The 271,478-nt window shown below is 42.4% G+C and overlaps 1 protein-coding gene and 1 long non-coding RNA gene across 15 annotated transcripts; both read right to left on the reverse strand.

Annotated features, from left to right (window-relative positions):
- Window positions 1-10,228: 10,228 nt before the first annotated feature.
- On the reverse strand, window positions 10,229-198,888 carry LOC102935534 (semaphorin-3D). 14 transcript variants are annotated; one of them, XM_037889258.2, is made up of 21 exons: window positions 198,526-198,888; window positions 195,827-195,863; window positions 193,885-194,029; window positions 137,278-137,467; window positions 112,279-112,439; window positions 97,897-97,959; window positions 95,984-96,073; window positions 94,959-95,078; window positions 85,790-85,883; window positions 81,675-81,803; window positions 74,127-74,269; window positions 60,076-60,190; window positions 59,609-59,678; window positions 57,111-57,255; window positions 42,854-43,076; window positions 39,834-39,922; window positions 37,943-37,984; window positions 36,255-36,412; window positions 31,850-31,914; window positions 29,583-29,722; window positions 10,229-18,577 (listed from the first exon to the last, which is right to left on the reverse strand). In XM_037889258.2, exons 4-21 carry the CDS (start codon window positions 137,426-137,428, stop codon window positions 18,149-18,151), a joined length of 2,427 nt encoding a protein of 808 aa, XP_037745186.1. In that variant the 5' UTR covers window positions 137,429-137,467; window positions 193,885-194,029; window positions 195,827-195,863; window positions 198,526-198,888; the 3' UTR covers window positions 10,229-18,148. The 14 variants fall into 14 exon arrangements, with proteins under 14 accessions (XP_037745186.1, XP_043408443.1, XP_037745191.1 ...); XM_043552508.1 differs by lacking the exons at window positions 193,885-194,029; window positions 195,827-195,863; window positions 198,526-198,888 and adding exons at window positions 153,481-153,656; window positions 154,095-154,260; window positions 157,617-157,737; XM_037889263.2 differs by lacking the exons at window positions 193,885-194,029; window positions 195,827-195,863 and adding an exon at window positions 153,481-153,656.
- Window positions 198,889-251,769: 52,881 nt separating this feature from the next.
- On the reverse strand, window positions 251,770-255,168 carry LOC122462366. The gene is made up of 3 exons (XR_006284869.1): window positions 255,004-255,168; window positions 252,103-252,306; window positions 251,770-251,927 (listed from the first exon to the last, which is right to left on the reverse strand). It is a non-coding gene; the product is annotated as an uncharacterized LOC122462366 (long non-coding RNA).
- Between the last annotated feature and the right edge of the window lie 16,310 nt (window positions 255,169-271,478).

A 271,478-nucleotide genomic window follows, 5' to 3' on the forward strand; every position in this document is an offset into this window, starting at 1 on the left:
TCAGCACAGAAGCACACAAGACCTTAAAGGTCTAGGATGTGTTTTTGCAAGAAGGCTCTGTTGAAGACATGCACACAAATTACTGTAATACAGGACAGTTGTCAAAAAAGAACCAACAGTGATATAGAACAACGAGTCCATGATATAGAATTTTCAGTTCAAAATCGTCTTATGCTAACAAAAACCACCTGTATCTACAAAACATCTGAACTATAGCTACCAATGTTTTCCTAGTTGGAAAACAGAAAGCAACAACAAATCTTTCAGTCAATTCCTCCTGATTGAACAAGTAATCTATTATCAATGATCAGAAAACTCTCTCTGTAGTGTTTGGAATCCTTAGAAACACGGATGAAGTCTATAGCAATAACTCAGGGTAAATCAAAGAAATAACTTCCATCAGTTTCTAATTGCTAGACCACAATGTTTAAACAGATGAAAATCAAAATAAAAATGTACCTTGATCATTGTAAACCACTGCCTTCAAATATTTCAGAGTAAAATTTGCTTTTCATCGGTTAATTGTACAAAGCCCAATAGCCACTCAATATTTTGACCAGTGATATTATGGAAGCTGAAATAATGGGGATGCCCCATAATTGCACTGTCTGCTTCAGAAGAGCTTGCAAAGTTAGACGTGACTAATCAGAGCTCACACTATTTAGCAATAAAATCTATGAGAGCTCATGAGAACTATGCAGCTCATAATATTTTTATGTAATATCTCTTTAATCAGGACTGGTGCCCCATTCTGGTAGGTATTGTACAAATACAGAAGATGATGATCTTTACAATTATATAGTTCCTGCTCAGACTTTCAACCCAAACTTAAATTATCCTAATATGGTGCCTGAATATGGAATCAACCAACCAGAGAGTCAAGCTGATAACATATGGCCTGTTTCATCATCCCTTGTGGCTGGATTCTTAGTTACACTGCATAGTTCTTTATTGCCTTTAGTCCCATTGAGTTCAACAGTACTACTGGGGCAGCAAAGTCCTACTCAGCACAGGCAAGGGAGGGGAAACTAGGTGTCAAGCTAACATAGTAAGAGGATTCATCCTGAGGTTCAGTCTCCAGCCAACTCCTGCTGTGGTTGACGAGTGGTTTGAATTCAACACCCAACGTGCTCCAGACTTTAAAAGGATAGTCACCACAACTCTTCAAACTCCACACCACGCAACTGAAAACTTCACGAAATGCCGAATGGCCATTTAGGAAGGTAAATAAAGAAGAACACTACAACTGCATCCATCTGAAGCTGCAAGAATATTTAGGTAGTCAGAATGTAATTGCAAGTGTTGGAATTTCATCATGGAATTAAAGTGCCATCGAATCTTTAATTACTATCAGTTAAATTCAGTCCGTGCTAAACTTGATTAACTGCCATTGAGTTAAGGGTGGGTGAAGTAGTATCTTTTATTGGACCAACTTCTGTTGGTGAGAGAGACAAGCTTTCAAGCTTACCCATACCTCTTCTTCAGGACCTGTGGCCTACCCACAGGCAGATCTTTCCCAAAATAACACAAACTGGAAAAAAAATATGAACACTTCCATACAGCTCTTGATCTCAGATTGGGGCAGCCCTCATATTGTTTTCTGTCCACCATGATATCCATTCTACCAGGTCTGAAACAGGAATGGGAAGCCCCAGTGGTGTACTGGGAAAGCTTTGTAACATAAGCAGGATGGGCTAGTGGCTAGGGCTTCAGCCTGGGACTTAGGAAGCTTGTGGCAGAGCAGATCTCCTGTGTAACTGTGGTCAAGTCACCCAACCTCTCTGTTCCTCATCTGTAAAATGGAGATACTAGCTCTTCCCCACCTCACAGGGATGTTGTAAGAATAAATATGTTAAAGACTAAGATCTACAGAAGAAAATGCTATAGAAAGAGTAATATTATTAGCCCTGATCTCTCAGCTCATTCCAGACTGGTGCTCATTGACTTCTGTGCTGAGCCCTGTTAAGAGTTAATATAAAGAGGTGCAAATGGCTTCCCTTTATGCAGAACAGTTTTTATAGGTCCTAGAAAACCTTGGAGCAATGCTACATATTCCCCTATATATGGTACATTATCTGTTAACGATCTGTCTACATAGATACCCACATCCCATTTGTAGAGCACCATCATAACAAGCCCCAGAGATCGTATGGAATGAGCTGAAGGACTGGAGTCTTATTTTTAAGTTTCAAGTTTCCTGAAATCTTTTCAGGTTTCTTAAAGCATTTCCCTCCCTTAATTAAATTATAATATAATCCTCACTTTTACGGTAATACACATTATGACCTGTATGCCCCAATCAGGATCATTGTGCTATGCACTGTAGAAACACAGATTAGAAAGACAATCCCTGCTTTAATCTAATTTAAACAATCCCCTTACAGGAGAAGCTCAATTAAAATCATAATATGTATTTCTAATTAAACAGAAGCCTATAGTATGACAACAACAAAGATTTTTCTTTGAAAACAGTTATTTCCTTGAACCTAGGACTGCCAGAAAGTGAAATATAAACCACACAATGATCCTGAATGCACAGTTTCCTAGAGACAAACAGAATTCAAACTTCCCCTGTTTTGAGGGTTTTTTTCTAAACCCACAAGCCAAGTGGGTTCTACATTTTGAAAAAAACAAGTTTTCCATCCCTTGTCTGAAACTCTGACAGTTCTTACTAGTATTTTCCTCCAATAACTATTATCTATTATACTTAATCCTAAATCCTGAGTTGAACAAAAAACATTTGGTGCAGTTTAAACTTACACAATAACAGCATAAAAGGTGCATATAGTCTGTAAAATAAGACCCAGACGATCTGGTGTCTCTTTAAATGTCTCTTTAATTTAAATTTAATTAGTTCATTTTATTTTATTTAAATTCATGCGTGGAGACAGAGGCATTTAAGAAGAACAAAAGGTATCTTAACAGGAACAGAATGGTAGTTGCATCAATGCGGATAATGATGTGGCTTTTCTATTTCTCATTTATTGCAGAGGACTAAGATACACTGCCACAATTAGTGGCCCACAAAATGTCAATGAGGAGGGGAGTACATTTAAATTATATTGGGGAATTTAGGTCTACCATTAAACTTTACCCTAACAAAGGTATCTTAAAAAGGGAGACCTCTGTTGTAGTAAGTGAAAAAATATGGTTTATATTTCGATAGCCAAGGAATATAAGCTGCAACATGCTACCTGTGAGAACGTGCCATCCCCCACAGAAATAAGAAAGGGACAATCTAACAGGAAATAAAAGTACTTACTGCTGGAAGGATGGCTACTTTAGCCTGCAGCTGTTTGTTTCTGCCATATTTAAAAGGCCAGTTTCCAGATAGGTATGCTGGGAAAAAGTTCCTAGAGGGTAGCGACTCTACAGTAGAGACGGTGCAGTCACAAAGGAAGGTGTTTTGGAGGGAAGGGTGTGTTGGTTTTGGATTTTGTGTACTGTCCTTAAATCGCACTACATTAGAGTACAAAGCAGGAATAACATTTTGACCTGATAGTGTTTTACACCCACTTTCTCCACCATCTTGCATCTTGTCTAGTCATTTACAGTTCTGCAAAGTGAGTGAAAATTACTAGCCAAGATGCCTAGCAGTGGCAATTCAGGTCCTATGGTTCTCAAGAAACTGCCTTTACGCAGAATGAACACATACTCATATTATTGCAATAAACCTATGGCATTATATTGTGGCCCTGCTCCATGAGTTCCCTGAGACATAAAATTTGAATATTGTGAAACCTGACAACAAGCCTAACATCTTCCATGTTTGATATCTATGGGCCTGATTCTCCATTACCCTGAAGCTTGTGGAGTCATTTAATCCCATGCAAAGTGGATATAAACTACTACTATCCTGAGCTGAGTGAGAGTCAGGTCCCTTTTATTTAACTAGATGTCCACATGGAATTGAAGGCATCAGACAGTTATTGATGAATTTGTCCTCATAAAGGAGTAAAGTTGAAGGCAGAGAAAGGATGGTCTTGTGACTGGGATGTTAGCCTTAGACACAGAGACCTGGCTTCATTTCCTTCCTCTGCTACAAACTTCCTCTGTGAACAAGGGGAAGTTGCTAAAGCCTCATCTACATGGCAGAGTTTTGTCAGTAAAAGGCAGCTTTTGGCAGCAAAACAGTGGAAGTGTACACACTACAATGCCACTTTTGGCAACCAAACTTTTCAGTTTTGGCAACAAAATAAAACCACGTCGACGAGGGACATAGAGCTTTTTTGCAGCAAAGATAAACTGACAAAGCATCAGTGTAGATGCTGCCGTTCATTATATCGCCAGAACTGGCCTCCTCCAGTATCCCACAATGCCCGCCATGACCGCTCTGCTCACCATTTTGAACTTGGCTGCCCTCCTCTTTCAAAGCTTCCTGAAGTTCTCACCGCTGAGCCTGCTGCTCTGCTCTGGGAACAAAGAACAAATCATTAAGGTGGGATGCTGCTGTCTCCTCCACTGTGAACACAGAGGCAGACAGGCAAGCAGGGACATTTGTGTGTGTGTGTGAGAGAGAGAGAGAGAGAGAGAGACTGCTGTGCTGTGCAGAACCAGGGAGGGAGGCTGGGCTGATATCGGAGGTGTCCCCCCTTCCCCTGCCTCAGGACTGGTTGCTGCCAGCGGCTGTCTGAATGTAGAGACAACATGCCGACACACTCACTCTCCCCCAACCCACACTGTGTCTCTTACATACACCCCCTGCTCTCTCACACACTCCCCCAACACACTCTGTTTCTCCCCTCCTTCCACACACACATGCTCCCCCTCACACAGTCTGCCCCCTCCCTCCCACTTCCGTTGAAAAGCGACTGATAATCTAGTGGGCTGCCCATGGAACGATGGGATTGAGAAACCTGCATTGTGTGAGGCTGTATCTGCCCCATGAGGCAATGCAAACCCTTCCCAAAGCACCCTGCGGCCAGTTGCACAGTGGGATAGCTACCCACAGTGCACTGCTCTCTGTGTTGATGCAAGAGCAGTAGTGTGGATGTGCTCTGACAACGCAAGGAGCATAGTGTGGGCATGCAACAGCGGGTTAATTAAAATGCTTTAATTTAAGTGGCAGAACTTTTGGCAACAAAACTCTGCAGTGTAGACATAGCCTTAGTCTCTCTTTGTACCATCAGTAAAATGGGACTAATGTGGTTTATTCCCTCACAGGCATGTTGTGAGGATAAACATATTACATATTCTGACTTCCTCCAATACTTTGATAATGGGAGCTATTTAAGTACTTTAAAGAAATAAGCCTTGAACACGTGGCCATTTTTCCTCCCTTAAAATTAGTGTGTTCCCTAAGTGTCCCCCTCAGCTCCGATCACCCACCTTCAAACCCCAACCACCCAAAGCTCTGTCCTTGTGTTGTGCTTTGAGTAGGGTGACCAGATCACCACACTAAAATATTGGGACACATTGGGGTGTCATCAGCCCTGCCCACAGTCCACCCCTGCAACTCCCAGGCTCCGCCCCCACTCTGCCCCAGGTCCCGCCCCCTCCCCGCTCAGCCCCCCCCCCCCACCACACCCTTCCTCATCCCTCTACCAGCCGTTGGCTTGCTGCATCCCTCCTCAGTCCTCCACCCACCGCTCGCCCGCCACTCACACCTACGGCGCCGACTTCCCCTCTGCCGGGTGGCTGCTCGCCCACCCCCCACCTCTGCACCGCCCCCATTCCACCCCGTTCCCCCAAGTCCCCGCCCCTGCCCTGCCTCTGCTCCTCCTCCTTCCCTGAGTGCGCCGCATACCCGCTTCTCCCCCCTCCCTCCTGGAAAGCACTAAGCGCCGCCAAACAGCTGTTAGGTGGCAGGAAGCGCTGGGGGGAGAAGGAGGCGAGGAGGGGGAGCTTGACTGCAATTTTTCCCCATGGGTGCTCCAGCCCCGGAGCACCCACAGGGTCAGCACCTCCCTCCTGCTCGCCTCCTTACCTGAATATCAGGACAAAGGGCGTCCAGATCATACATTGATCGGGATGTGGGACAAAGGGTAAAATATCGGGACAGTCCTGATTTTATGGGGACATCTGGTCACCCTAGCTTTGAGGCATACAGCAAGGCTTTCACGCTGATGCTGAGTTCATGGGGTTTACATGGAGTTACACGGGGTTAAAGGTAAGTTTTTGTGGTTGATGATGTGCCTCAACGCTAATCAAGGTGGTGCTTATTTGGTTCCAGATCATAGTCCTGTCTATCCTCTTGTACTAAATGTTATTCATGATGATTCCCATGAGACTGATTCTTCAAGCTCCTTCTCCATTCTCCAGTTGTTGATGTCCCATGCAAAAACAATGTTCCAGATTGCATTCTAAAAACCCTCTGAGTTTTAGATTGTCAAGGCCTAGAACGCCTCTGCTCATTCGAAAACTTCTGTGAAGCTGCTCTATTAGTATTAAACATCGGTGTGTTGCCGGCACCCCGTGCCAGAGGCGAGCAACAGCAAGGGGTTCGCTGCCCGGTGTGCATCACCCAATAATCACAACCGGGTGGAGAAGCAGAAAAGTTTATTTGAAGCTTCAAAGAAAGTACAGGGAGAACAGAATCTCAAATCCTGCACCCAGAGAAGGAAGTTACACAGGCTTTTATACATCCTTTCTTCAGCATACTTATCCAAAGGCAAGCTGCCCTAAGTATCCATGTAGCCAGCCAATCCAGTTACCAGCTAGTTCCCTTGTTCTCTGTACCATCTGTTAAACCATACATAAAGCTGCTTTATTCAGCATTGTTCTTCCATATCTGCCCTGTTTGGCCTTGTTTAGTTTCAGGCAGTCTGACTCTGCAACATATTGTTGCAGATCCTCAGCATAACTGCTGCGAGTGCCTCCAGGCGGGGGGGCCAAGGACACTTGGGCCTAGTGCGCATAACTGCTGCGAGTGCCTCCAGGTGGGGGGGAGGGGGGCAAGGACACTTGGGCCTAGTGCGAGGGGGCCTCATCGACACTCGTGGTCTTCCATCCCCTCGAGTTACCTAGTGGCCATGCCCCAGTGTCTCCAACAGGTGTAACCATTTTTTGAAGTTTCACATTTCTGTTTTTCTCCATTTGTACTGCCTCTCATTTGAGCGTATGTGTTGCACTTTCCAGATGCTTGTCACAGCTAGCCTGTCCGGTAAAATCAGCATGCATGTTCCACCTAGTAAACAAGGACTTTCCTCCACTTTCATGAAATGTTTGTAGGGTATTGCTGTGCTCATTGCTTTGCACTTATTTTAGCCACTTTACTTATTTTTTTGTTGTTGCCTCTTTAGCATTTTACTGCTGCTGACACTGCCAAAAAGTTGAGTTTACTTCCTGCTTCCACAAGACAGGTCACTGGTTTCATGGTTGAGTGGCAAGAAATGCCAAAATTCACAGGTTCCATGACAATGGTGGCCACTGTGACAAAATCTTATCCCTACTCACGCTTAACTGAAGTAAATGGCTTATTCATGGCAGTAAAGTTGAATACATAGGTGTTTGCAAGATTGGGGCCAACAATTGTTACCTTTAGTAAAATCTCAGCACACAATTAATCTGGGAATGCATGAGCGAGGAAGAAAGGGGTTACAGGAAGGGGTGGGGAAGGAAAACCTTTGAAGCTGCACTGGCAACTATATTCCCTGACAGATGAGGTGTTTGTGGTTGTTTTTCTCACAAAACCCAGGTAGATGGTGGTAAAATTGGCCCCCACAATGCAGAGGCTGCCTGGTGTGCAGAGAATAATGGAGGAGACCACAGATTGAATAGTAAGGGGGAAAAACAAATAGGGAACAACTGACTCATTGACTATGCACTGTCCCTCCTGCACGCTGAATTAGGCATGGCTCTGCAGATATAACAGTATGTAACCATGTAATTAAAGCTTTTATTGAAAGGAGCATTAAGGTTGTAGAGGGAATCTTAATGTTGGCCCTGCCTGACTTTAAAGTGTTTAACTCCATTCGACTGTAACACTCTTTTAAAGATGCATGACAACCTGTTCCAAAACATGCTTAGTTGTAATTATTTTTCCCCCCACAATTTTAAGAATGAACTCGGAGTCAGAAATGTGGATTTGATATATCAGTGTAGGAGAGCAAAGGAGGGAGCTTAAACTAGAATAATGCTAAATATAATTGAACTTGTTGAACACCCTCAGCCGGTTTTGAAAGGCATTGCTACGGTGTCACTGTATCACTCTCTGGTGAACGTGTTTACGGGTCTCCCTTCTGTGCCCATCCACAGAGGATAGGAATAGTTACAGCTTGTAGTTGTAGACACTTGGTGTTTTAGCTCAAGCTGTAGCAGCCCATACTTTTAGCTCTGATGGTCCCCCATTCAATCCTTTATGTGGTAACCAAGGTGATGTAACATCTTACCCTCTGTGGATCAGCACAGAGAAGGTCCTGAAACGCATACACTCACCAGTGGGCAACAACTGTACTGGGTTACAGGTTTCAGACTCCTTGTTGTTTGTACTGAGTTAGGAACTCCACTTTCTGCCGCCATTTCCAGACAGTGCATTAACTGCAAGCAATAACAATACGGAGAAAATGTGCCGACGGGGAGCCCCTGTGGGCAACTGTTAGGATACTGATATTCAGGCCTGTCTGTAAAGGCCTGTACTCTAAGAATTTAGGTGTATTCTTATCACTTGGCTAGTTATAGAGGTACAAAAGAAAGAATCAAAATCACTGTCTGCTGGCGTAAGGGCCTTCTCTTACTGTGACAGTCTGAGGCCCTGTTCTTAGGCTAAGGCCTTTGGCTAAGCAGCAGAGCCAGCCATAAGCTGGGAAGCGACTGGTCACATCCTCACATTCCAAACTAGTCACATTGAAAGAAGGTGCTATTGGGCTGTTAGGAATACACTCCCGTCCTGATAATGCCTATCGCCTCCAGAGAAAGGAAAGTGCCTAGAAGATGTAAAAGGAAACTTAGTTTGAGTTTCTTCCTGTCTGGCAAGGACTCACTTATCAATAGCTGGGATGTGAAATCCTCACTTCTGTATTGTTTTGTCATTATAGTTCCCACTTTGCTATTATTTGCATGGTTTCTCTCTGGTTCTGTGATTGTTTCTGTTTGCTGTATAATTAATTTTGCTGGATGTAAACTAATTAAGGTCGTGGGATATAATTGGTAACATAATCATGTTACAATATGTTAGGATTGGTTCGTTAAAATTTCAGTAAAATGATTGGTTAAGGTATAGCTAAGCAGAACTCAAGTTTTACTATATAGTCTACAGTCAATCAGGAAGTGAGTGGGTGGGAGGGGGGAAAGGGGGTGGGGAATTGGAATCATGTTTTGCTGAGGGAGGGGGAATGGGAACAGGGACACAGGTAAGGCTCTGTGGTGTCAGAGCTGGGAAGGGGGACACTAAGGAAGGAAACTGGAATCATGCTTACTGGAAGTTCACCCCAATAAATATTGAATTGTTTGCACCTTTGGACTTCGGGTATTGTTGCTCTCTGTTCATGCGAGAAGGACGAGGGAAGTAAGTGGGAGAAGGAATAAGCCCCCTAACAGCAACTAGCTGTTCTTTCGCTCACTCTAAAATTGGATCAAATATATTACTTCATAGAAACCTAAATTACTACCAGTGTCAAGTAAACTTTGAATCTCTTGTCATTAACATTATAAATCTCATTGTGTGTGAATAGGCCCCCAAGTTCTTCCAAACGGCCAGATTTCACCCCCTCTCTCCTTTTCTCTCTTTGAGTAGTGACGTATTTAGTCAGCAGCCCCACTGATTTCACAGAGACTAGACGTGGAGTAACGTACTACTCGCTGTGAGCAACAGCATGCAGAAAGTTTAGAAAGCTAATCAATTTCACAAATGCTGTTGTGTGAGCTTCAAAGAGCTCCTTGCTTGTATTATTAGTTCCTTAGGCCAGGTCCACACTACAGATGTCTGCCAGCATAACTACATTGGTCAGCGGTGAAAAGAGATGTGATCCCTGATCGACATAGCTGTGCTGGCAGAAGACCCTAGTGTAGATGCAGCTGGCAAAGCTGTCCTTTTACTGCTATACCTTGTTTTGTTGAATAGGCATTTTCACTACACCAATACAAAAATACAGACTTGTTGGAGTAGCTGCTGTTACACTAGGATTGCTTTGCTGGTATAGTATAAATGTATTCCTACACCAGTAAAGCACTCCTACAGCAAACATGGCCTATGTCTTCCCACTTCCATCTCACTTTGCAATCTTTTTTTCTTTGGAAGCCCATATTGTACTATTTGGTATGATTAGGGGGAAAAAATAGACAGCAAAAGTTCTGTCAGAATTTGCTATTTATTATAATAAAACCAAAATATACATTTAACAGTTTCAGATACCTTTGGATTACAAGATTGGAATTCCTGTTAAAACAACAGGATTGCCAAGCTCAAAGCTAGTTAGTGACCATGTATAAAGCTTTAGTTATGATGTTACATAATTAACTATATTGGTTGTAGTATTCTTGTAGCAATGTCAGTCCCAGGATATTAAAGAGAGAAGGTGAGTGAGGTAGTATCTTTTACAGAACCAACTTTTGTGGGGGAAAGAGAAAAGCTTTCAGGTTTACCCGAATGAAGAGCTCTGTATAAGCTCGAAAGCTTGTCTCTTTCACCAACAGAAGTAGGTCCAGTAAAAGATATTGCATCACCCACTGTGTCTCTATATTTAGCTATGGTAATTTACAAATGGGCCCTTTCCACCAAAATTTTTTTTTCCATATTACTCTATAAATAATGATACTATAAATGTGAAATGGACTCCTGCACAGAGTCAGTCTAAGAACCACTTAAGCCCTATAACATGGTTTTAAATGGTGCATAGTTCTTGTGCTGGACTTCTGAAATAGTGTGAGTTTTGTCCTATGTGAAAATATTAGCCTTACTGACAGAATGTGAGGCATTAACCAAATTCCTTTTGGTCAGTCTGCTTGGCCATGACTTTTCTCTTGAGAGCACTTGGAGAGGTTTTGAGCAGTTTCCTTTTTTCCCAGCCAGACTTATGCTGAGATATTTGAAATTTTCTGTCATTAATTGGGGGGGGGGGGGGGGGAATGCACTTCATACAAGTGATGGAAAAGATTATAGATCAGTCTCTCTTGATTTGTATGTTTCATAGTTTTCTGTACTTCTTATCCAGTAGTAATGTATTGTAGTTTTTACAATGTCAACATGTTGACTAGCAAACTTAAAATGACATTTTTACATTTACTTTACATAGAAATCTCTTCAATTTAAGTCATGAAGAAATCATAAGTAACAGAACTTAAGGAATCCTTTAGAGCAGGTTGATTTTTTTTTTAAAGTTGGGTGAGTTTTGGAAAATTTGAAAGCAATTTTCATGCTGCTATTGTTCCCGGTATTTTCATTTTTCCTGAATTTTCTTGTATAAAAATAATTCATTTTCAAACTAAAATTTTCAAAAAATGTTTTTTAAAAAATCCCTTGTGACTAAGGGCTTGTCTGCGTGGGGAAGTTTGTGTGGAGTAATAAGCTAGGGTGTGAATTTGAAATGCACTAGCTACCCGTGTGGATACTGTTACGCTTTAAAGCACACAAAGGTGCTCTTAGTGCAGAGTAAGCATGTACACAGAGAGTTAATGTGAAGTATCTAGTGTGTACGAGTTGCTCCACACCAGCTACTCTGGGCTTTTTTCCTCATGTAAATAAGCCCGAAAATGACCATGCAATCTTCCCTCCCTGCACAAATATACATTTTGAAAAGCAACAAGCAGGCAATTTTTTTCTTTACAAATTTCTGTTGATTTTTTTTTGACAAAATGGAAAACTTCAAAAATATGAAAACTTTTCCCAAAAATATTTCATTTTTGGAAAATGGCCACATTTTGATAAAGTATTTTTTTCCTTTTAAAATTTGACCATTTCTAGCTATCAGAGTTTTGGAACTTTCGATAACAAATTATATAACTTTAGGTGGTGCTTTGATGTATAGTAAATGCAAGTTTTGTAAACTGATCCTGGCTTTCAGCCTATAGGCAGATATATGGTACTGTCCTATGAAATGCTAAGTGCTTTCAAAACTCATTAAAGATGTGAAGCCCACAAGGCTCTGCCCGGGGCAGCCATGACACACCTTAGCAGACAAGTTATCTGCCTAAGCCTTCTGTTCCAGTCACTATTACACGTATGTTGAATCTTCAGAAAATGGCTGGTCTTGGACATGGTTCCATTTAGCAGCAGGAATAGCAAGAACAAAATGAAAGAACACAAAAAGCAGCCAAAGGCACTTATATATAACAAGAGTAATGGAGCAGAATATAAAACACCACCAAAATCGAGACATGTCTGCGTCCATTAAAAATATCATGACTGCCTATGAGTGGACAGATGACTTTCTTGGCACAGACTATATGAAACCAATAACTAGCAGTCCATAGCAGTAATAAAAGTCACCTGGAAACATTTTTCTGGTTCTTACATCACCCAGAAAGGTTTTTGTTTTAAAGAACAATAGACATTGATTTTAAACTGGGGAATTGTACACAATAACAATACAATAAAGAGGGAAAAGACCAACTTTAAACAAGAGTTTCAAAATCTCATTATTGAGGCAAATTTCACCTTCCGATCTGTGATTTGTCTTTCCAGATCTGGTTTACATCTGTCAGCCACTGAATAGTTTTGGGTCAAAACATTAGGAAAGTTTGTGGTAGACACTAATCTATACAAACACAAGTGCTTAAGAGAAAACATTGTCTGAGATGAGAATATGTTAAGGGGCCTTCCAGTATGTTTAACTTTATACACCAAGCAATGAGCCAAATCCTGAAATCTTCACTGATTTTCCTAGTTTTTTCTTAATGTCAGCAAGAGTTTGCCTGAGTGAGGACTGAGTGAAAACCAAGGAAGGATTTGGCCCGATACCTTGAGACAACAGACTTGGATAGTGGGTTATAGAAACAAACCTGATCAATTAAGAGCCCAATCCTGCGTCTGTTGAAGTTTGTAGCAATACTGTTGTCCCAGTATTATAATTTATTTAAATATTCAGCACTGTGAAAATGTGTGCCTGGCTTGGACACTTTTAGGTTTATCATCATTAAAATACTATATGGAAGTAAAAAAACCAACATTTTTCACAGCCTTAAAATTCTTTCATGAGCTGTTCTTTTATCCTTCCTTTTCCTGTCTATAATGAATTTATTTTATAAACCTGAAAAGATAGATTACAATTACAAAGGATTTCACATATCAGCTAATCACAGAATCCTAATTCTGAGTAATATTTGTGACACTAAGGTAAAATATAATAAGGGACCACTTAAATTTTCATAAATTGTAACAGAATATATTGGATAGACATGTGGACTTGATTTTCCTGTCATGCAGGTGTAATTCCACTGCCTTCCATGCAGTTAACTCCTGATTCTCCTCTGTATAATGAATCTCTACATAGTTATCTACACTCTAGGCTGCGTCTTGGAATAACTTGCTATAATTACTTTGGTTAGGTTCAGATCTATATTCTACTGAAGCCAATGGGACTTTGGTCACTGACATCAATGGCTGAGCTGGCTCTGTAAGTATTTTTAACTCATACTAATCAGTTGCAATAACCTTGTGTTACACATAAAATAAAATGCATCCAATTACTTATGTAGGTCCCTACAAAACAGTCATACACATGACAGCAGTTTAGTAGGAAAATCATGTTCCAATAATCATGTATTAATTTTTGATAAGGGATTTGTAAATGGTAGGTGCATATCAAGACTTACATAGATTTGATTAAAATTTCAGAGCATTTTAGACTACGGCCCAATTCTGATCTCATATGAATGTAAACCAAGAGTAATTCCATTAAGTTTAATTGTGTACATCAGTATGATTGAGATAGGAATCAGGGTCCAATGTCTAGTTGAGGACTGGCAAAATCAAGGATCTTGGCTCCTCAGTATATGTGTAAATGTAACTACTTGCACAGAAAACTGTGTCTGTGATATGAATACATTTTCACACATGTCCCTAGAATGTTTTCCAGCAAAGGAAACAATTTATCAGAAGAAGAGTTAAACGCTTTATTCCTTTGTCCGCTAATCCCACTGCCAGATTTGTTTTAACTGACTTCTGGACTACTACTGTATTTAGGGACCTGTTGGATCTTAAAGCTGGCATCAGTTTTTAGAATTCTAACAACTACAATACAAGCTGCACTGGATGTTCTGACAGCCTGTTTGAAATGGATGTAACTCAGGGAAACACCAGTTATCTTCTGAAGTGGGGGGAGAAGGAATTTTTTTTTTTTGAGGTAGGGGAAGAGCATTTATTACTGATTGAACCAAAGTAATTTTTTTTAAAGTCTGCACTGGGGGGATCTGTTTAGAATCTTCAGTTATTAATGTGGAGGTAACTTTTTCCATGCTTAACCTAAACTTTGGGTAGCATTACAGACGCTCCCTGGGTTACACAAGACCCGATTTACACAAATTCATACTTATGGAAGAAGTTCCGTGAGCTAGAAATAGGAGGGGTTTTTTTTTGCATAACATTTGGATAAACGTTTCCGACTTACGCAAAAGTCAATTATGCAGCTTTCCGGAACGGAATGATTGTGTAAGTCGGGGAATGTCTGTACTTTTATTGAGCACTTTAAGGAGGGTGGGTTCAGTTTCATTTTAACTACAAGCCTGTTGTGGCTCATTGTACAGCTCAGCAGCACAATGGACCCTCAAGTCCTCATTTTGAAATTTAAGTAGACCCAGGTTTGTGCCTTTAAATTATATATTTAGGAAGGGAATCCTTTCTTGTCTGGCTCTTGTTGCTACAATTCCCTGCGTTAGCTCATTCTGTTCTCCTTGAGACTGTTTTGGGGATTGTACATTACAGAAGGATCCAATACTCTTACTCCTGACCTTGGTTATTGACTGAATAACAAACAACTGTCTAAAGAAATCCCTTCTTATCCTTCCTCAGTGTTCCCTGGACTATCTAGCTAATTTACTGGTCTCCAGGGCCCCTTGGAATCATGACCAGTGTAGCATCTACTATGAGAAGCTGTGTGCTAGCTCAGAGTACATCACTTATAAAATGTATTGAACCACAGATTTTTATCTGCACCATATTATTAAATATCCCTCCCCGGGGTGGTATGAATCCAATATGGCACAACGACTTGGAGGATACTGAATTTATTTCCCCAGGATAGAAATGGCCTCATTCCTCGCTTGGGGCTTCACTCTGCTACTTCACACAGGAGAGTTGAGGTCAATCCTCTGAGAGGAATCCTCTTGCAAGAATACTTAAAATAAAACAAAACCCCTTGAATTTAAGAGTAGTAACATTTGAATTCAATCTTTTATGCTCGCAGTCCCAGTGGTGCAGCCCTTAGGCCCTCAAGACTCCTGTTGAAGTTGATGGGGAGTTTTATGCGAGGATTGTAGCGCTAGGCTCTGCAGAGCTATTTAAACCTAAAGGAAACCAATTGTGTTCAGCTCTTAAGGAAGATGGAAAAAGTACCAAACAACAAATAGCTTATTTAAGGCCAAATCCTGCTCACCTTATCTCATTGAGTAGGGCCACTGAAGTGAGTCCAATGGTTCTACTTTTATGAATAAGGTAAGTAGGGTTTGTGCTGTAATTAATAATTACACTACTCAGTCCAGTCCTGCTCCCATTGACTTCAGTGGGAGCAGGAGCAGGCCCCTTGTCAGTACATGTAAGCACAGGCCCAAGGTGGATTATTTGATGGTAACACCTTAGCTTAATCATGGCGTGGCACCACTCATTCCCAGAAGGACCAACTCTGAGAGATGGTACTCTCTGGACTGATAAAATACAACACGGAATACATCGGTGGGTTCTGTATGGTGACTGCAGTCATTCTTAGGCAAAATTTTTTTAAAGTGATTCAAGATTTTGAGTGTCTCATTTCTGGGTTTCCAACTTAAGATTCCTTAAAGGGGCCTCATATTTACAGGATAACACCCCTTATAGAGTCTCAAATTGGGCAAGAAACATCAGGGCAGTCAAAATCACTAGTCACTTTTGAAAATCTTGACCTAAGGTCCTATTGCTGTACAAGCTGATTTCTGAGCATAATGCTTACTATTGTGAAAAGTTCTACAGACATTAATAGGCTACTCAGAGTAATAAGGATTAACATTACTAATAAGAGCCCAGGACATCAGTCTCTTTGATTAAAGGTCCTGTACAATGAAACTCCCCTCTCATCTTTTATAATATTTAACACTTGCAGAGTACACTATCAAAGTACTGAGCACAAACTACCTAATAACTTCTAATTAACTAATGTATCTCTTAATGAAAAAACAAGGAATATAAACCCCGTCTTTATACAATACATGCACATTCAGTTTTAGTTTTTTTTTACAATAAACTTGAGTCAGCTGAGGTTCCTTTCTCCGATCTGAAAAACACACCACCATATTTGTATCATTTATCAGAAAGAAAATGTACAATGACACAGATTGTATGGACACAATTATTGATCGGGGACTGAAAGCACACACACACTGGGTAGCAGATAGGGATAATCTCCAGCATTCAGAGCCAAAGTTCTTGGTTCCTTAATGAATTGCACATCAATTACATGGGTTTTCCACAGACTTTGCTCTCCAGACATGTAGAATGCATGAGAAACAAGTAAAGTCTGTCGGTTTAGTATCCATCAAAGCTTCCTTCCATGTGAGGACGTCGCTAATTTGTCATTTTACACTCAAAGAGGCGTGAAAGGCAAAAAGGGGGAGGTTTGGTAGAGTGGGGGAAAGGGGCTGCGAAGCATGAGAAGAGGCAATAGGCCTGATTTTGATCTTGCTTACACTAGCGTAAATTGGAAGAAAGTCCAATGAAGCCAATGGAGTTACACTGGTGTAAATCAGATCTGAAGGTCTGAAGTCAGATCTGAAGTGTCTCTTGCTCATACAAGAAGATTTATCTTATTAAAGAGCAGAAAGTAAAACTAGGAACAATTTACAAATGATGCTATTGTAAATCACAAAGCTGCTCCTCTCTAACTTGTACTTCAGTTAATTTACACATGGGCTTTTTTTGTTTTTATTTAATTATAATAAAAAAGTATTAATTCCAACAACACAATACCTTGTTTGAAATACACAAGACCTTTTATAAAACAAATACACAAGTCTCAGGAATGTCTGCTCTTTCCCCATTGTTATACCTGGTGTAAGAGCACTGTCAGTTTCCATCTGTCACCAAATATGTTTCCCTCATTGTCTTTTGTCATCAAGTTCGGGAGGGTTTTTGTGCGTGTGTTCACCTCTCCTCTTTTTTCCACAACAAACTAACCATACTCCAGAAAATGAAGCCAGTCGGGGGTTAGAGTTGTAGAGGTGAGTGGAGACATTCAGGGTAAAATCTTCAGCAAGACAATAGAGGTGAAGGCAGAAATCCCATTATTTGTTAATAGGGTTTGTGCATGTACCTCCCACATGCTTCTTATGAAATTTACTCTCCAGTATCTTGCTGGCAGTTTCAATTTGAGTCAACAGTTCATTTCAGCAGATGGACTGCAAACTAGAGGCTGCTTATGCCCTAATGAATAAAGTTCTACATTTCCTCCTCTTAAAACGTGATTACATTTTTAAAGGGGAAAACGAGTGTTACTTCTAAGCTGATATTTAATTTGATTTTTTGCTTTGCTTCTCTGCATTAGCAAATGCCACCCATGTACCTAAATATATGCCCAATGGGTAATTTAGTATAGTTTTGCAGATCTGTCATGAAATGGCCTGTATCTATATGGCACCTCCCATCCTTACAAGACCCCCAAGCACTTTTACAAATACATCCACCTACCCCTGAACTGCAGCCAACTCTCGGGTGGAATGTAGCAGTCCATTAATAATATACTGTAACATAGACTTTAAATCTCATATAAAAATTATGCCAGGGAAGCCATGGAACACCCCCATGACATATGTCACGAATCAGCTTCTCACTAACTGTTAGCTACAAAATCTGAATTTCTGGGGAAAAAATCCCAGATTTGGAATTATTGCCTTGGGCGCGGTGCTCAAATAAGGAATTTGTCATTTGCTATCATATTCCAGTATTACAGTGCAGTCCTGTACAGACCAATAATGACTGTGCATTATCTAATCTCAGTGAGAAGCAACATTAATTAATAGGAAGGATGCACAAAACAGAACACAGTATTTTTGCATGTTAAATGTCCTTTCTTTAAATAGAATATAAAAGCTATGTAGATGTTGGCCTGGCATCTGGGCTGCTGACAGGTTCATGGTGCCTTCGATTTCGCTTTTTCTTCATCTCCTGCATGTGCTTCCATTTTGCCCCACCTTTGTTCCGCTGCCGTCGCTTCTCCCGGTGCCACATCTGTTCACACCACTCCTCCAGGCTGAAGCTGGGGCTGCTGACAAGTTGGATGTAATCCTTGTACCTCAGCCGCGACTCAGTAAGCAAATCTCTCCCTCGTCCCTCTTCCTCCTCCGTTTTCTGAGTGCTTTCCATGTGCCCATTCTCTATGACGTTCAAATTTAACTTCACGATGGTGTGAACGAACGTGTGCTCCTGTGCTTTGCAGTAATACGCCCCTGTGTCCTTTCTCTGCAGGCTGCGGATCAGCAGTCCGTATTCCGTTTTGATGATCCTCTCATCAGCCTTCAGCTGTGAGGTTGGACAAAGCAGAAAACAATGCATTAAAAGCACAGGAAAAATAAAATTTGAGTACGTGTTAGGTGGGGAGTAGAGGAGACAGAGGGGATGATTGGCTCAGGGACTGACAATGAGAAATGCAGCCTTTTACCTCTAGGTCACTGGCACATAAGTACCTTAGATAAACAGATACGTATGGAACCATTTGAATTTCAGAGTTCTGCTCTTCAATTGATAACTGTAATCTCATCAGCATGCATTGGTTAACGATACATACAGTCTGAGAGGATAGAGTCACCAGGAAATAATACAATTAAACAGACCAAAACAACAGCAAGGTAGCTGACTTTCTTGAAGCAAAAATTGGATAGTTAGCTGGACAAATCCCATTAGATTGCAAGCTGTTTGGGGCAGGGGCTATCATTTTATTCTGTTTGTATAACACATAGCACAACGGGGTCCTGGTCCACGACTGGGGTGCCTAGACACGACCGCAATACACATAATAAATCAACAGTAATAACGATTAAGTCAATAAGTAACATTTTGATCTGATACTGGGTTTACAACAGTGTAAACTCTCGTAACTTCTTTGTAGTTACTCTTCATTTACACCACTGTGAGAACAGAAAAATGGCAATAAGATTCAGGGAGCTAAAACCCAGTGCAATTCTTTTATCATGTAGGGTTCAGGATCTGTGAATGACAAAACCTAAAAACCCCCCAGAGATTTAAAGCTAAGGCTGAATTTCTGTGCATTAGGTACCCTATTCACTGCAACATTTGTGGAATTGTACTTGAGATTGTGAAGGCTGTGGAAATACTTGCTATATCTAGCACAATATGACATGTTAGCCACTGGGGTGCTGGCTCAATGCAATTGGTACCTGAGGCAAACATAGCCATCCATGCTGCCAGCTACTTTGCAAATCTGGTAACCTACAAGTGATTTACAAAATTAATTAAGCCTCACAACCCCTCTCTGAGGCACTGATATGTTAGGACCCTTGCAGATGGAGAAACATGGATGCTAAGTGATTTGCCCAAGGCCACACAAAGACTCAGTGGCAGAATTGTGAGTAGAGCCTGACTCCCAGTCCCTCGTTCTAATTCCATACCCCAAGGTACATTCCCTCTGAAGCCCGGATGTTGGGAAAGGCAGCTGGTACTTCACAGAGTGTGCAGTGTTCTGCTGCCGCACAGAGGCTGCAGGGGAGCACAACAGCGAAGGGATTGTAGTTCAGCTTGATTAGCCCACAATGCAGCGTGCACATTGAACGCATCTTCAGCACCACTAGTGGTATTGTTATAATACACAAGGACCCTGTTTAATTCACTATTGTGTTGAGTGCCTCACTGGAAAAAAAGAAAAAGAAGAAAGAAATCTGGAAAATGTCCCAGACTATACATCTGCCCTTCCAGCATATTTCAGAGGAAGAAGATCAGGGAAGCATAAAGATGAGTAAATTAACTGTATTCACAGTGGGTAGACTACACACTGTTTTTATGTGAACAATCTGTATGCAATTCTTCATCCCTAAATAATATATAAGTCCTGCTTCTGCTAGCCTGGCTTGCTACCACACTAGCTGAGCCACTCTTCAGCCAGAGATGTGCAGCTGCCTGTGTGCCACCTGATGACCCGCTCAGAGAGCACACGTCAGCTACTAGAAAGGCGGGGTGGTCTACTGAACAGAGCTCGGCTCAGCTCGGGCTTACTGGTGGGTTCTGTTTGGTTCTGTCATGGCCACACAATATGGCCTGAGGCAAGGCAGCTCTGGGCTTCAGTTTCCTCATTCAGAAATTGGCGACAATAATACTTACTGCGTCACAAGGGGGAAGCTGGGCTTATTTAATAAGTGTCTGGCAAGTGCCTTGTGATCTTTTGATACCAGGCACGATACAACCCCAAAGTTTGTCTGAATTAAACTAAATTGGTCATGGTCAAAATACAAGCACATTTACAGCAGTTAACAGTCCTGCAATAGCGGGGAGATGGACTAGGTAATATAATAAGTCTTTTCCTTCGCCAGATTCTATCACATAGGGCAGTGTTTCCCAAACTTTTCAGGATGGCATCCCCTTATTTGAAGTAAAAAATTTTTGCAACCCCCTTGCATTTATTGTAAAGTAAAAATAACAATGTATCAATGATAACAACAACACGCCTATATAATTTATTTGTGTGTATGTGTTGCGCTGTTGAGAGACAAATACTTGACCCTGAAGAGTAAGGCTGGGTAGGCAGTGGTGGAGAGAGATTTTCTTTGATTTAGATTATAATAACATTTTTAATGCCTCGCAAACATCCCCCATCTCCCCAATTGCCTTTCATGATCCACCCTTTCTTCCCCCATAAGGATTGAGACCCACCAATTAAGAAACATTGACATGGACAACTTCTGGATGTCTGAGGAAGACAGAGAAATATAGGGTGGGATTTTCAAAACTGCTCAGCATTGGCCTTTACTCTGTTGCCATTAGAACCCGTATGGATTTCAACAGGAGCAGAGTTAGACTGAGTGAGCTTTCTTAAAAATTTCACCTAGACATGGCATTGTATTGTGTCAAGTGATACCATAACATTTGATATTCTGCAAAAGTAGAATACAAAAGAGATATTTTAAGTTTTTGAAAAGGCCTATTTTGAAGATAAGGGTTCCCTCACTTTTGCTATTATTATTTCTAAGGCCACCTAAAGATATATTATTAGGTGTCTTCCAAAACTGAAAGCCTTCTCCAAGATGCTTAGAAGCCAAGATTTATGCATTTAATCAGCATGGGCATGGCAGTACGAGGAAAGGTTTTTATAAATTATTCTGGGAAAACATGTCCTAATCTGGTTAATTTTGTGTAGGCATAATGAAAAAGATGGATCTTAAAAAGGGGCTTGAATGAGTTGAGGGTGGTGACTTTTCATAGCAGCTCAAGCAGGTCATGCCAGGAGTACAGACTGGTGTGCAAGAATGTGCAAAGAGGGCTGTGGGTAAAGTTGATGAGCAGGGCGAAAAGGCTGGTGTTGCTGGTGGAGCAGAAATGACGCAATAAGAGACAAGAGGCTCAAACCACTGCTGAGTCCAAGTAAGGGAGTTTCAAAGAGGCATCCTGTGGCTCCCTGACACCATAGTTTAGAGCAGATTAAGGGCTATTCTACACTATGTCCCAGCTGCAATGTCCTCCAAAGAGCTGTTTGCAGCTGGGAACTGCCAGAGCACAGCTTGCTCTGGCCACATCTCTGATTCTGGAGGCAGAGGGCTGGCTACATTGGTTTAGGGTGATCAGACATCCTGATATTATCGGGACCATCCCGATATTAGGGGCTTTGTCTTATATATGCACCTATACCTCCCTGCAAAAAAGTGTCTTGATTTTTCACACTTGCTATATGGTCACTCTGTATCGGCTACACGTCAGACCCCCTACAGTAAGGGAATCTGCAGCTGGCTGTTTAAGCTGGCTGTACACTGGTTCAAAGACACCACAGTGGGGCTCAGCCTATTGTCAGGTAAAACGAAGGACAGAGCTATGGAGGATCTTGAAGAATCTAGAATTAGAAAAGAGCTGTTGGGTCACTTAGTCCATCTCCGTACGAATTATTACCATGCATAATTTGTAATACAGTAGCCTTCATGTGCAGTTTGACACTAGGATGGAGCTTCTCAGATGGAGCTAGGCTGTTCTCGTTGGTGGCAGATGACAGAACAAGGAGCAGTGGTCTCAAGTTGCAGTGGGGGAGGTCTACGCTGGATACCAGGAAACACTATTTCACTAGGAGGGTGGTGAAGCACTGACATGCGTTACCTAGGGAGGTGGTGGAATCTTCATCCTTAGAGGTTTTTAAGGCCTGGCTTGACAAAGCCCTGGCTGGGATGATTTAGTTGGTGTTGGTCCTGCTTTGAGCACGGGATTGGAATAGATGACCTCCTGAGGTCTCTTCCAACCCTAATATTCTATGATACAGTTGTGTTCACAGTACAGTATAGTTATAAATGTGCTAAATGTTGAGGTTCCCATCACTCTCCTTGGGAGCCCACAACACGGGCTAACCAATGCTAAGGTGGTTGTGTCTCTTAATCCTAATCCATCTCTACTTTCATTTTTAATGAATAAGATTCTTATTCAAGATCCCATTTACATCTTGGTTATTGATTTATGGAAATTGTCACCCCCTCCTTTTCTGTGGCTTTATTGTTAATTCCTTTCTTATTCTCTGACAGGATGAAATTATGGCTCTGATTTCACACATATTGAGCCACATTTCATAATTGCTTTCCCTTCCACTTCTTTTTTTTTTGTATCCTGTTTATGTTGTTTTACCCATAGCTTCAGAACTCTTCCTGTCTTTCCTCTCTACTTTTTCCCCCACAGGACTCTGGAGTTTCATAAACACCTGGCATTTCATTACTTGGTAGTAGATCTTTAACCTTTCACTTGAATACTTAATTTGTTCTTTAGTTTCTGACCTGCAGATGTAAAACATGTTTTATTAAATTTTGAGTATAGTGACAAGCCTGGTTACGTAGGAGATATCATTTTATTTCTGTCATATGTGGTTTCATTATTTTAAAGCGTATCATAAACAATAATTCTGCTGGAGCTATAACGAGTTTTTTAGCAATTCAGAAGACCAAGGATCCCAGTTCAATAATGTGATTAACTTTAAGCAGGTATTTTAAGATGAACATATGATTAAGTGTTTTGTTGAATCAGGGCCAAAATTGTGAGCCACAGAAATTAAGCAGTTGATTATCAACATTCGTCCACTTAGGTCTTCTGGTGTCATGCTTTGATTCAGCTTGCAAATAGGTTGCAGTGTGCATGCTATATCTTCTCAAATGACAAGGAAGCAGAGTTTAACAGCATTCTGTATATTCTTTCAGCAACTTTTAAATAGTTTTTTTATCATTGATATAAAATATTAAATAAAATGTGCAGAGCACAGATACAGAAAATGCCCGGCAAAGGAATAAGAGGCTCATTTACATTATTTGCTTGATTTTTACAGCATGAATTTGGCAATGGGGGGAAACACAGATTGCCATAAGGATGGCAAATCTTGAAACGGTAAGATAGTAAAGAGCTAAGGATTCAAAAGTGGCATGGCATCAGGTTAGGTCAACGTTTTTTGTCCTTTGTTAATGGTGTGTTTAGATGGCTCCCTCATTACAACTAAATCCATGTCAACTTTTTCACAGATGAAACATTGCACCTGTCTATGAGAAGACAGTGGCTTCAAAGCCTGCCTTCCCTCATTAATCAACATGTGAAAAAGCACTAGCGGTAAAGCTGAGCTAACCATGGGTTAGATTACTCCTGGGGGAATTCTGCACCACTGCACAATGTAGAATTTTGCAGAAATTAATGTTTTGCATGCAGAATTTCCTTTCCTCCCCAACAGAAATGGGCTGCAGAACTGCTGGCCACCACTAGGGGCCGTTGGATGTGGCAGAGCCCAGCTCACAACTAGAAGATACTGCAGGGGGGAAGAGGAACTGGTACAGTTCCCAGCGTGCCCTGAAGGAAGGAGATAGTGTGCAGGAAATTCCATGACAAGGGGGTGTGAGTGTCTAGGCTGGGGGTGGCCATGGCTGGGCTCTGTGGCAGAGGGGGTGTGAGTGTCTGGCCCATGAAAGGCCCCACGGCTGGGCTCTGGGGAAGGAGGGGGTGTGAGTGTCTGACCCCCTGGCTGGGCTCTGCGGGGGGGGGGGGGGGGGGGGCAGAGAAGCAGGAACTCATCTGTAGTAGGGGTTTCTTTAACTTTCTATTCCTGGGGGAATTTTTGTGTGTGTCTGTATTGTCACAGACATACTTGCTGCCGGGTATTTTGAAATAAATGATTAAATAATTGAAAGTGGCATGATTATATAGTGTTATTTTGACAAACAGAATTTGCAGAATTTTAAAATATTGTGCACAGCGTTTTTAATTGTTTGGCGTAGAATTGCCCCAGTAGTATTAGATGCAACCGCTGAACAAAGAAAGGGTGGAAGAAACAAAAATAAGGAGCGTTTACTGAGAATTCTCCTTGATCTTCATTATCAGTGGCCTGTATCATCATTCCACTGAGAAAGTGGATCTTTTTTATTATGCGCCATGATGTTACTGTTACACTGGGGAAAATAATAATTGAATTCAAACACCGCTGTAGAGAGAATTATTTTTTTACAACTTTTTTTTTTAAATTTGTACTTAATAAAAAATCTAATGGAAAAATCACAAATGTGTTGGGGACATAACAGAGACACAAGGTGGGTGAAATTTTATCTTTTATTGGAACAACTTCTGATAGTGAGAGAGACAAGATTTTGAGCTTACACAGAGCTCTTCTTCAGGTTTTGGGGTCATAATGTCGTTATGTATGGAGAGACATCAGTCACACCATGGTTAAGGTTGAAGCTAACTTCCCATTAGAAGGATAATTTTTAAACTCTCACCCTACATTTACCCAAAGCAAATCAATCTCCCTGAAAATCCACAGGGATATATCTCAGCTCAGGATAGAATTTATTTTTTTTGTAATTGTGGAAAAAAAATAATGGTCTGATTTAAGGACCTCACAGAATTAAAAAACAAACAAACAACCCACCATCACCACCCAGTTGGTTAAAGTAAAGTAAAAGAGTGAAAGAATCATTGATCAACAAACTGAAACAGTTAAAACCTTTAAAGAGTAAGTTGACACTGCTGTCGACACCAGGGGATTTCCCTAAGAAAGCACATCACACCACCAACTTATGATAAAAAGCAGATCAGCTGCATCTTCAATAAAATTCCACAACAAATTAATCAATAACTACCTAACATTAGGTTTCAGAGTAGCAGCCGTGTTAGTCTGTATTCGTAAAAAGAAAAGGAGTACTTGTGGCACCTTAGAGACTAACCAGTTTATTTGAGCATGAGCTTTCGGATGCATCCGATGAAGTGAGCTGTAGCTCACGAAAGCTCATGCTCAAATAAACTGGTTAGTCTCTAAGGTGCCACAAGTACTCCTTTTCTTTTTACCTAACATTACATTCCATCCCTGCTGGGCAATGTGTATTTCAGTCCAGGGTTCCCACTAGTCACCATTCAATGGGCGTCCCAGACAAAATTCCCTTCTCAAAGAACCAGGCCTGATACATGACAGTGTATTCTTACATCTTTACTTGATAATCAAGTCTATGCCCATAACTGCTATTCTCCGCCAAACTTAGCCCTCTTCTACATACTGCTTTCATCTGACTCTTGGGTTTTGGGTTGAATAGTCACAGAATCTATCTACAATCACCACCAGAAACTCATGCCCATGGAGCTGTGGCCAAAGAAAATAGGATGTAATCACACAAAAATCATCAGCCACTAACTACCAATGCCTCACACACCAATTCACCACCAAAAATATCAATACCACAAAACAGAGATGACTGCCAGATGCGACTAAAGCCTAATCCCTTAATCCAGGGTAAAATGCACCATGGGAAAAAATGCCTTCCTGTCCCCAATGTGGTGACCACAGCAATAGAGTTAAATTCTCTACCAAACACATAGCTTTCAAAGAGAATTACCAACCAGGCTGGATAGCCTAATCCATGGCCAACATCAGCCAGCGAACATGGGGTGGGACAGTGCGAAAGAGTGAGCTGCTGGTGAAGAAGCTGAAATATGCTGAGGCTCCCCAGTGGTTTATCTTCCATCCCCCACATCATGCAAGGAGTTAAACCATATCAGTGCATAGACCGTTGTTTCAAACCATATGGCTTGCTCTGTCCCATGGAAGGGTACATGACAACCTGGCAAACCTGTGGCCACAGGAGACTGGGTTGGGGCTAGCCGAATATTGTCTAAAACTATAGGCGGCCAGCGTTAGTAGCTTTGCAGGGAACCCTGGGTTTGCTTTTTCTGGCCCTGACACCTATTATGCACATAACACAACACACAGGAATTTAAAAAGGAATAAACAAACAGCCAAGCTTAAGCTACAGGAAATTCAGCACGCTACAGCTTTACGAACAAATGATATACAGGATTTTTTATTAATCCAAGTCACAAAACTGTTCTCCCACAAGTCAGTGACTAACCTTCCAAATATGGGAATAAACATGATCAATTGCGTGAGCAACACTAAATACAAAAGCACCAGATAATTGACTCATGACCCACCAAACCGCAGGGAAACGCAGTCCCCCTGGCAGCAGAATGACCTGGTGACAGCTCCTGTACCACAGGAGATCCTGTCCCCTCCCATAGGCCATTCTGACTGAAAGTAGGATTGTGAACCATGACCTCAAAGGTGAAATGCAGGAGACATCCTGCTGGGCCAAAGGCTCCCAATCTAGTCTGGATTTTGCCCTTTCTCTCCCCTCAGGAAGCTGTATTGCATGTCATGGACAAAGCGTAACCATCTATTTGTAAAGTGAGGTTTAAAGATCTGCTGAAACATTCCAGCTACACCACTCTAACTAAAAGTCTGTAACTTAAGTTCCAGGTGCACTGAGTCATTCGCAAAGCATGGTATCGTCATCACAATAAGTTATACCTTTAAGACATGCACTAAAATAACATACAGTGTTATTCGAGAAATATAATGCAGGAAGAGAGAGCAGAATATAGAACTGTAATAGAAAAAGTTATGGTAAGGTATTGACTGAGCAAAGATCAGGCTACATGTTAACCTATTTCTGTTATACAGCTATACAGCTACCCTATTTCTGTTACATATGGTATTTTGGTCAAACTAAAGTGCATTAAAAAAAACTTCAACTTTATATCTCTTTATCTTTGGATTTTCTATAGGAATCCACCAACCCTGTTGTATCTCAATGTCCCAACATGAAAAATGAAGATGAAAATGCTCAACCAACTTTGCAAAGCACTTTCAGATCTAAGAGGCGTTAAACATGATCATTATTAAATATACCATCTTCAGATGTAATATTTGGTTTATTAACATTTGTAAATCCTTTTGAGAAACTTGGTTAGGTATTACAGAGGTGAAAGGTTGTTTTTATAATGACTGTGGCTCATCGAAGCACCAATCAAAGTTTCCTGTTCTGGAACACTCTAGAGCATGTGCCTAAGTTTAAGCATGTGCTTAAATCCCTTTTAAAACAATAGGACTTAAATAACTGCTCAATTGTTTTCATAAATTGGATTGGATGTAATCATATATGTAAGTGCTTTTCTGAAGTGGACCACTAGTGAGGTAAGGAATACAGCTTCTTGCACAAGAGAGTCAAAAATAAAACAATTAGGGCAAGAATTACAATATTTCTGGAGAGATTAATATAGGTCTTCCAAGCCATGCGTAGTACAGTTTTCAGTTTAGCCACCTGTGTTTATTAGTGTTCTTTGGCCATTCTCCAGACATACCAGCAGTCCTGCTGATAAGAATACAATATAATTTTTCAAGTATGTGGTATTGATGGAAGTCAAAGATACTGTTTTAAACCACTATAACTTTACCTAAGGCATTAAGCCTGGGGCATGAGATGTGCTACATATATAAATACATTTGTTATGCGCTCATGCTCAGTGGTGAAGTTCACTTTGCCAAACTTGAGTATGTAGGGATTGGTACAACAAAAGTACCCCAAAGCCAGGGCCTGCAGACAGTCCTGTTCCTCCAGTTCATGTGATGGAAAAGCAGCTGCAGCCTGAGCTACTGGCACATAAAGTAGATTATCTGACTCCCAAGGTTAGCACCCATCGCTACTCTCCACGGCCCACTGCTGGTGTCATAGCCCTCATGTGGTCTCCAACATGGTGACTTTCCCCAAAGACCCCAGATGATGCTCAAGGTCCTCTGCAATAGACACCGTAGCCCCATACAAGGCTATCATCTCACAAGAATCAGCCATTGCTAGACTTTCTTGGCCCTTAGGAAGAAAGAGAGAAATCTTGCCATCACAGTCAATGGGGAGAGTTGCTAGCGCCCACAATCAATGGAAGGCTGAGCCATAAACGATGGTGCATATTTAATAGTTCCTATAGGACTCTGATATTTAAACTCTGCTTGAGATTGAAAGAAAAAACAATTCAATCTGGTTCAGATCCAAAGGCATAACTAACTAAAGACTGGGATGGACATTGAACAATAAAGCACATCTAAAACCTTCAACCAACTTACCTCCCCCTTTTCTCTACCACTACAGTTATGATGACTACACAGGTGGTAGGGAGTGGCCTGAGATGGAAAATGGCTTGTCTGAGGACAAAAGGCATTCTCTGTGAGGGGTCCTTAGGTTTGAAGTCAGTCCAAACCAGTTCCAATCTGTTGACCTTCATGACATGCTCTAATGCCCATTGGTTTTTCACTAGCTGTGAGAGGACTCCGTGGGAAATTATAAAGATTGTAAGGCAGGAGATATCTCGGGTGCTGGTCCCAGACGATGGAATTAACTCCCCCAGGAATTAAGGACCATTGGAAACCACCCCACTTTCAATTTGAAGTGCAAGGGACACTTCTTCCACCTGCCTTCTCCAATTTAAACACAGAGGAGCATAAATATTTTTAAAAAATCCAAAACCCAACACAATCATAATAAAAAACACTCCACTGTACATACAATTCTCCTCCTAGGGACAGGAGGAGAGAAAGAATCAACTTCACATGAGAGATGTTCATCACCACACTTAATTGAAAGGTTCTCAGATACTAGGGTGATATGAAAACTTATAGAGAGCAGAAGATTCTGAATGTGGTTTCGGCTGCTGAGTTATTCCATGTGTTAATTATTGGGGGAAAGGGTGTCACTGGAGTGGTCTGTCTTTTTAAAATGCACCCAAGAGTGCTTAGAGCAAAGGTTAGGGTTTGGATTTTTTTAATGAGTAGAATAAATAAAATAAATCTGCCTGTAGTACAGTGCAAATGGCCTCTCTCCCACCCTCTCTATGCCCCAAATGGAGATACCAGAACACTGTGTGATCCCTAAAGTGAAGCAAGGAAAAAGAAAACATCTACTAATCCCAGTAACTCCTGCCTTTGAATACTCGGCTGAATTCTCCACTGAAGAAGCTTGCCTTGTTGCCTATAACTTACCTCTTCTCGATGTTCTTCTCCAGAGCGTTGAATATACCACCTAATCGAGGCTTGCTGGGACTTAGGAATGCATTCCAAAAAAGTTGAATTAAATTCAATGCCAAAAATCACCTTTTCATCAGCAGTTTCATGACTAATGCCTGGAAAGCAAACATGGTACAGAAGATTAACCCTGACCTGATTTTTAAAGCAATGGGAAAATAGACTGATTCAGAACAGATGCTATAGGAGCAAGTGAATTATAAAATAAGCAAAAGGAAACTTAACTTTTAGCTTAAAATGTAACTGCTAGGATTTAGAGGCAGCTGCTAACTTTCCTCCAGTGCAACTGTTCTTTAGAGAGGTTAATAAAATCTGTACCACTGACTTACTTGAATTTAAAGAGAGACAGTCACTGCTAGTGAATTACATATTTTACCTATATTTTTCCTCTGCTCCATCCTCTGTGCACCCAGTGAAGACTGAGCAGAGTAGAGATGGGGTAGCCATAAGTGCTGGTTGTAGTTTCACCAATTCTGAGAGCCACTAGGGACTGCTTTACCAACGTGCATACTTTAGAGCAGCCTCAAGGCTACTTTAAATCACTCCCTTTTAGTGGCCATCTACTAGGCAGTTACTGCTGAGCTCAGTGTGTTTCAGATAGGGCACTGAACTAGAAGTAAGGAGATTTGGCTTCTTGTCTTGACTCTGCCAATGACCTTGGAAAAGTCACTCCATCTCTCTGTGCCTTTGTTTCCCCTCCCAGCCTTTGTCTGTCTTGTGTATTTAGATTGCAAGATCTTCAGAGCAGGGATTGCCTTTTGTACTCTGTTGGTGCAGTGTCTAGCACAACAGGGCCCCAGACTTAGTTGGAGCTGGGAGGCGCTATCATTATATAATTATTATCTATTATTAATAGTCATTAGTATTGATCTGCCAGGGGCTGGAAGTGGGGTGGCACAAGGCCATCTGAACCTGTTTTACAGCACCAGGGGAAATACCCAACTAGCTGCTAAAGCTAGCCATACATTCCATTTTTGCCACCATATTGGGGCTCAGTATTGAGTTCATATTAGTGCTACATTTTAGTAATTTTGTATTTGTTCATCAAAGACAATAACTTCAATAACCATTTCTCTACAAAGAGATACCTGACAGCAGCAGTCGGGCTGGCAACCCTACAGTAACCCTAAGCTCTGTGGCGTATCTCAGATACCACTATGTAGTCATTGTGGGTGAATCGTGAGAGTGCAATCCCAGCCCCATTGAAATCAATGGGAGTCTGGCCATTAACTTCAATGGAACCAGGATTTCACCCTGACTTTTTAATGATCCCTGTGGAATATATGCACAGTGAGAGCCCAGTATACCATGCACCAGACTGGTCTTTGATTACATGGCAGACAGCCCTAATTTTTTCCATGACATTCGCTGAGTTCTGCAGCAGGCTTCCAGCACCACAGTGACGTGAAAATAATCGGAGATTGATCAAAGGGAATGGCTTCTACTAGCTCAAAAATTAAACTCAGCAATACTATCAATAGTGTTGTGACTGGGCTGTTCATTTTAATAATTCAATGTAAAAACCCCAGACTAACTCAAACTTTGGTTTTGAAAGTTTTTCATTTATTTTACGCTGCCACAGAAATTGTAGCATAACCGCAGGATTTAGCATTGACAGTACACGCTGTAAGTGAACTGCAGCAGTTGTCAAGGGAGTGAGCCAGACTTTTGGCAGCTGGGAGAGGGGGATTTCTTGTTGAGGGAAGGGGAAGGCTCTTGTAATAAGGGGGGTGTTTAAGTAGCTGCAGGGAGGGGGAACTGGAGGGTTTGGCAGCTGGAACAGGGGTTGGGACTTTTGTCAAGTGTGTGTATGTATTAGGGGAGGAAGAAGGAGCATTTCCTGCTTCCTCAGAGGTTTTCTTACTTGGATCTCTCTCCAGATACTCTGCAAGGGAGTGGAGGTCCTGGCATCTCACTCATGGTCGGGTATGGGGTATTCACGTCAATTGCCTTATTTCTCCCTTCATGCAGGTTTCTGCTGGTGTCTCTCCCCCATGGAGTGGGGGGCGGGGGAGAGTTGTTTTCGCCACTTACTTCTTTTAAGTTCCCATCACGCAGTGAGTCTAACTGCTGACTGAGGGCTGAATGGAGAGTATTTGGGGATTCTAGCTGCCTGGGCATTAGCTGCCCGGATATCTCCACAGGCCTAGTTCCAAAGAGCGTAGTAAACAGACAGACACACTGACCGTACACTTCTTGTTAGAGGAAGAGGCGCAAATACTTACTTTCTTCCACATCCCAGCACTGAGCGACTGGGTCTCCGTATTTGACATCTTGTCTCCTGGCTCGCCTATAACAAGAGCATTAAAATTTGTAACACTTGAGGCATAATTGCCGGAATTCAGTAACAAAATGCAGAGGAGCTTGGCCGATATGGGTCTGCAGCACTCCTGCCCTATTGTTGGCAATTACAGCCCTAAGTAAATCCAGCCTCGCTCTCAAGTGGCTTGTGGCACAGAGAGATTTGTACAAATGGCACAAAGAGACAGGCCAATGATTTAAGAAAATCACTGTGGGGAGAGAAATCTGCCTAGAAGAGGGTGAGTGCAACCTAGTGGCAGAGATGGCTTCCAAATCATAGAATCACAGAATATCAGAGTTGGAAGGGACCTCTGGAGGTCATCTAGTCTAACCCCCTGCAGCTACCGGAGCTCTGCCAGATCCAAAGGCAGAACAGATGCTGTGATCTGGTGGGCCAGATCATCTTGGAGACCATCAGAACCCTCAACACCCTATGTCATGTAAACCTACGAGGTTCAACAGACCACATTCCTGACCCAATTCAAGGCCAACACAGTGTAATGTCAATGACTGAATTTTCTAAAACAAGCAATGCTGGAAAAGTGTAGGTGCCGCTTCAGATGGAACAGTTTTGAGAACAGCAGCTACAGAGTACGGTTTGGGGAACTTTATGTAGAGATGAACAGAGCGGGGGCCTGGGAGTCAAGATTCCTGGATTCTTTTCCCAGTTCTGCTATTTAACTCGTTTAGTGATCTTTGGGTGAATTACTTAGAATCATAGAATATCAGGGTTGGAAGGAACCTCAGGAGGTCATCTAGTCCAACCCCCTGCTCAAAGCAGGACTGATCCCCGACTAAATCATCCCAGACAGGGCTTTGTCAAGCCTGACCTTAAAAACTTCTAGGGAAGGAGATTCCACCACCTCCCTAGGTAACCCATTCCAGTGCTTCACCACCCTCCTAGTGAAAAAGTTTTTCCTAATATCCAACCTAAACCTCCCCCACTGCAACTTGAGACCCTTATTTCTTGTTCTGCATCTGCTATCACTGAGAACAGTCTAGGTCCATCCCCTTTGGAACCCCCTTTCAGGTAGCTGAAAGCAGCTATCAAATCCCCCCTCATTCTTCTCTTCTGCAGCCTAAACAATCCCAGTTCCCTCAGCCTCTCCTCGTAAGTCATGTGTTCCAGTCCCCTAATCATTTTTGTTGCCCTCCGCTGCAAGCTTTCCAATTTTTTCACATCCTTCTTATAGTGCGGGGCCCAAAACTGGACACAGTACTCCAGATGAGGCTTCCCCAATGTCGAATAGAGGGGAACGATCACGTCCCATGATCTGCTGGCAGGCCCCTACTTATACATCCCAAAATGCCATTGGCCTTCTTGGCAACAAGAACACACTGTTGACTCATATCCAGCTTCTTGTCCACTGTAACCCCTAGGTCCTTTTCTGCAGAACTGCTGCCTAGCCATTCGGTCCCTAGTCTGTAGTGGTGCATGGGATTCTTCTGTCCTAAGTGCAGGACTCTGCACTTGTCCTTGTTGAACCTCATCACATGTCTTTTGGCCCAATCCTGTAATTTGTCTAGGTCCCTCTGTATCCTATCCCTACCCTCCAGCATATCTACCTCTCCTCCCAGTTTAGTGTCATCTGCAAACTTGCTGAGGGTACAATCCATGCCATCCTCCAGAACATTAATGAAGATATTGAACAAAACCGGCCCCAGGACCGACCCTTGGGGCACTCTGCTTGATACTGGCTGCCAACTAGACATGGAGCCATTGATCACTACCCATTGAGCCTGACAATCTAGCCAGCTTTCTATCCACCTTATAGTCCATTCATCCAGCCCATACTTCTTTAACTTGCTGGCAGGAATACTGTGGGAGACCATGTCAAAAGCTTTGCTAAAGTCAAGGAATAACACGTCCACTGCTTTCCCCTCATCCACAGAGCCAGTTGTCTCGTCATAGAAGGCATTTAGATTAGTCAGGCATGACTTGCCCTTGGTGAATCCATGCTGACTGTTCCTGATCACTTTCCTCTCCTCTAAGTGCTTCAGAATTGATTCCTTGAGGACCTGCTCCATGATTTTTCCAGGGACTGAGGTGAGGCTGACAGGTCTGTAGTTCCCAGGATCCTCCTCCTTCCCTTTTTTAAAGATGGGCACTACATTAGCCTTTTTCCAGCCATCCGGGACCTTCCCCGATCGCCATGAGTTTTCAAAGATAATGGCCAATGGCTCTGCAATCACATCCGCCAACTCCTTTAGCACTCTTGGATGCAGCGCATCCGGCCCCATGGACTTGTGCTTGTCTCGCTTTTCTAAATAGTCCTGAACCACTTCTTTCTCCACAGAGGGCTGGTCACCTCCTCCCCATGCTGTGCTGCCCAGTGCAGTAGTCTGGGAGCTGACCTTGTTCGTGAAGACAGAGGCAAAAAAAGCATTGAGTACATTAGCTTTTTCCACATCCTCTGTTATTAGGTTGCCGCCCTCATTCAGTAAGGGGCCCACACTTTCCATGACTTTCTTCTTGTTGCTAACATACCTGAAGAAACCCTTCTTGTTACTCTTAACATCTCTTGCTAGCTGCAACTCCAAGTGTTATTTGGATTTCCTGATTTCACTCCTGCATGCTTGAGCAATATTTTTATACTCCTCCTTGGTCATTTGTCCAATCTTCCACTTCTTGTAAGCTTTTTTTGTGTTTAAGATCAGCAAGGATTTCACTGTTAAGCCACACCGGTCGCCTGCCATATTTACTATTCTTTCTACACGTTGGGATGGTTTGTCCCTGTAACCTCAATAAGGATTCTTTAAAATACAGCCAGCTCTCCTGGATTCCTTCCCCCCTCATGTTATTCTCCTCTTAACCTCTCTGTGACTGTTTTTAGGTTTCATTAAAATAATATTGATAATACTTCGCTCTTAAGAACTTTCATCTGTAGATCTCAAGAGGATAAATCTAATTATTTTCATTCTTCAGATGGGGAAACTGAGGCTAGGAGAGGCAAAGTGACTTCCTCAAGGACACACTGCAAGCCAGTATCAGAGATGGCAATAGGACTTTACAAGTGCAAAGCACTGCACTGTCTAAGTGAAAGAGCTGGCTCCTGGTGCTGATATGTCCATTTGGGGAAGAGACTTAAATATGCTGGGAGCACAGTGTGCTAGGTAGCTAGACTGAGCTAAAGGAAAATACCCAAGTAACTGACCTACGGAAGATGCACAAAGCAAAACATCAACCCCTTCTTCTGGAGCCTCACACCCACAAAGCTTTGACCTATCCACCAAGCGAGGGAGCTCTATAAATAAATGAACCCTCGTTCTCTGTCTCCGCATGCAGTGGAAAGAAAGCACTGCAGCCTTCAGCAACCCCCATGGGTGCATAACTTGTTCATTGAATCTTAGCTTTTATATTTCTCTTCTCATTTACATTTCTCTGAATTTATTCTAGTTTGCTTTGGCTTAGAGGAAAATGTACATGGTTGCACAATGAATAACACAATAACCCACAACTCATTAACTACAATAGTTCATTTCATCGTTTAGGCCCAGTACTGCAGTCCTTAAGGAAGCAAAACTCTCATCACAGATCAGCAACCATGGGCCCTTATTGTAAGCTGGGCAACATTTTTCAGATGATTAGTTTATATGCCAAAAAACTCAGTTTCAGCCAAAAAAATCTTTGTGTGTGTGTGTGTGTGTACGCGCGCGCATGTGTGTGTGTTCAGGGAGAGTTCAGATATGGCTCCCATGGTCCTTTCTCTTTTGGGAGGCTGGTACTGCAGCTGGTATTAGCCCAGCAAAGCACTTGTGTAACCTATACCAGTACACTATGGCTCTTTGTTCTTCGCTAGTCCATGGATAGAGGTTTGTAAACTCTAAAACACTTGAGCCATGAGACCTGTGTCTTTTAGCTTAGACAGCAGCAGCTCATCCTTTCAGTTCCTGCTGCCGATGACCCACCCAAGGATATCATGTGAGAGTCACACTCCCCATTGTGATTGTGCCTGGCAGAGGCACAAGTACGGGAGGCTCCATGAATCACTTCCCTCCTTTGTACACTCATGCAGAGGTGGCCACAATCTAGTCCTTAGCCTCATAACTTGGTATCTTAAAGGACGTAGCATAACAATAAGTACGGTGATCTTGTTATGTTAGATGCCCTAGCGCAGTTATCACTATTCATATTAAAGTGCTGCACTGTTTTCTTAGCACTCCCAACAAAACATGGACAAAGTTATGTCTACAATTTAGCTAAACAACATGGTGAAAAAGTGCAACTTGTTTTCGCAGGCCTAGAAACAAAATGGGAACCTCTGAAGCCCTTAATGTAGAGAACATGAGTGGATGGATTTTCCATAGGAACTCTATATGTATTCTTACCTTTTAGAAGTTGGTGCATATCTGGAACATGAGTTTCCATCCCAAGCGCAGTATGGGTCTCTGGCAAGGCAGCAGTCTGCACAAGCCTTCCCATACGTGTGACATCTGTGCAGAGAGAGCTGAACCAATCCATCTCTGGAACCAATGTACAATTGTTGCTGCAAATCAGGGAAAGTGAATGAATTGGAAGCATTCTTCAAGCAATTATTTTAAATGTTCTCTTTCTCAATACCACCCTTGCAATCGTTCAACCTTAGCCCAGATTGTATTGAACGGGAGAGAATTTCACATTCATTGTAAAATGTTTCTCAGGGCACTGTGTGCGCTGGCCAGTCTCCATCCATTGCAGATGATATGATGGTGGAAAGGGGCTATGGAACTGGAAGGACAAGGATCTAGCATGTCGGCATAAATTTACAGTATCAATAATCTGCAGCAATCCACAACAAAAGTAACTTTACTAATAATTTGATAGAGGAAGACAGTCATGGGGCTCAGTTCTGGTTTATGTCTTATGTTCCTAAAAGCTCATGCTTCAGGGTTTCAGATGGTCACTGGCACAGGTCAGGAAGCGATTTTTTCCCCTCCAATGTATTTTGTATCTCCTTCCTCTGAAGCATCAGGGATGGCCCTTGCTGGAGATGGGATAAGGTGAGCCAGGGCTATGAGGTGACATTGAGCATTCTCTCTCTCAGGTGCTTGGCTGGCTGATTCTTGCTCAAAGGGTCTAACTGTCACTCACAAGGTTGCAAAGGCATTTTTCCCCAGGTCAGATTGGCAGTAACCTTGGCATTTTTTGTCTTTCTCTGCAGCATGTGGGTGAAGGTCACTTGCTAGGATTACCTGGGTATATCTCATCTAATCGTTTCCCTGCCATTGCAGGGACCTCAGGTACTGTGCACCTCAGTCTCTCACCTGTTCTCTGCCTGTAGCACATAACAGTTCAGTTTCCTGTGGGCCGTAATACTTTGTTCTAATTTCAGTTGTTGGGTTTAGTGTGCGGGTACTGGGTGGTGTTGGTGGCCTGTAACATACAGGAGGTCAGACTAGATGGTTTGATGGTCCCTTCTGGCTTTAAGCTATGGCACTGACTTGGAATTCAGGATATCTGGATGACCTGGGCAAATAACTTTACCACTCTGTGCCTCAGTTCCTTACTTAAAAAGGGGAATAATAATACTTCCTTTCTCCCACCTTTTGTGACTTGTGTGGTTAGACTGTAAGCTGATAGATTGGGGACTGCCTCGTACTACGTGTACATACAATGCCTGGCACCGTGGGGCCCTGATCCCTATTTGGGATCCCTAACGGTGCTGCTTGTAATACCGCTACTATACCCAATAATAAAATAATAATAATAATGTCTTGTTGAATTGATAGATTACACAGAGTCCAATTTTTTTTGTATCTGGAAAATATGTGTGAACTAACTTCATTCATAAATCCCACATCCACATGACTAAGGATTTGTATCTATGAGTAATTACCAGTTTGTGCATTCAAACTACTATTTGTGAGCAAATGTCAATTTTCCAGGCAAACTAGTTCACACTATGCTTTCCAGATACAGCTTAAGTGGCAGTTTTTGAAAGTTTGGCTAATAAGCAACAGATGTCACCAGCAAAGCAACAAGCTAAATGATCAAAATACCAAGCTATTCATGTGAATTAAACAAGTGTGTGAATTACCTGCTTCAGGGACATCTCCATAGTTGAGATAAATGATGGATGCTGAAAAATTAATGAGTGAATGTCAGTGTAACTATTCATTGACATTTGCTTCTGACTTTAATAGAAAAGACGACATATCTTATCACCTGCCTAACAACAAAAATAAAGAAAACTACAGAGCAACTGAATTGGTTTATGCAGATGTGAAAAAAAAAATCAGAAATAACAAAATACCTGCTTCCAGAAACACATACCAGCAAATATTCTCTGCTACTTGCCAGTAGATGACTTTTATCCAGGAAGATTGTAATTCACTGTGCACAGAGGGCCACCACCAAGTCTAAAAACTCCATTTAAGCACCATTCTGAAAGCTTAAATGGGACTTAAGGTATGCATAGGTTGCTTCTCTGCACCAAGGGTGCATTTTACCTCCAGTGAAGTCAATGGATGACTGTAGTATTAACAGGATGGTCCTGGTATATTATTTATGCTCTATCGCATACTCCAACATCTAAGCCTATTGTTTAATTTTGATTTGATTTTAGGAATAAGGAATGGTTTGCAGCTGCTCTCTCCTCTTCAATTTTCCACATTAAAAAAAATGTAGAGGTAACATTTATAAAGTGGAGGAATGTCTATTGAGCAAACCCCAACCCTTTTTACTGTTAAATATGATATGGCATGTTTGCCCTTGACATTATGTTATAAGAATGCAGCAAATTGGTGTACGTATTGAAACTCCTGATTATTTGGCAGACTGTCAAGCAATCTTGGTATTTTCAAAGTAATATTTATAATTGGTGTTCATGGCAGTGAAAAGAGGACATTGAGAGCCTTTAAATCAAGAGGATTCTCCTCCTATAGATGATGTATCAAAAGGCACATAAAGAGATTAACTGAGTAATATCAGTTTTACAGAGTCCGTAATAGTGCTGGGTGAACTCATTGTGTCTGATTTCAAACCCACTTGATCAGTGTGAGTTAGAAAGATCGACTACGACCCCACTGTTCTTGGGCTTGCACTGCACTTAGGGGAGAGTCTATGAAAAAAAGGGCAGATGGTAGGGAGAAAGGAAAACACTAATGAAACAGTAAGGTGAAAAATGAAGTAGAGCTGGATACAATGAAAAGGGAACAGCGAGAGACTGCCAAAAAGGAGGAGAGAGAAACACTGGAATGAAAAAATAAATCAGCAGGCACATTCTATTTTCCATTACTCTGGTGTAAATCCAAATCAACTCCACTGCCATCAACAGAGTTAATCAAGATTTATGTCAGTGTAATAGAGAGCAGAATTTGGCCCAGGGTATATACCATTTACAGGCAACTCACTGGAGCTGGCTTGACTCTCTCTGACGTTCTACAGTCATTGCGAACCCCAAGCACACAAAAACCTTGAATCAGGCTCCAGAATAAACCCACCCCAAAACAAAACAAATCAAGAGATTGATTTAAAAATCATTAGACTTTAAAAAACAGCAGATATTTTGTTCATTTTATTTGCCTTATGTTTTTTGTTTGTTTTGTTTTTCACCTTCATCATTTGTGTTTCAAGGTTTTCTGCGTGCCCATGAGGGTTGAAAACATTTTTAAGTGATAATGGGGATTGCAGGACGTCAGAAGCTGAGGCTTTAGGAAAAACACTAAAAATCAAGCAGTGTTGGTGAGATGGGTGATAAAACTGCAAGAGTTAGCAGGGGTTTCCTAGGAGCTTGAAAATTCATGTTCTTTTTGATTCAATCACCTTTGGAAAAGCAAAGAATCTCAATGCTAAAAATAAAATAAGTCTGGGAACTTGCACTAGTTCCGAGAAATGAATTGCTTCAGAGGTTAAACTCCTCAAGGCTTAAAACTCCCCTAAACTATTCTCTGATGCTGTTTAAACACTCAGTGGCTGGTAAAGCTTACCTTGAAAATCTGCAGCTCTTCCAGTACTACCTCCTCCATAGTCCACTTCTCCTTTGTAATACTCACAACTTTCAGTACCGTTCCTGTGTCTGAAACAAAGGGATGTAGTATACAAAGCAGTAGTTGTGTTTCAGCGTTGACATACAGTTCTGTTGCTAACTGACTTCATATTGACTCCCCTTCCCATTCTTTTTCTAAGTGATGCTCTAAACTGCAGTTATAAAGAAGATAATAAAGGAAACTAGACATCAGAGATCCTGTTTAATGTAGTCAAGAATTTGCTTTTTAGATACGTCTGTCCATCCCAGGTACTTGTATGGCCCCCAGCACTATAGTGTCTGCGCAACTCACAATTTTTAATGTATTTAACCTTAGAATGCTCTGTGAGACAGAGCTATTATCCCCATTTTACAGATGGGGGACTGAAGCACAGCAAGACTTGCCCAATCTCACATGAGAAACATGTGGGGGAAGCAAGGAATTGAACCAGGGTCTATTGAGCCCCACTCTAGTGCCTTAGCTACTGTACCATCTTTCTTTTTCAGTAAGAATTTATTTATTTAAACGGTTTTAAGGACGATAAAGGGCCTAAAGTCCTTTGCTGAATAGGGAGCCTTAGTGACTACCTAGGCAGCATGGTGTGATCATACTTAAAACTGAATTGAAGTGCTTTTAAAATCAAACTAAACAGTTGTTTAAGATCCCACAGCGTTAAGGGTGGAACCTCACACCTGCTGAGGCCCAAATGTGGGATGTGTTATGTGCCAGTGACCCAAAGTCAGGGATACAGAAATGTTACTAATGCAGCAATTTAAATTGCAATGGGATCCCTTATTTTAATGTAAACAACTCTTTGGATCACCTCAGCTCCAAGAGTCCGCATTTCTTCTTTAAATAAATCCAACCATAATAGTGAAGGGACACCAAAGCTGTGTGGCATTTACGTATTTGGGCTTGCAATGAGTGATGCCCTTGAAAATGAAGCCCAGTTGAGAGTTGTGCCTGAACAAGGCCCTTTGCAACAGTCACATCCCACTTGGCCCTAACAGGGGACTCGTGCTGCATAAAGCCTTGTGCGTGGGTTGCACGTTTTCCTGACAGAATACATGATAGCACACAGGGAGGCAGGTTGGAAGTCTAGGGAACTGAGTATTGGACTGAGTGCATGCTGGAGTTCTAACCCCACCTCTGTCATTGACTCACTGGGTGGGTTTCAGAAACTCTGGGCCTCAGTTTCCCAAACTCAGCATGAATTAAAACACCTCCCTATCTCAAAGGGGAGATGAAATTCATTGACATTTGCAAATCCCTTTAAAAATACCAGGTTTGGTCATCTCCTGGGACTCCCCAGTGGTGTGAATTCCAGTTGATGTAGTCCCAGCATTGCAAGGGGGCTAGCCAATCCTGCCCCCAAAACTCACAGGCTGGTGAAGGGGCATGGCCTGGATGTCTGGAAGATGCAAGGCAGGATTGAATCAAGCCCATTCAGTACTAAATATTATGTGTAGTATTAAAACAACAAATAAAACAAGTAGTATTAAAACAACAAAAATACATTTTAAAGCAAAGTATGAGACTACAGCTGATGACATCCCTAGCACTTCAAGTGGAAGCTAGAAAATGTCACTACCTGCCTTCTGTGTCAGAAATGTCCACATTCTTATCTAGGCTTACATAGATAAAAAGGGCTGCAGCTGAAATATCTATACATAACAGGCAACCTCTCTAAATTCTCCAGCAGTGTTGGTTAAACATATTCAAACATATTTGAAGCTCCTGATCTTCTGGTGGCCAAAACTTCCCGAGTTATTTGGTGTATTTTTATGGACTCATTGTATAATCTTTGAAATATTATCTTTCAGCCTGATTTTCCACAGGATAGATTTAAAATATAACATGAAATAAAACCATGTACTTCTGGAGAAAAAAAATAGCTCACTTTTTAACTAAAAGGTGCTGGAGCTGATAATTTTCTCTCTATTCAAATTACTAGTGACTACATGGTACCTAGCCACCTCCAAATCTCTACCCTAAAGAAGAATTACATTGAAGAATTAGATGTCAGTGCTATCTATGAATAGCTAACCCGACAGGAGGTTATTGATCTAATTTAAGTTCATTTTGTATGAAAACCTACGGCAGTAGAGGATAGCACAAAACAATGCAAATTCTAGAACAAGCCAAAACAATATTCCATGTGTTAGGCAGCAAATCTACCTTTTTCAAATGGATGTATAATTTTTTCATAACTGTTCAGCATGTGTAACATGTGAACAATCGTGTGTGTGCATGTTGTGTGTACGCTTCAGATGTAACTTTTATATTTGAATTGTAGGGGTTTCATGGTATTTGAAAGTGCATGATTACTTTCCTCCTTTGATTGCTGTCAGAAAGACTTCATTCAGAGAGGCAAAGCAATGAAGGTTCTCCATGATCAGGGCAGTGCTTGTTCCTGGACAGCCAACTGTGCTGTGAGAGCAAGCCACCCTGAAGTTCTTCCTCATGCTAAAATCCCAGTCCATCTCACTCTTCACTTGTTGGCCTGAAGTGTATGGATGCTGGAAGACACCTCATGACACCTTGTTTGCTAGTAAAATTAGTACTTGCGAGAAAGGCTGAGTCGAAAGCCCTGGAGACTTAAGTCCTGCACCTGAGGGGTCGTTGGCTTTGAAATTCACTCCCGTCCCCAGTTTTGTCCCAAATAGTCCAAATTTGTTGAACTGCAGGGCATGCTGCAAAATTCATCTATGTGGTAAAGGGGAGGCAGTATGGCCTACTGGAGTGTGACTCAGGAGACCTGGGTTCTATTCTTGGATCTGCCATTGGCCTGTTGGGTGATTTTGGGCAAGTCACTTCACCACTCTGTGCCTCAGTTTCCCCATCTGTAAAATGGGAATCATGTTACCTCTTTGGTAAATGGAAAGATTCTTGATAGATGAGGACCCCAAATGATCTTCTTTAACCTATTTAGCTTTCCTATGATATTGCCCTTGAAGAACCATGAGAACTCTTTAATTTACCTGTGCCTAGGAATATAACATCATACTGCCCATCTTCTGCCATGACATGATCCACCACAATCTGTGTCAGCCTGTAGTCCACATTGATTCTAGTAAATACAGGTCCTCCAGTCACTGGGTAAACCGACTTGTACATCAATGGATGGCGTTTTATAAAGCTAACAACATCATCTGGAAAATCTCTGGTAGATTTAATCAACGGGTCGTAAGTTTTGCTTGGGCACTGAACACAAGAAAGGGGAAAAGAAGATAAAAAAGAGAACATTAAGAAAAAATATGGATTACTTTGAAGCGTTCATTTCTGTGTTAGGAAAACTTATTCACAAACAGTGCAGGGAGATAAATGAAAGTTTAGTATAACTGAAAAAAACGTCTCACTCACTTGGAAACAGAGTTTAACGTATTGGGTGCTACACAGAGCCCACTGAAGTCAGTGGGAGTTGCTGGGTGCTAAGCCCTATTGAAAAATGAACCACTTGTTTAGATGCCTAAATACGGAATTAGGAGTGTAACTTTAGACAACCATTGTTTTTAAACCTTGGCTTTTGTGTGTATATTGTAACTGTCTATAAAGCATGAATGACAGCGATAAACCCAAGATTTCATCCAGAGGGAACGTAATTTGGCCTAGAATTGGAATAGCTCAATGGTGTTTCAAGTTTTCTAGTCACCAGTGCTTGGAAGCACACTGGGCTGTTCAAAAAGGCCATCCAAGAACTCTCTGCATTGGGGTCTTCAGCTTGCCACTTTCCCCCTTGTTTTTCTACTTCCCTCTCCTCGTCTTTTCATTTTTCGTGTCTTTAAAAGCCTGTCCCTTTTATCCTCATTTCTGTTTTTCTCCGCTCCCACTGATTTTCCTTTAGCTTCTAAAACTCTCTGAAACTTTATCATTTGTTTCCACTATTCCATTGCCACTTCTCAGTAATATAAATTTCAGACCCTTGCACTAACATGCTCTTTCACAAACGCAATGCAGTTTCTGGTGTCACTTATTCACCTGGACAATCCAGCAATCCTTTCTCAGGCAGAACTTCCATTGAAGTCAGTGGGAGTGCAGGTCAGTTGCCAGTTTGAGATAGTAAGGATTGGCAGGCCGTGTTAGTAGGAAGTCTTTGTCTAGGAGGCACTATATGAAGCTCTAATAGGGGCTATAGGAATTCAAGCACTCAGACTCTATTTTCCTCCATTCAAGTAAAAGGTCTTTTTAAAGGTATTAAACTTATTAAAAAAAGTTACCTTTGGGACTTAAGATATATCAGTAAATAGGTGTGAAGACCACAATCGAAGAGCCTGTCTGTGCCCTCTTCTAACAGACTGTGTGACAATTACAGCTATCATTACGTTTATACTACTATCACCAATCATGGTGTCAAGGGTTACTGAATTTATTAATTATTACTATTATTGATCTGGTCCATGCCAGCAGTGTGCTCAGAGTTGTATGTGGCACATTTTAAAGGGCTTTTCAACAGACATTTGGATAATGAAGAGTGAACAGTTTTCAGCCAAAACGATAAAGCAACATAAGAAAAAACACCCAGAAATTTCTGGTGTTCAAGATTTTTGTAACTATTTTCAATGTTAAAAGTGTTGAAAGGGAGATACGCTCAATTCTGGAAGAGCTAGAGGCCCATTGTTTAACAAGGAGTCAGACAAGTGAGTCAGATTGTTTAACAAGGAGTCAGACAAGTGAACTGTGTATGGAATAGAGGGAGAAAGGAAAGACCTGTTACGTTGTCTACCCATTTTATTTCGATTGGTGTGTGTTTTTCAACAGTTAGCCTACTGTGCCCTCTGGTGGTTTTCAATGGAAAATCCCCAGCTTCTTAAATCTGAATTGCCTGGATACAAATACAAGACATGCTTCTTTTCATCACTGTCTGTGCTGTTGCTTAATTGTTTAGGGCCATAGGATACCCTGATCTACACATCACAGAGCAGGGTAAAATGATGCAGAAAAGATCCCAAACTTAAGGGGAGAAGTGTAAACAGAAGTATTCCAGAAGATTGTCTCAAGAGACCACAGAGACCAAACAGCAGATCTCTCTCGCCAAGGCTGGGGTTCTGTAGCGCTGGTGCAGTGGGGCTGAACAGGGGAGCAGTCACTCTTTAGTGGCCTGTACCCTGGCACATTTCCTAATGGGAATCTACTCAAAAGTTACAGCTGCTAAAACACCACCGTCTGCATTACTGAAGAAGAACTGTTTTATCATTCTCCCCTTGTTATGCCTTTGTCTTTTATACAGCTCTCTTCGACTATTTTTCTCTTGCGTAGGGAGTTGCAGACGATGATCAAGCCACCTTTTATCTTTCTCTTGTATAACATAATCAGGTTGAGATCCTTGTGTCTCTCGTCGTAAATCAGGTTTTCCAGATCCCAAATCATTCCTGTAGCTTTTCTCTGAACCTTCTCCAGTTTTTCAGCACCCTTTTTTATAGCCTGGACACCAGAACTGGGCACAGCATTCTGACTGATGAAGGCCTTTAAAGTGAATATTGCTGCTTACTATATTACATTTAAAACAGTCATACTATGTACGATAAATACTATGCCAAGGATTGAGCCTTCTCCTCCCTTCATGGTTTGTGTGCATTACTAGCATTCAGGTAACAATCAGACTTATTTTGCAGATAAAGTAGAGACTTTCTGGCAAATGATTACTGAGGTCCCTCTTTTGATAACTAGACAGCTACACGGAACAAAGTTATTCTGCCAGATCAATACCAGATCTGCACTCTGACAGTGCTCTGTATACATGCATTGAACTTCCATTGATATCAGGGATAGTTCTATATATGCACAGCAGGGAAACCACAAGATCAGAGCCAGGCCTGCCGACGCGGGAGAGGAGGGGGAAAGGGGCAATTGCTATGGAGCACAGGCAATTTAAAAGGACCTGGGGGCCCCCGGCCACTGCTGCCGGCAGCAAAGTGGAGCTAAGGCAGGCTTCCTGCCCTCCCTCACTCTGTGTCACTCCCTGAAGTGGCTGGAATGGCCCTCTGGTGGGTGCGGGGTGGGGCAGGGGTTCTCTGCGTGCTACCCCCACACAACGTTGACTCCGCAGCTCCCATTGGCTGGGAACTGCGGCCAATGGGAGCTGCAGAGGTGGTGCCTGCGGGCAGCAGCACACGAAGACTCCCTGAGCTCCCCGCCTAGGAGCCGCTGCCAGAGGGGTGTGCCAGTCGCTTTCGGGAGCCACCCGGGGTAAGTGCTGACCTCCTGCCTCCCTCCTACACCCCAACCCCCTGCCTCAGCCTAGAACCCGCACCCAAACTCCCTCCCAGAGCCCGTACTCCACACCCCCTCCCGCAACCAAACTCCCCGCCCCAGCCTAGTGAAAGTGAGTGAGCGTGGGGGAGAGCGAGCGACAGAGGGAGGAGGGAATGGAGTGAGCAGGGGGTGGGGCCTTGGAGAAGTGGCGGGATAGGGGCATGGCCTCAAGGAAGGGACGGGGCAGGGGCAGAGCAAGGGTCTTTGGGTTTGCACAATTAGGTAATTGGCAACCCAACTGGGAGAGCATATGGAAACCCTGGCTGTGCCAGAAGAGCGAGCCCACCAGCACAGCTGCAGTTCACTGGGCACCAGCCAGAGCAGGCCCAGTACCGCCCAAATGTCAGGCGGACTGTGTCCGCACGGGCGCAGCTTGTGCATGCGTGGGGACCACTGACCATTCTGCCCTGGGGCCTGGAATTGCTGTTGGCGGGTCTGATCGGAGCAGAGACCAGCTGTGTAAACCAGGTCGGAGACATTTGTCCTTTAAGTGGATCCTATATTCATATCTAAATTCAATCTGTACAGTCTAGTCCAGCCAAAAAGACAAATTAGCTTGAAGTTTGGCTTGTGGTAAACACAGCTAGTAACTATTCTCTGCAAATAAAGGGAGTTTTATCTGCATATAAAACTGCACAAGTCTCCTAAGAGAGAAACTAGTTAGGAAAAAAGTAACTTTTGACTAAGGGTAATATTTTCAAAAGCACCTAAATGACCTAGTAGCCTAAATCCCATTTTTCCAAAGTGATTTAGGGCCAGACTTTTAAATGTATTTAGATGCCTAAAGAAACAAATATTAGGAACTCAATAGGAATTAGGCATAGCTGCAATTTTTGGTGTCTAAATACTTTTAAAATCTGGCTTTTAGGCAGTTAGGAGCCTAAGTCTTATTGAAAGTCATTGCAGTTTAGTGCCTACTATGGCCCAGATTTTAAGATATTTAGTCACCTAACTCGCACTGTGCTTGTGTCACTTTTGACTACGCCTAAATTACATAGGAGGTTTTGAAAGTTTTACACTAGATTCTTGAGGTGTTACATCAGTGAAAGGCAGAACTGCACTCTACATCATCATGTACCCAGTGTCCCATCATTTAGCGTCAACCTACAATTTGATGTGCCACTGTGGCTAAAAATTAAAGACTCAACTGGAAAATACAGTGGCTCTTGCATTACTACCGTGTGATAGTTATTCACTGGGCATCTCTGGAGAGTTTGGCACAAGCAAAGAAAGACAAGGACATATGTCAATTGGATACTGTAAAAGTCTCCTTTGGAAATATATTTTCATTTGCTGTGAGTTATTCTTAGTGGCATTTTGCCAGCATTTGCATATGGTCTTTATCCTCTGGTTTTCTGAGCAGGATCTCCCATGTTCCATTGTCTGATGTGCTTTCACAAACAAAAGCCATTACAAGGTTATTCCCTGAAGGTTGGCTATAGTGAGATTCATTTGTGAAGAAAATGATGTAATTTTAATTCAGGGAATTTCTGACGGAATAATTTGTTTTGATATTATGTAGCAAAGAGAAATACAGAGTGTGTGTGATGAACCTAAAAATCCATTCACAGGCTAGTCAAAACCCTTTTGATTTCCAGAGAAATTCAAAAGGCTCTAGAGTGTCAGCAGAAAAAATTCAGATAGAACAATAGCTGTAAACAAACCAAGCCACAGCTAAACAGTACATTTTCAGGGCAGCCGTCAGGGAAATTTCTCTTTATCCCCATCCTTCTGAACAATCCAAATTTAATCCTCCTCCAATTTACACTGTTTTGGGTACTCAGTAACTGATTACAATGGTGTAGTTATACATTTAGGGGTTGAGGCAAAGCCCATGGAACCGAATGAAAAGATTTTCATTTTCTTCACTGGTACCAACTATCAGAGGGATAGCCGTGTCAGTCTGTATCCACAGAAACAACGAGGAGTCCGGTGGCATCTTAAAGACTAACAGATTTATTTGGGCATAAGATTTCATGGTTAAAAAACCCACTTCTTCAGGTCCACGCCTCTGAAGAAGCGGGTTTTTTACCCACAAAAGCTTATGCCCAAATGAATCTGTTAGTCTTTAAGGTGCCACCGGACTCCTTGTTATTTTCTTCTCTGGAGTTTGGATCAGCATAAGTGAGAGTAGAATCAGGCCAGATTCCCGGGTTCCAGATATTCAATAGCTCCCCATTGATGGAATTTATTTTTCCCTCCTTTGTATATTTTTCTGTCATCTGCATTATCACTAGCTAAATATGTTATACTTTATATGGCACAGTCCACATCTTCTAGAGCTTTTTGCGTGGCTCCTCTATTCACAAATGAATCCCAGCCACTCTGTTTTTTTCTGAATACCATGTTGAAAATCTAAGTTAGCAGGAAAGACTGGAAGATGTGATAGATGTTCTGAGAGCTAGAATGTGAGACATTTAAACATCTTGCTAGAAATGTCTATGTGGAAGAACACAAGACGTAGGAGAGGTGACATCACCTGCTATCATCTGTGGGATTGAGAGCAAAATGTCTACCAATCTGGAATTGAAATAATTATATTACTCCCAAAGGCCTGGATCCTGCAGTGTGTAGTGTCAGCAGATCCCCGCCCATTTATTTCAATGGGCCACCATGGATGCTTGCACACAGTAGTTGGCTGGAGTGGGGTCTATTGTGACTTCAGTGGGCTTTGGATCATGTCCTAAAACAGCCTGACCATTAAGAACAGCTGACCAGGTGCAACCCTGTTGTGCTTGGCAAAGCTAGCTGTGCCCAGAGACATCTCTGTCAGTGGCACGGGGTACTGCAGAAGGGAATGAAAAATGATTCTCAACCACCAACAGGAATTTGGCAAGTCACCAAACAGCTCCACCCATCATTACAGAACAATCTATGTAGGCTTGGGCTTCCTTTCATACTAATCAGCATGACACATGATGTTACGGGCTAGGCAGCACAGTGGGTGAGTGTAGTAGCTTTTCACCTCTTGAAAGCTGAGGTCACATCCTGACATATGTCACAAGTGAAAATGAGAGGGGTGATCTCCACCCATTCCATAGAGGACATTAGTGTACATACAGAAGGACCAGAGGGTGTGTCAGATATGGACACGCATCTTCCACTGAAGTCAGTGACAGTTCTAAATTCACATCAGAGGGCACAGGACTGGAACATCAGGGATGTTGCACGTGAAGACTGGAATTCTGCTTTATATAGGTTCTTATAATAGTCTCATCACTTTAGTATCTGAGAGCCTTCCAGTAGTGTATTAAGTGATGTGACTAGCATCTGTCAGGGGAGGATTAGTTTAGCAGTGGGTGGAAGCCTACAAAGAACATATCCAGAGTGTAAGTCACTCTTGCAAGATTTGTTAGTTCTTTGCTTTTATGAAAGATAACTTCACAAACACACAAGTTAAATGTTTTACAAAAAAACACACATACTGTGCACACATATTCAGCTACTGTGTAAAATTTGATTCACAAAACATTAAGGGATTGATTCAACACCCATTAAAGTCAATGGGAGTCTTTTGATGGACTTCAATGGGAGTTTGATTAGACCCTATTTGCTTTGGGTCCAATTATTATCCTGGTTACACTAACATAAATGCTGTAGCAGCTTCACCAAAATTGCTGGGAGTTACTCCGAATTTACACAGGTACAGCTGAGAGTTAGGAGTTGCCCATTGGTTAGGGAGATAGTGTAGCGCACTGTACTTGGACTCAGGATCTCAGGGTTTTACTCCCAGCTCTACCACTGGCCTGCTGGGTGACTTCAGGCAAGTCTCTTTGCATCTCAGTTTCTGCATCTGTAAAATGGGGACAATGATATTTACCTTGTTTATAGATCACTTAGATGTATTATTATTTTGCGCAATTCTAGATTAAATTGTCCACTCTAGTATGGGAGGAGATGAAACTTCAGAAGCTCCACAAATATGATGGGGAAAAGACACCACAACAGATGATCTACAAAGATGTTTTTTAAAATTTTCTCATATAGACTATGCTACAGACTAGGGACCGAATGGCTAGGCAGCAGTTCTGCAGAAAAGGACCTAGGGGTTACAGTGGACGAGAAGCTGGATATGAGTCAACAGTGTGCCCTTGTTGCCAAGAAGGCCAATGGCATTTTGGGCTGTATAAGTAGGGGCATTGCCAGCAGATCAAGGGATGTGATCGTTCCCCTCTATTCGACGCTGGGGAGGCCTCATCTGGAGTACTGTGTCCAGTTTTGGGCCCCACACTACAAGAGGGATGTGGAAAAATTGGAAAACGTCCAGCGGAGGGCAACAAAAATGATTAGGGGACTGGAACACATGACTTATGAGGAGAGGCTGAGGGAACTGGGATTGTTTAGTCTGCAGAAGAGAAGAATGAGGGGGGAATTGATAGCTGCTTTCAACTACCTGAAAGGGGGTTCCAAAGAGGATGGATCTAGACTGTTCTCAGTGGTAGCAGATGACAGAACAAGGAGTAATGGTCTCAAGTTGCAGTGGGGGAGGTTTAGGTTGAATTAGGAAAAACCTTTTCACTGGGAGGGTGGTGAAGCACTGGAATGGGTTACCTAGGGAGGTGGTGGAATCTCCTTCCTTATAAGTTTTTAAAGTCAGGCTTGACAAAGCCCTGGCTGGGATGATTTAGTTGGGGATTGGTCCTGCTTTGAGCAGGTGGTTGGACTAGATGACCTCCTGAGGTCCCTTCCAACCTTGATATTCTGTGATTCTATGGCGTCAGACAGATGGATGCCAATGTATCGCTTTGATCAATTAAAGAAAACAAAAAACAGAATAACAAAACAAAACACCATCAGTGTATCTCTGCGTAGAGAGACAGCACAAAATATGCAGGCGGGATCCACAGGGAGGTTTAGAAAGCAGCATTTTGCACTAATATTGCTGACATGTCATGCAAGCCCACTGGCTAGGCACACACAGGAAGCAGCAAAACAGCAAGATGGTCAAGGACCAACCTCTTTTTTTTTTTTTTTTAAAGAAAGGGAAATATTTTTTAAAAGGCTCAGATTCAAATGCCTGGCTGATGCCTGATCCTAGAGTGACCCACAAGAGGAAAAATGTTAGTTCAGGTGGTGTTTGGAATCAGCCGCTCCTCTGTTCAAGGTTCCACTTCTTGCCCCAAACATGCTGCATCACGTTTCCTGTTAACGCGCTGGCATTGTCGATATTAAGGAATAAATTGAGAGAATTGCTTTTAGGTGGACGGGAATAAGAAGGATCCGCTAAGTGCCCTTGACTTTGCAGGTGGCACCGTAGAGCTCTCTGTAAAGCTTTGCAAGTGCAAAAGGCAACTAAGATTCGCTGAGTTCAGAAAATCTGCTGTTAACTCAAAGGTGATTCATATCAGGGAAAGCGTATTAGTAAGGAGGTGGAGGAGGTTTCTTCAGGAAAACAACATAAAGTAAAATGTTTCACTTGATTAGGCAGCCCAATTACAGTGTGGAGATCAAAGGAGAGCTGAATTGGAGAAGTGAGGAATGCATTCCAACCTATAAAGATCAGGAGCAAGAGGGAGATTAGTCTACAAATAATAAATGACACCTGTGTAACCTCAATGTTTTATACACATGCTTATTACAGCAGGAAAGCCAACCAGAGAGCGGGCTAGTGGGAGTTTTTGGCGGAGAGTGTTGGCTTTGAAGGATGCTTCCCTTGGGGTTCAGTCTTGTTAGAATGAGATGTACAGCACCCCCACTATCTGCATCAAAACTGCAGAGGGGACAAGAGATGTGAAATATGATCAGTGTTAGATGTTATGGTGAGGAGCTCTACAGAAAAGTGAGAGACCCAGAGTAAGGAAGAGATCACATCTGAAAATCTCATTTTAGTTTTAATCATTTTACAGTTTTAAAAAAAATGTAACGCTCTGAAAAACAAAGAACCCAGAAACCCAGGATTTTGTGAGGTGCTTAGATACCAGTGATTATAGCCATAATAGTAGACAGATTAAAAGACTTTTCCCCTAATTTAATAAAAATCCTGCTCTTCTGTCTTCTACCTGACATCAGAACTTTATCAAGGCCTGATTATAAATGTGAAAATCTTCAGAATACATTTTAAACAGAGTTTTTGGAGATTTAGTCCTGGTCTTCTTCTAATGTTAATGGTAGCTTCCTAGCTGAATCCTTAGGTAGTGTTTTCTAGTGACAACAGCAGTTATGCAATCTCAATTTCCAAGAGGTGAAAGAAAATCAGAATGAAGTAGGCTTGCTTTTCAAATGGACCTTCATTTCAGATCTGCCTAATGTTATTTTTGATTTGTCCCTTTCTTCAGCTCCCAAATTCCAGCATACTGTATTTCAGTTATTTCACCCTTGTTTAATTTCCATTATTTCCTGGAGCTTCCAATTAACACCAGTGGGACAGGCCCGGCCAAAAGAGGCATACATCACACACTGACCAAGCCTAGGAGAGTGGTGTATCAATGGTCCCTGAATTAACACCAGAGGGCAGGCAAACAATGCAAGAAAGAAACTGAAGCAAACAAGGGATCCTGCTGCTTCTATACAGTTTAGCATTGTGGAGTCATGATGTCATGGTCATGCTGGGAGTTTATCGCTAACACAAATTGCCACAGGAAGCATTTTGTCAAAATTTCAATATCAGCGTGGTCACAGCATATATAGTGAGCAGCTTTATTTACTTAGGAGATAACGTTAGTTGAGTAGAATGTTAAATTAGGATAACAGTCTCCAGCTTCTGTATAAATGCTTAAAGGAAGCCAACACATCTCTGGAAGCCCAACATCAAAGGGAATACATTTCACAGTGTATTCATTTTTTAAGCAACCCATAGCATATAACATAAGAAATATAATGAATCCAGGAAGAGCTCTGTACACCCTAATTGTGTCTTAGCCCTTATACAGATCTTTTTATTTTCCAAATACCAATTTATTAAGGGCTAAATTGTACCTATTTTGCATAGCCCTGAGCAGTACTAAGCTACCCCATGCTAGAGGGACCACAGGTAACATTTGACCTTGAGCGGTAGTGACTCCAGCATCCAGAGAACACTCAAAATGCAACACACTTAAGACATGCAGCATACCTCACCTCCTATCCCCCGATGTGCATAGCAAAGTTTACTGACTGGCATATAGGCAGGGAGGAATCATATTTCCAACTACATCTCGTCCCCTCTTTTGGGTTCTGTACTACATGGTGGAGGGTCTTGGTATTAACTCTGTGCTCCCTTGATCAGAGGGGCTGCAAATCTGCCCAGAACCTTATGTGGGAGTATAACACAAAGGGAGTTTCCTCTCCCTCAAAGTTTAAGACTATTCATATCCAGGGTTTTGGTTTAGCCTATTACAAGATGCGGGCCCTGCCACTTAATTTGAATTTGGATCCTGATTCAGGTCATCATTATCATCAAGGCACCTCTCAAAGGGATGTAGTCTCCTTGCAGATCAAGCACCACTGGGATCAGTCTCTAGCTAGGTCCTTAGAATAATCTGGCTGGATGTTCAGTCTATGTCCATCATTGGCCATCTCACTGCATCACCAAATCTTTTGGTGACCATGTGATCTTGATCTGAGCAGCTGCATTCCTTGGTAAACAGGTTTTGTAATTTGTTGGTCTTCCTCCTATTATATCCATACCAGGAAAGCTGGCGAAATTGAACTAGTGCTGATGGACATCCATTGCTGGGTTTGGCTACAAATATCCTCATTGCTGACTGTGTCCTACCACTTAATATGGAGCTGAAATGGCCAAGACTTTCTCTGCCACTGAGGAAAAAATGCCCAATGAAAACTTGTGAAAGGGCCATTCCTGTATCCTGAGTGTTGGCAGCATATGTAAAATTGGGCCTGGAATGTTCAAACTTTGTCCGAAACAGCTAAGCCACTCTCCTCGTCAAGCTGTTGAAAAGTCTGAAGGTTGATATCTGTGCCTTATCTGAAGCACGCTGCCCAGAACCACCGAAAAGAAGAGTTGAGAACTGTACGTTTTTGTTCTCATGCTGCCCTCAGGGGTTGCTTGAGCAGACTGGCTATTGTACTTTCACCCAGTGCCCAAACAGAACTGCAGCTGTGATGGATAATTAATGAGCAATTTATCCTAACTGGGGTACTAAATACTAAATCCCCAAATTTCAGAGATGTTCAGATCTGGGATAATTCCATCTCAGTAAAGACAAAAGATTCCAGTATTAAAAATACTAAATATAAATAGATATAATGTAAACATGTACTACTGTATTATTAAAGTAAATTATTGTAACCACTTTGAGAGCACTTTCTTCTCTAACAGCCATATCCCCTACTCAACCCTTGTTCAGGAAAACTCTTACTGACGTCTACTGACAAAAGATTGAGTCAGGAGGCCCTTAGTATTTGACCCTAACTTTTTATGGAACCATTCTCTCATAGCTGTTATCAGGTGCTTAAAGGAAGTAGCTGCAGACTTACGGGAAGGGTTATGGAAAGTATCAGTTTATCTTTAAATCTTGCAACCTTTAAAATTCTTTCAGATGTGGACATCCAAACCAGTGAAACAGATCAGTGCTGACAGGATCACTGACACACACACTTCCTTCCTTGTGAATCTCAGTTCATGCATGTGATGGCTAATACACAAAAAAAAGATCCCTCTAGGCAGGGCAGAAGTTTTAGTATATTCATCTTTCTTGGGCATGGCAGGAGTTTCAGACGAGTAATTCCAATGATATAGACAGCATGGGCCTGTGACAGTTTCTGGTTTTGTGGGCACTGTTTTATGCCTATGAGTAACTGCACCTGCATTTTTTAGTAATGAGCTGTGAGTGCAAGCGTTGGTTCGTTCTCTGGTCCAAATTGTCAAATGTGGCTTCTACTTTTGGGTACCTCAAATTCTGGATGGCAGTTAGAGACACTTAGTGCCTGATTTCTGAATCTCACCTCCCATGTATTCTGCTCAGGCCCTGGGTATTTCTGGTTGGGCAACCATAAACTGCGGCGTCATTCCAAATTAAAGGACTCGATTGAAAATCTGGATCAAAATGCCTACCTGTTTGCATGTACATAAAAGGGTGGGCTGCCCCCTTATGAGCCAGGGGCTGGGTGTTCCCTACAAAGGGCTGAGAGAGCTCCACTGGAAGGGGAGCTATTGAAAGGAAGTAGGTTTCTGTGGCTGGGCCAGGAATAGGAGATAGAAGAGCAAAGGAAAAGGCCTCAGGGGTAATGCAGCCTGTGTTGGTCAGAGGAATAGCGTTTTGTGTTTCTGTGAGTTTTGTGTTCGAACTGATAAACTGTGCCCTGCGGCATGGGCCTGAAAGAGACTTTGGGCATGACATTAGTCCTTCCTGGGTTGGGCAGACAAGCAGCTTATACTGTGCTCGTATTTATCACAGATGTCTAATAACTATTGGTTCCTGCAGACAGCTGAGAAAAGAAGGGGGTGGGGTGGGAATAAAGGAGAAATGGGGGATGACCAGAATACATAGGAGTGAGAGATGGACTGAAAGGAAGAGCAAAAATTAGATAGTGAATTATTGCCTGAGACAGAGGCAACATCAGGCCATAAAATATGTACTTGCTTTACTCTGTCACGTAATCAGTTTCTCACAGCAATGTGTGATTGTGTAGGATCATGGATAGGAAGAGAAAAGGCCCATAAGACAATCTCTATTAAGATGTGGATTACTCCACAAAGAAGTTTGAGAACTTTTGTTCTCGTGCTCCGTCCAGTCTATCTTTATATGTCTCGAGCTACACAGGGCTTCCGCTTCTCTCCTCTCCTCCCCAACGTGGAGCTGGCACTCTTCTCTACACATGGTTAGGCTGGTCCAAATTTTTCCAATTCAATATTTAATTTTATTTTTAAATGTGGGAGATTTGTCATTAAAAATTATCCTTTTTTTTTGACCAACGACAGAGTAGGTCAACCATTTTGTCAGTATTTGAAATATTAATTAAATTATAAATTTTGAAATAAAGAAGTGTTTGGTTTTTTTCAATTTTCCAACCTTTTTTCCCTCAGGGCCTAGGGCAGGGGTGGCCAACCTGTGGCTCCGGAGCCACATGCGGCTCTTCGGAAGTTAGTATGCGGCTCCTTGTATAGGCACCGACTCCGGGGCTGGAGCTACAGGTGCCCATTTTCCAGTGTGCCGGGGGATGCTCACTGCTCAACCCCGGCTCTGCCACAGGCCCTGCCCCTTCCCACCCCCTTCCCTGAGCCACTGTGCCCTCGCTCCTCCCCCCCACCCAGAGCCTTCTGCATGCCACAAAACAGCTGATCGGGAGTTGCGAGGAGGGAGAGGGAGGTGCTGATCGGTGAGGCTGCTGGTGGGTGGGAGGCACTGGGAGTGGGCTTGGGGACAGACTGATGGGGGCTGCTGACATATTATTGTGGCTCTTTGGCAATGTACATTGGTAAATTCTGGCTCTTTCTCAGCCTCAGGTTGGCCACCCCTGGCCTAGCGGGTTACTACTGAGAAGTATTTCCTGATTTAAGCTTTACTTTTTCCTCCCATCAATTAGTTTTTCACCAGAATAGCTTAAAATTTATGACAACTAATTACTTATGTTACTTTAAAACAACTTATATTAATGACAGAGTCAAAATCAATGGTCACATCTAAGGGAACAGAATTTTATCAAAACCAAAGTCTGTAAGATATAGCAAAACAGAGAAACACAAGATTTAAACAACATGTATCATCATCATTTAATAGTCATCAGAGAAAAGTACTCTGCTATTTATGAAGTGTTGGTGTCTCAGAGAGGATCTCCACCTATACATGGAAATATAGCCAGGAGGAGCCCAGAGTGGGAGAGACAATCAGGAAATAGACAGTCTGGGCACAATGTTATCTCAGAGAAACGGAAGAGTTATATATAAAAAGGGGTAGGTAGAAGTCTGAGCTGTCAACATGAGGGAGGGTTAAGAGGATAATTTAAAACATCCTGAAAGGAAAATACAAGTTACCCATTCAGAAACATAATATATGGGATAATGGTCATTGAGTAAAAATAGAAGTATATAATTAAAGAGACACTTACTGTACCAGGCCGGGGGTATGGGATACGTCCTTCGTATTGTACCCATCGATGATCTACACTTTCTTTGTGAGCGTAAGGGCCATTGAAAACAGCTCGGATATCAGCCATGCTGTACACACAAACCGCAGAGCCCTTGAATACAGAGCTGAAAGAAATGAAGCATGTTTATAATCACATTTTAAAATCTTCAGTATAGGCTTGATCCAAAGCTCACTGAAGACAGTTAAAAGTCCTCTGATTTTGATGAACTTTGGATCAAGTCCCATACCTGAGAATTATTATAACTGAGGGTGGTGCTAATTATGTACAGTATAGATTATATCTTTGGCTTGAAAACTCTCATACATAATATAACTGTGAATTACAGTTTAAAACTTTGGTTCGCTGGAGACTAGGTTTGTTAACCTTTTGGCCATACTGAAAAAAGCATCTTTTATCTTGGTGGGTGAAGGGATCCAGAGACCTCTTATTCCTTATTATGATTAGGACTTTGGGGTGTGTATTTTAGAGATTGAAGGACAGCCCATAACATTCAGTTTGTATTTGACATTCTGTGTTTTAATTCTTGTTCAGGCAACCAGAGTATTAGAGAGGCACGTGTAGGAGCATTGTAAACCAAAAATAAATAAATAAAATGTTATGTGTCTTTTCTAACAAAGACAGTTGAATTATCTAACCAAAACCAAGCCATAGGCAAACGTGTTAATCTTACACCTTGTGTGACGAAATGGACATTCATTCACTTCTGTATAGCTTCAGTGGCTATGTAATCTTTTAGGGGAAGATCCTATAATTGGGTTCAATTTTTGTCAGTTTATTGGCTGAATTGTATGAAGGTTCCAAGAGGCTTTGTTGCATACGGCACACATCCTATTGATATTATATTCATACTGTTCTTATAGTTGACATTTATAGTGTCTTTCATCCTTTGCACACTGGACTGAGACCCAGGGACCTAAGCTCTACTCCTGGCTCTGCCACTAATCAACTGTGTGACCTGGACAAGTCAAGTTATTTCTCTATGTCACTCTCCTGCTTTGACACCTCCCCCTTTGGTTGGTCTATTTAGATTATAAACTCTTCAGGATGAGGACTCGTTTACTATGTGAATGCTCTGCGTCTAGCCCAAAGGCACCCTAATGTTGGTTAGGGCCTTTATGTGCTACTGTAATGCAAATCAATAATCAAGACTACTACAAACTGATATAGAAATTATATCTAGAATGACTGAATTCCATTCCATCTGCAACAGGTAGATTACATGACACACAAAACCTACATTAAACATTATTAAGATGTGGAGTCAAATACTCAAAAGTTAGGATGCCAGAGGTAAGATTGCCAGTGCAAACTTAACTCACCACCTTGTGTGTACACATTATGATACTGTCTCTAATTACAGGATCACACACTATTTTACCCACAGGACTTCTGCCTCATTCAGTTCACAGGATGGAGGGTGCTCACTGAATCAGCAGTTATTCAATATCTTGTTGTAACCTTATTGTTCAGTGTGTGGCCCCATTTACTGCACACTATTCAAACCATGCTCTGAAAATAGAATTATTAATTTCCTCATTGGATTTTCTATGACGTTCTTCGCTATAATATCTGAGTACTACACAAACATTAATTAATCTTCCAACCCCACTCCCCTCCTGTGAGGTGAGAAGGTATTATCTTATTACCATCCCCACCTATTATTCTGATGTGTCACTCTAAAGTATTGGTTCTCAAAGCCGGTCCACCGCTTGTTCAGGGAAAGCCCCTGGCGCGCCGGACCGGTTTGTTTACCTGCCGCGTCCGCAGGTTCGGCCGATCGCAGCTCCCACTGGCCGCTGTTCGCCGCTCCAGGCCAATGGGGGCTGCGGGAAGGGCAGCCAGCATGTCCCTTGGCCCGCGCCGCTTCCCGCAGCCCCCGTTGGCCTGGAGCGGTGAACCGCGGCCAGTGGGAGCCGCGATCGGCCGAATCTGCGGACGCGGCAGGTAAACAAACCGGTCCGGCCTGCCAGAGACTTTCCCTGAACAAGCAGCGGACCAGCTTTGAGAACCACTGCTCTAAAGTGCTTTATTGTGAAAAGTGACCAACAGCTGTATCACCTTGACATGTGATATTGTTTGATCTCACAAGATAATCAGGGTCTGGCAGCAGAGGAGAATGAATTTATTTCAAAAGGAGCGCAGTTGGGTACTCTGTAAAGCTAATCAACTTTTTTTTTTAATTTTGAAATTCAACATCTTGAAGATTTTTGTGAAAAATTCATCTGTTTCTCAACTGACTCTTTTTTTAAAATCAGGGCACTTATTTAGATGCCTACATAAGGACTATGAAGGATAACTTAAGGCACACATTTTGGAAAATATTGGCCTAGGGGAATAGAGGTCAGTCCTGCAGGTCTTATTCTCGCAAACTCCCTTTGCCTTTAAGAGGTTTTTGCCTTTTTGAAGGTGAGGCCTTCAGGATTGGATTCCAGGGGCAAATGTGACCCTACACATACCTTGTAGTAGTGAAGACTCCATACACTAGAGGGTTTCTCTCATCTCTTGTGGAAAGTAAGAAAATATCTTCTGTAATGGGAAAAGTTTCTTTTTATTAAACAGCCTATAAACATTTTCATATTTACCACCCTATCATTTGGAGCTTTGTAAACATACAATTAATTCTTATGTTTGTTTGATTTTGAATGTTTTGTCCTGTGAATTTTGCTGAAGTTTTGAGTTCTGCCATCTGCTGTATTCCACCTGGAATCAGCTGAACTTCTCCCTAAATGGGAAAAGCCAAGTAAAAGTAACAGGGCATAATTCTGATCACACCTACACCAGCTGTATACCAGGAGTAAAGTCAGTGGAGTTGCCCACAGTATAAAACTGGTGTGAGTGAGATCAGAACACTGCCCTGAGTTTCTGTAAATCCGAAACACAGAGCAAATTACAGAACAAAATAGTAAAGATCAGTTCAACTTACGTAGCTCATCAAAGTATGTGTCTGCTCCCTCAGGGCCAGGTATCGAGCACACCAGTCTTGCTTTCAGGAAAGTTGTCCACTTGTTTATTAGACTCCGTTGACCTCCCATATCATTCTAATTTTTTTAAAAAAAGTTTTGCTTAATGACTAAATAAGGCAATTTTACATAAGTATCTAAAATATCTGCTGATCCCATTCTGAGCAGTGTTTTACAGGGTGTATTTCTAGTCTGCCCTTTCTATATTTAAAGTAGAAGATGAATTAATGGGAAATGTTTAACACAAACAGATATCTCACAAGAAATGCTTAAGATCGCAGGTGCAGGAAGACTTGCCGTATTTAAGGCTGAAGAGTGGTTTTCTTTGTAACCTCATTTTTAGTTGCTCATAGCCTTGGGACTTTGAACTTTGGCGCTGAAACTTGAATGGTTTATTATTATCCCAATTGTGATTGTATTCTTTTACTCCTTGTGCAGAAAAAAGCCTAGTTTGAACAAATAAGCTAAAAAAAAAAAACCCATTCAGAATCCCCCCCCCCTTTTTTTTTTTTTACAGTTTATTTGGTCAAACTAGTCATTTTTCAAAAAAATACATTTTTCCCCATTATACAAAAATCTGTTTGCAAAGTTTCTTTGAAAAACTCCACAGCTGAAATGCCCAAAGCCACACCTCTCCCAGCCATGTGGTCTCTTCTTGTCAAGAGAGAGTCATTCTGGAATTAATGGTTCTCTAGGAATTTTTTTACATACAGAATAATGGTGCAGATCATCTGGGGTGGAGGTCCCAAAGACAAATTACTGTACCTACCAATTGTTCTACAAATATACATATGCTATTAGTTATGTGTACACAGTTCACAGGGAGGTTTGTGGGAGGGCAAAATTTGGTCAAATTACTATAACCTACGTTCTTGGTGAAGTATTCCGCTAAATTCCATTCTAGACCATTTCCTCTGAGCTACCCTTATAGCCCTAACAATCACTGCTCAAAGGTTTGGGGATTTTCTAAAGTAGCAAGTATAAAACAAATGGGATACCATGGAAAAAAAACCTGTTTCTCAAATATTAATATGCTTAACAAAATATACTCATCAGCTGTCAAAAAATGAAAAAAAGGAGTTGAGTCTGGAATGAAGTTTTAAATTTTTAAAGGAGTCGAATGTAAGCACTTAGTGACTGAATGATAACTATTACAGACATCCAGGAGCGTGGTCTTAAATGTCAAAGTTCACTGGTAATGCACTCTCAGCTGACTAACTGTTGACTTCTCTTTTTTCCCCAGTATTTGTTCCTTTTAAATATTTTTAGCTCAGTTTCTATTTTTTTTTTTTTGTAATTATTGCCTTTTGAATCAAAGTTCTTACAAGAACTGTCACATCTCTGCTTATTTTTCTAAAATCCTTCACAGCCTGCAGGTTTGCATCTAGCCAACAGATTTATTATACAGGTGTCAAAATTAGCAGCCTTATGTGACTAGTAAAGTATGCTCTGTACATGTGTGTTGTGTTTGGAGGTGCAACAGCTGAGCATTCTGGCACAAGCAACGAAACATACATAAACAGTAAATAGCTCTGAGCTTTTCATGCATCTGGCAATTCTGTTCAGCTAAATTACATCTATCTTTTCCACCAGAGTCCCCTTATTAGCTCACTAGTTGATGCTGCACATTTTCAAAAGACTACAAGGAGTTTCTAAATGTCTGTCTGGTATTTGGAGTGATGTTGGGGAAACAGGGGAATGCCTGAGAGAAGAATCTAGAGACATTCCGTTGCAACTACAGACCGGAAATTCTACCAACGTGGCTCCCAATCCTTAAGTCCGATCAAGCAAAGCTCTGAAACACCAACTTAATGTTAAACACATTAGTAGTCCAATTCATTTCCTAAGGTTAAGCATATGCTTAAGTACTTTGATCAGTGATTCAGCAAGCAGCTGAACCTGTGCTACTCATTGCCAATAATATTTTATTTCACCTATTGAGACAAGGAGGAAAGTCAGCATCTTGTGACCTACCAGCTCTACCCGGACTATCATCAAGTGCTCTATAAAGTAACCACAGGGTGAACATTTCTGGTACAGAAATTACATTTGGAAAAGCCGTTCCACCCATAACATCCTCTGTCCTCCAGCAGCAGCTCCTATCCTTCCAGGCACGCCTGGGTGAAAGAGGCAGTGAGACACAAGAAGGGCAAGGCACAGGAGAGACACAGGGAAATGGTTGTTTTTGAAAACATCGGTACCTAGCGAACACTCAGCTCTATATCTCTTTTCTCTCATATCTGAATGATGCAGTTTCTTTGCTTTTCTAATTTTGGACACCTCCCAGCTCTTGGATTCTCAGGTAACACAGTAGCTACTACTGCTTTCGATATCTGCGCTTAGCTGTGTAAGCACGACCTTTCCTCCTGGATGCAGACTTCGCCACACTACTTCTAACTACCTCAGCCCTTGCAATTTGCTTAGAAATTTCAGCTACAACAGAACATGCTTATCTATCTGCTGATGGGAGTGCACTGACATCAGCACAATAGTGCCCTGTGAACCACATAAACGTCCCATTTCAATTCACTGTATTGGTTCTGACCTGGGCCTAATCTAGGAATGTGTTACCTTAGAACATACCTCTCTTCCTATTCAATCACTACAACATCTGAGGCACGTTTGCTGACAGTCCCTAGATCCTCCTGAGTGAGGGCCGAAGCTTTTGGTATATGATCCCCAGTCCATTATAGCATCTTTACAGGCCTATAGAGTCCTGTCTATAGCACATCTTGGCCAAACATCTGCTTGACGCTTCAGTGACACATGGAAGGGGGGCTATTTTATTTTGTTTGTCTTTCGTGAATGGTTTGATTTAATATCTCACTGCACTTAATCACTGTCAGGTGCTCAGATGCAACCTCAATGGGTAGCAGATCCCTAAATTAATATAATGAAACCTTCAGAGGCGAGGTGAGCAGTAGATTGGAAAGAGGGTGAAAGAGAAGGGACAGGAAAAGAGAGAGAAAATTAAGAAAGGGAAATTCAAAGTACAGGGGTGGAGGTGGGGTGGAGGAGCCTAGGAGAGGAGGAGACTATGCAGGTAGGAGAATAACAAAAAATAACTTGAAATGGAGAGATCCTCAGCCAGATCCTCAGCTGGCGTAAACCAGCACAGTTCCACCATAGGTGTAGTTTGACTGCTATTTTTGGGGGTGGGGGGACAAAGCGTGTGAATGCGCACATGTACGCACACACACATGCACAGTGAAGCCGGTTCCCCGTCTCACTGGCTCTCTTCCCCTGCCTGGAGTGGTACCGGGGCGGCCGGTACTTGGGGGTTGGGCTGGCTTAATGGGGAAGTCCCAGCTGCTGCTGGCGGCCACTCTGGCACTGGCAGCTTTTGTGATGTCGCTGCTTTGGTGCTGCTGAAACCGCCTCCCAGCTGTGGCTACTGCTGCTGCTGAGGGGATGCCATATGCTGGGTTCCTGCTTCCCCCCTGCCCATTCCTTTATCCCCTTCTCTTCCCCCTCCCCTTCACCTTCCCTTCCCCACTGTCTCCACCCCCTCCCCTTCACCTTCCCTTCCCCACTGTCCCCACCCCATCCCATCCCCCTTCCTCTCCCCACTGTCCCCTGCCCATCCCATCCCCTTTCTCTCCCCACTGTCCCCGCCCCATCCTCCAACCCCTTCTCTTCCCCTTGCCCAATGCCACTGTCTCTTCCCAGCCCCCACGCCGTACCCCTCTCCCCCAGCCCCACCCCACCCCCTTGCCATGCCCTCCATGGGCACTCACTGCTGTAGAGGGTACAGGTGGGCACTAGAATCCAGGAGGTGACATCCAGCTGCTGAGGCAGCAACCCAGAGTGCAGGGGAAAGGCTGCTCCGTCCCACTCCCCGCGAGCTGAAATGTGTGTGGGGGGAGGCGCAGTGTGGGAAGGACAGAGCCCCCCTCCTGAGAAGGCTGAGCAAACCCTGCTCTGTGTTCGCACAAATGGGAGGTGGCACGTGAGCCTGCGTGACAACCTCCCCATACCTCACCTCTGTTTGGGGGGGCGAAATAAAGGGGCTTTCACCAAGAGAAATCAGTAGAGGGGGGTGCAGAAGAACAGATACTGCAACGAGATGAGACAATGGCAGGAGAGGATGGCGCAGGATGAATTTAAGTGTATGTGTTGAGAGGAGGACAGGCAGGAAGAATACTCTAGTTTTTCAATATAAAATTATGGCCAGACTAGTCACGCCACATGAGCAGCCCAAAGGTATCTGAAATCTTATCTCTAAGTATCGCTGTCTATAGCTCCTGAGCACTCTGGCTTAGTAGTGTTTACAATAAACTTTGTTTCATTACAGAAGAAGGCACTTAAAACCGCATATTTTTCTCTATATAAATAAAGATTTAATTAGCACTTACTGTTTTGTAATCTCACAAGTTGTAACAGATACCAATGCTTCCGCCTCAAATGCCTTCTTCTATAATATAAAGAAGTGCCTGTAAACTCTGCTACTCATGTGTATTTGGGAGTGAGAGGCAGCTGTAGATACACTGCCAGCTGGAAAGCAGATAATTTACCTGGAGTTGTCATTCTGTTATAGTAAGACTTAAAAAAAGACAGCACACACAAATTAACTAGTGACCAGGGAAGCTTATTCATTAAGAATATAAAAAGTTAAATTAATATATTCTAAGGCCAGAAAGGACCAGTGTGATCATCCAGGCTGACTTCCTGCATTCCACACTAGGCCAGAGAACTTCCCCCAAATAGAGCATATCCTTTAGAAAAAAACCATCCAATCTGAATTTAAAAATTGCCAGTGATGGAGAATCCTCCACAACCTTTGGTAAGTTGCTCGAATGGTTAATTACCTTCAGTATTAAAAATATATGCCTTATTTCCAGTCTCAATTTGACTTGCTTTGACTTGGTACAGTACATTAAAGAGATACTGTAAATATTAGAGATGGTAAAAAAAAAACGATGGAATGATTTTCTGCCATTAAAATGTAGTCATATTGAAATCAAGAAGTTTTGCTGGAATGTGTGAATTTCAACAAAATTTTCAACAAAACAAAGTCAAAGCTAACTCTTTCAACCTTCACTTTTTGTTTGGATAATGTTAAAATGCTTCATTTTGACTCTTGTTTCGATTAATTTCATTTTGACTTTTAAAATATAAATTTTAATATGCATTATAATTATACAGTTTTGATATTATCAAAGTGATGCTTTTACCCTATCTATAATAAATGTTTCAACATTATCTAAATTAAATGTTTCAATGGTAAATTGATTTTTTTTAAATGTTTCTTCCATGGGAAATTTCAAATTTTTGTTATGATTTAGAACAAAACCAAATTTTGAAACATTAGAATTTTCTGTGGAATGGAAATTCCAATTTCTACCCATCTCTAGTGACTATTCAAATATTTGAGGCAACACTGAAATTAATACAGTTGTACTAGGAAATATAATGCCCTTGTCAAATCAAGAAGGCATTCTCTTCAAAAGCCAGAATATAAAATCTGTATGAGAGATTAAGGCTGAATCCTGCAGATTTTATGTGAATAGCTCTACTGCTGTGCAAATTATCTCTCAACAAACTGAAGGTCTCATTCAGCTCTAATTAAAGTGAATAGAAAGACTCTCACTGACTTTAAAAGGGAGATGGCTCAGGCTCAAAAATTTTAATAATAATTTACACAATTAAGAACTTTTGGCACCTGGTTCACATTAGAAACTGCAACTAATCTTCCTCATTCATGTCAACATGAAAATGTAAATGTAGATGCATTTCAAGCCCTTGCTTTCTATCTACAAAATTAATATGTCTTTTTCTCATTAAAAAGAAAGAGGAGTCTTTCTGATCTGCAATTTTACCAGAACAAAATATATGTTTCCTAAACCATGTGGTTATAGGTAAAAGTTATTTGAGCATTAACCTTTTTTGCAAGTAAAATCTATCACACCACTATTGATCTCGGAGTGTATGGATTGAAAATAAAATTAAATGATACATTTTCTTCAGTCACTTTAGGAAATATGTAGATGACATTATTGTAGCTGAATCAAAATTCACAACTGTGTGCCTTGGAATGCACTAGACAGGAAAACAGATGCCAGTACAGCAAAAGAACACCTGAACCTAACTGATTCTTAATCTCTCATTTGGGTTGTAAGTAACACTGAATGTAAGAACAGAAAAAGCAATTTTTTTAAAACCAGTAAACACTGAAGACATCAGAAAATGTAATACATAAAACTTTAAAGACAGTAATTATCTTGAACAACTGCATAAATCAAATCAGACAATGAGTGGAATTCAAAGGAGGCAGCTATTAATTAGTGCCTGCAGCAAGATGCAAAAGGACCATCCAAAGTGAATTCCTAGCAGGAACAAAAGGAAATACCAGCAAACAAAATGAAAAGAGCTGGAACCGCGAAAGACCCTGAAGCTCTAGCTATGTGATAGATCCACCAAAAACAAATAAAATCCTAAGCAACAGAGAGCAGCACTATGGAAAAGTTTCCAGCAGACCAATGAAATTCTATTGAGAAACTGCCAACATTCTAATGTCAATGAATTTACGCCTCCAAATACACAATTCCTTTGTGACTTTCTTTAAGTATTACTGTCTAATATTTTTATTCCGGCAGCGTCCAGCTATGTTAGCTACTGGCCACACACAGGAAGACACAGTCCCTTCCTCCAAGAGCTTTTTATCTTTAGGGTCTGTGTCAAAGCACATTGAAGTCCATGGGAAGACTCCCATGATTTCAGTTGGCTCTACATCCATCAGGCCCTAAGAAGATAAGCAACACAGGAAGGGTGGGAGAGGGGGAGAGAGAGAGAGAGAGAAAGAGAGAGAGAGAATAAAAATATACACAAGTATAAATAACAGGAAGGATGGTCATGTGGTTTAGACACTGGGTTAGGCCTCGCGAGTCCTGGGCCAGTTCATGGCTTCCTGTGTGACTCTGGGCAAATCACTCTCTCTCTCTGCCTCAGTCTCCCCTGGGGATAATTCTGTCTTGGAGCAGTGTTTGTTTCTCATTATGTATTTTTACAGGGGTTAGCACAATGGGCCTCAATGTTGGCTGGGACTGCAAAACATTATCATACTACTACTATTAAAGAGCACTTGTATTCAATATTATGGGGCAAAGAATTCACTATACTCCCTGCCATCGACCCACAGGATTGGTGCTACTCTCCCAGCTTCGGAACAGTCTCTTGGAGGAACCCCCTCGATATGTCAGACCCTAAGAGGTCTCACTCTTTCTTCAAGTTAGGCCACGGCCTCCTGGGACTGCACCTGTGGGGCTTCAGCACTTCCTGCTTCACACCATGAGCTCTGTTCAGGGAGTCCAGCAGAGACAGACCCCTGGCAGGGACTTGTCCATTCTTCAGGGATTAATGCACCTCACCAAGCATTTACAGTGACACTTCAGCAATGTTTTCAAAACAGTTGGGTTTATTAGTCAACTGGAACACAACATAGGAAGCCCTTAGGTTAGCACAGAGAAATGAAGGCTAACACATAGAACATTCTGGTCAGCCCAGAGCCCCAGCCAAGCCGTAGTGAACTCCACTTTCAGGCTCTATGTTTCTCTCTCTCTGAGTCTCACCTCCTTAGTCAGTTCCCAGGTGAGAGAACTTCCAGCTTCCTCCAGAAGCCAACACTTATCCCCCACCTCAAACATTCCAGCCCTTTGTTCTCCTGCTGCTCTGCTTCCCAGCTGAGAGTGCTGATCCATGAGTCATTGTAGCTTGCATGGTCTCTCTGGACCCCTTGTTGATCTGGGTCAGTTTCAGCCAGTCCTGTAATGACTCTATTAATTCTACCTGGACAGGAAGGTGACACACACCCATGTCTCTTAGCCTGCCCTGAGAGCAAACTTAATTCCTCCCCCGCCCCAACCACCACCACTAGGTAGCCATGCAAAGTATAAGGGAAGCTGAGGATCCATTAAAAATATTACAAAAAATTCTACTTTGTCACACTCCTTCCAGTACACCCTACCCTCCCCCACCGGGGTGTGTGATCACTGACCCAGGGGTGCAAGGAAGGCTTTCCAGGCAGCTGTGCCAATGTCTAAAGTGGAGAGGAGGGACTCCTTGAACTCTCCTCCCCCTCTGCTAATTATTGTTTGAGTGGCCCCATTGTACTAGGTGTTGTACAAACACACAGGGAGACAGAGGCTCTGCTCTGAAGAATTTACAAGGTAACCAGACAACACAGACAACAGCGGGAAGGGAAATGCAAGCACAGAGGTGAAGTGATCTGTCCAAAGTCACACAGAAGGTTAACAACAGAGCCAGAAATGAATGTAGGCCTCCTACCTGCCAGTCCAAAGCCCCATCCAAGGAACCACGCTGGCTCCACTATCTAGCCCTGAGCGATGCTGTTTCTTATAAAAGGCACAGGGAGGTTAAGTAGTAGGTTTTACTGTCTAAAATTATATAGTACAGCCTCAATCACTCAATGAGCACAAAAACGGGGGTCCACCCTTGTAGAATCATTGCATGATTGGGCGAATTTTAGGAACTTGTTGTTTAAGGGTTATTGTTAAATTAGACTTGATGGATAAAGATGGAATTCTGCATACCAATTCATTTCTAGGTGTTAAGACAACAGGTAAGGATGTTTTTATCCAGAGAGAAAACTACAGGAGCAGGGAAAGTGAAAGGAACTCAGTTTGAGCAGGCCACATCACCTATGGAAATGGCCTCTGACTGAACTATGTGTGGGAGACAACACTATTTTAGCTTTGAGTGCCTGTACCTCTCACAGATTGGCTATTACTTCTTTTAGAGGTGTAATTTACTCACAACAAATATGCAGAACTATTAGGTTCGCCATGGAAAACTCGACTCTCATTTTAGAAAATATTTTCACATCACACCCAGAGTTTCTACTGAAATATTTTTGGATGTGTCCCAAACTGGAAAATCTAACTGTACAGTAAGGAATCCGCTGGATGGTTACCATTCATACCAGAAAAGAAAGAGCAATAGGCTCAGGTGAAATGACAGAGATTACAACAGGTGTATAGGCTTTGGGAGGAAAGTAATCATGAATCAACTGGAATTACTAAACCGTTCAGCACTGGATTGGTTTAGATTAAAAATAAAGCAAGTTTATTAACAAAAGAAGATCGGATGTTAAGTGAATTCAAAGATAAGACATAACAATTAGAAATGGTTACTTAGCAAATAAAAGTGAAAACACACATCTAGAAGTCTAAAACTTAATCGAGCACATTTTGGTACAAGGCTTTGTTTAAAATGGAGACTGACCCTTTTCTTGGTCAGAAGCTCTCCCTGAGGTGCTGGTGCCATCGTCTTCTTAGGTGAAAAGAGATAAATTAGAGGTTTCTTTTGCAGTCCAGTGAAACTTTGAAGTGGATTCTTCTGAAGATTGCCCTTCAAAGCAAAGTCTATCCAAACAGTGAAGAAGGCAACATGGTGCCGGTGGTGAAGGAGGCTCCATGCTCTTTCTTCCCACACCTGTGTTTGTTAACATGCAAATGGTTCTGTTTCCTATCATCTCCTCCCACTGCTGTTTTGAGGACCCTGTTTATTATGTATATGTAAATTGACGTAAACACACATTCCTTTGTTTAGGATAGACCTGTTTAACAACTTTTGCTGAGGCAGGACTGTATGGTTTTGAACCTGTGCTAATAAAATCTTACGGGGGAATTCACATATTTACATATAATGCTGCTACATACATTTCACCACGATACAATTGACCAGCAAGTTATTCATGTTCTAATGATACCTTACAAGACATATTTTGTACAAAGATTACTACAACGCTGTGTATGGTATGAATACAGGGGTGCTTTTAGTCACATTCATCTTATAATAATTTAATTTATACCACATTTCCCTAGTTTACTTATGAGAATGTCATGTGGGACAGTGACAGAAGTCTTACTAAAATCAAGATATATCACATCTACTGCTTTCCCCCCTATCCACTAGGCCAGTGACTCTATCAAAGAAGGAAATTAGATTGGTTTGGCATGATTTTTTTCTTGACAAATCCATGCTGGCTATTCCTTATGATCCTATTATCCTTCGGTGCTTAAAAATTGCTTATGTAATAATTTGTTCCAGTATCTTTCCAGGTACTGAAGTTAGGCTGACCAGTCTCTAATTCCCTGGGTCCTCTTTGTTCCCCTTTTTAAAGATAGGTACTATGCTTGTCCTTCTCCAGTCTTCTGGGACCTCACCCATCCTCCAGGAGTTCTCAAAGATAATTGCTAACCATTTCTGAGATTGCTTCAGCTAGTTCCTTATGTACCATATGATAGATTTCAAGGAATGACATCATGACTTTTTTACTTTAACACTGAGCCTTAATGATCTTGGACAACGTCCAGTACATTACAGTATACTGAAGCTGGCATGTAACTTTGTGAAAATGTACTGAAACTAATAAAAAAAACTATCTCAAAAGAAATTGTTACCTTCCTAGTGGACTGTTGTAAGTTTGGACTTATTTTCCTAAGGTGATTTTGGCAAATTTCTATATGGTTCAATGTGTTTCTATATGTGCAGCTTTGCATACAAATGATGAAATTTCCATGAACAAAATCTGTTTGCTGTCAATTTGCAATGGATATACATGCAAAGGCTTTGTGTGCTTGTGTAACTAAGGTTTATCATTTGGGTGCAAAGGTGACAGTTTTCAGAAACAGCACTAGTTTTCAAAATCTGACCCTGAATGTCTAATATATGGGCCATACCGTCAGCTGGTGTAAATGGTGCAAATTGATTTGAGGTCAATGAAACTATAATAATTTACACTGGCTGAGGATATGATCTTGTGACATCAATGGGAAAAAGTTCCTACAAAGTGTAATACATTTTCTATATTTTTATGTATTTTTTTAAAATCCAGATAGGATTAATCTTTAAGTCTGATTTTTGCTTTTCACAAATAATCCTACCTTGAACGAAAGCAAACAACTAACCACGTTACACTTGATATTAGTGGGAACATTCTGTTTTCCCTAAGCAGAACAAGAAATTCCAGGTACTGCAGATAAGCTGACGATACCTTTTCTTTTCTTAATACCAAAAATAGGAAATGCCATTTGCCGTGATAAATTATACATTTTAGTTTGTAAGTGACTGTTGAAAGCACTTCCTCCCAGTTTATAATTATATCCCCTGGTGATATACAGAAGGCAAGTGACGTAAACCTAAATGAGCTCTTTTTAATGCTTTGGTGGCTGTGTTATTGCAAAGCATGCTTTAAGATAGTAAATATAAGAACAGTCTTCTGAACAGGGCAAGCGACAACTGTTTGACTCTGGGCAAAGAACTTTAAGTGAGATATTGTAATCTTTTAGGTCTAGAAATAGCTGGGAAAGGGGAATGCTCTCCAGAGAAGACTTCCCTAAGGGAGAGGATCAGTGTGAGACTATATCGTTCAACCAATGCATACTAGTTAAAGAGTAGGCTCTACTGACTAACCTGTTATATTAAACACACAAGTCTTTTTGTGTTTTTACTGCCTATTCTAATTTCAGCATGTACCTCTAACACCAAAGTGTAGGAAGAGCCTTAGAGAACAGTGAGGCAGAGTGGTGAAGCTCGAGTCAAAGGAATTGGAATTACACGCACCAAGCAGATCACTTAAATAGTTCCTGGTCTCCTGACATATAGCAGTATGTTGTGTTGCTGTGGACATGGTGGAAGGAAGACACAAGCTCGAATTTAAGGAAAATTGTCTAGATTAGTTGAAGCTTATTATCAAGTAATGCTGTAGGGCAAGTAGAACTTTCAACCACACTAAATTACTCATGGTTGGTTTTAACTATAGATATGGACACCTATGCCTGCAGGCATAGAGAATTAAGCTGACCAGATTTGGCACTGCAGGTCAGAGAAAACACAATTGAACCAGATGTCGGGAATTTATGCTTTACCCATTTGTACTACATTTATACTACAATAAGCATAATCAAGACACATGCACAAACAGTGCAAATCAGATTTTTCAAGAGAGTTCTGCACCCAGCACTTCCTATTTAGGTCCTTAAATGAAGCAGCCAGATTTTTCAAAATGCTCCTCACCTGTTAGCTCCCACTCAGTGTGTTTAACAGGAGCTGCTGGAGGCTGAGCTGTTTTGAGAACTGGATACCAACTGAGGCTGCTGAGCATTTTGGAATATCTGGTCCCGTAAGTCTAGCAACCATCTGTACTTTGGTGTATGTACACATTACTACACGTGTTCATAGCTCCCAGTGTTGGGAGTTACATATGTATATAATAAAATGGAACTAGCTATTTCGAAGTTCTCCTATAATGTTCATTTGATTGGCAAAATGAAAACAAAGCTCAAGACATTTCCTACAACACCACTACCCTAGAAACTTGGTCTCATTTGAGACTCAATTAAGACTGGTCATTAGGGTCTCTTTACAATACATTTGCTTTTATTAAGATATCTTATCTGTCCTTTTTCTCAGTAGAAGCTGGAGGTCTACTATTAATGCATCTTAGTTTAATATAATCTCTCTGTGCCTTGGCTTTGCAGATTCCACCTAACCATTTTCCCCCTAATGCATTAAGTACTTTCATAATCAGCAAAAGCCACATCTAGTAGTAAATTATATTTGTTTGCCTTGTCAGTGTTTCATTAATCATACTGCTGTGAAAAACCCAACCGAAGCTTGCCCGTTCTCTTGTTTGGCTAAACACAAACTGCTACAGTGAACTGGTTGCTCAGTTTGTTGCAAACATTTGTCGACCCAGGACTGAAAATTTGTAGACCCAGTGGTCACTGAAGTCTCAGTTGTGACTCTTCGTGGATAAAAGAACAATTCTGGGTAGGCATCCGCACACGTGTCCAGTTCTTTGTTCTCCTGTGCGTGCATGTCTTTCTAGTTCATTTTTTCCTATTCATTTCTCTTTCTGAATCAAGAAGTCTTGCAGTTAATTGTTTTTTTCCTCAAGGGTCCTTCTTAGGAACCTAATGCCCACTGTCAGAAGTGCTAACTAATGCATCAGGCAACACGCTACAGAATACCAGCAAATGAAGAAAGCTGTACAATTGTACCATAGAAATGCAGTACATTTACCTCTGAGATTACTACATACAGGGTTTTTGCTGAGACTTGGGCCATTTCATAATCAAACCATAATGTTTTTAAAGTGTAATAACATACAGACATCGAGACTATTCTAAAACATGATAAAGAAACTAAACCGTTCCGATGTGACATTGGAGTTCCTCATGTTTCCAACATGACTTTGGCCACTGCATGGAAACGTAATCAAAACCACAATTTCTAATGACCTGGTCCATACTTTTTTCAAAAAGCCCAGCTTTTCTAATCATTACCAAAGTTTCATAAATCCATGGAACTGATCACAAAAATACTGCATTTGGAACACAGAGCATCGGCAGTAACAACATCTATCGCTACAGGGTTATGGATTACAGTAACGGCTGGGGAAAGGAAAGGGTACAGAGAACACATCAGCTAAAGTAGCGTACGGGTCATTATTACTATTATTTATTATTTCTATTATTGTAGCATCTAGGGGCCCTAATCATAGGCCAGGCATGGTGCAAACACAGAACAAAAAAGACACTGTTAGTAATACTTGTGGGGCGATACACTGATGCTCCCCACCTCAGGGGAGATTCTATTTTCCCCTTAAGCCAGTGCACACCCCATACAAAAGGCCCATGTACTCTGACTTTGCACAGATGCTTAGGATTTAGCCTTAACCGAGACAGCAAAACAAAGGTTCTCACCACAGAGTAGCTTAAGATTAATCAATTGCTATTTAGATGCATCATTATCAATTATGAAAATATTATGTTTCCAAAAATATGATGACTTACTAAGTATCAAGCCTATTTTGCAGTTAAGGCAAGTGAATTTTAGACATCATTAGCAATCCATGTTATTGCACATTACTCAGACGGTTATATGCGTGAGGTTATTTCCTTCCTGGACAAAATTGAGATTTCTTAAAGAAACAAATTAAAGTTTGCTTTTTAAAAAAAAAGAGAGAAAAAAAAGAATGTACATTTCTCACCTTACAAATTCTTCCAACTCGGGAAAGGATCGCTTTGTCAGACGTGCTGCTATCTTGCGATATTTCTCGGAAAAAGAAATAGATTTTGTCGTCATCTGGATTGTATGTGTCCGGGATGGGGTAGGTTCCAATAAATTTTGCTCCTAAAAGAAACCCCCAAAACAAAAACAAATTATTAAAGTATTTTAAAAAATCCGTACTACTTGAGACCAAGATTCTGAGTTTGTGTCCATGAAGCAGATCACGGTGAAATCAACGAGTCATCATAAGCACATCTGAGGGAAGTCTGGCCATAAGACTGTATTGACCCCAAAAGTATTTATATCTAATAGGGTAGCTTTTATTCTTCAGGATGTATTCTGCTGCAGAACACTGCATTGGCATAATTGGCTGCCATTGTGAGTTTACAGGGTTAATGCCAAGGTTTTTAGATCCAAAACCCATACCTATGATACAGCCGATTTGCTGCTGTGTTACCCTGTTTCCTGCTAAGCAGGTTTTCCAAAATCACACACTATGTTACACAGTTATTTAATTTAAAAATGGCAGCACTTAGTAGTAGTCCAGGGATATAGGAAACCACAAATGTTTACAAGAGGCAGTATGCAAGGGAGCAATATAACCTCAATTTGTTTGCATGACTCAAGCTCAGATATTAATAACAGCTGTACTAAGACAATAGTTTCCTACGCACATGTGCTAGGATGGCCTTACTAAGTCAACAGTGTTGAGACTGTCTTGCCAAGACAATTGGTTCATATGTCCCTGTTCTGCTCTACAGTCTCATTTTCAAAGGTTTAATAACTTGGCATTTTCACTTTGCTTGTGCACTCAAATCAGAAAGTAACGAAATGCCAGACACCTTAGCTAGTGTAGCAACAACAAGCAACAAAATTCAAATACACAAATAGAGGGGGAAATATTTAGGGAAATTTCTTTAAGATGTTCTTGTGATCCTCTGGGAGCACTCAAAATAACTTTCCTTTGCACTGAACAAGAAGTGGGCCAGTGACCAGACTAAGTCAGTGGGAGTAGGCCCTTGACTCTGGAATTCATTTCCCAGGCTGGTCAGACAGAGCATAGTATCTCTGGCCCTCACAGGATGTCGTCAAGGAACCTCATAAAGAGGGGCAAAACGAGGACTAGAAGATGTTGGGTGAGTGAGGAGTGAACTGGTGGTTTGTAGAGAATGATGTTTTCTTCTGCCTCCATAAGAAGTTAATTGATCTGTATTTAAATGTGTTTGTTTAAATTCTTAGTATGCAAATTGATGCCAGAGAGCAAAATGTATGGGCCAGAATAACCATCGTATTACTCCAGATTCACACTGGTGTGACTCCATGGAGTTACATGTCAGTGTAAAATTGGAATGCTGCTGTAGATCATTTAGACTAGGATTTTCAAATCAGCCTAAGGAAGTTAGGCACCCAACTCCCACTCAGCCCCTTTCAGGCTCTTTTGAAAATCCCAGCCCTAGCCATTAATAAATGCATTAATAAGCTCCAAAGTGGCTTTCAGCATATAAAGCTAGTTAAAAATAAACAAATAGCAAATTCTGAAAAATACCTTGACAACATCCTTATTACCTTCAGATTTTTTTTTAAAAAATCCACATCTGCAGAGCTAAACTCTGAATTCTAATTTTTTTTTATTACAATTTTACTGGTTTACTTGCCAAATGGAACCCCAAAACAAATGCACACATATCAGTTTTTGGGACAGATTTAAAACAATCTCAAACAAAGTAAATAAAGGAACAGGAGTACTTAAGTAATACAATACTTAAGGACTTAAATTCACAATTGAAAGCATTAAAATTGAAAGTTACATCCAAACAAATAAACTGGAAAAGGTAATCATACACAGACAAAGACACAGAAATCAACGGAATAAACAGACCATGACTGTCAGAGTTCCCTCCTCACTCTGAACTGTAGGGCACAGATGTGGGGACCCACATGAAAGACAACCTAAGCTTATTTTTACCAGCTTAGGTTAAAAACTTTCCCAAGGCACAAACTTTGCCTTGTCCTTGAAAGTATGCTGCCACCACCAAGTAATTTAGACAAAGAACAGGGAAAGGACCACTTGGAGTTCCTTTTTCCCCAAAATGTCCCCCCAAGCCCTTACACTCCCTTTCCTGGGGAGGCTTGAGAATAAACAAGATGAGCGCAAACCAGCCTTGGATTTTTAAGACCCAAAAAACCCAATCAGATTCTTAAAAATCAGAGCTTTATTAGAAGAACAACAAAAAAAAAAACATAAGAGAACAACTCTAAGATCAGAATGGAAGATAATCTTACAGGCAGTCAGATTCAAAACATAGAGAATCCCTCTGAGCAAAACCTTAAATTACAAAAAGACACAAAAACAGGAATACACATTCCTACAGCACAGTGAATTTCACAAGTCAAAACAAAGAAAACCGAACGCATTTTCTAGCTAGATTACTTACTAACTTTACAGGAGTTGGAGGGCTTGCATCCTTGATCTGTTCCCAGAAAAGGTAGCACACAGACAGACAAAAGCCTTTCCCCCCCCTCCAGATTTGAAAGTATCTTGTCCCCTCATTGGTCATTTTGGGTTAGGTGCTAGCCAGGTTATCTGAGCTTCTTAACCCTTTAAAGGTAAAAAGACTTTGCCTCTGGCCAGGAGGGATTTTATAGCACTGTATACAGAAAGGTGGTTACCCTTCCCTTTATATTTATGACAATGACACACACAAAAAAACAGTTATTTTTTCCACAAGTGAGATCTTCCTCTCATCTTTAGTATCCTGTTCACACTATATAGAAAAACTAATTATAATCAGCTGTGACATGGGTTTTTGTATGTTTTGTAAAGAAAACAAATGGCATAATTGTGCAATTTAAATCATTGTTTATATTATCAATCATGTTGTCTATCTTCATTCAAAAATCTGACTAATTTCAATAGAAAGATTGTAAAGATTTCATTTGTTGGGGTGTGTATAAGCAAATAATAAGGCACTGAGATGATAAATGGAGAGCAAGGCCTGGTAGAAGATGATACAGTATATCCTGGTATTGCATAAACTTTTTGTAATTTGCTCCAATGGCCTTCTGGGAACAGCAATAAAATTATAGAAAGTTCACTAATGCAGTCTATATCCCTGGTGTTGTATCTGATTACCTACTTTAAACAATGCTCCAATCCAGTATTATACGATTGCTTGGTCAAGAGGCTCAATAAAGTTTATTCAACTGAATAAGTCATATTAAGACTCATGAAGCCCGGATGCAGAGGGAATCAAAGGAGTGGGAAAGGCCCAGCAAGCAGGGAAGTGAAGGGAACAGATCCAAACCAGCATGAGCTAGTGGAAGACATGCTGTACCATCACTATGACTTTGGGCCTCTAGAGGGCATGGGTATAGAATAGAGGCAGCCACTCTCTGATGCATGCTTCCCATGCGTCCTACATTGTGGAACAAACCCCCAGAGGTTAATGATATCCAGGGAGACATTAACTCTTATAATGGCATTAACTTCCTGGACAAGTGGGAGGAATGTGCCGTTGCTTGGTGTATATGTGTGTGTCGACAGATCAAAGACAGCACGGCTCAGGCACACTGCCATAGGACCCTTCAATTCTCATACAATCCTTTTCACTGCCAATCTAGTCAAGAATCTGCTTGGGTCGGGCAGGACAGATCCACAGAGCTTCAATCTAAGGCCCAATCCTGAGAATAGACCTACATGCTCATTGACGTTAGTGAGTGGCAGATTTAGAGTTAGTGGGGCCCTGTGCGCAGCTTCATTTTCAGCCCCTGCCCCCCGCGGGACCCAGCCAAGAAAAAGAACATTTTCTCTTATCCCCCCCCCCCCCCCCCCCCCCCCCCCCCCCCCCCCCCGGTTTTTCATTCTTTTTTTTTCTTCATCCTCTTCCTATATTATAAGTAATGAGAAGTAAATGAAAATAAAATGAGATACCTTGATTGGGGCAGGAGGTTGAGTGCAGGAGGGAGTGAGGGGGTCACGCTCTGGGAGGGAATGTGGGTGCTGGGTGCGGTCTCTGGGCTGGGGGTTGGCGTGGGAGGGGTGAGGGTTCAGGCTCTGGGAGGAAGTTTGGGTGCAGAGTGCGGGCTCTGGGCTGGGGCAGGGGGTTGGGGTATGGGAGGCGGGCAAGGGGGGCGGCGCTTACCTCAGGTGGCGCAGCTCCCAAAGCGACCAGCACTCAAACCCCTGTGGCAGCGGCCCCTAGGTGGGGGGGCAGGGGGGCAGAGGGTCTCACAAACTGCTGCCTCAGGCGCTGCCCCCACAGGCTCCACCCCTGCAGCTCCCATTGGCTGCAGTTCCCGGCCAACAGGAGCTGTGGAGTCGGCTCTCATGGTGGGGACAGCACGTGGAGATACTCCCCCCCCCCAGGGGCCACAGGGACATGCTGGCTGCTTCTGGGAGCAACGTGGCACAGAGGGAGGGAGGCAGAGAGGGCAGGAAGCTGCCTTAGCCCTGGGGCTGACACATCTCTGCGCACCCCTTGGGGGTAAGGGGACAGCGGGTCTCTGTGTGCAGCCCGGGGCAGGAGCAGTGTGCGGAGCCACCTCCCCCCGCCAGGGGCACGCAGAGACGTGCCAGCAGCCGGCCGCTTCCAGGAGCGACGAGGGGCCACCATGCCTGCCTAAGCCCTGCTGTGCCGCCGGCTGGGACTCAGGGGCAGTTGTCAGATTAGATTTGTCCTGCATTTTGGGGGCCCCCGTGTCGTTGGGGGCCCAGTGTCACTGCACGGTTTGTTTCATGGTAAATCTGTTCCTGACTTCAGTGGGACTCTGTGCAGGAGTAAGAGTCCCAGTGGGTGTGAATCTGTTTGAAGGTTTATTCATCTCACCTCTTCTGAAAGGCTGCTATTAATGCAGTCAAGAGTAGGATGTGAAGGCAGTGAACTGCATAGGACCTAACAGTGTCCCACAAATCTTTGCCTTCTGCATTGTTTTTTTCCCTCCACAGGAAGGAAAAATACTGCTTCCAGAAACCTTTTACTAAAAAATTAAAACTTAAAATACCAACATGCATTATAGCACAACCCCCTCTGCACTCAAAAAACCCCCCAAGCCATACATTTTTCACTTATCCTAAGTAAAATATGAGTCACCACTGCAAGTAATTTATTGCTAATTATACAATTACTTAAATATGTACAACCATTCCTGGAGGTCTAGCATATGCCTAGTAAATGGATAGTGAATTTAGGTTCTGGAGTGATTTTAAACCTAGAATCAAGTAAATATTTTCTTAGCACCGAAATCTGCTGAAAGCACAAAAGGTATGTGATTGTTAATATTACTTAATATACTAGTGATGCACTGAGTATTACGTTACAGTACTTAGTGCAAAAAATGATCACAATATTTAGAATTTCCTCAGCCTTAAAAGAATCTTTTTAAAACATTAAAAACTGCTAGTTTCTATTTATTTCAATGTAGAACAATGCATGGATTGTCTGTGTCAAGTTTCAGACATACTGTAATCGTAGTCCTTAAATACGGCTGGAAAGAGAGCAAAAACCTGACAAAGATGGCTGGGGCTTCATTATTTACATGGTATGAGATAGTTTCCTCGCCACAGCCTAACATACTAAGTTGTTTTTAAAACTCAGCCATATTCATATAATGCACACTGTCCTTACAACGTTCTCACAAATACATTACCTCTTAGGGAAAACAAAATAAATTAATAATAAAAAAAAATTGGTCTAAAAAGCCAAACCAAAAACCTCAGAACTAAAACACATACAAAACTCGCAATTTCTTCACTTTGTGTTGCACCCAGTTACTGTTCCCTTGCCTGTTTAGGGCCCAATCCTAACCACACACGCAGAGGTAACTTATCGATGCCATTGAACAGCCCAAGTCAAAATTAATAGTGTGGGTAAGTGTTTGCAGGATTGGACTGTTAGGTTGTAAGGCACAGAACACCAAAGGTATTGAGGCGTCTAGTTCCCATTAATTGGTGCTTAAACACCTTTAGGCATCTGGGTCTCAGTTCTTTTGGGCAAGAAATGGAACGTTCTAATATGCCTGTGCCATGCATACCAACAGTTGTGCTAGAACTGTTAACAACTAAATTCATCAGCCCACAACAACATTAAATCTTTTCTATGATAATACTTTACCTCTTAGGAAACTGGCTAATCCTAAGGATTTTTATGCCATAAGTACTGGTCAATGTCCAGGGTTCTAAGCTGGCTGGTGAGGGAGCAGACTGCATCAAAACTCCTGAAAGGAGCCAGTCCTGGCCTGAGCTGGCCTGCCTCACTTTCTAGGAACCCTCTCCTGCTCTGGACTGCAAACTGAATATGCCCTGCCTGCCTTCACTGCCAGGCCTGCCTTCTCCCTCAGGAAGTGTAGTAGCTGGCGGAGTGGCATGCAGCAAGAGAGGTGGGACAGAACTGGTAGAGAGGCAGCCAAGGGAGAAAAGCAGGAGACAGCAGAGAGGGAGCTCAGCAAGGCCTAAGGGAGATGAGATTCTCCACCTGTTTGGAAGGATCCCACTTTTACAGCCTGGGGAGGGCTAAGGATATTTTAGTGGTTATATATATGGCTTTTTTACACAGGAAAGACACTGGGACAAGGGAATGGGCAGAAGTGGACAGAAAGGTGAGGCATCCGCATGGGAGGAGAGAGAGGAGTGAAAGAAAATAGAGTATACTCTTGTCAAAGGGTTAACAGGCACAATGATCCCTTTCAGAGGATAACTGTGGAAAAGTCAATTTACCCCTGCGGTCAGGAGGCTCTGGCTTTACAATTCACCCATAATAGCCACATAGTCATGCTGCATCAGGGGCCAGTGTTGCCACATTTTTAAAGATAATTGATGGCCGAAAGGGGACACTTTCACATCTCCTAATTGAAAGGCATTAGGATTGTGGGTGAAGTTTTCTGTGCCACTCGGTGTGTGGTTTGAGGATGGCTGGGTATAAATATGGCCATTTTTTTTACAGGGTTTCTTACTTTAAAAATGTTTTTAAATGGGCAAGAAAAAGCAGTCTGTTACTTAAGAAGCAGTTTTAAAGCATTCATAGTGAGTTTAAACTGCTCCTTGAAGTAGCACAGGGGTATTTTTCCCCGGGGGGGGGGGGGGGGGGGGGGGAAGAGGGAAAACCTCCTACCTAATAGATGGAATTTCTAGTCTGACATTTCAGAGCGCTGTAGGAAGCAGCTTTTAATAAATGATTGCAACTGTTTGGTGAAAAAAAATATTATTCCAACAACACTGAAAAACTAGAAGCACTTATGCCATGAAATTATTTCCAACTACTGTGCTATATATAGACTCATAGATTAGAGATGGAAAGAACTCTTAGGTCTTGTACTTCAAATCCCTTCCATTACAGTATTTTCCCCTCTGGTACATTTCTCCAGCACTTTCTCTGTTCTACTTTTAAAAGACTGTAGATGGAAATAACCAACTATGCAACTTTATTTATGCTGGTTATATATATACACACATGTGTTTAAATAAAATGGGCCTCTGAACTTTCAAAAAAGCAGAGACAATGCAGTCAACAGCAACGTATGTTAAGTGTCCTACCGTTAAGCCAGTAATGTTCGGAAATGTCAGTTCTGATGTAATGGTGGTCATCAGAAGGGCCTAGAGAACGTGTTAAAGCTGTATCTTTGCCAAGGAAATCAGAAGCTGTTCCAGCATAGAGGTACGCATCTGTAAATGAGAAAGAAATAGTGAGGCTTTCTTCAAGACCATGGTGTATATATGGTTTATTTTATTCCTGTGTTGTTACATGAATAAAGTATACATATGTTACACCATTCTTTTCTTTTAAATCCCAAGTCTTTGACTCTGTAATGTAACACAAAGGATAACATTTTCAAATATGCCTCAGCAACTTTGGAGCCCAGGTCCCATTATCAAAAGTGACTTAGGCACTGAGGAGCCTGAATCCCACTGACTTTCAATGAAACTTAAGAAGAATGTTCAAAGGCTCCTAAATGCTAACTAAATAATTTAATACAGATTAGTGTTTCATACGCTGCAAACTGGTAATGATGAATTCTGATACAGGACCCAATCCTGATCATGTTAAAGTAAATGAGCATCTTTGCCTGGGTTAGGTGATGATGATTTGCCTCACAGCAAAACTGGAGTTAAGCATAATGGAAGTCCCAGATCATTTCCATGTATTGCACTGTGCCAGTTGCAATTGCAGTTACAGCTTATTCCTCTGCTTAGGTTTCTGTATGGTTCTTAGAATCCAAGCCCCGAAGGGACCATTGTGATCATATAGTCCAGGGGTCGGCAAGCTTTCAGAAGTGGTGTGCCGAGTCTTCATTTATTCACTCTAATTTAAGGTTTCGCGTGCCAGTAATACATTTTAACGTTTTTAGATGGTCTCTTTCTATAAGTCTTTAATATATAACTAAACTATTGTTGTATGTAAAGTAAATAAGGTTTTTAAAATGTTTAAGAAGCTTCATTTACAATTAAATTAAAATGCAGAGCCCTCTGGACCAGTGGCTAGGACCCAGGCACTGTGAGTGACACTGAAAATCAGCTTGCATGCCGCGTTCGGCACGCGTGCCATCAGTTGCCTACCCCTGAATAGTCCAACCTCCTGTATTACACAGGCCATAGAATTTCCCCAAAATAATTCCTAGAGCATATGTGGCTACTTTCATGGCATCTCAGCACTGCACAAAATTAAAGGAGCACAGAAGACCAGAACAATGTTTGCTCTTTGTGTTCAGACCATAGCTCTTTTGTGAAAAGAAGCCAAAAAAGACCTTGCTGTAGAAGTTTTGCAGTGCACAGTGCGTTCCACAATAGCTCTTTAATTCTTGCAAAATAAGGAGCTAGATTTAACAACAATGATTTTTATAACAAATTTGCATATGACGACATATTTCTGCTGTCCGTAAGAAGAAACAACAGAACTATGATGATGCATGTAATCCATACATGAATGGCAGAACTTCAAATTGAACAGCAATCATAAACCACATATAAAAGGCCCCTTTACTCATATTCTGACATGGGTGAAAACATTTTATGTGATCTCTGTGCAGATAAATCCGAAGCTGAAAGTAACTGCATTTTTAATATTATACAATACTGATGTGAATTTTCTTCTGTAAAGAGAAAAACACATATTAAAAAATAAGACCTAACCCCCCTACCAATAAATATGAACCAAACAAACCTATTTTATCAGTATTACTATTATCTAAGTAATCCTCCCTAACAATATTTTAAAATACATCTTTCAGACAGCATGTCTCCTTTGTGCAGTGACAAAGGATTCTGAAAGGTAAATGTCAAAATGAGGAATGGATGATATAATTAGTGTTTGCTAGCTGACAGGCATTCAATGATTGATACATTTGAAAGACTCCAACAAAATGCCCATCCTCACTTAACCTCTGTTGACAAGGAGCTTTCAGCACTTAACTTATTCTTTGGTATCCTGCATTCCAAGTTCCTGTTGTTTCCTATAAAGGCTTTGGTAGACAAGAATTTTTAAAAAGGGATGGATGCTAAACAATGTTATTAAAAATAAATGCATTAAAAAGCTTTGAGCAACTACGTAATAGTATAAAAATGCCTAGTAGGGTAGGCAGATATTCAAAGCTTTTTGTAATACACTCGCAACTACTCATGCAAGGAAGTATTTGTAAAATCAGATACATAGCTTTTTAAGATTATGTACGAAAATAGACACCAACAAATGCACTCAATCTGCCCCTGTATGTTTTAGCCAAAGGGACTAGGTTTTTAACATAATGTATAGCTAACCTGCAGAACTTACTGCCACAAGATATTGACGCCAAATATTTTGCAATATTCAGAAAAAAGTAGACATTTATAAGGAGAATGAGAGCATTCCCAATTACATTAAAATATAAAACTATTTATAAAAGATAGAATTCCTAGCTCTTGTTAAGTGTTTCACATCTTTAGATCTCAAAGCACTTTACAAAGGAGGTCAGTATCATTATCCCAATTTAAATATGGGGGAAATGAGGCACAGAGTAGGGTCGTGACTTGTCCAAGGTCACCCAGCATGCCTGGGCAGAGCCAGGAATTGAATGGAGGTCTCTTTTCATAGACTCTAAAACCATGTTTCATCTGAACTCCTGCATAACATAGGCCATAGAACTTCCCCCAAATAATTCTGGTTTGAACTAGGGCATCTCTTTTAGAAAAATATCTATTCTTGATTTAAAAATTGCCAGTGATGAAGAAGCCACCACAATACTTGGTAAAGTGTGCCAATGGTTAATTACCCACCACTATTAAAAAATGTACATCTCATTTCCAGTTTGAATTTGCATAGCTGCAGCTTCCAGCCACAAGGAACCTGGAAGCAGTGTGTCCCACTCCAATGCCCAAACTTGGTCCAATGCCCAAGCCACTAGGCAAAACTGCCTCCCTTTTGTTTCAGGGCATGAACTAACTGATGCATTATGAAGAAATTTCCCCCAAGGGCAGGTGATTTCACAGCTGCCTATTGCAGTGTTTCTTGTACCTTCCCCTGAAGCATTTGGCACTGGTCCCTGTCAGGGATGGGATACTGAACTAAAGGGGTCACTATTTTGGTCCAGCATGGGAGTTCTTATGTTCTAAATGCTATGTTTTAATAAATTGAAACATGGCCTCTTCTTCACTGCACAAGACTTAACAGAGAACTCAAAAGTATTCTAATGCTACTGAAATTAACAAACAGTTCTGTAATAAATCAGAGTGTTCTGTCACATTAGGAAAAAGAGAACAGTAGAAGTTTTTAGAATCCCTTTTTAGAAACAGACTTCATGGCCATTAAAAAGGGCTAGGGGTTCCTGAGAATGGTAACCCTCTGGCTTTAATCTATTGTTTTTAATAAAAGAAGTACTGGCCCTTCAGCTGGGTCACGATCACAAATCATCGATCTTATTATTGTAGAATAAAGGCTGAACATTAGTCATATTCTTTTTATAACCCCAAGAGTCTGATACTTCAAAGCACGACTGCCACTCCTCTTTTGCTGTAAATGAAAAGGTCATGGTGCTTCACTCTTGTCTCGTATTCATACACTTGATGGACAAGTTAAATGAAAATTGTCCAAAGCTCTGAACCAAACCATGACAAAAGTAGCTTTTTTACAGTGGTTTGGAATACGGAGGTCAGGCTGACATTCCATGACACCAAATGTCAGACCACACAGCATGGAAGTACAGGCAAGAGGAAAATTGCTCTTAGAATCAGTGCCTCTGAAGTGGCTACTCAAATAATTAGAAACCTCAAAATGGATTTTTGCAGATGACTTCATGTATGTCCGCTGACTTCAAAGGGCTGACAATATTGATAATTGCCACAGAAGCCCCGAATCATATGAAATACTGTATACAGATTTTTTTAAAGCAGAAATGACTGGGTAAAGATGACACCACCTTGTTTCTAAACTGGCAGCTTTTCCACTTATTGGCTCTCATAGTTCCCCTTTAGCTTTATTGCATTCATTTTTTTTTTTAGCATATGCAAAGTGATGGATGCTGTTGGGCCAGGTCCTCAGCTAGTAGAAGTTGGCATAGCATCATCAAAGTCAATGGAGCTCGGTGGATTTGCACTGGCTGAGGATCTGGCCCTGTTGTTGTTAGTTAATAAGACTGTGATGAACACGCAAGGAAGAAACATCCATGATGTTGACATCTTACCTGTCATTACGGAAGCAAACGGCTGATGAGGATCAAAAGGACATTTCAACCTGCCAGACTCCAGGTTCTGAGTGTCCAGTCTGAATACTATTTCCTGAGAATAAATGCAAATTCATTAACCTGGTGTCAATGCAAAGAGCGACTAAGTCTCAGACATATTGCTCCTCTCATATATGAAGTAATGGCGTATTACACTGTGTATCTCTCACACATCTGGCCTTTATGTCTGTAGTTTTATAGATCTGCTTTGTATCTGGATTTTACATTCATCATTTTAATGCATCACAGTCATTTAATAGCAATGAATTTAGCAAAAATAAACTGATCTGAAAATAGATGCATTGTTCAATGCCATCCTTCCAGATTAAAGGCTGGATGTGCCTTAAAGGCATAAGCCTTTGTTGGGGAGAGTGTGCCAAGAGACTGTGGACAAATGGGAGGGATTCTGGCTATTTCCACCTGAATTTCTCTTGGGGCTCCAGAACAGTGCTCACCGCAGACACAGCTCAGCCACTCTTTAAATGAGTGCAGCATATGCTCTCCCCTTGTCATCTTTAAGGAAGCTGTTGAGGCTGGGGCTGCTTGCATGGCTCATTGGCTCCAATCGCCACCTGCATAGTGGCTAGGAGCTGGGTAATGGTACAAGGCATGAAGCAGGATGGAGAAAAATCATGATGTAAAAAAAATAATGAATTAAAAAAATATCAAATAATGGTTCTTATTTAAATCTTATTTTATGTATTTCCATGTTGCTCGTCCTTTACTTTCAGCCCATTTTATAGTCTTTAACTGCATAAGTGGCTATTTGGTACTGGTTTCCTTCCTTGTTTTTAGTAAAATTTCAAGTTTTACAGAGATTTTCCTTCCACTACGAAATTTCACACTTAAAATGTTTGTCTGTGCTGGGAGAGAAAAAAAGCCACGTAAGTCCAGGACCTCCCTATGGGTTTGTCTAGCCTTGGAATGTTTTACCAATTATATCAGTATAATTATGCCTGTATCATTTAACTGATATTGTTATGCTAATATAACTTGCAGGGTGGACATTCTTATTCTGGAGTAAGAGTGGCTTTTCTGGGTTAGTTTAAACCCCTTCCAAAGCAACATATGCTAAACGGAAAAAAAAAAAAAAAAGGCACTCATACCAAAATAAAAGTATCCACATAAGGACTTATATCCCTATAATTAGTGTGGTTTAAATTAACACTTTAGTTTCCACTGGTATAACTTTCCTGGGGGGACACATCCTAATATCCTTATTGTGAGAAAAGCACAAACTGAAATACAAAATTGATCAGCAAATAGTCTGGGCTGTATTTGCAACCACCACTATATTCCATTACATTGAACTGACAGACGTCAAGAAAGCTGAAATGGTTCAACCATATTACACTCTTCCAACATGGTTTGCAATCTGAAGTCAGTGGGACCCTGTGCTTTTTAATCACTTAGCTGCTTTTGAAAATCCGACCCTTATTTGTCTAAATATCGGCTTGTGGTGTGGTGGCTGCCCTTCCCAGGGAGAAGAAGGGGTTAAAAGCAGCACCAGGGAGGCTGCACAGAACCCACTAATCAGGAAAGGGCTTATTGAGCCCACCAATAGGGAGAAGGCTTGCTGGAGCAGCCAATCAGGGGCAGCGAGGGCCATATATAAAGGGATGCTCAGCAGTGCAGAAGGCAATCTCTCCCTGGAAGGCAAGGGAGGAGGACCGGTTGCCTGAAGAAGTGACAGAGATAGAGCAGTGCGGGGCAGGGGCAGCAGAGTGCAAGGGTGAGCTGCTGGCGGACCACTGCCAGGCTAGGGCCTTGCTTCATGGGCTGACAGGGTGCTAGGGCTATGGGGGAAGTGGCCCAGAGAAAATGGGCATAGGTGGCTGCTGGCTATAGGGTCCCTGGGTTGGGACCCAGAGTAGCAGTGGGCTTGGGTCCCCCACACTTGCCAATGAGGAGAGTGGCCGATATCCAGACTACAGTTTGCCCCTCAGGCGAGGGCTGGATATTGGACTGCAGTTGGCTGGTAAGGCAAGTGGCAGGAATACAGACAGCCGGTTCCCCTGGAATGGGGAAGATACTGGAGTGGGGGCACAGCTGGAGGCCTGTGCCCAGAAGAGGACACTGTAGTCCGAGGAGTGAGAGTCCTAAGAGTGAAGACAGGAGTGACGGCAGGCGTGACACCGCTAGCTGAAGGTGGACTGGAAGGGCCGAGGGCTAATTCTGAGAACGGCCAGCAGGAGGCGCTGCGGAGTTGAGTCCCGCTTTGTCACAGGGCTTAAAGCCTAACTTTAGGCTCCTATTTTTGGACAGTATGTATGGGGAAAAAACCAAACCCTTTGTTAATGTAGTGAAGATCTATATAGTTTTCATTGTGAAAACAAAATCCCTTCAGTGTTAAAGTGACAAAGATGTTATGCCACTAAGGGAAAAGTTTCAATAAAAATACCAATTTTAGTCAGTGATGCTGCAAACACTCACATGCATGCTTAACTTTATGCATGTGAGTACTCCCATTGAAGTCAATTTTACTATTTGTGCAAGTAAAATTATGCAACTGTTAAAGTATTTGTTGGACCAGGGCCTTAATTTTTCATATTTTGTTTTTTGCCTGGAGCAGTTTTGTATAATTGCAATGAGATACTCTATTAGTAGTGGCATTTAAAAACCCCTCCTGCATTTACAGTTTAGTTCATCATAAGTTTTAATTTAAAACTGTAATAGCACAAATTTTCTACTTAGTTTTACAAAGTCAACCTGATTTAAATCAATTATTAAAATACAAATCAAGTGCCTTCAATGAATGGTTTAAATCACTTTGTGTTAAATTATTCCACCCTGTCTTGGGGTATAGAGGGCAGGCTACTTACACACCTACAAAGGGCCATGTACAACAGGACTCCTTAACAAGTTAAATCCATCAATAATCTACACTACCTGGTTAAGTCAATACAAGGCAGCTTACGTTGACCTAGCTGTGGATGTCTTCACTTAATTTGACTCCCGCCGATGTAAGTGCCCCACTATGCTGACTTAATAACAAACACCACCTCCCAGAGCAGGGTAGAGTCACAGTTGATGTAGTTAGATCAACACAAAGTATGTCTACACAGCAAAGAAAAACCCTCAGCTAGCCTGTGCTAGGTGACTCGGGTTTGTGAGGCTTGGGCTAAGGGGATGTTTCATTGCTGTGTAGACTTCTGGGCTCAGCTTGGAGTCCAAGCTCTAGGACCCTGCAAGGTTGGAAAGTCCTAGAGCTTGGGATGCAGCCTGAGCCTGAAAGTCTACTCTGCAGTGAAACAGCCCCGCAGCCCAAACCCCTGGGAGCCCACGTTGATCCAGCCACAGGTATCTAGTTGCTGTGCAGACATACCCACAGTGTCAGTGGAGACACCGTGTTGCTTAAATCAATTATTACCGGTCTCCAGGAGCTGTCCCACATTGTTCCATACTGACCACTCTGGTCACCGTTGTGAACTCCACTGCCCAGGGGGTCAGGGAGATGGGAAACTGCCCCTCTTCTTTAAAGCCCTGTGAATTTTTGAAATTCCTTTTCTTGGTTGCCTGGCTTGGTGAGCACACCTAGCAGTTCTCCACTGTTGTGTGCAGCTGCCTAGCTGACCAGGCTGGCTACATGCTGCAGACGTGTTCCTGCCTGGAATAAATGGGCAGTATTCAATCTCCTATGGGGAGAAGAGGTTGTGTAGGGACAGCTCCGATCTAGCCATAGAAATGTGGCCATCTAGAAGCAGATTACTTGGGGGATACCGGAGAAGGGCTACAACAGTGTTGGTGTAAGTGTACCTGAAATGGAGCGTTCTTTCCCCTTCATAAATTCTGTTCCCTTAATGTATTAAGTTTTAGATGTTTTCTTTTAATTGCCTGGTTCATGTAACAGAATAAAATTCTATTTTTGGAATAAAATTCATCTTTAGTAATTCACAACATATGCTGGCTGGTGCTGAGCAGATCTGACACCCACCACTTTCCTGTTATTCACTGTTGCAGAACCTGTAACACCATTCACAGACAATATTAATAGGTGTATTGACAATGTTCTAATCACTACAAGATTCATATCAGCCTGCAAAAGAGCAAGGCCAGGTAGAATACACTATAGCAACACTTACTACTCTGGCTCACTATTATAATGGTCTTTCAAAGCCTCCCTGAGCATGTAGCTCTGTATTGTATCTGAATGTTCAAATTCAGAAGACAGCTGTTCCACCTCCACCCCAGTGGAAACCTTTCTCCTTTTGCTTCACAGATATTATGCAGGACACAGCAGGCCGCTATAACCATTGGGATATTTTTCTCACTGAGGTCCAATCTTGTAAGTAAACAACGCTAGTGATCCTTCAAACGACCAAAGGCACACTCAGCTGCCATTCTGCACCTGCTGAGCCTGTAGTTGAAGTGCTCCTTGATGCTGTCGATGTGGCTGGTGTATAGCTTCATGACCATGGGAGCAACAGGGGTAATCTACCAGTTGGGAAAGAAAATCCCTGCTTGCAGTTTTTTGAACAGTTCATCTTCTTAAAGATGCGAGCATCATGCACGTTCTCTAACCAGCCCACACTGATGTCAATAAAGCATCACCAGTGATTTACCAGATTTTGCATTACCATAGAAAAGTAGCCCTTTCTGTGGATGTACTCTGTGGCAAAGTGATCTGATGCTAAAATAGCGATACACGTGCCATCTCTCGCCACACCGTAGTTCAGGAACCCTGCTGCTGCAAAACCAGCCACTATGTCCTCCACATTGCCCAGTCACAGTCCTGCATTGCAGGAGGTGATTAATAGCCCTGCACACTTGCATGCCAATGGCCCCTGCAGTGGATTTCCCAACTCCAAATTGATTCCTGACTGACAGGTAGCAATCTGTCATTGCAAGTTTCCACACTGTGAATCATCACTCACTTCTCAACTGTCAGTGCTGCTCTTATTTTGGTGTCCCTGCACTGGAGGGCTGGGGCAAGTTCAGTGCACAGATCCAAGAAATGAGGCTTTGTGCATCCAAAAGCTCTGCAGCCACTACTCATCATGCCAAACCTGCATGACAATGCAATCCCACCAGTCAGTGCTTGTTTCTCAGGCCCAGAACTTGTGCTCCATCATCTCCGGCTGCTCCACGAACGCTACCAACAACCTTGAATTGGTTCTTTCTATGCCCCACAGCAATCTAGCCTCCAAGGAATCGTCATGTTCTCCACAGCTCCTCTGGCAGCTCTGCAAACACTGCAGGAACATGCCCTCTATGCTTGCAACGCTCATAACAATAGTGCAGAACTGTGCAAACTCCATGCTTCTGTCACAGACAGCAGGTAGCAAGGAGGGATGTATGGGGTTTTGTGGATCTTGAAAAGAAGATGTGAAATATTATGGGATGCAGATGAAATTAGGGGATGGATAACATTGCATTATGGGAAGTTGACCCCCAGGCTCCTAGTCACCATTGGGTGACTTGTTTCGGCCCCATCAGACATTGCAAAAACTTCCCAAAACACCGTGCTGGATGGTGGCAAGTTGCACTGTGGGATACCTACCCATGGTGCACTGCTCTCTGCACTGATACAAGCACTCCTGATGAGGACATGCTCCGCCAACACAAGCAGCAAAGTGTACACATGCACAAGCGATGTAATAACTGTGGCGACTATATGCCAATGTAACTGAGGTCAGCATAATTTTGTAGTGTAGACGTGATCTAAGTTTTCATTTAGGTAACCAGAGGGCCAGCATTTTTATTTTTCCTGTTATGTCCATCCATAAATTCTCTAGGCTCATGACAAAATATAAAAACACAGCACCAAAAAACTTATCTGCGGAATATTTAATAACTAAGCTCCCTACAAGAAGCAAAGTCCCAGTAGTGGGACATATTCCACCCCATCTATTCACCTCATTCCCTCACATAATGCCACCTGGGACACAGGTAAACTTTGCAGTGTTCTCAGAAGGTCACCAATGTCAGTTGAGGCATACTGATGGGGAAAATGCGTTCTAAGGCTAAAGATCACTGGCCTGCTCCCATCCCACTCCCATTTCAACGAGGTGGCTGTCAGTATGAGCCCCTCCCAAGATCACAATGACAGCAGTATCAAATATGGAGGGGGTGCTCTCTAAATTAACTAGGGCCAAGTCACTTAGAGTCTTACACATCAAAACCAAATAGCTCAAACTTCACCCAGAAATCAACAGGTAACCAGTACAGAGTACAGGTAATTAACACACAACCCGGGCAAAGCTTTTAACACTGTTTTGAAGGCTGTGGCAAAACACACAAATTGAGCCCAGTCCCGTTCACCTTGCCCTCAGGAGAAGTTTTGGCTTTGACTTCAGTCATAACAAGATTGGGATTTTAATCTCCTTAAATTCAACTGTGTGACGCCTTGGCAGATTTTATCATGTTTCCAAAACAGTATGTGCTGTGGCTTAAAGTCAGCTGACCTGTTCTGACTCATCTGTTTTCAGGGCACTGCCATCAGAAGGTTGGCAGACACATGGACAGGTTTCAAAGGTTGTCAGTACATTGGCAGATTTCAAGGGTTCATTACAGAAAGGAAGACTATCTTGAGCCTTTGCTTTCCCAACAGCAGATTAGTGCCTAGAATCCAACAGGGTCAGACTGAGTTTGGTCATTACAAAACACATGCAATTATAATCTAGACTTTTAAAAATCAAGAAAGAATCTGGGTCAGTGGCAATGTTGTGTTACCACGCGAGAAACCTGAATTCAGTTCAGAGTGTCAGGGGACAAAATTCCCAAAGTACACGATCCATGCAACCACAGTCAAATCAATAGGTTTGCAGGGAGAGTAAGGGATAGCAGCATCTGGCTCCTGACCTCTCACTTCTCAGGAGGTAAGTGAGACACTGAGGAGGCAGTTGAGTTCGCCCATTAGATAAGAGCCGCAGGTGGAAAGGGAAGGAGTGCCTCATGCCGTTCACCGCTACATTGCACTTGATTAAACCAGGCTGCAGGCAAGAGATACTATCATGTGAGGCTTTGGGTGGTAATGGGAGAAAGGAGCACTCCTTAGGGATGCAGAGGGCAAGCAGGGGGGTGGGAGGAGAGAGGGAAAACGAGGGAGAAAAGTTGCATATAGCCAGTCCAAGAATTCTGTTCCACCGGCTGTGACAAGAGAAGCACAGTTTATTACAGTGCTACTTTTCTTTTATTTCAGAAGCACTAGAATGTGCTAATTTCTCTTTTGAATCTTAGGTAAGAGGCCTTTGAAAAAAGTGAATTCTTTCAACCCAAGAAAAACATAGGCCTCTTCCACCCACAAACACAAAGGGACATTGGACTTGTCCTAATGGATCAGGCTAGTAGTCGGTCCAGTCAAATGGCCTATTTCCAACCTTGCCCAGCAGCAGCTGCTTTAGGGGAAGGAGAAAATAAATCCCTCTAATGAACAATTATGGAAGCATCTGTCCATAGGGGAAATTTCTTCCAGACCCGTCAGTTACTGGCTGGATTATACCTTGTAGAGTGAGTTTGGAACATTGCCACTGTTGTCACTAGGAAGAGCGTGGGCCTGTTATACCAATTTACAAGGTGCAGCATGTACAGACACATGGGAGGGGACAATTTTGCAGGCTGGTGGAGCTGGGGGTAGAGCTTGAGAAGGCAAAAGTGCTGGAATCAGTCTGAACCGAGCTTGTCCACAGGGACCAATACTTTGTCTGTGCTCTGTGTAAGGGGAGGAGGGAAAATCTGCTTGAATCCTCCTGCTCCATCCCAAGCAGATACTGCTCTGGTGCCTTTACACCAGGTAAAGGGCTGGAATAACATAAAGAGGCCCTATCAGTCCCATTTCAGCTGTGGGTGGATTCCCTCAGTGCAGGTACTGATGAAGACAGCCTTCTGAGAACCTCCGCGCAAGCCCTGGCATAGGATAAATGCCAGCAGAAGGGGCATGTCAGGGGCAGGGTTGGACAGAACTAAGAGACTGCCTGGAGACAGGTCCCCAGGACTGGCCTCTCCAGGCTCCAGATCATGCCAGGATCAGGGGCTTGCAAAAGTGGCTTAGATTCCCTCCCCTTGGGCTGTGAGTTTGCCTCAGGTCCCTAAACCCTCTTTTCAGCTACCTTGTTTTTAAAAGTTTTATAGGACTCTGCACCTCTTACCTGGCAGGAAATATCTGGCCTTGGTGCTGTAACTCAAAAGAACTGCAGGTATCTGGTGTTACCGCATACTTTGGCACACTATGGCTTACATTATATTTTACAGAGCAAGCCAACATTATGTTAGCTTTTGAGAAGCGTGGGTTCAGTTGACAAGTCCTTCAGGGTAAAATCACAGTCAGGAGTAATACGTGTGTTAAAGGACTCTGCTGTGTGTTCTAAGGATGAGCGGGGCAAGGCTGTGCAGCTGCTCTCAGCACTGACTGCTAACAGATTTGAAGGAAGAATCTGAGATGCACCCTGTTGCTCTCCCCAGCTGTCATTTTGATCCCAAGTGGCAATCAGTCCTGTCATCTTCATCCCCATAACTTTCCTACCCTCATGAGCAAAGAGCCACCTCACAGTTCCCCCTTCTGCTTCCTGTTCAATTCACAGCCCCTCTGTGCAATGGAAAATGTGTTATTTCCACTGGGAATGGGTGGGTGTAAGGCCAGGCCTGGGGACTGAAAGCTTTCACCCTAAATGGTGAATGGACTAAGCAATCCATTTAGATTTAGTGGTTTAGACAGTCCCAAAGCACCAGGGCACTTCCATTCCCACAGGTAGCTGGCCCATAGAGTGATAGTCACAGTGGATTTAGAAGTTGCTACTTTCCCTGGTAGAAGCAGAGTGTTGCAATGCTGACCAGAAAGCAGAGAAAGAGAAATAGCAATAAATAAGCAGAAAAAGGATTTGCTAGAAAACAAGACATCTGGGTTAAATCTGCTCTTCACATAATTAATCATTTGAAAGTGTCACTCTAAAGACCTTTGTATATTAATTCTTATTGGGCAAAGAGTTTTGATCAAGTGCAATATGCACACATCAAATGTGAGAACATGAGTTCTTACATGACCTGTAAAATGCACCATAACCCTGATATTTATACAAACTGCTGTCAGTTCATTTTTTATATAACTCACTCTGTATTTTAAAATAAATGATGGATGCTAAGCAAGGTTAGAGCCATTTCTTGTCATGCACCATTGGTGGGGGGATTAAATTACCTCTCTGTGTACTCCAAGCTCAATGTATCCACAGATAGGGTGGAAGGCTCCTGTGCCGCAGACATAAACATGGGTCCGGTTGTAGGGTTGAAGAACCCGGATAAAATTTGCACATTCTGTCTATTGGGAAAAAGGGAGGAAAAGTTAATACTTTACAACTATTCACACAACAGTACTCATATTTGGTGGCTTATTTATTTTTCCTCTCACATCTACATTTCATTAAGCAATAGCTATGCTCACGTTATTTTGAAAAAGTTGTAACGGCTAAAGCATTAGCACTGGCCAACTACTGCACAGTTCATCCATCAGGCAATGACTTACATGTTATACTGATTACATTCTTGTTATACTGGTATAAAGCCATGAAGAATGACAAAGTACATGGTGAAAGTCTAGTTTTGAGGAGTTCTCTATGTACCAGTCTTTGTTGTAATAAAGCTCCAGTCTTAACAATTGTCTGGAAACGGGAAAGTTGGCAACCGTTTCCAAAATGTGGTGGGCCCCACGTTTGGCTGGCCTGTTGGTTCCCCTGTCATTTCTTCCAATTAAAGACTCAGTGCAAGCATTAACAGCCAAAGGTTAATTGGGGGAATAGAGGCGGGGGCCCTCCATCAGTGTGGCAGTCCTCAGGGCTGCAATAAACTGTCAAAGGGTGCATTATGTATATACTTCCCTTGCATTGGCCCTACCTTATAGGCCAGCAAGGACTGGGGCAAGACTGTTATGCTCTGATGCACCCTAAACAGCTAGCCCAAAACACAAGGAAATTTAAGCAAGACACGCAGGTAGGTTGTCAATCAAAACTTTTAACAACCATGAACCAGTTAAGTCAGCAACAATCTGAACAAAACATCACAACAGTCCAAATGGCTGGTATATAGCAGTTGTGCCTGAGTAACTGCACACATCCAATGGTTGTGCACATACACACAGGACCAGTAACTATAACAAAGAGGAACAGGAACAGAGAGAAGGAAGCAGTAAGTAGGAAGGGAACGAACACACACAACACACACACTCACATCATCACAAGGTCCATGACACTTTGGGGTACTTAGCACCAGGGTAGTCCCTGGACAGTCCTGGCCCTTGCTGTTCAGCAGTGCAATTACCTAGAGTTTCAGAGTAGTAGCCGTGTTAGTCTGTATTCGCAAAAAGGAAAGGAGTACTTGCGGCACCTTAGAAAATAACAAATTTATTTAAGCATAAGCTTTCGTGAGCTACAGCTCACTTCATGGGATGCATACTGTGGAAAATACAGTGGGGAGATTTATATACACAAAGAACATGAAACAAGGGGTGTTACCATACACACTGTAACGAGAGTGATCACTTAAGGTGAGCTATTACCAGCAGGAGAGCGGGGGGGGGGGGCTTTTTGTAGTGATAATCAAGGTGGGCCATTTCCAGTAGGTGACTTCTGGGTACTCTTGATTATCACAAACAGTTCCCCCCCCGCGCCCCCCCCCGCTCTCCTGCTGGTAATAGCTCACCTTAAGTGATCACTCTCGTTACAGTGTGTATGATAACACCCATTGTTTCATGTTCTCTATGTATATAAATCTCCCCACTGTATTTTCCACTGCATGCATCCGATGAAATGAGCTGTAGCTCACGAAAGGTTATGCTCAAATAAATTTGTTAGTGTCTAAGGTGCCACAAGTACTCCTTTTCTTATTACCTAGAGTGTGGCTGTCCATTGCAAGGTTATGGCATGGGAAGGGGGTAAAGGGCAAGCAACAGCCTTGCCCTAACTGGGAAAAAGAAGCATACAGCAAAGCTGTTTGGCCACTTATTTTCAGGTTAATATATCTGCTGTCTAACCTGTAAGGTGGAAAGAAAGCTGAAGAGGGAATGTAGTAGATGACACCTACGAGGCATCACAAAACACAATATTCATCCCTCCAGCTGCCTCTCTTTTACAAAAGCACAGACATGGGTCCAACTACAAAGTCTGTGTACAGATCAGGATCAGAGAATTCCCAGAGCTCAGATGAGGTGTTGTTCAGCCCTGCTGTATAATAGAAATAAGGGACAGCCATTATGTTAGGATCCCAAATGGAATCTCCTCATAAAGTGTATTTCAATCCAGGGTTTTAGCTTGGGCCCATCCTTTAAACAAAAATGCTCAGAGAAGGCCTCTGGGTTAATGGGAAGAGAGGGGAAGAAACTTCTCGTGTATGAGTGGGGCAGGCTTCACGTTCTTTATGGCTCTTCTTGTCTTTCATGAGGGAATCTGGTTTCTCTTCACTGTGCAGAAGATAGATGGGGGAAGCCTTTTTATTATGCAGAATGATGCATGTTCTTATATGAAAGGGGACTGTGGCACTGGAGAAGAGCTTATGAATCCATGAGACTGATGTTTTAGACTGGTGATAATTGCAGCTGTCTATGAATTGAGTTAATTTGTAAACTTACAGGTCTGATGCTTTGTTAATGAATTGCATAAAGCTGTGTTCAGTATATTCCCAAGGGGAAGGGACTTTCTGATGGTCACAGGAGCTTTTAGTGGCTTTGGATCAGGCCCATAATGAGTATCACAGGATACATTTCATAATGGAATTGATTCACTTCTCAATATGATCTGTGGCTGAATTTTGAATGTATACTGAATTTTGCATGTATACTGATGGCTAAGCACCTCTTCTACTCAGTACTGTTCCACGTTTTGCTTGAAGCATCAGCATTTGAAATAGAGATGAAACTACTCTTTGTAGTTAGTGATTTCAATATCAGTTGCATGCACTTTTTTAAAGAAAGAGGCTAAACTATCAATGGTATGTCTTTTGTGCATTAAATTAGAATACAATAGTGTGTGTATTTACCAGCCTTTCTTCAACAGCTGCTTAATAATCAAATCTAACACATTTAGAAATAAATATATAGCTATACAGTGTTACCAGCACCAATAAAGAAAAACAATTTCTGTACTTACCTGGGCATCTTTCCCAGCTAGTTTGCATACTTCCACCTTGTCTTTTGCTGCAGGCCAGTAAATCTGTAATACATTTAAAGGTGTGTTAGGACCAGAGATTTTGCAGCATTTTACTCTTTCTTCTGATTTTGCTTGAAATATTTCATTGCAAAGAGCAGCTCAAATAACCTTATGTATATTTAAAGAACTGAGATATGAATATATATTTCTTTAAGACTATCATAATGACTATACAAACTTTAAATACAATGTGGCCTGCCATTTGTTCATTTTATTTACCCATTTTAAGGTAATCTTTAAGACCCTTTACCTGTTTTCATAATTCATATGCATTTTTAATGTGATGAGTTGTGTCTGGTTCTGAAGGACAGACCAAATTCAGCCTGAGAGTAAAATTAATACACTCTATGGAATTACACTAAAAGTGAAGTTAGCCCAGTGGCTACAGATTTGGCAAAGCTGTGTCTGCCAAATATTAGCTGCGTCTGCCAATTGTAAAATGAAAAGGGGTCTTGTTTGAAAAACTAAAGCATAGCTTTAGGGAAATCTTTAGAATAAAAAGGACATTTGTCAGAAATGCATAGCACATGATTTAATAATCTGATCCATCAGCAGAAACTGACTTATAGTAAAGTATATACATGTAGAATATGACATACATGCATAGAGCAGAATTACATGCCGTACTTAATAGGTCTCTTTTCTTTCATATGCACTTAGAATCCTGACATATGGAAGTTAGTATTTTTGGAAATATTGGCTCAGATCATTAGTTGGCATAAATTGGCATAACTCCATTTATGGCAATGGCGTTACATTGATTTATACCAGCTGAGGAGCTGGGCCATTTATTTCAATTAAGTAATCAAAATAGGGCACTGCCAAATATATGTATGAATCCATCAGCTTAAGAAATACAAACTTTCGATAAATACAAAGAAGGGGAGAGAGAGAGAGAGGGAAAAGTATTCTTCCAAAAGCAACATGATTTATTTGCCCTGAGTTGACCAGGGATCTTTATTCCTGTTTTTTATTATTTTAAGACAGCCTGAGTGTGAGGAATTTTTTTTCTGATTGACAGCAAAGAGACAGAAAGATTTAATATGGTAAGGTCTTGACCGAATGCAAGTTAGGAAAGATCTAATGCCTCATGCTTCAGGAGCCCAAAAGTGATTTACCAGTAGCCTGGGTTCTTACAGCATAATGTTCATCTTGGATAGCACTTCATTCAAATCTTAACACCACAGTCCTAACAATCTAGATTTGTTATATTAAAGAGCAGACGTTACATAAGGCTTGTTTTCCAATACAGACATGCTTTCACAGATATATATATAATTTCCAAAAGGGGATTTAAGGAGTTGAATTCATGGCAATTAAATCGAAAGATATCCCTCTGGACAATTTCAGATGGAAGAAAGGGCAATATGATTTATACCAATAATGGTAAGCTCCAAAAGGTTCAGAATTGGAGTTCAGTTCAGATAAGCTTCCAAAACTGTAGGGTTCTGGATGTCGGGGTGTAGATGAGCTGTGCTCAGAGCAAGATTGAAAAGCTTGGGGACTTAAGTAGCTCTCTGGCACCATTTTTACTCTTCCAATCCTCAGGGCTACTCTAATCATGTTATCTTATAACAGCCCCCTAGGGACCATTATTACAGATGGAGATCGCTGGAGTGAAACACATTCTAGCCATGACCCCTACACCAGCTCAATTCCACACAATTAGGGCAGCTTGAAAGTGCCCACACAGGCCAAGATTTTGCTCCAGATGTTTATGTGCAATGCTTCTCTGAACGATCGCAACCTCCCATGTCTACAAAACTGGGTCAAGAACAACTTCCCTTGTTTGCATTCTAGCTGTTCTTGTTCTCCTCCCAGCCAGAAATGGGATGTGCTGGCCTTCTGCAAGGAAATTCATTCACTCCCACATGAATAAGGGATGTGCAATCAGGCCATATGTATTTCCCTTACTTTCAAAACGCAGTCATTCATTTACAATTACCTTTGTGGTAAGAAACTTTGTGTTCAACAGTGTGCCCTTGTTGCCAAGAAGGCCAATGGCATTTTGGGATGTATAAGTAGGGGCATTGCCAGCAGATCGAGGGACGTGATTGTTCCCCTCTGTTCAACACTGGTGAGGCCTCATCTGGAGTACTGTGTCCAGTTTTGGGCCCTACACTACAAGAAGGATGTGGAAAAATTGGAAAGAGTCCAGCGGAGGGCAACAAAAATGATTAGGGGACTGGAACACATGACTTACGAGGAGAGGCTGAGGGAACTGGGATTGTTTAGTCTGTGGAAGAGAAGACTGAGGGGGGATTTGATAGCTGCTTTCAACTACCTGAAAGGGGGTTCCAAAGAGGATGGCTCTAGACTGTTCTCAGTGGTAGCAGATGACAGAACAAGGAGTAATGGTCTCAAGTTGCAGTGGGGGAGATTTAGGTTGGATATTAGGAAAAACTTTTTCACTAGGAGGGTGGTGAAACACTGGAATGCGTTACCTTGGGAGGTGGTGGAATCTCCTTCCCTAGAAGTTTTTAAGGTCAGGCTTGACAAAGCCCTGGCTGGGATGATTTAATTGGGGATCGGTCCTGCTTTGAGCAGGGGGTTGGACTAGATGACCTCCTGAGGTCCCTTCCAACCCTGATATTCTATGATTCTATGAAACTATTAGTAAAGGAAATTTAAGTTACATAAACTTTAACCCTTTACAGCAATATTTATTTCAAGAAAAGATAAGGCCTTATAATGTCATCTCAGGAGAGTGGGGTGGGAGGAAGTTTTGTTTCATGGTCTCTGTGTGTATATAATGTCTTCTGCAGTTTCCACGATATGCTATGCATCCGATGAAGTGAGCTGTAGCTCACGAAAGCTCATGCTCAAATAAACTGGTTAGTCACTAAGGTGCCACAAGTACTCCTTTTCTTTTTACGAATACAGACTAACACGGCTGTTACTCTGAAACATCTCAGGAACTGGAGCTCGAATTTGCTCTTCCAGAGCATAGCTCAGGGTGACATAATGAAAGCACCTTGGTCTGAATCAGACATGCCAGTACAGCTGGTTCCAGGGGCATGGATGTTTGGGAGAAAGTACTGGGAAAGAAGCAGGGTCATCAGGGTGAGATGTTGGGGTGACTAAGTGGAAGATGGTATTGGTTTCAGTGGGGTACAGCATAAGTAAGGTAAGAGATTCAGGTGGATGGACCCTAATTCCTGGGCAGAGTCTTTTGAAGAACTGAAGCTTAAGGCATGATAGCATGTGTGGTACAAAATGGACAGATAAGGCTGGGACATGAACGCTTCTTGCCATGCTGACTGAGGAAACAGACAGAGTCAATCCTGACTACAGAAGAGTCACTTGGTTTACATCCTAGCTACTTGACAGCCTCAGAGTTTAGCATTCTAAAGACATAAATCAGTCACTGAAGGGTAGCTTAAGTGCTGCAGCTTAACAATCTGTTTACAATTCTGCACAAAGGATTTAATCGTTTACTTTTCATGTGAGAAATGAGAGGTTCCCTGAAAATGCCATTTCTAAAATGTAACACATCAAGATTACATAATAAATTATAAAGTATGATCACAGAGCTGAAGCACTTTTAGTTCTAAAAGTGATCAAACTGTACACAATAATTCCCCAGGGCTTGTTACTGCTAACACTGGCCCTCATAAGTAACTTTAGTTATGTCAATAGTCCCATTGACTTCTCATGTGCATCAAGCTATTTACCTGCATAAGCGTTTCCAAGATCCTAGCTATAGACTTAAGACTGGATGCCTTTCTGGAAGATATGCTTTAGTCAACAAAACTTATTGGGCTTAATATAGAAGTAAATGGACAAAATGTTATAACCTATGTGTGACACCCTGGCACCCCAATATTCACCACTGTCATGTAATTAGGATATGTATTGTACAAAGTATGCCTTGCGATGTATTATTTTAAAAGTCTTGATCTGCTAGATATTAATATCTCATTGTATTGTATGTGCTATCGTCATATCATAGAATATCAGGGTTGGAAGGGACTTCAGAAGGTCATCTAGTCCAACACCCTGCTCAAAGCAGGACCAATCCCCAACTAAATCATCCCAGCCAGGGCTTTGTCAAGCCTGACCTTAAAAACCTCAAAGGAAGGAGATTCCAGTGTTTCACCACCCTCCTAGTGAAAAAGTTTCACCACCCTCCTAGTGAAAAAGACCTAAATCTCCCCCACTGCAACTTGAGACCATTACTCCTTGTTCTGTCATCTGCTACATAGGCCTCACCAATGTCGAATAGAGGGGAACGATCACATCCCTCCATCTGCTGGCAATGCCCCTACATATACAGCCCAAAATGCCATTGGCCTTCTTGGCAACAAGGGCACACTGTTGACTCATATCCAGCTTCTCGTCCACTGTGACCCCTAGGTCCTTTTCTGCAGAACTGCCGAGCCATTCAGTCCCTAGTTTGTAGCGGTGCATGGGATTCTTCCGTCCTAAGTGCAGGACTCTGCACTTGTCCTTGTTGAACCTCATCAGATTTCTTTTGGCCCAATCCTCTAATTTGTCTAGGGCCCTCTGTATCCTATCCCTACCCTCCAGCATATCTACCTCTCCTCCCAGTTTAGTGTCATCTGCAAACTTGCTGAGGGTGCAATCCACACCACCCTCAGATCATTTATGAAGATATTGAACAAAACCGGCCCCAGGACCGACCCTTGGGGCACTCCACTTGATATCGGCTGCCAACTAGACATGGACCCGTTGAGCCCGACAATCTAGCCAACTTTCTATCCACCTTATAGTCCATTTATCCAGCCCATACTTCTTTAACTTGCTGGCAAGAAGTGTCAAAAGCTTTGCTAAAGTCAAGGAACAACGCGTCCACCGCTTTCCCTTCATCCACAGAGCCAGTTATCTCGTCATAGAAGGCAATTAGATTAGTCAGGCACAACTTGCCCTTGGTGAATCCATGCTGACTGTTCCTGATCACTTTCCTCTCCTCTAAGTGCTTCAGAATTGATTCCTTGAGGACTCAATTATGTGACTCAAATATGTGACGTTACGAATTGGGCTATGTATGTTACTGAAACAAGTTGTGAGGTTGAGAACACCCACAAGCAGCTTTTCAGATACAACAATAAAAAAGCCAAACAATGTTAATGGTTTATTGAGGAAATGCACACAAGCACAAGGATTACCCCAGGAACTGTGTACAATAGAAACCTTTCAGAGATAGAACTACACAATGGGAAATGTTTGACCCAAGTCACAGCAAAAAGAGCTTTCCAGCAAGTGGGAAGAAAATATAAAAAGGGGGAAATGACATCATGACAACACACCTGGAAACACCTGAGGAACAAAGATGAACTGAGGGAAGTGATGGTCCCAGACTAAAGGGATTTTTAGCCTGTGAATGGAACACCTGGGGATTCCAAGCTGTAAGCAAGTGCAGCTTGCCCCTTAAGAATTTCCAGCTTGATTGTATCAGCTCTTAGGGTAAGAATCTGCTATTTAAATCCAATCTATTTAGTATATTAAGTTTAGTTTGCATTTTTAGTTTATTTGCTAGGTAATCTGTTTTGATCTGTTTTCTTTCACTTATAATCACTTAAATCTATCTTTTATGGTTAATAAATTTATTTTTGCTTTACCTAAACCAGTGTGTGGGAATCATAACTCAGGGGCAAAAAGCTGTTGCATATTCCTCTCCACACTGAGGGAGTGGGCAAATGTTATGAGCTTACGCTGTACAATTCATGTGCAATGCAAGATGGGATAATTGTGGGTTTATACTCCAGAGGGGGTGCGTGCCTGAGGAGCTGGTAGTTGCCCTAGCTGTAGCCTTCCCATGCAGGTGCTGGTCCAAGAGCCTGCATGTAACTGCAGCTGGGTGTGTCCCTACTTGTATGTATGCTGGTGAAAGTGCAGGCTGGAGAGGGCTTTGCAGCTTGTCACTGCAATACAGCGTAAGAGGGAGCCCAGGGTGTTGGGTCAGGGGGGCTCAATGGTACCCCAGTTCCAGGTGGCACCCTGGGAGAACCGGTCACACTATGTTACTGAGAAAATCAGACCAATCTAGTGGTCCCTTCTGACCTTAAAATGTACAAATCTATCAATCTATGGATGGCTTGGACTGACAAGGTCAAAGCAAAACTTACTTTATTCTGCAAGATGCATTTAAGCTTATGCATTCAATGCAAAATGTAAGTGTTGTAATCTCTTACTGACCAAACCGTTTTATTCTGGAATTCCGCAAAAGGAAGCTCATTAACAAAACCATTTTCACGATAATGAACATGGACAAATGCTACATGCATGCCCTGCTAAAATCTGTTATGAGGTTGCACTACAAATATTACAGAATTATTTTTTTAAAATCTAGATAATTATTTCTGGATTTAGAATAATTAGTTTTCATTCCATAAATACCACCAATTAGAGCTTATAAATTGCATGGAGAGCATCTGTATCTTAAATATCTGTGAAAATTGTAGGTTACCTAACTTCAGTGAAGAATGTAACTGTATTAAAGACGTGATCCATCCACTCAAAAGGTTTTTTTTCTTTTAATCATTTATTTTTCTTGAAAAGTATATATAATGAAGATCCAAAGGTCAAAGCTGACTTTATAGTTTCATGATTTTATCTTATGTAGCTCTGATCTAGAATGTACCCTATTATTACTGTTTGACCTTAAGCAAGCTACTGCTCTGTGCCTCAGTTTCCCCATCACTAAGTAAGATAGAAAGAACATGCAGCATCAATAAAAGGTTTTATGTTGCTCTAAAATAAAATGCCCCCAAATGTAAAATTGTAACATTATGGCATATGACTCTGTTTGTAGTGGTCATTCAGCTCTATGGATTACACATTAAATTTCCAGAAATCAGGTCGTATTGGTGCTGGGGTGCTTGTCATTTGTTTTCACTGATCAGTGGGGCAGCTGGTAAAAAGAAATTCCAAGTAATTTCTTCTATTTTTTTCAAAGGTTCAAAAGAATTTCACACTTTTTTACATATTGCTTAGCAGAAAAAAAAGACATTTACAGTATTTGGGAATGCTAGGTAAGGCCAGTTTTAATGTCATGTTTGTTTGACAGCTGCTCTATAGTACATGAAATCTGTTATCTGCATGTGTCCACTTTGAGATATTCACTGTTCAGTGATTTGGACACAGTGATCATTCAGACACACCGATATTAAGGGAGGATTGTCCAAATCAATTCTTACAACAGGATCCCATTGTATTGGCTGCACTCTCAAAGCTAAGATTTTTTTAGACCATTACTAAACAAAGAAGGGTAAAAAGTAAACTCCTTATCTAAATCTTGTCCCATAATTAATTTTTTAAAATAATTACTCTTTCCTTTTTAAGAATTTTACTGAAGCATCAAGATTTAAATGAACCAGAAGAATAGCTGCAGCTCCTTAAAATGTTAGGCATATATTCTGAATTTTCCTTTAGTGTACATCTGCCACACATCTCCACACTTTCAACAGACACATACATACCTGACGGTCTGACTCCTACACCTGAAATGTACATTCCCAGACTTACGTCTCACAGGGCTTTTCAAAGTCATGTATTTTATTACTGACTGAAAAACAGGTACAGGAAAAAATGGTTCGCTATATGCAAGCAAGCTACTCAAAAAGGGGACCTGATTCTCCTCTTGTCCAGCATAATTCAGCAGTAACTCAAAGTCAGTGGAGTTACACTGCTGTCAAACCAGTGCATTTTATTGCTACCCAATTACTGCGTACATTCACTATGTAATCAACCCATGTAAATATGCCTGGAAGCTGGAGAGAAATTCAAGAAGGAATCTAGTCTAACCTCCTGTGTAACACAGGCCAAAGAACTTTCCCCAAATAAATCCAAGAGCATATTTTCCACAAAAACATTAAGTCTTGGTTTAAAAATTGCCAGTGATGGAGAATCTACCATGTTCCTTAGTAAATTGTTCCAATGGTTAATTACCCTCACTGTTAAAAATTTGCACCTTATTCCCAATCTGAATTTGCCTAGCTTCAACTTCCACCCACTGGTTTGTGTTATACCTTTCTCTGCTACATTGAAGAGCCCATTATCAAACATATATTCCTCATATAGGTACTTATAGACTAATCCAGTCACCCCTTAACCTTCTCTTTGTTAAACTAAATAGATGAAGCTCCTTAAGTCTATCACGATAAGGCATGTTTTCTAATCCTTTAAATCATTTTCATGGCTCTTCTCTGAACCCTCTCCAATTTATCGACATCCTTTTTGAATTGTGGACATCAGAATTGGACACAATATTCCAGCAGTGGTCACACCACTGCCAAATAGAGAGATAAGATAACCTACTCAGGATTTCCCTATCTAGGCATCTAAGGTCCTTAGCACTTCTGGCCACAGTGTCGCACTCGGAGCTCCTGTTCAGCTGATTATCCACCAGGACCCTCAAATCTTTTTTCTATCTGAACACTATAGTGAGGTCTTAATACATAACTATTTTTACTTTAGGATTTGATTGTATTTAAACTATCAATTATATTAAAAGAAAATAATCTTTTCCTAGTATTTCTATTTTTGTAAAATGAATGGTTAAAGATACATTACAAGCATATATGAAAATTAGAAAGAAAATATAAAAAGCACCAGATGCTGATTTCAGTGACACCAGTGCAAAACTGGAAAGACTTCATTAACTTCAATGGAGTTACTCTGTTTTTCCCTCCCACCGTAAAGGAGAGAAGAAATTACCCCACAGTTCGTTTGTCATGAGGGGAACACTACGCTCAACATGATAGCTAGGGAAAATGCCACCCCTTTTCACATTAGTCTCTCCTCTTCAGTTGAATGCAAATCCCGCCCTCACATACTTGAGCAAAGCCCAAGATGAGCAGGATCTTTCAGATGGAAGCATACCACCTATTCATTACACCAAAAGCCAAGCAGTGACACATGAATATGGCAGTGGATGTTTGCACTGTATTTTATGGCAGCATTACAAAAGGAAAAGAAAGATACATTCTCTTCCAACTAAAATTCCTGTGCTGTTCCAGTCAGATAAGGTATTCTTTACATGATGTCCTGGTCTGTTGTGTTGCTCTGCCCTGTTGAAAGGCTGCTGGGGCTTTCACCACAGATGTGGCTGAGTCTGAACGAAAGGTGAACCCCAGTTCATTGGGCTGTATGTTTCCATGTGATTTTGGACTAAGGAAAGTGTTCCAACATGCGGGGAAGCAAGTTCCATGAGAAGAAACCCACCAAGGAGGTGACTGTCATTGTGCATCTGGGGCCATGTAAACTGGTGGGCTGATCCAGCAGCAGGGGGAAGATGAAAGCAAGCTCCAAACAACAGCTTGACTCCAGTTCTCTTCTCAGGGCTTTCTTTACTAGCAGACATGCAGACCAAAACCAAACACAGGCAAGAACAGTCCCACTGCCCCCCCTGGGCTTGTCTTAGCTTCATAGCCCTTCCAGCACTTCTTCTAGAACTTCACAGGCCACCCCAGCTGAGGCTTCTCTCCGGGTAGCTCCTGATCTTTGCAGGTGGCTCTTTTCAGGTCTTACATCCTGACTGGTGCAGAGAGCCCCTTCCCTCACCTTAGGTCCCCACTGTCTGCTCCTCTGCATAAGAGGTAGGAAGCCCTGTATCCAATTTCCTGTAAGACACCTTACCTGCAACTACATTTCCCAGTCTAATTGGTCTGAGGGCCTTAACAGGCATACTTGCATGTGTGCATGAGCCCCACGGTTCAGTGCCCTAATACAGGCCCACTCCCACATTACTGCTATGCTAAAATTCCCGTTAATTCAGTCCAGATTTAGGGAAAACTCCCACTGATTTAAATAGAAGTTTTGCTTGAGAATGGATGGCAAAATGGGGCCCTTATCAAGTGTTTGTTTTACTATATGAGGATGGGGTCTGTCCAAAAGTGAAAAGAGATAAATCACAGGACTGTTAATCCACATGCTACCCCTCAAACATTCACATGGTGTTGCCACAAAACAAGCTGCAAGCTAAGGATGCCCTCAACTACAACAATTTGTGACCTTCTGTCAGTGCACATTGTGGCAGGTCAAAATAACTCATTCCAAAGAAGAGAGTGGGGATGTGACATGTTTATCTGTTTGGCCCATATGTGGATGTGTTTTCTAGCAGTGACAGCTCCTGTAGGCTGGCAGCTTTTCAGGAGTTTGTCAGCTCTTGATAGCATTCCTATTGCTGCAGAGAAGGGTGGGTCCCACTGTAGATCGCACAGTGATAACCACGCTAACATGTAACCCTGCTTACACTGCTGAGGGCTGTAAGTACATAAGATGCAGAGGAATATGGGAATTCCTGTGCAGCATTTTCACCAACATTTGTACAGTTGACTGAAGTTATTTCCTTTATTTATTCATTTAAATTTAAAATAATAAGCCAAGGCTCTAGGTGCCCTAACAATACAGTAAATGCAATGAATCCCATCGGTATAGAAGTAATGATTTCAGCAGGAACTCAGCCAGCCGGATGCCTATCAAAACTCCTTTTCACCTCTTCATCATTGTGAGGAGCATGCTCTCTTCAAAATCCTTTCTACTGCCTTCCTTTTAAACTACACCCTCTAACGGTTACAAACTACTGTTCTTCAAGTATACCACCTAGGAGTGACATGCTGTAACAAACATCCACTGGTGCTCTTTTCTGTCTACTTCTATGCTGATTTTGCGGTTATTATTTGTTTGAAGAGAGTCACAGGGTCTCTTCTTTATAAGCAGTTTGCAATATCCGTCAAGTGTCTTAAGCTCTTTGGACGAAGACATTAGGGCATATGCCTATGAGCTCTCTTATGGAAAAGCCCTATGGAATTTAACAGAAAGCCCTCTTGAGGTTTGTAGGTCCTATGTAATTTCATAGAAAATTCTATCCCTGCTATAGAAAGGTGATCCTATTCTATTAAGTGCTATAGATTTATACAGTAATATCTAAAAAATCCTAAATTAATTGATCTATAATTTTAATGGTATTCATTCCTTTTACATTCTACAGGGCGATCGTGACTATGCTGAAAAGGGGGTAGTTTTTCAACCATAACACAGTTGACACATTAATAGATGGGAGTTATCAATCACCTCCACAATTACCTAGAATAAGCTGATTAAAAGCTACAACAATTAAAGAAACCATGTACTTGAAGAAAAAAAAAAACCTGTTAATTGGTGATGAAACTGTGATATGACAGAATACAGAAGCTATATTTTTTTTAAAAAAAAGTATTAAACTAATACTCCTCATCAAGAATTTCGCAGTGGGTAGCTGCTCTGTCTCTTTCCAACATATGTGACTAACTATGCTGTAACAGAAAGTTGTAAAAAGGTATTTTTTTAAAAAAAGGGGGAAGGGTCCCCTGCTTTTGAGGCTTCTTTAAATACTATTCCGGAAATACTGTAACTTATCTGAACAGACCCTACAATGTAAATTTGTCAAGTGAATGTATAGAAAGTAGCATTCTAAGAGAAAATAGGGGGATATTCAGAGTTAGATATTCAGGGTTATAACTGTTCTTCTAAAAAAAGAAAAGGAGGACTTGTGGCACCTTAGAGACTAACAAACCTAAGGTGCCACAAGTCCTCCTTTTCTTTTTGCGGACACAGACTAACATGGCTGCTACTCTGAAAACTGTTCTTCTGAATCCCCCAAAACAGAGTAACTGCCTATATGCACATCTCTAGATTCACTAGGTTTATAAAATTCAAACACTGTTCATGCTCTTTTTCCCTCCGATGAATGAAAACCTGTGCATTAGTTATACAAACTTTCAGTCTGACTGCAAACCTCTTGTGCCCGTCTCAAACCTCTAAGCAGGATTCTTGTATCATCCTTCTGTAGAGTCATTTGTAATTGTACCATTTGCAGGAAGAAATTTAATATCCTGATATGTTGCTTCTACCCCTAATGGACACCTACAGCACAATACCCTTTTTTCAGAAGACTCTTAGTTCAAAGAGTACAAAGGAGACACTTCAGACCCTGGTAGTCCCAACATGTGTGGTTTCCTCACACAAGGAAAGGCTGCAGCTGAGCCGAGTGGCACAGAGCCAATCAAAACCACAGTCAGTCTAAACACAGCACAGACCAACACTACATTCTGACACTTATTTGCTACTGGAAAGTACCCTTTGGCATTTGATACTGGAGAGTAACCTTAGGCTACAACGTACGTGAAATCTCTCTCTCCCCCTATCATTGTGTAAGTATCTTATGGTTATGGATGCCAGCACTAAACAGATAAGACAGACAGACTGATACATAGATGCCAATATTGTAAAACTTGAGTACCTAAAATTAGGCATTGAAATCCATACTTAGGCATTTAAATAAATGGTCCACTACACAAAAGTTCTTCCCCCTCCCATTGAAATTAATGGGATAAGTAGGTTCTCAGCACCTTTGGTCACTTATTTAGCAGCCGAAATATACCTTGTGTGGCTGTCTTGTGATAAAACTCCAGACAGTTAAATGAAACTCCATAGCAAAATTGTGAGTGAAAACTGGGTTTGATCCTGGGGTACATCTACACACATAGCCTCCTGTGAAGTTAGAATCTACTAAAATCTGCAAATTTTATGTAGTTACATATTTCAAATTATCACAGTATCAATCAATTTTTCACTTATTGATTTTGATTTATCAGAAGTAAATTTTAGTTCTATTGTAAAGTGAGTTTACACTCTGGAAAGCACTTCTACAGAAATAGCAGTATGTGGTTCCATAGTAATTGTCTCAGTAACTTCAGCCTGAATGCTGTGGTGCTTAAAGTAGCAAAACTCCCACTGAAATCATTGGGAGTTTAGCTAAAGTAAGGACTTGTAGAAACAGAAATCTGCCTCCCTTACAAGTGATTTCCCCCTCTTCCACTGCCCAGTTGCCAAAAACTGGGATAAGAAAGTGTGCGGTAGGAATAATTCTGTTATCCATAACTATCCCTAAGAGATGGGTGGGTGCCATTTGTACATTGTCACAATTCTGACTATACTATTGAGCTCTACGATTGAAAATGATCATTCGGAAAAGCATACAAAGAAATAGCAATAAAAGAATAAGTAATAGCTATTCAGATTGTGAAGTCTGATATTAGAAACTCTTTTCTACAGTGCTCTCATGTCTTCCCTTCAGACAGATGGGCCCAACCTGAGTTACACTGGTATAGCCCACAGCAGAATTTACCTTTTAGAACCTCCTGTTGTATTTAAAGACAATATAAAACACAGCTGAGGATCTAACTTTCTTCAATCAGAAACATACATGTGATCATCAAAAAGCAGTTTTAGTTGGAGTTTTTGTGCTAGTACTTGGTTTTTATACACTAGGAGCCAAAGGTATGTGCAAAAAGCATCAAATCATCATCCCCACTGGAAATATTGAAGGTTAAACTGACACCCTTCTCTTAGATATGGTCTAGAGCAGTGATTCCCAAACTGTTCCACCGCTTATGCAGGGATAGCCCCTGCTGGGCCGGGCCGGTTTGTTTACCTGCCGCGTCCGCAGGTTCGGCCGATCGCAGCTCCCAGTGGCCACGGTTCGCTGCTCCAGGCTAATGGGAGCTGCTGGAAGAGGCGGCCAGTACGTCCCTCAGCCCGCACCGCTTCCCGCAGCTCCCACTGGCCTGGAGCAGCGAACCGCAGCCACTGGGAGCCGCGATCAGCCGAACCTGCGGACGTGGCAGGTAAACAAACCGGCCCGGCCCGGCAGGAGCTTTCCCTGCACAAGCGGCGGAACAAGTTTGGGAATCACTGGTCTAGAAGTAACAAAATTAATTTTACCCAGGGTAGAGGCATGGGCTATGTATGGTAGCACCCAACAGAGGTCCCTTGTAACCCAAATAATTCTCACTATTAGTACAGTTAAGAATATTTAAATTGTCTTCAAAATTTTGAGTGCCATTTAAAACACAGCAGACTAACATACTAATGGGACATATTCTACGCTTAGTTAGACCCACAACTCCAATGAAATCAGTAAGCAAGGACAGAAATGACCTCACTGTTTGTTTTTTAAATTTTTGTCTTGCAAATGTCTCCATTAGGCTAAAGGGAAAAAGAAACAAATACTTTGAGAGGTGTCCTTGCCATTTGTTGATATTTTGGTTTCATGAAGTGCACGGCCTCTATAGGTATCCGACCTAATATATTTCTTTATTGCTACAAGGGGTCACACACACCGACAACCTCCACTGATTAAAAGCAAACCATGTAACAATGGGAGGTGAGATTATTAAGTCCGGTTACGAGGACGCATCACATAGCGCATTTGCCATTTAGCCAGCGAAGACAGAAAAAAACAAAAACAAAAACACAAGACCGGGAAAGGGGCTGAAAACAAACTTATCAGATGAACTGTGTAGAAAACAAACTGACCTTTTTTACATTTTTGTTTAAATCAACCAAGCTGAGCAGAAAGATGTGGTCTTTAGCTCCGATTAGCAGCCAGCCTCTCTCCTCATCTAGCAGCAGGGTCCGAAAATCAAACCCCTCCGCTGAGCCCAGGAATGGGATACAGCTGTTTGAAAGCAGCAAGTCTGTGGGAAAATGAAGAAAATCTTTATAATCAAAATGTTTACATATGACTCATTGGTGTCTGTTATAAATATATGCAACCACCATGGAGGTTGCCGGTGAGATAACTGCAGCGGACAGCATATCTTTCTGGAGTCAAAATACAGTTTTTGTTATCCTCAAACATGATTTTTTTTGGCTTTCAGTTGGGTTATATTCACTTTCACAACTGATTTTTAATGTGTAAAAATTTGTTAATAAATATTTTAAAAAGTCTCTGAGGAATAAGACTTTTGGAAGAAATTGGAAACAGGGAAAAGGCAAAACTTTGGAAGAAATTTGCTGCTACTTTTTCTTGCTGCTATAAAATCTGGCCATATTATTAACATTATTCTGTATTTTAATTTTCCATTATGATTATTCACCCCACTCAAGGATGAGGACCCCAATGTGCTCAACTCTACACAAACAATGTAACAATAAAGACAGTCACTGACCCAGAGAAATATCAGACATGATGTAACAGGTGAACCAAAGAGACAAATTAGGAACGGAAGGATCTGAGAGATTGAGGTAATAATAAAATTGATAGAGGTTAGCATAAAAAGTGAGACAACGTGGATGAGGCAATATCTTTTATTGGACCAACTTCTGTTGGTGAGAGAGACAAACTTTCGAGTTACACAGAGCCCTTCCTTCCTCAGGTCTGGGAAAGGAGAGGATCACAGCTAGATACAAGCTCAAACAGATAGGTTAGCATAAGTAGTTAGCACATGTTGTAAGGGACCATTCAAGGTGAAGTGGGCCAATTAACACCCCTGTAGTCATAGGACAAAAAGGGGGGTTAGTGGGTTACAGATTGTTGTGATAAGCCATAAATCCAGTATCTTTATTAAAACCATGATTTTTAGTGTCTCGTAAAGTTATGAATTTAATCTCCCAGGGTTGTCCTTTGAAGGTGTTGTGCAGCTGTCCTTTGAGCCTGGGAGCTCAAATCCGTAAGCTAGACACTAAAAATCATGGTCTTAATAAAGACCCTGGATTTGTGGCTTATTACAACAATCTGTAACTCAGGCCATGTCTGTGTGTGCAGCGCAGCAGCGGCGTTGCTGTACTGACATAGCGTCTGCAGAGCTCTCCCATCGGCACAATAAAACCACCTCCACGAACCGCGCAAGACACAGCGCTGTGTATACGAGCGCTTCTGTCAGAGTAACTTATGTCGCTCACGGGGGTGGAATATTCACATGCCTGAGCGAGTATGTTTTGCCGATATAGGCTGTTGTGTAGACATAGCCTCACTAAGCCCCCTTTTTGTCCTATGACTACAGGGGGGGCTAATGGGCCACTTCACCTTGAATGGTACTTTTGAATATCTGCCAACTACTTATGCTAAACTATCTGTTCCCTCTTGTATTTAGCTGTGACTCTTAGGGTATGGCTACACTACTGCCTATGTTGGGAAAACTTATCTCGCTCAGGGGTGTGAATATTCCACTCCGAGTGACACAAGTTACACCAACATAAGCGCTCGTATCCACGGCACTATTTTAGCAGGAGAGTTTGTCCCACCAGCATAGCTTCTGCTGCTTGCGGAGGTGGCTTTATTACGCTGACGAGAGAGCTCTCTCCTGTCAGCATAGAGTGCCTTCACCAAATGCGCTGCAGCTGCGTTGTAAGTGTAGACAGAGCCTAAGTACCTTTCCCAGGCTTGAGGAAGAGCTCTGTGTAGCTTGACAGCTGTCTCTCTCACTAACAGAAGGTGGTCCAATAAAAGCTATTACCTCACCCATCTGGTCTCTAATATCCTGGGACTGACATGGCTGCAACAACACTGCACAGCATAAAAAGTCTCAGTTTGCCACTTGTCTACCCATACGGGTGGTTGGGGTGTACAGGAGCATAGTATTAACATTTGAAACAATCTAAGCAATACATGTGAGACTCAGGTATGGCACTAAGGCGCAGTCTTGCAGTAGGGGGCAGTATGGAGACAAACCAGCCCAGCCAACGCTAAAGGAAGCTTGCAAGGTGCCTGAGCCAGGCACAATGGCCCAGGTCCTCAAGATATTTAGCTACCTACCTCCAGGAGCCTTGGAGGAGCACAGCCAGTGTACCCGCATGAAAAGGAGGCAGCGTGTGCTTGCCCCACATTGCTGATCTATCAGCAGAGGAAGTGAGGCCATTGCTAGGCCCCTCCATTCGCGTTGTCTAACCTGAGCAATCAAGTGCCCAGACTTGAATTGAGCTGTTGCTTTTGTGAGACATCCACTTTGGCCAACACTGGGGATTGAACAGGGGAACCTCCAAAGCTAAAAGCATGAGTCTCCACTGCTTGAATTCCAGAGACCCCTTCAGTAGCACGGGCTTTATCTGACTCTGTGGATCCGTGACAGAAGGGGACATGTAACATATGCCAATCAGTGAATTACACTTGCACACAGAAGAGCGCAAAGACTATGACTGAAACCAGCTCAACAAAGCTCCGAAGGACTTTCTGCCTAGGGGCCCTCTTTCAGGGTTCTCACAGGGAAAGCAAGCATAAACCAGGGCTAAAGTTGACCAACCAATTCATCTACTGATATTCTTCTGCCTGACAGTCCCCATAAACACCTCTGTTCTTAGCACATCCTCTGATTCTAAAGCAGATTATTAAGATAGCCCCACCTCTTCCAGTTTGATTTCTTTTTACTACATGTCCAGCATGTGGCAGTGCTAGATCAGTTTTCCCTTCACGCTGTGGAAGAGAGCCCTAATTTGGGGAGAACACACTTAAACATGCAGAAATCATGCATGGCCTGGTTCCCTAAACCGAACCACACACATCTTTCGGGAGAGACAGATGAATCCAGGGATCAACAGAACAATATCAAGGTTCCTTCCTTCTCAAGGTGGGTGGACTTACTCCCACCCATTTATCTAACCAGCATGATTTATATGCCCAGCACGTGAAGAAAAATGTTATCGGGCTTTCATGAACAGGAACTCCCCATTCAACAAAATAAAGGGAATACCCCAGAGGACTCTTGCACGCAAACGGAGATATGGCAGACACTATAGACTGCTCAAGGATTAAGCCAGTTTCTTGGGAAAACAGTATTGGGGAAGAAAAAATAAATATTTTATCATTATTCATCTGCTACTGAGGGTATTGTTTCAATAGTTATAAGCTGGCTCTTTGTCATCGTTATGTATGAAGTCCAGGTATTATTGTCTGGCTCATTATTGAATGTTGTTACAGCACAAGCTGCAGACAAATTGCCCTGTACTGAAGCTTCTGTTCCCTTAGGTGAGATTTATCTGGTGCTATTTGGAAAAGTCTTAATTTAAATAGGAAATTAATTCAATTGTTCTGCCTAAGCTGTTTTGGGCAAGGGCTGTCTTTGCATGCATCTTTTAAAGCCAAGGATGTTGCCGGTGTTTAGCAAATAAATAGTATTTTACAAGGGCTGTCTCTTACACAGACCAAGAGCACAAGAAGGGAACTAGGGCTGCACAGGTTTTCATGGCATGATGCTATGAACACCTGAGCCCTGTCCAGACTGCTCCTCAGGCTAAAATGCAGTTGTTGGAAACTGGGTACCAAATTTTCCAGTGGAGACAAGGCAGCTTAGCCTGAATATCTCCATTTATCCACTGAGCAGGTACAGCACACATAGTTAGCTTACCCATACTGCTCTGCCAATGGAGGTTGAGGGGATGATTTATTCTCCATGATCCATTCATTTGTTGGCCTCTCTGTGGAGGCAGCCAATCAGTGCCACTTATAGTGCGTTTTTTCTTTTTTTTTTTATTTGTGTGTGATGTGGACATCTGTCCACTGGGAATTAAAAGTTGTTCAAGATTTTTTCCAAAGTTGTTGTTAATATTATTTGTATTACTGTAGTGCCCAGAGGTCCCAGTCAAGAATGGGGTCCACTGTACTGGATGCTGTGAAAATACATAGGATAAGATTCCCTGCAGCTGTGCACAACAGAGTAATGGGTTACAGCCACTTAATACTCCCTCAGGCTACTCTAACTTGAATTAGCAGTGGTCCCTAAGGCCCTGTTCAGCAGCTGAGTATTGCTGGAGAGCATCATGCTCTAGTCACTCCTCCCTCCTGCCCTCCCCCTTTCCCCCATGAGCTCTACACCATTCTGGGATAAAAGGGACGGCAGAGATCAGGGTGTCTGGCCCATGCTACATGTAAATCCCTGCCCTAATGACTTTGCAATCTAGATTAAAACAATGCATAAGAGTTGGGTGTAGCAGACAATGGATGGGCTCAAGGAGGAGAGATGAGAGTAACAGCAATGGGAACACACAGCTACATAGATCAGCCATGGATAATTTGTTGGATTTAATTTTAAAGAAACAGGAGATTTTAATGAACGACTGTAGGCTGGTGCATTTTAACAGTTGCCCCCTCTTTTTTTTAGTCCCAAGTCTCATGAGCACAAAATCAAAATGATAGATTGTGTGATGTGTCTAAATGAGACCACTGACCTCATTTTTATCTGCATCCTAGTAAACCAGGATTTGAATCTGGGTATCCAGCGATAGACAGCTACTGCCCTCTCCCACCTGGCTCTGATTGCCATAGCTCATAAAATCAGTCAACATGCTAAGATATATAGCAATGGAATCCAACATATCTGAGAGAGGAGGAATGAGGCACTGGTTTCCTTTTTCATTTGCTTAATTGGAAGGAAATCTCTCTGCAATGAGCATCCCAAAAGGATAATACGTCATTCCTTCTTCATGAGCAAATACTGTCAAGAAAACTTAAGTAATCATCTCAGACAGCTATTAAGGGGAAGTGAAAGGGTTGTCTCATGACTGGAACACTTGACTGGGAGCCTGGAGAATTTGGACGGATTTTCCATTGTCTTGCGCAGTAATTTATCCTGCACAGAGGGTGAAAAATGCTATCAAATGGGAACAGCCGCATTTCACACTGACTTTACGCAGGGGTCAATGCCAACACAAGGTGCAAAGCAGTGAAGGATCCAGCTGGCAGTGTTTTACTTTTAACTAATGTATTTCTGAAAAAAAGCTTGCAAATTAGATTCTGCCTATTGCCACTGATAGGATTAAAACTGAGATGTGACCCATTAAAATCTTGCAAAGCAACATTAGCAGAGAACTCATTAAATTACTGCCAAATTAATCATTACAACCACTCACATTAAAAAGAAGCCAAACTTATGGGTTTCCCCATGCCCCTTTTGGGTAAATCTATTAAAGGTGATCAAGGATATTAAAATGATCAAAGTTATCATGAAAAACAGCCCTGTCCACTGCCATCCAGGAGAATTTATTGCTTCTCGGAGAAATGTGTAGATTTGCAGCACTGCACCTTGATCAGTTAGTGGCTGACTGATTCCAACCGTTAAACTGTGTTCTCATATTGCGCAGGAACAGAGTTAATTATACATATGGTCATTTATTAATGTACGGTGAACATTCACTTTAAGAGGTATGCTTTCTGTTTTATTAAAGATTAAAGTCTTTATCACTTCCTCAGAGGCTCCGGTTGGGTCATTAAATCGGCATGCAGCTAGTTCCTCATCTACATTAATGTTTGCCCATTAAGTGGTGGAAATTAGTCATGCCATCATTTTTATTAATGGAGAAAAGCATCTCAGTAAACCTGACTGGCTATGCCAGTACGATTGTTACTCTACAGTACAGCAGTGCTGTAATAAAAATACATTGTATTATGCATGAACATGCCACTGTTTGCACTGCTTACCAGGGACTTTAATGTGTAACCCCACCCCCGATTGCAGTTGTGCAGATAGTCCTATTGACTTCAGCTGTGCAAGACTGGGCCCTTATTCTTGGACCAGTGCTCCATCACAGCGTTCGAGACGCTGCTAGCTGGAGCCACTCTCATTTTGATGACCTAATAGAGCCATTTTTCTAAATTATGGGCCAGGTCCTCAGCTGGTATGAATGGGCACAGCTCCACTCATTTCTAAAGAGCTGGGCCCATTTACAGCGACTGACGAGCCTGCCTTAAAAGCACATGTGTGTATGTGTACACATTTGAATATACTTTTTTTTTTAATATCCGGTGGCATTTTTCTCAATAACTGTGGTGTTAGCTCCTGGAGTCTTGACTAAGCTGCTATTTTAAATTTCCAAGAGTAGCAAGAGCTGCAGAATGAACTAGATAGGTGCGGTGTACAGAGCATTTCATTTCCAAACAAATTTGACTAGAGAAACAGCTGCACAAATAACAGTTAAAGTATTATTATTCCAGAGATGATTAAATGCTGCTTTGTGACTTCATGTTATTGGTGAAAAATGCATAAGGCCCAGTTCACAAACTCCATGTAGCCAAACTAAATAGTTAGCTTTAGACAGCACAAATGAAAACGTATCCGAAATATTTGTTATTATGAAGAAGACCTCAGGCTGTGGATTTGCACAGGTTCCCTTTTTCCGAGAGCAGCTTATCTTTCTTGCGTTACTGCCAAATAAAGCAAAGTCATCTTTGTTACCAAGGCAGTTCAATTCACAGATTTTTTTTTAAATGGAACTATGGCCATTAAAGGTTACACATGGAAAGTTTAATCCAGCACAAATTATTTACAGCCATGCCAGCCCTGGAATACCACCAATGGGTACAAGCCACATCCTACCACCCTATTCACATGGCAGGTCAGCGTGGAATGGAAGAAAAGAAACCCCATCCTTGAAACAAAGCTCTCTCTGGGAGAGCTCATGCAAATTAGCTTCCCATCACATTTGTTCCACAATTCCCAGTTCTCAGAACTGCACATCCTGCCTCTCCCCCATCCACCTCCCACAGCTTCCTGCTGTAACTTTCCTGCAAGCCTCAGGTAGACAGTCTGTACTGTTTCACTGGAGTCCATTTCTCCTCCTCTCAATTGCCATTTTAAGTGAACCCAGTCATAGGGGAGTAGCTGAGAAGCCCTACTCTCTAATATCTTGTCTAGCGGTGTGGGGGAAAGGTGCTGAATCTTTAGCCTAATGGACTCTTCTCTTCCTCTCCTGAATCCTCACAAAAAGGAGTTGCCAGCCTGGGAGAAGCCAATAAATGTAGCCTTCTGCCCTATCTTTTAAAGTTTTCCCTCAGTGACTGAGGTTCAGGCATCTAAAGAAGAACACATCCTCTATATTGGGATGTTGGGACACTTAATATGCTCCTCATTGAATCCTCAAATTGTTACTAAAATCTGGATTACAGTTTTCACCTGTGGGATTGGCAGGACTATTCACTGAAAGGGCAGCTGTAGAAGGACTTGTGCTATCTTCCACACTCATTATCAGGATTTAAACTTCAGGAATCTCCCATCAATCTTAAAATTGTGAAGGAGGCAAATCCTTAATCTATTCGGCCACAAATCCCCTCCCCGATCTGTTCCCCACATATCTACCAACCAATAAAAATGGAAGCAACATGCCACACAGTTCAGCTAGGGATTGTCCTACAAACTGGAGACAAAAGGGACATGAACTGGGGGACTCCTAGGTCTACAGTTGTTCAGGTCCTAAAAATGGACTTTGACGTGAGCTGAATTAGAAATGTCCTCCTAGCCTGGAGCGCTCAGAGGCTCTGTAGGTCAGTAGCAGTAGTTCATTTTGTCTGGACCAATGAAATTATAGAATTGGACCCACAATATTAAAGCGAGAGTCAAGAAAGCCCTGGCTGGGATGGTTTAGTCGGGGATCGGTCCTGCTTTGAGCAGGGGGTTGGACTAGATGACCTCCTGAGGTCCCTTCCAACCCTGATATTCTATGATTCTAGGAATGAACTTTCACCTTAAGATCCTGTTCCCTTACCTCCAAATTTCTCATGTCTGGTGTGAAGGATTTTAAAAGTATCATGAGCACAAGGTAAATAGTGCATGCAAATACGCACTAATCAGAAGTACAATCAACACAAAGGAGACATTTTGTGGGTGGAAAGACTGGCAAAGTTCTCTCTGGCTGTCTTATTTGAATGGTCTGTGTTAAATGGATTTACTCTGAACCCCTCTTCCCCACTGCCACATCTGTCCCCATCACCCTGGCCTGCCATCCCTCTTCCATGAATTTCCTTACCATATTTATTTGAGTGCATGATCCAAAGATCTCAAGTTCAAACCAGACTACATTCTCTGAGGGATGCTCAGCTACCAGAGGGCAGGCTATGCTACAAAGCACATAGCTACCACACTGAGTAAAAGGTAAGGACTGGCCTAAAGAGACTAGGACTAGCCAGCGCATACAAAATTTTAAATTGGCAACAGAATGGGTTCAGCAGAAAGCTGATTGCATCAACATGAGCCCAGCCATTCTGGGAGACATATTAACTTCCATTAATACAGCCCACAGTGCAGCAGATTCAGCATTTGGTCACAGTCATAGTCAGTGGCTCAGCAGTCAAGTAGCCCTTTACAATTCAGATGTTCATGTTGCACATTTCAGGCAAATCCAGGTGTTAAAAATGTAACAGTCATACTTACCACTTACAGCAAATAGAGCTTTACGTTCCCAGAGAGTCATACGTACAATTATCTGTGGTACTATGCCTCATTTTAAAACAAAATAACTGTCATTACACTTGTCTTCAAAATAGCACCAGCTTTTTACTTTAAAATGTATTTTGCTTTCGAGTTACTCAGAAAGGATTGTTTTCTAACACTAAAGTCCTATCTACCTTCAAAACCGGTCAGATTTTGCTTGTTTGCAGTGCGTTTTAAGTCAGAAACATGACTAAAAATGGGTACTTTGACCTTCGCTATCCTTCTGCAATGACTTTTATAGCACAGTTTGCTCCATTTACAAGTTGAATGATGATTTTTCTCACTGCGAGCTCTTCAGGTTCAAGCTAGGTTCATCCTGCCACTTATATCATCACCATAAAAAAAAAAAAAAAAAAAAAAAGATCCTGCAAGCTGGACATAGCTGAAGGTACACAAGGCAGACTAGAACCCAGCTCATTTTTCCCGAGCTGTACTGGCTTTGAGGACCTAACGTGAGTAAACAACTGGTTTTGCCTGGAAAGCACATGCATGGCTCTAACATACAGGTGAAAAAGCTGCCCTGCTCCTTCTCAGAGAGCATTTGAGTAAGGAGCAAAAGTGATGCGCAGGGAGGAAGGTGAGTGGAGATGTCAATCAAGAGACTGCTCATACCATGTGGACCCAAGCTCATGGTGGTTCTCTCTGCAGACACACAGAGTTGATGACAGGCTGAGGGAATGGCCAATAGTTCTATGCACGGACCAGATCCAATGACCTAAATTTCCATATGGTGAAGAGGCTATAGGAGATAACGTCTTCTATTCCTTCCATAGCCTGTTCACCAGAGGGCAAATTCCGAAACCTCACCCAGTTTTTCCTCCTTGCCCCCGCTACCCACTGGGAGTTTTACCATTGATTGTAATGAGGCTTGGGATTCAACCCTTGTCTTGAATAGGAATTTGCTTAAATAAAGACTGATGAAGAACTGTGTAAGGTATTCACAGTCTGGCTCCAGTAGAATACGTGATACTAGTGGTAGGTGCTGATACATGTGGTTCTTAGTGTGATTCATGCTTGTCTGACCCACTTCTTGGACCATGTGTTTGGTGCCAGAATTTGGCCCACAGGGAACAGATCTGTTGAATACAGAGGTTCCAGTTTATAAAGTGTTTTTTAAAAATAGTATCTCCACCCTTAAAAGTTTCTCCCCAGTTTGAAACTTATTTGCCAAGTCTCTGATGAGAGCAATTTTTGATAACCAAGTAGACAGGGGTTTATAAGTGAAACAATGGGAGACCCTAACCTAGCGTGGCGTGAACAACTCTGCTATGATAAAAGTGTTAAATGACTATGGACCATAAAGCACATTAAAATCAATTCTAACGGGCTTGGGAGAGTAGTAGAACAGCACAAACTTTTTCTGAAATAGGTGAATTGACAGAGTTAGGAGAGTTAACACAAACATTTATTGGCTTAGTTGTCTTTAAACTACTTTCAGTACCTTCTTTGTAAGAATGTTTCATTGACAAAAGAAACCAAATAGGTGCCTTATTATTTCTATGACTGTGAAAAAAAATTGGTAATTTTCTTATTAGCATAAGAGGAAAGTAAGAACTAGCGGGGTTCTCTCAGATGTAGTACTGTTTAATTTTCTAATGGTCTCTGAGTCAGTATAAAGTATAAAAGGTGTTAATTTTACACCCTGCTATGAGCTCATCAGGTCTCACCCCCTAAATTGGGTTGGGCCTGGTCAAGACTTGGATGTGACAGCAATGGAAAATTAAAATCAAGGGCCAGATCCTCAGCTTGACTTCAATAAGGCAATGACAAGTCACAGCAGGTATCCATCCAGGCCCCAGTTTGCTGCCGAAAGTTGTGCTGGCAGTTCTATAGACGACATTCTTCCCTTAGAATCAGTACTGAGAGAAAGCCCCCTCATGCTGTCACATGAGATATAAATGTGAGTCCTGGCTACTGATAGTAACTACATGAATAAGGTGTCCTGACCACATTAGTGTTTAGGTAATTATATTCTGCCTAGGCAGTTCCAACAGAATGTAGTGAGGTCAAGGTTTCTAGTTTGAGGTTAAAACCAATAAAACCACATTAAAAAAAAAATCTGAGAACAGGTTATTATAAAGCACAGATGGGGGGGGTGCAATATTTATTTTATTTAGTTCAGAGAAACCTGTTCAAAACACTGCTAAACAATATTTACTCCAAAATGGAGCCATTACTTGTCTAAAAATAAAATAAAACAGGAAAAATATTGAATATCCTGTGTATGATCATCTTTGTTTCCTGTCCTAAACCATTTTGTGGTCTTGCTGCAAGTTGTTAAACAGCTTCTACACTTCATCCCATTCAGTGAAAAAAATATCATTCAGTGGTTAGGTATCTGACCTAGATCTTGGGTAGACCTGGGTTCAAGTCCCTGCTCTGTCACAAGCACTCCCTTATGTTGCCTGGGCAAGTCACTTGGCCTCCCTATGCCTCGGTTCCCCATCTGTAAAATGGGGATAATAGCACCACTGAGAGGTAGGGCAGTGCTATGACATTAAAAATCGTGAGATGTTCATGTAATGAGGGTCATAGAAATACCTAAGATAGACATAAAAAAATAGCTGCATTTCAGCCATAAGAGTCTTTCAAGAGTGTGTAGAATAATAACCTCATAGGTAAAGTGATTTAGAATCCTCTATATTTTATGACACTTTTTTACAATGCAGGCAATTATTTTATTGTATAGTTAGTTTAGAAACAGACTAAATTCTTAATGGGGATTAGAAATAGGGACTGATTTGTTTTGTCTCATGTGGGCAGAATTTTACCAAACATTTCATCTCATCAATAAAAGTGAATCCCATTACAGTATTTCATTGTGGAAAGAAGATCACAAAATATTTTGTGTGGGTGAATTTTTTCATAACTCCCATTTATGCTATATAAACTGAGTAAAACAGAGTTTAAACTATTTACTCCTGCAGCACTTGCATGTACTTGTTAGACACTCATTTAATTCTAATGGGCTATTCTTGTTAAGAGTTAAGTTGTTTTTCTCAATGGTGCTGCTAATTAATGCACCCTAAAAGCAGAACCATTTTCAGCAATGAAAAAAATCTGCATGGTAATAGCTCAGATTAGCATAATAAAAATTCTGAGATGGAAAACTAAATTATATTCTCAATTACACTTTGATATTGATGGAGTTGAAATTCTGATAAGACATCTGGAACCAAATGTCACTGTATATGTTGATTTTTTCTTTAAAACATTATTTATTTCTAGTAGAGTAACAGATAGCACCCCCAACCAGGGTTGGAGCCCCAGTGTGCTACATGATGAACACATGGCCAGACACAGCCCTTGCCTCAAAGAGCTCACAATCTACTTCAACACAAAACACAACTAATCAGAAGGTACGGGGCAGGGAAGATGAAGGAAACAATAAGGACATGCATTTACACAGGCCAGTTGTGTGCACTGCCAGATTACATCAGATCGGTTTGGGAGTTTTTTTAGTTATAATATATAAATAAAGAGATAAACTAAATATAAACTACAGGCTAATATTATAGATCAAATAATGCAGGTGGGGGGATTGAAGCAGCATCTGCATGTTTTATGTATAACCTTTGCTGTCAGCATAATACTCATGTAGAAACACACATTTTTCATCAGAACATCTCAACGCATTCTACAAAGGAAGTCAGCATGAGTATCCCCACCCTACATGTGGGGTAGTGTTATGCTATACAAAGCACACAGGATCTTTTATGAGAGAGAAGGCAAATACGCCATATTTATTGAAAATACAACAGTTAGCATATGCTTTTCAGTCACACACACATCATGCACACAGCCCTGCCAGTTGATGTTTTTATAGTTACCAGTCTGTTGTAGCTCCAGTCAATCTAACGGCCAGTTAGTCTGAGCACGAGTGAGGAGCTGGACTCTGTCGGTTGCGATCCGATGCTCAGAGGTTTTGGCAGGACTGAACCCAGAGTTTCATGGCAAAACACCCCAGCTTTATATTTGTAAATTCCCATTTGAGTCCATGCATTTTGCAATGTCATCCTGTAATCATTAGTCCTTAAGTGGTGGTAATCTTGGGGTTTTCCGTTGTTATCATTTGATGAAAGAAAAGGAGTACTTGTGGCACCTTAGAGACTAACCAGTTTATTTGAGCATGAGCTTTCGTGAGCTACAGCTCACTTCATCGGATGCATAGCATATCGTGGAAACTGCAGAAGACATTATATACACACAGAGACCATGAAACAAAACTTCCTCCCACCCCACTCTCCTGCTGGTAACAGCTTATCTAAAGTGATCATCAAGTAGAGCCATTTCCAGCACAAATCCAGGTTTTCTCACCCTTCCCCCCCCCCCCCCAAACACACACACATACAAACTCACTCTCCTGCTGGTAATAGCCCAACCCTCTTTGAAACCTCTCTTTATAATGCGCATGATAATCAAGGTGGGTCATTTCCAGCACTAATCCAGGTTTTCTCACCCCCCCCCCCCCACACACACCCCCTTCCAAAAACCACACACACAAACTCACTCTCCTGCTGGCAATAGCTCATCTTACAATGTGCACAGCAATAATCCAAGTTTAACCAGAACGTCTTGGGGGAGGTTTTGCAGGAAAAAAACAAGGGGAAGACAGGCTACCTTGCATAATGACTTAGCCACTCCCAGTCTCTATTCAAGCCCAAATTAATAGTATCCAATTTGCAAATGAATTCCAATTCAGCAGTTTCTCGCTGGAGTCTGGATTTGAAGTTTTTTTGCTTTAAGATAGCGACCCTCATGTCTGTGATTGCGTGACCAGAGAGATTGAAGTGTTCTCCGACTGGTTTATGAATGTTATAATTCTTGACATCCGATTTGTGTCCATTTATTCTTTTACGTAGAGACTGTCCAGTTTGACCAATGTACATGGCAGAGGGGCATTGCTGGCACATGATGGCATATATCACATTGGTGGATGTGCAGGTGAACGAGCCTCTGATAGTGTGGCTGATGTTGTTAGGCCCTGTGATGGTGTCCCCTGAATAGATATGTGGGCACAGTTGGCAACGGGCTTTGTTGCAAGGATAGGTTCCTGGGCTAGTGGTTCTGTTGTGTGGTATGTGGTTGTTGGTGAGTATTCGCTTCAGGTTGGGGGGCTGTCTGTAGGCAAGGACTGGCCTTTCTCCCAAGATTTGTGAGAGTGTTGGGTCATCCTTCAGGATAGGTTGTAGATCCTTAATAATGCGTTGGAGGGGTTTTAGTTGGGGGCTGAAGGTGACGGCTAGTGGCGTTCTGTTATTTTCTTTGTTAGGCCTGTCCTGTAGTAGGTGACTTCTGGGAACTCTTCTGGCTCTATCAATCTGTTTCTTCACTTCCGCAGGTGGGTATTGTAGTTGTAAGAATGCTTGATAGAGATCTTGTAGGTGTTTGTCTCTGTCTGAGGGGTTGGAGCAAATGCGGTTGTATCGCAGAGCTTGGCTGTAGACGATGGATCGTGTGGTGTGGTCAGGGTGAAAGCTGGAGGCATGTAGGTAGGAATAGCGGTCAGTAGGTTTCCGGTATAGGGTGGTGTTGATGTGACCATCGTTTATTAGCACTGTAGTGTCCAGGAAGTGGATCTCTTGTGTGGACTGGACCAGGCTGAGGTTGATGGTGGGATGGAAATTGTTGAAATCATGGTGGAATTCCTCAAGGGCTTCTTTTCCATGGGTCCAGATGATGAAGATGTCATCAATATAGCGCAAGTAAAGTAGGGGCGTTAGGGGACGAGAGCTGAGGAAGCGTTGTTCTAAATCAGCCATAAAAATGTTGGCATACTGTGGGGCCATGCGGGTACCCATAGCAGTGCCGCTGATCTGAAGGTATACATTGTCCCCAAATGTAAAATAGTTATGGGTAAGGACAAAGTCACAAAGTTCAGCCACCAGGTTAGCCGTGACATTATCGGGGATAGTGTTCTTGATGGCTTGTAGTCCATCTTTGTGTGGAATGTTGGTGTAGAGGGCTTCTACATCCATAGTGGCCAGGATGGTGTTATCAGGAAGATCACCAATGGATTGTAGTTTCCTCAGGAAGTCAGTGGTGTCTCGAAGGTAGCTGGGAGTGCTGGTAGCGTAGGGCCTGAGGAGTGAGTCTACATAGCCGGACAATCCTGCTGTCAGGGTGCCAATGCCTGAGATGATGGGGCGCCCAGGATTTCCAGGTTTATGGATCTTGGGTAGTAGATAGAATATCCCAGGTCGGGGTTCCAGGGGTGTGTCTGTGCGGATTTGATCTTGTGCTTTTTCAGGAAGTTTCTTGAGCAAATGCTGTAGATGCTTTTGGTAACTCTCAGTGGGATCAGAGGGTAATGGCTTGTAGAAAGTGGTGTTGGAGAGCTGCCGAGCAGCCTCTTGTTCATATTCCGACCTATTCATGATGACAACAGCACCTCCTTTGTCAGCCTTTTTGATTATGATGTCAGAGTTGTTTCTGAGGCTGTGGATGGCATTGTGTTCTGCACGGCTGAGGTTATGGGGCAAGTGATGCTGCTTTTCCACAATTTCAGCCCGTGCACGTCGGCGGAAGCACTCTATGTAGAAGTCCAGTCTGCTGTTTCGACCTAATAACATCAGCCACACTATCAGAGGCTCGTTCACCTGCACATCCACCAATGTGATATATGCCATCATGTGCCAGCAATGCCCCTCTGCCATGTACATTGGTCAAACTGGACAGTCTCTACGTAAAGGAATAAATGGACACAAATCAGATGTCAAGAATTATAACATTCATAAACCAGTCGGAGAACACTTCAATCTCTCTGGTCACGCAATCACAGACATGAGGGTCGCTATCTTAAAGCAAAAAAACTTCAAATCCAGACTCCAGCGAGAAACTGCTGAATTGGAATTCATTTGCAAATTGGATACTATTAATTTGGGCTTGAATAGAGACTGGGAGTGGCTAAGTCATTATGCAAGGTAGCCTAAACCCCCCCCAAGACGTTCTGGTTAAACTTGGATTATTGCTGTGCACATTGTAAGATGAGCTATTGCCAGCAGGAGAGTGAGTTTGTGTGTGTGGTTTTTGGAGGGGGGTGTGTGTGTGGGGGGGGGGGGGTGAGAAAACCTGGATTAGTGCTGGAAATGACCCACCTTGATTATCATGCGCATTATAAAGAGAGGTTTCAAAGAGGGATGGGCTATTACCAGCAGGAGAGTGAGTTTGTATGTGTGTGTGTTTGGGGGGGGGGGGGGGGGAAGGGTGAGAAAACCTGGATTTGTGCTGGAAATGGCTCTACTTGATGATCACTTTAGATAAGCTGTTACCAGCAGGAGAGTGGGGTGGGAGGAAGTTTTGTTTCATGGTCTCTGTGTGTATATAATGTCTTCTGCAGTTTCCACGATATGCTATGCATCCGATGAAGTGAGCTGTAGCTCACGAAAGCTCATGCTCAAATAAACTGGTTAGTCTCTAAGGTGCCACAAGTACTCCTTTTCTTTTTACGAATACAGACTAAGATGGCTGTTACTCTGAAACCTATCATTTGATGGTTATTGTCAGGCTTCCCATCGTTATCTCCTATTTGTTGTCTTGCCTTTGGGGGTGGCTGCCTCACCTCTGAGGCCATCAATGCTGCTAACATGTTTAGCATCCGATACAATGGACGTTTTCTGATTTTCTCCTGGTGTTTTCAAGTCTCTCAATTTTTCCTGACCATCTGGACAATTGTGATGGCTTTCACACCTCATCTTTTCCTGATGCATGCATTCCTCATTCACACAAACAATCTCTCACAGAGAAGACAGCAGTATTTTATATTCAGCCGAATACATTGAAAATTAAACAATGAAATATTGTGGTCAAAACAGTTTACATTGTGGCTCAGGCCTTTAACATTCCTTTAATCTAATTAACAGACACAATACAAGATCCAGTCTTTTACTCACTAAACCTTAAACCAAAGAAATGACTAGAGGGAAGTTTATAATGCATATAGGGAACAAGATCCCAGTCTCAGGCAGTCATTCCTGCTGTTAGGGTAGCTGGCAGAATTAATTCAAAAGCTTACATTAATTTTTATAGTACAATTATAAAATCCTGTCCCTACAGTAGAGGGAGGCGTGGAGACTCACCCAAAAATCCAGTGGCAGAACTCAGGTGCTCCTGAGTCCCAGGCTAGTACTCTACCCACTAGGCCATGATGCCTCCCCCTGTAATGATCTGATCTGATCGCCCTGGAGATTGAAATCCTTTATCTAGTCGCAGGGCAGCACATGCAGCAGCAGTGCATACTTCTTCAGGACAGCTGGGACCCATGCCAACGCACAGAACTCCTGCCCTGTCTAATGCATGTTCCTCAACCCTAAAAATCCTCTCTACCACCCTCTGCATATACTTATCCCCTTGCTCCTGGATAATCTTTGCAAAATCCAGTTGCAAATTGGACAGTGTAACACAAGTCCCTATTTAAGCCTAGGTTTCCTACTTGGACACTAGAGGAAGCTACAAAAATACCCTTAGGTGCTAATAGGATACCCTAGCATCTCCTTGTGCCATTTTAAAGACATATAAATAGCACAAAGACATGCATCTGATGAAGGGAGCTGTAGATCACGAAAACTTATGCTCAAATAAATGTTAGTCTGAGATGCCACAAGTCCTCCTCTTTTTGCGAATACAGACTAACACGGCTGCTACTCTGAACATTGATCTAGGTAAGTTACTCTGAGCAAGTATCAGAGTAACAGCCGTGTTAGTCCGTATTCGCAAAAAGAAAAGGAGGACTTGTGGCACCTTAGAGACTAACCAATTTATTTGAGCATAAGCTACCCTGTAAGGTATCTACCATCCTGATTTTATAGAGTGATTTCTTTACTTCTATTTCTATTAAAAGTCTTCTTGTAAGAAAACTGAATGCTTTTTCATTGTTCTCAGATCCAAGGGTTTGGGTCTGTGGTCACCTATGCAAATTGGTGAGGCTTTCTCACGAAAGCTTATGCTCAAATAAATTGGTTAGTCTCTAAGGTGCCACAAGTCCTCCTTTTCTTTTTCCCACCTGAAAATGCTGCCATACTCAACCCCTGTTTTTAGGGTAGCAACCCATTAGTATTTTCTCTTCCTCCTTTTTAACTGATTCAACACTTTCTCCACAATCCAGTCCATTTCCTCTCTCTCTCTCATCTTTGTGAACCCTAAGAATTATGGGGCAGTGTCTTGTGAACTCAGGATTTATCCTCTTCCAAGTGAGGCCCTTTTGCAATTATGCAAAGAGAAGAGTGTTGTGAGCTACAAGCTGTTTACATTGTTATGAGGCTGATGTGGGTCAGCTCTTCAAGGTTATTCTTAGTTCAACTGCTATGTAAACTACTGATGTCATTGAGTGGAAGTTGCCCTGCAGGACATAATATATGTGATAATTATAAGCCAGAGAATACAGCATATCGTCAGATATGACTCCAAGTTCTCTAGTTCAAGGAGGAGGGAGAAACCTGTTAGTTTTCCGGGTGTAGCTCTGCAAAAGAGCCAGAATGAAAAACAGATTGATTCTGTGCACGTGATATCCCAGATTTTTTTCCCCAAGCACGATAGTGCTGCCCACCCAAATTCATTTAGAATTGATTTAAGTTTGTATGTCAGAAAGCATCTTTTGAAGACCATGGAAAGGAAAAAATTAATATGCTAGCTAACCAACACCCTCAGCCAGGACCTTGTAACAGAGCATGCAGCTACTGATGTTCTGCTTGTTTGTCAAGCAGCTGCATCGATTTGTGATGATCCCACATCAGATGAAATGACAAGTGATAACACTTTGCACTCACATAACAACACTTCTCATCTGTGGATCTCAAAGTGCTTTGCAAAGGTGATTAAAGCACGGCTCTTGTCTGCAATGATGTAAAATGGCACTCACTCAACTGATTTGCTTTCTCCTTATGTATATTTAGAATTATATCTGCCGACTTTGGTCACAGCAGTACATTTTTACTGCTTTTTCCTCCTTATTCCTGCACAGCCAGCACAGCTATGAGCATGTGAGCTTAATTCTATTCCTTCTTGGGCATCATCAGTAGAACAGTTTACTACGCTCCAATCAGTTACACCTGTGCAAACCCTTGCAGTGCAGTCACTGTTGGCTTAAATGAGGACCATGGAGCTACGCCATTGTAACTCAGTTTTGCAGGTGTAAGTGAATGATGGAAAGATGCCAGCTTGACTCATACAGCACAGGCTGAGTACAGAGGGGTAACAGTTTATTGTCTTTTCATTGATTTATGAGGAGAGGCTGAGGGAACTGGGATTATTTAGTCTGCAGAAGAGAAGAATGGGGGGGCGGGGTTGATAGCTGCTTTCAACTACCTGAAAGGGGATTCCAAAGAGGATGGATCTAGACTGTTTTCAGTGGTAACAGATGACAGAACGAGGAGTAATGGTCTCAAGTTGCAGTGGGGGAGGTTTAGGTTAGATATTAGGGAAAACTTTTTCACTAGGAGCGTGGTGAAACACTGGAATGGGTTACCTAGGGAGGTGGTGGAATCTCCTTCCTTAGATATTTTTCAGGTCAGGCTTGACAAAGCCCTGGCTGGGATGATTTAGTTGGGGATCGGCCCTGCTTTGAGCAGGGGGTTGGACTAGATGACCTCCTGAGGTCCCTTCCAACCCTGATATTCCATGATTTGCAAACAGAATAAGCTGAATACAGAACTCATTGGAGAGACAGTAAGCATGGAACTTTGCAATGCCATTTTTAAAGAATAATTTATTTTCAGTGATTATTGTTAAAAGAAGTTATCGATTCTGGGTAAAAAAGAGTCAAAAGGGCCAACATTTTACCCTGTTGGCTGTGTACATATGAATAGATCACTCATCTTGTAAAAGGAGGAAACTCACTCTCCTCTGTACAAAGCTAAAAGCTTATAAAGCAAGGTTTGTTCCTGTTCACCCGATTTACCTTAGCATCCTACAACATAGAGAACAGGAACTTACAGTAACAGTTCCTTCAGGTCATGTTGACTAATGATGTGAACAACTGGGGACTTGATCCTGCTCCAGTTGATGTCAGTGTCAAGACTCCCACTGGCTTCAGTGTCAGTGGGCTTCAATTGCACAAAAACTTTCTTAATTAATGCAGCAGGATCTTCATGCGGTGTGAGTAGGAAAAAGGCAGGTGAGACCTGTGTTCTTTTTTACTAGCCATTAAGTTACCACCACAACAGTCCTTACGAGGGTTGAGGCAATGCAGCCCGAATATTGACTTCCAAACTCCAAAGGGCAACTAATACAAGATGAAAATTGTTTATAAAAATGCTAGGGCTGAAAGTATCTCTTCAAAGAGTCACTCAGTAGTTGCTTCTAGTCAAGAAGCATCCACTGACACAGTAAATAAGTTATACATTAAAAAAAGAATGTTAAGGTTAGAAAGTCAAGCACTCAAAAGTTAGGAAATACCAGAATTAAAGGTTGCTTGCGCAACATTAATGTGGCCCCCTTGTGAATATGCATTATGGTATATGATAACATGCTATTTTCCACCCCCCACAGGACCCCTGCCTAATTTAGTGTACAGCATGGACATTGCTCTGGGAATCAGGATTGTGTAGTGAATGAGGTTGTCGTCTCCATGATCTCTGCCTCATTTGTTGCAGAAGTTGGAAAGTGTGCAGTGAAGACAGCAGGGACTTACAGAAGGAGAAGGGATGGTCTCATGGTTAAGATATTTGAATGCAACCTTAGAGAACTAGGTTCAATTCCTGCTTCTGCCACAGAATTCTTACATGATGCTGGATACCCAACAGAAGATCTCTTACAGAAGAACAGCCAAGCACTTGAAATTGATTGAAATGGTGCTTTTAACATATTAAAGTGCTAGAATCAGTAAAATTGAATCCTAAGTACACCAAGTTGGGCACCTAAAATTAGCAAACAATTTTGTCATTAATGTCTCTGTGCCTCTGTTCCACCTTTTGTGTTCTGGGAATAATAATGCCTCCTAAGATCACAGGAGTGCTGAGAAGATAAAATTCATTAGTGTTTGTGACACTATGGTGAGAGCACCACAGAAGCCCAAGAGGAGACTACTAGTTTTGTCTTCAACATAGTGCAAACAAACACTCTGTAACCAAAAGTCCCCAAACTTAATCCACGCACTCCCCAGCTAGGGCATGCAGTCTTTAAAACCCAGCTTCGTTCTCACCATAAATGTCTTCTCCATCCCTCTGCCAGGGCAGTCACCCACAACTTTCCTTCTGGGGTGCAACCCTGCTCTTCCCAGTGAGAACTCCCACAGACTGTCTGCTGGGTGCATTCTTGCCAGGGAAGCATCCCTCACTCCCCTGGCCCTCTCACTATTCCCTGTAGTCCCCACTCTCCAGCAAGGGGATGCCAGAAAATAAGCCCTTCCTCTTCTCCCCCTTCCTACAGCTCTCTCTAGCCCTTAGCTCTGGCTCTCCAGCTTAGAGCTAGCAGGCATCTCCCTCTTCTGCCTTCAGCCCTGGCTCGGGGATGCCAGCCAGAAAACACCATGTGTTGCTCTTTGCCTTCAGCCTTCTCCCAGGAAGCATCTTCTCTATTTGGCAGCTCTCCTGTCCTTCTCCAGTCTGACTCCTGACTCAACTTCTATAACCCACCCAGATGTTTCTCCACCCTCTTAATTGGCCCAACTGGGAGCATGTGGACTGGATGTTCATTTAATGGGCCAGCAACCCTGTTGCAGAAAACAAGACACATCCCTAGCACCAGCAACATGTCCTGGCCAAATTGCCAGACTGAGAAAGTTCTGTCTCCTGCACAAATGAGCTTAATTCTTATTGTTGTGAGTTCCATTGTGCCAGATAGTGAAGTTCTTCATCCTGGAGCTTTATATTGTCTTTTAGGTATCCTGGGCTCATGCCATGAAGCACCTTGAAGATAAGGGACGAACCCTTGAACTTGATTGGATATTCCTTGGGAATCCAGTGCAGAAGAAGTTTGATGTGCTTATGGTATCCAGTGTTGCTGAAGAGATGCGCTTCTGTGTTCTGTACTAGTGGGAGTCTTCTAAGTGCTGAAGACTTAATTCCTGGTATATCTCATTGCTGTAGTCCAACCAAGATGTGATGAAGGCATTTATAACTTGAGAGCAGGCCATCATGTTCCAGGATGTGATGGAGTCTCCTAGCCAACCAGAGATGACAGAAAGTGTTACTCATGGCTGTTGCGATGTGAGAGCTCAGTGGCAAGAAGAAATCCAAGAGCACGCCTAGACTATCTTCTGAATTGACCTATTGTGGATATGAACCATCAAAATGTTGTCCTCTGTCCACCAACATCACCTCTGTCTTTCTTGGGTTCAGCTTCAGCCAGCTGTGCTTAATCCATAAGCTGATCTTATACAAGCCTGGTGGTAGTGGTGAGGTCATATGTGGTGAAAGACAGGTACAGATGTGTCATCCACATATTGCTGGCACTTGAGTTCATGTTATTTGACCATTTCACTGTTGCACGTGGATGTTGAAAAGGACTGGAGAAAGAATTGGAACTTGTGGAACTCCACAAGTGAGGGATCTAGTGGTGAAGGTGCAGTTTCCCCATCATTATTCATTGGTTGTGTCCCTCAAGGAAGAGCTTAAACCATTTAGTGCATTACCCTGGCCCCTGTCACTTCCCTCAGCTGAGAGAGCAGCAGTTCGTGGTCAACAGTGTTGAATGCAACAGAGAAGTCGAGCAGGGCTAAAATTTGGCTAAGTTTTAAGTAACTGAAAACTGCGTGTAATCATGGGGAGTACTTGGCAACTTTAACTTTAGGCATCACTATGTGCACTGACTATAATGGAAATTATCACTCAGTGAAGAGTCAGCATAAAACAGGCACATCAAAATTCTGTTTTGGAAATAGAAACATTTGGATGCACCTCTGCAAGCCTTTGACATAGGTTGACCTGCTAGTTACTTTCTGAACTTTAGGACCAGCCTGGTTGTTCTTGCACATGAACAGATGACACCACATTTCAACACACCTTCTCATAGATTCTAAAGCTGCTCTAAAGACACAAAGCCTTAAGAAATTGGTTCAAACCATTTAATTCTTTTTGGTGGTAAGCAGAGTCCAGGTTTGCATTAGTGTGTGTTCAGGATGTGCATTTTTCCTCTACTTTTTATTTCTCTTTAATAAACCTTTTCATCCACACAGTGCTCAGAGAGCTTAGAGATGCTGGCAAGTTTTTTTTGTTTATACTTTTTTCCTCCTTGCTATTGTTTTAATAGCATTAAAAAGCTTGAAAATATTACATTTTCTTTTACTTTTTTCTTCTTCCAATTTTGGGGGAAAAAACCAAAGAGCAAGCACAATAGTAATTCAATATTCCTCATACTTCCTTATTTGTCTACTGGCCTCATCATTGGCAGCACAGCTCTCTGAATTGGAGTGTGTGTGTTTATTTGTATTCCACTCTGATTTTTTTCCTGCAGGGCTAGGTCACTGAGTTTAGATATAATAACCCTGCCCTCCAGCCAAATCCAGAGCTTTATGAAGGTCCTAAAAAAAGTTTGGGTCAGGGTCTCAATATCAGTCATCCATTCATTGTCATTATTAATGACTAAGCATTTTCCAACACCACTTCCAGCAGGTCTTTCATTATTTTAAAATATTTCAAACACACACTTTTTCTCCTACATTGACCTCAAAGTTTTTTGTCTCCCCTCCTCTTCTACCTGCCAATTGAGTCCATCAGGATTTTGCAGGTGGCTAGCTATCTGAAGTACAGAAGAATACAGAAATTTTGGTCATAAGTCCCACAATAAGTGTCATCACCATGTGGAATAAGTAACTCTGGGGAAATGTTTAGAAGCCAAAACTAGAAGTTTAAATACAAGCTGCAGGTTTTTCCTATTAATATCCATAACTCAATGTCAGATCTTTCAGCTTCTGAATTCATTGGCTTACATAACTGTAACTATTTCCTGAAACTATGGAAAAGCTGTCAAGATCTCACATGCACACACACACACCCACATATCTGCATACAAATCCAGCAGATGCAGAGTTGAAACTTGTAAGTAAGTAGCATTTCACAGGATACAGTACTCACTGATTAAATAAATTTTTGTATGTGTCATACCTTACAATAGGCTGTTCAACCTCTTGTCATTACAGAGCATCTTGGGCCTCACTTAGGGTGACCAGACGTCCCGATTTTATAGGGACAGTCCTGGTATTTGGGACTTTTTCTTATATAGGTTCCTATTACCCCCCACCCCCATCCTGATTTTTCACACTTGCTGTCTGGTCACCCTAGCCTCACTCTACTCATTTACACACTGAAGAATAACTGTGCCTCTAAGTGAGAGCAGAATCAGTGCCCTTAATTACGGGCACTGAGATGGCTTAAAACTAACTAGGAAAACTTTTCTTTAGCTAAGCAAGACAAGATCAAGTGCATCAATATATCTGAATGGAATCACCTCACCAACTCTGGTAGGATGCAGTGCAGAGACAGCAACAAGAAAACCCACAAACTGGACTATGATCATCATCATTTAACAATTAAAATATATATCTTTATTTAAATTCAGCCTTTATCATTCTTACTTAGGGCAGAATTTAAGACAAAAGGATTGCACAGGTGTAACTGCCAACACTTCAGTGCGTAGTCGGAAGAATCTTTCTAAAGTGCTAAAGATGCACAAGTAAGGGAAAAAAACCTCTAGATTTTTAGATCCCAGATGAGTTAGATAGGGCAGCAGTTAGGGGCGAAATAAAAACAAAAACAATGTATTTTGTAAACTGAGCAAACTTGTTATGGTAGCACATTGCAAAACAATACTCATAGAACTCCACAATGACCTTTTTACATAGCCAGTTTTCACACAGTTGTACTTGCAGTTTTACTTCTAACCTCAACGTGAGCAATGTATTGGGCCCTAAATCAGGGAATTGGGCCCCAAAACAATAAGAAATACTATCATGTGGCTACCAGAGTCATGCACATTCAATGGTGACCATACAAAAGAATCCAAAAGAATAAGGATTAGTTTCTTACCAGTCATATGGGATTAATTTATACAATTCTTGGTGATTTGCGTACTGTTTGTCACATAAGTGATTTTTAGCTTCAAGAAAAAAGTCTAAGTTTAGCAAACGCTTTGGAGTTTTTACTGAGTGTTAAAAATTATAGCCCTTTAAAATGTATTTGAGAAACTTTATGGTTTCCATTACCATCCATCACCCCCAAAAAGATAATTGAATACTTTTGTCCCATAGAAGAATATATAAGTCTTTCATGCTATTGTTGTCTATTTCTAGGAACTGTTGTGACAACTGTTTATTTTCCTGTTTAATAACAGAAACTGAATGCTGGCACCATCACCACCACAAAACACTACAACAACCCAGAAACAGAAAATCTTCTGATGGGTTTACCTTTATAGGAAAGTTTAAGTCTTGGGATATTTTGCTTTGAAGTTCCAGTGACTGGAAGGAACAGCATTACTAAGGATAACGCTGTGCAGACATGTGGCGCTTTGAAAGATCTCATTCTGCTGTTCTCTCGACAGTCTGTTCTTGCATTCATGGTGAAAAAGGTCCGTTTTTCAGAAAATCCAAATGTAATCTGAAAGCAAAAAGAAAACATCTGTGTCTCCTTTGCATTGTCGCACACAAAGTTTATGAAGGCAGGCCAAACCTTCAGTTAGAGAGTATCTTAAGCAGAAGTCACTTTGTTTGCTATAGAGACTTTTTTCTCCAGTATACACCAAAACTCTGTAATCTCTTTTCTATAAACTAATTTGGTAGACTGAGGCCGGAACAATGCGTAAGCTTTTGGACACCGTCTAGCATAGCTAACATTTAAGTACAAATTAAATTAAATATAATACCCGTTAAAAATATTCACATTAATGCCTTGGCTATCTCTATATAGATCAGGTGTTTTCAAACTGGGGGTTAGGACTCCTCAGGGAGTCACAGGGTTCTTACATGGGGGTGGGGGGTTGGCGAGCCATCAGCCTCCACCGCAAACCCCACTTTGCCTCCAGCATTTATAATGGTGTTAAATATATAAAAAGTGTTTTTAATTTATAAGGAGGAGTTGCATTCAGAGGCTTTCTATGTGAAAGGAGCCACCGGTACAAAACTTTGAGAACCACTGATACAGATATCACAGCGATTTTATATACTTACACTGTGAATAGGCTACACTGTAATATCTCAGATACCACCGTGTAGCAACTGGAGATACCATTAAAATTAACATGTAATTGACATTCATCACAAACTTATTTATAAACTAAAAAAAAAGGGATATTAGAAGCTTTTACTCACTTTCAGGAGAAAAACAATGATTGCTGATACAATGTAAACATACTTTCCCATATGTTGTTCTCAGTGAACTAAGACTTACTTAACAACCACAATCCACAAACCAAAACGTCCTAGGAACGTTAAAAGGGGGAGGTCCATGCAAAGGCCCATCTCAGCACAACATGTAAGAAAAGCAAGCTTTGCATCATCTTTCACTTAATAATCATAATAGAATACCTAGCTCTTTTCATCCATAGATATCACAGAGTACCTTACAAAGGAAGGCAATTATCACTATCCATGGAAAAATGGAGACACAAGTAAGTTGAAGTGACTTTGGGAAGATCACACAGTAGTCTCCCAGTGTAGAATTGGGGACAGCAAGATTGGATTTTTTTCCCTAAAAGATATTCATGTTTGAACAAGAGCATTGGTTTGGGGAAGTTCTATGGCCTTTGTTATGCAGGCGGTCAGGCTGGATGACCACAGTGGTCCCTTCTGGCCTTAGAATCTATGAAAATGACCAGAGCAGATACAACACCAGTGATTAACACGTAGGGCTGCTGGGAAAACAATGACAATTTTTCCATTAATTTTTTTCTGGGTTGGGAGTCAGTTGACTTAAAAAAAAAAAAAAATCAACTCCAGTGCTCTGATCAACTAATTTGGTGTAAGTACCGGGGGCAATGTTCTGTGCTGACCCTTTCAGATGAAACAGAATGCAGAGCCCCTGGGGAGGGAAACTAAGGGCCCTTTAATCCTTTATGCCCTCCGACATTTGGGCTGCTCCATGGCTCTCGGTGTTAACTTAGCGTTAGTTTAGCTCTCAGAGAAGCTGCAGCACTGCCCAGGATCTCCATGGTATTGCATGCTCTAGCCCTATCCCCAGCACATCCCTCCTGGCCCCAGCCTCTCCCCAAGCACATCCCCTACACCATGGCTTGCAAGGGGGTCCTTGGAAGATTGCGGAGGATAGCTGTGTCTTGCCAGAGTAATCCTTCCTCCGCCTAAACCAGGTGGTTTTGAGCCCTTTACACTACTCTGGTACTTCTACCTGGTGTAAAGAAGCCAGAGAGGGGGTGAGGATCTCACCTGGAACATCCTTCCTATGCCAACACATTCAGTTTCCTCCCTTTCCTCCTTCAAATCTCTCCTCCAAACACAGCGGGACCCTGCTGCCTTTCAATCTGAATCGACTCCTGTAGGCTACACACAATCGCCCATTCATTAAATAAAACCCCAAAGTAAGCATCTGATTATTTGATTTGTTTTTTATTCTTTGCCCTGTTAGAATGCAAACCCCTGAGAGAGGGAGAGAGAGATCTTGTTTACTCCATAAATGTGTATTACTGAGTTCATTATTGGCGCCCAACAAATAAAATGACACAGGAAGTAACTGATGGTGACATTAACAATCTCTCTCTCTATATATTTATATAAAAAAAGACTGAGGTGAAAAAAAGATGCACAGGCCCTGTCCATTTTGGTGGATGAGAGTGAAAACTATACTCCAAAGCAAGAAATTATCTAACATCAAGTCTCATTGCAAAGATTGCATAGGAATCATGGCTTGAGGGACTGGGATTCTGCTAAACCTATAAGGATTCCGCCAGAGGGTGTGAGGGTCATTTTCCTGGAGGCAAGAGCATACTTAAATTGTAGGTCCAAATTCACCAATGGTATAGCGAGGCATGAATGGGACTTGTCTTACAGCACTAAATTTAGCCTTTTGGCTGCAAGGAGCCTGACTTTTCCACGTAGAAATTTCTGGCTACACAAATCCTTCTTTTTTGTTGTCTGAACTCTGGCTGTGGAAAGAGGCCAGACACAAGGGGCTTACTTTACACCTGAGGCAGCTGTTCAGTGAGTTTGAGCCAAACAAGTCCCATTAAGGACTCACTGCAGGCTAGTCAGATTTTTTAAGTTATGCTTTTTCATAAGTTCATCTTCTAATACACCTCCAGCTCCAATACAGGACTCTTCCAGGAGATTAATGACTAGCTCAGGTTAATGTACCTCAGACCAATTGACTCATCATTAATCCCCAGAAAATGCCCAATAGCTCCTGGGTAGGGTGACCAGATATCCTGATTTTATAGGGACAGTCCCGATATTTGGTGCTTTTGCTTATGTAGACACCTATTACCCCCCACATCCTGTCCTGATTTTTCACATTTGCTATTTGGTCACCCTACTCTTGGGACATCTCTAATGTAGATCAGTGTCCTATGCTCCATTTGACCAAATCCATAAGCACTGTTTTGTTTTTAAAAGAGGAATTTTATCAGACAGAATGAATAGCAATTCTTCTTACTTTAGTTCTTTGATGTTTCTGATAAGCATCTACCTATGCTGCAATAGTCCTGTGAGGTGTACTGAACCAAAATGGAGGACAAAACATTTCAAGAGAATGATAAAGCACTTGAAGTTAAACATCATGAAGCTGTAATGTATCTGCATTCAGTTCTTTTACGTTTTTTTATTATCCTCTTAGTACTTTGCTGAAAAGGGCTTTAAGCACAAACCTCTTTTTATGCACATGGCAGCTCCAATGAAGTAATGGGGACTATTCACATGCTTAAAACTGGGTGGGTGCAAAAGCACCTTGTTGAATCAGGGCCAATATGGTTGGCTCTGCGGTTAGATCTTCCCTGTGGAACTCAAATCTGAAATGGGTTATGGGCTAGCAGAGCTGCCAGCAGTCCAACCACTGATGTGCTGGTATTCTGCCATCTTGGGACAACCAGGGCTATCCAGATGCACATGACTGGTGCATTTGTGACATTATATCCCTGAAAAGAAGTGGCATCTCAGTGCAAGTGGTCAGACTTAGTAAAACCTGTAGGGTAGATTACTCTGAAACTACTGTCTGAAACAGGCAAACCTGGAGCCAATTTATTTAGCATAATTTATTCCAGGCCCTTTGTTGAAACAAACAGAGCTCAGATAGACAGTCCCCTATTGGCTGCAAAACTACATCAGTTTTTAAACACATTGTTCAGTTAAATCTGATATCTAAATGCAAAAAATCTAGCACCCAGGGATGTTGTGTAGACAACATCCCAACTTTCCCTGGCATCTTGAAGTCCAGAAACAAAGGACAGCAACTCACCGATAAATTTAGATTTTTTGACCATGGCTGATATAACACTCATTTGAATATTTAAACAATGGTTTTTACTTAATTGGAGTACAACAGTTACCACTGTTCATGTTCTGAGACAGTTTTAAAATGATGAGTTTTGTATTATGCTAGAGAGCACAATGAAAACTGCTTGCAGCAAATAAAGTATACGAATCTCACTAAACAAGGATGTAAAAATGAAGCAATGACAATAAATCCAGAGTAAACCTGGAAAGTTTGGCCCATTGTGATTATAATAATTAAGAAAAGGGTCGGAAGAATTAGGACACGATGTCTACTCATAAATATGTTGGGTAAGTTACTTGGCCCCTTTTTTTCAGCATGCATAATATTAACTAGCGTTCAGTGGAGAAGACTGTTGTCCAGTAAAGAAGCCCATTTTGACTGTCTGATCTGGGTTGATACACATGACAGACATTCTGTTGATCAGACCTATGTTTAGACCCATACACGAGCATACTGTATGCAATGGTTAAATACTAACTGTAGTTGGAAAAAAAAAAAAAAAAGACTGGAAATATATCCCACCTACAGTTAAATGTCAAATATGTAGAGAAATATATAGAAAGTTTCTAAATATATTATATACAGACAAAAACATCCACATACGTTCTAAATTTATTGCTAAACAACTATCTTTCAGATGACTAATTACAGTAAAACAGCAAGACATATTTCCAAGAAAGATATTTCTATAGTTGGCTAGTTTATACTTCAAAACTGCACCATAATCACAAACTGGGTATTGGAAATCTAGCCTTAATCAGAAGAGAAACTGGAAACATATATGACAGTCAGATGAATAATTCAGCAAATAAAACACAGACAGAGTGAAATATAGTATCCGGGTTCACTTAGCATCCAGGCTCTCTTTTTAAATAACAAAGATGACATTGATCCAGAGCACAGTGAAACTATGTTCTTTCCCCTCACAGACAGACAGGATACTCTGCTGATAGACAGTTTGGCAGAGAAAGCGTTTCTTCTCGATGGGAAATCTCATTATAAATCTAACTCCATCTGAGAGCTAACAAACAATATATTTCATAGCCATTCTCCAACATTTACTTTATAAAGCAGCTTTAGTGATGTTTACAGTGCAGCAAATTTTGTCTTCTGCATAGACTCAGACCCGTTACTCTTTTCCACAAAAGCCCCACAAATCAATATCACTCCACCCCACCCCCCTCCAAAAACAAACAAAATCACCTAGCAAAACTAACATTAACAAAAGGAAAGTACTTTGGTACAATACTAACATTAAAGTGAACGTGCAATGCATTTACTTGATCTTTTCTTGAATTTCAATACGCTAAACATCCAATGGGGTATTCTCTACACATTCAGGTCCCCGTCCTTAAATGAGTTTCATGACACCACAGGAATCCACCCATTCTGTGCTCTGTCATCCATTCAGCCTCCAAAACACCTGCATCCTCTCTGTTTGGAATATGAGATAGACCTCTTCTATGGATTTCAGTCCAAAAGGACCAAGTGGAACAAAGAAAAGAAGGGACTGGAAAATGGAGGAGAGGGAGAGATAAGTGAGGGGAAGGATTCACACCAGTAGAAAATAGTTATTTTAAATGGAGAAAAGAAAGAGGTTTAGAGATTACAGTAAATTAAAAACAGTAAAAAGAATGACACCAAAAAAAAAAAAAAAGAGGGGAAGTCGGGAGAAAAAAAAATCTGAAAAAGGACACCCTAAAATACAGAAGAAATAAGTGGAGACTAGGGAAATGAAAGAAAGAAAGAAAAAAAACAAGCTAGGGATTTTTTTTTCCCCTTTCTACAAACTATTAGGATTTAACATCTGGTAAAGCATGACTATGACACAGTAATTGGTGGAAGGGCAAACAGGATAAGGATGGACCAGATCCACAGGGTGGTCTGGATCACATGGCAGGCTAGGCTCATTAAAATGTGCTTTGATGCAGCCAATGCAAGGTCATATATCCAGGGAGGGAGGGTGAAACTCTGCCCCTACTGAAGTCAGGGCCCCCACTGACTTCAACGATGCCAGGATTTCATCCAGCGAACGTGGATCATACATGTAGGAGAGGGGAGTGTACCATGCAAAGCTGCAATACTGAAAGGTACTACATGAGCATAATGGTGCATTCTGACTTCACAGTCCGTGACTCAAAGGTTGAGGATAACGTGAAGCCTTCTCTCCAGACCTGATCTGTGGTGTGCTGCAGATCACACTCATGTGCATGTAGAAAAGCAAATGCAGGAATGTACTTTTAGATTGTATTGTCCGTTTCTGTTTTTCCAACTCCAGTCTGCATTTTCTGGCTGAAGGCTGAGAGGAGCTTGTGTCATTGGGTGATATCACATCACACATTTGACAGCATCCCAGCAGCCAGCTGTCCAGATGGTGATTTGCACCCACAGATCTCAGTACGTGTACACTATTGTGTTGAATGCATGTGCAAAGGATATTCAAAATTGTTCACATATTTTTGAAAAAAAATTATGCCTTAGCTACCCATTTTTGTGAGCTCCGAGACATTCAGGCATCCCTGCTTTAATACTAGGTCCTCAGGAACAGCGCATTTAAATCACCTAAAAAACCCGACTGTAGCTTTACTCATTTGAAAAGGAAAATGAGAAGAGAGAGTGAAACAGTTTAATAGTTTAAAAAATACTCAAACAGAACTCAGAGGACAAACCTCACCATAATATTATTTTCATTACAGCATATACCCTGATCAGAGCGAACTGAACAAGTTATGTGTCTATATTTTAAATATGTTCTAGGTATCTCATTACCTTGGCATCTAAGGCAAGAAGGCAGCAGATAGGAAATCTCTAGAGGCACTACAAGGAAGTGTGAAGTTGACACCCAATAAACAGATGCTGAGAGCTGCCGCTGGCAGCATAACCTTTCCCAGAAGATGCAGAGCTTCCCTGCATAGAGTTGGATGGTTTCACACAGCTATAAAATAAGTGGGCACAGAGAATAGGCAGGAAGCCTGCCTCAGGAAGCACCTTTGCCTGCTATTGAGAAAATAAGAACCCTCCCCACCACCAAAAACGAAAAAAAAGTGTCACGATGACAGCAAGAGAAACTTCAGGAGCCGTATCTTGGGGCTACCTGCCTAACCAATTAAATGTTCCCCGGTTTTATTGGCAAAGGCTAATGTCTGAATAACTCCAGGCAGAAATCACAAGCTGTTAATCAACTGACCCTGCAGCTACTATTGCCCTACACACAGAGAGAGACACCTGCTGTAGCCCGTTTGAAGAACTAGAGTCTTCCCCCCCCCTGCATACACCCCCACCCCCAGGTCTGTGCTGACAGTTTGCTGAGGAAGCTGTGAGTACCTCTCTACTTAGTTTACTTTTTGCAACCCCACACCAGGTCATCAGCATGAATGGAACCAGAGACCTCCAATAATGGAGGTTTGAGCTTTCGGGATTCAGGGCCTATCCCTGCTGGTGACCAGTAGTGATGGGTTTTTACAAACTGGGACTTGTCCTTCCATGCACTTCACATGCTTGGGATAAACCTCCCTTGACTGGGAGGGGTTCATAACACACGCCTAAGTGTGTTATGAACCCCTTCACCGATGGGCTCACAAACAGGATAAGACTCTACAACTCCTACCAGGAGCTAGAGGAGCACCTCAAATGGAGGAGGCTTATGTTTCTGAATGTGTAGGAACTGGTTCTATCGTGGCAACAATCTGTGACGGAAGGTTGTCACCAGCTGGCAATCCATAATATTGTTGTTATCAATACTTGCAAGTTGCATTAAGAAGCTTGCACTGGGGAATCTGTTTATTATTAGATGCTCCCATGCCTCATGACACATATGGCAATATAGTGTTTCCACCTCAGTCTGTCTAATGCCATGTTTCTTGCTCTGTTGCAGTCTGTTTCCATGACAGCAACATCTTTCCCAATTGTTCTCTTACATGCCATCTGTTGTCACCCATTTCTCCATCTTCCACCAACTGGTATCCAGCATTTGGGAGACTGCTGCTTGAACATAATGAGTACAACATGTTCAAATTTTAATATTAAAACATTTACATTGGGGTAGTATATAAGGTCTCATCTTGGACAGGGCCCCTTCTGGCAGGGACTACAGAGTCATGTAGTAAGTGACATGTCCCCACCCCACAGAACTTTCCATCTAAAACACAGGACATTAAAAGGTGGAGGATACAAACAATTGAGCAGGGGATTTCATTTACTGCAACTCATAGCAAGCACTTTCTCAGTTTATTGATCTGATCTAACAGATGTGTAATCGGATTTGCTTTTCTGTAATACTGCACTAGCAGGTTTCTTGCTATGGTGGGAAATGTATGTAACTGTTTCGTCCAACTGTGGTGCCAATAGATGTGCCAGTTTTAAGTTAAACAGAAAAGGTTTCTTCTATATCTGGTTCCTCTTGTGTTTCCCTATGAGAAATACCGTGAGTACCGCAAATATTGAGGTTAGCTAACTGCAGACTTTAAATGAGAAACGTAAGGCAATTAATTATTTTTTTTTCAAGTACCGCCACTGTACTACGGATACAAAATTCCACCAACCACCAGTTACCAGCAATTCATTATCAGCCCGTGTTTCCTGTTTTGAAAGATTTGTTAATAAGTTCAGCTTGGTTATCGTCTCTAAAGTCGTGTCTACCCTATGGCATCTAAGCTACAACACTTCAGCCGTGCTGCTGTAGCACTGCAGTATAGACACGTTCTCCACTGATGGAAGGGGTTTTTCCCCCATCTATGCAGTTAATACACCTCTCCAAGAGGTGGTAGCGAGGTCGATGGAAGAATTATTCCATTGATCATGCTGTACCTACAGTGGAGGTTAGTTCAACCTGATTAAGTCACACAGGTGCAAAATTTCACAGCCCTGAGTGATGTAGGCTAGGTCAATCTAATTTTTTAGTGTAGACCAGAAGCTATTGTGGCCTACACTAAAAAATTATTATTGCTTCAAGCTATTGTGATTTAGTGTCCGACGGCTACAGAAATGTAGGTTTCATACTAGAAGAAGACCGATCAAATGTTTGTTCTATACTAACTTATTAGTTTTGATTCCTATCACCAGTGTACGGCCTCATTTGATGCACAGCCCATGAACTCTATGAAGTATAGCTTGCTTGGATTTAGCATGTAAGGTACAAAATTGAGAGATGTGGGGGGAAGGATTTTTTAGTTTACAATTCCAACAAATTTTGGTTTCTTTTAATCATATATTTGATTACTTTTGGAGGAGTTCTTTATGTCACTTGTCCAACTAAATTTTGGATCAACATTTTGTGCAACGCATGTGTAAAATGATATTCAAGGAGGTTTAAGAAAGGATATATTGCAATGGAGTAATCAACCAAGTTATGGCCCTGCTGGGATGGATGTTTTAATTTATTTTTTTAATGGCTGGATCAGATTTTAAGGAGAGATTGAGAGAACAAGCAGAAGCATTATAACATGTAAGTTTACAATCTTACAGAGTAATTAAATCCTTTTAAATCTTAGCCAAAGATTATAGACCTTTTATAGGCTCTTCTAGAGTGCTCGTCGCCATAGTATCTGAGCAATTCACAGACGTTAATGCATTTATCTTCACAACTCCATTATGAGCTAGGTAAGCATTGTTATTCATGTTGTTACTAGAAAATGGAGGCACAGAAAGATGAAAGGACTTGTGCAAGGTCACACAAGAAGTCTGTAGCAGAGCCTGAATCAGAACTCACATCCCTTGAATGCCCATTCACTTCCTGGGGTCACAAAACCATCCTTCCTCTCTTCATTCTACTCATTCCTTATACCATGCATTGTTTGCAGTAAGTCTTGTGGCTGGAGACCGAGGACTCACATTTCACTGAATTTAAACTAAATAAAAGGTGGAACTTTTCCTAATGCTTTATTCTTCGCCTGTGTGCAAACTTCAGAGTATTAGGTGATCACTGTTTTATTCTTCATAAATATTTAAAATGGATTCACTGAGACCCCTTGTGGAGTAACAGACTGCTTGGGGTGAGTAAGGATATCAGATTATTATTTTAAAATATGTTAATGTTCACTAACTATACCATTTCCAAGGGGTTTGGAATTGCTGCTGCTCTGACCTAACAGAGCTTTCTGCCTGTGTTACGCCAGGACTCAGCTTATCTTTAGCACAACACACATAAAAAGCGAAAGCTGTTTTGAGAAGGATGCAGTGTCAATGTCCTCTGGGTCTAGCAGAGCCATTTGGGGGGGGGGGGGGGGGGGGGGGGGATCAACACCGCCATTAAACATAGAATTATTTTCCGGTTTGGTTTAAACCACAATAGAGGTTTGGGGGGGGGGGGGGGGTTTGAGTACAAAGTGAGAGCAACATAAGTGCAAAGATGAATCAGTTCTGCACAGGACATAACAGGGCTTTTCAGACTTTTAACCTCTTAGTTACTGGGTAGATGAGTGCCTTGTTTTCAGCTTTGTTGTACAGCCATCACACTGTGAATGAGCCTATATCTTCCAGAATTATGGATCTTTTAAAAATAAGACAAATTACATGCACAGTAGTTTCCATCTTGAGTGGGGGTTGCCCTTCAAGGACCTCTCATCCAAGAATTTGGGCATGATGAAATACGTATCAGAACCTCCCTTCATTGGAGTCAGGTATCCGGGGAATCCAAAAAATCAGTACCTAAATAGATACCTGCTTCTCCCATGTACAGCCTACTGAAATGATTGCCAATTTCAATTGATGATGTAGCGGAGAACAAAACTCAATCATATTAAGCCAAATACTGACTCTTCATCTGACTGTCTAACTTGGAGAGCAAGGAAAATACACAGCACACACTTCTTAAAACCTTTGTAAGTATATCAGAAGCTGGAAGCCTGCAAGAGGGTGAATCTGCACTGTACTATTAGGCATAAAGGGGGCTATTAAAGAGGTTAAGGACATGCCTGACAAACTACATGATTCCTTTGTATAAAGGATTAACTAAAAAGGTAGTATTTTCAACCCTACACATTCAAAAATCATGAGATGGGAACAAAAAAATTACGGGATTGGCTTAAAAATAATGAGATTTAATAAATATATTTGGAATCTTATGATTTGCCTTCTAGGTTTAGAGTGCTACGTTTATTTTTCACATTTTTATCTACAGATACGTGGGCTAGAGCTTACTTTAAAAAGAAGAGGTTGAGATTCTCATTTAGTCACGGGACTCCAGGAGCCAGAACCTTAAGTGCCATGAACCTGGTCTAGGCCCATTCTTTTAGTATAAGAAGCAAAGTTAGGGATGGTGGTGCCAGAACAATATGATATCAAAAAGCAACAAGTCACCAGTCCAAAGCCAAAGGAAAGACTCTTATAGAGCTGTGTGGTCTTTGGAACAGTACCAGGACTTGACAGTAAATGGATTTTCTTTTTTTTTTTTAAAAAAAAAAAAAGCAAAGCATAAAAGTGGCTGAACTGCTAATCTTGCAAGCCTTTACTCATATGAGTAACTCTTCTTACACAAGTAGTTGTGCCACCTTGATTGGGAACGTGCGTGAGAATAAGGACTACTCGTGTGAGTAAAAGCTTGCAGCATCCAGCCCGTAGGTTTAGTATTTTGCACAGTTGGTACCTCTGATTATAATAAGAGCTGTTTGTGTCCCCAGCACCTTTGGGCAATTGAGGCTGTACAACACAGGTAAACCTCCTCACAAGACTTCTGACATCCTCTCAGCCATGAGGACCCTCTATGACTACAAGACACTTTGGGATCTTCGTGATTATCTAGCCTATACGAGATCTTCCACACTGCTTTAGTGCTTTTAAACTCCCAACCCTCTGGATTAAAGAGTTCTCTCTTCACAGCTGCAGCTCAACTTTGAGAAGAATTGAGAGACATCCAAAAATGAAGCCAGACAGAATTTAAAAAAAAACCAAAACAAAAAAATCCTTCAGTGAGGCATTTAAAAAGGGTGACAGATACAGCTGGATCTTATAAATACAACCACCAACTAAATTAATATTTATTATACAACAGCCTTACAGGGACTGACCTTGAGAAGGACAATTTTGTACAAGAAACCAGAAGGAACAAAAAAAAGGTATATATATATACACACACACTGAACAAATTAGATCAATAATAATAATAATATTTTGTACTTTGTTGCCTTTCATCAACTCAGCATTTAGAATAAATAATGTATACATCCCTGAGCCATCCCTCAGGGCACTAAAGGTAATTATCTTGATTTTACATTTGGGAATGCTGAGGCATAGAGTGGTTAAGAGCCTTGATAAGGAGCAGAGATGGAAACAGATCTCAGAATTTGTGATTACAAATGCCATGTTCCAGCCACGAAGAAAAGTCTCCCTGATGAAAGAAGTTATGCATCAGAATGGAAAAGGTATTAGGTATCCGCTGAAAAAAATTTTTTCAACTAAACAGAGTCCAAGACATTCAAGCAAATAGAAACCTAGTTGCAAAGGCAAGAAATCTTTAGAGCAGCTTTGCCAATTTATCAAGCCTGGATGCTATGTGTTATCAAGAGCAAACTAGAAATGAATATTTTAAATCTCTACCTTTCCAGTGGCTCTGTTATCCCCGCATCTGGAGTGCAGAATTTGTACTAATGTCAATGAATGGGAGTAAGATGTTTGCTCTAAGGGCCAAACCCTGGCCCTGCTGAGGTCAGTGGGAGTTAGGCCATTGATTTTAATGGGACCAGTGATTGTCTGAGGGCAGGTCTACAGTCAGAATGCTGCAACGATGCAGCTGTAGCGGTTCAGTGAAGACACTACTCCGCTGACGGGAGAGAGAGTCTCCTGTTGGCACAGTTAGCTACAGTCTCTCGCAGAGGTGGACTATGTCAGCGGGAGAAGGGGCTAGGGCAGTATAACAGCATCGCTCAGGTTTATGTAATATAGACCTGGCCTAAGGGAAAAGGCATCCTAAGGACCCAATTATACAAACTAGTGAACATTTCCTCTGAGGTGCTGACTAGCCTCAATTCTCACTGGTCTAGATCTTCGACCCTGCTACGACAAAAAGAAAAAGGAGTACTTGTGGCACCTTAGAGACTAACAAATTTATTTGAGCATAAGCTTTTGTGAGCTACAGCTCACTTCATCGGACCCTGCTATGGCTGCTTAGTACCACTCCCGCTGACTAGAAGGGCCACTTGAGAATACTCCCTGTGTTTGGAATTCTGGGGTGGCACAGAGTCAATATAACATACAGCCTCCCCTTCTTGGCCCCCTTTCCAGGGAAAAGGCCATGGCCAGGATATCCCTACATGCCCAAAGCCCAGAGTGCCGCAGCATCTTGGCAGCCATATTTAACCAAAATATATAGACTTTTGAGAGAACTGAGGACACTTGGCACCTTTCAGGAAGCACTTGCTACCGTGCCAAATTTGCTTTCTTCCAACCCCCATCCTAAGCTGCCCCAGGTGCCCAAAAGCCCAACCCAAAGATAGCACTCAATGTATGGTGAAGGCACTCACTGAGCACCTTGAAAGAGACACTTGCCATCCTGCTTGGCTTCCTGAGCCCAAGCCCAAATTCCATCATCTTTAACATCAAACAAACTACTAACACAAGAAAAACATGTTGAAGCCAAAAGAATGATGGCAAAAGAAGACTGAAGTCATAAGTTGCCCTTACATAGCACAATTTGGGCCACACAATACCATTTCAAGGACAATATAAAATGGGGCAATGAAAGTGACACTGAGATGGGAACTTCAAAATTGTGTTTTAACTGAAGACCTCCCAACAGGTTCAGATGTACAGTGACAGATATACAGTTCATCACAGAAAGACAAATGTCATCCAGGAAAAGTTAAGATGAATTTAACAACATAGGACAAGAACTGTCACCAACATGCTACAACAATGAGTCAGATCTGCAGCTGGCATTGTACAGAGGCCCACTGGCCAAGGGTTCAACACTGTTTATTACAAGCAACTCCTGTCTCAGACCTGACATGCTCAATACACCACTTTCATGGTATTTATCCATAAAGGGTAGCATGTGAAGTCTCTAATGAAAGCTTGCAACTTAATGGTAAAATCATTGTGAGATGTGTGTATGGGTACTAGTTAAGGATTAATGTAACTATACTGAAATGTATGCTCTTATGATCTTGTAGTGAAAGTGAATCACCAAGGAATATGTCTCAGTGATGGCCCAATCAAGTGGCAGAGAGTTGTCACTCTTCCCTGACTAATTATGTAATGTATTGCTCAATTGTCTACCATTGCAACAAACCAGAAAAGCCCATGGAAAACCCTCAAAGACAAAACTATGATCACTGAAGCCACTCGGAAGGGATAAAGATCATAAGGGGACGGCCCTGTCTGCAAATAAAGCCAAAAGTCTGATTCTGCACATCACGTGGTGGAGAAAGACACTCTGCATCCATTCACGGAGGAGCAGTAGGTGAAAGAATAGGCCCTGGCTCCTTCCAGCTAGCAAGCGCTGCAAAAGACTGAACTTTGGGGTGAGAATCTACTTTGTTGGATAGGAAAGGTGATTATTAGTGTAGGCCCTGGTTTGGTTTTGTATGTTACCATTTGTTTCCCTCACTTGTTTCTATTTGAATCGCTATTCTTTCTTCAATAAATTTCCTTTAAAAAAAATGATAATCAAATTCAAGTGCTGTGTGCGACAGGAGGAATGGGCTAAGGTAAAACTGGGGTATGCTGTTCCTTTGGGAACAGATGTGGGACTTCTGGTGATCACAGGCTGGAGAGCAGGACACTTCGAAGGGACTCGGGCGGGGGTGCAGCTATTGTCAACTAGCAGAGGCGGTATAGGCCAGAGAAGAGTGCTTGAATGGCCAACAGCCAGTCATGTTAGGGAGTAACACCCAGCTGGCATAGACTAGACTCCCTGGGTAGGTGGCAAAAAGGCGACTGGAGACCTGGGTGCCCTGAGAAGCGTAACAGAAATGAATCACCATCACTTCATCTGGCCCAGTTGTCCCCCCGCACCACCCACACACAATAGTATTTGAGCACCTTGCAGTCCTTTAATGTATTGAGCCTCACAATATCCCTCTACAGTAGGCAGTATTTTACAGTTGGAGCACAAAGACCCATAGAGATTGACTTGCCCAAGGTCATGCAGAAAGTCTGTGCAGTGCAGGTAATTGAACTTCCGGTCCCAAACAAACACCCTAACCCTTGGACATACTTCCTCTCAACAATGAGAACTGATAAGATGACTCATAACAGAATTGCCATATGTGAAAGCTCAAGGGCTGCCATATTGCTGATAAAGAAATCTGAGGCCAAAACTGACTGCCAAGATATTAAGGTACACAAAGATGAACACAGTAACAGATTTTTGTACCATCTCATTTCAACCAAGAGATTCTGGAAGTGAGTATAAATAATAATAGTGACACCCACAGTGTGAACAGTTTTCAGTAGGATCCAGGTTGATCCAGAGAGTCTAATGTGATCTTTAGGGATTATAGGAGGGTAGACGGCCTCTAGTAATGTTTAGCCACATATGAAAAAAAGAAGCTCTGGGGGTTACAGCACAGCCCTGGGAGTTGGCAGACCTAGGGCAAATCACTTAAATGAGCATATCTATATGTAGGTACCCAATATCTGCCTTGTTTTAGAAGTGCTTATATAAATATTTACATGTATGAAATTAAATATAAAAATCTACAATGTAAGGAATAGCCAAAGGATAAAAGAAAAACAGAAAAAAAACCAAGTTTAAAATAAAAACCTTATGTGCCTCCTAAAAAATTATATTAAAAATTACATTGTGAGTCATCCAACTGACTCACAAACTATAAATTGATCTGTGTCCCTTTAATTGACTTCTGTTACTGATTGCCCATCTCAAAACAATGTAAATTGTATATGTTTGGTCAAAATAATAGTTGTAGGTGATTTGCTTCTGCTGGTCAGTAGCCTATAAATGCTGCAGCATAATCCACGCCATTTCCTTAACACCGGATACAACTTTACAAGGTGCCTCTCAAAAGCAAATTTCCATCTGGATCAGTCATTGCTCTTTCAGAGTGACGCTAGAAGGAATCGTTAGGAAAAATTGCAAAAGTCAGCCCAACAACATTAATATAAAGTGAAAGGGAAAACACTGACAACCTACGTTCAAGTAGTTGGAACAGTAAGAAAATGTGGGCTTGTCACCTGGATTCTATGCCAGGGTGACCCCTCGGCCAGGCCCCAGCTCTCACCCGGGTCTATGCTTGGCAGTGTCTGGGTATCTCAGGGTGCACTCCAGTCTCGGTCCCTTTGGCCGAGCCCCTTCCCGAGGGTCAGTAAACAGAAACAAACTGGAATTCACACAAAGGAGCGGTTCCACAGCTGCATTAAAAATCCTCCTTCAGAGGGCACTGGTTAGGATGTGGCCCTGAAAAAGAATTCACAAGTAAACAAAGGCACAGTCCCTTCTTCAGGTGAGTCAGCATCAGGCCCTCCTTTCCTCCAGGGGGGGCCATCAGATAGCAGTCATCCAAGGAGATCCTGCCTTCAGCCAGCCCTCTCTCCCGGAGCTGAGGATTTAAGGTCTGCTCTCCTCCCTGGTCTGTCATCAACTGAACTGGGTTTCTCCCTTTCCCCCCCTCTAATTCCGAGGTTTCCCACTGGTGTGATGGCATGAGGCCACTTCAGCACACATTAGCTCATTAATCTCCTATTGCCCAGGGTGGGGTTTGAATACTCTCCTTAAAGGGCTTCTTTTAACATTAGTTTAAAGGATTGAGCATATTCCTATTGTTGTAGCTCACTGCCCTCATTATGGGGTGTGGGAGGAGGGGAGGGGAGGGGAGGGAAGTGTCTTTTCCCTTACCTTATTCCAGGCAGATGTTAGCCATGGGTGCAGTCTCAATTCCAAAATTACTAATATTTGTCAATAAGCACATAATTTATGTTCCTTTCCTGAAGGGGTGTTTTCTCCAACCCCACCCATGGCTTGTTCTGAGACACGCATCCATATCTCAATGACTGGAAGGCATCTATCCAATAATATAAAGTGATGATATGTAAAGTGAGAGTGTGTAACTCAAGCACCAATGACACCATTCTAAGATCTGAGGCTCTGGATATGGTGATGTATGGTTTAGGTCTGCAAATCACCATAGTTATCAGCATACTCTGCCACATGATCAATTATGCACCATCCACCACAGTTTGCTTGTTTTTACTGGCTCAACTCATATTGGCTTGGAATTCAGGGATGATGAAAGGGAGTTGAGATAGAGGGCACCACTGATTGTTGCCCTCTGCCAATTGCAAGTATCTTTGTTTGAGAGCCATTTATTATGATCATTGCCCAAGATAAAAATTGCCATGAGCCACATTTGGCATTTGATTTGATTCCCATTTCCCAGAGGATTCCACAAAGCAGCTTTTCAACTGCTTTTAAATCATTTTTCATACTAAAGATATTGCAAATGCAGTTACATAACCCTACACCACTTCAAATACTTCAGCTATGATCTTCATGTCTCAGATTTTTATACATATATGTTTTGCATTAAAGTAGACAGCAAATTAAGGACTTGCAGAGACTTCCCACAAGCAAAGTTAATACTTAACATAAGGGATCATCTTCATATTTTATTCAGTGTGCATATGCTTTTTAAATGCCAATTATGTAACTCTGATTTCTAAATATCCCTATTAAATTAGGCAGACATACTGGGATTTGGAACACCTTCCATTTGATAACAAGTACCGGTCAAAACTGGAACCATTTATCAAAAGCTTCTCAAACTTAGAAGTTTCTTACAAAATGGGATCTGAATCTGTGCCATCCACTGCATTTGCAAAACTGACCAGGCTTTGCAACAACCATTTCAGTTGTATTGTTTCCTGGTTGTCTAATGCTTTAATAGCAGAATTACTACAACCACCTGTGTGTTTGTTAAAAGTATCAACAAACATTGGCATAATGACAGTTTTAAGTCTTACTTAGGTAAACTAATATTTTAGCAAATATTCTCAAATCCCAGAGGAAAAATTTAAAATGTAAACACTTGGTTTTGGTCCTAAAGAAATTCCTCCAAAGGGCACATCATGCTACTTACAAACACAATTACAGAGGAGATACACAACATCAAACAATCCAAAGCAGCCGAAGCTTTTCCCGTTCCCCTGCCTCATGTATCAAGATGAGATTGGTACAATGATGTTTTGTAATAACTTGAGACTGAAATCTGGCTCATGTAACCCCTACACTAGGGGTTTGCAAAGGTATCACTCAGGTCATAATCTGAACACAGTGAGGTTGCAAAAAAATGTAAGTGAAAGAAGTGTAACTGGACCTGCAGAATTTTCATTGTGTGAAAAGAACCCATCTTCACTGCAAGAATCCAAGGTGCGCCTATGGGACTGGGTGTTAGAGCACGCACCTATTAGATTTCTAAACCAAATAAATTCAGTATGGAAATCAATGAGTTACAATGAAAATGGAAACTCAGAAGGCCATAGTCAGTCACTTTTCAGGGAATGCCCACACTTGTATTTCATTTTTTATATAGCACATTGTTATTGCTGCTGTAGACACTTAACGGCCCTATCAATGTGCTGCTGTCTGCCATCAACTCCTAATGAAATCTGTGAAAGCAGAAGGCAGTTGGTGGATTAAAATAGGTGCTCAGCACCTTGCTGAGTCAGTCTCACAATGAGGTATCCGAGCTCTGAGGCTCTACAACTACTGCACTTTAATACATTTTTATTCTAGTACATGTTTTTTAACATACACATAGAAAAGCTTGTATACTTCTCATATCCATTGATGAGAAAGGGAGTTTTGCCATTGACTCCGGTAGGAGCAGAATTGCAATCCTTTTACTGTAGCTTTCAAGTGTGGAAATAATAAATTGTGCTGCTAATTACGTGGTATTGTATGAGATGAGTGTATCCTTGAATCTCAGAGCAATCTCCTTTTCTGTCTGTCTCATTCCCTTCCCCATAACAATGTGGCTGACATTAGATATGGTGTTTTACAACTGTTAAAGAGGTCACGTATGTATTTTGATCCACAATAGTCTACTTGGGCTAGATTGAGCTATGGTGATTTACAACAGCTGAGTTCCAGCTAATTATGTTCATACAACTTACTATAAGCTATTAGAACATGGACACAGACAGTGCTTTCAAGTAACAATCACCAATCAATGGTCACCTGTATTTTCATTGGCAGAATACCAGATTTCTCGAGACATTTTTGATGTCAAAGCAGAGCTGAAATATCAAAATTCCTTCAAATACTTCTGCACCACTGTTATCTGCAGCTGCTTTTAAAACCTGCTGCCCTTGGTATCACTTACATTCCCACAGGAAGATAAACCTCTGTGAGGCAAGAAAAAAAAAAGACAGTCCAATGGGAAACAGACAAATTAATTCTTTGATGCTAAGTGATAATTTGCAAGTGTTATACCTACTGAATTATGTGTTTTGTACTCTTTGTGAATGTTATTGCCTCTTAGATTGTTAATTCGAAAACAGACCAAAATAAAACCAACTGAGAGAGCTGATGAATTCAGGATCAAGTACTGTATTGCCATGCTAGTTCTGGCCACTGAATAGCTTGAATACAGGCAATTTACTTCTAGGCACTGGAATATTAAGAAAAACATCAAGAAGAGATTATTGAAACTGGCTGTTCTCTTTGGGATCGAAGAAAATATGAAATTGTCTGCTGTAGACAAGATAATATATGTGGTGGTGTAATGGGGGACACACCTCTTGGGCACCTCCTGCTGCTGCAAGCAATACTGTAAGCCTTTCCCTGCTCCTAGCACCCCCTGTAGGTTATCAACAGACATGTAGCCCTGCTTTTGTAAGTGCAGGTACTCTGCCCCTATCGCCCACCCCAGTGTGACCCCAACCCACAAGCAGGATCCCCCCAGCATGTTTCTGTATAAAATGGCAACCTCCATGCAACATGATCTCATACATGCAGTGTGTGTGTGAGGTCAAAAGCACAGGAACCCTGTTCCTGCAGTCCTGCCCCACTATCCAACTAAGTATCAGCCTTGCTTGGCAGGTCTTCTTCAGATCAGTCCTTCAGCTGCTTCACACAGGGTAGCAGAGAGTTCAAAAACACTATCTGCCCTCACCAAGGTCTTCAGCCCCAGCTCTGAGCCCTTTAAATTCAGCCATTTGCTTGAGCTTCCAAACAAACCTTGCCTTCTTCTCAGGGTTTACACCACTTCTCTAGTGGCTGGTGAGAGAACACAGGCTCACCCACTGCATGTTCCAACCCAGGGACTTACGAACACCAAACACATACAGCTCCCTTCAATTCATTGCTGCTACTTCCCCAGGCCTATTCCCACCTGGCCCCTTTATCTTCACCCCTTACCTCAGGGTTAAATTTCTCCAGTCCTATCTCTTCCACTTTAAGGAAATGCATCAGAACCAAACTCTGGTTATCCCTCAAGCATGTTTGCACAGACAGGATCCCCTTCCATGACACTCTGCTCTCAGCCAGGAACTGAGCTGCTAAGGCCCTGTAGCTCCTTTTATCAGAGCCTGCTGGACTCTGATTGGCTGTTTCCATGCAGTCTCTCTAGGCAGGCCTGGAGGACCCACCTTCGCTGCTCATTTCCTGGGGTGGGGTGTGGTAGGATCACAGTGCTCCAGCAGGGGTCATGAAGGTCTTCTAGGCCCCTTAACAGGTGTTCTTGCACTTTAATTGTTAAATGTTCATACTAAGAAATTTTATTTTAAAAGGTTTAATTTTAAAATCCACTAGCATTATAACAAATGAACAATCAAAAAGTATTGATATTACATTTCAGAACTACAACTATTTCAACAAAGCACCTTCTTATTTGTAAAAAGAAAAGGAGTACTTGTGGCACCTTAGAGACTAACAAATTTATTTGACCATAAGCTGTAGCTCACGAAAGCTTATGCTCAAATAATTTTGTTAGTCTCTAAGGTGCCACAAGTACTCCTTTTCTTTTTGCGAATACAGACTAACACGGCTGCTACTCTGAAACCTTCTTATTTGTACGGCTAAAAAAAAATTCAAAATGAGATGGCTCAGAACTATAATGCTGTATTGTTTTGGAAACCTAGTGGTCCTATTTGTTTAATTTAATCTCTTAAACTTCATGATTATCATGATAATAATAATGATCTATAGAATGTCTATTACTATTGGAACTTAAATGGATAGTGACAAAACTGAAAACATCACTTGCAAAGCTACCCGTAACGACAGCACTAAAGAAGCATCGTTCTTCCTTACAGAAATATTAATCACAATTATCTTGTTTGGAATAAAAAATAAATGTAAAAAATTATATTGCAACAACAACAACAACAAAAATAGAGCACATAAATATGTGTTTTGAATCGCACCCTGTCATTAGTCTTGGGCGCTGCCATATCTCCAAAGGATGTCTTGATTGAGAAATCCATGACACTGGTCATGGAGAGTTCAACCCAAGGGATGACAGCAATCTTAACTGTTGCAGTGGGAAATACAGTGAGAGGTCTCAGAAACCCTGACCATTCAACACTTTCATTTAATCACAGACCCTTAAACGGCACAAGGAAGCAAACAGGAAGCCAATGTCTGACATGAGCATAATGAGAAAGGCTGTCATAAATATAAAGGGAAGGGTAAACACCTTTAAAATCCCTCCTGGCCAGAGGAAAAACCCTTTCATCCGTAAAGGGTTAAGAAGCTAGGATAACCTCGCTGGCACCTGACCAAAATGACCAATGAGGAGAGAAGATACTTTCAAAACCTGGGGGGAGGGAGAAACAAAGACTCTCTCTCTGTCTGTGTGATGCTTTTGCCAGGGACAGAACAGAAATGGAGTCTTAGAACTTAGTAAGTAATCTAGCTAGATATGTGTCAGATTCTGATTCCTTTAAACGGCTGAGAAAATAAGCTGTGCTGAATGGAATGGATATTCCTGTTTTTGTGTCTTTTTGTAACTTAAGATTTTGCCTAGAAGGATTCTCTATGTTTTTAATCTAATTACCCTGTAAGGTATTTACCATCCTGATTTTACAGAGGTGATTCTTTTTACTTTTTCTTCTATTAAAATTCTTCCTTTAAGAAACTGAATGCTTTTTCATTGTTGTTAAGGTCCAAAGGTTTGGGTCTGTGGTCACCTATGCAAATTGGTGAGGATTTTTATCAAACCTTTCCCAGGAAAGGGGGTGTAATGTTTGGGACGATTTTGGGGGGAAAGACGTTTCCAAACGGACTCTTTCCTAGTAATATACCAGTTAGACGTTTGGTGGTGGCAGCGAAAGTCCAAGGGCAAAAGTTAAATAGTTTGTACCTTGGGGAAATTTTAACCTAAGCTGGTAAAAGTAAGCTTAGGAGGTTTTCATGCAGATCCCCACATCTGTACCCTAGAGTTCAGAGTGGGGAAGGAACCTTGACAAAAGCTAAGGCATAAAATAGTTACACCTAGCAAGGGACATAAGAAGCAATAAGAAGACATTCTATAAATACATTAGGAGCAAGAAAAAGATGAAGAAAAGTGTGTGTCCTCTTCTTAGCAGGAAGGGAGAACTAATTATGGACAACATCAAGAAAGCTGAGGTGTTTCATACCTATTTTGCCTCAGCCTTAACTAAAAACATAAATTGTACCAGTCAAATTAGGGAAAGAACAGATTAAAGAATATTTAGATAACTTAGATGTATTCAGGTCAGAAGGGCCTGATGAGGAAAAGCAGCATAAGCTCTGGCAAGCCAAGTGTAAAAGAATAATTAGGCAGGCCAAAAAAGAATTTGAAGAACAATTAGCAAAAGACAAAAAAATAACAATATTCTTAAGTACAATAGAAGCAGAAACCCTGTCAAACAATCAGTGGGATCAATGGACAATCAAGGTACTCAAGGAGCATTCAAGGAAGACAGGGTCGTTGTTGAGAAGCTAAACAAATTATGTGCATCAGTTCTCACTGTAGAGGATGTGAGGGAGATTCCCATACCTGAGCCATTCTTTTCAGGTGGCAAATCTGAGGAACTGTCCCAGATTGAGGTGTTGACAGAGGAGGTTTTGGAACTCTTGATAAATTAAACAGTAAGAAGTCACCAGGAGCAGATGCTATTCACCCAAGATTTCTGAAGGAACTCAAATATGAAATTGCAGAACTACTAACTGTGGCATGTAACCTATCACTTAAATTAGACTCTGTATCAGATGACTGGCTAATAGTTAATATAATGCCAATTTTCAAAAAAGGCTCCAGAGGTGATCCTGGCAATTACAGGTCTGAAAGCCTAACTTCAGTACCAGGGCAATTGGTTGAAACTATATTAAAGAACAGAATTACCAGACACATAAATGAAAACAATGTGTTGGGGCAGAGTCAGCATGGCTTTTGTAAAGGAAAAGCATGTCTCACCAATCTATTAGAATTCTTTGTGGGAGTCAAACATATGGAAAAGGTGATGCAGTGGACAGAGTGTACTTAGTTTTTCAGAAAGCCTTTGACAAGGTCCCTCACCAAAATCTCTTAAGCAAAATAAGCAGTCACAGGATAAGAGGGAAGGTCGTTTCTTGGATCAGTAACTGGTTAAAAAATAGGAAGCAAAGGGTAGGAATAAATGGTCAGTTTTCACAGTGGAGAGAGGTAAAGAGCAGGGTCCCCCAAGGGTCTGCACTGGGATCAGATCTGTTCCATATATTCATAAATGATCTGGAAAAAGGGGTAAACAGTGAGGTGGCAAAGCTTGCAGACAACGTTAAATTACTCATGATAGTTAAGTCCAAAGCGGACTGCAGAGAGTTACAAAGGGATCTCACAAAACAGAGCGACTGCGTAACAAAATGGCAGATGAAATGCAAAGTAGAGCACATTGGAAAACACAATCCCAACTATACAAACAAAGTGAGCTGTTGCCACTCAAGAAAGTTCTTGGCATTATTGTGGATAGTTTCTTGAAAACATCTGCTCAATGTCCATCAGCAATCAAAAAAGCTAACAGAATTTTTGGAACAGTTAAAAAAGGGATACATACTATATACATCCATGGTACACCCAAACCTTGAATACTGCACACAGTTTTGGTCATCCCATCTCAAAAAAAGATATATTAGAATTGGAAAAAGTACAGAGAGGAGCAACAAAAATGATTAGGGGATGGAACAGCTTCCATATGAGAAGAGATTAAACAGACTGGGAGTGCTGAGCTTCAGAAAGAGGGATATGACAGAAGTGTATAAAATCAAGAACCAAGGTCACCCAATGTAATGAATAGGTGGCAAGTTTAAAACAAACATAAGAAAGTAGCTCTTCACACAATGCATAATCAACCTGTGGGACTTATTGCCATGGGAAAACCAAAGTATAACTGGGTTTAAAAAAGAATTAGCTAAGTTCAATGAGGATAGGTCCATCAATGGCTATTTGCCAAGACAGTCAGAAACACAACCCCATGCTCTGGATGTCTTTAGGTCTCTGATTTTCAGAAGCTCAGACTGGACAACAGGGGATGGATCACTTAATAATTGCCCTGTTCTGTTCATTCCCTCTGAAACACCTGGCAATGGACACTATCAGGAGACAAGATATTGGGCTAGTTGGATCAATGGTCTGACCCAGTATGGCCATTCTTATGTTCTTATGAAATTCACCATAGCATGCTTAAGGAAATAGTTGAAGCAAACTCAGAACCATTAGCAATTATCTTTTGAGAACTCATGGAGGAATGGTGAGGTTCTAGAAGACTGGAGAAGGGCACACATAGTACCCATTTTTACAAAGCAAAACAAAGAGGATGCAAGGAATTATAGACCAATCAGCCTAATTTCGATACCTGGAAAGATACTGGAACAAATTATTAAACAATCAGTTGGTAAGAATCTGAAGGATAATAGATTTATAGGGAATAGCTGGCATGGATTTGTCAAGAACAAATCATGCCAAACCAATCTAATTTCCTTCTTTGACAGGATTAGTGGCCTAGAAGATAATGGAGAACCTGTATATCTGATATATCTTGGCTTTTAAAAGACTTTTGACACAGTCCCATATGACATTCTCATAAGCAAACTAGAAAATATGGTTTAGAAGAAATTACTATAAGATGGGTGCACAACTGGTTGAAAATCTGTACTCAAAAATAGTTATCAATGGTTCACTGTCATACTGTGAGGGTGTACCTACTGAAGTCCTGAAGGTGTCAGTCCTGGGTCCAGTATTATTTAATATTTTAATTAAAAACTTGGATAATAAAGTGAAGAGAATGCTTATAAAATTTGTGGATGACACCACGCTCAGAGGGGTTTTTAGCCCTTGGAGGACAGAATTAGAATTCAAAACAACCTTGATAAATAGGAGAACTGGTCTGAAATCAACAAGATGAAATTAAATAAAGACAAGTACAAAGCACTATGCTTAGGAAGGAAAATTCAAATGCACAACTATAAAATGGGCAGTAGCACTGTTGTTAACAATCTGGAACTACCGTGAATCACAAACTGAATATGAGCCAACAATGTGATGTAGTTGCAAAAAGTCCAATATCATTCTGTGTATTAACAGGAATGTCATATGTAAGACACAGGGTTATTGTCCTGCTCTACACAGCACTGGTCAGGCCTCAGCTGGAGTACTGTGTTCAGTTCTGTGCTCTAAGAAAGATGTGAACAAACTGGAGAGAGTCCAGAGGAGAGCAACAAAAATTATAAAAGGTTTAGAAAACGTAAGGTATGAAGAAATGTTAAAAAAGCTGGCCATGTTTAGTTCTGAGGAAAAAAGACTGAGGGACGACATGATAACAGTCTTCATATATGTGAAGGGTTATTGTAAAAACGATGGTGATAAATTGTTCTCTATGTCCGCTAAAGATAGGACAAGAAATAATTGTCTTAATTTGCAGCTAGGAAGATTTATGTTAGATATTATGAAAACTTTCATATTATAAGGATAGTTAAGCACTGGAATAGAGTTCCAAGGGAGGTTGTGGAATTCTTGTCATTTTTAAGAACAGGTTGGACAAACACCTATCAGGGATGGTCTAGGTATACTTGCTCTTGCCTCAGCCTAGGGGGGCTGGACTTGAAGACCTCTCAATGTCCCTTCCAGCCCTAAATTTCTACTATTCTATAAGTGTATGGACTCACAGCAGCATGCCTTGTTCAGCAGGTTGATGACTATGGTCTGCACTAGCTAAAGCTTACACTTAGACTTCAAGGATACCTGTGAGTAAAGCACATTTGAGTACTGGAGGCTGGTGACAAAGGCCTGATTGGTGTGAGGTTCACATTAGGGAGAAAGGACCACAGCCTCCTGGTGAAAGGCCCTGAAGACCATGGCTGCTGTAGACCTCACCATTACAAATAGTCAATTTCCCATCTTAAGTATGTGAAAAAGCAGATATTTCAGATATCATTGCAAGGAGATGCTGGCACATTCTGGCTTTTTTATTGACACCCTCATTACTGCAAAATTGAAGAACAGCAATGGATCACAGTGGATTAGAAGACTGAGAATTATTTTGCAGGGCATATATCCTCAGTATACAGTGTAGGTATCTCCTCCACCCATGCCTCTAAGTGCTTCCCGTACCTAATAACCATCATTTCCTTCTTAGTCAAATTTTGTCACTAACAGTTCAAACCAGACTGAGAAGGACCAAGGAAATCTATGGAATCTCAGTGTAGGTGGCACTGCTGCAATTCTACCTTCTCAATAACTTTTCTTCAAAAAGGGAGATTCAAGGCCATAGAGCAAATGATGAGATATTGCCATCCAAATAGTTTGAGTTTAAGTAGAGCTTGCTTACGTGTTGCTGGCAGCTTGCCCTATTCAAGTGAAGGGGCAACTCAGTCACAATGAGCCCAAAATATCTATGCTTACTTTAACCAACCATGAAGGACACAGGTGGTTGGTTACAACTCCCTAAGAACATCCAAAACCACTGGAACTGAAAGTAGACGAAAACCAACCAGAAGAGATGACACATTCCTTCCCTTCCACTTGAACACACTTCCTACAGAAGTCATCAGACTGGCCCAGATCTCACTGAATGTATCTGCTAGTTAAGTTGACAGTGCCTCATGAAGAGAAACATTCCACTCAGTTAACCAAGCTAAGAGAGTCTTGATTTATCAGTCTGCTGACAACTCAGAACAGTACAGCTGGTTTGGATTTCGTAAGATGTCAGGGGGCTTTGTGGAGCAACTCAGTGAAAAAAAGCTTAAGAACATGGCAGAAATGGGGATGATTACTTCAAAGATGGTTTAGATTAGTTAGAGATGGAAGAGGTGTCTAAACACAAATCCATCACACTGTGTGCACTTACTACAGAATACTGTCCTCAAAAACAAAAGGCATGTTAAATTGATACATAAGCTACAACAGAGCCAATTTGGAGGTACAAACTCTGGCAACCATGTAACATGTTTTCAGGAGGGCTTCAGGGGATGGCAGCCACACATTTATCTGTTGTGTCAAATATAGTAACCTCAGGACAACAACTCAGCATAACACTAACAATAAGGCAATAAATAAAATAGTAATACCTTGGAAATTATTAATACAAATTACAGTTGCATCTGCACTGTTTCCAAAAACTGGCAGAATTCCTTCAAATAAACATGTAACTTTTTATTTTTTTTAAAGATTCTATGATGGCAGTAATTTGAGGAAATCTGCTAATTGATTGCATTCATCTGAGGTGAAACAGCAGAAAACACATCTATCACATTGCCTTTTCTCACTTGGAAAGCCAGAACAGGGAATCTCCAAAGAGTAAAACAGTATAATGAAAACGATCATTGCAAAACAAGACAGTCATAGTCTGGGGTATTTACATGTGGTATGTATGCAACATATGAAGCCAATAAAATCATAATGTATGTTTTTGTTATATAGGGTAAATTCTTTCCTGGTGTAAATGAGCACAACTCAGCTGAAGGCAGTGGAACTGTGATCAGTTACACAGACAGAGAATTTTGTCCTAAATAATATGTATAATATAATCATAGGCCCCAATCCTGCAAACGCACATACAGGAGTAACTTTACTCACGAGTAGTCCCTATGATCTCAGTTGTGTGTGTTTGCAAGGCTGAACCTTTAGTATGTACTGTACAACACCATGACATACAAAGCATTATGTAAGTGCTAGAGTACATAATGGTATTATAATCTCTTCTGCAGTGGAGATTTCAATTAACTCAATTCCCCTTACAAGAGAGGACATATACCCAATTTATGTAGCAGTGATCTTGGCAGGTTAAAAGAAAACATCCTTTTATCCAATAACTGAAATTTAAAATAAGTACCTTCATGCTTTCTCCCATGCAGTCCTTCATGCTTCGGAGGAGCGCCCCTTAAATATTCACAAAACTAACACAATATCCTCTTTCAAATCCCTCCTTAAAACTGTCCTTTGCCTTTATGCCTACAAAAAACTTGGCAGGTAGGGGAGCTGGTATGCTGAGACCCTTGCCTATCATTCTGGCCAATATTGTCTCACTGTTTCCTTGTGTTCCCCTGTCAGCCTTTCTGTATCCATCTGTTGTCTCTTGTCTTCGGCTATAAGTCCTTGTGGCAGGAACTATCTTTTTGTTCTGGGGTACTGGGCCATGATGGGCACAATGATAATACAAGCAATAATAATAGGGTTAAAAGTAACTATATAAAACGTTCTCCTGAAAACGCCATTCTGTCTCAGATGGTGCATTAATTAGCCTATTCACCATTTGAATAAACACCAAAGCTGTTGCACAAAACAAATACCTGACAGGAAAATGTGCTTGTTTAATAAAAAAAAAAAAAAAAAAAAGGCTGAAAGAAGTATCAGCCACCACATGCTAGAGTGAGACTGCTTAACAACACTGTACCATGGAGACCAATCATGCATCAGTGAAGTCAATGACAGGTTTGCCGCTGACAATGTCAGCAGGGCGCAGCCCCATCTGTATGAATACAAGTAAGAGGCCTGTGTAATACAATACTTCTATGTTGATCTGTGAGCCACTAAGCCCATGCATAATATTGTGTCTTACCCACAGCATGGGTGAGACGTGGAATGTGTTTTAAACTGCTGCATACCTAGGGCCTGATTTTGCTCCCATTGAAGTCAATCAGGCCGCTTCAGAGGCACGTTAGTTGTTCATAATACAGAGGTTCTTAACTCATTTCTCATGGGGTGCAGTGGGGCTTGCCGACCTAAAATGTGCTCCAATGGCTCTGACCTGGAATTAAACCGATACGCCAATACTGTAAAACTGAGTGTTACATCCTTTTTCAGGATGACCCCATACTTAGTTATAATTCACAAACCATCAGAATGGCATTACATGTGAATGGTGATAATACACTGCTGAATTCCCCACAACCATCTTATAGCATGCACTTTCTGGGTATGCTACCATGGGAGTTCAATTACTTTGTCTGAAACAAGCTGATCTATGCTTTAGAAATGCGTACAGTCCGATAGATTAGTCACTCTTTCCACCCCACTGTAATACATTCCTATCTATATTAATTCTGATTTTCTCCCTTCATTCTTTCTCCAGTGGATAGTTTCTCTGTATCATAGTGATTTTTCCCCACCTTTCTACCCAAAATAACAGAGATTTATGACTGTCTTCAACATGGACCAATATCAGTGTATTGCAAGACTGTTACCACTATGGGTTCAGAAAGTCTTTTTTGTTGTTGTTGTTGTTCTAACTCAGGGGTTCTCAAATGTCATCGCACAACAAAAATTCTTCTAACAACAAAAATAACTACACAACCCCAGGACGGGGGACTGAGGCCTGAGCCCGCCCAAGCCCTGTCACCTAGGGCGGAGGGGCCAAAACCAAAGCTTGAGCCCTGCCACCCCGGGGGGGAGGGGAAGGGCCAAAAACCAAGAGCTTCAGCCCCAGGTAGGTGGCCTGTAACCTGAGCCTCCCCACCCAGGTCTGAAGCCCTTGGGTTTCAGCTTCTACCCCAGATAGTGGGATTGTCACCCATTTGGGGGTCCATGCCCACAGTTTGAGAACCCCTGTTGTAACTGAATAAACTATGTGGACCAGAACCTCAACTGGTATAAATCATGTTAGATCCATTGATTTCAATGGAGTTACACCAACTGAAGCCAGGAGAGGGTCTGGTCCTAGAGAATTAGTGTATTTAAGAACACAAATATCACAAATGCAGAATTACTTTCCTTGCCTGTAATTCTGAGTTATCTTAATATGGCTGGCTACCTCATTTTGGACAGAAATAATAATTCATGGCCATGTTGGTCCAATCCAGTTGAATGGAAGCAGAATTCCTTTTTACAGTAATAAATGAATCTGAAGGCTTCTATTTGCTAACGTGTTACCTGATCTGACTACACTCTCCCCAGGCAAACACTTCCAAGGACAGCCAGATACAAAAACAGATCAAATTGCCACAATCTGGACCTGAAGAAACAAAAATATAACCATTGCGTATGTAACTCCCCTCCTCAGAGGTCACCTGCTGACCAATTATTTGAGCATGGTCAAATATTGTCAAATATTCCACTACGAATGCCCTGATGTAGGCTGTGGTGTACCATTTTGATTCTACCTGTTACCAAGTCTATTTAAATGTCTTGATCACTCACTTTAATATATGCTAATACCACCTGTTGGGGAAAAGAAGAACTATCTGAAAACTGAGCTTCTTGATTGGCTGGAATATTCTAGAACAATGTATGTATGTGGTATATATGTATTTGTTTTCCAGACCATTAGTGTGCATGGCAGTTTACGAGGCACATTAACAAGTTAAAAGGCTTGGTCCTTGCCCTGAAGAGCTTACAAGGCAAACGTACAGAAATTAATTCAGAAGGGAGTGGGGGCAGGAAAGGGGGACTTGTAGTCATTAAACATCCTCCCACAACACAAAGAGAAAAGATGCACAACCATTGAACAGATTGAAGAGTTAGCCTGCTGCCTACGTAACATAAGTGCATGTAAAAATGTTACTGTTTTTCTTTTCTTTTGTAACTGTTCAGTGTTAAATGACATTCATATTTGAATGCCAACCTACTATTGCTAATTAAAATAACTCAGTTAAGTAACTTGTCTTTTTTGTAATTAGGCATAAGTATCTAAGGCTAAGCCTATTGGAAACGAGTCAAATGCCCAACTGTACCTAATTCTTCCTCTTAGCTAAGCACATTCTCTTTTTGTGTGCTAGGTGTTACAGAAGGATCTAAATAGAACCATGTCTTCTCAAATGTTACAACACAACTGCCTACTGTGATGTTTCTTGCCTCTTCTTCTGAAGCCACTGCCAGTGACAGGACATAGGATTAGATGGCTAGAACTGTGCAGACCAGATCCAGGAGGATCATCTGTAAATACTGTACAGGGATTTTTATTCTAGAGAGAAGAGTGGGCTGAAATCAAGAAGTCAGAGCTGGCAAGCAGCATACATCCCTGAAGGCTTTCTTCAAGGGGACTAGGCTCAATAGCTAGGACTAGAAATGTAAGGGAGACTCTCCACTTTTCTCTTTCTTTCTTTCTTTCTTTCTTTCTGTCTTTCTGTCTTTCTGTCTTTCTTTCTAAAAAATAAGTTTCTAACCATTTCCTTTGCAAAGATACCCTTGAAAAGGTAACCAAAGCAAAACCCCACTTTAGAGCTGAAAGCCTATTACTAATTTTTCCTAAGGTCACAGTTATTCAAAGTCCCCTCACAGCCCTTTGGGTTCCAGATAAAAACAAACCTTAGCCACTGGTTTTTGAGAAGACCCCGGATCAGTTCACGGCTATAGGGTGCAGTTATATTTTTCCTGATATCCAGCCGAATGTTCCATACTTTACTCTCATTATTCAGAGTATTCCCTCCCTATGGAGCTCTGCATGTAGCTTCCACTAGCTAAGCCCACAGAAAGGAAACAAATCAGAATAGACATTGCGAGAGAGTCTCCATGAGCACACTGAATAATGTTCCCAAATTGTTAAACGCTAGTGAAACACTGAACTTGATATCACTGTTATTGTTTTATCATTCTTTTCAAATCAGAACTTCATGCTTTCATCCTCCATGAACTAGTTCTCTAAACTTAAGATATACACAATGATCTAACAGAAAGGCATTAGAAAAATGTTAAAGTAAACAAAATAAATAAAATAATCATAATAATGAATTGGGCTTACATCTGTTTGTGATTATTATTTATGAATGCCTTTTGGGGAAAACTATATAGAATCCTTATAACACACATCAATTTAACTGCTTTAACTTTGGCCCAAAATTCACGGTACTGTTAAGTTTATCCAACAAGGATCCTCTTATTTGAGGCTCAGTGTCAAGTAAGACTAAGCTTTCAAAAGAGGCTGACTGAAGCTATCACACAAGAGGATCAGAGGCATACTTCTGCCACAAGAGAAAGCACTCTGAACAGCAGTGCGCAATTCTGTCAGCAGATTGTCACTCAGTGGATTATAGCATCAGACTCAGTCACAGATTCCCCTTTCAGATAAACACTTTGTCACAATCCTGACCTTGCCAGATAAGGCCCATTTAGCAGAGTTCAAGTCTCACCAGGTAAGAACCGAAGAAGTTATGATTCACCGCTTCTCATTCTCATCATAGAGCTCTATTTGTTACCAGCCACAGTTATTTACCCAGCGATTGTTCAGACTTTACTGGAGGTGGAGGAAATGCACACAAAACAAACATGCACTTGCTAAACTAAAAAGTTTCAGCAAGTACCCCCACAGCATAGGTGCAAATCACTATTTCTGAGACCTCCTTATGGGCATAGTCCAAAAAGGAATGGAAAGTGACACTGGAAGGCATATTCTGCTCCAACTAGCAAAGTGTTTAAAATCAAGAAAAATGGGCAATTCTGGATCAGACTAGGCTAATTTATGTGGAATTTTTGTCTCTTAAATGTTAGAATATCAGAGAATATCGGGGTTGGAAAGGACCTCAGGAGGTCATCTAATCCAACTCTCCGCTCAAAGCAGGACCAATCCCCAACTAAATCATCTCAGCCATGGCTTTGTCAAGCCTGACTTTAAAAACCTCTAAGGAAGGAGATTCCACCACCACCCTAGTTAACCCATTCAAGTGCTTCACCACCATCCTAGTAAAAAAGTTTTTCCTAATATCCAACCTAAACCTCCCCCACTGCAACTTGAGACCATTACTCCTTGTTCTGTCATCTGCCACCACTGAAAACCACTGAGAACAGTCTAGATCCATCCTCTTTGGAACCGCCTTTCAGGTAGTTGAAAGCAGCTATCAAATCCCCCCTCACTCTTCTCTTCTGCAGACTCAATAATCCCAGTTCCCTCAGCCTCTCCTCATAAATCACGTGCTCCAGTTCCCTTTAATATTCAATCCAAAGAAGAAATGAAATATTTGTAATCTTAAGGGTCTGACATAAGGCTACAAAATAAAAAGATAACTAGTCCTGAAGTTAAGTTCTTAAGGTTGTTTCAAAAGTATTATTCTGTGTTGTTTAAAAAGATGCCCTTAGTTTCTTCCCAGTGGTAGAATTACAATAAGAGCACACACCAAGTTCCTCACAAATAATAAGGACCAGATTTAGACACCTTTATTCACACTCAGTGCTACTAAGATTAAGGCCCTACTGTGCCAGGTATTGTACAAACAGGTAATAAGAGTCAGTCCCTGCCCCCAAAAGCTTACAGCCTAAACAAAGGGTGGGAGAGACAACAGAAACACAAAGTGATGTGCACAGGCCACTGGTATACTCAGGAACAGAAATGAAGTCTCTTGAGGCCCAGTCTAGTGCCGTATCTAATGAAACACACTGCCTCTCACAGAGTAGCTGCAATGTAAACAGTGGAACTGCCGATGAAGAAGTTACTCTTCAGCATGCAGAGGGTTGGAGGAGTCAGGCCCACAGGAAAGTGAAAGTGAAAACTGGAAAAGAAAGACAGGGCATGCAAGTGTGGGCTAGATTCACACCCCAGCTTGCTGCAAACTAATTGTTCATGTAGACAAGTCCTTCCTCAAACTGGTTTTAGAAAAAGCGATTCTTAGGCTAAAACCCCATCTGATTCTTACTGCCATATAATTCATTTATTTTCAAGGATCTGTTGACAGATCTTTAAACAAAGCAAAGCTGTCAGGTGCCACAATGAAAACAAATACTGTTCTGCAGACCCTTAATCAAACAATGTGTTTCTAAACCAGAGTTCTACCTACTTCTGTATACTCGTTCTGAGTCCTCATTCCACTATTTGATGTGGGCCCCGTTTCTAAAAAGCTCCATGTGTCAGACTAGAGGAGACAACATTCTTATAGGCTGTATCGCTCCATGGCCGCTCCAGCCACATCCTCAAGCTTATGACCCAATCCTGCTCCCACTTATTTAATGGCAAAGCTACCCTCAGTCCTCCTGTTTCAGGTCCAAAGTGACACATGATGCCTGAGACAGGGTGGTCTAATTCTTTTATTAAGCTAACCCTGGGATAGCAGTATTTTATTTTTTATTTTTTGTAATTTGCCATGGCTCGTGAAGACAAGGGTCTCATGGAATTTTTTATGTCAGAGAACAGGCTTTTTGCCATCTGTATGTTTGTTTTGTTTTAACTAACCATGAGAGTGGAGCTTCTGTAGCTTCATTTTTCTCCCCTACTCCAAAGCCCCTGCAGATGTTTCTGTTTAATTTCATGGTTTCACTCCTGCTTTGGGAAACCTTTTTCCTGGTGTGTGTGAGAGTGACCCTTCCTTAAGAGGTTTTTAAGGTTAGGCTTGACAAAGCCCTGGCTGGGATGACTAGTTGGGGATTGGTCCTGCTTTGGGCAGGGGGTTGGACTAGATGACCTCCTGAGGTCCCTTCCAACCCTAATATTCTTTGATTCTATGACTCTATGATATGAATGGAGGATAATCACTACTGCCTACTTCATTCTGCCCTTGCTGGAGTATTCTATTCTTCCAGCTCTTCCTCAGAACAAAGAAAGGAACATCTTTTTCTTTCCCTTACTATAAAGGATGTTTTTTGTCTCTAGGGAAACCGAGGTCTCTGTTTTCTTAGGTCTAGCTACAAGCTGTGATGGGATATACAACCCCCACACTGGGATGGAAGGGGTTAAAAGACTATACTGGGCCCAGCTAGCCCTGCCCCTCCAACTCTGCAGGGCATGGTCCAAATGGAGACAGAGTTGAAAAGGGAGCGACCCAGCTCAGAACAGGGAGACTGGGGAGGAGTGCAGACCTACCTTTTGCAGGAGCCTGCAAAAGGAGTCAGAAATGCCTTCCGGAGACTCAAAGGACTGTGTGCTGAGCCCGGTTGGGACTGACGGTTTGGTTTCCCTTTTCTATTTTCTTTCTCCTTACCTGGACTGGAAGCGGAGAGAGCAGAGTTAAGAAGCAACCCAGGGACAGTAACACAGAGGGTCCACAACCCTCCTCAGGGTTCTGTGCTGCTGACCCTCCTAGGGTCCTGGGTTGGAGCCCGGTGGAGTGGGTGAGCTGAGGCTCCCCTACTACCCTCCACCAGCTGAGTGAACACTAACCACTAGGACACCCAGCCCACCGAGGACCCTACCACACAAGCTCTTTGGCCTATTGCATAACTGAGGCCATTTGTCCAGCTTCCTGCTTATGTGGGATTTTGAAACCAGGGAATCCAAGGCAAAACATGGGGCATGAATTTAGCAGGCCTAAGCAGCTACAACTCCAGCTGAAGTCAACTGGCGCTCCTGGGGTTCAGTATCTCTGAAAATCAACCCCTAGGACAACAACAGAGTTAAGACAATGGAACACAACTGACATCCAGGGAGGAGACTAGTATCTTCTTCTTACATATTAAAACCTTAGGTTTGTTTTTTTGAAAAAAAACTGTCCAGGCCATGGCCATGTACAAGCCAGAGCAAAGGCAGGAGGAGAGTTACACGAGCTCAGAAAAGCTTTCCTCTCTCCATACCAGTCCATATGAAAAGAGATCACTCACCCCCAATTTAGACACTTCCTGAAACAGCTGCTATGGGCCCAGCTGGTGCTGGACTCCACAGGATCACACAGGTGCAGCAGTATGCAGCCGCAATATGAGATTTTTGTTTCCTGGATGCATGCTTTGTGTTTGAAGACCTCATTCTAACCTAACAGACATGATCCAGCTCCCGCTGAAGTCAACGGAAAGACTCTGCTTATGTTCAAGAACTCTTTTTTATGAATGTAATTTGTGATGTGAAATAAAAAGCACCCCAGAAGCTATTACATTTCTTTCAGCAGCAGCTCCCTGGAGTCTAGATAGCCTTGGCCATGACTAGTGCAAGCTGAAATCTACATTGTGTGCTGTAGATAAAAACTCTACTAGAGACATCAACTTGCCGTTCTTAAATTAGAGTACTATAAAATCACTGTTCAGTAGCACTCCCTGGGAATGTCATCTCTACAACCCAACAGTTTGTGTGTACAATCTATAGTACAAAAGTCACTCCCAAGCTTAGGTCTCCTCTTTAGGAGCAAACTGTGCTTTTACCTGAGCTATAACTGGCAATGTCCAATGTTTCTGTATAGATTATGGAGAGAAAGAGAAATATGCTGCAGATAACTTATAACCATGGTAAAGCTGTTTGACTGAATGGTCTTCCTGGCAAGCATGAAAGTTAATGCACTGGCAGTTAAGAGATTCTCCTAAATTCACTGACTTGTAACAGTGGCAGCTGTGAGAGACCAGTCAAAGGTATTGGACTTAGTCTATATGTGGGAGGCTGTCCAAGCCACTGCTTTCCATTCACCTTCTGGAATTCAACTGGAAGAGTCCCAATAGCTCGCACCTTGGGGAAATGGAGGCGAAAAGAATTAAAGACACACAAGTGACACATGAGGCTCCAGCTCTGCAAAAGCTCTAAGTTTAAAGAGGTACAAGAATGTTGCTGCTAAACTAAGAATGTCCACAAAACTGTGAATTTGCCAAGAGTACTTCACTCAGTGCTAATGCAAAACACTGTCTGCATTTCATCAAATCATGTGCATCTGCTAAAATATAAGCAATTATCTACAAAAAGGAAAGACCTATAAGTGAGCAAGTCACCTAATCTTTGTGCCTTGGTTCCCTATCTGTAACATGGGGATAATAAGGCTTCCTTCTCCCACCTAGGCCTGTTGTCTATTTAGAATGAAAACTTTTCAGAGAAGATTCTGTCTCTCACTCTGTATACTCTGTGTCTGTGCAACGGGGCCCTGATGTTGGATGGGGTCTCTAGGCACTATTGTAACACAAGTGATCATCATCAGCATCATCTTTTCTGTTGTGCACTGCCCCTCCATGCCTCAGAATGTGTGTGCATGTCACAGAGATAAATTGTATTATTTAATCTGAGCATACTGGAGCTGCATGAACAATCAATGCTGTGTAGATAGAAAGGAAGCTGCTGCAAACTCCAGTGTAATAGTTGCACAGACATGGCAAACGCTTTTCAGTTGTTCAGAGGTATTACTTCATTTTATATATTTCTGAACTTTTTGCTCTTGGAAAAACCTCCAAAACAAACCCGACAAAGCCTGGTCATCATCACATAAGACACATTCTGCCCACACTTGTCACTCACCTGTGCAGTAAATACAGATTGCTCACACACATAGAATTCTTACGTTGTCTTAGGTTTCTAGCCCTAAGAGCTGGCAATTGCATGAACCAGACATCTGACAACAGTATAGTTTACTGTTAAAACAGAGCGTGGGCCTCAAGAACTATATGGATGTTACACTGGTCATATATGATTTGTATTGGGGCAGTGCCTTGAGGCCCCAAACAAGGATCAGGGCCCCATTGTGCTAGGCCCTGTACACAGATGTAACAAGACAGTCGGTGCCCCTAAGAGATTACAATTTAAAAATATGAGAAAAGACTCCAGGTGGATAAAAACAAACAGTCGGTGGAGCAAAGGTGAGATGGTTATGAATGGTGTTATGAATAGTGTAATAAGCTGCAGACACAGCACACCAGCTGCCTAGCTATATACAGTATATGCAATTTTGTGTTCCTATTACTATAATCCTTGTCTTCCCTTTGCCCTCTCCACCTGTCATGTTCTGTCCCTGTACAGAGCCTGATCCTGAAAACACAGGTACATGAGTAGCTTTGCATTGACTTATTATTCATTATTTGTGTTACCATAGTGCCTAGGAAACCTGGACCTCACTGTGTTTGCATAACTGGCCCTTGGATCGTAAACTCTCAGAGGTAGGACTGCCTTCTATGTTTATACAGCTCCAAGCACAATGGGGGTCTGATCCTAGTTTGGGCTTCAGGACACTACAAATAATAAAGCAGTATCCAAATTACTTTTACGAGACCACTTGGGGTATGTTATTTATGACTCCCTTCCTAACCAGGTCTCTTAAAAACATATTTTCCACATCTGAATTCAATGCAGTACAGCATCTTTGTATTCTGACACTTCAGAGCTTAAAACTAATCTGATGGCACATGTTTAATGTCTCTCAGTAACAGTTAATAACAACAGCACAATACTTTGGAATTATACAGCATTAAAAACACATTGTACAAATATTCACAGAATGTTAGGGTATACACTGTGGTTTTTGATGTTTTCTGCAATGCACTAGGACATACTAAAGTTGCTTTACAACGGCGATATCAGACACCCCACTCCAGATCCAGCCCACTTGACATATTTATGTGGCTGGCATCAGTCATTTTTGCAAAAACGAAGACACTGATTCTGCAACCTGTGCCATGCAAGCAGTGCCACTAAGCCAGCACAGGGCGCCACTGAGATCAATGGGGCTCTGTGAGAGTTGCAGGGATAATCCAGAGTGGAGCAATTTCTGGGACTGGTGCTTCACCTTTAATTAAAAAAAAAAATTATGTTCCCAGCCTTCATGGTTGGAAGATAACCTTCAAACTGAGTGCACTGACAGCAAACCAGCGCAGTGTTGACTTCCTGAGTCTGCAGACAGCTTTGTCTACGTTGGGAAAATGAGTGGTGTTTTAAGATGTTTTAATTAACAGGTTTTTAAACATCACTTAGCACCTGGGGTGGACAAAGACAATAAAGGGTTTAAAAATGCATTAGCTGGGCATGGTTAACCCTGCCTGAAACTTGCACACCAGCTTGGACATCCCTTAGAAGGAAGGGAGCAAAAGTGGTGAGAGAAGGCAGTGGGAGGAGAAGAATGCTAATGGATGGGAAAAAACTCTCTCATTTTCATGAGCTATCACTTGCCTTACAGTCAAGAGGAGGGACTAAAAAATGTCTTCCTGCAGCAGTGGCAACCAAACCATGGAAAAATCACAGTCCACGGAAATATTTTGTAAAACACCAAATGTGTGTCATCCATTTAGCTCACTGACATCAAGCCCCATTTAGGAATTGTCTAAATGGATGGTACCAACAGGACATCTCAACTCAAGGATAGCCTCCCTATACTACTGCGTGTATAAGTGTGGATCCCTCTTCCCCTTGACAGTAATGCTGAGAGTTACCCCACATCTATGATTGCTGTCGCTGGTCTGCTGTGCTGTATGGATAAGATGAATAAGGGTTGCATGATGGTGACTTAGTACCATGGCAGTTGGTGTAGAGAGATGAGGAATGTGATCTCTCCTTAAAAAAAACAAACAAACCTAAACATTTTTCAAAAAGCTGTTTCCACCATTTCTCTGAACTCAGAAATTAAATCCCTGTGTCTCTATATCGATGGAGTCCTGGTTCTCCCCTGCCTCTTGGCTAGGAGCACAGCCAGTTGAAGGAAAAGGGGGACGGGGGACTGAGCAGTGAAGGGATTCCCTCTATGTGTGCAGAGCCAGTGAAGTGAGTGAGCTCAAAGAGCTGGGAGGGATGCAGAGCCAGCTGTGTGGGGATGAGCTCCATAGAGGTAAGGGTGGTAGCTACCATGATATTAGAGACAAAACATTAAAGCAGGCCATTACTTCAAAGGCTACAGACCAGAACAGTAAATGGGACAGGAAGAGAGGGTGTTGTCCATCAGTGTAGAGTATAACAAGTGAGAAATTAGTGACTGAGTCACACCTATGTCTTTAGCTGGATGGGCCAATAAAACCTATCTCCCTTTGAAATGTAGAATCCTGGACTCATGCGGAGTAGAAGGGCCTCTGGTGGGTTATTCCACTCTGTCTCCTGTATCGTAATTGCTAAACCTTGCTTCAAAGGGCCCCATCCTACAGCTGCTCTGCACATGGACCTCCCAGCAGCCACGTTGGGAGCTCCAAGCATTTTCGAAGCTCTCCTTTGAACAGTTCACTTTTTTCCCTTGTCTTTTTTTTTAATGCATGTTGCCCATAACTGAGTAGAGTGTTTCAGTTGAGGCCTACCAATTGCCATGTAGGGAGCTGCCACCTATGGGCAAGTATTGGTTTCCAATTTGACCATCAGATAATTTTATAGAGCAATTACCAATCTTATCAAAGCAATTAGGGCCAAATATTCAGAAGACCTCAGTTCCTATTTAAACACGTAGGCCCCAATCCTCAAAGGTATTTAGGCTCCTAACTTTCACTAAAATCAGAGGGACTAGGGTGCCTAAATACCTATGAGGATCTGGACCTTAATGGCTACAATAGTTGTTTCTTCTACTTTCTTCCCACACAAAAAAATTCTTACAATATGTAGGTATATAATGACTGTATTAGAGAAGCTAGCAATGGAAATGACCTATCATCTAATTAAACTTTCCTGCCAGTTCAAGATGTTACCTAATAAAATAACTGCTGTTCTTGGCCAGTTTAGTTTCAAAAACCCCAGGTGATGAAGTTTTCCACCACTTCCCGTGGGAGACTATTCCACAGGAGAACAAATCTGTCAGGCAGATTTTGTCATATATTCAGTCTAAATCATCCCTTTCTTAATTTCATCCCACTATTCTTAGTTACTCTGCCTTTTATCTGTTTAAGATAATTATATGTCTCCCTGTAGTGGTGGGGTCACTCGCTCCTGCCTGAAAGGGCTTAAAATAGCCCTGGGAGAGGGCTGGGGCAGGGGAAAAGCTGGGCTGATTGGGAGGCAGCCTCAGCTGTGACCATGCCCCAAACAGACCCAGTTGGCCCTATAAAAGCCAGTGATGCCAGGAGCTGAGGGGACACTCACTCACTCACTCACTCTCCCTCCCCCTCCCTTTAGCAGGAGAGGGGCCTGGCTGCTGGGGAGTGTACCTAAGGTGAAGCAGGGCTGGGGGAAGGCCAGGGGAGCTCTGGCCTGGAAACCCCCCAGGCTGCAGGCCTAGTATAAGGCCAAAAAGGGTACTGGGGATGCAAGGGGCAGGCAGAGGCAACAGGTCCAACCCCCCCTTGCCTATGATGAGTGGAGCTTACGCTGCAGTTGGCCCCAGGGAACGGGGGCCAGGTGATGACTGGCAGTGGCCATAGACTGAGGTGGGGGTAGAGGGTTGGGGGTTCCCTGGGGAGGCGAGACCCAGATCTGTGTGGGGTACTGCAGGTGGCAGCACCCCAGTGTAAAAGGGGGCACTGGGGTCCAGGCGGGACTCAGGGCCCAGTGGCAAGTGGGACACTGGCCTGCAGAGGGAGCTCTGGAGGCTGGAATGCTAATTCCCTGGATGACCAGCAGGAGGTGCCGCAGGGGTGAGTCTCACACTGCTACACTCCCATTACCACAGTATCTGGGAACCTCACAATCTTCTATAGTATTTATCCTCACAATACCCATGTATGGTAAGTTAAGTGCAATTATGTCCATTTTACAGATGGGAAACTGAGGCACATAGAGGCAAAGGCAGGATACCCAATGGGATTTAGGTGCTACTGCGATCCACAAAAACCCTGCTCAGCTGCCACCTAATCCGATAGGTGCCAAGTGAGCTTAGGCACCTAAGGTTTCACTGCAAAAATTCCTTAGGCTCCTAAGTGTCTGCCTATAGCAGGGGTGGGCAAACTATGGCCCGGGGGCTGCATTCTGCCCTTCAGACGTTTTAATCTGGCCCTCAAGCTTCGCCGGGTAGCAGGGTCCAGGGCTTGCCCCGTTCCGTGCTGTGGCTCCTCACGGCTCCTGGAAGCAGCAGCATGTCCCCCTACCGGATCCTACATGTAGGGGCAGCCAGTGGGCTCCGCATGCTGCCCCTACCCCAAGCACCACCTCTGCAGCTCCCATTGGCCGGGAACTGCAGCCAGTGGGAGCTGCCTGGCCACGCCTCTGTGTAGGAGCCAGGGAGGGGGGGACACGCCACTGCTTCCAGGAGCTGCTTGAGGTAACTGTAACCTGGAGCCTGACCTCCTCCCATGCCCCAACCCCCTGCCCCAGCCCTGATCCCCCTCGCAGCTGAGTGCCCGGACCTTTGGACTCTTCTGATATGGGTCACTCTCAATATCTTACATTGAAGCTGTTCCATTTTGTATTAAATAATTGGGCCAGCGAACGTAACGATGGATCTATAGTACAGTGGTGAGTGCACTCCTCTGAAAGGTGGATAACTGTTCAAATCCCTTCCCATCAGGCAGAGGGGGACAAAAGGTCACAAGGGAGTGTTCTTGTCCTTCTCCCCTGCTGTTCTGTACTTGGAGCTTGGCAGATGCCTAAGCCAATCTCGCAAAAACGGCTGAGGCACCTGACTCCAGAAGAGGGGTTCCCGGCTGTGGATTGCACAGCCCAGACTTAGGCAACTCGCTCCACGAGAAGGGCAGGTTTTATCTTCTGGGACTAAGATGCCCCAAAATATTGTCCTAATACAATGAAACCCTGGTCTCAGTGGGAGCTTTTAGATACTTCTGTAATACAAATTAAAAATAGGGACTGATCCAATACCCATTAAAGTCAATAAAATATTCTCTTTACTTCAGTGAGCGCTGTATCAGACCCATAACGTAACTTTCTTCTAAAACATTTTATACCACAATGTATGAATGGACGGTATATATATATATACACATATATAATCTATATATCAATCATACAAACACATTATATTTAAAGCCATAGACCTATTGGTTCACAGCAGGCTTCCATATCAGTAGTTTTCCTACTTCTTAGAGTAATCGTGGAGTGCCCTCGGATGTGTGCCCCCAAGTGTCTTCAGTAGGAGCCATACATGAGCATCCAAGGGCAGAATTCGATGCAAGTAATGACAGATAAGCTGGAAACATTTTATAAATCAGGCTGCATTAGTCCCAGCTCAAATCCTGTTACTGGGCTGCAGCCTGCACACTTTACATACGGTGCAGCAGGAAAAGCAAAGAACTGAGCTGTCCTTGAGACAAAATTATCACCCGTGTGAAACAATGACAGGCTCGCACTATCAAGCTCTCTGAGAAATATGAAGCAACATTGTATCTTTTGCACTACACATTTGCTATTTTCCTCTACTGAGCCAGAAACCTTGATCTTAACCAAAAACAATTCCATCCCTTCCTAGAACCATCACCAAAGCCAATCTATATTTTGTTTTTCAAAAACTACATGCACTGTTCCATTTTTTTAAAATACTCAGTTGGATTAAAGTGCATTTGTAAGCAAGGTGTTTTTTAAATGACTGTAAAAGGTTTTGCACATTTTAAATTCATAGTTTCAAGGGCCCAACAGATCATCTGGTCTGACCTCCTGTGTAAAATAGACCATAGAATTTCAATTTTACCCAGCTATCCCTGTATAGAGCCAAATAACTTGTGCTGGGTAAAGCATATTTTCCGGAAAGGCACCCCCCCCTTGGTTTCAAAACATCAAGAGATGGAGAATCCACCATCTTCCTTGGAAAAAGTGACTTGTCCAGGGACATGCAGCGGATTAATGTTTCCCAAGTCCCCGTCCAGTGACCTATCCACTGGCTCGCATTGGCTTCCACCATTTTTTTTGAATGAGGGGAAAAAACCTATAGCAAAAAATGAGTTTTGCTAAATGAGCAGTGTTCACAGCCAGAAAACAGCACTTGTCCAAGGCAATGCAAAGAACACAGGAGCTGACCTAGTAGATCAGACCAATGGTCCATCTGATTCAGTATCAGAATAAGGTATTGATGTGGACCTAGGGCTCACTGCAGGATCATGGCCCAAATGCCTATATATAAACTGTCTCTGCAGCTGACATACATTAAATCCTCTATCCATTAATGCTCTTTTCCAGTCCCCTCTGCCTCCTCATGAACAAGCCATCTCTCATTTAGACACACATACACAGCAGGAAGGATGAATATAAAGAGAGAGATAGCATAGGTCAAAAGGATTTTTTTCCATGCTTCAGATGTGCCAATTACCATAATAGACAATGGGTATAATACAGTGCCCACTACAAGACCTTGTGGAATCCCTCACTAGATATTACAAAAGGTCATAGTACTCCCTGCAGGCATTTATAGTGAGGATGACAGTCCTACTCACACTTAGTGTCACTGTGCCCCAGTTATGCTGGCTTCACATGCTGGTTCTCTGTGCTATTCAATGAAGAGGAATACACTCCTTTACATGGAGATTGATGCACTTATCTTGTCTCCTTTGTATCGTGTGAATTCTAGACTAGGAGACAACAATTACAATGAACTGAGCTTCATTTCCAAAATGGGTCCAAAATGCTCTTTTAAAATCTCTTTAGTAGGATTTATCTTAATGCTTTTACTTTTAAAAAAATCTGTTTTCATTACATGTACTGCAGCTTTTCTTCTTAGCAGTAAAAAAGAGAGTATGATACGCTTGGATAAAGACAACAATTTGGCCTCCTAGGACATGTCTGCGCTAGAAAAATTACTCCCAATATTTCATCAGTGATCAGCAGCAGTGACTGCATCTGCACCAGTGACAGCAATGGTGTAAGTGCTAATGCAGACAGACAGGACTCAGGCGCTTTTACCCCTGTCTCGAAAGTCTGCCTAGAGCTGAGACTTGTCTGCGCCTGAGCGCTCTCAATGCTAGCAGCTTAGCACTCATGTTGCAAGAGTGTTGAAATATGGGGACTAATTTGGACGCACCCTTAGGGATGCAGCTGGTGTTTTCAGTTTTCATCTGGACCATTATTTGGAGTTAGCTGGGTACAGCAAAACTGTGGCTGCTGATTTACTTATAACCACAAAGGAGAGCTAAATCGTAAAAACAGAGGGAGAGGGAAACTGAGAAGGGTTTGCAAGGGGGAAAGATCTGTTTTACACCGTGGCTTGAAACAAGCAGGGGAACTGGTGCAGCAAAGAGGCGCGGGTGGGCTGTTCCAGGCAGGGCAGAAGAAAAAGTCCTCGTGCCACAGTAGCTAGTATGTGTGGACTAGCCCGAGACGATGAATCAGGGAGCGGAGGACAGAAGAGATTGTATGCCAAATGCGAGTTTCCCAGTGGTGTCCAAGCAAATTAAGACAATTTTGATTAGTACGATTTTTCAGTCAGTTGCGTGAATACCATTTATACCATACATTTTGTAATAATAGTGAACAAGCTTTATTTCCTCACTCAACAAAGCATTTATTACAAGTGATCGTTATAGTGGAGCTACTGAACAGAGTAGGGCTTGAGACATTTTCCAGACACCTACTATCCAGGAAACTAAGCCTACCAGCCACAGGGTCATGAAAGATAGGGAAAGGCCACCAGCATGTTCCAGGGTCAAGGTTCTAATGCGTAGGATACTGCTCAGAACTTTCCCAAGCATCAGCCAAATGACACTCCCATCATCCTTGTCAGTTTCCCTGATGCCCACAGAATTCTGAATGGCACCAAGAAAATTGACCAGTGTCCTGTCAATTTAATTCTGCTGTTCTGCTGCTGCTTAGGAATGCTACGAGCTGTAGCAAAGACACAGAGCAGTGGGTCTGCAGACTCAGCCTTTCACATGTAAACCGTTGTGGTGTTGTATTCCTATCTATCTTTGGACACATGCGTACAAGAAAACATTGGGAGACTTTAAAGTGGGATGATTTTAGAATGGAGGTTCATCTTTTTCCTGCATATCCTTAATTTTGCAGGTTTAAGCAGTCTCCTAACTATGAATTGTCTATTATGGGCTCTGGCCTAGTGATGCAATCCTTCCACAATGTAGAACTCGAGTGGGAGATCACGTTCTGGCTATTATATTGGGTCCTAATTTTCTTTAATGTGGATTTTATTTTTTTTCTCACTGGGACAGCTTTATGAGGTATACATCTCCTTTTTTGTAGGTGTAACTACAGGACAGTAACCACGGCCATAACTCCAGCATAAATCAGTGTAGCATAAACAGTATACAGGACACTCAAGAGACAGACAAAACTGAGCGGTCATAATTACAGGTCTTTTTACAATGACAAGGCATCTAGAAAAGAAGAATCAAAAGTCCCTTAAACCCAGACAATGATAGTGTCTGATTTAAAAGAACAGGTGCTGTAATTCCCCCTTCCCCCCAGTGGTTTGGGACTGAAATTCCAAATGCTTCCCACAATCAGTTCTGCCCTGGAGACCCTTTAATACTTTGTGTTTGTATTGGAAAAAAATAATAATACCTAAAGTTTAAAAGAAACAGCTACAATTTTATCAGGATTGAACATCCTTCATATCTTATACCCATGTATAATCTAAGACCCTGGACAAAATAGCCCATGCTGATTCTTTCAATGGCACCAAGCCTATTTCAAAATCTTTTACCCAAAGTGTCTTCACACTACACACTGAAATTGAAAATCTGAAATTCCTCAGGAACCCTTTAATTAAAGTAATTGGTGTTCTGGACACTTCTCCAGATATAGGGCCAGGCACTGGTATAAATCAATGTAACTCCACTTACTTCAATGACACTACCCTGATTTATACCAACTGAGGATCCAGCTTGTGAAGTCCTGAATTCTTTGTGAACATGGCCATGAGATTACTCTAGGTAAGATTGTCACAATCATATTCCCTATCTACAAGCTCTGGCATGTCCTCAAAAGGGGATTTTGTTTTCCTAACATGAATCACATTTATACACCTCAGCTCTTACAAAACTGGACTTCCCACACAAGTGTGTGTTGTTGGGATTTGTTTTTTAGTTATTACCTTGATCATTATCAAAATACCTCCCACCACTTTAATGGAGTGCCACACAGGTTTCTTTTGTTAAGATATAACTGAGATAAACTGCAGAATTTCAAGAGCTGCTGACACCTATTGGGAAACTTTGAGAAATACTCATTTTACAATTAATTCCTATTATACATTATTTTCAGAGGGGTGTGTGGGTGAGGAGCTAGGGGGGAATTCTTCAGTGATTTTGTTTTATCACTGAAGATTTTTGCATTTGAAGGTTTGTTCCTGACCAATTGATCTTCTTCTGCTGTTTCTTCCCGAATGATACTTTGTGCCGAAATAGCTCCTTCCAACTGAAGATAACTCAAATCTTTAGCAATATTAATGAACTCATCCTCGTACGCCCTTGGAGACAGATATAGTAAATATTCTTACGCCCATTTTTAGATGAAGAACTGAGGCATGGAAACACATGTTTTTCCCTACACAGGAAACACCACAAGTTTGTGTTCATGGAATTTGATAGCTTTTCTTTAGGGTTTGGCCCCGGTGGAAGTGGCAGGGGTTAAATCCTCCAAATCAAAATACGACCTCAGATTCATGTGTTTCTCTGTGGATCCCAGGATCATCCACATAGAGACCCTGTGTCTCTATATCAGTTCCCAGTCTCCCTGCAATAAACCTCCTCATGATAAGATGTAGCCTCTGAAGCTGCATAGCCCACAAAGTTCATCTGGTAGCCCTCAGAGGCTGCAGGCACTAGCAGACTAATTTAGCATCGTTTATTTTAGATATTAGCTCTCATTTGACTTTGTTTTTAATTCTAGTTGCTAAGTGTTCAACATGCATCTTAACTACTGCAATATCCTCCTCTGTCTTTGACACAGACAACTGCAACCTTGCTCTCCCGCCACGCCTAGGGTGACCATATTTTCCTAAACTGAAACCAGGACACCCAGCTGATGATCAGTTGGCAAGAGTGAACGGGACAAATGCCCAGTTTTGCCAAAAAAGTTGTGATGAACAGAGCTTAAAAAGGGGACTGTCCTGGCCAGAATGGACTATATGGTCACTCTAGCCATGCCCCAAGTCATTCAAAACACTGCTGCTGAACGTCTTCCAGGCTCATTACTCTAAAGGCTACATCACTCCTATTTTTTTGGATCCCTTCACTACCATATCAAATACAAACTGTTTTTTGCCTTTAAGGTCTTTCATGGGTTAACTCTACCTTACCTACCTATTACATGAGACCATAAGAGCTGCCATGGTCCATTTTGCCCAGTATCCTGTCTCTGACAATGGCTCATACCTGAGCTTCAGGAGGAGTACACAGAGCAAGGCAATTATGGAATGATCCACTTCTGTGTTCCACTCCACTACTACCAAGACATCAGTGCCCACCTCCTCTCTGCCAGTGCGGCTAGCCTTCATCAATACTCCAATTATTTCCTCAAACATCTTCATGCTTTCTACCATGTTGCCTCTTAGAAGGAGGTCCCTGTAAAAACCCATGTGTTATCCTGCTTCAAATCCCTCCTTAAGACTCACCTCTGCCAACACAACACAAGGGACAGACAGTTGGTGTGCCAAGATGATTGTTTGTCATACTAACCAGTCTTTTCATTATTACCCTGTTTTCTACCACACCTGTTTCTTGGTCTTCCCAACCTGTTCAGACCATCTAAGGTACTTATACCATAATCATAGTATCAAAGCACGACACAATTGTTAATGTATTTATCCTTACAACACCCCTGTGAGGTCAGGCAGTGCTATTATCCCTGTTTTGCAGATGGGGAACTGAAGCACAGAGAGACTAAGTGACTTGCCCAAGGCTCCCCAGGAAGTCTGTAGTGAAACAGGGAACTGCACCCAGGTCTCTCAAGTCCTAGGCGAGGGCACTAACCACTGGACCATCCTTCCTCACCTATTTTCTCTTCTCATATGCTAAGATTGTAAACTCTCTATTACATTAATGCACTGTGCTTAGTACAACTGATCCCTGACTGTGGCCTCCAGATGCTGCTGCAATACAAATACATTAATAACAATAATCATTTTGATTAGAAAGTGTCCCCTTCTTAGCAACTAAATGAATTTATAAACAGAAATTACAAAATGTATATATTGCACAAGCATCCCTAGTACTAAGAAGGTGACTTAAGAAATATAGAAAATGTATACAAACAGATCAGCATCTAAATCTTTTCTCCAACATTTTCCATGACACATCAAGGGATCTTTAATCAAGAAGCATAAAATTACCCTGTAGATACAAAGCCTTGGAGTAGCTTTAAAGGAATATTTATGTTCTTAATAAAGGTTTCCAGGCACTTGTTACAGAAACATGAAAGGTCACGAAACTGATTAAAGGATCAATTTTGTGTGAAAGACTGTGAAATTTCAGATATTGACATGCTGCAGCAAAAGAGACAGCAGATGTATCAGTAGTCAAGAAAGAGAGGTTCAAATTGGAAAACCCTTAGGGTATGTCTACACTGCATTTAAACACTCACGGCTCGCCCATGTCAGCTGACTCTGGCTCGCAGAGCTTGGGATGTAGGGCTATAAAATTGCAATGTAGACATTTGGGATCAGGCTGGAGCCCAGGATCTGAGAACATTCCCCTACACAGGGTCCCAGAACTTGGGCCTGAGCCCAAATGTCTACACTGCAATTTTACAGCCCTGCAGCCTGAGCCCTGTGAGTCCGATCAGCTGACTCAGGCCACCTGCAGGTGTTTCACTGCAGTGTAGACATACTCTTAGAGCCCAAGTGCCCATGCTCTGTTATGCCTGGAGAAGAAGCATATTTGCAATAACACACCACTACCTGTCATTGCCAGCACACTTTATTATTTGTCTCTTTTAGGTGTGGCGACTTTGGGATCAAAGCATATTATTCTATCCAAAGCTTTCATGCATTATAATGTGTTACCAGAACCGATAAAAAGTTACAAAGATTGTAACATCCCAAAGATAAATATCTACATGAACATTAAAATATATTTCTTCCTCTTTATATTTTTAGCAGATACTTTCGCATTTAATTTGAGAGTAAGATACATGCCTTTTGATGTAAGCAGCTAGTCAAAAAATCAGGGTCTAGTGGGTTGCTCCAGGTAGGAGCAAAAATTGATGGAGTTTGGTATTTTCTTTGATGCAGTCTTGTTTATTTACAAGGAATAGACAGAGTCCTGCTTCTCTGAACGCAGAAGGAACCAAACAAGAGATAGCTTCTTTGCTTATAGACTAAGCCTCTTTAGCTAGCACCAGAACCTTTCTATATGTTTCTCCAGGGTCACACTATGCTTATAGGCTTCTGCCTGGCTTTCTTCCTGCCTCTGAGTCTCTCTCAAATTCTGAGTGTTCCGCTCTCCCTCATACACACACACACAATTCTCCACCCCTTCAGTCCAAAAGTCCTGGGCAGGTTCACGCACCCCTTAGTCTTAGGTGGGCAGGGGGGCTTGTCATTAACTTATCCTATGTTAACTGAAGAGTGTGTTCATGCAGTTCACACCCAATCTCAAAGAGCTTTGTGATCATGAAGTCACCAGCACTTCTCATCACAACAGTATTCTTTCGGGGGTCAGGAGGGGAGAAAGCAACGTTTTTGGGCAGTGAAATAATTCTTTGCATTTTCTCTCTTTTCATTACACCACAAAAATGATGAGGAACAACCACAATTTTACAGAGTGAGTCACTGACAACTTCCAGGGGGATAATATAAAGTAGGTATGCATAATGCACATACCATTAGATATAGTTGTACAGAATGTTAAACTCCTAGCCAAACATCAGGTTGGAGAATTTGGACACATCTGGTATCAAAATCATGCTTAACATTTGAAGAACCTGATCTTACATTACTTTGAGGCACTGATTCAGGAAAGCATCCTCATTAAGGGCAGCACTTAAACACAGACTTAACTTTAAATGTGTGCAAATGTCCTATGACAGTCTCACTGGTATACGCTGAGATCAAGATCAAGTCTGCAATATTTACATTTTTAGAACTGGATATTCCAGGAAGATGGGTAATTTCCTCCCCCTCTCTCCAAAAAAAAAAAAAAAACCAAAAAAAAAACCCCACCCACCCACCATTCCGCTAGATTGAATCATTACATTTTTAAAGACTTTTTTTCTTCTGCACAACATCTGCTTCCTGCAGGAATCCGATTCACTGACTAATTGTCAACTATTTAAATTCTGGGTTTTCTCTTTTTAAAAGTGACCACATCAAGAGAGAGAACGCACACAGCTCTCCCCTCTGTGTACACACACATGAACAAGGTTAGAATGCTAAAAAGTGCTGTCTTGTGTAAGGGCCAGGGGACAAATATTACTGAAGAGCAGAGTAATATATACAGCACCCTATGAGGGAAATTCACCCTCCGTGCAGAGGGTCCTCATCATTTAAGCTGTGATGCACATTTAAGGTCCACTGGGTGATCTTAAATGTGCATCACAGCTGCACTCAGCTAATGTCTGAGCCAGCAAGATTCCACGTGGGAGACAAGATTGTGGAGTCTTTGCACCTTAACTAGTACTAATGTACTATGCTACTCCTGAGAAATGGTTTGACTAGGAAAGTCCACTGATGTATGAATTAATTAATTTATTATTATTATTTATTATTACTATTATGGTAGTACTCAAGCACCAACCAAGAATGGGGCCCCATTGTGCTAGTCCCTGTACCAACACATAGTATTAGATAGCCACTGCCCCCAAAGAGCTTACAATCTAAATAGATAAGACAGAACCAGGGTGAGGGAAGAAGGAGAACACATCACAGAGTGACCAAATGTGATGGTGGCAAATGTCATGTTAATTCCCGCGACACTTTTTGAAGTTGGTGTAGTTAGGAGGGGATAAGCTAAATGGAAACAAAAGTGAAGGGAGAGGGAACATTAAAGGGAAGGAGGTTCAGGGGGGCAGGGCAAGGAAGAAGGGGGGGGGCAGATGTAAAGTAAAGCTGATGTGAAGAGACTGAGGGAGAGAGAGGAAGAGAGTTGGAGCAAACAGCCAATAAGCATAAGGCAAAGAAAGTCCAGTCAGAACTGTAGAATGTTTACTTTACTAGGTAACAGTATCAGCAGGGGTTCTATATTTTAATCGGATTTTCCAGTTGTGTTGGCAGGGTTACTGGGTGGTGCAGTGACTTCGCTAAGGTCACATATAACTGTCTAGATTTTAATACCACACCCATCACCAAAAGAGTTGAATCGAGTTAGTGATTCAACCCAGATGGGAACCCAGGTTCCTCTTGGCTTTCCCTTATTTCTTCTGACCATTAGGTCAGGTGGCCTCCATAAATTATTTGGCATTTTCTGTAAAAATCCACATTATCCTGGCCACAACACCAAAGTGGACTTTTGGAGGGGTGCCTCGCTTTCAAAGAGCTGACTCATTATGGATCCATTCCATTTTATGCTGGATCCCTCTATCCAAGCGAGAAAAGAATTTTACGGGGTTTTATCACTCGCAGTCAGATAACATGTGAGTGATTATGCCGTATGCCGCTGGGTATGTGAAAAGTAAAAATAGAGGGTAGGTGCTTTTAGATTAAATACAGTAGGATGGCGGGGAGAAAGAAAAGCATTAAGGATGTATATGGGCCTAATTTAAACATTGACTCATTGCCATTACTAAGTTTGTAATACATAAAACCCAGACAAAGTTGTTAGGGTTTTTTTTAAGCAGCATGACTGAGGTTCAGCACTATAAAAAGATTAAAATAGCTCACACATCAAATAAAAGGTTAGTTTGCACATGAATTAAAAGGAGTCGCTGCTCTTCATGTTTCAGATGCCTTGAGGGAACCTTTCTTCTGAGCTTTTCTGTTGCTTACTGGTAGCAGAAAAAATCCCACCAAGCAAGGAAAGCAAATATGTAACACATTTACTATATTTATTTAAGTATTTAGATTTCACAACTATTGTGTACCTTAATTGCTTTACCAGGATTAAAAAGACAATGGGCCAAAATCTAGCTCTGGCTGAAATGGGCTGCTTTGACAACACAAAACTTCCTGATTGCCCCATGTAGGAAAAACCCAATGCTGTAGGGCTGTGTGATGAGACGTGCCCTCATCCCCCATTCCTGCACTCGGTGCCAACTAGGTGCACCTGCAGAACATGCTCCATCTGGAGAAGTGAAGCTTAAAAGGGAGAGACTGGCCACACAAACAGCGGGAGGGGGAATTTTCTAGGAGCAGGAAGGCTGCCAGGGACGACTAGTAAACGCAGCTAACAAGGGGAGCTCAGTCTGAGGCAGTTGCGAGTCCTTTCACTTCCCCTCCCTTGTTTGCAGCAGAACTGACACTGTGAGACTGATATGGACAAGGAGCCCTGGAGGGCTCCTCGAATCCAGCGACTAGGGAGAAAGCGCCTCCAGGGAGTAGAGGCAAGTGAGCTGTAATTGTACTCAGAAATGCCCTCCAGGAGTGACCTGAACTCTCACCGGGAACAGTGAGGTTGCCCAGGAGTAGGTACTCCAGGAGGTGACCTGGGGTAAGAGACTACAAGTGAGTCCGGGCTGAGGGTCGTCCAACTACAATTGGTGGAGAATGAGGGCATGAAGGTCTATGCCTGATAAAGAGCCTTGAGACGGACCCAGGTTCCTCCAGCCAGTGAGTGTTCTGGAGAAAGAGTGGCTATATCGAGTGGCACAGAACCTTCACTCAGGGTTAATGAGAACTTAGCTACTGGTACCATGTAAGCATTGCCAAGACATAATGCAGCTACCTCATCATATTCTCTGTGTGGGGCATCTAGGGCAGGATAAGAACTTGCAATGGTTACTGCCCTACTTTTTCTGGGGAATGGGGGGTACAGCACAAGGTTAGGGAATATTGCTCTTCCTCTCCTGAGTGTCAGTATTTGGCAGCTAAAAATGTTCCAAAGGCCCCCTTGGTCCCAAAGCCATTAGTGGAAACCCCATTTGAAAGAATAGGGAGGATATGGCTGGGCCTTTAGAAAAGAGCTCTGTGGGAAACCAGTATATACATGTAGTAGTGGACTATACCTCTTGCTACCTGAAAGCCATCCCCTTCAGTTCAGCTAAGGCAACAGCAATCACTCCCAAGCTGATGAGACTCATTGCCTGTGTAGGTTTCACTGATCATAAGAACATACATAAGAACTGCCATAATGGGTCAGACCACTGGTCCATCTAGCCCAGTACCCTGTCTTCTGACAGTGGCCAATTCCAGATGCTTCAGAGGGAATGAACAGATATTCATCAAGCGATCCATCCCATGTCATCCATTCCCAGATTCTGAAGGGCTCCAACTTCACCATTCAGGTGATGTGTGAGCTATGCTCCCTCTTTAAAATCAAAGCCTTGAAAACATCAGTGTACCATCTGCAGACAGACAGCCTCATGGAAAGATTTAACAAGACACGGAAGGACATGTTGAAGCAGATAATCTGGACCGAGCCTAGGCACTGGGACCAGTTCCTCCTGCTGTTTCTCTTTGCCATGAGAGGCAACCCAGGGTTCTCACCATTCAAACTGCTCTGTGAATGCCAGACCCATGGAATCTTGGATGTGTTGCAAGGAGGTTGGGATGAGCAAGATGAAAATATGCTCAGAATGATCCAATGCATCATATGTCTAAGGGACAAGAGCACCCAATTGTATATTTAAGGAGAAAGTTGTTCCTCAGGGAGAGATTTAATTCAATTAGTGAGAAGGAAGCTCTGGATATCTAGTGGATTGTGGACTCCCTCAGCTATTATATGCTGGGTAGTCCCTTTTCCCAAATCACAGACCACATGCCCTTGTGGAGGCTACACTACACAAAGGACTCAACCCTCTGGATTATGAGCTGGTATCTAGCGCTCCAGCCCTATGGCTTCTGGGTACAGCACCACACAGGGAAAGAGCATACAAATGCAGATATTTTTTTCCCCAGGGAGATTGGGACGGGAGAAATGCTTGAGCAAGAAACTCTTCTCGTGTTGAGGGTGGGAAGGGGTGCAGGTATGTGATGATCCACTGACAGAAAGGCTACTGAGCATTCCTGCACTCAGGCCCACCTGCAGAACATGTTTCACCCAGAGAAGTGGCACTTAAAAGGATGAGACTGGCCACACAAACGTAACGGGAGTTCCCTCGCATCATGGAACCTGGGGAGAGCCACCTGGGATTAGAGGCAAGTGAACTGTAACTGGACTCAGAAAGGACCCTGGGAGTGAGCTGAACTCTCACAGGGCTCAATGAGATTGTCCAGGAGTGGGTGCTGCTGTAGGGGATCCAGATGCAAGAAATTCAAAGCTAAGTCCAGGCTGAGTGTCAGCCAACTACAGGCTGGCATAGTGGCTCTGTCATCAAGTGCAGTGTAGAGACTGTGGCCAGGGAAATGTGGACAAAGACAGGAAATCCAATTGATGCCTGGCTGATCAATCAGCCTATGTGGAGCTGGGTGTAAATTACAGGAGCCTTCAGGCTGCTCTAATATATGCTGAAGACCACCCTGATCCCCAGCCAGCCCTGGAATGAGGGAAGATAAAGAGTTTAAACACAAGCTGTCTCTAGGTAAGCACACAAAATTACTGGTCATGCGAACATTTTGGCTTTAATCTCTCTTAGCCCTAATTCCGCATCTGTAAAATGGGAGTAAATAATAACTCCTTATCTCACAGTGGAGTGGTGAGGTTAAACTCATTAATACTGATAAGGTGCACAAATACTATGGTCATAGGAGCAAGATAAGGAAATAGATTTTATTTTCAGTAATAGACAGCCATCAAGTCTGAGGCATTGGGTGTAATATTTTATAGAAAGTTAAAGTGAATTTCTTTCGTGGGCTAGAACCCACTTCATCAGATGCATGGAGTGGAAAATACAGTAGCAGGTATTAATACACGGCACATGAAAGGATGGGAGTTGCCTTACCAAGTGGGAGGTCAGTCTAACGAGACAATTCAATTAACAGTAGGATACCAAGGGAGGAAAAATCACTTTTGTAATGGTAATGAGTGGCCCATTTCAAACAGTTGACAAGAAGGTGTAACAGTAGGGGGAAATTAGTATGGGGGAAATTAGGTTTAGGTTTTGTAAACACCCAGCCACTCCCAGTCTTTATTCAGGCCTAATTTGATGGTGTCCAGCAATGCCCTTCTGCCATGAACATCTCTACCCCGATATAATGCAGTCCTCGGGAGCCAAAAAATCATACCGCGTTATAGGTGAGATTGCGTTACATTGAACTTGCTTTGGCCACCCTGCTCCTTGTCCCCTCACCGCTCCGATGCCTATCCACACACCCCGCCCCCTGACAGGCACTCACCGGCAGCGGCGGGAAGCGGAGCAGCCCAGCCCCAGCCCACTCCACTCTGTCAGCTCCCAGGCGCGGCACCCCGCTTCCTGCCGCCGGTGAGTGCGGGGAGGTTGGGGAAAGGATGCCCCCTGTACTCACCTGCGGCGGGAAGTGGAGTGCCGTGGCTGAGAGCTGGCGGAGTGGAATGGGCTGGGGCTGGGCTGCTCTGCTTCTGCTGCTGCCGGTGAGTGCGGGGAGGTTGGGGAAAGGATGCCCCCGCACTCATCTGCGGCGGGAAGCAGAGCATCGCGACCCCAGCCCGCTCCGCTTTCTTTTCCCCGGCCTCAGCCCCAACCATGTCTCTGGGGGGGGCGGGGTTTGGGGAAAGGTCCTGCACTCACTGGCAGTGGGAAGCGGAGCAGCCCAGCCCCAGCCCGCTCCACTCTGCCAGCTCCCAGCCGCGGCGCTCTGCTTCCCGCCGCAGGTGAGTACGGGGGCGTCCTTTCCCCAACCTCCCCTCACTCACCGGCGGCAGGAAGCGGAGCGCTGCAGCTGGGAACTGACGCGCTGATCCGCCGGAGTGCTGCTTTACCACGTTGTATGCAAACCGGTGTCATATCGGGTCGCGTTATATCGGGGTAGAGGTGTACATTGGCCAAACCAGACAGTCTCTACGCAAAAGAATAAATGGACACAAATCTGATATCAGGAATTATAACATTCAAAAACCAGTAGGAGAACACTTCAGTCTCTCTGGTCACTCAATAACAGACCTAAAAGTGGCAATTCTTCAACAAAAAAACCTTAAAAAACAGACTCCAATGTGAAACTGCAGAAGTGGAATTAATTTGCACACTGGAAACCATCAAATTAGGCCTGAATAAAAACTGGGAGTGGTTGGGTATTACAAAACCTAAACCTAATTTCCCCCATACTAATTTTCCCCTACTGTTACTCACACCTTCTTGTCAACTGTTTGAAATGGGCCACTCATTACCACTACAAAAGTGATTTTTCCTCCCTTGGTATCCTACTGTTAATTGAATTGTCTCATTAGGCCGACCTCCCACTTGGTAAGGCAACTCCCATCCTTTCATGTGCTGTGAATTTATACCTGCTACTGTATTTTCCACTCTATGCATCTTATGAAGTGGGTTCTAGTCCACAAAAGCTTATGCCCAAATAAATTTGTTAGTCTCTAAGGTGCCACAAGGACTATTCGTTGTTTTTGCTGATACAGACTAACACGGCTACCACTCTGAAACCTGAATTTCTTTTGTAAACTTTTTTTTTCTTTGTAAGAATATGGCAGCTTTTTAGATAGAACAGAGCAGGCGATGCACTTATGACCAGATTTGTAAAGGTATTTTAGGCACCTACGATGCAAATATAGCCTAACTACCACTGAAACAAAGCCTAACTTCTACTGAAACCAATGGGAGTTGGGTACCAAAGTACTTGTGAAAATTCCAATAGGAATCTTATCTGTATCTTTACTTGCTTTTAGGTACCCTTACACCTTTACATATCTAGTCCTTAGTGGGAAGTTATTCCTTTGACCTCCCTCCCTCTCTGGTGCTTCCGGCTAATTGGCTGTCAGTTGGACAGCACTTGGGTGAAAGAGGAAAAGGAGACTTCCAGGCCTAAAAGACAAATGCACTGGAGCAAAAAGACTTTGCAAAGATAAGAGTTTTGAGAGCTCAGGGCTATATTCCTTTCACACCCAAACTCCCCCTGACTTCAGCAGGGTTTTGGATGCAAAAAGAAAGTAGATTCATTCCATAATGCTGAACACTAAACACAAAGGTCCAGATCCTCAGATGTATTTAGGCTTCTAAGATCTTCTATACTTTCCACAGTATGCATCCGATGAAGTGAGCTGTAGCTCACGAAAGCTTATGCTCAAATAAATTGGTTAGTCTCTAAGGTGCCACAAGTACTCCTCTTCTTTTTATTGAAATCAATGGAAATTAGGTGCCTAAATAGCTTTGAGTATTAGAGTGAGAAAGTCTGCACATATAGCATCTCATTAAATGATTATGGCATTTTGAGCGGTTAAACTACAGATGCTCTAATTTACCTGAGTACTTGTGACTTTGTTACTTATTCCCACTTGTGTTATACTATGGATGGTGCACGTGGTTTGTTTGGAGTCTATTTTATAACTTGGAGTTGAGGATTTTTTTGTAATTAGTTTATTCTTTGTTTGCTTTATAATGCTTTGGCAGTCATATAGTAGTTTTGTGTTTTTAATTAATTGTTATTATAATTATTGCATATTTAATGCATAGCATCCCAATGATTTTGGGTGGGGACACTTTATAAAATAAATTATTTATATTTAATTTTCTAACACGGTTTTTGAAACACACACACACACAAATCTCTCCTTGAGCCTTACCCCACTCAAGTCAATTGCAAAATTCCAATTGACTTTAATGGATGCAGAGCAAACCACTAATCCTCACCATGGTATCTGTAGGGGCAATCTCCCTCTGAAAACCACTGTAAACAAAAAGGTACATCATCATTCTCTCATCTTCAGCTGAGTAAACTACTAAAAGACAAAGATAAAATGAATTATATTTCATACATGTAATCATTCAAGTTAGAGGAATATTGGATAACTACTTTGCAGTGTGTTAATCCATTCACTAAAGATTAAAATGGAATCCAGTTATTCCATCCTACTTACTACAAATGAAAAAGAATAGTAAAAGGTGATTGAGTATATTATTGCAACTAATGTTATAATCTGCATCTGTGTAAAGACAGAGCTATGCAGATGAGCAGCTTGGGAGCTGCTTTCTGAGCAGACAAGAATGAGCTGTTTGGTCTGACTGCTACCAAATCATCCCTGTTGTTCTTGGACAATTTTTTTTGTTTGATTTATTTTGTCTTGTTCTGTTTCATGGAAATCTAAGTGGCTGCTTTGTAATTCTTCATTACCCAACAAAGACCAATCACATCACACAGTGTGGAATGTTTCCGCTCTAGAAACAACAAAAGCCATTTTCAATATTTATAATGAAACAATGAGCTCTGGCAGCTACACCTGGGCACCATCTATCCATTTGCCTGTACAAAGCAATATACAGCTTGTTGCAAATTTGAGGACGTTAGCAATATCATTCCAGTGAACACCACAGGACAAACTGGCACTGAGATACTACACCACAGCTGGATACATCTGAAGAAAATAAACAGCTAGATCAAGCTCCGCACTGTAGTTAGTAGCTGAGCTTGAGAAAGAAACATGCAGCATTGCTCTCAGCAATTGCAACTCCAGAGTTCAATTGAGTTGCATGCACATACAGTAGGATTGCATATGGCCACCCACCTGTGTCATTCCTTCTCCTTCATTGTCTAAGGAAACATTTCAACAATAACTGGTTCAAAAAGCACTAAGGAATTCCATACAGGTACATGGAGGAACTGATCTGTCGACCTGTATGGCCTCCTTCCCCATAGTCTGAATACCTAAACTCTGGAACACTTCCTGTGTCTGTTTAATTCTGATCCAAAGCAGTGCGTTTCCCACTCCCGGGGAAGGGATGGCAATGTAATGATAACCTGGTGCAGTGGTTCAAACCTATCGACTGTCCTGGAGGACTCACAGTCGGGCATATTACTCTCTCTTTCTGCAGCTCTGGGAGGATACCCCCCTACAGTGTCTCGCCCTCCAGAAATCCAATCAAATGAAAAGAGCTGAGCAAAGTTCAGCTCACAAATTATACTGAGCAGGCATATAACACTTTCCACCAAGTGATCTCAAAGTGTTAAACGGTGGGTAAATATAACTACCCTCATTCTACAGAAGGGTATGCTGAGGCACAGTGAGCTGGAGGGACCTGCTGAAGGTCACAAAGCAAGTCAGGGGCAGAGCCTGACTCCCAATCTCCTACTCTAAACATTATAAATATATATTACCCACCTCAGTGGTTCATATTAATTACTCCCCTATTTGTGCATGAATTATGTGCAGTGTATTAATTAAGTGCAAAGCCAAAACACCTGAGCGGATGATAGCAACGGCCTGAACAGGGCCCGGAGAGTGCTTGGGTATCCACCGAGCCCCCAGGGGTGCCCACACTGCAGGCGGTCGGGCAGCTGCAGACCCAGCTGTGCTAGCTCGATGACGCCCCAGGAGGTGCGGCCAAGTGTCTGGCACCTGCACCGGCGCTGCATGGAGCGAGCATCTGCTGGGAGCCAGAGAGCAGGCGCCCACCAGCGCACCTCTGCAAACGCCCCCTACTTAACCACACGCCAGCCACCCTCTGCTGGGAATCCGCCACAGATTTGCAGAGAGCCTCGCAAAGCGTGAGAGGTTTGGCCGGGCGAGACAGCCCGAGGGAGGCTGCCTGAGAAAGAGTGGGGAATTGACCCCAACCCCACTCTCCTGCTGCAACCCAGTGCCAGATCCGCTCATGCAATGATTTGTGTCCAGGGATAAACTTCAGATCAACTCACGCAATGGTTGCTGCGTGTAGTTTGCCAGCGGGTTAGTCACCCGCTCTCCTGCCTGAAACGCAGAGCTGCCTGGAGATCAATCCCTCTATTGAAAAACGGCTGTCAATGAGCGTCTCCATTTAACTTTTCTTGCCGTAGACAACCCCCCACCCTCCAACTCTGGATGCACCTCGGGTCATTTCCCCCAATGGGAACTGCCCGCTGCTGAGCGATTGAATGAACATCGCAAACCCCTCTGGAAGGGGGGAAACCTAGGGGTGGATTTTACACGTGAATCCGCCACGCTGCTTTGCTTCGATTAGTCTCCGAGCTGCCCCGGTGAGCAGCCAGGGGAGACTCACTTCCCTTGCTCACCCTCCCCCCCAAAATCACAGCCTGCCCCCCGCTGCCCCCGGCTGGGGGCGGGGGGGGGCAGCCCAGGCAGCAGCATCCCGGGCAGCCGGCTCCCTGAACCAGCCCTTCCAAAGCAGCCCCTCTTCCGTCCCACCCAGCCCTCTGCCGGCCCAAGCCGCAGCGCACCTTAGGGAAAGGGTCGCACCGGCTGCCGTCTGGACGCTCGCTGACCGGCCCCGCCGCTCGCGCCCAGCGCGTCTGTGGGACCGTGTCTGAGCCCATCCGACCCCCGGGAGACTCGCCCCCTCTGGAGCCAGCCCTGGGGACCTGCCCTGCCAAAGGGGCGGGCGGAGCCGCACGGTACCTGCCGGGTGTCGCCGCCGCAGGGGAAGGAAGCCGGTCCCGGGAAGGAGACGCTGTTGCTCCGATAAGAGCCGCTGGCCCTTCACTGTTGCACGCCCCGGGAGCGAGCGGCGGCTGCTCTCCGCAGCCAGGGAGCAGAGGGCGCTGCTGGCCGCTCCCCGCCAGGCAGAGGTTGCGCCGCTTGGGCGTGACGCGACTCCGGTGTCCCGCTGCGGCTGGGGGCTCTGGGGCGAGCGGCTGCCGCGGCTCTTCTCGGGCCGTTCGGGGCGGCGGAGTTTCCTCCTTCCATCACCGCCCCCCCCCCCCCCCCGCCCTCTGTCTCTCTGTCTCACACACACACCCCCTCGGGCACGTTGGCTGGAGTTCCCGCACACGCCTCCCCCCACGGGCCAGCGAGCGCACACGGGCGCGGCGGCGGGCCCCGGGGGGGGTCCGCCCCGCTGGCCAGCAGCAGGCAGCTTGGCGGGCAGTGAAAGGGCGTCGCGGACGCGCCCTGTGCGCGGCAGCCCTTGGCAGGTGCCACGCAGCCTGAGCCCGAGAGCTGCGGCCCAACAGGCCGGCTCCCTGCTGCACTGGACAGCGCTGTGCTCGTGTCATACCCGCAGCCCCCAGCGGTAGGCGGGCAAGGATCCCGCCCGGGACCGCTGGAGCTAAATGCCTGCACCTCTGCTGCGTGGGCTGAACGCTGGCCCTGAGCGAAGGCTGCGGCGGACTCATTCAGCTCTCAGTCTGGATGCCGCTAAAGGGGGCAGAACACCCCACCCAAGAGGTGCGTGGGTTACACTCGCATGGCCATAGGCCAGGTCCCAGCCTGGGACACAGAGCTAGACATTGCACGCAATGCCAGCACCATCTTGGGCAGGGGCAGTGGCCACTGAAACTTGGGTGGAACCTAGCGGCCTTGCTCAGGGCTGTGAACAGTTTCAGCACTGTAGTCAGGCGGACCTGACCCCTGGGGTAGAAGGGTTAGAGCAACAGAAGGATTCTTCCCTCAAGCTCCCTACCCTTTCTCGGAAAGACGGATTCTCTACATCTTTGGGAAACCCCCTTCCGGCAATGCAGGGAGCAGCCTTACAGCGGCACAGCTGCAGCTCCATAGCTGTGCTGCTGAAGCATAGATGTACCCTGACCCACAGCCTATCCTAGAATCATAGAACTGGAAGGGACCTCCAGAGGTCGTCTGGTCCATTCCCCTGCACTCAAGGCAGGACTAAGTATTATCTAGACCATACCTGATGGGTGTTTGTCCAACCTGCTCTTAAAAATCCCCAATGATGGAGATTCCACCATCTCCCTAGGCAATTTATTCCAGTACTTAACCACTCTGACAGGAAGTTTTTCCTAATGTCCAACCTAAACCACCCTTGCTGCAATTTAAGCCCATTGCTTTCTGTCCTATCCTCAGAGGTTAAGAAGAACAATTTTTCTCCTTCCTCCTTGTAACAACCTTTTATGTACTTCAAAACCGCTATCGTGTCCTCTCTCAGTCTTCTCTTCTCCAGACTAAACAAACCTAATTTTTCAATCTCCATACGGTACTCCAGTTGAGGCCTAATCAGCGCGGAGTAGAGTGGAAGAATTACTTCTCGGGTCTTGCTTACAACACTCCTGGTTATACATCCCAGAATGATGTTTGCCTTTTTTTACAACAGCATTACACTGTTGACCCATATTTAGCTTGTGATCCACTATGACCCCCAGATCCCTTTCCATAGTACTCCTTCCTAGGCAGTCGTTTCCCATTTTGTATGTGTGCAACTGATTGTTCTTTCCTAAGTGGAGTATTTTGCATTTGTCCTTATTGAATTTCATCCTATTTACTTCAGACCATTTCTCCAGTTTATCCAGATCATTTTGAACTTTAATCCTATCCTCCAAAGGACTTGCAACCCCTCCCAGCTTGGTATTGTCTGCAAACTTTATAAGTGTACTCTGTATGCCATTATCTAAATCATTGGTGAAGATATTGAACAGAACCAGACCCAGAACTGATCCCTGCGGGCCCCCTTTTGTTATGCCCTTCCAGCATGACTGTGAATCAGGCAGCCACAGGTTCACTAAGGAGCATCACACACCAGACACAAGAGCCATTGCCAGTGATGTGGGCCCAGGGCCTGCACTCATTTGGTGGTGGACCCTGCAGCCAGTGAATGGAAACAAAATAAGAAGGCAAGATGTCCATGCTGTCTGATTCAGGCTAAAGGGGATGGGCAGTTGCTTATAACTAGAGTTGCTCAGACAGGGTAGCTGATTTCAGCTAAACAGTAGTAGACAGGTAGATCTGCGCCCCACCCCTCCCACACAAAAACATAAGAACGGCCATACTGGGTCAGACCAAAGGTCCATCTAGCCCAGTATCCTGTCTTCAGGCAGTGACCAATGTAGGTGCTCCAGAGGTAATGAACAGAACAGGTAATCATCAAGTGATCCATCCCCTGTTGCCCATTCTCAGCTTCTGGTAAATAGAGCCTATGGACACCATCTCTGCCCATCCTGGCTAATAGCCATTGATGGACCTACCCTCCATGAATTTATCTAGTTCTTTTTTGGAACCCTGTTATAGTCTTGGCCTTCACAACATCCTCTGGCAAAGAATTCCACAAGTTGACTATGTGTTGTGTGAAGAAATACTTCCTTTTGTTTGTTTTAAACCTGTTGCCTATTAATTTCATTTGGTGACCCCAAGTTCTTGTGTTATGAGAAGGAGTAAATAACACTTCCTTATTTACTTTCTCCACACCAGTCATGATTTTATAGATCTCAATCATATGCTCTGTTTGGTGTCTCTTTTCCAAGCTGAAAAGTCCCAATCTTATTAATCTCTCTTCATATGGAAACTGTTCCATACCCCTAATCATTTTTGTTGCCCTTTTCTGAACCTTTTCCAATATATCTTTTTTGAGATGGGGCGACCACATCTGCATGCAGTATTCAGTATGTGGGCATACCATGGATTTATGTCGAGGCAATATGATATCTTCTGTGTTATCTATCCCTTTCTTAATGATTCCAATATTCTGTTTGCTTTTTTGACTGCCACTGCACATTAAGTGGATGTTTGCAGAGAACTATCCACAATGACTTCAAGATCTCTTTCTTGAGTGGTAACAACTAATTTAGATCCCATCATTTTATATGTATAGCTGGGATTATATTTTCCAACGTGCATTACTTTGCATTTATCCACATTGAATTTCATCTGCCATTTTGTTGCCCAGTCACCCAGTTTTGAGACATCCTTTTGTAGCTCTTCACAGTCTCTCTGGGACTTAACTATCTTGTGTAGTTTTGTATCATCTGCAAATTATTTCACCTCACTGTTTACCCCTTTTTCCACACACTCTTGTTTTTGTTTTTGGTTTTGGTGCTTGGAAAGTACTACATCAGTGGTTCTCCAACCTTTTCATTCTGCAGGCCACGTCCTCAGAGAGAACTCCCCTCATGGAACCACCCTCCCACCCCAAACTGTCTTCCCAACACTTGGCTCTCAAAATATGTCATTCTGTGGCTGCCAAGGAAGAGCCTCACAGACCACAGGTTGAGAACAGCTGTATAGACTTCATGGATAGTATCAAAACATTTCCCTGGCAGCACACAGTAGGATCCTTCCCCCAAATTGACTTTATTCACCCTCATGGAAACTCACATTGAATATTTCCAGTTGGCAACTGGTTTCTGAAACAAACCAATGTATCCTCCAGTAAAAAACAAGGAACCAGTTAAAGAAGTCCAATGCAATATACAGGAAATTTTCACTCGGGCCACCCTCCCCAACAAAATTCTACCCTCAGTTACACCAGTGCCACTTCAGTAATTTGGGCTGTGTGGGTGAAAAAGAGGGCAGAAATTGGACCTATATCTGCAGTTTAAATGGTGCCTTTATTGCTGAAATGCACCTTGATACTTATCTATCTTGGTTTTAATACCAAGTTTCTCATCATGCTATCTGATATGATGGTAATGTTATTGTAAGCTCTTTGGGACAAGAGGAATATTTTCATTGTGTGTGCGTACAGCGGTCAGCACAATGACCTCCTGGTCCATGGCTGGATCACCGAGCTGCTACCACAATATAAATAAATAAATTATATTAGCATTTAGAGAGAGCTGACTGGCTGGACACTTGGCCTTTACACAGAGAAAAACAGCCCCTGCTTCATAGAGCTGGTGTTAAATTCTTCGCAAAAGTAGCATGTTTTAAGGAATGATTTCAAGGAAGGCAGGGTAGTTGTTCAGTGAACAAGGGAGCATAAAGAATGCCAAGCAATAAGGGGCAACGTTGATTTTTTCTTTTCTTTTTTTTTTTGCTGCTTTAAAGGGCCGCAAAAATGGATTTCATACCTTGTTTCCTCCTTTAAATGGTCTAGAAAATACAGATGATCTCATCACAAAAACAGTGTTCACGCCGATCAGCCTTGCTTTTGCCACTTGCCAGCCCCTGGTGTCAGGGTCCCAGCGAGAGCAGTCCAGGCCGAGGGTCAGAGTAGGGGCAAGCCTGCAGCTGGGATCTGTAGAGGAGTTCATAGTTATGTCCAGGCTAGTGTCGATACCAGGGGCCAGAGTCTGAATCAGGTTTCAGTGTTCAAGTCAGGAGGCAAAGTCAAAATCAAGCCAGGAATTCAAGGGCAAGGAGCACAAGTGGCCATGGCAGCTACAGAAGAGCCACACTGTTGCCTGGACACTTCCTGGAGTGCCCTTTGTTTTATATAGGGCAGGGAGCCAATCAGGTGCCATGGGGATGCTGTCTGTCAGCCCCTTGAGGTGGAACTTCCCATGGACTATGGCCACAGCAGGTAATGGCAAATGGAGCACAAATTGGTTGCAGCTGCTACTGGGTAGCCTGGAGCTGTCAGTTGCCTGGTAGTGCTACACACCTGCACTCTAGACCTGTGGGGCCTTACACCTTGCAAGTCAGAATATGATAATGGTTTATACAATGCAAGTCAGAAGTATTCTTAAACTATGGAGATTAACTGTTGTCCTCCCAAATCCTCCCAATCAGATTAACTCTTGTTCTCCCAACCAGATTCTAGATAAATGCCAGGTAAATTACAAGTAACTGCCCTTTTCCAACAGACAACAGTCAATGAAAAAGAAATAGAGATCCTACAGGACTGACAAAGGCAAAATTCCCACTTATTTTCATGAGTGATTTGCCTTCATCAGAACTACAGAACTGGACTCTAGGTTGGTCTAAAAATGTCTGGTCCTACAAGGGGTCAAGTACCCCTGAGTGATGCCGGGCACCCTCCACATATGTTATAATCAGTGGAAATGGAGGGCACTCAGAACTTCCGAGGATCTGTCTCAAATATTGGAACTATTTTGGATGAGAGACCAAAAAAAATAAGGTTTCATGAAAGAGTCTCCTTTCTCATTTCTAAACACAGCCTGCATTCTCTGTACACCATAAAATAAAACCATTTGGAAGTGGTTTTCTTTCAATGTCCACTTTTCCAATTGTGGTTCATTAGAATAAGATTTCTGAAATCCAATAGAATCAATATGTTCAACGTTTCCAAAAAATATTATGCTAAAATATGTGATAAAATAATTAGTCCATATATTTATTGAAGCTGATGAAGCCAATATGCCCTCTTGTGGCTATTTGACAATGTGTAAAAGCTGTGAATATCTAATAATAACTGTCTTTTCTTTATAGAGCGAACATGCCTTTTTATTTTATAGGTTAGGCATGGCTGTAAAACCACTGGTCAGGTTACAGAAGGTCATAACTTAAGAGCAGAATGAAAAGATACATTCATTGTCCACACAGAGTATCTTTTTTAGGATCAGATAGTACAAAATGTTCAGCCTTAGTCAGCATGGTATTTTAAACCATTAATGTTCACAAAAATCTCACTGCGGGCCTACAAATGTCCTTACCCGTTATAGCAGATTTCCCCAAACGCACTGCAAATTTCCTCAAATGCACTGCAAAAGATTTCATAGCTGGAAATTTGCGGTGGGGAGGGTGTTCTCTGAAGGAAAACTAGTGGGGGAAAGATAAGCTGCACAGGTTCCTGCACACACGAGAAAAAATGTGTACTAGTTTCTTTGAGACCCTTTGTCCGAATTCCTCAGTCTGATACACCCGGACAACCCATCCAACTTCATACAAGACAGTGCTGTGTTTGAGCAAAAGTCGGACATTGGATCATTTTTACCATTTTCTTTTTCTTCTCTCAGGAAACAAGGGTTCAAGCATAAGGAAGAGTGAGTTAGGTGATCAAAAAGGTCTTTAAAAAAAGTCAAAAATAGCGTAGAAGATAAGCCATTATTTATTTGGTCATGACAATAGTTACAATGGAAATATTCACCTACAGCATGACTGTTGGGTGCCACTATGCTATTAGCATTTATGGTTATGCAGAGCTCCTTTACAGTACTACTCTTTCTTCTATACTGTAAACCAGTGTTTCCCAAACTTGGGACGCCACTTGTTCAGGGAAAGCCCCTGGTGGGCCGGGCTGGTTTGTTTACCTGCCGTGTCCAGAGGTTTGGCCAACCGCAGCCAATGGGGGCTGCGGGAAGTGGCGCGGGCCAAAGGACGTACTGGCCGCCGCTTCCCGCAGCCCCCATTGGCCGGGCACAGTGAACCACAACCAGTGGGAGACGCAATCGGCCGAACCGGCGGACGTGGCAGGTAAACAAACCGGCCCAGACCGCCAGGGGCTTTCCCTGAACAAGTGGCGTCCCAAGGTTGGGAAACACTGCTGTAAACATATGCAGCACTGTGCAGTGGGTCAAAAGATCCAAAGAAATTCTTTGGCCTGAATATCTTGCAATCTAAGGGTCTGATCCAACACTCATTGAAGTCAATGAGAGTCCATCTACTACAGTGGGTACTGGATTTGGCCCACTAGGGTCATGTACAACATAGAGCAGAGTGGCCTACAGCCAGTTAAGCTGGACTGTGGAAGAAGATACAGGGTGTGGGGTCATACCTAATGAAGGAGTCAGCATAAAAAGACCTCATGAAAGTCATGGGTTTTAAAGAGGGATTTGAAGGAGGGGCAGTAATGCTAGTATTAAATTAGATTGCCATCTTTCAGTCCCTCCCAGAGTAAGGGCAGCTTACTGCTCTGAGAGTCATAGTTCAGTCCCGGTTTCTTTGAGCCGGGGGGAAGGAAACTAACAGAGCCCTTTTCTGGGCACAGCTTATTTCTCCCTCAGCTTATTTCTCCATCTCAGCTGTGCTGGCTAGAGAGTTGAGGGGCAGAAAGAAGACTCTGCCCACTCTCACCCACATGCAGGACGGGGACTGGCAGCTGTGCAGAGACTGGTTTACCCCCAGTGCTATTAATCACGATACAGGGACTCATGCAACAGAGTGCAGGGGCTATTTACTCCCCTGCACAGGTTCACAGCCAGCATCATGATCAGGGGTGTCATTTGCCATGGGGCAAGGGGGGCCGTTGCCCTCCTAGAACTTGTCCCCCCCCCCCCAACTTTCATAGATCTATATACAACACTCCCCGCCACCCCCTCCAACTTTGCAGGATATAATATAATCACACGTAATGTTCTATATGCTGACACAACTTTGCCCCCTCTCCAGAATTTTTCTGAAATGATGCCTCTGATCATGATCTGGTCCCTTGTTTTCCCTATAATATAGCTTGAGCAAAACCTCCAGACTTGCTTTAAAGCAGTGGCTGTCAGAAGAGCTTGATATCATTAATGGATTTCTTGGTGATTTTAAATACATTTATTTGTTTTTAATTTGGATTAAACAGGTAAGTGCAGTGACATGGACAACTGAAATCCATTCTCCTATCCATCAGGGTACAGACCTATTTGGGAAAGATCCACAGAAGAGAGAACTTACAAATATATTCTGTTTTGGAAAGTTTTTTATTTTTATTTTTTCACCTCTCTTTGCTCCTTAACCCTGTATTTCAGGTTTTACCTGGTCCAAAAAAATATGATCAACAAGTAGCTGCAGAGCTGGGAGATGGTAGATAAGATTCCTCTAGGCATACCAAATTATTAAAAAGAAAAGGAGTATGAGTGGCACCTTAGAGACTAACCAATTTATTTGAGCATAAGCTTTCGTGAGCTACAGCTCACTTCATCGGATGCATTGAGCTGTAGCTCACGAAAGCTTATGCTCAAATAAATTGGTTAGTCTCTAAGGTGCCACTAGTACTCCTTTTCTTTTTGCGAATACAGACTAACACAGCTGCTACTCTGAAACAAATTATTAAAGAATTCAGGAGTAAATTGCTGGTTGTAACACTAGGGGGAAAATCTGATTGAATATTAGAACTTATGAAGCTGTATGCTTTACATTCACTATTTATTATATTAGCACCTAGAGCTCCCAACTGAGTGCTAGGTACTATATGGATGTCAAATAGAACATAGTCCCTGACCCACTGACTTCACTTTCTATAAAAGGAACAAGATGCAACAGGTGTATGTAGAAAGAGAAGTCAAGGCTAACATTTAGGGTACATCTACTCTGAAACTGGAAGGTATCATTTCTAGCGTGCGGAGACATAACTGTGCTGATCTAGCTAGGGCACTAAAAATAGAGCTGCAGCCACAGCAGCATGAGTGGTAAGAGGGGCCAGCTGCCCCAAATACGTATTTAGGGGTTTGGACGGGATCCATACTTGGGGCAGCCAGCCCCTCCTGCCAACATGGCTACACTTCTATATTTAGCACACTATCTCAATCAGAGCTAGCATGAGTATGTCTATTCGGGCTGGAAATTATACCTTCCAATCCAGTGTGGATTTACGCTAAATGGGAACGGAAGGCTTCATGTATCAGTAAGGTAAAAAGTGGAAGCATAATGGAGAGTGCTGCTTTGCTGCCTAATATATGGCAAGGTACCAATTTTTAGTCATAATAGAGCTGATCCTGAAACGGAATCCATTCAAATTCTACAGAAATCAATGGTATTTGATGGTGCTCAGCATCTCACAGGATTGGGCCCCAATTAAGTTAAGCCACAGTGAACGTTTGACCAGTTCCTATGTGCATTCCTACCTTCATTTGGGCCCAATTCCATGCAGGGTTGTGCCCTTATGAGGTAAGCACTTGCAATTTCCATTGCCTTCAGTGAGAGCTAATGGTGCTCAGCACATTTCGGAATCTGGCCCCAAACTGCCTTAGAACCATGGCCACAGGAGCAGGAATTTTGTGCAATGATCAAAGGCAGAATCCAAACCCAAATATTAATGTATATAAAGTAAATACTTACACAAAGGCCTGTTAAATGTCTCTGTTGGTCCTAACTAGAAAAAGGTAAAAACATGCAGTGCCATGTGTATGGTAACATGGATCAGAAATTCATTTGCATAAAAATTCACTAAAATTCTGTCTTCCAGATTATGCAGACCATACTGTCAACTTTATTTTCAAGTTGCGTGACCTACAGCTGATTTCTATCCTCACTGGAGTTAGTGGCAGAACTCTCCTGGATAAAGGGTATGTCTCCACAGCAATTTGGCCCAACTCAGCTGACTCAGGCTCATGGGGCTTGGTCTGCAGGCTGTAAAACTGTGGGGTAGATAGTTAGGCTCAGGCTGGAGCCCGGGCTCTGGGGCCTTACCCCCTTGCTGTATAGACATAGCCTTAATGTCAGAGCGTGCACTTGCTGAAGCCAGTGTCAAAAATTGACCCATTGACTTCATTGGGACCAGCATCAAGTGCTTAAATAAGACCGGGACTGTAACACAGGGATAAATTCAGCTCATTTTTAGATGGGTACAACTCCCATTCAAAGGGAGCTGAACCCACATTAAATCATTCCCTTGTGTTTCCCATGAAAATGAGTGTTATAGCTAGAAATGATTTCACATAGTTTCTTATCTCCAAACACAGGCTCTACAGTTCTATTTATCTTTAGCATGAACAAGGCTTTGTGTTCCCCTGAATGTCACTTTTAATACCCAAAATACATACGTGTGGTTAATTGAAGAAAAACATTCAAGCAAAGGTACTATAGACATAAAAAGCTCTCTGTGGCTTCAAGATATAGTTTTTGCCTAAAGTGCCCCCTATTTATTTTTTGTTTTCCACCTGATTCCGAGCAAGACTCACTATGAGCGATCACTTTTCAAGAAAAATACCTGTTAAAAGAAATCACGTCTGAATGATTTATACGGTGCATTGGGTGGACTTAGAGCTTTGGCTAAAATGTTGTCACTGGTAAATTCCAACTTTGAGTGCATTATAAGATTTTGTCCTTTGCTAACAAATGTTAAATTAGTTACAGCTTCTTTACAAGAACATATTGTTTAAAATTCCTTGAGCCCGTTTTCTCCAGGACCAACTGGGCCAAAGGCAATTTGAAAGCTGTGGGTCATCCTCACATTGGTTCGGAAGGGGAAAACCTGAGTCTTTTTGTGGTGTAATTTTACAAATTGCCTTTATTCCATCTATTTCCTTCTCTTTAATATTTTGTTCAAATCCACTCCACCCTGTACTTCTGTAAGGGCTAGATTTACACACAGAGTGCAGATGATGAAAGTGAGTTTACAGTGCATGCTTACATTTGAAAAAACAAATTCATTTAACAAACCCAACCAGAAGGAGATGGTGCAGTAGTCTGAGCATCAGATTTGAAGGACTCCCTTGAATGACAAGAAAAAAAGTCCTTGTGGCACCTTAGAGACTAACAAATTTATTTGAGCATAAGCTTTTGTGAGCTACAGCTCACTTCATCGGATTGCATGCAGTGGAAAATACAGGGGGGAGATTTTATATACACAGAGAACATGAAACAATGGGTGTTACCATACATGCTGTAAGTAGAGTGATCAGGTAAGGTGAGCTATTACCAGCAGGAGAGAAAAAAAAAAAAAAACCTTTTGTAGTGATAATCAAGGTGGGCCATTTCCAGCAGTTGACAAGAATGTGTGAGGGACGGGAAGGGAATAAACATGGGGAAATAGTTTTAATTTTTGTAATGACACATCCACTCCCTGTCTTTATTCAAGCCTAAATTAATGGTGTCCAGTTTGCAAATTAATTCCAAACAAAGACTGGGAGTGGATGTGTCATTACACAAAGTAAAACTATTTCCCCATGTTTATCCTCCCCCTCCCCTCCTTACCTGATCACTCTCCTTACAGCATGTACGGAAACACTCATTGTTTCATGTTCTCTGTGTATATAAAATCTCCCCCCTGTATTTTCCACTGCATGCATCCGATGAAGTGAGCTGTAGCTCACGAAAGCTCATGCTCTAATAAATTTGTTAGTCTCTAAGGTGCCACACGTCCTCCTTTTCTTTTTGCGGCTACAGACTAACACGGCTGCTGCTCTGAAACCTGTTGAATGACAAGGACAAGTAATCTCTTCGAATGTAGACAAACTGAGTCTCATGCAGAGTTTTTACTTGTTTGTTAGGTACCAGATAATCAAATGCCCTCAGACTATCATGAATATTAACTGCATTGGCTTGCAGTCTACTTCCAGATGCATTAAAGTCAGCAGAAGTAGAAGTATCATAGAATATCAGGATTGGAAGGGACCTCAGGAGGTCATCTAGTCCAACCCCCTGTTCAAAGCAGGACCAATGCCCAATTTTTGCCCCAAATCCCTAAATGGCCCCCTCAAGGGTTTAGCAGGCCAATGCTCAAACCACTGAGCATTGGGGTCTCCTGGATTAATTCAACGCCTGGCTTTCTCTACATGAACAGAGAACCTAATCTAAGCCCCTGTGAGTGGAAGGGAAATCCATGGAGGCAAGCAGAGGCTACACAGCACACATCATATTTTGAGTATCTGCACAATCCACTGTGAACTGCATCTTAGACTGATAGGGTTTATTTTGTGGGCTGATCTTGGAGGGGTATCAGTAATCTTCCCCCCCACCCCCCCGCAGCCCAATTTGCACTCACTTTTTGTAATGTGGGGGGATTTGCTCTCACTAGCAGTGGCTTGTAGCATGCTCTGTGTCAGGTGTCTCCTTCCCAACAGCCTTTCTTCACCCATTTTTGACTGCAAAAATTTGCCTTCGACATCTAAAACAATCATACTTGATTCAAACTAAACAAATATATTTCTAATTTTGTTTATTGCTTTTTCCAATACAAATAGTTTGTGAAGTTTTACACTAAACTTAATTCAGTTTACATCAGCAACATTTCTTGATGTGGCTATGTCTGGCTGCCTTTCAGTCTTTTGGCCTATGTTTTTTTTTAAAAAAATGACAAATTCATAAATTTAGCATCATTGAAACCATGTGCATCTACATCAAAGTGGCCAATTATTCAGTGGCTGTATCAAATGTGACTGCAGTAACTTGACCTCAAATCTGGACGATCTGGAATGTTGCTTTATATAAAAAAATATCTCTGGATATGGAACTTGATATTGTGGGTTGGGTAGGTCCAATCTTATCCTATCAAACTGCAATTATGAAGTGATATATATCATACGTGTTTTGGTTAGTTAGCCTTTATATTCTCTTTTTGGGGCTGATTCAGCTCCCAGTAAAGTCAGTGCAACTTGTGCAATTGACGGAAGTGGAATCTGGACCTTAGAGCAAATATGGTGAATATTTTTAAAGGAGCATTCAGATTAAAAGACCCTATTGTCTGTGCAGAAACATGTTGACTCTTTCGACACTGCATGTAGGCGTTAGAGCTTTTTAAGTACACAAAGACATATGTGCAAAAAGAAAGCCAGTGCTGGAGATGCTTAAAAACTTCCCCTTCCCCCAAACCTCCACTCCTGCCCCACCTCTTCCTGCCCCCGCTCCGCCCCTTCCCACCCAGGTCCACCCCACCCCAAACCGCGCCATATCCCCGCTCCTCCCTCTCCCTCCCAGCGCCTTCAGCATGCCGCGGAACAGCTGATCGCTGCGGACGGGAGGCGCTGGGAGGGAAGAGCTGGCTGCCGGTGGGTGATAAGCACCCACTACTTTTTTCCCCGTGGGTGCTGAAGCCCTGGAGCACCCACAGAGTCGGCACCTATGCTCCCAGTTATCCCTCCTACCCCTACACTCCAGTTCACACCTTCCTTTCTGCTGCCCCATACCCTTAGAGCAGTTACCTCTGTGGGATACAAACTTTGTCATCACATCTTGGCTTCTGTAGAACACTTTGCAAGCTAAATAAATAAAGGGTCGATTCCTCAGCTGGTGAAAATAGGCATAGCTCTGTTGAAGTCAATGGAACAGCACTAATTTATACCAGCTGATGATCTGGCCCGAGGTCCTCATGATTCAGGAACCAGATTTTATCTTTGCTTGTTGCATAAAATACTGTGTACAGAACATACAAGGCTCTATGCAAATCTTTCTTAATAGCACTATTTGTTACACAATCTGTCTGCTATATTCAGTGCACAGTTTGTTCCATACCTATTTCAGACCTGATGGAATGTGTTCCCCGCTTGATCTTCCAACCTAATCTCTTTTTTTTTTTTAATTAGAAGTTGGATGGTTGGCACCCTGCTTCTTGTAAAAGATGCTCTGTAAAGGCAAATTTCTCATCTTACTCCCAAACAACAGATCGAGACTCACAGATTCTTCCCAGTTTAGCTTGGCATAGCCTGGGTAACCACGTGATCTTATTACTGCTACAATCCTCCTCCTTTCGATTGTTTGTTACTTTTGTTCATTTATTCCAGATTCAAATTGCATTATAATTTTTCCTGTACAGTACAAACCTGTTTAGCTGAATGGCCTGGGGGACAGCCAAAACTTTTGGATAACTGGGCATTTGGTTAAAAAAAAAGAGCTATTTTGAGCTGCAACTTCATTGAAATACATATACAGGGAACAAAGGGAGTAATGCTGACGTTTGCTTAAAACTGTATACTTTCTTAAAAAGTAAAAAAAAAACTTTACGGAATTTATTAAAATGGCAAAAAATCTATTAAAACCACCGTGGACATAATTTAATTCTGATTTATTTATTTTAAAACTGACTAATCACGGTGTGTCGTTTGTGTAGGTCTCCGTAACGGTTCAGAACTACTATACAAAAATACAAGGCTATTGATTAGCTCTAACAGGCACTAGGAGGCTACTTGAACAGTTTTTAGCAGTTGGCATAGGGCTACAGGGGGACACACTGTGGATTTAGATCACTAGGATTTTTGTATAAAAATAATTTGGCAACTGCAATTCTACGTAAAATGATAAAATGAATCTCAGTGGGGTCTTGGGGTGCTAGAACAATAGAAACAATAAATGCAAATATTAAAGAGGACAGATTGAGTTGGGATCCACTTTGCAGCTATGACTTTTGTGAACCTTTATGCATTTAAGATTAGTACATAGCTTTCTTCAGTAACACTGGCCCTGATTCTTTCTCCTGTGCCAATTTTATACCAGCATAAGTCCATTGTCCTCACAGGAGTTGCATGGGTTTAACTGAATTATTATGCCCTAGCTCAAGCAAAAATTGTGGGTTCAACACAAGAATTAATGGGTAAAATTCTATGGCCTGTGTTATACAGGAGCTCAGAGTAGATCAAGGTTTCTCAACTCAGGAGTTGTGACCCAAAATTGGGTTGCCAGAAGGTGTCAAAGGGTCAGAGGGCTGACTGGGCTCAGCTCCCCGCTCTGGGCTTTGCGACCTGGTATGTGGGGTTTCAGTGCCACTCAGGTCTTGCCCAGCCATGCCAGTGTCCTGGTGATGGGCATCCAGCTGAGCCACATTTGAGTGAGGCGTACTGTGATCCCATGCACCAGGGAGTAAAGTCACTCACACAAGTTTGGCCTCACTGGCCCCCATAACAGAGGGGCCAGGCAAAACCTGAGCGGCACTTGCATCCCTCATGGTGGCACCACCCAGGCCAATGAGCTGAGCCCAGCCAACTCTGCGGCACAGGAGCTGGGAGAAAGCAGCTGACGTCACATTCTCTGGTAAGTACCAACCACCTGATGTACTCCTCCCCACAGCTGGGTGAATCCCACTCTGACATACCACCCCTCCTGGCCCCAGATCTATCCCCCTGCTCTCCAACCCCTTCTGCCTTCTACTCTTTCCCTCAGCCCCACCACTTTACCCTCGGGACTCCAAATCCCCCCCACCTTTTTATTCTCTGCCCTCATGGGCCATGTGTGGGACTTGTGTGTGTTTTGGGGGAGGTATCAGCTTACTGCTCCTCTCCTATACCCCTCTGACCCCCAGTTCCTTATCCAGCCCAGTCCTTCCTCATTACACCCCCAGGCACGTTAATCCCCCTCACTTCAGCTCCAGAACCCCAAATCCCTCCACCCTTGACCTCTGCCATCTGTGGGCCATGGAGGGGGCTGTACGTTTTGGGGAGATATCTTTTCTTGCTGCCCTTCTCCCCAGTTGCTGGTTGGAGGGGTTCCCCAGCTGTTCACATCTGTCTGCAGCATCTAGAATTTTAGCCCAGAGCCTCCCCACAATGGACCATTGCTGAGGGTAGGGGTGGCATGGGGCTAGGAGCATTTTTTCTGGATAAGATAGTTCTTTGGGTCACAACAGGCCATCAAGGTGTACAAATGGGGCCTGAGCCTAAAAAAGTTGCGAATCCTAGTACCTTCTAGCCTTAAAATCTCTGGAGAAATCCTGGCCCCAATGAAGTCAATGGCAAAACTCCCATTGACTTCAACAGAGTCAGAATTGAACCCTATGACTATAAATTTGGCCCAACTCTCAGATAACAATAAAGCCACCTAACAAAGCTTTTACAGAATTGTAGATTCATCGCTTTTCTGCTAATAATCAATGCAGTGTAACAACAGACTTTAAATTGTGACCAGTCTGTTTGCAAATGAGGGATACCCTCATTCACGATCACTTGGAAATCTTCAGGTTTGGCAGCACGAGAGCACTTAGGTTCTTGGCATTTTATTTCCCTTATTTTTTAAACAGCCATTTTTAATGCCGTTTTCTTGGCCCACGGAGCCTGGTTGGAGTTTCAGCTCCTTGCTGCTTTTATTGAGACCCTATACAACGTCATTCGTCAGCTTCGTTTTATGCAACCCTGGCTGTTTGTGAAGCTCAAAAGCTGTTTCTTTTGGCAACTTTGAGCTAGGGTTCAAAATGGGGCTCTAGTTTAGACCAGCTTGCTTTTGGGTATACATAACACAGCATTTTAAGTTTCAAACCCCAGCAAGCTTATATTGCAGGTGCAAGTTGTCAAAACTTGTGGTTCTTTAACTTCAACCCAAAGAAAGATATAACTACATCCAGTCACATATTCAAATTGTAAATTACATAGCCCCAGTCACTTGATGACCCTCTCTTTTTTGTTTCTTGAGTTTAGAATGAAACTATAAAGGAAAGCAGACTTGGCAGGCATCTGGGTGGTTTCTGGAGGGATCTAAGCAACTTACTTCCAGGTTTTGTGGCATTTATGGTAGAAGTGGGTTCAGTGTTTGTGGTTTCTGTCTATGGAATATCACTGGACACGTGCACAGAGGCCTGTTCTTCATTTTCCAGACCAGCAAACCTAGAGAACACTGGAAAATCTAAGTCTGATTTTCTGATGCTTCACAATTAAGAATTCACAAACCCAAACCATGCATCACATTACTCTTTGTTTTGTTTTGTGTCGGGTTTTTTTTTAAAAGAGGCAATGACCAGTAAGTTTCAGCCTAAATTTATGGAGGCAGGTTTGATTCCACTCCTTTCCCATGTGGCAATGAAAATAAAATCCCATGCACCAATCAGAACTCAAGCAAGGTGTGGAAGGATCATTTGGAGGGTGGAAGGGAGAAAGGTTTCATAAAACCTTGTTGTGATGGGTTCCCCGCAGGGTGCCAACTGGAACTGGGGTACCACTGAGCCTGTGTGACCCACCAGCCTGGGCTCCCTTTACACTGTACTGCTGTGACAGGCCCTCAAGCCCCCTCCAGCACACAGACAGGTAGGGACTCACCCAGCTGCAGCTACACACAGATGCTGAGATCAGCTCTGCATGGGAAGGCTCAGCTAAGACACCTCCCAGTTCCTAAGGCATGCACCCACCTCTGGAGTGTATACCGTCTTGTGCTGCACAGAGATCTGTACAGGATAAGCTCATGAAATTCACCCATTCCCTCAATGTGGAGAAGATTATACACAGCTTTCTGCCCCAAGTTATGACTTTCACACACTGGTTTATTAACTACAGAAGATAGATTTTAAGTGATTATAAGGGATAGCAAACAGATCAAAGCAGATTACCTAGCAAATAATCAAAAACAAAAACTAAGCTTAATATACTGAAGAGATTGGATATGAGTAGCAAATTGTCATAAATATAAAGGGAAAGGTAACCACCTTTCTGTATACAGTGCTATAAAATCCCTCCTGGCCAGAGGCAACATCCTGTTACCTGTAAAGGGTTAAGAAGCTCAGTTAACCTGGCTGGCACCTGACCCAAAGGACCAATAAGGGGACAAGATACTTTCAAATCTTGGGAGGGGAGGCTTTTGTTTGTGCTCTTTGTTTACGTGGTTGTTCTCTCTTGGGACTGAGAGAGGCCAGACAGAAATCCATCTTCTCCAACCCATCCTAATCCAAGTCTCCAATATTGCAACCAGTATAGGTAAGCCAGGCAAGGCGGATTAGTTTATCTTTTGTTTTATGTGAATTTTCCCTGTGTTAAGAGGGAGGTTTATTCCTGTTTTCTGTAACTTTAAGGTTTTGCCCAGAGGGGGGATCCTCTGTGTTTTGAATCTGAATACCCTGTAAAGTATTTTCCATCCTGATTTGACAGAGATGATTTTTACCTTTCTTTTTTTTTTTAATAAAATCCTTCTTTTAAGAACCTGACTGATCTTTCCATTGTTCCAAGATCCAGGGGTTTGGGTCTTTGATGATTTTGTAACCAATTGGTTAGGATATTATTCTCAAGCCTCCCCAGAAAAGGGGCTGTATAGGGCTTGGGGGGATATTTGAGGGGGAAGACATCTCCAAGTGGTCTCTTCCCCTGTTCTTTGTTTAAAACGCTTGGTGGTGGCAACATACTGTTCAAGGACAAGGCAAAGTTTGTACCTTGGGGAAGTTTTTAACCTAAGCTGGTAAGAACAAGTTTAGGGGGTCTTTCATGAGGGTCCCCACATCTGTACCCTAGAGTTCAGAGTGGGGAAGTAACCCTGACAAATTCTCACCCTTATTGTTGATTTAGGCAGTTTGCAGAGATTCTTGAGGGCAAGCTGCACTTGCTTGCAGCTTAAACCCCCAGGTATTTCTTTCTCAGGCTAGAAATCCCTCTAGCCTGGGTTCAGCCCTTCTCCCCTAGTCCAGTCCTTATTCTTCAAGTGTTTCCAGCAGTCTTCTTGGGCGGCGAGTCAGTGAAGAACCACAATGATGTGACTCCCCTGCCTTAAATAGCTTTTACATATGGCAGGAACCCTTTGACTCCCAGTTTGGTTCCCACGCCTGGTCAGTGGAAAAACACTGGTATTCCAAGATGGAGTCCAATACCAGGTCCAATATCACATGACCCCATAGTGTCATAGCAGCCATGAGTCAGAGGCTGTTTATAGTGCCCCCAGGAAGGCTCCTGGGTGGGAGATTAGCTTCTTCTAAGACCTATTTTTCTTTCTATTGGCCCTTCCCAGACAGCCATCTAAACTGATTGCATTCTGCCTAGTGGGCGTTTCCCAAGTGTAAACACATTTGTAGTAGATGCATAGGCAATATTCCTAACTTCAGATACCAAGATGAAACATGCATACAAATAGGAGAATCATATTCAGTAAATCATAATCTTTTCAATGATATCTCACATGACCCATCTTGCATAAAATACATAGTTTTTGCATAGTTATGCCCTAATCATATCCTAATAATATCTCTATGAAGAATACGGGGGGTAGTGTCACACTAGTATTGGAAATATTACATTTTTAAATTAAAATAAATAACTGCGGACTGAGATTGATAGATTTTAAGGCCAAAAGAGACCACCATGATCATCTAGCCTAGTGGTTCTCAACCTAATTACCATGTGGGCCACATATGTAGCTCTCTATGTGTTGTGTGGGCCACATCCATACAATATATATGTAACTTTAGCGCCCTCGTGGCCAATATGGAGTCTGCTCTGCAGGCAGCTTTGGCCAAGAGATGGCGCACCCAGGAACACAGCAGGAAAAATCCCTTCCACCCCAGGGGCACCTGTTCCAAACCCCCCAGAGTGAACACACCCACCCACAGGAAAAGTACAATGGATATAACAAAGGGAGATATTTATTTACAGAGGGATGAGAGGAGAAAAACAACAAGGGGAAATATAGGGGGAACAGTAGAACAGGGTTACATCCAAACCAAGGCCCCACGGGCCCAGTGGTAGCAAGGGCAGGCGCTGAGCAATATGTCTGCACACAGAGGACAGGAGGCCTCAGCAAAGTTCCAGTTCAGTGCTGAGTCTTGTGTGCTCCTGGTCGTCTTCAGCGCCAGTGAACTTTCCCCAACAAAGCCCTTCAGTGCCCTCTTCTGCCGCTCTCTGCAAAGCCACACAGAGCGACGACCGCCCCACTTAACTAGCTACCAGCCTCCCTCCTTATTCCCAATGCAGAGTCTCAAGCCCTGGTACTCACAGCCCCATGCAGCTCTGGGCGGCAGTGAAACTGTGTCCAGCTCCAGCTCCTTCCTCCCTGGCAAGGTGCTCCTCCTGATTCCTGTCCTGGGGTGTCCCCGCTCGGCTGCCCTGTCCTTCCCAGGCTTCAGGCAGGTTCTCTGCTGCTTCACTTTGCAAGGGCCTGTGGGCTGCCGCCCTTCTTTCTCTCTCCCTGGCTCCAGAGCCCCACCTGGAGTTTCCCTCCTTTCTCTCACTGCTCCCTCCTCCCCCCTTAGGAAAAAGATTTAAAGGGGCCATGCTTTCTAAACCCCCAGGGGTTACACATATCTACTACCTGTATAGCACTGAGGATGTCACGTGGGCCGCAGCTGTGTGCTGATTGGTCCGCAAGCGGCCCACGGCCGCTGATTGAGAACCACTGATCTAGCCTGACCTTCTACATAACACAGGCCATAAAACCTGTAATTCCTGCATCTAGCCCATAACTCCTGTTTGAGCTATTGCATATCTATTAGACATCCAGTCTTGATTTAAAGACTTAAGTGATTCTTAAGCATTCACATTCAGCATTTGAAACCTAAGCACTGCAGCATGGTGGTAGTGTATAAGATCTAGATAGAAACTGTCTAGACATCACCTAAGACAATGGCATATTAGATATACCTCAGCCAATTGAAATTTAATGAAATGTTATTTGCAACTAATTATAATGAACATGTTTTCAAGGTAGAAAGTAAATTTGTTGGAATTTTTCCACTTTTAGGGACAGATTCTAAGAAGTCTTGATAAGTCACATCTCCAAGCCAATAGGAATTGCAGATGCTTAGCACCTTTCAGGATCCAGCCCGTAATAATAATTCAAGACACCACATTGAGACAGAATATACCCTTGTATTCATACCCGACACACTGTTGTAATAATCTTTGTACAAAGTATGCCTTGTAAGTATCATTTGAAAACTCATAATTTGCTGGGTAGTATTGTCCAGATAAAATATGTGTGGCAACCTTGTATGTGAAGTTATAAGATTCCACTGTATGGTGTTATTAACACATGTTCCAAACCCAAAAGCCCTGCCCCAAACTGAGGTTGGCAAACAGGTCTGTCCTAAACCAAGGGATGTGTGTTTTGCTTAATTTGTATTTAAGCAGTAAACAGAATCATCGAGCAGGAAGAGAAACAAAGGAAGCAGCAGGGAATGTCCTTCCATGTTGACTCTTTGCCTCCTGATGCCCAGGAGAAATATTTTTCAAAAGAGGCACTGACACTATAAAAAGGAGGAACAAACTCTCCAAGGACCTCTTCCCTTCCTGCCCATTGCATTCACTGTACTGAAGCAACAAAGGAAGCATCTGTTGAACTCCGGGAGCAGGATCCTGGCCTACAGAGTTTGGTCAGTAAGATTGCTGAAAGCATGTGGCGAGAAACTTTGCTTGAGTCTGATATAGTTTGTTAAATTAGGTAACAGTGAACTTCTTATCTTTATTTTTTCTTGTAACCATTTCTGACTTTCATGCCTCATTACTTGTACTCACTGAAAATCTCTCTCTTTGTAGTTAATAAACTTATTTTATTGTTTTAGCTAATCCAGTGTGTTTAAATTGAAGTGTCTGAAAAACTCCATTTGGGGTGACAAGTTCTGTGCATATTATTCTCTTAAAGGAATAACAGACTTAATATAATTTATACTGTCTAGGAGAGAGCTGAATGTATTCCCCCCCCCCCCGGACATACATTTCTGGGGGGAAATCTACAACAGGGGGTGTGTTGGGGTCACCGTGCAGTATAACTAAGGTGGGAGAGAGCCAGAGTGTAACCCAAGTGTGGTTGGTAGGCTGCAGCTATACATCGACACTCAGGGTGTGGCTTGCATGCTGGAAGGCTGTTTGTGAGCGGCCCAGGTGAGAACTACTTCAGCAAGGCACTGTAAGGTACCCTAGGTTGCAGGGAAGGGATGACACAGCTGCTCATTAGTCTGGATTGTACCCTGGTATGTCACAAAGATATACAGAATTAAATATAAAAAATTCAACTCCGAGTTATCCCCCAGTCAAATCCACTGACCCCTTATTTTCAGTCTGTCACTGTTCCTGTAAGCACATTATCCTTTCCACAAACACTCAAGAAGAAAGATGCAATTACATTTACAACAATTAGATTATATATGTTCTAAATTACAGAACAGATACTATTCTGGAGTACATAACCTCACCAATATGTAAAGCAAGATGTAATATAAGAATCTGTCACATTTTCCTTAACTGAAACAACACACCAGCGTTACCATTTTTCATTGGCAGTTTGATAAGTGTTTTGGAAGAGGCATGCAATAAAGTAAATTAAGGTCCGATCCTACAATCTTTCCCCATGTGGCAATGGGAATAGAGTCCCAGGCCTTAATGGGAGTTCTGAATGCACAAGCATCTTTCTTTGTGTCAGGTTATTCTATAATTGTCCATTTAGAAGGTTTCTTGCACTCTGAAGCACCTAATGCTAGCCACTGTTGGAGTCAGGTTGCTGAACAGATGAATCCCTTCCCTAGTATGGTAGTGCCATTTCTATGGTCAAAAGATGGATTTAGTTATGTTACCCTGAGTGCTTAGAGTTCATTAAGGAAAACACAAAGAGAAAACATTGGTACCTTATTTCCAGCTTTGATTTCTTATGACAACTCCTTCTGCTGACAAAAAGATACCGTCTTCTCACCATAGATGGAGTAGGGGGTGGGGGCAAAAGGAGATACAGGAGAAATCTAGGATTATCCCCTTGCATTAAGGAGCTAAAATCCAGGAGTGAAAATCCTGACTAAATAATATAGATGGGTATTTTAGCTGCACTTTTCAGGTAGCTTTGCTGAATGTTCCTTTTCTATATTGTATTTATGTAACGTTGTCCCTTACAGAAACCAACTGAGCTACAGGTTCATGAATTACTATTTCATCACAGGGAGTCATGGACAAAAACTGTCCAGAACAATGTGCTGACTGCATCCTGCACTCATTGGAGTCAATTAACGTTAAGACTTCAGTGAATGTGAGATTAGAAAATTGTTAACTATGGAACATATCCTGAGGTCCTTAGTTAGTCCTCCATCTTTGTAGGATACTTTTCTCTGTGTATTACACACACAAAATTCACAGCTCAACTCAAAACAGTATGGGCCTGATCCTCAGATGCTGTAATTCACTGTAGCTCCCATTGACCTCAATTCAGCTGTGGCATAACCTGGCTATTGGATTGAAGACATCTCTGTTATGTATTATAGGATATTCTGCCACCAGTTATGCCAAGTGATATGCTGTATTTTTTCCAAATATCAAATGTTAACAAAAAAGACTATAAATCAGTCATTTTCCATTGTGGATGAAGGTTGCTTCCTAAGTCTTCCAGTATTTAGAATATTTTGCACTTCTGTGCAACTTGCATGTGTTTGGAGAGGAAGATTTCAATACAACATGGTTAATATGTACTGGCCACATGCATGCTCAAAATACCACAATCAAGTGAATGCAATAAAATGTTTTACAAGCACTAACATTCTTCAGAGGGATTAACTTTTTTTTCAGAACAATGGATCTAAAAGTAACATGAACTTCAGAAGAGGGTTTACCTTGGTTTTAACTTACATTAAATTATTTTAGCCTTTGGCTTTGTAGCATCATTATTGAATTGCAATTTGAACGATCTTCCTTCTCTTCAAACCTTATTCGTGCCAAAAGAATGATTGATTAGCTGTGTTTGCAATGAGTTTATTACTTTTTAATGTAAAGACATTTCTTCAGTGCCTACATCCATAACAACTTAAACTTGTATGGCAGTTTGGTTATACCATGTTTGTATTTTGCTTCCGTTTCTGAAACAAATCAGTAGGACAAAGTTCACTCTTAATTTTGCATGTTGTCATTTCAGGACATTATGGACCTACACCTACTAGTCTATCATACTCAAAAATCCCATTATATATCATGGGAGTATTAGATATTCCAAGGAGGCAGAATAAAGCTCAATGTGCATCACTGAGGAAATATTTCTCATCTGGATGGTTTGTTGACTCTTACATAATCAACATCATAGCTAACACATAGCATATAGAAACAAATAAATAAAACGTAGAAATCATTCCAAATAAGACACATTTAAATACAATCCTTTAGTTTATAATAGCGATCACTCAGTTTTTTCTGTTCATGGAACAAACCTCCAACAGGGTTTGAATGCAGGACCTCAACAGATCTCTACTACTTGAGGAGTTCCTTCATTAGCTGGTAGCAGTAGTAGGTTGTGGTCCTCCAGCAGATCTGACATTAGAGGGAAAAAACTCTGAGTATGTTACATTATGAAAGTAATATCTTTGAAAAGTAGAGTCAAACACTGTCAGTTACATCAGTATGACTCCATTGACTTGTGCCAGATGAGGTTGAACAGTGTAGATTTTAGCCCTAGAACTTTATTTTGGAGTTATATATAGATGTAAAGCTGGGAACTAAGCTTGTCAACTACAAAACAAGCTAAATTCTAGTTGCATTTCATGCTTTTAAAATCTTCCATCAGTTCCTATATAAAGTTAAAACAAAACTACTAAACACTTATCCTTCTGTAGGTTACAAAATGTAACTTTAAAAAATAAATCTTAAAAGGGCAGACTTGGTAAGGGGCCCAGCAAACTTTTCCCTTTCATTCCAAATAAAGTAAGAGGTAAGATTACATAAACTAAGTTGCACTATATTGGGGGAGTTTGCCATTTTTCAACTAGTGGGAGAGCTTGCCTTGATATCAAGAGATTAGTTCATTTTCCTCACTATCTTAAAATGTAATTTTTCAAAAGTTTTAAAAAGACTTCTCCAGTGCCTCACAAATTTTAAGGTTGTTTTATCCTTTAAGTGACCCATACCCAGTCTCTTATTCAGCTGACTAATTTTCTGCCTTTTCCCATTAAGATTAGAATTGAAAACTCTAAAAAATCATTAAGTGTCAGAACAGTGGGAACAAGACAATGTTTTGGCTCGCTATTAATAAGAGATAAGTTTATTGCATACCTCAAAAGGGTAAAAATGATTCTGTAGTTCACATATTAGCCTGCTAGAAAGAGGAGCCTTGAATAATTTAGATGTATGCCTATTAAGCCACCTATTTCAACCATAAATATAGCTCTCTGGAGGGATTTGTCAAGATTTTGCCCTCAAACATACATTGATGAGAACATTCCATTCAAGTAAAGGTGAATCATTGTGAAGTGATGTGGAGTGAATCATTGTGAAGATGGACAAGCTAGGCCAGCCAATCCCCAGGCAGTTCTGTCTGCAGTAACTAGTGCATCCAGCTGCAACAGTGGGGTTGTTATGTTACAGAAGGAACATATCTCAGCCTGGCTTTTGAGCCCTACAATTTTTAGCTGGGTTCATACTGATTATACAGGAAAGAGAGGGAAAAGGAGAAACAGGAATGATGCAAGATCAGTTCTTTATAGGTTCTTATACTGCCCTCATCACCATAGTAACTGAACACCTTCCAGCAATGCACTCAGTGATGTGACTAACATCTATCATGTGTAGAGTTGGTAGGAAATTTTTCCACATTTTTTTTTTCAAATTCATCAAAACCAAAACTGTTTGCCAATCCAGGTTGGGTTTGATTAATTTCCCTACTCAAAAAAGGTTGAGGACAAAAAGTTTCAAAATGGCTGAAGTGTTTCACTTTGACATTTTCAAATAAAAAAATTGTGTTTCTGCTTTGAAATTGGGTTAAAAAAGAAAAAATGAGATCTAAACAATGTTTGAATTGATCTGAAACACAAAAACTGGTATTTAGCTTTGTAAAGCTAAGCTAAGCTCTAGTCACCTGTGATTCATTCTCGCTCTCATCCTCTCTGAAGGGGGAAGAATTAGGTGTGCAGTGTAGCCCTTTGGTTTTTAGAGTCCACACTGTGTTTAGGTTAGAGATGACAGGTAAAAGAAGTGCACTGTGCACTCAGTGTAGGAGATGGTGAGGTCTGTCATAGTCCTTAGTTCCTATGGGAATTCATTCCAGTGTTGGATCGGTCCCTGAGAAAGCTCTGGGTCCTGTACAGATGAGCTTTACCCTTATGGTTAAGGTATTTCTCTGTTCTCTGAGAGTCAGTTATGTCTTAGCGGAACGTTAAATGACAGAAATAGCAATACAGTAGGTATCACTTAATGAGGATGGCTCATCCGGGAACTTGAACTGAATGGAGCCATCCTGACTGCCATTTCAAGGTCCAGTCCCTAATGCCCATATGTGTTCTATTGCCAAATTGGTCCTTCTGATTCTGTAGATCAGATGGGACCTCCCACACTTGCATTGCCTTCCGAGCCAGTTTCTTGCTCTCCCTAAAGTACATCAGGAAGGAAAAAGGGACAGTTTCAGTATATTAGAACAGGGAGTGCTGATTGGGTTGGTGCTGTCTTCTTTGGTCTGCCCTCATGCATTTGGCAGCTGGCTATGAAGGAAGCACTCATAGTATGATGACATGCACAAAGGGGGGGGTCAAGTAGGGGCAGCCCCCCAATAATCGACAGGGGAGGCACAGAACTCCTCCAGCCCCAGGGTTCGAGTGGGGAGAGTGAGCTCCTCTGGCCTTAGGGCTTTCCGGGCCACAGGGCCGCAGTGGGAGCGGACAGCCCCTCCAAAAGCATTGACATTTAAATTCCTGTCCATGCCCCTGATGACATAAATATGAGAAAAACAAATATGCAACATCCCACCTAAAGTGGGGAAAAGTGGGGGGCTGGGGAAGGGATGGGAGGAATGACGAGGAGGAGGAGAAGAATTGAGGGGAAGTGACCAGACAGTGGGTGAGGGTGACAAGTATCAAGGCCAGAGGGTGTAATGTGGCTTAGGTAGGGCAACTGGAGATATCAAAGCAAAAACAGAAGTTTTGAGATAGTTGAGCCACAAGAAAACTTTCCTTATAGTTCTATACAGCGATTAACCTCCTCTTGCGCCTCCCCCCGAACCCAAACACCCCAGTCTTTGTGGGAGTTCAGCCGCAGACTGGCATATGATGTCTCAGGTCCTGCTCTGGCTCTGATTAGTTGAAAAGATTAATAGATTTGGGGCCAGACGGGACAATGAGCACTTTTTAAACTCACTTTGCCAATTAGGACTATCTGTGTTCCAGGGAGATGTCTCTAGTAACAAAGTCCTGCAGCTGATAGAAAAGTATGCACATCTACATCTTTCTTAAAACATGGAGCGCTTTTGTGGACTTGAATATACAGTGGGGCAAATTCTCCTTTTATTTACACCCGCGCAAGTATTTTCAGCACCTAAAGTTTCAGACTGGACACTGAATTCATTATATGACTAGCACTGATAATCAAAGGATGCACTATTAAAATTTCAGTGAAGATTTACACGAGAAACAGTATTATTAATAGCTATTTCATATAGATGGTTAAAAATAGGGCATTACATTTTCTTTTAATTGATTTCTAAAATGCACTCCATATTGCACCTTTGCCACCACTTTTCCTTTTTATAATACTAATTTTATGAGCTCTGATCATAGGAAACTTACCCTATGTATCATGATCAGTGGACCTGGAGTCAGAGGGAAAATGTTTCCTGGAAGTACTGTTATTGATGGGAGAGTGGAAAAGGGAATGTGGGGAGTTAGGCTGGTTGCTACTCAGCCATATGGACAGAGCAGTCCATAGGGTTAAATAAAGTTTCACTTGTTCTGTTTAAACAGCATTCCACTTCAGACTTTATGAATGAAACACTGTGCAGTCTGTTAATGTCAAGCTTAGGATAGTTACAGTTAACTTGAAAGGCAAGGGAATTCCATCTGTACAAGAATACAATTTCTTTTTAAAAAATCACTTTGAAACAAATGTATTCAACTCCAGGAATGTTGCATATGGTTATTACTTTGCTCCACATTACCAACATGCTTTCTTTGTACTTGTCCTTTGAGACAACTAGACTGCCGCAACATTCAGATTAAAGCACCAGAGTGGGAGGTTCATGTTGCAACCCAGAGCCGAAAGAGCAACATAAGATATTGTAGTTAAGTGGTTAGAGTAGGCTGTTTGGTAGGAATGCCAAAATTGGACTGTTCAAATGGCCCCGTTCCTCTTGGAATCAAAACACAGTGGTAGCAAGTTTGGGAAGGAGGGCTGGAAGAGACTTCTCCAAATAGCCCACTTCCTCCTTTGGAACCAGAGCAAAGCAATTCAACCCGTTCAAATTGGTTCCCAAATACGTCTGTTCTACCCAAACACTCCACGTCCAGGCTGGCTTTGTTTTGCTAAACTCACAGTTTAGGTTAAGCTATCATAGAGCATTCTGTGGCTCCTGGAAGTACAAGCATAAACGGAGACCACTGTTGACTTTTTTTTACTGCCCACATTAGATTCCTCCTGTCTCAATTGAATGGGATGATCTCTAGGTGGCTTAGCACCTCCCAGGCCATCTCTAAACTCAGAAGTCTTAATGGAAATTTGGCTCATAAATGTTTAAAATAAGTAAGTGGATGAGAATTATCTCAAGGTTGGCACATTTGCTCTTGGACGATGCTGGATCTTCAGTGGAAAAGGTGAAACATGGGATTGAAACTATGCTTTCCTTTCCATTATTTGTTTATGGTAGCATCTACAATATGCTAGGCATTTTCCAGACACTCAGGAACAGGCAGTCCCTGCCTAGAAGAGCTCACAGACTAGGGATAGAAAAGCATAGGTTGCAGAAGGGAATCAAACACCAATTCAGCTTTTGTACAAGTCACCTAGATTCACTGCAGGCAGCACAACAGAAGTGGGTCCTTAAGAAGGTCTTAAACGTGACCCTTACGGCTGAATTCAGGCAGGTCAAAACATGCCTAGTCAGCCACATGGAGGAGATTGTTCAAGGAGCTGACACAATTAAATTATTGTTCAACAACTAAAGCAAAGTTGACCCAAATCAGAGGCACATTTTAAACACGTGAAGCCTCTTTACTGCCTTATTTTAGAGATATATTAGCTTTGGAATGTGTTAGTTATCTAGGGCCTGTGATGGGCTATACAAACGCCACACTGGGCAACAAGAGGTTAAGGAACTACTCTGGGCCCAGCCAGCACTGCCCCACCACACCTGTAGCAAATGCACCAATTGGAGGAGAAGTTAAAAGGCAGGGGAGCAGCTCATTTGGTGGCAGACCAGGGAGAGAGCAGACCTGCAGCTCCAAGTGTGAAGAGCTGAGGGAAGGCAGAATCTCTCCCTAAACAACTGCCCAACGGTCCCTCCCTGAAGGAAGGGAGAGTCTGCTGCGGAAACAGCCTGAGAGGGAAGCATTCCCTTCTCTCTCTTATACGAACTCCAGACTTGGTGAAACCCCTTTATTTTGTTTGGACTACCGCAGCACGGGAAAGCCCTGGGACAGAGCTAGCCCAGGAGGCTGGGCCATACTGCAGGAGGAGGCAGTTGCTGCCCGAGAGAAAAAGAGGGTGACTTCGTTATACACAGCTCCCAGAAGGTGCCTTGCAGTGAGCAGACAACCCTTACACCGCCTTAACCAAGATGATGATGTTGGGACAATCGCAGGTGGGGATAGGAAGCCGGCCAGGGAGAGAAGCCTTAAGCACCCCTAGCTGTCAGATTACTGACTACCTTCAGAGGGTGGTGGGTCAGAGGCTGGTGGACTGGGAGGTTCCTGGCTTCCCTATCAACAACCCCCCTGCACATGATGGGCCTAAGCTCTGACCACTAGGCAATGCTCCCCTCCCAACCACCCTGAGTGAGGACCGTCACAGGGCCTAATTCAAACTCTGCTGAAGTCAATGGGCTATGCAATGTCAATGATGTGTCAAATGAATGCTTACTTTGTGTGTTATGTATCCAGCTTTGTGTAACTTGAAAAAAGAAAGGAAAAAACCAAGATGGATATAAATTGACACATTACAGTGTATGGATTTGAAAGAAAAAAAAAAGTAAGGTGGGAAAGTTTTCCTTTGATTGACTTCTCTACAAATAATTTATCTTAGATTTTGCCCCTGTGGGACGCCGGCAGCCTGGGGAGCTAGCAGGCCATGGAGTTTGGAAGCCCAGGGCTCCTCTAGTCCTCGGGCAACTGCTGATCTTGAAAGCTCTGATAGCTGCTGACTTGTCCTTGTAGTCTTGCCAGTTTAATTGCTACTGTTCAATGGTGGGCAACCCTGAAACCGATCAAAGTCATGTCCATTTCAGGCAGCAGCTGCTGGGGTTCTGGGGAGAACACTTGGGTTTGAAAACACCCTGTAATGTTTCCAGTTCACAGAAAATTTAAAAATGTCCATTTCCCACAAACCAGAAGTTCTGAATTTTGGCCAGCTCTACAGAATTTTGGCCAGGGCTTACGCGTTTTCTCACTACCAAGGTATATCTGGGTTTGTGAAAATAAACTGGGTAGGACTGGAAGCTTAGAACCCAGTTTGAGAAAAGGTGAATATTCTTTATGTGGACATTGTTTAAATACCCTTATTATAAAACACATGCTTCCCTTTTCAGGTGGAATATATAGTACTCAGGGGGAAGCAAATATCCTTCATTTCTCTAGTGCTTCTTACTAAAAGCTTTGCTTACCATATATTTTCATATCTATGTTTACCTGTAAACAAGTCTCCATTTCAGTTCTGCTTTAGCCTCAGCTGTAAGAGAATTACAATTTTCGTCATGTCAGAACAGGAGCCTATTAATCATGTTAGGCAGCAATTAATTATTTTGTTTTTCTGAACCATCTCCCCCATCAGATATATGTGAGGGAATTCAGAAAACATCTGCATGAGACAGGTTTAGACACAATGTGAGAATTTGTATCCACTAGATGCCATGTTCTAAATATGGATTTACACTAACATTGCTCCACATCGGTACTGGGGCAAATGTCTCCAAAAGAGCAGCTTTAGTCTCAAGCACAGAGGCAATTCTGACTTAGAAGGAGTTAAGCAATGGGAGACCATTTATCCATTGTTAATGGATACCCTCAGCATTGCTTCTTAATGGACAATTTCAGCCTAAGCATCCTTATACTTCCTATACCTGAGCCACCTTTAGAAGAGATCCTAAGTGAAGGGATATTAGACCAGTGACTTTCTTTTCCATATAATGACCCCTTTTATATTAAAGTACTTTCAGGACCCTCTACTCCCATCTCACCATGAAGAAAGTGAGGTTGGCTGTGACTGCCTGAAACCTGTTTGTGAAGCCCCCAAAACACCACCCCGTATTAGTTCAACCTTTCAAATATCGCAAGTAGTGACAAATATTTACCACCCCCAGAGGAGAAACTGGACATTTTATGAACAGAATATGAGAACCCCCTGCTCAAAGCAGGACACTAACACTTTATCCAAATGAACTTTTGAGGCATGTAAATTGAGATGTAATCAGAGAAGAGTTAGCAGCATTGTCTTGCCAAAAGGGAAATAGCTAAACATTTTGCACTTCCCCCCACATAGTCTTCAATGCTCTCAACATGCTTTAAGGATTACTAAGACACAACATCCCATGAGGTAGGTACCCACTTATTTTTGGATGGCAACCAAAGTACTAAATGGATGGGGTGAAATGCATGTCACCAGACCTAGTCCATTATCTTTCCTGCCTTTTTGCACACAAGCCAAGACCATATGCTTTTTCTCTCCCGACCCATTCTGCCTCACCCAGCCCAGCTTCCCTTGTTTTAGCTCATAAGGTTTCATGGCCATTAAAACATTTGGCTTGTGTGAGAACATGCAACAATCCACAACCAATATACATTCATTGGTGTGTTCATTTTCGCTCTCAGATACCAAGTTGCTTTGCCCAAAATCTTCAAATTTGGGTTCATAAGGCAGCACCTAACTCATACTTAGGCACATAAATGGGGAGCCTGATCCACACCTCCCATTGTGTAAAGGGCTCAGTATAAACACGTTTGTACCAGGATCATAGAATCATAGAATATTAGGGTTGGAAGAGACCTCAGGAGGTCATCTAGTCCAATCCCCTGCTCAAAGCAGGACCAACACCAACAGGACCAAGGATGATCAGCATAGAGCCTATTAATACTGAATGTTGTGTCACGGGGAAAGGATGCATTCCTAATAGATTAATACTGTAGTGCAGATGGCTGGTTTAGAGAGCCCTTCACCCAGATGATTTTGTAAACACTTCCCTCTGCCAAATTGGCATTTTTTCAGTTCTACACAATGTGGTGTTCTGCTGCTCTATAAACATATGCCAATGCCAAAATGCCTTGTCTGAGGGATTAAAAAAGGGCTTGGATGTGGGAAGAGAACAGGAAGCGGTCAAATTAGCAGGGATCCATTGAACAACTTCCCGATAAATAGGATGCTCTCACACACACATTCCAAAATACACTGTATGGAAGGCAGCACAGATGTAATCCTAGCAGAGGGCAGACACGCTACATTGCAGATAATCTATGAGACAAGCACAGCTAAGGAAGGGCAGAGACATTACCAGACTCTGATGTTCACTTTGAGACTCTAGAGATAACCCCCTCGTTTATGGTCATCTGCGCTGAGAACAAGAAGGGGAGCGAGATCCATCTGGGAAGGACATGGCAAGGGAAACTGGTGGTAAACCCTTTGTGACATGCTGCTCAGAGCTACCAAATATCTCAGGAAATGCCCTCCCATTCCTAGGAAAGGCCTCACTTGCTGGCAGTGTGACATCTTATTGGTCAAAGGAAAATGTTTGAAATACTCACCAAACTGGGGTAGGTATTTGTGGATGGACTGACCAATGATAGCTGACTCTTTATGGATATTCTGGAGAACCATGAGAAGTGCTTGTTGCTCTGTCTACACACCCCTCTGCCTCTCTTTTATTGCACACATCAAGGACAACATCCTCTGATTGGTTTTATGACTTTCCTCCTTTCTGTTTCTCCACATCCACAAGATCCAGCACACCCACCCGTCGAAGGGCTGGTGTTGTACAAAAGTTGCTACTGGGGCTCTGGAACTCTGCAAATGTAGCTCTAGAGAAGGATGAGGCTGCAAATCTGTCAATGATTTGGGAGATTGGGTGCTGTATTCCTGGAGGGTCCTTCTCACCTGCCATTAAGTGGTCCAAACTCCCAGCCGTCTTCACCTTTTAGCCCAGTGTTGTCACTCAAGTCTGAAGGTAAAGATTTGTACCTTTCATTAGGAATTGGAGGAGATGTCTTCAATGGGGAAGTCAGGGGATACTCTTGGAAAGGAGCAACCACAGAAACTGCAGGAGTTTGGGGCAGCTGCACAGGGAATGGATTGCTTGACCAAGAAAGGAGTTTCTCAATAATGTAATGGGATGTAGGGCTGAAGGTTATGAGTGAAGCCACTGTTGCAGGATCAGAAAAGTCTGTTGCTTCAGGAAGATGCATAGGGAGAATTGCAAAGCCTTGCAATGGGGTACAAGGCACATGAACATGCTGATGCACCATGCCAGTCACTTCTGAAGCCAAAGGTTTTCCTCCTTGGTCCTTGGAAGGGGCATAGGGGTTGTATCCTCTGAGGAGCTGCTTGGCCTGAAGAATATGGTCCACACTGAAGAGACAAACCTAAATAGAGGAAAGTCACAGGTGAGAAAATGACCACAAAAATGAGGTTGATAAAAATACTGGGCCAATTTTATTCCTGGTGTTTATTCTCTTGATTCCCCATTGTATCAAAGATGAATTTGGCCCACTCTCAGACTAGGTCTGGATCATAGAATCATAGAATATCAGGGTTGGAAGGAACCTCATGAGGTCATTTAGTCCAACCCCCTGCTCAAAGCAGGACCTATCCCCAACTAAACCATCCCAGACAGGGCTTTGTCAAGCCTGACCTTAAAAACTTCTAAGGAAGGAGATTCCACCACCTCCTTAGGTAATGCATTCCAGTGCTTCACCACCCTCCTAGTGAAAAAGTTTTTCCTAATATCCAACCTAAACCTCCCCCACTGCAACTTGAGACCATTACTCTTCGTTCTGTCATCTGCTACCACTGAGAACAGTCTAGATCCATCCCCTTTGGAACCCCATTTCAGGTAGTTGAAAGCAGCTATCAAATCCCCCCTCATTCTTCTCTTCTGCAGACTAAACATCCCCAGTTCCCTCAGCCTCTCCTCATAAGTCATGTGTTCCAGTCCCCTAATCATTTTTGTTGCCCTTTGCTGGACTCTTCCAGTTTTTCCACATCCTTCTTGTAGTGTGAGGCCAAAACTGGACACAGTACTCCAGATGAGGCCTCACCAATGTCGAATAGAGGGGAACGATCACGTCCCTCAATCTGCTGGCAATGCCCCTACTTACACAGCCCCAAATGCCATTGGCCTTCTTGGCAACAAGGGCACACTGTTGACTCATATCCAGCTTCTCGTCCACTGTAACCCCTAGGTCCTTTTCTGCAGAACTGCTGCCTAGCCAGTCTGTCCCTAGTCTGTAGCAGTGCCTGGGATTCTTCCGTCCTAAGTGCAGGACTCTGCACTTGTCCTTGTTGAACCTCATCAGATTTCTTTTGGCCCAATCCTCTAATTTGTCTAGGGCCCTCTGTATCCTATCTCTACCCTCCAGCGTATCTACCTCTCCTCCCAGTTTAGTGTCGTCTGCAAACTTGCTGAGGGTGCAATCCACACCATCCTCCAGATCATTTATGAAGATATTGAACAAAACCGGCCCCAGGACCGACCCCTGGGGCACTCCACTTGATACCGGCTGCCAGCTAGACATGGAGCCATTGATCACTACCCGTTGAGCCCGACAATCTAGCCAGCTTTCTATCTACCTTATCGTCCATTCATCCATCCCATACTTCTTTAACTTGCTGGCAAGAATACTGTGGAGACCGTGTCAAAAGCTTTGCTAAAGTCAAGGAACAACACGTCCACTGCTTTCCCCTCATCCACAGAGCCAGTTATCTTGTCATAGAAGGCAATTAGGCTAGTCAGGCATGACTTGCCCTTCGTGAATCCATGCTGATTGTTCCTGATCACCTTCCTCTCCTCTAAGAGCTTCAGAATTGATTCCTTTAGGACCTGCTCCATGATTTTTCCAGGGACTGAGGTGAGGCTGACTGGCCTGTAGTTCCCCAGATCCTCCTCCTTCCCTTTTTTAAAGATGGGCACTACATTAGCCTTTTTCCAGTCATCCGGGACCTCCCCCAATCGCCATGAGTTTTCAAAGATAATGGCCAATGGCTCTGCAATCACATCCGCCAACTCCTTTAGCACTCTTGGATGCAGCGCATCCAGCCCCATGGACTTGTGCTCATCCAGCTTTTCTAAATAGTCCCGAACCACTTCTTTCTCCACAGAGGGCTGGTCACCTCCTCCCCATGCTGTGCTGCCCAGTGCAGCAGTCTGGGAGCTGACCTTGTTCGTGAAGACAGAGGCAAAAAAAGCACTGAGTACATTAGCTTGAAACACCAAGACAGCAACATGAGTAGACAAACAGGATATGCATGCTTATCTGAAATGCTGTTTGTACCTGAACTGCCCATGTACTCTGGAAAGCTGAAGTCCGACTCTCCTCCCCAGGGGAAAGCCGAACTCTGCGTCTGAGGCAGATGTAGTTCCATTGTTTCAGTTACTGAAGGCAGTGCATTTGTGGCATGCTGGATGGCAGATTCGGGTGCAGCTCTTTCGCGTGTCCTAGCACCTGAAAAAATTCAGAGACAGGTTTAATCTTCTTTACAGTGTAAATTAATATATCTGATGCAGCTGTGGCACTGCACTGATTTATCCTGTGGTCTACTGGACAGGAGGACAAATGAGAGCACCACGAGGACAACTGATGCATGCCTATGAGGGACATGATAGATGTGTGGAGTTTGTGTCACGGGGATGTTCACAGTGAGACGTTATAATATGAATAAAATTGACATACGTAAAATTTAAAGCAATGTTTCTGCCTATGGGCTTTTGCCTTTTAGGTGGGTCCAATGCCAATTCCAAACCAAATCAAACTCCTACAAACCTTTTAGAGGTCACCCTGCTCTAAGATAGGCTTAAAATAGTCTTAGCTGTTCGGTCCCACAGAATGACAGCTCATGATGCTGAGATCCTCCCAGGTGCATCTGCAGCACATCCAATAAACTCACTAATATATTTAACTCTTCAATTCCCAAAAGTGACAATGCAGCACAGAGAATTGTTATTGTACTACGACAAATGAAAATCACATTAAGCATTCAAAGACCTCGTGTGCTAGGGATGATTAAAGCAAGCCACTCTAAAAACACATCTGGAGATTTTATGTTCAAACAAAGCATTACTTGTCAGCTTTAATACCATGTGCTATATTTGACAGGTTTCTTACTAACCTCAACCACTGGGGAGCCAACACTCCCTATTTTCAGTTATATATTAGGCGATTGTATGTAAAATGCTGATAATTATATATTGCAGCTCATAATACATGATTTTAAGAGGTCCCTCAGTATTTGATGACTATGTAAATCTAAGGTAAACATAGAAGGGGTTTAGGTCATAGTGAAAATATAGAATTATTTAGTTAAGCACACAGTATTCATGTTAAAATTCTGCATTCGTCTGGGCATTCTTGACAGCGTCATAGAAATTCATTGGCTACATTATAGTTAAGTTTTTCATCACCTCTGATTGCTTTACACACACCCCTCCACCACAGTATTTCTAATGGCACAGTCTGATATAAAAACCAAAAACATATGGGGGTGGGAATTACTAAAGAAATTAGAAATCTTGAGTTAGATTTTTTTTCTTGAATAGGGACTAGACAGTGAAAAAAACATATCTACACTGGTGGTCTAAGAGCATTTGACAAGCCTGTTTTCTAGAATTCGTTGTATGAAATGTTGTTAAAATTACCAAGCTAAATGTAGAAATCTTGGAGCTTACACTGGATTTCCAGGAGAGTCATCTGGAAAATTGAGTCTAATGGCAGGGGTTATACTGGCCCCTGAAGGCATTTTTCACTAGTCACAAAGGACTGATTCCATGAAAACTCCTTTGAAGATGGAGTAATTTTACTGAAGTCAATGGAACCACTCACATGAACAAGTGGTGGCAGCATCCAGCTCAAAGCCATTTAGAAATGGTATTTGCTGGTGGGAAAAAAAACAGGCATGTGAGACCAATACAGCGACTGTCTAAACTATTCACAAGAAGGGAGAGAGATGCTCGCTTGACCAAGGAGAGGTACAGTCAGAGTGGAAAAAGAAACATGAAAACCAAAAATTTCTGCCCAAAACAACCTCTTATTTTTGAGACAGAAACCACACAAGTGAAAGTTTCCACCGGTCTAATTGCTTGGAAAAGTAAGTTGTGCTAATAGGATGGGGAGACGAGGAGAGAGAACCAAAGTAATTCCGTGGGTCACAGTATCAGCTTGTTTAAATTGGCATAGCTACATTGAAGTCAATGAATGATGCCGATTTATACCAGGTAGGGAGCTGGCTTTGTGGTTGTAAGACCTTTTAGTGGAGGAACAGGATTAGGTGCCTCACTCCCTTGGGTACTTTTTGAAAATACCACTTAATGTCTTTTCATGAAATGTATACTCCTCATAGGTTTTACTACTACTATCCCAACCAAGGCCACCACACATTCTGCACTGCTCATTGATTCAGATACACTGATCAACTGTTTACCCCAGGTGTTTTCTCATTACCATTCTTTTCACTGGATAGTCTCACTGGAGCATTTACCTTGCAGAACTGCTTGCACCAGCTTTGTGCCTCTCACCTGGAATGTTACTATGGATGGATACTGCCTGGATCATCTCACATCTGCATGTAATTTTGTGGACATGCTCCTGTAGCAGCAAGGGCTCTGTGCCCTCCAGTCCCTCCACTTGACACACCGGGTAGGGCAGGATTTTACAGCAAGTCCTGCAATTGTCTCCTGGTAGAAGAGGGAGATACCACCCTTCTCTCCATCCAGCCTGGGTGGAGATGGGGAGTCCAGAGATCCCAGAAGCAAACACCAACCTTGACAAAACAGAAGCCAAGTGACTCAGTCAGGAATTGAACAGACCAGCCAGTGGAACTCCATGCAGCACTCAGCTCCCAGTACAGCAGGACCCACTGTTCTCTCTCCACAAGGTATCAAGAGAACCAGCAGTAGGAGGAACAGCTCACTGGGCATGCAGGGGTTTCTGTGATGGTAGCTGAGGGAGCTGCTACCATGGCGTGTCTGATTAATCTTATCTGGTCATTCAAACAAGCTTGTGGGATGGCCACTGGCCAGTACCTATGGGTGAACTTCAAGAGGAAGTACAATCCTCTTGAATGAAGATGGGTACAATCACAAAAGCAGACACCTTCCATAACAGATAGAAATTTGCCATCAGAGGTATAAAAGCTACTCATGCATCCTTCGTACGAGAAAAAAAAACCTTCTGCTATTTTACTCCTTGCAGGCAGGTGACATTTTGCAAGGCTGATGTAGGAAAACAGGTTCCTCCTCTTAAACAGTTGGTCAGATTCTGATCAGGAGTAGAACTGGCAAAATAAACCCAAAATCCACATCTTTTCCTGTGCAAGTTTTTCAAGCTGAATATTTATGTTGAATATTTTCAATTTTCACCAGGAAATTGAAAAAATAAATGTGTTTTGTTTCCCATTATAATTTTGTTTTTTGAATACTAAAAAATTTGGGGTTTTAGGTTTTGGATTTCTGGAATCCCCTCTGTGATGCACTGTACCTCAAAATATACCCTGTACCCACATATTCACTTCTGTTATATGATTATGATATATTTTGTACAAAGAATGCCTTGTAAGGTATCATATGGCAAGTCATGATTGGCTGAAACTCACTGTTCTGTCAAAATACGTATATCATCATTGTATGTTGAGTTACGAGATTTTGCTATATGGTTGTTATTGAAATATGTTGTGAGTCTGGGAGATGCCCACAGCTAGGTCTCCAGTGGCAACAAAGAGGTGACTCACAGTCAGACAGGTCTTAAGTGACCATCACAGCCAGTGATTAGCAGGGGAATTGTAAACAAGAGATATACAATTCAATAAGGGACGGTTGCTCAAGCTCCATACAATGGGGCTAATTCTGTGACTCAGCAAGGTATCAGGAGATGTGATACTCACCTCCATGTTTGAGCCAGTATTTTTCCAGGCACATGACCTGCGGGTATAAAATAAGGGACACTGGCATCATGAAATCACCGCTATCTTCTCCCCCATGTACTCTGAAGGCCCCAAGAACGTTTGGAAGAAAAAGAATTTGAACTGGGGACTTTGGTCCCAGGCTGAGCAGGGAATTCAGCCTGTGTATGAAGAACTGTGAACTGCTTACAATGCCTAGCAGGGTGAGAAAAACTGCTTGAATCAACTCTTGTTTAATCTGATGAAGTTTAGGATTTAGAATGCGTGTTTACTTTTAATTTCTTGTGTAATCATCTCTGATCTTTATGGCTCCCACTTATAATCATGTAAAATCTACCTTTCTGTAATTAATACACTTATTTTAATATTTAATCTTAACCAGTGAGTTTGTCCTAAGTGCTTCGGGAATCTGCTCAGATTACAAAGACTGGTGCATGTCCACTATCTTTTGATGAAGTGGCAAACTAATTAATGAGCTTGCATTGTTCAAGAGGGTCTTGAGTAGTGTAAGATGGTACATTTCTGGGGTGCAAGGCTGGGGGGGATTTGCTGGTGTCTCCCTGTGTGTAGTTCATGAAAGGCAGTGAGATCCTATATGTAAGTTTGGGTGTCCCTTCACATGCTAATGGCTGTGTGTGAGAGAAGCCTGAAGGGAAGGCTTTTCACTAGCAGAGTAGTATGAGAGGTACCCTGATCCAGAGAGAAAAAGGGGGCACAGCATCCCACAATCCAGGTTGTACCAGGGGGTGTAGACCCACTTATCCTTCTGTCCTTTTAAAAATATTTGCTAACATCTATTCTACTGGAAGGGGACAAAGGCAGGAGGATTAGAAAGGGGAGAGAAAGTGTGCATACAGACACAATATTTCTTCTTGTACCTTGTCACTCTATTCCCCCCGCACACACACACACACTCTTCTGACATGTGAAAAACTGGGGCGGGGTATAAAAGGGAGAGAAACAGGAGGAGCACACACCCAAACATCAAAGCAAACAGGGGCATGCGCAAGGATGTAAATGTGATTACTTCGGGGGAGGGGGGCACTTTACACACCAGCCCCCCAGCCAAAGCCCCCGGGTCCTGCTGCCTTCCCCACCCCCTTGGCTCCCACTGACTCCCCGGGCTCCCCACCCATCCCTCCAGCACCCCGCTATCTCCCCCCATTGTCCCGGGCTCCAAACACTTACTAGAGGCTTTTGAGGAGGAATGGACGGGGCTCAGCAGGCTTCCTGGGCCCCTTCTTGCATAACTCTGCTGTCAGCTCAGCTTCCCTGATCTGGGCACCATCTAATGGGGCTCGGTCGGCGCGTGAGCTGCAGTGCCTTTCCCAGGCACGTCTCTTCAGCCACGCTCAGCCTGACTCCCACCCTGGCAGAAAGGGGGGAGAAGGAGTTCGGGGGAGGGAATCCCAGGGCGGGGGCCAGGGCAGAAGCTGCGGATGGTGGCAGAGATTATTTTGGGGGGGACTACACCCCTCCTTGCCCCCCTTACACGTGCCCCTGGAAGCAAAAAAGTCACAATATGAAGCAAAACATTTGTTTCACTTTTAATTTTCCAAGGAAAAATTATCAAAAGTGACATTTTCCCATGAGGATTTTGGTTTGATGAAACCCTACCTTTTTGGAAAATCTTTAACCAGCTCTAATCAAGAGTAAGTCCAATTAAGTAATGGAGTCTCACCAGTGTTAAAACCAATCTGAGCAAGATCAGAAACAGGCCCTAGCTTCATATTAGATACTTTTCTTACTACGATTTCTTCTTCTTCAGAATCCTTGACCTGTAGCATTATGTTCATTTTGCACAGTCATGAAAACACAAATTTAATCCATATCGCCATTTGCGTCATTATTCTGGCTGACCTAGAGCCCATGGAGTTACAACTGTGTAAACCAGTTCCAATTTCCTAACCCTGGAAATCTTTCAAGTTCAGGCTCACAAACTATGCAATTTTTTTTGTTTTAGTGAAGCTGAAAGCACATTATCTAGGTACTAATGATTCCAGATGAAGACAGGAAATGCAAGAGATTCACTAACATGATAAATAAAATAAAAGTTAACTTTGTCTCAGCAAGGGTTTGGTTTATGTCAAGCTTTGGATGTAGGTTTGTTGTATCAGTTCTTGTTTTAGAACGAATCAGTTAGTCCAACCTTTTATAATATCATCCCTCTGGCCAGCACTAGCAGAACTGAGGGCCTTGCAGTATCACTGTGAAAACTTACCTGAGTCTGGGTATATTCTTAGTGTAACTTGTTTTGTTTACACTGTAAAACACCAGTCCAGAACACAGGTGGTCACAATTAGCACACACACAAATGCTTCTTTCAGAACTCTCAGCTCAAACACGTACACTAGTGCTGTCTTCTCAGGAAACTATGCAGCCCCAAGAATTGACTCTAGCTGGAGACTAAGTCAGACAAACTCTTGCTGCTTGCCACAGTTCCTCCAAAAGAATGGACATCACAGAAAGCTTAACATACAGCACTTCCTCAAAGACTGTACACTACTTGCGTGCAAAGAAAAATAACTTGTAAGAGTATGGAACGGCGCCATCTGGTGACTCCCACTATACCAATAAAATGGCAAAGCAATACTATAATTTGGAATTCATTTAAATGTGAAGCTTATTTATTCAGGTTAGTAAAACACTTGTTTTGTCCACTTTGTGCTGTGTTTCTCCCTTGGCATGACTGCTGTGATTTTAGCTCTGTCTTTATTTATGACACACAAGAGTCCACAATATTCCACAAGAGTCCACAATAATCCTGGATTGTGGGTTGCTGTGCCCCCTTTTTCTCTCTGGATCAGGGTACCTCTCATACTGCTCTGCTGGTGAACAGCAGGTAAGAGCAGGTGCAATGGTACTGTGAGATTTTGATAATCCTGTCATCATGTGTGTTTATTTGAAGCTACTGCATGGAGCAAAATAATGTTCAGTATTGTCAGAAGGGCGCAAAGAGAACTTTGTGCTGCTCTCAATGATTTCCAGATGTGATTTGCTGTACAAGCTACTATGTAGCTTCTTTGTGACTCCCTTATTGTTTTCCTGTGGGTTCTCCATTTATATGTCTGGGATAATCTGGCCACTCAAAAAAAACAACAACTTTATTCTTATGGCCTTGCTACATTAGCTGACACCCTCCTTCCCTTCCCTCCCCCAACCTCACACTCCCATTCAACCTTCACAAACTCTTCTTCCTGCACCTATGTGAACCCCCAGTACACCTGTCACAGTTTCAGGGTAACTGTACCTACCTCCCCAGTGCCCAGTCAGGTTTCAGGTCTCCAGCCATCACCTGCCTCTGGGCAGGGACCCTTGTCCCACTCCCTTCCGACCAGTGGATTTTGAGTCTGCACAGCAACCTGCTTTACACTATGATGTCCCCAGCAACCAGTCTGCCTAAAGCCCAGTACCTGTACTTTGCTGTCTCACTGAAGGTCATGAACAGCGTATTGCCAGCAGTTACAAGATACACACAGCTTTTTCTAAGCAAGCACAATTATTGTTGAGGTAAAAGATTTACAGAGAAAACATAGAAGGCAATAAAAGTTCCTATACACATGCTAAACACTTACCAAAGGTCACACATCAGGGCCCTAGTAGGCCAAAGACTTCCCAACCCTTATGCAAGGATTGGGGGGTCCCCCTTGAACAGAATGTCCTGTCTTTTGCTCAGAAAGAATGCCGGAGTCCGTCCAGGCTCACCCTTTGATGCCAAAAGCCCTTTCTTTGTTGCCTGGTCCATGGAAAACCCATCCTGAACTAGTCTATAGAAGGCACTCCCGGGGGTGGAACTTCTCTGTTGTTATTTACTCTCAGTGACTCACCTGAATCACCTCACACTGTTTTTTAGCTCCTGGAGGGGCTGTGGTAACTCTCCCCCCATGGAGCAGAACACAATCATACATAAACCATTTTCAAATATAATCTAGTGTTCCCCAAAGATACTGCCTAGGGTTGCAATGTCTGTCTCAACACCTTTTATCCAGTGTCACACTCAGCCTATGGGAAAGGCATCCTAGTTTAGTTTTAAAAGTCTGAGCATTCGCCTCACTCCCCCAGCCTCCTTCCTTCCCAACCCTCCAATAGCCAGAAAGATTTGGGTTCCTTCTTACCAATCTTAGTTACTAGGAGGGATGTGGCTTCTCCAGCCCAAATAATCTGGTTCGTGAAGAGAAGAAGGTGAGGAATTTTAATTTAGTATAGCCAGAACACTGTCTGCTCAGCCTATGCAAACTTCAGCCCCTGGTTGAAACAAGGAAGCCAAAGTAGAAGCCAGGGAGACATCCAATTTAGTCTTTGATGTTGCAATTGAGGTGGTAAAAGAAAACCCAAGTGTCTGGGGAAAACTAATGAGCCAGCATTTTAACATACAGCTGTTTCTTATATTCTCCTTTATACCAAACCATACAATTCCCTAGTCAGCCTAAATGTTAGCTTAGACCATTATATGCCACTAACCTGTATTACTGAACTCTACATAACCAACATTACTGCTCACTGAGGAGTTCACAGACAGCTTCTAGAGGTCTCTCCTGTGTGATCACTGAAAACACACCACCACTTTTCAGTTTTCCAAAGTGATTAGTGACTTGGGGTGCCTGAGCCCAGGGCAAGACACTTCAAAAAGGGGCTTGGTATTCAGAAAGTGTTGAGCACCCACCTTCTGATAATCAGCCCCTTTAAGGTGTCTCAGTATGGGGAGCCAACAATGGAAGCAATAGAATCACTAGTCACTTTGGAAACTGTAGGCTGCACACAGGAGACAGATCCCTTTCAGGTACTGCCATAGACCTGGGTTAGGTCTACTGAACAGGCCTGTTCTGTTATTCCAGGCATAGAGAAGTGGAAATACAGGAATTTTCTTTTATGAGGGCGAGGTTCTCTCCTGCGTTTGGCCCGGGTCCCCAGTTTAACTTAAGGGGTAGTAAGAAGTAGGTTTTCCAGGGTAGGGAAGAAGAGAAATGCTGCCCACACCAGCAGTGTTTCTATAACCTGCCTGTGAACTTTGAAATTAAGTGACATTATTTGTAAGCCTTAGTTATCTGGCATCGAGCAGCGCAGTGTCTAATAAACTAGTGTAAAAAACCCCTTGCAGATTAGAAAAGGCAGTCAGAGCCCTCTACTCTTTACAACCCTTAGACAGACTAATCCAAGAAACATATACATGTTGTAAAAACTCTTATTACAAAAAAAATGTTGAAGGCAGTGCTGTAAAATAGTCAGATTTAAGGCTTTTTCCCAGCAAGCTGTTTTTAAGGGATAAAACAAACTGTATCTTATGTATATAAAGCAAACTGTCAAACGGGGGTGTTTTAACAAAGCTAAGTGAGATCTACAGTAGAGCAATTGGTTTTAATAAGTTCATTTGGTGTTTGTCTCTAACTTACAAATCACAGCAGGTCAATTTGAAAAGGCAGATTGTCTTCATGACAGAAATAAGGGTCAGAAGAAATGCATGAAGAGACCTTCGTGTTCTTTCGAGGGTGCGGAGGAATCTAAAGGGTGCAGAAAAATATTGTGAGCTCCTCAGCGTGAGAGGGGAAACGTGGTCCTGTGCAGAGGTAATGTAGGGTGGGGGCGGGTCAAGCGCCCCTCCCAGATTGACCTGTCAGAGGCAGGAAGGGAGAGGGACTCTGTCCATCTCTCCCTGTTCCTCCCCCCAGCACCTTTGACTGCTGTCCCTGGCAGCCAGGCAGGAAACGGGATGGGACCGCTTCTGCCTGAGAGAGCCTGGCTGGGAGGCAGCGATGGCCCGCTACCTGCCCAGCTGCCAGCGAGAGCGTCCAAAGGTGCAGAGGGGAGGTGCAGAGAGAGAAGGACAGAGAGTTCCCCCCCACCACACACACACACACAGGTCACGTGGAGCGGGGAGACCACTGTGGTCTCAAGCTGGGTGCAGGGTGGGTGGGTCACTGAGCAGGGGAGACACATGGGGAGCTCATGTCTTCTCCCCTTTAGATTGTGCCCCTTCTGTATAGGGAGGTACCAGCCATCTATGGTCCTGTGGTTAGAGCAATAAGTAGCCTGGAACTCAGAAGACCCAGGTTCAGTTCCCTCTGGGAGTCTGGACAAGTCACTTATTCAGCTGTGTGAATAATCAGTTGTTCTCTTCGGAGGCTGAACCCATAAAAATTGAAAAATAAATCTTTTTATTTCATTTCCAGGGGTCTTTACTTTTTTAAAAAAAAATGTAATGGAAGTACCATGTGAAACAACAAGTCATCTTGAGTCCAAAAAAAATTAAAACATTTCATTAATGGCAAAGGAAAATGTTTTGATTTGGCATTTTTTTCCCAGCCGAAACAACTCAGAAAATTAGACCCGGCATCGCCGGATGTCTTGGTTGATCCCAATGTGCATTTTTCAGCCAAAAAAGTTTCATCAGAAAAATTTCGCCCAGCTGGAGTCACCTAGTGTGTCTGCGCCTCAGTTCCCCATCTGACAGTGGTGTTGCAAGGATAAATACCAGTGAGAGGTGCTCAGAGGGTCATGTAAGTGCCGTAGAGAGGGAGGATTCACACTTTTGGAGATCTGGGGAAAACAAGACACTTCAGGGGGGATTGACAGGGAAATATTGTTTCCCCTCCTCCATCACCTCAGCTCATTCTGTTTGCTCAGCCCCTCATGAAAGAAGAGGGGCAACTGCAGCAAGTGATCGCTTTCCCCTCACTGCAAAGCCTCCAGTACCTATGGCTGTTGAAGACCACAGCTCCTATTCTTTCCCTAGGGCTACTGCCTGCAGTTAACAGAATGATACCCTTCTACCCTGAGAGGATCATGGATAGAGCAGGAGAGGAAGAAGCAAGTTATTCACCAGCCAGCTCTTAGACCTGGTGGGGGATGAATGCATCCTCCTCTCCCTCATGGAGCCATCAAAATGGCTGCTAGTCAGAAAGGCAGGCTTTCAAGCAACACTCTATCCCCAGATGCTCAGGCAGCCGATTGACACAGGTAGTGCTGCTGCTGAGCAAGATTCCCCTACTTGGGCAGTCATGAAGTTGCAAGGGAAGTTTTAAGAGGTCTTGGTGCATCCAATAGGAGTGGAGGGTGCATAGCCCCATGCTGAACTACACCCAAAAGAGGTGAGATCCCCACACAACACGCCACACTTCAAAGCCCTTTAACTTGTAACAATTATTTCATACAGTCTCGCTGATTTTTGCACTCATCTGTGCAATAAACATTATCCTTACAGCATAAAGGAAGGTAAGAAGTGGGCTAGTGGATTCTGTACCTACTCAGTGTTGCCTGCTCTCCCCTTTTATCATGAGTCTAATAATATGTGGTATTTTCCTTAGAGCACTTGACTCCAAAAGTTTAGATTACATGAGAAACTCAGCTTCCATTAAAAAAAAGTTACTATCCCTTAAGGCTAAAAAGCCTGAAAACATGAACCCTAAAAACTTAAAAGACAGATTTAAAAAACACAAACCCAAACTCTTGTTTTTTTAAGGTTATGATTTTTAAGCCAATCTGGTGAGTCTGAAGCCTGACTCTTGATTTATTTTTAAAAACCCTTGGGAGTGGCATTAATGTACTTTGTATGTAGAATTCTTCTGCTAGTGTCACTCATTGACCCTAAAAAAACCTTTATTGGACTAAATTTGTCTATAAAATACAAGCTTAAAAAATTAGCAATGCATGATGCCAATGTCAGTACAAAAACCAGACTGCTGTGAATTCAAACATTCTAATTACTGACAAATGGAGATGCTGACGGGTTTGGACTATTCTGCAGGAAATTGACATAAAAGACCATTTTTTGCATACAGGTGGCCTTGGCCTCTTATCTGTATTTACTCTGTGTGAGTCTTTCTGAACAGGTTCTTAGGTTCACATCCAAAAAAACATGCTCAGTTGTCTAGTTTTAGCTGCTACTTCAACTGCATGTCACCAGAGTAAGATCTAACCCAACAAGTTCAATATGGGAAAAAAAAACACTTTAATCTAAAAACATGTCAATTCTGAGTCAGGGTTAATCATCAAGGCTGACACCAGCCTTAGCAGTTTTTTGTTTGTATGTTGGGGAGAGTTTACAGCAGTATGAATTTAGCCCAGATAGTCAACCCTTTATTATAAACTTCCTTGCCTTTATGGTTTTTTTTAGCTGAATACAAAACGCACACATACACAAACACACATAAATAACATTATCCCATTAGTGTTATCTGCATCCCAGATTTGGCAATGCAGTTTGCGTCTGTTACATTTTAAATGAAAGAAAGATTATCTGGTGAGAGCAGAACATGTCAGAAACCTAGGCTAAAAACCAGTCATAGAATCAGAGCCTCCCCCTCTAGTATACTGTTTCCAGATGGAGCATTAATTTTCTGTATCTTTACATGGTATAAGACTGAATTGTTTGCTAAACCTTCCTGTCTCCTTCCTGGCAATAATTATTATTTATTTATTTTAATTCATTTTGATTCCACTGCAAAACTAAACAGCTTTCTTGCACAACAGAACTGTTAATTCAATTTGTATTGACTGAATGCACCCTGTGTTCACACGCCACACACTGTTGTACTAATCTTTGTAATAAATATGACTTGTGAGTGTCATTTGAAAACTCATAACTCACTGGTCAATAATATCCTGGTAAAATGTACGTAGTAACACTGTATGTAAAGTGATGAAATTCCCCATGTATAAAGCTGGAAATGGCCCAACTTGATTATCATACACATTGTAAGGAGAGCGATCACTTTAGATAAGCTATTACCAGCAGGAGAGTGGGGTGGGGGGAGGTATTTTTTCATGCTTTGTGTGTATAAAAAGATCTTCTACACTTTCCACAGTATGCATCCGATGAAGTGAACTGTAGCTCATGAAAGCTTATGCTCAAATAAATTGGTTAGTCTCTAAGGTGCCACAAGTACTCCTTTTCTTCCCATGTATAAAGTTAAAGGCACGTGACCCCAATTAGGCACAACTGGGCAAGCAGGTCTTAAAAAAAGGGATGTGTGATTACCTCAATTTTCAGGGAAGCTGAAAACAGATTCCTCAGACACACACACAGAGAAAAGAAATGAGACAAAGAAAATCTGTATCTCAGCATACACAGGTGAAAAAAACCCAGCATGAAGCATCTTTCCCCACCGGGCTCATTGTCTCCTTGCTCTCAACTGAAAAGAACTTTATGAGGAGGACTAAACTATAAAAGTGAGGGGCAAACACCACAAGTGTTCTCTCTCCCTGTCCATTTCTCTCTTTGCACTTAAGACAAAAAAAGAAACGCCCTTGGACTTTGGAGGAGGTGGTCCTGACTTGAAGATTTTGGTCAATAATGATCATAGAATATCAGGGTTGGAAGGGACCTCAGGAGGTCATCTAGTCCAACCCCTGCTCAAAGCAGGACCAATAGCCAACTAAATCATCCCAGCCAGGGCTTCGTCAAGCCTGACCTTAAAAACCTCTAAGGAAGGAGATTCCACCACCTCCCTAGGTAACCCATTCCAGTGCTTCACCACCCTCCTAGTGAAAAAACTTTTCCTAATATCCAACCTAAACCTCCCCCACTGCAATTTGAGACCATTACTCCTTGTTCTATCAGCTGGAACCACTGAGAACAGTCTAGATCCATCCTCTTTGGAACCCCCTTTCAGGTAGTTGAAAGCAGCTATTAAATCCCCCCTCATTCTTCTCTTCTGCAAACTAAATAATCCCAGTTCCCTCAGCCTCTCCTCATAAATCATGTGCTCCAACCCCCCCTAATAATTTTTGTTGCCCTCCGCTGGATATTTTCCAATTTTTCCACATCCTGCTTGTAGTGTGGGGCCCAAAACTGGACACAGTACTCCAGATGAGGCCTCACCAATGTCGAATAGAGGGGAACGATCACGTCCCTCGATCTGCTGGCAATGCCCCTACTTATACAGCCCAAAATGCCATTGGCCTTCTTGGCAACAAGGGCACACTGTTGACTCATATCCAGCTTCTCATACACTGTAACCACTCGGTACTTTTCTGCAGAACTGCTGCCTAGCCATTCGGTCCCTAGTCTGTAGCAGTGCCTGGGATTTTTCCGTCCTAAGTGCAGGACTCTGCACTTGTCCTTGTTGAACCTCATCAGATTTCTTTTGGCCCAATCCTCTAATTTGTCTAGGGCCCTCTGTATCCTATCTCTACCCTCCAGCGTATCTACCTCTCCTCCCAGTTTAGTGTCGTCTGCAAACTTGCTGAGGGTGCAATCCACACCATCCTCCAGATCATTTATGAAGATATTGAACAAAACCGGCCCCAGGACCGACCCCTGGGGCACTCCACTTGATACCGGCTGCCAACTAGACATGGAGCCATTGATCACTACCCGTTGAGCCCGACAATCTAGCCAGCTTTCTATCTACCTTATCGTCCATTCATCCATCCCATACTTCTTTAACTTGCTGGCAAGAATACTGTGGGAGACCGTATCAAGAGCTTTGCTAAAGTCAAGGAACAACACGTCCACTGCTTTCCCCTCATCCACAGAGCCAGTTATCTTGTCATAGAAGGCAATTAGGCTAGTCAGGCATGACTTGCCCTTGGTGAATCCATGTTGACTGTTCCTGATCACTTTCCTTTCCTTGAAGTGCTTCAAAATTGATTCCTTGAGGACCTGCTCCATGATTTTTCCAGGGACTGAGGTGAGGCTGACTGGCCTGTAGTTCCCCAGATCCTCCTTCTTCCCTTTTTAAAAGATGGGCACTACATTAGCCTTTTTCCAATCATCCAGGACCTCCATCGATCGCCATGAGTTTTCAAAGATAATGGTCAACGGCTCTGCAATCACATCTGCCAACTCCTTTAGCACCCTTGGATGCAGTGCATCCAGCCCCATGGACTTGTGCTCCTCCAGCTTTTCTAAATAGTCCTGAACCACCCCCTCCTCCACAGAGGGCTGGTCACCTCCTCCCCATACTGTGCTGCCTAGTGCAGTAGTCTTGGAGCTGACCTTGTTCATGAAGACAGAGGCAAAAAAAGCATTGAGTGCATTAGCTTTTTCCACATCCTCAGTCACTAGGTAGCCTCCCCAATACAGTAAGGGGCCCACACTTTCCTTGACCTTCTTTTTGCTAACATACCTATAGAAACTCTTTTTGTTACTCTTAAGATCCCTTGCTAGCTGCAACTCCAAGTGTGATTTGGCCTTCCTGATTTCACTCCTGCATGATGTTGGAAGGATGTGGTAAGGACTGTACCTTAATTCAAGTATAGTTTGTTAAGTTAGGCAAAAGGAAGCATTTTATCTTTATTTTTCTTTTAACCATTTCTGACTTTTATGTCTCATTGCTTGTACTCACTTAAATTTTTCTCTTCTTTTGTTAATAAACTTGTTTTATTGTTTAATCCAATCCAGTATGTCTAAGTTAAATTGTCCAGGTAACTCCATTTCAGGTGTCAAGTTGTTGTGTATTTTTCCCTTAGAGTGACCTAATATCTCTGGACTGTCCAGGAGAGAGTTGGACAGTACATAACATTCATTTGGGAGTGGAAATCTGGGACAGGGAGTGTGTTGAGGTCACCCTCCAAATAGTAACCCAGGCTGGTGGAAACCAGAGTGTGTCTGGTGTGTTGCTGAAAGGCTTCTGAGGTCAAAGCTGCTGGACCAGAGCTGTGGCTTTACAAAGACACTTAGGGTGTGATCTACATGCTGTTTGTCTGTTTGTGAGTGGCCCAGGTGGGAGCTACAGCAGTAAAGCATTGTGAGGCACCCAAGGTTGCAGGATAGGGGGACAGCTCCTCACTGGTTTGGATTGCACCCTGCAATCACATACACACAAAAATCCTTATTTTATTTAAATATGGGATCAGATCCTCAACTAGCATAAATTGGCAACTTTAATGGAGCTCTGCTGGGCATATGACTCAAAGATATTTGCAGTATTAGGATGAAAGATTTAAATTAAAAGAAAAAAGAAAAGAAAAGGAGAAAAAAAACACCCTGAATCCTCATCTCTGTCAAATAATGCATTAGACTCTTGAAACTTAGCCTTTTTAAATCTAGGCCCCGATCCCACAACATATACATAAGTAACCTTATACATGTAAAGAATCTCATTTAGCTGCATGAGTTTGCAGGCTAGGGGCCCTATTCGCCCCTTTCTCTGCATCACTCATTTCACTATGCCCCTTACTTTTTTACATTTCTCCCAGTTTAGACATTGGAAATAGGCTAGTCAATTTCACTTTCAGGGTTTTTTTTTAATTGTTTGCATTACAGTGCTATATTCTATCAACACAATGAAGGACATGCCCCAAAGATCTTACTATCTGAAATCCCAATCCTGCAATAAATCTATGCATGTGTTTAACCTTGAGCGCACATATAGTCCCATTAACTTTAATGTGACTTTGCACATACTTAAAATTGAGCGTGTGCATTAATCTTTGAGAACTGGAGTCTAATTTAAGGCACGATGAAACAAGTGAAGAAGGACAGGTGTGGAGGGAGAAGAGAGGACAAGGGTAATCGCTCTCAAACATTAGTTTCAGTGTTTGGATTGAAAATGCTTTAATATTGAGCAAATTTATTTTAACGAGGCATGATTCTACGTAAGCCCCAGTCTCCTTTCAGCTGCAAAGATCCATTTTATTTTGCAAGACATTTTTCTACATAAAATTCTGAGACTCAGAGAAGCAAATAAAAGTTGACTGAAGAGCTCAGCATGAACTCCATATCAGTCCGGTTTTACAGCTGGATTGAATGAGGCACAAGGACACTTAATATGAACGTTTTCAGCACAAAATAAACTCTGTTTTATTGTGCTTTGTTTACCAGCCATGACATAAGAAAAACATCCCTGCCAGTGTGTATTCCAGCATATGCTGTACTGAAGTGAATCCTCAGGACCCTTTCTAGCAGCATGTCAGTCACAGAATTACCATTCCCTAAGCTAAGTTTTCCAAAGGTGATTAATGAACTTTGTGTCCAATTTGAGAAACCTCAAAGGGATCCGATTTTCAGAGGGAGGGTGCTGAGCACTCTCTCACAGTTAGGTCCTGTTTAAGGTGTCTCAAGATGCGCACACAAATTCACTCGTCACTTTCCAGTCTAGGTCCCTGTCTTTGGAGCCTATCTTCCTACCACTTCACCATGACAGAGTATTCTCACAGAGGGGTCAGGAAGCTCCTTGCATTTCCTTTGTATTCTTTTCTCATCCGATGAAGTGAGCTGTAGCTCACGAAAGCTTATGCTCAAATGAATTGGTTAGTCTCTAAGGTGCCACAAGTACTCCTATTCTTTTCTCAGGAGTTCATGGGGTGACATGGTTTGCTCCTCCATGGAAGATGCAAGTGACTCAGTCAGCAACGCTAACAGATCCCTTCAGATCTGCACAGATTCCAAGGGACCTAGTGGTCAGGGACATCTGCATGGAGTCTACAGATTATTCTTGAGACTATGACTCCTTGAGAATTTAGTTTCTGAAAAAGCCACTCTGCCAGGCCCTTCCCTGCTGTGAATTCTACTTCCTCTGTAATCTTCTCTCATAGGAGAAAGGAAGATTTCACAGTACAGAGGGGGACAAGGGAAAGTTAATGTTGACATTTAGGATACCATGGGGGATGTCTATTCCCCATCTGCTCTGAACCCCGGAGTGTCTTCTTTCTCCCCCGTTCAACCCTCTCATTCCCCATATCTACTGGGTTCTCATGTTCACCACTCCACAGTGTCGCATATGCATGTACCAGAAGGGTCACTGAGACTATGATTCATCCACTGCACAGAAACACCAAGCTATAGACCCCTTTCCTTACTAAATCAGGAAGCATGCCAGGTCCTCAGCGGGTGTGAATCAGCAGCACTCTGTTGACAGTGGAACCACACCAGCTCACAGCTGCTCCTAACCTGGCCCACAGCATTCAAGAGTCAGCATCTAGTCGTCTGAACATGGGACTGGGAAACAGGAACTCCCAAGTACTAATCCGGGCTCTGATTACCTCTGTGCATTTTGAGGGGGGGAAAGCCTCTGAGATAAACAATAAGTGTCAAGTACTATTACTCAGACTTGTAGTAGACTCGGAGCATTGTTCATAATCTCCATGGTTTCCAGTTATCAAACACACAAGGGCATTAGTTTATACAAAATAACGGATATTTCTTAGCCTCACTGTAACTTCTAAAAACTAAGGAATGCAATTATGTATAAGGACTCTACACATGCTATATATTAATTTCTGTACACCTTTCTATTGTGCTTTTCACTGGAATTAAGGTTTCATGGGTGTGCATAACCCTTCTTTCACAAGGCTTAAGCAAGCGCATTTATGGGTGAAACTCATACTCAATATGGGTATGGGAAAAAGCACTTCATGTAATCCTCATAAATCCTGCCAAGACGCAAGTTCTACTTTAGTCGAGACATTCCAGGCTAGAGCAAAATCCAACCCCATGTGTTAATTGGATATTATTACTTGCTGTACCATTACTTGCTGTACCTCAAGGGGCTCTTATAAGAACAGGCAAATATGAGATTGGCTAGTGCATTAATCATTTGTCTTAGGAGACGAAGTCCTGGTTTGAATCACATGAGATTTTAGTGACTCCTCTTAGACCCGGATTGTCAATTATACAAGACTATGACCCAGCACTAGCTCTCTTCTGAAGAAAAGGTCAAGGGCTGGAATGACAGGGAACATGGCAGTTCAGAACTGAGATGTGATGGAAGGGCTGTGAATCCAACAGTATGCCTTCCCACAATATGCCCTGCTTAAGCAAATGCATCTCCATGGGATAGGGAGTAGACAAGCTGGAAGAGCACCCGGAGCTATTTACACAACTGGAACCATTTCATCTTCACTCAAGTGAAGCAAATAGCTATAAAAGCATTCTCCATTCCAGCCATCCAAGAACAACATGACACAGTGGACATCCTGAAGAGTAAGTTGCCATGGGCATACAGGCATCTGAAAGAGAGAATACACACACTAAACCAAACCAACCCCAAAGTAATTTCAGTTCTTATTAATGCAAATTTGCTGTCACTCAATGTTAAAAGTATCCTAGAAACTTAGGGAAAAATGCCTGGATGCTGGGTAAGGTCCTCCTCTGAGACGAGACTGGAAAGAAGCAAATACTCACAACATCAACAGCAGCCAGGGGTGGGATCCTTTATTTTTTCACATCAGGCTCCACAGACACTGGTTCCACTTGACTAATTCTCCAAGCCTGTGTATCTAAGCTCTCTACACAAACATGCTCCTCAACTGGTGTTTCTCAGGGAAGGCTCCTGGCAAAGATCGTTTATTTTTTTTCAGTGATTCTAATCAGAGTCACCAGCAGCTTCTGTGAAACAGGATTGTTAATTACTTTGATTGCTGATGTAGCTCAGTTTAAACACAGCCACCCAATTTCTTCCTCAATCATACTATAGAAACCCACTGATTTTAATGGAGCTGCCTCAGTGAGCCAGAGCAGAATTTTGTCCAGTGTAACGGCAATAAGGTCTTGCTACTGCCCAGGGTTAAAGCAGGTTTGACGGAAATCGGTCCTTCTCTTTGCTGAGGCTTCTCCACATTTGTGCCCCTGTCCCCTAAAAAATTAAACAACGATTTGTTTTTTTCCCTTTGCATATGGCATGAGCAGAAATTCCCATGGCAACTCAGCCATTCAATGCCAAACACAATAAAACCACAGCACGACCGCAGAAATTATTCACAGTCATAATTTAGCTCCATATCCCCACAAGCACTTTGCTAGCTCTGAAATGCCTAGGGCCTTCTTTCTTCATAAAGAAGGAATTGGAAAAAGTGTTACAAGAACTTTCTTCAGGTTCTTTGCACCTAAGGCTCTTCAAAGAGACGTCACTTTGCCAGCTCTCATTGGAGACCTGGAGGTTTTTATCTCAGAGAATGATCTAACCTGCAACACACTAGCCTGAAGAATGCACTCTGCACTTTTTTCAGAGTAGCAGCCATGTTAGTCTGTATCCACAAAAAGAAAAGGTGTACTTGTGGCACCTTAGAGACTAACAAATGTATTTGAGCGTAAGCTTTCGTGAGCTACAGCTCACTTCATCGGATGCATTCAGTGGAAAATACAGTGGGGAGATTTATATACACAGAGAACATGTAGATCCTTGATGATGTGTTTCTTTGGGCCAACAAAGAAAATAACAGAACACCACTAGCCATCACCTTCAGCCTCCAACTAAAACCTCTCCAACGCATGATCAAGGATCTATAATCTATCCTGAAGGACGACCCATCACTCTCACAGATCTTGGGAGACAGGCTAGTCCTTGCTTACAGACAGCCCCCCAACCTGAAGCAAATACTCACCAGCAACCACACACCACACAACAAAAACACTAACCCAGGAACCTATCCTTGCAACAAAGCCCGTTGCCAACTCTGTCCACATATCTATTCAGGGGACACCATCATAGGGCTTAATCACATCAGCCACACTATCAGAGGCTCATTCACCTGCACATCTACCAATGTGATATATGCCATTATGTGCCAGCAATGCCCCTCTGCCTCGTACATTGGCCAAACTGGACAGTCTCTACGTAAAAGAATAAATGGACACAAATCAGACATCAAGAATTATAACATTCAAAAATCAGTTGGAGAACACTTCAATCTCTTTGGTCACTCCATTACAGACCTAAAAGTGGCAATTCTTCAACAAAAAAACCTTCAAAAACAGACTCCAAGGAGAGACTGCTGAATTGGAATTAATTTGCAAACTGGATACAAGTAACATAGACTTGAATAAAGACTGGGAGTGGATGGGTCATTACACAAGGTAAAACTATTTCCCCATGTTTATCCCCTCCCCCCCCACCTCTAGTGTTCCTCACACGTTCTTGTCAACTGCTGGAAATGGTCCACCTTGATTATCACTACAAAAGGTTCCCCCCCACCCCCCGCCGCTCTCCTGCTGGTAATAGCTCACCTTACCCGATCACTCTTGTTACAGTGTGTATGGTAACACCCATTGTTTCATGTTCTCTGTGTATATAAAATCTCCCCACTGTATTTTCCACTACATGCATCCGATGAAGTGAGCTGTAGCTCACGAAAGCTTATGCTCAAATAAATTTGTTAGTCTCTAAGATGCCACAAGTACTCCTGTTCTTTTCACTCTGCACTTTGTGATCTCTGGGCCATGTGTATGGGCCCCACCAGGGATGATTATTCTTTTTGGTGACTTGACCTGCAGTTATATTGCTTAGGGATGTGGTGCTTTTATCTCTCCCAAGTTAGCAGTGCTAGTACTTTGGCTTTGAGCCCCTAGCTGTTGCCAAGATGTAGTTCTGATAGAGTAGGTGCTAATCTTCCCTCTGAGTTCTGGATGTTTGTCCAAGAATGGTGCTAGGAAGCACTGTGCTGGGGGAGATGCTCTCTTTCAGAGGAGATATAGAAGAGGAGAGTCCTGACAGTGATAATAGGAGACCATATGTAAGAATAGGGGAATAAACCATAATGCCCTGCCCAAGTCAATGGGGCCCTTTTTGTCCATCTGTGACTGGCCCTCTCCAGGGTATGACCCACTTCTTGCTTTCCTGGTAAACCCTGTTATTTACACTGCTGTAGTAACTAGAGGGCTTCACCCAGGGATCTCTACTGTGCTCGTAGATTGAACCGGGGACCTCTGGAGCTTAGTGCATGAGCCTCTACCACATGAGCTAAAAGCCAACCGGCTGTTAGCTAAGGCTGTAAAGCAGACTCAGTCTCTCTCTCTCTAAGTGGTCTCAGTGCCACTAGATGGGACAGAACCCCACACCCAGAAGGTGTGTGGGTTACACTAGGACTGTATGCAATATCAAAAAGTGATGCCCACCCGAGAAAGCTTGCAATTTAGGTATATGACAAGACACAACAGGTGGATACAAAGAGGTAAAAGTGAAACAATTACAGTTCTGGTCATACACGGGGAGCCACAATATGCCAGCTGGCTAGCCATTATCAAGTGTTTTGTAAGCATTGTGGTGAAGGCTTATTCAAGGGGAGATTTTAAGAAGGATAGCGTTACCGTAAGGGCTGTGCTGATTTGTATAGATCTCCCATGCATGAAGAGTGACACAGGAGAAAAAAGCATATAAGAGATTACAGGAGCAGAGAAAATAGTCCTCGGTAGGCAGCTAACTCAGAGGTGCCAAAGGAATGCTGGCCACCACACTGTTTCTCTGATAATGGGGTGCAGTTTCCTTGTCTGTTACAGCTGGAAAAAATAGGCTTCAGAGATGTATCCAGATGACTCCAGGGCTGCACTCTGCAAGTATGATATACAAAATGTTTATCATTTGTGACACCTTCATGTAGTCCTATAACTCAAATCCCTTTCTCGTTTTAATATGACACCAGCATTTCCCCCCTCTCCAAACAACAGACTATTTTAATTAGAAATTTGGCCAATATTTCACTAGTACTAAGGAGGATCATTATACTAGCTAGAGTCATAGGAATTCTGTAATGAAGACAGCCAAAATGTCTATGAGAGATCTGTTTAAATATGGTCTTTCCATTAGGAAGGGGCACACCTTATCCACACCAAAGATGACAGATACAGATTAGAGCTAGACCATGATCAGAAAGTGCTCAAATGACAATGACTCGTGTGATGTTAATATACTGTCTGTTTGGGGTTTGTTTGTTTTTTTGCTGCAGTACTTCCCACAATCAGGCCGCTGAACTGTAAAGTGGCTGCAATGGCAGAGCTAAGAGATTCCAGGGCAATAAGGAATCTTGACATAGGGCAGATTTTTCTTAACTTTCACAGGCTGTTGCAGGGGTCTGGCTGAAGAAAACCTAGTGAGCTTCGTTGCCTATAAGAACCTGGGTAAGACATTTGGACAAAGGCATCCAGTTAAAGCCCTGACTCTGCCTGAAGTAATCCAGTACCTAATCGCAATGGTGCGGTGGTTACTTTCTTTAGGAATACACTGTGACTGCTGCTAATCCACTCTTAGTAAATCCGTGGTCTAAACCCACCCTAAGGGATGGTAAAAAGCATTGCAGAGTCTCCATGCCCAAGTACATGATCAAAGTCTAAGGATTCGGGTTACAAGATGAAAATAATTACTTTTCTCCCAGAACAAAGTGATAATTGACTTTGGGGGAAAGAATTCAACACTACATATTTTAAATCATTTAAAAAGCAGGAGATAATATATTGAGTAAAGCTGGCTGCTTGTTATAACAGCAACCCTGGTACATTCTTAAAACCCACAGTGTAAATAGCAGTGCGGGGCATATAGTATATCTTTGTAGCATCTGAAAATTGTGTTTACACTTTTACATCTAAAGAATCAGCACTCATCATACACTTTACATGTACATCCGTGATGGAGAATAAAACTGCATTTTTGTCCTGCACCACAAAAGTTACTGGAAGGAGCTAAAAATGTCCATTATATCATTCTTTTCCTTCTTGGAAGGATTGTGTAGGAGAGCTGTGATGGTTTATACTATTATGCTCACTAATTTTACAAGACTATGATGCATTTTGTTCAAGTATACCTTGTGAGATATCATTTGAAAGGTCATAATCTGCTGAGTATTATTGTCCAGGTAAAATGTGTGTATCAACAATGTATGTGGAGTTATAAGATTCTACTATGTATCATTCTTACAACATGCTCCAAGGCTAAGACAAGCAGGCCCAAACCGGTTTTCCAGAGACAAAAAGATACATTAGCTCCCCATCCAGGTGTAAAAGAGATATCACTGGCTTAAGTAGACATCCTCCAGCAATGGGAAGGTGTAAACAAGAAATTTACATTTAATCACAGGGACAATTCAAACCTCATGTCCACAACAGACTGCGTGTCACCCGGACTCAACAAGGATGTTTCTAGCACAGGAAACTGAATTATAGAGGGGTGGAAAAACTTGATTTTACCTCTTCTCCTCCCCCCATCTCTCTGCTCATGACATTAATGACTCTCAAAGGACTGATCTAAGGGGGAGTGGTCTCAGGCTGAAAAGAGACCCAGCTTGTGAAATTTACAACAGCATATGGTGAGACAAAACCTTTGCTTTTAAGTTCACCTAGCTTGTTAAGTTAGGTATTAGCGTATGTATTACTCTTGAATTTATGTAACCAATCCTGACTTTTATGCATCATTACTTGTAATCACTTAAAATCTATATTTCTGTAGTTAATAAACGTATCTTATTGTTTTATTTTAACCAGTGTTTTTGTAGTAGTGTGTGTGTGAAACTTTATTTGGCATAACAAGGCTGATATATCATTTCCCTTTGATGAAATGATGGACTTTCTATAAGATTGCATTGTTCAGTAGTGTGCTGGACAGTACAAGACCCACATTTCTGGGGGAAAGTCTGGGACTAGGAATTTGCTCAGGTATTTAGCTGAGAGTGAATTTGCATGCTGAAGCCTGCATGAGCAGGCCAGGAGTGACTGTTCTGACAGTAAAGCAGTGTAAATGGCACCTGTGGTTAGAGAGTTAATGGGACACTGCTCTTCAACAGTCCAGATTGTACTCTAGGGAATATCACAGGAGCACAACTGGTGTGACCTTTGAGCCCGATTCTGCAAGGTCTGTAGCAGTTGAGGACACAGCACCTTGGGGGCTCATGCCCTTAGCCTGCAATGTTAGCAAAATTGAGGTAAATGTTCATTTGGGAGGAACCAGCAGGGGGTCCAGGTCTTATTACACTTATCTTTTAGAAAATGAACAAATGATATTTCCAGATGTAGACAATGGCACTTTCAAGTGATTTTCTACTTCAGATAGTGACTTTTTAAAAATGAAACTTCGTCTGGATTTCTCAAAAGGTGTGTGAATTGCCTCATGCTTTGGGACACAAGTCACTAATTTATACTGTGTATTCGGATTGTGTTTGTGTGTCCATTTTGATTTCCAGGTAAAAGCACTTAGAGCTGAGAATAAGCACTTGCAAACAATGAACAGTGGAGTTAGGAATCTTCTCCATGCTCAGATTATTATATATTTGTCCATTTTAGAGGTTTTATACCTTCATCTGAAGCATCTTGCACCAGCCACAGTCAGGCAGGATAATGGACTAGGTGGTACACAGGCTAGGAGTATACTGATCAAACCTGGATCTGTTGCTTTGACCACATCAACCCTTTCTTCATCCCTCCACTGGATCTCCTGTCACATCAGACATAAGCTACTTCTCTTCGTTTTCAAGACTCTTGATGATCTATCCCCACTCTAGCCATCATCTCTCTTTCGGAGAGGCTGACTCCTGCTTCCAATCAGTCCATGATTCCAGACTCCATTGCTCATCTAAATGTTCAAACAAAGGCAAACAAGCACCCAAGTTCTTTTGTCCACGCTGCCCCTCACACTTGGGAGGAGCTCCCTGAAAACATCCACAAAGCATCCCTGAAAACATCCATTATCCGCCTTCAGATCCCTCCATTAAAAACTGTCATGATGCCTACAAAAAAAGTTGTCAATGGCTAGGCTGCTGATATACCAAGACATTCTTGTCTGGATGGTCTCATCACTCATTACAGTGGTCTCATTGCTTCAGTCAATCTGTCTGGAATCCGCTGTTGTTCTGTCATTACACAAAGTAAAGCTATTTCCCCATGTTTATTTTTCCCCCCCACTGTTCCTCACACTTCTTGTCAACTGCTGGAAATGTCCCATCTTGATTATCACTACAAAAGGTTTTTTTTCTCTCCTGCTGGTAATAGCTTACCTTAACTGATCACTCTCATTATAGTGTGTATGGTACCACCCATTGTTTCATGTTCTCTGTATGTATAAATATCTTCTTACTATGCATCTGATGAAGTGGGCTGTAGCCCACGAAAGCTTATGCTCAAATAAATCTTAGTCTCTAAGGTGCCACAAGTCCTCCTGTTCTTTTTGCAGATACAGACTAACAGGGCTGCTACTCTGAAACATGTTGTTCTTACTTTGTAAGGTCTTTGGGGCAGGGACCATCTTTTTGTTCTGTGCTTATACAACTTAGTCCGGGGGCGGGGGGAGTGGCTGCTCCATAACTGAGGCTCCCATGGGCTATGGTAATACAATTATAATATAACTGGATGCTTCTAACCTTTGAAGCAAATCTGGGTTGATTTATAGTTTGGCATCAAAACCACACAGCACTCAGATTTTAGTGAATTTTGTTCAGGGTTTTATTCTTAAAGAGAGATTGATTTAGGGGTGCAAATCCACACAACATACCTGCACCATCTCCTGCATTATAACAGAACAACATTTTTCTTTCTTAACACAATCAAAAAAGTGTGGCTGTCCACACAGCCTCTGTCAAAGAATACTATGTATGTTCTTAAAGAAAACAAAGCAAATAAGGAAACTGTCTGCAGAGATAAGAGAGGCGGATTTAAAAGGATTGTGTTTCAATAAATTGAGGCACTCAGTGACAGCTTTAAAGCAGGGTCAAAAACATTGCAAGAAGTGTCACTTGGATAAGAAGTTAATCCAAGTTTCCATCTCTCTTCCTTTAGTGCTTGTTCAAGTGGAAGTTAAAGATCCCATAAGAGAGATATTCTGCCCTGATTCCCCCTCTCAGTATCTTCAGAGATTTCTCTAGTACCAGTACACACAGATTGGTGTGTCTCTTTTTACGTAATAACAGTTTCATTTGCCTGCAACACCATTACCACAATTTCTTCCCTAGATTTAAGATTCTCTGCTGCTATGCAAACAAACTGAAGAATCCTACTAATTTTACAGATTATTCAACTGTGTTTGCACTTAAAATATGCCAAAAGACTCAGATATTAAGGTCAGAAGGGACCATTATGATCATCTAGTCTGACTTCCTGCACAATGCAGGCCACCGAATCTCACCCACCCACTCCTGCAATAAACCTCTCACCTATGTCTGAGCTATTGAAGTCCTCAAATCATGGTTTAAAGACTTCAAGGTGCAGAGAATCCTCCAGCAAGTGACCCGTGCCCCATGCTACAGAGGAAGGCGAAAACCCCCCAGGGCCTCTTACAATCTGCCCTGGAGGAAAATTCCTTTCCGACCCCAAATATGGTGATCGGCTGAACCCTGAGCATGTGGGCAAGATTCACCAGCCAGATACCCAGGAAAGAATTCTCTGTAGTAACTCTGATCCCACCCCATCTAACATCTCATCACAGGCCATTCGGCCTATTTACCATGAATATTTAATGATCAATTAATTGCCAAAATCATGTTGTCCCATCAGATAGTAAATCTGAACAAGGTTCTTTTCCACAGGGGAGGATCTCAAGAAACTAGATAAAACCTAGTAACTGTACATCTTCACACTGACCGAACCAAAGAGTAGATTTGTATTTAGCATACAGAAAAGGAGTACTTGTGGCACCTTAGAGACTAACCAATTTATTTGAGCATAAGCTTTCGTGTAGCTCACGAAAGCTTATGCTCAAATAAATTGGTTAGTCTCTAAGGTGCCACAAGTACTCCTTTTCTTTTTGCGAATACAGACTAACACGGCTGTTGCTCTGAAACCTTTATTTAGCATAGTTTCACTTTTGATGATGCACTGTAGATGTAGTGGTTTGTAATATTGTAATACAATTAATGTTTTTCCCTGAAAGAAAAATGGCATTGTTAACGTGCTGCTGAAGGCACAAAGGGATTGTGTTTTTAGATTGAAACAAAGACTTTAAATTAAAAACAAATACATGTTCCACATCAGGCCTGATATCTGAAATGTCAGCATCATGATTTAATGACAGATCCTGCAGTTATAGATTAATAGATTGCAAAGGCAGAAGGGATCATTGTGATCATCTAGTCTGACCATCTGCATAACACAGGCCAGAGAACTTGCCCAAAATAATTCCTAGAGTGTATATTTTAGAAAAAACATCCAATCTTGATTTCAAATGGTCAGTGATGGAGAATCCACCTTGACTGTTAAATTGTTCCAATAGTTAATTACCTTCACGGTTAAAAATGTAGGCCTTATTTTCAGGCTGAATTGGTCTAGCTTCAGCCTCCAGACACTGGATTGTGTTACTCTTATTTGGTAGATTGAAGAGCCCATCATCAAATATTTGTTCCCATGTAGATACTTGATGCTGTAATAAAGTCACCCCATAATGTTGTTTTTTAAGCTAACTAGATGGAGCTCCTTGAGGCTATCAGTATAAGGCATGTTTTCTAAACCTTCAATCACACTTATGGCTCTTCTCTGAACCCTCTCCAATTTAACATCCTTCTTGAATATCAGATATCAGTCCTTACATTCAGTTATGCTTACTCACAGGAATAGTTCCTTTGAAGTCAGTGAGACTAGTTACATACAAATATCTATTTGTAGGTTTGGATAAAGAGAGAGTATGGGAGAAAGTAGCATGAGGAGAACCGAGGTCACTTTTAGCCCCCAAGTTAACAGAATTTAAGTTAAACACAATGAAGCTAAACATCCTCTTTACTCCTGCACAGAGTGAAATCAGTACATGAGCTGTAATAAGAAAAAAAGGCTTCTGAGAGTGGTATCTCAAGAGCAATCACCAGGTCAAATATGGCCTAACATTTAAGGCCCCGATTCAGGTAATTCTTAAGCATGTATTTCAGGGCTAGTCTACACTGGTAGCGCTGCCGTGGCAGTGGTTTAACGTGGTGTGTGTGGTCGTGGCAGAGTGCTGGGAAAGAGCTCTCCTAGCGCTCTAGAAAAACCACCTCCACGAGGGGTGTAGCTCCCAGCGCTGAAACTTGCTGCACTCGGGGGGTGTTTTTTCACACCCCTGAGCGAGAAAGTTGCAGAGCTGAAAATTGCTGGTGTAGAGAAGCCCCAGGTCTCAAAGTCAGAGGGATTGCTTAAGAGTTTTCTTCCACCGAGGCCTACAAGTGCCAAATAAAACTTTTTCTTACGCCAAACAAATGTTTCCACGATTGTTTAGAAGTTCCATTGCAAATGTTTTTTTAGAAAGCCAATATTCCCCTGCAATGCTTACAAGCCAGGTATTGTAACATTGTGTTTGTGAATGAGAAACTGGTTATGCAGGTTGAAGAAAAAGGAGTCCAAACTGGAACAGGTGTAGAGAAAGGCTACTAGGATGATCAGGGAAATGGAGAGCCTGGTTTACAAAAGGAAACTAAAAGAACTTGGCTTGCTAGCCTACCAGAACAAAGGCTGAGAGGGGATACCGTTGCTTTCTATAAATAGATCAGGGAGGTAAACACCAGGGAGGGAGAAATGCTATTTAAGCAGATGGACAATATGGGGACATGAACAAATGGGTCTAAACTTGGCATGAATAAATTTAGGCTGGAAATTATGTTTGTAATCGCTAGAAGAGAGAAGTTCTGGAACAGCCTTCCAACAGGAGCAGTGGGAGGCAAATAACGTAACTAGTTTTAAGATGGAGCTTGACAAATTTATGAAAAGGCTTATATGACAGGATTGCCTGTGATAGCGTAGATATCACGCTGGAGTAGATAGCCAGGGTTCCCTTCTGGTCCTATGTAAACTGAAGGCAAAATTAATGTATTGACTAGAAACAATGATTCTGACCAGTCTATTTTCATCATCCAAATGGAGAGCAAAAAGACAAATACCAATACACATTTATTTTTAAATATTAATAGTGACAAGCACATTGTTCAAAGAAGGGTTAACAGAGCTTGAAAGAGAAAGCTGAGGGTCTGATTCTTCTCACACTTACATCAGTGTTACACCAGATAACTCCGTTCTGTTGTGTTTCTAGAGGGCTGATTGTATGATTCCCAGAATAATGACTGGGTGGAAAAGACTTTCTGCAGGTAGCTGAGTTTGTGTTTCAATGATCTGTAAGACAACAAAATCCCAGAAGCGTTAAAATAATCTTGTGTTAGGGCATCTAAAGCCTGGAGTAGAAGTTTTCTTCATTACTTAAATCTAAATAAATAAAAATCTCCATTGACTTCAATTGAGTTATTCCTGCTTTACACCAGATGAAATGACAGCAGTTCCAAAGGGAACAATAGGGCAGATAAAAGAAGAATCAAGTGGCTACTCTCAGCGAATTCACAATCTGGAGAGGAAAAACTATGTTAACAATGCCAAGGGTAGGAAACTAAATGAAAGATCTTTTGTAAGATACTTCCAAACACATTTGTTAATCTCTTTAAGGTAAATAGTAAGGAGATGGTATCTCTAATATCTCTTTGCTCTTTATCTCCATTTTGAATATGTGAATTGGACAAGCACTTTGTGACACACTTTGTAAGACCACACAATACAAGCTCCAGATTACCCTCCGATGTAGTCCATTGGCTTCACGGGGGCTACTCGGGCGAGTAAAGGTTCTTAGGGCTGGGTCCTGAAATGGTATTTTAGCAGCATTCTCCTGGGCTCTTATGAAAAGGAAGACAACAGATTCAGGACAGAATGGATGTCAACACAACTCTGAGGGGTTTCTTTGTAGGACAATGCTACATGCAAATCAAGCATAAAATTGCTTATGCATAGGTTTTTGGGTGGTCCCATAAAAATGATGGCTACTGTTTTTTCCTCTTTGCTCTTTAGTTTCTGGTTGGGGTTGGGGGATTTATTGTGTGTGAAGATATTACTTTTGCCACTGGGCAAAAGTTTCAATGTCTGAAATGGGTTTGGATCCAGCAATGGCAATTGGAAGCTGGATGAAGTTATGCCTTAATTCATTTATAATTTGGTAGGGCTGAGACACAATCTGGTTTGATACAGAAAGACAGCAGAAAATATTACTGAAACTATTTCCTGAGGCACCGTGTCTTTGAATTCATTGGAAGGATTAATTAAGTTCATCACATTTTAAAATTTTGCAGATCCCTTCCAGAAAGTAATTATAGGTTATGATGTGGGTCTGTAGGTTTAATCTTGGCACATGCACATTATAAACATAATGTAATGTTCTTTAATTAGACAAATATTGTAGTAGACCACTAAAATAAATAGTCACAGACAGCACAGCTGTCCCGGGTAGATCTAAGTTTCTGGGATTTGTTTGAGCTTTTGTTATATTACTCATGTCTTCTTGTTGTGTCAGCCACTTTCAAACTAACTCCCTTGGTAATTCGTGACAAATCTGATGTATTAACCAGGAGTTTATGCTGGCAAGAATTTCAGAAAATCAGAATCTCCAACAGTCGGAGACAGGCTAGAAAAGAAAAGAAATAAAATAAATAAAATATATTGTTTATATAGCACTTTTCATCTGTAGCTCTCAAAACATTTTACTTAGGCAATAAGAATTATTGTCCTTATTTTATAGATTAGGAAACTGAGGCACATAGAGGCTAAAATGGATAGCTTAAGATCACCCAGCAGGCCACTGGCAGAGCTGGGACAAGAACCACAGTTTCTTGAGTTTCAGTCTAGGCTGTAGCTTTTCATGCAAATATGGGCTCTGCTCCTCCAGAGACTTACTCATGTAGTAACAAACATGTGAGCATCTCCAGTGGGACTGTGACTCATGTGATTGTCTTTACAGGATTAGAGCCTTAGACACAGACAGAGAGAGAGAACATGATCTCTTCTGCATACTCATGCAGGGAAGTGAGACAGTGTGAGACTCCCTTATGCCTCTGTGAGGGGTACCTGCATTGCAGCACCCTTTTCAATGGGGGAATTGCAGCTGCCACTGAGTCACCACTTCCTCTCCTGAACAGACGGGCAGGGAGCCTATGGGCAAAGGTTTGTGGCCCACGATGTATTGGAGCCAGCACAGAGGGGGAAATAAATTGATTCCCCCAGGCTCCAGGAGTGGCATCAATCTAATTCCTGCCCTCCTTCTGGAACAACACAGCTCTGTGCTGCCCTTTATCAGGCTTGAATATAGGGTTCCAATCCAGCCCAATGGAGGCAATTTTAAAAGCATCTTTTGTAAAAATCTGACTGTGTTTTGTTTACTTCTCCAATTTCTCAAATACATTGCAGTGGCCCAGTTGTCCTGTCTGCACCACTACAGTCAGGCTCTGGCTGGTGTTTGTATCAAAGACCATTTTCCTAGTTACTGTTTGAATGCATGCACTGGTACTTTGAAGATACTTTAAAGTGCCTAAATGAATGCATCCATACGTGATAGCTTCTGGTACACCTCAATGCATCCCGAAGCACAAGCAGTATTTGCCTGAAAGGGAGATGCCGTTAATAGAGTACGCCACTAAAATCTGTATTTAATAAACCGAGAAATGTTTCCCCACACTTGCAAAAATAGTGTTCACATGTAAAAGGAATCCAGACAGAAATAGAAAATGGCACACACTGTACCAAGAGAGCATGGACGCTTCCAGGTTTGACTCTTTACCAGTGGACCTCTCCTCTAGCGCAATTTCTTTTTTTAATTAAAGGTTGGCAAAACTTTGTGTTTAACAGTTAAAAAGCTTACTAGAGCTCAACTGAAATACATTAATGTCACCTAAATTTCAGAACACCTGTAAGACCAAACTTATGCTCAGCGAATCACAGATACTGGGAGTGGAAGAGGTCTATTTGGTCTAGTGCCTCTTTTTGCCAGTACAGAATTCTCCTCTACAGTCCATTACCTAATATTTTGGATGGGGTAGAATCATTAATAGGTGGAAGGAGGCAGCTTCCATTTCTGGGGTTGGCCTCAGTTTAGCTTCTTTTTTTAATGTTATAACTAATATTATAAACACTGAAAGAGGTTAATACTCAAGTATTGCTGCAATAATAGGATAGAGAAGGTAGAATATTACAAATATATAGGACATATTGGCCTGTTTCTGGTCTTATGCTATTATGTAGCAGCTGAACACTTAATAGAAGCAAGTTTTTATGACTTGGTTGGGACATTTTAAAATATATCCAGTGACGGTGAACAGTGATTTTCCAGCTGGGAGGGTTTTATTTTCCCTCCTCCCCATTTTTATCTTGACAGGTTAGGAAAGTCATTAACCATTGACTGTAAAGAATGCAGAATACAAAACAGCAATTGGAGACATGAATGCATGGCTGCAAACAGAAATGGCAGCCCTACCTATGAATCTTGCACCCCAAAATGGACACTGCAGTATTATAAATGCCTAAATAAATATTGTATTTACGGAAGCTAAGACACTTAGCCAGATCCTCAGTTGGTATAAATTGGTGTCAATCTGAGTGCAATGGAGCTATTCACCAGCTAAGGATCTGGCTCTTGTTGAGTTCTAAAATTTCACATCTAGCTATTTCTTTGCATTCTCCTAGAATTTGTATATTTAAAGGTCATGAGGGGAGGACTAAAATGCTCAAAAGGAGATATAGCTATATTGTGAGACAGTGAATATTAAGAGCATGCATGTAGAGAACAATAGGGTTCACCACCGTGAAAATGCAGAGAGAAAGATGTACTCCACCGATTCAGATCAAACAAAAGCAACAGATCACCACAAAACCAAGTGCGAGGCAGAAAGCAAACACACCACATCTGTGCTGCTCAAATACCAGCCTGGCTACATAGGTACAACAAACTGAGCAGCGAGACCAAACTCTTGGCCAAATTCAGTCAGTTTTTCCAGGGCTTGTATGGCCTTGTGGTGTGAAAGCTGAGCTTTTCTGGAGGGGAAGAAAAAAAAAAGAATCCTGCCCTTAATAAGCATCTAGTGCAGCTGTCAAATCAGAGGCTGATGGGCAAATCCTCTTCTGTTACCACTTTGCAAACCTCATTGGCTTCACTGGGCGGTTTGCACTGGTATAACTGAGAGCAGAATTTGGCCGAGAGGCAAGCAGTTACCTCTAAAGACTCCATTGGGTGTGTGAGTATAACGTTACCAGTTCTTCAGCTGAAGAGACATACCAACATGAATGAAAAAGGTGTCAGACAAATAAAAGTGCTGGGAGCACCAGATGTTCTGTTAGGAGAACTGCTCACTGATCAGTTTGTTGCCATGAGGACTCTCTCACACCTGCTACTAGTTCCACAGAGACCAGGACCTGCCTCACACATCAGGTGGCCTGGACAGATCTCCATTTGGAACTCATCAACACGGCTGCCTGATCAAGCAGCAGAGTCATTATACGGCCATATAACACTCTCTTTGGGATTGAGCACACTCAGTGTTTTGGGCTGTGGAGCAGAGAGCCAAGTACAAAAGTCAGCTGGTCTCTTGCTGTTAGTACGGAGCATTATAGGCTACAGAACAATCCACTCTGGTGCCAACTCCTAGCTAGCCTGTGCCAATATCCTGTAAGGGTTGATTTCTGTAGCTCGTTTTCAGCTCCACTTTCATGATGTGAGGTACATGAGCAGAGTCATTTGGAAAGCTTCTTCCTCTATATGTCCATTTATAGTCACCAAGGGATCAACACAAGTAAAGGCGAATAGTAAAGACCTATTAAGTCATCACTTCTTTCCATTTACACAGCACAGGAATGGTCCTATAGTATGTCTGTTAGTGGTTTTGCTCACGCTAGTTTTAAATCTGTGATGCCAGATTTGATTGCCTATTTGCTACATTTACAAACAAACGTCTTTGCTGTTTCTCCCACGCCATCTCCTATGCACAGGAAGAACTTGCAGGAAGCCATCTCATTCTCCTCCTTTAAATCTCACCTTAGAACTCTCATCTGCGGTGATGCCTACAAAACATATCGACAATGGTCAGGCAGCTGATTTGCTATGACCACTGCCTATCGTGATGTCACTAGTAGTGCTACCATGTCCTTCCCCCTTCTGTTTTTTGCATTCGCTTGTTGTCTCTCATCTTATACTTAGATTCTAAGCTCTTGGGGACAGGAACACATATTATGCAGTGCCTAGCACAATAGGGATGTAAGCTGGGGCCTTAGACACTACTGCCAGATAAATAGTGAGGAACAGAGCCGCACCCATAACTGATTCTTTGGTGTGCTGGCAATTCCAAAACATTTTAAAAGATTCGAGATGGGTCGAACCAAACCTGAATTTTTTCAGAGAATCAGGTCAAATGAAATAGGTTTCATTTCAATTTGGGGGCATTGCTTTTATTTAAAAAGAGGTTAGAAAAGAAAAAGCTAGATTCATAAACGTGAGGCAGAAGAGCATCCCCTGCCAACAGCTGAGTGGTTAGGGCACTCAGCAGCAATGTAGGAGTCCCAGGTTTAAATCCCCACTCTGGAGTAGGGACTTGAATCCAGTTCTCTGGGCCCAGTGTGCTTGAAAGAGATCCTCTTTATTCAGCAATGCAGTTCTCAAGTGCCCCTACATAACAGAAATGGGCTTCTTCAGACCCTTTCCCCCAAACTTCCTGTCTGGGAAGCTAAGCCACTTAAAATGTACTGTTGCCAATGCCACAGTATTCAGCAGTGAAGGGTCCCTGCTGGCCTGGGATCTAGAAGGTATCCTAGTAATAATAAGCAGTGTGGTTATTTTAACCATTGTGCATTCCCACTGTATTTGCCTAAGGATCCAGTCCTTGGAGGTGCTCACAACTTTCTGTGCCCATTGACTTCACTGGGTGTTGAGAATACTCTGAAACAATTAATGGAAAGTTTTCTTGAGCAATTTCTACTGGATGCTCCTCTGTGCAAGAACTGTATTTGGAAAGCTCCTACATGGGCACTTCTGCAGTCTAATTAATAAACATACTATGCAGGCAATCAATACATAGATGTGTTTTTTGTCAAAGTATACACAAATGTTTTTTCACACCATGCCAGCACTATCAAATCTAATGAAACCAATAGAAAAATAATGTAACATCTGTGACATGTCAAATGAGATATTGTCCCCAATTCAATCTCTCTAAAATATAGTCGAAGGGGGGGAAAAAAGTCAATATTGACGAACATCTGAATTGTTTGTTTTTATTGCAGAACATCAAGGCCCCAACCCTGCAGTATGATCCTCCTGGCTAGACCTGTGTACCCATGGGACTACATGGATGAAGGGATCCAATCACACACACCAAATTGCAGGAGCAGAACCTATGTTGTTATTCACTTTTGTATTAATACTTTAATACGCAGACCTATGTCAGTTACCTGAGCAGAGTGTGGCCTAACTGGACCATGTTTGCTTTACCTTGTAGGTGTTGTTTAAGAATTGATTAGTGTAAGATACTAGACTTTAGAAGCTTCTCAATAGAGGTTCATTGTCAGGATGTGCAGGAAATGGTTCTCATGTCTTGCTCTTAAAAATAAAAATCACAATAAGCCTATTGACAGGTTTCAGAGCAGCAGCCGTGTTAGTCTGTATTCGCAAAAAGAAAAGGAGTACTTGTGGCACCTTAGAGACTAACCAATTTGAGCATAAGCTTTCGTGAGCTATAGCTCACTTCATCCAATGAAGTTAATCTCTAAGGTGCCACAAGTACTCCTTTTCTTTTATAGTAGGTGTACTATCCTCACTAATTAAGTGAATGTTTTCTTCTTGCAACATAGCATTCAAGTTACTGAGCTACCACTCACCAGAATGTAAAAAGGCATTACCATTTTTATTCCAAACATTTAAGTAACCTCTGCAAGGGTCACTTCTTAGCTCACCACTCAGACAGCAACCTACTCCATGTTCCAATTATAATGAGCACGGATCTGTTTTCCAAGCTTTTATTGGGCTCGTGTGTTCATCATCAGATTTCTATATAGCAATGTCAAAGACATGTATTTCCCAAACTGCCCATGGTAACACATTATTTAAAAGAAAAAGGAAGTTTGGCCATATTTAAAATAGTTCTATTCAAATACAATTATAATGATTTTAAGGCTAAGGTTTTAGAGGCAGTCTGGCCTACTGGAATGCCAGTGAACTAGACTGAGATCTGAGTTCTATTCCTAGCTACTGGGTGATGTTGGGCAAGTAATTTCCCCTCCATGCTTCAGTTTCTCCAACTGAAAAATGGGACTGATAATACTTACCTCTTTGTAAAGCACTAAGATCAATGCATGAAAAGCTATATATAAGCCAAGGTTTTTTAAAATTATTGTTATAATGTGTGATGGGGTTGGGACTCACCATCGCAGCACCTCCTGCTGACTTGTCAGGGAATTAGCTCAGTCCAGTGTGGAGCCTCCTCCACTGGTAGTGTCCCATCCATCTCTCACCCTCTCTTGGCACCTGGACCCATGTTGCTCCCTTCTTGTGGCATCCTCTTCAGGACACTGCCCTCCAGCAGTGCCCCCTAGTCCTCAGTCACCCCCTTCCCGGGGGGCGGGGGGGCAGTTTATCAGCAGTCTTTCACTTTGCCCAGCTACAGCGGCCAGCCACACCCCAAAGTCTAACCCCTTTTGCCAGGGGTCTGGTGCAGTCCACTATCGCCACATCCAACAGCTGGGTGTATGTGCAAGGGGGAAGAGGGGGTACCCAGACCTGCCATCTACTCTGGGTCCCAACCCAGGGACCCTTTGGAGGCAGCCTTCCTGCCCTCCTTCTCTCCCCTTGTCCACCTCTCTCTCAGGGTCTCTTCCCCTTCATCCCCTTTGCACCAGCCCAGCCCAGCCCAGCCCTTCCCTCAGGGCCTGCAGCCTGGCAGATACCAGGCTGGAGTTCCTTCTGCTCTCCTCACCTGCCCCATGCTGCACTGTCTCTGGTGCTAGTCCCCTCACACAGTAGACAGACTTTCACCCTCTGAAGGGCTGGGAGAGATTAACTACTGCCTTCCTGGGCAGCCTTTATATAGGGCTGAGTCTGGTCCTGATTGGCTATCTCTTACTCAGCCTCTGATTGGCTCCCTAACAGGCCTTCCCTGATTGGCCGTCCACCCACACAGCCTCTCTGGCCTGCTGGAGCCCCCTTTAGTATAGGAGTGGGGCAGCCACCCCACTACATAATGTTTTTCAGTGAATGGAGACAGCTGCTTTTTCATTTAGTCTTTCACTGTTTCAGAACACTGAGCTTTTCCATAAAGTCTGAATTTTGCATTCTTGAAGGAGAGCCAACTTGACATTCCAAGAGACTGAAATCCTCTTTATTAATAATTTGTGTTAAGCCTAGTGCCTAGGAGCCCTAATCATGGACCAGGCCCCCATTATGCTAGGTGCTGTTCAAACAAAAGACAGGCTGCCCCTGTCCCGAGAGCTTACAATATAAGGCCTTAAGAACAAGGAGTACTTGTGGCACCTTAGAGACTAACAAATTTTAGGTCGGTTGAAATACAGGGATGCAAAAATCCACCACCCTGAACAGCACTGTTACATTGACCTGAGTCCCTGTGCAGACAGTGATAGGTCGACAGAAGAATTCTACCACCTCTCAGGGCAATGGACCTCCTATGTCAGCAGGAGAATCTCTCTCATCAGCATAGGTAGTGTTTACACTGCAATGCTACAGCGGTGCATCTGTGCTGCTGTAGAATTTTAAGTGTCGACAAGCCGTAAGATAAGACAACAGATGGATACAGACAGACAAGGGAGTACAGGGGAATTATGAGACTAAACTGATCAGCATGGTAGGCTGTGGTCTCAACATACCAGCAGCCTAATGTTTGGCAAGTTTTTTGTAGGCATCACGACAAAGGATAGTTTTAAAGATGGATTTGAAGGAGGACAATGAGGTGGATTTGTGGACGATTACAGGGAGCTCCTCCCAAATGCAACGGGCATAGCAGAACACAGAACACATAGCAGCACTTCAAACTTCCCTACCAGTACAC

This window comes from Chelonia mydas, chromosome 1, assembly GCF_015237465.2.
Source record: "Chelonia mydas isolate rCheMyd1 chromosome 1, rCheMyd1.pri.v2, whole genome shotgun sequence".
Classification (NCBI taxonomy): Eukaryota; Metazoa; Chordata; order Testudines; family Cheloniidae; genus Chelonia; species Chelonia mydas.

Excerpts from the sequence above, each read along its gene's own strand:
- LOC102935534 (XM_037889250.2), bottom strand. The coding sequence starts at position 157,814 with ATGGAAACAGCCAATCAGAGTCCAGCAGGCTCTGATAAAAGGAGCTAC. Across the intron at positions 60,191-74,126 it reads GAGTTGGAAGAATTTGTAAG|AATGATATGGGAGGTCAACG; the intron begins GTGAGAAATGTA and ends TAAAAAAATTAG. Across the intron at positions 57,256-59,608 it reads GGAGTCTTCACTACTACAAG|CTCTGTATTCAAGGGCTCTG; the intron begins GTATGTGTAGGG and ends CATTTCTTTCAG.